Source organism: Mesoplodon bidens, assembly GCF_964165515.1.
Source record: "Mesoplodon bidens genome assembly, chromosome: 11".
Taxonomy (NCBI): domain Eukaryota; kingdom Metazoa; phylum Chordata; class Mammalia; order Artiodactyla; family Ziphiidae; genus Mesoplodon; species Mesoplodon bidens.
The window spans coordinates 61674574-61911768 of NC_138167.1; the positions used below are offsets into that span (position 1 = coordinate 61674574).

Here is a 237195-nt window from a genome sequence, read left to right on the forward strand (position 1 = left end):
GATGCCTTCCCCCCCATCCACTCCATCCCAGTCTTCCTGATGCCTGGATAGAGGAGTGTTGCAACATCCCGAGGTGATTTATAGGGGAAAACGTCTTGTGTGTTTGTTTCTCAGCGCTGCCTTCCAAGTGGGAATCTAAAACCCCACATTCTGATCCTAAGTGTAATTTCCAGTCATTTCCACCGACAACATTTGGTTCTTATTATCAAAAGATACTCACACAGATGTAGCATTAAAAATCTTGGCTTCAATGGATAAAGAAAACAAGATAATCTAAAGTACTGCAGCAACTCTCAGACATTTACGATTCCAAGAAATGGTTGTTGGATAACTGCTCTAGAATATCCATTTTCCAGTGTGTTTCTGGGGGGAAGAAGGCCAGCCCCTTGGTAAATTTCAGGCCATTCATCTGAACCTTCAATCAGGAATGTCCTAGGGCCTTAGATGGTGAATTAGGCATGGGCATTTCCCCTTGGTGTCCCCAGACCCGACACACATCCAGGCACACATACAATGCTCGCTAAGGGTTTGCTGACTGAAAAAAGAAACAGCTGAATACCGTAAGTCAGGACATGCTAGGTTTTCTCATTTGACATTTCCTTTCAAAGGTTCCGAGGGCTTAAATTACAGGGAAAGGAAGCTTCTGTAAGTCAGAAATGGAAACATATTTATACGGAACTGATGTTTTGAACTTTAATGGAGAACTTTATCTTTCCTGTGTCAAATTCTATATTAGTGGCTTGGGGTCCCCTCAAGCATCGGTAATTAGTAGAGGGTTCCTTGTTCGGGAGTCCTGGTTATCCCCAAAGTATATATTTTTACGTAGTAATAGCTAACATTTATGAAGTACTTCTTATGTGCCAAGCACTTTAACAAACTATCTCGTTTAATTCTCACAACAATTCTGGGACGATGATATGCTTATTACCCCTATCTTACAGTCGTGGTGACTCGGCCTTGGGAAACGTAGGCCATTTTTCCAAGGGCCCACGGCGAGTGGGAGGCAGAGCTGGTGTTTGAGCCTAAGGAATGCGACCCCGCGGCCCAATTACTGACTGTTCCTGGTGCTTCTGAGCCAACGGTGAGCTGGGGGTGGGTGGGATGGGCCTTCACGAACATTCACTTGCTTATTCCTTTCGGGAACCCTGAGAGATAGGTCGTGTTCTGAACCCACTTTACAGCTGGGGAAACTGAGCCTCACAGAGGTGAAGCCGCGTGACATGACAGAGGTGGAACCTGGGTCCGAGGATGCCAGCAGGCCCCTTTGTCTTCCCACTGGCCCCAGGACTCTGCTCCTCCCTCTGTAGCCCCTGACTCTACCCATTGCCCGAGACTTACACAGTCTCTGTTAGACAGCAGGTCTCCATCGGGTCCCCCAGGGGCACCCAGGCTGAGAGGGGTCAGCCTCAGCCCTGGGAACCTCCAGGACCCTCCGGGGCCTCAGTGCAATCGTGGCCGCACCATGCGCGGCTCAGGGGGCAAAAGAGATGGACCACGTGCTGCTAATACCGCATGAAGGGAGCCTGGATCCCAGGACCCATCCTTCCTTTCCACATCTCCCGTGCTGTTCGTCCTGTGCACACAGCCACGTGAACAGAATCGAGAGACTGATCCAATCCTGTCCCTCTTAGGAGGTTTGCTTGCTTAGCAGGTCTGAGTCAAGGGAAGCCTCTCTTCCTCCCCATGTGGTGCCCCAGGGACCAGCCAGTGCCCTGCCCCACCCACCCAGCCCAGCCTGCGGCTTGCCAATTGCAGCCCAGGAGAGAGGACTGGGCTCCCCGAGAACAGCCTGAAATCATCCAGGATGCTGCCAGCTGCGGCTCGAGCACCCAAAGCCCATTCTCACTGTCTGCCCTCCACCTCATCGTGGTGTCATGGGATCCAGGAGAGGCTGTTTACGGAAGCCTCTGTGGACCAGGCCTCTGCCCATTAGCCCAGCCAGGTGAGCAGGTTTATTTCCAATATACAGATGGAAGGTGGAATCCAAAGTGGGCTTTGGGACCACACAGCCCAGATGCCCATCCTGGGTCAGTACTGCCTGGCTTTGAGCAAATCCCTTCACCTCTCAGAGCCTCAGTTTGTTCATCTCATCAGCAAAATGGGTGCCATCCAGGGGTTCTTCATCTGGGTCCACAGATTCCTGAGAGATCCTTGGAAAGGATGGAGGGGGTTCCATAAAAGAGGATGGGGAAAAGTTACCTCTTTATTTCAACCAACCTATAACTGAAATGTGGCATTTCCTTCCACCATGAAGGCACAGAGCTTCCAGAGGAGTATTAGCAGCACCTGTGACCTGTCATCAATTAATGGCTGTGGCTACTTCGAAATTACAATCACTGGGCTTCCCTCGTGGCACAGTGGTTAAGAATCCACCTGCCAATGCAGGGGACACAGGTTCGAGCCCTGGTCGGGGAAGATCCCATATACCACGGAGCAGCTAAGCCCGTGCACCACAACTACTGAGCCTGTGCTCTAGAGCCCACGAGCCACAACTACTGAGCCCGTGTGCCACAACTACTGAAGCCCACGCGACTAGAGTCCGTGCTCCGCAGCAAGAGAAGCAACCGCAATGAGAAGCCCACGTACTGCAACAAAGAGTAGCCCCTGCTCGCCGCAGCTAGAGAAAGCCCACGTGCAGCAACGAAGACCCAACGCAGCCAAATAAGTAAATAGATAATTAATTAATTTTTTAAAAATTACAATCACCATTAGATCTGTCACCGGGTCTTGCTGTTTAATGCGTTAATTTGTCAGTGCCCTTCCTGAAGTGTGTGTCTCAGAGGAAAGGAGCCCTCAGCTGGCCAGTGGGGTCTGTCTCAGCTCCTCAGCTGCATGAGGTCCCTCTGTGCACACAGCCTGCCCACCTGATCGGTTAAACCACCTGTCACCCAGCGTCTCCTGCATGGAGGGGAGGGTTTGGACAAGGACTAACTCTTTTTTTTTTGATTAATTGAAGTGTAGCTGATTTACAATGTAGTGTTAATTACTGCTGTACAGCAAAGTGACTCAGTTATATATATATATACATTCCTTTTCATATTCTTTTCCATTATGGTTTATCCCAGGACGTTGAATATAGTTCCCTGTGCTATACAGTAGGACCTTGTTGTTTATCCATCCTATATATACCAGTTTGCATCTGGTAAGCCCAAACTACCGATCCTTCCCTTCCCCACCCCCCTTCCCCCTTGGCAACCACAAGCCTATTCTCTATAGGACTGACTCTTTAATGCCCAGTGCAGGCCTCTCCTGGTAGGCTCAGCCCAACATCCTTTTGGAGGAAGGCATCCATTTTTGTAACAGAAACTCCTTCAAACAGTTACTCGGTTCCCAAACCTTGGCGTCACCCTTGACCCCTCTTCCAATCTGTCATCATGTCTATTTGCTCCATCTCTAAATTTGTCCAGAGGCATGTCACTTCTCTCCGCATATGCTGCTTCGCCTGAGTCCAAGCTACCATCATCGCCTACTTGGATCATTACCACGGGCTCCCTGCTCGGCTCGCAGCTTCATCATTGCCCCCCCTCCCCATGCTTGTCTCACCAAGCAGCCAGAGAAGCCATTCAACGTGCAAGTCAAACCGTTCCTCGCTAAAAACCCTCCAGAGGCACCAGTCTGACTCCCAGTAGAAGTCACAGTCCTTGCAACCTGGACCGTCACTGAGAATCCAGCTCCCTCCACCCCTCCTCCTCCCCCACTGTGCTCCAGCCATGCCAGCCTCCTGGACCACCCAAGCATCGTCCCTCTTCAGGACCTGTGTGCTTGCTGTTCCCTCTGCCTGGAAAGGTTTTGGTCCTCACACCTTCTGGTTCTTATGTCAATGTCTTCTTCTGGCTGAAGCCTTCCCTGGGGTAGTGGACACTGATGTGTGATCCTGACCCCTCTTCAGGAGCGAAGGACTTGTCCCCTGGCTGCTGGGAGGTGCACTCAGCTCTCAGCCCCTTTGAGGATTGTCTCAGCTGAAGAAAACCTCCTGTTCAAGCACATGCATCCTTCCAAGGCAGCCTCATCCGAGGCCAGTCAACATGGGGGATTTGAGACAATTCTGAAGGCTCATCTGTGTCCAGAGCTCCATGGGGTGCTGGCTGAGTTCTTCGGCTTGAGTCACAGCTCAACTCCTCCCAAAGCCCAGTCCTGCTTCCTTCCCTTCCTCCTGCACATGTGGATTCCAACTGTCCTCCGCAATAAATACCCCTACGCGAATCCCCAAATCAGCATCTGCTTCCCCGGGAACTCAGTTACCCTGGTCACTCAACCTTAAATTGCCGAGCTTCTCCCCAAATTCACACTCCATCAGCCCTTCCTTCCCTGCTCATCAGCACCCATCACCACCTACAGCCACAGATTCACTTGTTTATTGTCTTTCCTCCCACCAGAACGTAACCTCCATAAGGACAGGAACTTGTTTCGTTTTGTCATTTCATTGCCCAGAACAGTATCTGGCACCATAATTATCCACTCAGAATTTGTTGAGTGAATGAGTGAGTGAACAGCCACACCATCCTTGACTTGTAGTCAACAAATTCCTCCAAATCCTTTTCTCACACTCTGTCGACTATGACATCCCGAGTTTGTGTAATTGATTTCGGGGCCTGATTCCAGATCTCGACAACTTGTCACGGCTAAATTCCATCCTGCCGATTGTGTCGGTCCTGGTTCTGACTCTAATCCCCTGGGGAACTGAGAAGCATACATTTTAGAGCTTCATCCAAGTCACCATTAAAAATGCTGCATAGTACAAAATAGCTCTCATAGCCATATTCTTGGTAGCATTTCTGTCTGCTTTTGTTGATCTTGTCTGCGTACTGATTTGCTTGTTTATTTCCGTCCCCTCATTAGCCTACACATCTTGTTAACAGCTGCAGCCCAGGGCCTAGCACTGCGCCTGGCATATTATAGGCTCTTTTTTTTTTTTTTGCGGTACGCAGACCTCTCACTGTTGTGGCCTCTCCCGTTGTGGAGCACAGGCTCCAGACGCGCAGGCTCAGCGGCCATGGCTCACGGGCCCAGCCGCTCCATGGCATGTGGGATCCTCCCGGACCGGGGCACGAACCCGTGTCCCCTGCATCGGCAGGCAGACTCTCAACCACTGCGCCACCAGGGAAGCCCTATAGGCTCTTGATAAACATGCATCAAATGAACGAATGGCTCTCCCCCTTACAGAATGTGAGCTGTCTGGGGCAGAAGCCACATCCAGTCACCTTCGAATCTGCCAGAAGAGGCTTTTGGCATTAATACGTGAGTTACCAGGGCTGGGATATGAGCATGAGGGTGGCTGTGATTCAGGTCGTGTTGTGCTGGCCTCTTGGCCCTATCACCCCCAGGAAGTGGGTGTCACATTTCCATACCCAGGCCTGGCTGCTTATGCTCTCTGACCCCTTGGGGCACCTCTCAGGGACCACTGTAGGGACATGCTGCCTGGTACTCCCTGTGGCTTCCAGGAATGCTGGTCCTTGGACTTCCAGTGCCATCCCCTGGATCTGTGACAGGAGCGCCGTGGAGCTGAGCCACGGATCTCTCTGTTATCAACCAAGCCACTATGATTAGGAAACACCATGTGCCTGGACTGTCATTTTCCCCACACTGAGTTTTTCCCCAGCAACTCCTCAATCATCACACAAACAAGAGCCCGGTGGATTCACCCACTTGCTCTCTAGACATGTCCTGAGTATGTCAGAACACTGGGTGGACCTGCTCAGGCTCAGGCTATGAAACTCACGCCCCACACTTCATCAATCTCATTCAACAAATACATGTCATGTGCCGGGAACAGTAGCGAATAAAGTCAAGTCCCTGCCCTTTAGGAACATACATTTTAGCGGCAGGGGATCAATATACACATCAGGCGATATATGCCATGGAGAAAAATAAAGCAGGAGAGGAGGGAGGAGCCATGAAGGAGGGGTGTTGCCATTTTACTTAGGGGGCAGGAAAGGGCCTCACTGAGAAGGTAACTCTTGAGATGAGTCCCTAAGGAAGTGATACAGTTGGCCACAGGGATACTCAGAGAAAGAGGATTTTAAATTGAGGGAATAGCAGGTGCAAAGACCCTGAGGCAGGAGGGTAATTGGCATGCTCAGTGAAGAGCAGGGAAGTGAGGTGGAGCAGAGTGAGTAAGGGGGCGGGGGAGTGAGCAGGAGAGGAGGTCAGAGAGACCACAGACAACGGAGTCAGATGGGGCTCAGAGACAACTGGCTTCACTCTGAGTGAGCTGGGAGCCACTGGAGGGTTTGAGTGAAAAGACAGACAGACAGTCTGACTTGCATTCTCACTTGGTTTCTGGGGCTATTGTGTTGAGAAGGAATGTGCACAGACAAGGGGAGGGGCAGGGGTACCAGTGAGGAGATAAGGGCTTGGACAAGGGGTTAGCCATAAAGGTGGTAAGAAGCGGTCAGATTGTTTATATATTTTGAAGTCCAGCCAACAGGATTTGCTGACAGAATTGGACGTGGGATGTGAGGAAGAGAAAATCCTGGGATGAATCCACGCTTTTTGGCCTGAGCAGTTGGAAGAATAGGATTGCCATTGACTGAACTGAAAAAGAGTGTGAAGGAACAAGTTTGGGATAGAGCTGCTTGGACACATTCATTCTGACCGTCTGTTAGACATCCAGTTGAAGCTATCAAGTGGGCGTTTGATGCTGAGCCTGGGATTCAGGGCCAAGGTTGGGCTAGAGAGATACATTGGCAAGCTGTCCCCCATCTCCAGTTTCTGGGGTTCTGCTAATCATACTTCCGGGCACTCTGTCGGGGAGTCAGCCTGTGGGACTTGCGGGTCACTGCCTGGCTCCACGTTTAACTGGCTCCAGGACCTTGGGAAAGTCAGTCCATTCTCTGAGTCTCAGTTCCTCAACTGAGAAATAAAACTAGCAATAATACACTGCAGTTTCATGAAGGTTTTAATCACCGAATATAGGCTGTGCCAGGGTTGTGCTGACCTCAGAGGGCAGCAGCCATGAATGCTGTTATATTTTGCTGGGCGTGTTTATTGTTGTTGCAAACCCACTGCCCTTTGGGCCTCTGGTTAACTCTGAGCCATATCCCCCTGGCCACAGTGATGGGGACCAGCGACGGGGCCTTGACCTCTTCACTGCTCATTTGAAAGGATGACCTGGTCTAATCAGACTCCCTGGGCATGAATTTGAGTTGGGGATGAGGAAATTGGGGCCATCAGTGGTGGGTCTGGAGCCAAAAGGCCATTCTGGATCACTTCCTATGTGAGCAAGCCAAGGACAGAATGACCTTGAGTGAGAGACTTCGTGGTGGCTGGCTAAATCCTGCTCTCATCCCAGGGAGGCCCAGATGGCCGTCAGGCCTAGGCTCAGCCTCCTTGAATTCCCACTGGACATCCAGCCAACAGAGGCGTATCTGTTGAGCCCAGGAGCCTCAATGGGAATCTTACGGGGTGATGAGTTCACGGCTCAGCCTGCTGTGGAGGAGATGGGCCCAGCTGCTTCTTTCTCCAGTGGGCTCTGGAATGTTCCGTCCCCAACAATTGTGGACGATGGGGTTGAAGTCTCTTTGGGTGCTGTTAAAACGAGTGTGTTTTGAAAGCTTTCTAGAACTTCTGGTAAAAAGAAAAGAGCCGTGAAATCATAGGCATTCCATTTTCCCACATCTCTATCCATGTCCACCTTCTGGGGCCATAACCAGCACTGGGAATTGGCCACGGAGGCACTGGATTCATCCCTTGCTTGGCAAAAGGAAAGAAGGAAGGCAGTGACTGCACTGGTGGTGCAGTGGTTAAGAATCCGCCTGCCAGTGCAGAGGACACAGGGGTTCCAGCCCTGGTCCGGGAAGATCCCACATGCCACAGAGCAACTAAGCCCGTGCGCCACAACTACTGAGCCTGCGCTCTAGAGCCCGCGAGCCACAACTACTGAGCCCACGTGCCACATGTACTGAAGCCCGCGCGCCTAGAGCCTGTGCTCTGCAACAAGAGAAGCCACCGCAATGAAAAGCCCCGCGCACCGCAACGCAGCCAAAAATAAATAAATAAATAATAAAATATATATTTTTTTTTAAAAAAGAAGGAAAAGAAGGAAGGCAGACCTAACAGCCACAGGATGGGCAAAACCAGTTTGGCCGGCCCTGGGCAGAGGGGTGGCTAGTTTCCAAGATGGGGCAGCGTGAACCTGGGGGCGACGCCGGGGCCTCTGCGTGGTTGTGGAAAGCGCAGAGGGAGGCCCCACCCTGCAACTGCTTCCTCCACGTAGCTCAGTCTTGCTCACTAGGCTCCTTCCAAATCCTTTCATCAACGTCTTAACGTCACGTGGACACATTGCACACGATCAGGAAGACGCCTCGTCTGGAAAATATACCCGAGGCGCCAGCTCCATACTCCCCACCACCCCGCCCCGCCATGTGCCTGCCTGTGACCAGGAGAGAAGCATGGGGACCGGTCACCGCCTCAGTGCACCGACGCTGTAAAGTGGCTGTCGCAGCCCGTTAAACCCACAGCCTCCAGAGCAGCCCCGTCTATCTGCCTGGAGAGACCAGAGGCACACGGGGAAACGAGGCGGCCGGGGGTCGGGGCCCTGCGGAGGGCTGGCGCATGCGAGGCAGAAACGCCACCTGCTGGTGGACCTCAGCATGGGCAGCCGGCAGCCAGCTCGTTTCCCACTGTCTGGTAGCAGGTGTGTTAAGGTCCCTCCTTTTGCTGTCTTACTGGGGGTTGGGGTGAAGTGGGGTCTTGGTGTTTTTTCTTTACATTTCCATCATTCCAAAAAAAATTGCCTCGTTCCCTTTGCAGCCAACCCCCATCCCCTGACCTAGGCAAACACAGAATACTTCTGCGCACTGTAGAACTTAACATATAGACGATTGTATTTGTGTACTTTTTTTTTTTTTTTTTTTTTGCGCGTTACGCGGGCCTCTCACCGTTGTGGCCTCTCCCGTTGCGGAGCACAGGCTCCGGACGCGCAGGCTCAGCGGCCATGGCTCACGGGCCCAGCCACTCCGCGGCATGTGGGATCCTCCCGGACCGGGGCACGAACCCGTGTCCCCTGCATCGGCAGGCGGACTCCCAACCACTGCGCCACCAGGGAAGCCCCCTATTTATGTACTTTTTGGGGTCTGCTACAATGTCTCTGACTACAGTTTCTGATTCATCCATTTTGTTGGGTATATTAGTAATTTGTTTCTTTTAATCAGTGAGTGGTACGGGTGTCACATTTGTTTATCTGATCACCTAGTGATAGACATTTTTGTTGATTCCAGTTTGGGGCTATTATGAATAAAGATGCTATGGACACTTCTGTAAAAGTCTTCTTGTGGACATATGTTTTCATTTCTCTTGGGATAGTTGGTCATAGGGTAAATGTGTGGTTACTTTGTTAAATGTTAACTGTATGGTTAAATGTATAATTAAATGTTAGCTTTAAATGTTTATGGTTAATTTTGTGAAAACTGCCTCTTTTCCACCAGTAATGGATTAAAGTTCTAGTTGCTCTGCATCGTGGTCATCATTTGGTATGGTTGTTTTTTTTTTTTTTAATTTTAGCCATTTTAGTGCCTATGTAATGGTATCTCATGGGCTTTTGAAACATTGAGATATAATTCACATACCATAATATTCACCCTTTTAAAATGTACCACTCAGCGGTTTTTAATATATTCAGAGTTGTGGAACCTTCACTACTATTTAGCTTCATAACATTTTCATCACTCCAAAACCCTTTAGTTCCTGGCAGGACACTAATCTACACTAATCTCTATGGATTTGTCTATTCTGGACATTTCATACAGATGGAACGGTAAAATGTGGCCCTTTGTGTCTGGATTCTTTCACTTAGCATACTGGTTTCAAGGTTCATCCACATTGTGGCGTTTAACAGGACTTCATTCCTCTTTATGGCCAAATAATATTCTGTTGTATGTATACACATACACATTTTGTTTACTCATTCATTGTCGATGGACATTTGGGTTGTTTTCAGTTTTGGGCTATTGTGAATAAAGCTGCTCTGAACATTCATGTACAAGGGTTTTTTGGTGGTTTTTTCTTTTTTTTTCTTTTTTTTTGGCTGCACCGTGCAGCATGCAGGATCTTAGTTCCCGGACCAGGGACTGAACCCTCAACCCCTGCATTGGGAGCACAAAGTCTTAACCACTGGACTGCCAGGGAGGTCCCATGTACAAGTTTTTGTATGGGCATGTTTTTACTTCTCTTGGGCATATACCTAGGAGTGGAACTGCTGGGAAACACTGTAACTCTGCTCCACAAATTCCAGCTTCCCCAACTCTGAGCGCTTCCTCCTCAGCTCAGTGAGGTGAGTGTACTCTGCTCAGCCTCCCCTCCCCCTGCCAAAGTACAGCAATGCCTCCAGGAAGAAGTCCTGGGAGATTATATAGCTCACCTTGTTCCCTTCCCTCAGGGATCATGGTCCTGCGCTGTCTGTTGTTCAATGTCTGAAAACTGTTGTTTCATTTATTTTGTCCAATTTTCTGCTGTTCATAGCAGAGGAGATAGTCCAGTTACTCCATCAAGTCTGGAAGTGGAAGACCCATGCACTTTTCAGATACCTATATCTGATAATTTCATCATCTAAAGTTCTAGGGAGACTCAAATCTGGGTGGTTGTTTCCACTGACATTTACTCATGGCAGGCTGTTGCCTTATGTGTTTTATATGTTTGTGTGAGCTTGTCTTTGATTGAATGTAATCTGGGAGAATCATGCGAAGTTTAAATTGGGACTGCTTTCTTCCAGAGATTATTTGTGTTAGCTTCCGTTAGGTACTATGGATGCAAAAGTAATCCGAGAATACTTAAATTTAATTTTTCTGCTGGGGATTTTTCTCACGTGTTTGAAAAAATTAAAACTCTGTGGCTATGTAAGAGTGAGCATACGGGGGTTCCCTGGTGGCTCAGTGGTTGAGAGTCCGCCTGCCGATGCAGGGGACACAGGTTCGTGCCCCGGTCCGGGAAGATCCCACATGCCGCAGAGCGTCTGGGCCCGTGAGCCATGGCCACTGAGCCTGCGCGTCTGGAGCCTGTGCTCCGCAACAGGAGAGGCCACAACAGTGAGAGACCTGTGCACCGCAAAAAAAAAAAAAAAAAAGAGTGAGCATATGGGTGTGAATTCTCAAAGACCACCATCATCATCACTGTCACCATCATCACCAACCATCATCACCAGCATCACCATCATTACCAGCATCACCAGCATCACCAACCAACATCACCAGCATCACCATCATCATCACCATCAACACCACCATCACCACCATCACCATCATCATCATCACCACCGTCATCACTGTCACTGTCTCAGCCACAGTGAAGACTCACTGGTTTCTAGCAATCTCTCTATCCCTAAGAGTGTAGCCACCTTCCAAGTTTTCAGATTAATGCTGAGGTCTCAATTTTGATGCTCACCCTTTACGAGGGTCTCTCATCTTCCTCTTGATTATTAGTCCCCAAAACACTGGGTTTCTGTTGCCACCAGGGCAGCCCCAGCTTCTATTTTTTGTTACCGTTCACTGTTCTGGTTTCAGTCCATTGTTCCTTCTTGTGTGTGTGTAACATTTTCATGGTTTCATTTACCCTCTTGTGAGCTCAGCAATGCATATAAAATGTTGGCTGTAATTTGTTCAGGATCTAGCTGAATTGGAGTAGACAGACTTTTTAGGATATTTAATCTGCCGTATACATCATTCCTCTGGAAGCAGAAATCCTCCACCTCAGTGACTTCATCTGTGAAGAATGGGGAGGATAATCCTGACTTCTGAGGATTGTTGCAAGGAACCGAGATATGTAAAAGGAATGTACTTAGCATAGCGCTTGTCACAGAGGCAGCCTGCCTGCAGTATCCATTCTGAAGTGGGAGGTAGACCAAAGCACTAAATACAACACGACGCACTGTTTACTCTTCAACAAAGACAAACGTTAGGCCAGGTGCCCAGGACAAAAGCACCACCTCAGTCTGTGAGGTTTGTGTGCTTGAGCTGGGCCTCTCTGTGGCTAGATGGCCTGAGCACTAAAGCAGGAGTCAGCATGACCCGGGTTTGGATCCCTGCTCTTCTCTTCTCATGCTGTGACATCATTTATCTCTCTAAACCTCAGTCTCCTTAACTGTGAATCAAAGTAATAGACAACTGCCTATCTCACAAGTTTGTTGCAAGGATCCAATGACATTATGTCAGTGACACTTGTCTACAATGCAACATGTAGATGTCAGAGGTTATTAGGCTGGTAGAACTGGAGAGAGGGAGGTGGCGTTTTGAGGCTACGGAGCTCTGTGTCCATGAAATGGGGCTGGCCAGCTGTGTTACCAAGTCCAAGCTCATACTGCTCACAGCTCAATGGGCCAATATATTGAGAGACAAGCTGTTGGGACAGGGAATACCAACTTTGTTTGAAAAGCCAGCATATTGAGAAGACGGTGGACTCATGTCCCGAAGACCCATCTTGCCTGAGTTAGAATTCAGGCTTCTTTTATACGAAAAGGGGAGGGGGTAAAGTCAAGCATTTCCTGGTTCCCATCAGCCTCTGGAGAGGATGTGTTAATTTCTTGTCCCTGCAGTCATTCACAGGTGGGCCTGGTCAAGAGGTTTCCTGGGAGCTAAACAAAGGTATTTTAGCTTAACACTCATTACTTGGGAGGCAGGGTTCCCAGAGATGGGCCACTATGTATAATTTAAGTTTATAGGCAACATCCCTTTAGTGATGAACCTGTAATAGAACACAAAGTTTCTTCCCCATTACAGTAGCAAGGGTGGTAGGGAACACTAAGCCTAGGGAGACTGATGGTGATTCAGCTTATCTGGGTTTGAAACCAGCTTCCCCCCATTACTAGCTGTTTGACCTCCAGCAAATTGATGACTTCTCTCTGCTCCTCAGCTTCCTCATGTGTAAAACGAGGATAAATAGCGACCATGCGGTTCTTGAGACGAGCTGATATTCCATGTAACACACTTCACTGAGTTCCCGCCTGGCACATAGTAGGTGTTGGATTAGCAGGAACCGTTCCTATAATGGGGGATACTTGGAAGCCAAAGGAGTGTGGCGTAAGCCTAACTGGGCTGTCAAAGATTATGGAGGAACGTTTTACACTTTAACTATGTGAAATGTGTAAAATTGGATATGTGTGCTGCAATTTGCATATTTGGAAAACAGACAAAAGCAAGAGAAAAACACTCAGCAGGGGCAAGAAGATTCGCCAGAAGTTTTAAAAATAATTGCGTTAAATGATTTCGTACCAGTCCCTTATGCTGAGGATATATGCTTTTCCTGTAGAAGATGCTTATTAAAAACCCTGGAGTGAGAATCTTGGAAGACCAGATGATATGAAAGGGCCAAGTTCTGCATGAAATGGTGTGGGCAAGACCCAATTAAAAATTTATCTTCATTTGGATCACAGTTACTAGAGGGTACAAACTGCTGGATAAGTTATACACAGGAAGTCTGAACAGGTAAGGAGGCACTGACAAATAAAGAATGTTTCCAAATTATTTCTTTAGTCAATCTACCCTTTAGCAAAGTCAGAAGCACTGACCCTTGAGTAGTGACTAGTAATAGTAACATAATTTTGCTAGGTTTTCCTAAAGGAGGGCAGTCCAAAGAAAATAGGCAGGGATGACAAAGCGAGAGAGAGGCATGGACATATATACACTACCAAACGTAAGGTAGATAGCTAGTGGGAAGCAGCCACATAGCACAGGGAGATCAGATCGGTGCTTTGTGACCGCCTGGAGGGGTGGGATAGGGAGGGTGGGAGGGAGGGAGATGCAAGAGGGAAGGGATATGGGAACATATGTATATATATAACTGATTCACTTTGTTATAAAGCAGAAACTAACACACCATTGTAAAGCAATTACACTCCAATAAGTTGTAAATAAATAAATAAATAAATAAATAAATAAATAAATAAATAAAATTAAAAAAGAAAGAAAGAAAAAAAAGAAAATAGGCAGGGAAAGATACTAGTAAAAACATTGAGAGCCAAAATGAAGTTTCTGATGTGTGCAAAGATACACACTATTGAACACACAAACTGTGTTGTGTGCAATTTCTGTTTATATTACTTCATCAGTAAAGATGTTCTATTGGTGAAACAGTGACCCAGGATTTAAATATTCGTATTTGCCATTAAGATACTATTTAGTGCTCAGGGTCTTGATTATACAAAGGCTCTTGGTTGTACAACACCATCCACAAACATATTAGGACAAAGGAGGAAGAGGACAGTGGGCCCTAGACAGGAATCAAGGTGCACAGTTCACTTCTACAGTATGCAGTCATGAAACACTGCATGTGCTTTTTCTCTGTTGGGCCATCTGTAAAGTAGGGATGAGAGGATAGACAAAGGAATTCGGTTCTAGGATTATACCCCCTAGTCTGCACATGAATTCAGTTTCCACATACTCAACTAGAACAGACTGGCAAGGCCAGGAGTAACACAGGGGCTACAAAGGAGAATCCTTGAATTATTTAGCATAGGGCTACTCCTTCAATTTCAGTTTCTCCCTCCATCATTCTGAACACTAGAACTTGAACTCAGAATAAAGATAAAGAACAATATGCAGGTGACATTTTTCCCCTTCCTAGCTATTTTATGGCTTCTTCTATTTTTTTTTAATTCTGATGTCATTTATTGGCACAAAAATTACCAGATACAACATGGTGTCTAGACATGGCTGCACTGTATACTTTGTGCATTTAGTTTAGTATTTCTTTTGCTCCTAACTCCCAACATGTACTAGACCTTCCCCCTCTGTGTCAGCACCTCCGTGATAGCATTTCTGTACTCCATGGCTTCTTCTTTTTTATAAATTAGACTTTATTTTTTAGAGTCTAATTTTTTATAAATTAGACTTTATTTTTTAGGTTTACAGAAAAATTGAGTGGAAAGTTCAGCGAGTTCCCATATACCTACTTCCCCCCTCCCCACTTTCCCATGTTACTAACACCTAGCTTTAGTGTAGCACATTTGTATAAATTAATGAGTCAGTAGTGATACATCATTATTAACTCAAGTCCATAGTTTAATTAGGGTTTGCTCTTTGTGTTGTATGTTCTATGGGTTTAGACAAATGTATAATGACCTGTATCCACCATTGTAGCATCATACAGAATAGTTTTGCTGCCCTAAAAATCCTGTGCTCCCTTTATTTACCACACCCACCCACCCCCCGCCCCAAATCCCTGGCATACATTGATCTTTTTACTGTCTTCACAGTTTTGCCTTTTCCAGAATATCATAAAGTTGAAATCATACAGTCTGCAGCCTTCTCAGATTGGCTTCTATCACTCAGTGATGTGCATTTAAGGTTCTTCCATGTCTTTTCATGGCTTGATAGTTCAATTATTTTGAGCAAAGAATAGTATCCCACTGTATAGCTGTACTGCTGTTTGTTTATCCATTCCCCTACTGAAGGACATCTTGGTTGTTTCCAAGTTTTGGCAAGTATGAATAAAGCCGCTGTAAATATTCATGTGCAGGGTTTTGTGTGGACATAGGTTTTCAACTTATTTGGATAAAGTCAAGTGACTTTTGAATCCTCTTATTTTAACTTTTCTGTGCTGTTTTGTTTTAGATGTGCCTTTTGTAAGCATCATATAACTGGAATTTTAATATTTTTAATTTTTTAATATATTTTTTAAGTTCAGAGTGATTTTATTAGATCAAATATTCTTTTTTTTAAACATCTTTATTGGAGTATAATTGCTTTACAATGGTGTGTTAGCTTCTTCTTTATAACAAAGTGAATCAGCTATATGTATACATATATCCCCATGTCCCCTCCCTCTTGTGTCTCCCTCCCACCCTCCCTATCCCACCCCTCTAGGAGGTCACAAAGCACCGAGCTGATCTCCCTGTGCTATGCAGCTGCTTCCCACTAGCTATCTATTTTATCTATAGTGTATATATGTCCATGCCACTCTCTCACTTCGTCTCAGTTTACCCTTCCCCCTCCCCGATAACTGGAATTTCTAAAAGCCAGTTTGTGGAGAGATAGACAATGATGCAAATATTAGCAAAATATTAATTGTAGAATCTAGGTAGTAGGTGTGTGAGTGTATTGTATAATGATTTCAATTTTTCTGTATGTGTGACATTTTTCATAATAAATGTTGGGGGGAAAAGTGAAAAACCAAGAAACAAAACAAAACCCTCTGGAGTGTGTGTGTCTGTAAAATCGAAATGGGGCCATTCAGAGGAGCCATGGAGAGGGTCCCACACCTGGAACCTGGCTCTGCCATCCAGGTGGAGGCAAGTTACTCAACCTCCCTTCTTTTGTCTTCTCTCGGCAGGACGGCAATCACAACATCCAGGGGTGCACGGGTGTTGCAACAACCTACCCAGCACTGGGCCTGGGATGCGGTAGTTGAATTAGTTGAATTAATCCCTGGGGTTCATTCATTTTCCTGCCTGAGAACCACGGGGAATGTGTTGTGCTGCTGGTCACCAGCAGAGGGCGCACTTAAAGCAAGCAAATATCCGGGTTTCGCGCCTAGCCTTCCTTTCGGAATTTTTTTTTTTTTTTTTTTTTTTTTTTTGCGGTACGCGACGCGCAGGCTCAGTGGCCATGGCTCACGGGCCCAGCCGCTCCGCGGCATGTGGGATCCTCCCGGACCGGGGCACGAACCTGCGTGCCCTGCATTGGCAAGCGGACTCTCAACCACTGCGCCACCAGGGAAGCCCCGGAATATTTTTTTTTTTTTTTTTTTTTTTTTTTTTTTGCGGTATGCGGGCCTCTCACTGTTGTGGCCTCTCCCGTTGCGGAGCACAGGCTCCGGATGCGCAGGTTCAGCGGCCATGGCTCACGGGCCCAGCCGCTCCGCGGCATGTGGGATCTTCCCAGACCGGGGCACGAACCCGTGTCCCCTGCATCGGCAGGCGGACTCTCAACCACTGCGCCACCAGGGAAGCCCCCCAGAATATTTTTTATGATGCGAAATTCAACTCTACTCAATGCTCTGTGGTGACCTAAATGGGAAGGAAATCCAAAGAAGAGGGTATATATGTATATGTAGCTGATTCACTTTGCTGGACAGCAGAAGCACAACATTGTGAAGCAACTATACTCCAATAAAAATTAATTAAAAAAAAAAAGATGAGAAATTCAGAGTCAAAGCAAGCCTCTCCACTTTGGGCCTGTGAGTCCAGGCATATAACTGGTATTACTAACGACTGCAGGGTCCTCCTAGCGCCATCTCCCTCCTAGCCTGTGTCCAGCAGCCCGGTGTATGATTCCACCTCCCACTCCTGTGCAAGGACCTACTTCCGTAAATGGGTCTCCCACTAGACTGTGAGAGATCCTAGCCCAGGGCCTGGCACAGCATCCAGGATTTGAAGAGCACTCAATGTGCACTGAATGCACTGACATCACCTCCCATCACTCACTTTATCTCCCTGCCCAACTGCAGGAGGATTAACAATCTACACAGGGTGTCACTCATCCAGGGCCCTCCCCGAAGCATGGCTTGTTCAGCCTGGGCAACAACATTCTCAATGGGATTATCCTGGGAAGCAAGCGGGCAGGTGCCCCTCTGCATTCCCCCCCATTAAGGGTTGAATTGTGCCCTTCCCGCCCCCCCCCCAGAAGGTATATTGGATTCCTAATTTCCAGTACCTCCGAATGTGATCTTATAAATAAGGTCATTGTAGATATAGTTTAGGTAAAGTCATTAAGCTTAACCCTAACCGAATATGGCTAGTGTCCTTATGAACAGGGAAAATCGGGATGCAGACACACAGGGGATGAAAATGCCACGTGAAGATGAAGGCATAGATGTGGGTGATGCATCCACAAGCCAAGGAACACCAAAGGTCATCAGCAAATCTCCAGAAGCTGGGAGACAGGCCAGGAACAGGTTCTCCTGCAAGGCCCTCAGAAGGAACCAGCCCTGTCGACACCCTGGTCTCGGATTCTGGCCTCCAGAGCTGTGAGGAACTGTTCATTTCTGTTGTTTAAGCCCCCCAACGTGTGGTACTTTGTTATGATAGTTCCAGGAAACTCTACACCCTCAACATGCTTCTCTAAAGGATGTTCAGCTCCAACTGATCCACCTGGGAAAACCCTGCCAATCCTCAGCCTCTGGTTAAACATCAGCCAGTGAAGGGTTTTCAGCGGGGAAGAAAGAGGAGCTGTGTTTAGAAGAGAGATGTGGGCTAAGCACATCCAGCTCCACCTTGGCTAATGATGAAGTGCCACCGAGAGCTGCCACTTGTCACTGGCCATATGCATATAGTCCTGCAATAAGCCTACACGGAGAAGGTAGAGGTAACTGGTCGGGACCCAGTCATCTGGGCCTGGGAGCTAGTGACCCCGTTACTGCTGGACATACTCTCCCCCTCCCCCTGTGTAAATTGCCTCTCTTCACCTCCCTACTGGCAAATTCCAAAGCACGGTTCAAGACTCTGCAGACTGCTAGTCGTCCCCAACTCTGTGTTCTTCCATCTTTTATACCATTGTGGAATTATTGCCTGTCACGTGGTTAGCCAGCAAGGCTCCCCAGCTCCGCCGCAGCGAGGCATGGTCACATGACTAAATTCTGACCAATAGGGAGCGAGCAGACGTGAAATGTACACTTCCGGAGCCACGGCCTTGCTGCTGTGCTGCGTTCACCCACCACTTTCCTTCCGGTTTTCTCCTGCCTGCTGGCCTGAATGTGATAGGTTGGTGGGAGCTGGAACAGCATTCCGGGACCACAGGATGCTAGATGGCAGAGCAATGAGGGAGCACTGCTCAGCTGGGGCTCTGACGAGAGGAGGAAATAAACTTGTGCCTTTTTGGCCACTCGTGTTTTGGGTCGTGTTACCAGGAGCCAGGAGAGAGAAGTGGTTGAGAGCCAGACACCCTGGGTCAACCCCAGGTCCACCACGTCCCGTCAGCGTGACCTTGGGCAAGTCACTTAACGTGTCTATAGCTCAGGCTCTTCACCTGGAGAATGCGGTAATAAAAATACCCACCCCGGGCTGCTGTGAGAACCAAATTAGTTAATTCCACGTGAAGCGGTTAAAATGATGCCTGTGAGTATTGGCGACTGCACCAGCTGAACCTAGAGTATAATACGCAGGCTTTCTTCCCTGTATCTACAGCACCAGAGCTGCTCTAGAAATAGTCTGAGCTGAGTTGAACGGACACTAATGCTCCTCATAGAAATACAGGAAGGGGTTTAATCAAGTTTTGTGTACGGTGGAAAAATTAAGTTCAATAGTACCTCTGGACCAAAGAGCGACTTTTTTTTTTTTTTTTTAACAGATGGGACTCTTCAAGGTTACTGCCCTTTATAGGTAAACGATTCAGAGGGAAAGAAGGTGCCTTTTTCATTATCGACTTCTTGTATTAAATTGTGCGAAATAATCTTCTGTGGGATGATTTGTACAGATTTCCTTCATATATTTTTTCCTGATAATAAAACAAGGAGAAAAAGAAATCAGCAAATGCCTGACTTCCTAAACATTCTACTGTTTAATTGGTGTGTTAACCCCAGGATACAGAGTGCATTCCAGCCCTACGAGCTAAAGGGGGAGGAAGGGGGCATTTCATCACTGCTGATTAGTTTAGGGACCTGCGCACGTGAAATGTGGGGATATCTTAGAATTCCATGATTGTAAAGACATTTGCTCATCCCATTTGATTTCTGTGAGATTCTCTCTTAATTCTCCTTATTTAGGCCCCCAATGATGGACCCACCGATAAACAGACATTAGAAAAAATACTGGTGGATCCCCTCCGAGTTCAAGCCAGAGCTTGATGAATAGATAGATAAATAAGTAAATAAATAATGGGTTTTTTTTTTTTAGTGACAAATTCACCTACTGATCTGCATTTGACATTTTCTGTAGCTGGAACTCTGAACTACTCCTGGGGCCTAATACGAAGAAGAGGCTCCAGACTTGTTCTGGGCAGCCCAGGAACCCCTTCCTCTCCCCGGAGAGCCCTCCCTGCAGTGGGCAGCTGGCACTGTCCTCCCCCACGTCTGAGCCACGCAGCCTCCTCCCGGAAGCCCACCCGGTGCCTTCCCCTGGGACTCCTGGTGCCCTCCGTGTACTCCATCACCAGCACCCGTGTCCGAGCCTGCTGGGGTCCGCCAGTGCCCAGGTGAGGACTGTCCAAGGAGGGGTGTTTACAGGTTGAGGGCACAAAGGAATCTCAATCCCTGGTCTGCGCGGGGACCGATGGTTTCCTCGCACTTAATTTCTGGCTTCTTAGCTCTGAGTCCTTCTTCCCCTTCTCTTTACCAGGAGGCTATGCTATAGCCCCCACCACTGCTGCTACAGGGCCTCTGGTGAAATATACCCCAAGGGTCCCGAGCCCTTGGGTGGGAAGGATTCAGGGAGGGTGAGCCAGGGGTCCAGGAAAGGACGGTGCCTGCTCTATGGGCCCTGCATGGCCAGCGCCTACCCCCGCTTTCCCCGAGCCTGATTCCCTCGATGATGCCCCCACTTCCCACCCACCCCCCTTGACCCTAACCTGATCCCAGCCCCCTCTGCTTGTCCTCCCCACCCGTGCCCCCATCTCCCCGCTGCTGCCCAGGCCCCCGCCTGGCACTGACTGCAAAAGCTGCTCCTTAGCCAGGCCGAGGTTGTTGCAGTCCAAGGCGCTGCGCAGGTCACGCTGTTGGCACTGCTGCTGTCGCTCAAACAGCAAGGCGGCGCGAGCCTGCTGGACCCTCTGCCGGTCCCAGTCCATGTCTCGCTGGCGTTCTTCTTCCTGGAGCCTCTGGAGAGAGGAGAGGTGACTCACCACCGCCTGTCCCCAGCAGAAGAGACCCAGGGGATTGTCTCTAGGAGCCGGCCTTTCATTTTACAGATGGAAAAACTGAGGCCCAGAAGGGGGCAGGTAGGTGAGCAACGTCATGCCGGAAATCAGAGGAGACCCCCCCCACCTGCCATCAGGCTGGTGGCCCAGCTGATTCCCCGTCTTGGGAGGCCTTGGCTGGTCCTCTGAGCCTGAAGGGACAGCGGAGTCTCAGTTCCAACAGTGGTTCCCAGCCCAGGGCTCCATAAGCAGGGCCCATGGGTGTCAGGTCCTCTGCATCTGGGATGCTACCAGTGGGCAGTGACACCACCTGGCTGGATACTGGGGTCCTCTGGTCACTTCTAGAATGTGCTGATGCCACAGCCCCACCCCGGGACAGTGGCTCAGGATGTTGGGGGTGAATTTCTCTGCGCCCTTTACAGCAGAGTGCCTTGAAAGTATTGTCTGCACTTACTGTCTCCTTGCCCTCCTGCCTGTTCTCTCTCCAGCCCATTAGACAGGCTGCCACCCCTCCACCAAAGAAGTGACTGCCCAGTGCTGGGTCTTGCATCCAGTCGGCAGCCCAGCAGTGGCGTTTGACCCAGGGGTTCCCACGCTCCCGCTGAATTCACCACTGCTTGCATCCCTCCTACCTCTCTGGCTGCTCCTTCTCAGGCCGCTTTGCTCTTTATAAACGATGGGGGTGGGAGGGGAGGGTCCCTCTGTCTACACTCACTCCCTTTGTGATCTCCAGGTTCACAGCTTTAAATACTCTCAGTGCAGTGATGACTTCCTGTTTATGTCTCCAGCCCAGATCTCATTCTGAGCCCCAGACTCTACATCCAGCTGCCTGCTGGGCTTTACTTGGAAGTTGTGTCAGAAAATATAACTTGTCCACCAGTAGCCATTTTTCCTTCTTTCTTAATCAAAGAATCACCAGCACTTCACTGCCTGGAATAAATACTACATTTCTTCTTTATAGTTTGGGGCAACCTAGTGACTGAGTTCTCCAACGAAATGTAAGTGGAAATGTCTTGTGAAACTTCTAGGAAGTGTCCTTAGCGTTCTTACCCCTTCCTTCTTCCTGCCAGCTGGAATATGCACATGATGACTGGAGCTCAAGCAGCCATCTTACACTAAGAGGTGGGAACCAGGTGCTGAGAATGGCAGAACTTTAGTCAATGGTCGTGGAGCTGCCATACCAGCCCTGGGCTGTTTTCTTAAGGATTTAGTCTACATGCAAGAGATAAAGTTCTGTTTCCTTTAAGATGGTGTTATTTGGGATTTTCAGCTGAATCCTAGCAGACCTAGATATCTAAAGAACATTGCACACAACATATCCAAAATTGCGCTTGTGATTTCCATTCTCTTATGAACTTCCCTCCTGGACTTGTTCCTCCCACCATCTTCCCATCTCTGTAAGTGCCAACTCCTTCCTTCTCGTCACTCAGGCCAGGATGCCTGGAGTAATCCTTAATTCCTCTGTCTCTCACATGCCATGCCAAACCCTTCAGCCAACTCTGTTGGCTCTAACTTCCAAATACATCCAGAATCCGACCACTTCTCAGCACCACTGCTGCCAGCGCCCTGGCCTCAGCCAGCACCATCTTTGACCTCAACCGTCAGCCTCCCCAGTGATCTCTCTCCTTCCCGCCTTATCCCCCTAAGTCCACCCTCAACACAGCGGCGGGAGGGATCCTGTTACTGTGAGATCCTGTCTCTCCTCTGCTCAGAACCCGCCAGAGCTCCCCATTTCGGTCACAAAAAAGGCAAAGTCTTCCCCAGTGGCCTGCCAGGCCCTCAACCCTCTGCCTCTTGGACCTCATCCCACCCTCTCCGCTCTCTCCACTCCAGCCACCAGATGCCTCCCTTCTCTGAACAGGACAAGATGGCCCTTCCTCAAGGCCTTTGCCCTTGCTCTTCACCCCGCCTGATCGTCCTCCCCACCTTCAGCCCTTTGTTCCAGAGCCATTGGTCCCCTGATGACCGTCCTCACGCCCAGCAATCTCAGCCCCTTCCCCAGCCTCCTCCCCTCCCTAGCGCTTGTCCTCCTCTCACTAGAACACAGACTCCTTGAGGGCAGCTTCTAGGGCCGAGCGTGACAGTGGCTATAACTAGATGCTTGAGGAAGGTGGCAGAGAGCACAGGGCCCCGTCTGAGGGCTCGGGGGGGTGGGGGTTGGGGAGGACAGGCACCAGCTTCTCCTGGACTTGCTGTTTCTGAACCAGGCGGATGTGCTCCAGCTGCTCCCAGCTCATGCCCTTCCAGCGGTCGGGGACCACGCGATGGGGCCCGAAGGAGCTGGCTGCCTGCTGGGGGTTCTCCGAGAGCAGGTCCCCATGCAGCAGGTTGGAGATCTCGGCCAGGTTGTCCTCTTGGTCTTGTTTTTTCTCTTGAATTTTCTTTTCCACTGACTCCAAGGCCTGCTCAGGGCAAGATATTAAGGGAGATGCTCTGAGTGACCCCGGTGGGACTGAGGCACAGGCTGGCAAATCTCACTTGGGGCCCTTGAAGGAAGAATGTGCTAAAGGGCACTGGGGATGGGGGGAGGTGTAGACTTGTCAGGCATGGATGTGGGGCGTCCCTCAGACCCCCAGCTGCCTGGGAGATGCTGGGTGAGTGGACTGGGCTCAGGGAATCACTACCTGTTGGTCGTGTGCATAATTGCTGCACGTCTTTGTCTGCAGTGATTTGCAAAAGCAAGGAGCTGCCCCCCGTTAGGCTGCCATCTCCCCTCGGCTTGGCCTCACCCGCCCCAAGACAGGGCTGTGTACCCCTCCGTGTGGTCCTGGTCAGCCTTGGATGGCGGCGGGCCAGAAAGAACAGCCAACCAAGTGATTCACAGCAGTGGTGATTTCTAAAAGGTGTTCCCACTGCCCGGCAACCTCAGCCCCAGGGATAAATAAATTCCTGGCCGAATCCCTATTCACATGAGGCTGATGGGTGGAGGGAACAGGCCCTGGTTGTGTGACCTGGAGCAAGTCACCTCTCCTCTCTGGGCTGCAGTTATTTCTCCATAAAGTCAAGGGACGGATTAAGAGACATTTGTCAGTGTTACCAGTTCTCTTTAGTAATGAATGGACAGGGCACTTTTTGAGGTGCCCACACACAGCAGGCGCTCACAAGGAGGCCCGCTCACCTGCGTTACGTAAGCCCACGCTTTGCAGCTGGACAGGCTGGGATTTGAATACTGGACTTGTGGTATTTGGAAGTCCAGTATTTGAATCTGCCAAAGCAAATCAGATTAGTACTTAGGCATCCCAAAGAAAGTCAGTTCCCCACTCTGAGCCCATTTCTTTATCAGTTAAATTGGGTTAATCACGCCCCTCTGAAAGGGTGGTTGAACACAGTGACTAATAAGAGCAGCCGGGATTGAAAAGAATTGCTGGGCTTCCCTGGTGGCGCAGTGGTTGAGAGTCCGCCTGCCGATGCAGGGGACGCAGGTTCGTGCCCCGGTACGGGAGGATCCCACATGCCGCGGAGTGGCTGGGCCCGTGAGCCATGGCCCCTGAGCCTGTGCGTCCGGAGCCTGTGCTCCACAACGGGAGAGGCCACAACAGTGAGAGGCCTGCGTACCTAAGGAAAAAAAAAAAAAAGAATTGCTATCATTGATGAGTCAAGGAGGCTGGGGCACGCTGGGGAGGTGGCTGTGTGTTTGTCTTCCCCTCCAGACAGAGCCTGGGGTATACACCTGGTTCTTGTTGAATTCTTTCACAGCTGCGCAAACCGCCTTTCTGGTGGTGCTTTCCAGATTCTGTAAATGCTTGGCTGTTTCGTCAAACTGCAGCCTTGTCTTCAGGTAGAGATCCTCTGAAAGGAAGCAAAACGCAATCAAACCTTGCGTGCCTGCCCGGAGATCCTTCCGAGAAGTGCAGAGCAGCACCCTGTGGAGTAACTGTTTGTCATCACGGCCCCATCCAAAGAAAGGGGGTGCATCAGAAGGCTGTGGGAGATTGACATGAGTCAATTCAAGTAAAGCTCTTAGGTGGGTGCCTGGCAGTGTTAGCAGTCACCACTGTGGCCTGGTAATGTCTGCTATGGATTGGTAATGTCTGCCGTGGAACCAGGGGAGAGGGGTTTAGAGGGCAGCATTGCAGGAGGTAAGGTCAGACTTGTTGGTCCTTGAAATAAATTTGGTTTTTATGGAGTAAAATGAGAAGCTATTGGTTTTGAGCAAAGGATCCAGCTTAACTTTTAAGGGGATCATTCTGGCTGCTGGGTTGAGAAAAGACTCTAGAGAGACAAGGGCAGAAGCAGGGAGACCAGTTAGAGGTTATATATTGGAATGATCCAGTTGGGAGATGCTGGCTGCTTAGTCCAGAGTGGTAGTGGAGGACATGGTGAAGGTGGGTGGAATTTGGGATGACTTGCTGCTGGACTGCGTGTGGCATTTGAGGGGAAGGAAGGAGTCAAGATGACTTGGGTTTGGGCCTGGGCAACTAGAGGAACAGAGCTCCCATTGATGGAGGTGGACGGGCAGGTTCAGGGGATGATCAGAGTTTCTTACTGGACACGAACTGATATAGCCTGGACCTATGTCTTGCCCACACACTGAGGGCCGGGACCGATGCTGAGTTACCCTGAACTCCAGCATCCCACTGGGGCCCGGACAGAGCACAAGCTCAGAAGGTGTTTCCTGCGTGATGGGCACGTGGCTGAAGATGTTTAAATCCTGGAACCCGGGTTCTCATGTCTCTTTCTTTGGCCACGTGGCCAAAGTAGCATATTAGTGAGACTTAAAAGACAAAATGAAACAAGAAAAAAAAGGGGGGGTATTGATTTGTTGAAGAAAGTATTGAGACCCATTTGTCTTTTTTGTTCCATTACCTGCGCATTTTTGGTTGGCGCGGGCAATCTTCCATTCCCTTTGCTGTTGCAAGGACCATTCCCTGTTTTGTTCCTCTTGGAATTTCTTCCTCTGATAGAAGTTTAAATCCTCTCCCATGAATTTCTGCATTCCTGATATTGTATTCCGAGCATCATTATCTGACTGCCGGGCTGGAAGATCTTTCTTAAGGGCTAGGGGGTCGGAGAGGTCAAATTCACGGCGAGTTTCTGGCTTCTGAAAGCTCTGTTGGAAATCATTGATAGCTTTACAGAGATTTTTCCTGTCTCTCCTTTCCCGGTCTTCTGATATGCATGCGATCTTGTCATTTTGCCTCATTTCAGCAGCTAGAAGAGATACAGCATATCCATCAGCTTAAGATTCAGAGTAAAGACATAAATTTGAATCTGAGGCAGGAGATAGATGGGTCCCAAGCTAGGCATTTACAACTGGCCTCCCGTGTACATTTCATGGAGCAGGAAAAAGTGAGCTTTGGGCCAGACACTGACAACTAGTCTCCTGTTTGCATTAGGACATAGATGGGCTCCAGGTTAGACATTTAAAATCAGCCTCCTGTTTGCTCTCCGAAATGGAAGTAACAACAGAAACAAGGTAAACAGCCAGGCTTTGTCTCCAGGGGATGCCTGAAGATAACAGTCCTGACAGGAACAGAGAGGGGCTAACCCTTGTTTGGGTAAAGGATCAAGAGGTCACATATTTCCCATCCTTGGGGCAAGGGAGACATTGCACATGCGCAGAAAGGCTCCTTGGGGGTCAAAAAGGAGGGGGCACCACTCCATAATAGGTGATGTTAAGGCCGTCCCATAGGCCTCTGGGCTGAAATACCATCTTGGAAAAAAATCTGCGCACGCATGCTGGGGAGGGGCCTAGGGCAGGTCACGTGTGGAAAAAGAAGCCATGTAATTGGCCAAAGGTAAACAGACCCGGAAGAGCTGCCCTATCACCACCTCTTTACTGGGCTCCTCCTCATTAGGGGGATGCCCACACCCTTTCTCTCCCGGTGTGCATCTCTGCCCTGCTTCTGTCTTAACTAAGCAAACTGTTTCTCTGTGTGCTCTCCCACTTGTTGTGCTGTGTCTCTAATAATAAATTTGTACCTGTTTTTACAGTTTTTGCCTCCGTGAGAAACGCGTTTTTCACTGGGATCAAGAGCCAGGGGCTGTGGTGACTATGATTCCTGGTTTTCATCCAAGCTCCCCAGGTTCAATTCCAGGGCAGGGAATCAAGATCACGCTTCAGGCCACCACTTACTGCTGCCTCTCCAAGATCAAATCCACTTAAAAAATGATTTTTAGTGATTCTAAAAGTAATCCAACCTTCCAAAAGGTTAACACAACCATTAAAGGATTAGTCTTCTGAATATGTAAAAAGCACCTACAAATCAACTTAAAAAAAAAAAAAAAAAACGATAAACAGCCTAACCAAAAAGGGGGCCAAGGAGAGGAAAAGGCAAATCAATATAAAGAAACCTGAATGATCAATAAACTTGTGAAAAGATCATCAACCTTACAAGATGGGAAGCATCCAATGAATTGGAGAAACACTTCAAATGCGAATAATAGCAGGTATTAGTAAGGATGTGGGGAAACAAAGATTTCTTGTTTACTGCTTGTGCGAGTGTAACTTGGTACACTTTCATAACTTTGGAAAGCAATTTGCCAACATCCCGTAAAACTGAAAACATGCACATACTATGACCTATCAATTCCATTTCTAGGTACACCAGGGACATGAACATTGGGACATAATGCAGGACAGTCATTAACATTGTTTGCAATTATTTAAAAAAACTGGAAAAAATCTAAATCAGCCACCAGTAGAGAAAAAAGAAATTGTGGTTAAAATTCATATGACAAAATATCATAAAGCAATTAAAATGAATATTCTGTATGTAGCTCACCTATAAATTCCAAAAATAGATTGTTGAATTTTTTAAATGTTGCAAAAGGATACATTCAATATAACATCATTTATGTAAAATTTTAAAACACACACACAAATTTTATATTGTCATGGATGTACATACCTAAATAGTACAAGTACAAAAACATGCATGGGAATGACCACACCTCTGAGAAGGGAAGAAGAGGAAAATGGTAAGGTGGGGGAGAGCTTTAGCTATGTCTGTACAACATTTAATTTTCAAAAAGCATTCTTAAGGTATCTAAAGCCAGTTTGGCAAAATGTTCATATCTTATCTGGTGGTGGGTATGTATATGTCTGTCATGTCGTTTTTGTACATTTGAATTACTTAAAAAAAATTTTATTGAAGTATAGTTGACTTACAATGTTGTGTTAGCTTCTGCTGTACAGCAAAGTGATTCAGTTATACATACATATATTCTTTTTCATATTCTTTTCCATTATGGTTTATCACAGGTTTGAATTACTTTAAGCTAGAATTTTAAAAGGTAAAAGGTTTAGAAAATATGAAACAGTATAAAGAAGAAAATCAATTTCACTCATCATACCATCACTCCAACTTTACCACTGCTGACATTTTGGTATATTTCCTTTCTGTCTTTTTCTAAGCATATTTTTATGTATTTTAAAACTTATATATATTTATATATGTATTTAAACTTAATTGATAACCCACTGTATATACAATTTTGTACCCTGCTTTTTTCTATTTAAAAAATCCTTACAGTGCTTTAAAAGAAATTGCTAGACATGATGGGGGAAAACGAATACTATTTGAGTATTTGATCTAAGAGCGGGAACACTATTATTTGAACCATATCTGGTTCTGAGTCAGCTCGGGGGTGTGAGCTCAGGAGTGTGTGTTGTCTACTGTAAACAGCTGTCCCCGGTAGAAGGTCTTGAACTTTTTGGCAGAAAATGTGTGTGTTTAAAGTTTTTCATACCCAGTTTTTTAAGAAAACAGAGAAAAACATACATTTATCCTCACAATATATTTCCTACAGCTCACATAGAATTCAATAGCTGTTTTTCTTTTAAGTGAGGAAGCATCAGTGCATTAAGTTAATTGAGCACAAGAAATTGTGAAGTTTTAAAAGGAGGAAGAGCATGAAAATTGCAAGTTTTTACATATGTGAGGAAATGTGAACTGGGGTCTAAAGGCACACAGCCCTGAACCACTAGATGGCCATTCAGGGAATGCTCACCAAAGGTTTCCTGTCTAGCTTTTTCAGTTGCTTCTTTTATCTTCTGGTCACAAACCTGAACATCCCAGGCTTCTGTGTCTCCCTGGGAAAGGAAAACAAAGGGAATTAGAGCCACATAATTTGATTCAGTTGATAACAATCCTACTGTAAGCCAAATCTTGTCATACCCGGATGCTTTTGCTTATAGCTGGTACTTCAGCCTGTCTTAAATTTCCCTAGAGTCTCCTTCTCCCCTTCTCAGTCAATAGATCCTCATCCTCAGAATACTGCTTAGGCATCACCTCCTCTGGGGAGTCCTCTGTGATTTCCTCTTCCAGCCCCAGTTGGTGCTCCCTGGCAGCCTTTGCTCGCCTCCCTCACAGCACGACTCCACTGCATTATAATGTGACCATTTTAATGCCTGCCTCCTCCACTCTGGGCTATGAACTCTGCAAGGTCAAGTACTGCCTTGCTCCTCATCTCCTGGGCCCAGCTCAGGCTTGCCACAAAATAGGAACTCCACTGGCATTTGTCAAATGAACGGACTGGAGGGAATTCCTGGCATTGTAGAAAATCCGGCTCAGAGAGAGGAGAATCGCGTTCCAGTCTCTGGCCATTAACTCCAGGCAAGCTCTCTCCCCGCTGCAGGACTCAATTTGCCTGTCTGGCAAGGGACAGGGGGCATTATTTGGCCTGTTAAGGTCTCTCCCATCCTCAGCAAAGTCAATACGTGGAACAAATCTTCCCGGCAAAGCCTGGAGCCGTCTGCAGCTGTGCCTCCTGGCCCCTTTCCCTTCCGGGCCAGAGGGTCTCACCCCGATGATCCTGTTCCTGGCATTGAAGATCCGTTTCTGCCTGCGCAGCTCCGCATATCTCCTTTTGGCCAGGCCGAAGTCCTCCTCCAGGTCCTTGGGCTGCGCTACCTCCATGACTGCGAATCGCCAAGACATTCTAAGAGGTTTTTAAAACATGCGAGATTAAAAGAAAAGACAACAAACATAAAACAAGCTCAAGCCAAGCGAGGCTGGCTCTCTAGGAGGTTGGGCTGGTGGGATCCGAGCCTGCTCCAGAAGCTCTCAGTCCGGCCTTCTCCCACCGCGCCAGAGGCGAGGAGACCCGGTGTCCTCGGAAACATAAACAGCTCCGGTTGCTAAGAAACAGCGCAGGGCTCGCCTGTGTTCTCGCTTTCCTCTCGCGAGACGGCGCAAGGCCCTTCCCGCGCTTTTCTGGCCTGCGTGTGAGGACGCGGCTGAGGCGCGGAGTGCGCAGCCATGGGCCATTTGGAGATGCTGTTTGTGGAGAACTTCAAGTCGTGGCGGGGCCGCCAGGTCATAGGCCCCTTCAGGAGGTTCACCTGCATCATTGGCCCCAACGGCTCTGGTAACTTGGGACCTAGAACGCCCCCGCCTGCCACGGTCGTCCGGGCCTCTTCCCGCCTGAGGGGACGTGAGGGTGGCCTCGCGGCCTGGACTCGGGCTTGACCCTCGCTGGCCACCCCGGGGACGGGGGATGGGGTGGGAGGCTACCCTCAGACTCCACCCAGGGAGGGTTGGAGGTGGCAGGGAGTCGCTGCTCGCCGTCCACCCTAGGCTGACACTGGCCCTCGGCCCCGGACCCCCGACCCTTGGACCACCACCCCCAGGGGCCTGAGCCTCGCCCTCTGCCCCGGACCCCCGACCCTCGGACAACACCCCCAGGGACCTGAGCCTCAACCTCTGCCCGGGACTCCCGGCCCTCGGACACCACCCCCAGGGGCCTGAGCCTCGCCTTCGACCCCGGACCCCCAGCCCTCCGACAACACCCCCAGGGACCTGAGCCTCGCCCTCTGCCCCGGACCCCCGGCCCTCGGACAACACCGCAGGCCAGACCCCCGCCCTACCCGCCACCCGAGAGGTTCCACCCTGGATCCTCCTCTCCTTCCCCGCCCCCCCCCACCCTTGGGCTTCATCTGCCCTCAGCTTTAGTCACCTCTCCTCTCCATCCCCTTGCCTTTCTCATCCAAAAAGATTAAGTGGGAGCGAGATCGGGAGGAAGTCATTGGTTCCAAGGAGCCCGAACAACCATTTGGATCCAAGGAAGCTTCGCAGGAATATTGTGAAAATGGCCGCGTTTGTTGACCTTATTCCTGAGTTCCTGGCCCCGCTCTTTTTGTTTAATCCTCACAAATGGCTATGATCCCCATTTTACAGTGGAGAAAACTGAGGTTCAGAGGGGCCAGATGAGTTTCCAAGGTTGCCCAGTAAGTGGCAGAGTTTGGACTGGAGTTGGGGCCTGGCCAGGCTCCCTTTGGCTCCATGGTGGGAAACAGTGGGGTAATGAGCAGAGAAGGTGGAGTAGGGCCTAAAAGGATAGTGACCTTGAGATCTTCTGAAATCCGGAGCCTCCAGTTTGGCTCTCTTAACCCAGCTTTCCTTTCTTAGCCTCGGTAAATCAATTTATTTGACAGACATGAATAGGACACTTGAATGTGTGCTTTCCCTGCACACCAAATCTGGAATATAATTATTGTGGAACTATTGTGAAATTTCTGTTGCCTTATAAAAACAGCTGCCGTTGAAGGTTTTCTTTTGCACTTAGTATATGCAAAAGAATACCTGAGCTTAGATGTATTCACATATTTGAAGATTTCCTTGCCTCTTCTGTGTAATATATTTCCTCATTTTCACTTTATTCTGTTATCAGAAAACATTGAAAAAATAATTACTGGAGTCACTCCTGCACTGTTACCCTAACTAATCTTCTCCACTCTTTTATCGGGAAGTTGCTGAGCCCACCACCAGGGGATTCTCACCTTTTAACTGGTGATTATGTGAAGGGTTGCTCAGTTACATTTTGCAGCTCCAAACAGTGCAATACTTGGAATGAGTATCTGCGCAGACTCTTGAACATCATTTAGTCCACTTGAACTACATGCCCATTACCATTCAAGATCCTGTGAAAGTGGTGCTTTGAACTTGTTTAACCTAGTGCCAAATGACTTTCAAAATAATATTATTTCTTTTCCTAATTTAAAAATACTTTTTGCGATTAACAACATATCTTAACGTGATTGTGAAAATGCCTTTACAAATCCTCTTGCTCTCCCTAGATCCACGTGCCCTGGAAGCTCAACCCCCATCTAGGGAATCACTGGTATCCTAGAGACTATGCTTAGAACCGGGTAAAGCCAGTTGTGGATCATTTCAGCAGTGTCTTCAATACCATCTCTCCACAACGGAAATTTCTGGTTTACTTATTTTTCAATTTTGCCTAAAGTGTTAGCATTCTTTTTGCTATATGAAGGCCCAAACTCAATATAGTACTTATCCATGACCGATTTAATGGGTGATATTCTATTTATGTTCATTTGAACACTTGTTGGTAGATCATCATTTTTTAAAATCTTACAGAATTACTGGTACATTCAGATTGAATTTGTTAAACCAATTGATAATTTCCCATCATGCTCATTTCCTGTTATACTTTAATTTAGTTAATCATACTTTTTGTAATAATTTTCTGTTGTCACTGCCTGCCAAAACTTGACATGTTCTCATTTGTTTGTTTTTATCTATTTATTTTTAAATTTTTTTACTTTTTCAATTTTTTGGCCACGCCACATGGCACGTGGGATCTTAGTTTCCCAACCAGGGATCGAACCCGCACCCCCTGCATTGGAAGCATGGAGTCTTAACCACTGGAGCACCAGGGAAGTCCCTTGTTTGTTTTCAATAAAATCTAATTTGGGGCTTTTTATGGGTAGCAGAAATTTTTCATTTTAAATTTTAACATTCGTGTTTTCCACTCAGATGCAGCACACGGTTGTTGCCTATATATAATGTTAGGAGCAGAAGAAGATGTGTAGATTAAGACAGCTCCTGCTCTGCAGGTATAGGGAGTATAAGAAAATGACACACTGATTGAAATAGAAAGCCAGATAACACTGTTTATGAAACTTTAAACAAGAAAAATATGACGTCTGATTTGGGGAGTTTTGAGCAGGAAGAGGTGAAGATTAGGAAAGGTTTTCTAGAGGAGTTGGCATTTGAGCTGGGCTCAAAGCGTAAAGAGTATTTTTCCAGGGGTTTGTGAAAGTCTATTTGTGGGGTAGGTCATAGTCCAAATAGGCCAGAATATAGTGCATATTTAGGGAAGTGGTGGGATATAATGGAATTCTGTTGGATAAGTCCTTGCCAGAGTGAAGAGTTTATATTTAACTTTCTGGAAAAAAAAAGACTTTGAAGGATTTTTATCAGTGAACTACCACAAGGGTGCCTGAGTCTATCTAAGGCCATCCTCTCCACTTGTGCTTTGGATCCTGTCCCCTCCTCAGTTCTTTGCTTTTGTAATTATTATCTTTCTCTCTTGAATTGTATCTTTCTCCCTTATTGGATAATTTTCATTGGCATAAATACATACATGCCTTATGAACACTCTCAGGACATCAAGGATCAGTGGATGTGTGAAAAGCGAGTATAGTACAATGTTAATTATAGAATTTAGTGGTAAATATATGGATTTTTACTATGAAATTCTTTCAACTTTCTTGTATGTTTGAAAATTTTATAATGAAATGCTTGGGGGGAAATCCCTTGAACCTCACTGTCTCCTTAGGCTATTGCCTCATTTTTTTTTTTATCAGTACAGCAAAACTTTGAAACCACTGTCTGTAGTTCCATTCTCTTCTCAGCCCCCTTGATTCCGTTCTCAGCCTCAAAGTCTACTGAAATGACACTTATCTAGGTCACTATTGAGCTATATCTTATAAAAGTCAGCAGTTAGTTCCCTGTCCTCATCCTGTTTGACATTTCAGCAGTATTTCATTCATTTAAAAATAATTGAGTGCCTACTGTGTGCCATGCACTGTTCTAGGTTGTTGGGGATTCATCAGTGAACATGATATAAAAATTCCTGCCTGTATAGAACTCACATTCAAGTGCAGAGAGACAGACAACAAACTAAATATGAAAAGTATATAGAATTATTAAAGTGTTAAGTTTTTGGCTGCGTTGGGTCTTCGTTGCTGTGTGCGGGCTTTTCTCTAGTTGTGGCGAGCAGGGGCTGCTCTTCGTTGCAGTGCGCGGGCTTCTCACTGCGGTGGCTTCTCTTGTTGCAGAGCATGGGCTCTAGGCGCGCAGGCTTCAGTAGTTGCAGCACGTGGGCTCAGTAGTTGTGGCTCGTGGGCTCTAGAGCGCAGGCTCAGTAGCTGTGGCGCACGGGCTTAGTTGTTCCGCAGCATGTGGGATCTTCCCGGCCCAGGGCTCGAACCCGTGTCCCCTGCGTTGGCAGGCGGATTCTTAAACACTGCCACCACGGAAGCCCCTAAAGTGTTAAGTTTTAAGGAGAAACGAGGGAGGGGAATAGGAAATGCTGAGGGTGTTTTAAAAGAAGTCGGTCATGGGAAGGCCTTGCTGTCAAGGGGGCAAGGTAGACCACATTTCATCTTTCCCTCCTTTCCCCAGGTGGTCTTAACCAGTCCCATCCTTAAGCTACTGACTTTCCAAATTATATTTCCAGCCTATAATATTTAGCATTTAGTTTCCTATTTCTAGTAGCCATCTAAAACAATATAATCAGGAAGAGTAGTTAATTTTCTCTTCCCCACCACTACCAAACAACAAACTTGTTCCTTCTTAGGTCTTTACCAGCTCAGTAAAGGGCACAATTTACTCATTTATTCAGACAGAAAGCCAGAGTAATTCTTGATTCCTCCTTTTACCTTCTACACCCCACTTTCCTCATCCAGTCGTCTATAAATCCTAATGACTCTACCTCTGAAATGCATCCTGAATCCAATTGTTTCTTGCCACTCTTCACTATTACAGTTGAAGCTGCTAGACCTCTCATTTGGACTATCTCTATAATCTCCTAACAGGTCCTTCTGCTTCCTTTTTTGTCTCTGTGCAGTGCATTCTCACTGCACTTGGAGTAAAATCCGTATTTCTTACCATGATCCACAAAGCCCTTTATAATCTGACCCCTGTATGTTTCTCTTCTCAAATATTCTCTTCCTCCACATTTTCTGTTCTCTGGTCAGAACTGATTTTTTAGCTTTCCTTACACAGGCCAAGCTCATTGCTATTTCTGGGTTTTAGCATTTTCTGTTCCTTGGACTTAGAATGCCTTTCTCACAGGGTTTCATATGGCTGCTACCTTAATAAATTCTCCATCATCCTTGATAAATTCTCCCTGTCACAGCCAATGCATTACCCATCATTCCAGTCCTGCCTCCTAAATAACCTTGTCCTCTTCCCTCTGTTGCCACTGCTATCACTTTATTTCACACATCATTTCTTCCTTGGATTAAGGCAGTCACCTTTTAGCTAAGTTCCCAACCTCTGGTCTTGCCCTACGTTAATCCATGTGGCACACTGCTGCCACAGTAATCTTCATTTGTTCCTGCAAGAAAGAAGATTCATTTTATTTTTTTGAGGAAAAGGCATTTGACAAAATTCAATATCCATTTCCATCAATAGTTTTTTTCCAGATGGTGCGATTTTTCAGGTGATTTTTAAAATACTTTCCTGTTTTCCAAAACCCTGCATTGAATGGTTTACTGTTCTAATCAGGAAAAAAATGTTATTTTTAAAAACCATTTTAGATAATCCAGAATGGCAGCTGAATTCTTAAAAATAATATTTATTATTACAAAAGCACTATATATGAATTGTAAAAAATTAGAAAATAAACGAGTAAAAAAGTAAAAACGTATTCCCACAATCCAGAGAGTACTATTGTAATACCTTAGGACATGTCCGTGTAGATCTTTTTCCTTGCAAACTTTTTTTTTTTAATGAAAATGAGATTATACAATACATACTGTTGTCTAACTCACTCTTTTCAGACAATTATCCTCACCTTTCTTTCTTAGTGAATTTCATCTGATACACAGCTCAAATTCACATTTCCTCAGTTTACTCCATAGTGTTCTTTGACCAAACCATTTTCCATTCCAGAATCACATATTGCATCTGATTGTTATATCCCTTAGATCTCTTATTAATTTAGCAGAGTTCTTTTTTTTATTTATAACAGACTCATTGAAAGGTTGAAAACATTTTTCCATAGAATGTTTAGATGTGTCTGATTGCTTCCTTATGATGTAGTTTAGTTTGTTCCTCTATTTTTTTGAACTGGAAGATGTCTAAAAAGTTGATGGTTTGAAATTAAAGATTTTTGGCTAGACTTCATTTGAGGTGCTATTGTGTACTTCACATTACCTTATATCACATAATATCTGGTGATGCTAAGATTGACCCCTGGATTAGGGTGGTGACAGTGATCTCTCCATTATACAGTTAGCTGTAACCTTTCTCTCTAGCGTAGTGTTCTAGTGTTACTTTGGCATTATATAAATATTATCTATCAACCATTTACCCAAATGGTTTTAATGCCAATTAATAATCTTGCCTGAGCCAGTATTTCATTCAGGTTTGCAAAACGAGGTTTTTCTAATCCTGTCATGCTTTCTACATTCATTGGATGATATTCCCCTATTTAAAAAAAAAGTTTTACTTCATTAATTGGGGTTATTTGATTAACGTAAAATGCAGTTTGCACTGTAAACTCAGAATAAATGCGTGCCCCTTTTAGTTAGTATTTTCAAAGAAAAGAGTTGTGGGGTTTTTTGTTTTTTTTTTTTGCGGTACGTGGGCTTCTCACTGTTGTGGCCTCTCCCGTTGCGGAGCACAGGCTCCAGACGCGCAGGCTCAGCAGCCATGGCTCACGGGCCCAGCCGCTCCGGGGCACGAACCCGTGTCCCCTGCATCGGCAGGCGGACTCTCAACCACTGCGCCACCAGGGAAACCCAGAAGAGTGTTTTAATAGGGCACATAGTGAAAGTGAGTTTTTCTTTTGTTGTTGGTATCATTATGGACAGATGGATTTTTTTTCACCTTTTATTTTATTTTTTTTAATTTGATTTATTTTTTTATACAGCAGGTTCTTATTAGTCATCAATTTTATACACATCAGTGTATACATGTCAATCCCAATCGCCCAGTTCATCACACCCCCACCCCCCGCCACTTTACCCGCTTGGTGTCCACACATTTGTTCTCTGCATCTGTGTCTCAATTTCTGCCCTGCAAACCGGTTCATGTGTACCATTTTTCTAGGTTCCACATATATGCGTTAATATACGATATTTGTTTTTCTCTTTCTCACTTACTTCACTGTGTATGACAGTCTCTAGATCCATCCACGTCTCAACAAGTGACCCAATTTCGTTCCTTTTTATGGGTGAGTAATATTCCATTGTATATATGTACCACAGCTTCTTTATCCATTCGTCTGTTGATATGCATTTAGGTTGCTTCCATGACCTGGCTATTGTAAACAGTGCTGCAATGAACATTGAGGTGCATGTGTCTTTTTGAATTATGGTTTTCTCTGGCTATATGCCCAGTGGTGGGATTGCTGTATCATATGGTAATTGTATTTTTAGTTTTTTAAGGAACCTCCATACTGTTCTCCATAGTGGCTGTATCAATTTACATTCCCACCAACAGTGCAAGAGGGTTCCCTTTTCTCCACACCCTCTCCAGCATTTGTTGTTTGTAGATTTTCTGATGAAGCCCATTCTAACTGGTGTGAGGTGATACCTCATTGTAGTTTTGATTTGCATTTCTCTAATAATTAGTGATGTTGAGCAGCTTTGCATGTGCTTCTTGGCCATTTGTATGTCTTCTTTGGACAAATGTCTATTTAGGTCTTTTGCCCATTTTTGGATTGGGTTGTTTGTTTTTTTAATATGGAGCTGCATGAGCTGTTTATATATTTTGAAGATTAATCCTTTGTCTGTTGATTCGTTTGCAAATATTTTCTCCCATTCTGAGGGTTGTCTTTTTGTCTTCTTTATGGTTTCCTTTGCTGTGCAAAAGCTTTGAAGTTTCATTAGGTCCCATTTGTTTATTTTTGTTTTTCTTTCCATTACTCTAGGAGGTGGATCAAAAAAGATCTTGCTGTGATTCATGTCAAAGAGTGTTCTTCCTATGTTTTCCTCTAAGAGTTCTATAGTGTCCGGTCTTATATTTAGGTCGCTAATCCCTTTTGAGTTTATTTTTGTGTATGGTGTTAGGGAGTGTTCTAATTTCATTCTTTTACATGTAGCTGTCCAGTTTTCCCAGCACCTCTTATTGAAGGGACTGTCTTTTCTCCATTGTATATCCTTGCCTCCTTTGTCATAGATTAGTTGACTGTAGGTGCATGGGTTTATCTCTGGGCTTTCTATCTTGTTCCATTGATCTATGTTTCTGTTTTTGTGCCAGTACCATATTGTCTTGATTACTATAGCTTTTTTTTTTTTTTTTTTTTTTTTTGTAGTACGCGGGCCTCTCACTGTTGTGGCCTCTCCCACTGCGGAGCACAGGCTCCGGACGCGCAGGCTCAGCGGCCATGGCTCACGGGCCCAGCCGCTCAGCGGCATGTTGGATCTTCCCGGACCGGGGCACGAACCCGTGTCCCCTGCATCGGCAGGCGGACTCTCAACCACTGCGCCACCAGGGAAGCCTGATTACTATAGCTTTGTATAGTATAGTTTGAAGTCAGGGAGTCTGATTCCTCCAGCTCCCTTTTTTTCCCTCAAGACTGCTTTGGCTATTCGGGGTCTTTTGTGTCTCCATACAAATTTTAAGATTTTTTTTGTTCTAGTTCCATAAAAAATGCCATTGGTAATTTGATAGGGATTGCATTGAATCTGTAGATTGCTTTGGGTAGTATAGTCATTTTCACAATATTGATTCTTCCAATCCAAGAACATGGTATATCTCTCCATGTGTTGGTATCATCTTTAATTTCTTTCATCAGTGTCTTATAGTTTTCTGCATACAGGTCTTTTGTCTCCCTAGGTAGGTTTATTCCTAGGTATTTTATTCTTTTTGTTGCAATGGTAAATGGGAGTGTTTCCTTAATTTCTCTTTCAGATTTTTCATCATTCGTGTATAGGAATGCAAGAGATTTCTGTGCATTAATTTTGTATCCTGCAACTTTACCAAATTCGTTGATTAGCTCTAGTAGTTTTCTGGTGGCATCTTAGGATTCTCTATGTATAGTATCATGTCATCTGCAAACAATGACAGTTTTACTTCTTCTTTTCCAATTTGTATTCCTTTTATTTCTTTTTCTTCTCTGATTGCCATGGCTAGAACTTCCAAAACTATATTGAATAATAGTGGTGAGAGTAGACATCCTTGTCTTGTTCCTGATCTCAGAGGAAATGCTTTCAGTTTTTCACCGTTGAGAATGATGTTTGCTGTGGGTTTGTGGTATATGGCCTTTATTATGTTGAGGTAGGTTCCCTCTCTGCCCACTTTCTGGAGAGTTTTTATCATAAATGGGTGTTGAATTTTGTCAAAAGCTTTTTCTGCATCCATTGAGATGATCATATGGTTTTTATTCTTCGGTTTGTTAATATGGTGTATCACATTGATTGATTTGTGTGTATTGAAGAATTCTTGCATCCCTGGGATAAATCCCACTTGATCATGGTGTATGATTTTTTTAATGTGCTGTTGCATTCTGTTTGCTAGTATTTTGTTGAGGATTTTTGCATCTATATTCATCAGTGATATTGATCTGTAATTTTCTTTTTTTGTCGTATCTTTGTCTGGTTTTGGTATCAGGGTGATGGTGTCCTCATAGAATGAGTTTGGGAGTGTTTCTCCGCAATTTTTTGGAAGACTTTGAGAAGGATGGGTGTTAGCTCTTCTCTAAATGTTTGATAGAATTCACCTGTGAAGCCATCTGGTCCTGGACTTTTGTGTGTTGGAAGATTTTTAATCACAGTTTCAATTTCATTACTTGTGATTGCTCTCTTCATATTTTCTATTTCTTCCTGGTTCAGTCTTGGAAGGTTATAGCTTTCTAAGAATTTGTCCATTTCTTCTAGGTTGTCCATTTTATTGGCACAGAGTTGCTTGTAGTAGTCTCTTAGGATGCTTTGTATTTCTGTGGTGTCTGTTATAACTTCTCCTTTTTCATTTCTAATTTTATTGAATTGAGTTCTCTCCCTCTTTTTCTTGATGAGTCTGGCTCATGGTTTATCAATTTTGTTTATCTTCTCAAAAAACCAGCTTTTAGTTTTATTCATCTTTGCTATTGTTTTCTTTGTTTCTATTTCATTTATTTCTGCTCTGATCTTTATGATTTCTTTCCTTCTGCTAACTTTGGGTTTTGTTTGTTCTTTCTCTGGTTAGATTGTTTATTTGAGATTTTTCTTGTTTCTTGAGGTAGGCTTGTATAGCTATAAACTTCCCTCTTAGAACTGCTTTTGCTGCATCCCATAGGTTTTGGATCGTCATGTTTTCACTGTCATTTGTCTCTAGGTATTTTTTGATTTCCTCTTTGGTTTCTTCAGTGATCTCTTGGTCATTTAGTAATGTAGTGTTTAGCCTCCATGTGTTTGTGTTTTTTACGTTTTTTCCCCTGTAATTCATTTCTAATCTCATAGTGTTGTGGTCAGAAAAGATGCTTGGTATGATTTCAATTTTCTTAAATTTACTGGGGCTTAAATTGTGACCCAAGATGTGATCTATCCTGGAGAATGTTCTGTGTGCACTTGAGAAGAAATTGTAACCTGCTGTTTTTGGATGGAATGTCCTATAAATATATCAATTAAATCTATCTGGTCTGTTGTGTCATCTAAAGCTTCTGTTTCCTTATTTACTTTCATTTTGGATGATCTGTCCATTGGTGTAAGTGAGGTTTTAAAGTCCCCTACTATTATTGTGTTGCTGTCGATTTCCTCTTTTATAGCTGTTAGCAGTTGCCTTATGTATTGAGGTGCTCCTATGTTGGGTGCATATATATTTATAATTGTTATATCTTCTTCTTGGATTGATCCCTTGATTATTATGTAGTGTCCTTCCTTCTTGTAGCATTCTTTATTTTAAAGTCTATTTTATCTGATATGAGTATTGCTACTCCAGCTTTCTTTTGATTTCCATTTGCATGGAATCTCTTTTTCCATCCCCTCACTTTCAGTCTGTATGTGTCCCTAGGTCTGAAGTGGGTCTCTTGTAGACAGCATATATATGGGTCTTGTTTTTGTATCCATTCAGCGAGCCTGTGTCTTTTGGTTGGAGCATTTAATCCATTCATGTTTAAGGTAATTATCGATATGTATGTTCCTATGACCGTTTTCTTAATTGTTTGGGGTTTGTTTCTGTAGGTCCTTTTCTTCTCTTGTGTTTCCCACTTAGAGAAGTTCCTTTAGCATTTGTTGTAGAGCTGGTTTGGTGGTGCTGAATTCTCTTAGCTTTTGCTTGTCTGTAAAGCTTTTGATTTCTACATTGAGTCTGAATGAGATCCTTGCTAGGTAGAGTAATCTTGGTTGTAGGTTCTTCCCTTTCATCACTTTAAGTATATCATGCTGCTCCCTTCTGGCTTGTAGAGTTTCTGCAGAGAAATCAGCTGTTAACCTTATGGGAGTTCTCTTGTATGTTATTTGTCGTATTTCCCTTGCTGCTTTCAATAATTTTTCTTTGTCTTTAATTTTTGCTGTAATTTTTACCAATTTGATTACTATGTGTCTTGGCATGTTTCTTCTTGGGTTTATCCTGTATGGGACTCTCTGTGCTTCCTGGACTTAGGTGGCTATTTCCTTTCCCATGTTAGGGAAGTTTTCGACTATAATCTCTTCAAATATTTTCTCAAGTCCTTTCTCTGTCTTCTCCTTCTGGGACCCTATAATGCAACTGTTGTTGCGTTTAATGTTGTCCCAGAGGTCTCTTAGGCTGTCTTCATTTCTTTTCATTCTTTTTTCTTTATTCTGTTCCACAGCAGTGAATTCCACCATTCTGTCTTCCAGGTCACTTATCTGTTCTTCTGCCTCAGTTATTCTGCTATTGATTCCTTCTAGTGTAGTTTTCATTTCAGTTATTGTATTGTTCATCTCTCTTTGTTTGTTCTTTAATTATTCTAGGTCTTTGTTAAACATTTCTTGCATCTTCTCGATCTTTGCCTCCATTCTTTTTCCGAGTTCCTGGATCATCTTCACTATCACTATTCTGAATTCTTTTTCTGTAAGGTTGCCTATCTCCACTTCATTTAGTTGTTTTTCTGGGGTTTTATCTTGTTCCTTAATCTGGTACATAGCCCTCTGCCTTTTCATCTTGTCTGTCGTTCTGTGAATGTGGTTTTTGTTCCACAGGCTGCAGGATTGTAGTTCTTCTTGCTTCTGCTGTCTTCACCTTTCTTTTAAATCCTATTATTTCTCTCTCTGGTCATCTATGCAACATTCCATTTCTGAGCCTAGAGCAGGGGTCAGCAAACTTTTTCTGAACTTGGCACAGCTTAATCAGGCATTGAAGAACTTCCCAAGTGATCCTCCCTTTCTTGCTGCCTGCTCAGCTGAAGACACTCATTTTGCTTCACAGATGTATTCACTTCTGTCCTACTCTTGAGTAAGGAGAAGCAGAGAAAACTGAGCAGCTCACAAGATGGATACCGTTGAAAAAAAAAAGACACCTGGATTTTCATTGGTACAGTGTGTTTTGTTTTGTTTTGTTATAAATTTATTTATTTATTTATTTTTAGCTGTGTTGGGTCTTCATTGCTGTGCGTGGGCTTTCTCTAGTTGTGATGCTTTGTGATGCTCAGATTTTCATAACTTTAATCAGTGGGAGCTCCTTCAAGCTGCCTCCTGTGTCCTTTGGTCATGACCTCATTAATATTTGAAAGCTTCCTTGCTTTCTAACATAAGATGTCCCAGTTTTCAGGCTTATCTTCAATTTTCTCTGCCTCAGACTTGGAATTAGCCACTTCTCCAATGATTTCTGGGGTTTTTTAGAAGGTAAGGTATTGAAGACCGCCATCTGGGAACTAGAATACTCAGTGCATTTGGGTAACAGTGGTTCTGGGTCATTTCAGAGGATGGGGCTAGAAAACGCATAAAGTGCTTTTTCAGATTTGTTCTTTTTTTTTTTTAATAACAGCTTTATTGAAATGTCATTTGCATCTCATAAAATTTATCCTTTTGTAGTGTACACTTCAGTGATGTTTAGTATATTCATAGAATTGTATAACCATCATCACTGTCTAATTCTAGAACATTTTCATTATCCCAAACAGAAACCTTGTACCCATTAGTAATCATTCCCCATTATCTCCTCTCTACCCAGTCGCTGGCAACCACTAATCTACTTTCTGTCGCTATGGATTTGCCTGTTCTGGACATTTCATATAAATGGAATAGGCCCTTTGTGTCTGGCTTTACATTCCCATTGTCAATGAATAAGGGTTCAGATTTCTCCACATCTTCACCAGCAGTTGTTTGTTATTGTTTGTCTGATTTCTTTTAGCCATCCTAGTTGATGTGAAGTGGTATTTCATTGTAGTTTTGATTTGCTTTTTCCTAATTACTAATATGATTTTGAACATCTTTTCATGTCCAGTAATTTTTTTTTTTTTTTGTGGTACGGGGCCTCTCACTGTCGTGGCCTCTCCCGTTGTGGAGCACAGGCTCCAGACGCGCAGGCCCAGCGGCCGTGGCTCACGGGCCCAGCCGCTCCGCGGCATGTGGGATCTTCCCGGACTGGGTCACGAACCCGTGTCCCCTACATTGGCAGGCGGACTCTCAACCACTGTGCCACCAGGGAAGCCCCTACGGTGATTTTTAAAATTTGAGTTCATGCTGATATTTTTCCATTCACTTTTTTCTTTTTTAATTAATTAATTAATTAGGCTGCGTTGGGTCTTCGTTGCTGTGCGCGGGCTTTCTCTAGTTGTGGCAAGCAGGGGCTACTCTTCGTTGCGGTGCATGGGCTTCTCATTGCGGTGGCTTCTCTTGTTGCGGAGCATGGGCTCTAGGTGCGTGGGCTCAGTAGTTGTGGCATGCAGGCTCAGTAGTTGTGGCTCATGGGCTCTAGAGCGCAGGCTCAGTAGTTGTGGCGCACGGGCTTAGTTGCTCCGCGGCATGTGGGATCTTCCCGGAGCAGGGCTTGAACCTGTGTCCCCTGCATTGGCAGGTGGATTCTTAACCACTGCACCACCAGGGAAGTCCCTCCATTCACTTTTAACTGTGTTTTCACTGTTCCTTGCTCTTTGTCTTTGTAAATATTTTTTCTTACTCTGAAAATCTTATTTCCTAACATGACTAATATAATTACTTATTTGCTTTAACTTAAAATATAAAGAAAACTGTCTTAAGCTACCAATAACATTATAAATGATAAAGCAACTGAAGGAAATTTAAAATTTCTTTGTATTTCTTTTTCGTTCTTAGAATGGATCCTAGTAAGAATATACAGTCAGAATTCTGTGATCTGAAGTCCCTTGAAATAAATTATTTCTCAGTATGCCTGTGTTACCAATTTAATATTCAGTTAAGTTTACTTGTTTGTGATTGTTTTCATTTATGGGATTTTTTAAATTTAGGGGTTTTTTTAAATCAGGAATGCATATACATACTTTAAAGGTCAAAACTCTGTGGAAAAGTATACACAGAAATCTTGCTTCTACCCCTGCTCGCTGTATCTGTCAGGGTCCCAACAGGAAACAAGTGGCACACTCAAATTAGGACAGTTTGAGGAAGATTTATTTACAAAGGGACTAATTACAAAGGTGTGGGAGGGCTGTAGGGGAATCCCAAGGAATAGAGGGATCACACAGCTCGCAGCAGTGGAGCTGCTGCCACACCAAGGCTCAGAGAGGAAGGAACCCACAAGGAACTTCAAAAAGCCAGTGACCTGGTGTTGAAGGGCACAGCAAGTCAGAAGCCACCTTACAGAGGGAAATAGGGAAGTAAATACCCTGGCCTCACTCTTTTCCCTTCTTCCCTCCTGCCAGGGCTCTCCATTGGCCAAATCCAACTAGAAGCTCAAAGGCATAAGAGCTTGTGGATAAAGGAAGAAGCAGGGTGAGGCAAACAGAAGGGGTCCAACTCAGTTTCTGTGTCCCACTCTTCACCTTCTATACATAACATAACATAACTTCCTGATTATCCTTCAGTGTTTCTTTTTGCAAATGCTAGCAAATATGTGTGTATTGTTATTCCCAACCCCACACTTTTTCTTTAAGTAAAAGTTCGTATTTGGTTTTTTGCTATATATGCTGTTACGTACTTTTCTTTTTTCATTTCCCACTTCCTCTTCTGTTCTCTTGTTGCTGTGTAATTCTCCATTGTGTGGCTGTTACATAGTTATTTCAAGTGGTCCTTTAATTTTTGGACACTTAAGTTGTTTCCAATCTACTTCTGTTAGAAATGACTTATAATTGTATAATTGTGTATTTGCCATTGTGTAGTTTTGCACATGTATCAGGGAGATAGATTCCCAGAAGTGGAATTGCTGGTTCAAAAGCTAAGTTATAATTTAGTTAGCTATTGCCAAATTACCCCCCATAGTGGTTGTATCATTTTGTACTCCCAACAGTAATTTAATGAGAGGTCCTGTTTAAGAATATGTTTTCAAAATTTTGGATTTTTGCCAGTCTAGTAAGTGAGAAATGGTAGTCAAAACAGTTTTAATTTACATTTTTCTTATCATGACTGAGCTCAAGTGTCTTTTCATATGGTTAAGGGCTTTTTGTATTTCTGTTTCTCTGAATTGCCCTTTTATGTTCTTTGCCCATTTTTCTGGTGGGTTGTTGTCTCAGAAATCCTTATAAAATGTATCTGAAAACATCACTGCTATTCCTAAAATCCTTTATGGCTTCACATAATCTTCAGCATGAAGTTTAGTTCTCTCTTAGCATTTCCAACCTTGTAAGCTTTGCTCCACCTCTATATTATTACTTACCCTTTTCTCACTGGAATGGTACCTGGGTTTCCCATTTGTACCAATGATCAAGCTATCCTCTTTTCCTGGAATGGTTATGTTTACCTTCAGCACTGCCTCCCCAAACTTCTACTTACTCTTTAAAACTTAGCCCAGGATTATCTCCTGCAGAGTCTACTCACAGTCTCCAGTAGTTAGTGCTTCTCTTAAGTGCTTCATAGTTCTTTGTGTTAATTTTATCTTAGAACTTACTATAGTAAGTTATAATTTCCTCCTTTTAGTGGGAAGAGTATAGATTTTGGAATCAGACGCCTAACCCCGAAACATGATTTGTTTGACTTTGAGCCTCTGCTTTTTTTTTTTTTTTTTTTTTTGCGGTACACAGGCCTCTCACTGCTGTGGCCTCTCCCGTTGTGGAGCACAGGCTCCGGACACGCATGCCCAGCGGCCGTGGCGCACGGGCCCAGCCGCTCTCAGCATGTGGGATCCCCCCGGACCGGGGGACAAACCCGTGTCCCCTGCATCGGCAGGCGGACTCCCAACCACTGCGCCACCAGGGAAGCCCCAAGCCTCTGCTTTTTTACTTATGAAATGCAAATTAAATATCTATCTCATAGGATTATTTCAAAGACTGAATAAAATAATAGATGTGGAGTGTCTGGCACAAAATGGGGTTCAATAAAAATTGATCATATTCCCCACTGTAAGTACCTTAGGGGAAAATCCTACATACTGTTTCTTTTTAGCCTGAGTACTTAGGAGAATGCCTGATTAATAGGTGTTCCATAAATGTTTGTAGAATGAATGAATGCATTTGAAGAGGCAAGAGAGTGAAGGTTGAGTCCAGCTAGGAGGCTCTTGGGAGTAAGGAGTACTTGAATAACTAGAAGGATGGTAAGGAAGGAGCAGATTGGAAGAGATATGCAGAGCTAAAGTCAAAAAGGAACTTACCAACTGTTGCTAAGAGGGCAAATGAGTGGCAAATATTGAGGTTTTGAGATGGGAGAGTGATACTGTAATTTTTATATCTTTGAATATTTGGTTCATCTTCATCAAGTGATGATAGTCTAAAAGGTAACTCTTCCAGAATTATTATTTTCCTGATGCTGGTTTTGAATTATTTATAGCAGAGGTTCCTGCCCTGACCATTACAAAACTTAACTTGGTTCATTAATTCATTCATTTTTGCCAACAGGTGGTTGTTAAGCTAGGCACTTAACAAATGTTTCCTGACCATCCTATCTGAAGTTACCTCTCCCAGTTACCCTCTATTTCATCACTCAGTTTGTTTCCTCATGATACTTATATAATTCCTTTCTGTTTATTTTTTGACTTTCTTAATAGATTATAGCATTCGTTAGACAGAGTTGTATCTCTCTTGTTCTTTTACTGTATCCTTATGCCCTAGCACATAAAAGAATTAATGTAATGAATGAATTTGGATGGGGAAGTGTTTATTTTAGGCAGACTTTCAATAAGGATTGACCAAAACCAGTTTCTGTTTAATTCTGTTACTGTCAGACTTAATAATTCAATTAATGTTCGTTTGGTCCTATATACGTAACCATCTTACAATAGCTCTCAATCTGCAGATTATCAGTTAACCCAAAAAAGCCATGTTTCATACCTGTTAGTTAACTGAGACTTAGTTAAATACATTTGCAGCATTTTTAACCACTTCTAGTTCTTTTTAGAAAGATCATGAACTTCTAAAACTAAGCCATATTTCCAGTGATTAGCAGTATTCTCTTGTTTATGTTACTTTCCCTGCTTTTGGCACTAGAAATTTTAATTGCTTGTGGATATGAGGGAACGAATGTGAAAAAGAAAGAAAATTAAGTACAGATGGTAGTAGCTGAAATGACATTGCACCTTGGAAATTGTCTTAAACTATCGGCTCATGGTTGGAGAACAGTTTGCCATTTGAGTTAGGAGTCCCCAAGACTACCCCCAGTTTCAGTGATTCACTAGGAGGACTCCCAGGACTCAGCATATAGTTGTATCCAGGACTGTTACTCATAACAGCGAAAGGAAACAAAGCAAACTCAGCAAAGGGAAAAGGCACATGAGGAACTCTGAGGAAACCAGGTGCAAGGTTCCATGAATCCTCCCCCAGTGGAGTCACACAGGACAGGCTTAATTCCTCCAGCAATGAGTTGTGACAACATGTGAGATGTTGTTTACCAAAGAACCTCATTAAAGACTCAACCGCCAGGGTTTTTATTGGGAAATGGTCACATAAGCACCTCTGCCTAGCACATACCAGAATTCCAGACTCCTAGAAAGAAAGCAAGTATTCAGCATAAATCATATTGTTTATATAAACAGTTTAGGCACAGTGAGACATTCTTATCAGAAAGTGGTGGAAACCCTCACAGAATCCAAATCCCAATCCCACAATGCCAGCTAACCTTGTAAGCAGGACTTTCAGCGGATAGCAAGCTTGGACATGCTATATAACTTTTCTGCACTACCAACACATACCAATCATAAATATTCTAGAAACCCTAGTCTATCCTTTGGGAAAATCTTGGAGGTAGACATTTTTTAAAAATATGTGACACTTGGGGCTTCCCTGGTGGCGCAGTGGCTGAGAGTCCGCCTGCCGATGCAGGGGACACGGGTTCGTGCCCCGGTCCGGGAGGATCCCACATGCCGCGGAGCGGCTGGGCCTGTGGGTCGTGGCCGCTGAGCCTGCGCGTCCGGAGCCTGTGCTCCGCAACGGGAGAGGCCACACCAGTGGGAGGCCCGCATACCGCAAAAAAAAAAAAAAAAAAAAAAAAATATGTGACACTTAAAATTTATAAAGTGGGGATAACTGTAATTCAGAGAAGTTAAATGATTTGCCATGGTATAATACTTAATAGCGGGAGAGAGCTGGGGCTTAGATCCATGTATAGATCCTTACATTTAGATAACTTAATACTCTACCATAGCTGCATAGAAACCAGTTATCTACATACAATTGTTCCGTCACATGCATTTTGAATACAGAAAAGACAGTACTATTTAGATATGTGTATTGGCCCTTGGTAGCCTGGTTTCTTTGGCTCTGGGCAAGGTTTTTTATCATTAAGAATAAATAACTTTTTCTCTCTTTCATTCCCCAGGAAAATCTAATGTAATGGATGCACTTAGTTTTGTAATGGGAGAAAAAATAGCTAATTTAAGAGTGAAAAATATTCAAGAACTTATTCATGGAGCACATATTGGAAAACCTGTTTCTTCTTCTGCAAGTGTAAAAATTGTATACGTGGAAGAAAGTGGAGAAGAGAAAACATTTGCAAGGACTATCCGAGGTATTTTTTTTTTATCTTGGGTAGCAAGTAATAGAACCTGTTTGATTCTACACCGGACTTTTCTTTAAGCAGACATATTTATTCAAATTCCCCTACTGTCAAGTAGCATTTTTCTCCCTGGTTAAAATGAAGGAGGGAGTCTACCTCAAAGACAGTGATGTCATAAAAGTCCTTCCTGAGGTTCTTTGTTTATGTTTATCTGGTTTTCCTAGTGATGAACTAACTAAATGCGTATTTTTGGTTTGTTTAGAAAGTTTTTCCTACCACCAAAAAGCAAATTGTGTGAAATATTTGACTTTGTATTTTGTTATGATTTATTCATGAATCCCTGTATTTCCTGAGTAAACAAGATTGAGAGTTATGTATATATATTTTTTCTATTTATGCTGGGAGTTTACAGAGCCTCTGTAAGTAGACGTTTCTTGGTTTTGTTTTTTGTTGTTTTCAATCTGCCAGTACAACATGGTTCTAATGTATAAATACTCTTATTAACTTTCCTCAACTTCAATCACAGATAATTTTAGAAATACTTATTATTATGTACATATACCTTAGTGCATAATTTAAGTATTTCACCACTTTATCACCTAGATATTTTCATTAGTTAGTTTTCTCACTTTCTTGGAGTTTTTTATCAAAAGTCTGCAGCTCAGTCAGAGTCCCTAGCTTACTCTAGTTACTTAATAAACCATCATAAGCCAATTATTCCCATCTTTACTGAGGTATAATTGACAAATAAAAATTGTATATGTTTAAATTGTATAACTTGATGTTTTAATATACACTGTGAAATAATCGCCACAGTCAAGCTAATTAACATATGTATCACCTCACTCGGTTACTATTTTCTGTGTGTGTGTGAACACTTAAGATCTACCCTCCTAGCATATTTGAACTATACTATACAGTATTGTTAACCATAGTCACATTGCTATACTTAGATCTCCAGAACTTACTCATCTTTCATAAGTGAAACTTTGTACCCCTTGACCCACATCTCCCCATTTCCCCCTCCCCCAAGCCCCTGGCAACCACCATTCTACTCTCTGCTTCTATGAGTTTAACTTTTAGATTTCCGCATATAGATGAGATCATTCAGTACTTGTCTTTCTGTATGTGGCTTATTTCACTACCATAATGTCCTCCAGGTTCATCCATGATGTCACAAATGGCAGGATTTCCTTCTTTTTTAAGGCTGAATAATATTCCTACATTTTCTGTATCCAGCCATCCGTTGAAAGACATTTAGGTTGTTTCCATATCTTAGTTATTGTGAATAATGTTGCAATGAACATAGGAGTGCAGATAACTCTTCAAGGTACAGATTTCATTTTTTTTGTATATATGCTCAGAAGTGGGATTGCTGGCTCATAAGGTAGTTCTATTTTTAATTCTTTTAGGAATCTTCATACTGTTTTCCATAGTGACTGTACCAATTTATATTCCCACAAACAATATTCAAGGGTTCCCTTTTCTTCACATCCTACCAACACTTGTCTTTTGTCTTTTTGATTCTAACAGGTGTGAGGTGATATCTCATTTTGGTTTTGATTTGCATTTTGCTGGTGATTCCTACTATTGAGCACCCTTTAATATTACCTGTTTGCCATCTGTACGTCAACTTTTGAGAAATATCTATTTAGGTTCTTTGCCCGTTTTTAAATTGGGTTATTTGGTTTTTTGCTGTTGAGCTATATGAATTCCTTATTCATTTTGGATATTAACCCCTGTCAGATATGTGGTTCCAAAATATTTTCTCCCATTCTGTAGGTTACCTTTTGCACTCTGTTGATTGATTCCCTTGCTGTGTAGAAGCTTTTCAGTTTGATACAATTCCACTTGTCTATTTTTGCTTTTGTTGCTTGTGCTTTTGGTATCATATCCGAAAAAATCATTGTCCAGAGCAATGTCAAGAAGCTTTTTCCCTATGTTTTCTTTTAGTAGTTTCATAGTTTCAGGTATTACATTTAAGTCTTTAATCCATTTTGAGTTAATTTTTGTGTATGGTGTCCATTTTGTATAAGGGTCCAATTTTATTCTTCTGCATGTGGATATCCAGTTTTCCCAACACTATTTATTGAAGAGACTGTCTTTTCCCCATTGTGTGTTCTTGGCACCTTTGTTGAAGATCAGTTAACTATAGATGCTTAGATTTCTTTCTGGACTCTCTATTCTGTTCCATTGTTCTGTATGTTTTTATGGCAGTACCACACTGCTGTGGCTTTGTAATGTAACTTCAGATCAGGAAGTGTGATGCCTCCAGCTTTGTTCTTCTTCCCAGATCATCTGTCTTAGTCCATTTGGGCTATTATAATAAGATACCACAGGGCTTCCCTGGTGGTGCAGTGGTTAAGAATCTGCTTGCCAATGCAGGGCACATGGGTTCGTGCCCCGGTCCGGGAGGATCCCACGTGCCGCGGAGCGGCTGGGCCCGTGCGCCATGGCCGCTGAGCCTGCGCGTCCGGAGCCTGTGCTCCGCAACGGGAGAGGCCACAACAGTGAGAGGCCCGCGTACCGCAAAAAAAAAAAAAAAAAAAAAAAGATACCACAGACTTCTTAGCTTATAAACTTATAAATTCTCACAGTTCTGGGGACTAAAAGTGCAAGCTTAGGGTGCCAGCGTGGTTGGATGAAGGCTCTCTTCTGTGCAGACTTTTCATTGTATCCTCACATGTGGATGGGACTAGGGAGCCTTGTAGGATCTTTTTATAAGCACACTAATACCATTCATGAGGGCTCCTCTGTCATGATCTAATCACCTCCCAAAGGCCTCACCTTCTAACACCATCACCTTTTTTTTTTTTTTTTTTTCGGTACGCGGGCCTCTCAGTGCTGTGGCCTCTCCCGTTGCGGAACACAGGCTCCGGACGTGCAGGCTCAGCGGCCATGGCTCACGGGCCCAGCCGCTCCGCGGCATGTGGGATCTTCCCGGACCGGGGCACGAACCCGTGTCCCTTGCATCGGCAGGTGGACTCTCAACCACTGTGCCACCAGGGAAGCCCTAACACCATCACCTTTGGGGTTAGGATTTCATCATATGAATTTAGTGGGGACACAAACATTCAGACCATTCCACCATCCTATTTAAAATTGCAATGCCTCTTTCTCCTACACAGAGACTACCACACCCCGTTCCTACCTCTACTTTACTCCTTAACACTTAACACTTCCTCGCATGATAGTCATTTTACTTACATATCTCATTTTTGTCTGTCTCCATTATTAGGATATAAGCTCCTTGAGGTCAGACGTCTGTTATGTTCACCACTGTAAAGCACTCCTTGGCATGTAGTAGACACTCAATATTTGTTGACTGATTAAATGCATTTATTAACATGTATATTATTGCATAACTGGCTATTTCAGTAAGAAAAAAATTTTATTAAGCTTTCAGTAGTTGTTGATATTTGTCTGGTATTTCTACTTCCTATAACAGCCTTTATTCTTTTATTTTAGGGGGATGCTCAGAATATTGTTTTGATGATAGTCCTGTGAGTCGTTCTGCTTATATCACAGAGTTACAAAAGATAGGCATAATAGTCAAAGCACGGAACTGTCTAGTTTTTCAGGTAAATAGCTTGTAGTATTTTATTTTATTCATGATTTTGAAAATATATCATTATATTTTATATGTTGGTGTGCTTAACTATTTTTAAAAGGGAACTGTGGAGTCAATTTCAGTGAAAAAACCCAAAGAAAGAACGCAGTTTTTTGAGGAAATCAGCACTTCAGGAGCGCTTATAAGAGAATATGAGGAAAAGAAAAGAAAGTTACAGAAAGCCGAAGAAGATGCACAGTTTAATTTTAATAAGAAAAAAAATGTAGCTGCAGAGCGTAAACATGCAAAATTAGAGAAGGAAGAGGTAAGGTGTCGTGATGTAACCAATTAAGTGTTGGATACAAAAACTTTTTGTGTTAGAATTGTAAGTATTGGTGTGGGGTTACTAAAAAGATTCTTTTAATAACATAAGACAAATAAAGCCCAATATTCATCAAAGATAAACTTTTTGATGTATTTTCCACTGTTTGGGTTTTTTTCTCCCAAATAGGCAGGACAACCTGCACTGCAAAGATGTCTGATTTTCCCAACTAAAATTAAACTTGAGGGATTTATATCTTACATTGCAGAGGCTCTCAAACTTTTGGATCTTGTCCTCTTATACTTTAAAAATTATTGAGGACCCCAAAGAGTTTCTGTTCATGTGGGTTGTATCTATTTATATGTATTGTATTTAAAATTAAAACTGAGACATTAAAAAAATATATTTTAATGATTAGTGTAAAAATAACAATAATAGGGGCTTCCCTGGTGGCTGGTTGAGAGTCCGCCTGCCGATGCAGGGGACGCGGGCTCGTGCCCCGGTCCGGGAAGATCCCACATGCCACGGAGCGGCTGGGCCCGTGAGCCATAGCCGCCAAGCCTGCGCGTCTGAAGCCTGTGCTCCGCAATGGGAGAGGCCACAGCAGTGAGAGGCCCGCGTACAGCAACGAAAATAATAAATAAAGTCTATTAATAATATTAAAAAAATAATAACAATAATAAACTCATTTCATATTAACATAAGTAACATTTTTATGAAAAATAACTGAGTTTTCTAAAACCAAATAATTAGAAGAGTGGTATTGTTTTACCTTTTTATAATCTCCTTAATATCTGGCTTAATAGAAGACAGATGAATTCTCATATCTGCTTCTGTATTAAATCTTATCTTTGTTAAGACCTAGCAGCTTTACCCTTCATTGGCTTTTACAGCATCAGTGCAGATGTCAACACAGTGAAAAAGGCAAATAAAATCTGAGTATTATTATGAAACTGGTTTTGACCTAGCCCCATCAGGGGCTCCGTGAAAGAGTGAAACTGTAAAATTCTAGGAGGCCATAGCCACACTTTGCGAATGCCATTCTGTGGTAGTTCTTTTTTTTTTTTTTTTTTTAATTAATTAATTAATTAATTTTTTGGCTGCGTTGGGTCTGCATTGCTGCACGCAGGCTTTCTCTAGTTGTGGCAAGCAGGGGCTACTCTGCGTTGCAGTGCTCAGGCTTCTCTTCCTGCGGGGCAAGGGCTCTAGGTGCGCGGGCTTCAATAGTTGTGGCTCATGGGCTTAGTTGCTCCGCGGCATGTGGGGGCTTCCTGGACCAGGGCTCAAACCCGTGTCCCCTGTCTTAGCAGGCGGATTCCCAACCGCTGCACCACCAGGGAAGTCCCTCTGTGGTAGTTCTTGGTGCCCTTCACAGTGTCTAATGTAGTGCCTTGTATATTGTTGATAACTGTTTGCCTTTAGAGGAATCTTTTTCAAATACAAATCAGATTCTGTCTTTGTCTTGCATAAAACCTCTTCGAGAGCAGTGCTTCCCACTGCACGGAGAATCTAGTCTCCCTTTCCAGCCTGCTGATCTGCCCTTGTTCACCTCTGAAGCTTTAACTTCCTCTACTCTCCTACCACACTGACCTTTATTATTTATTGGAAACACGCATGCTCCCTTCTATCCTGGAGCTTTTGCTATTTCCTCTCCCTAGATAGTTGTACACCTGATTTTTTACATGGCTGGTACTCTCATTCAAGTTTTCCTAAAAAAGCCATGTACTCAGGCAGGCATTTGCTGTCCACGCCCCCAATCTAAATTAGCATCCCTTCCCTGGTACTATTGCATTACTCTATTTTGTTTCTTTTGTAGCATTTTTTTTTTAAGATTTATTATTTATTTATTTATTTTGGCTGCGCCGGGTCTTAGTTGCGGCATGCAGGATCTTTTTTTTTTTAGCTGTGGCACGTGGACTTCTTAGTTGCAGCATGCATGCAGAATCTAGTTCCCCGACCAGAGATCGAACCTGGGCCCCCTGCATTGGGAGCATGGAGTCTTACCCACTGGACCACCAGGGAAGTCCCTATTTTGTAGCATATTTTGCTGTATGAAATTATCTTGTGTATTATTTGTGTGCTTATTTAATCTCTGACTCCTCTTCTTCCCTCCCTACCCCATTAAAATAACTAGATTATAAACTTAAAAGAGCAGAGACTGTTTCGATCTTGTTTTCTACTATATTTCCAGTACATAGAAGAGGGCTTGGCACAATAGGCAATTAATAAATATTTGAGGAAATAAATGAAAAGTGGATGTGTTCCTTATTAGTGATGTTTCTCTGTTCACATTTTTATATGTATGTGTATGTCCTTGGTTTTGTCAGTAGAAAGGGGTGGTGTTAAGTGAAAGTGAAGCTATAGCATGCATAATATACTCAAGCAGCTTACAGCAGTGTAGAATTGAAGACCTTTAAAAATTATAAGGACAGTTAGGGTAGTCCACCTTCCCAGTTATTTTTTACAACATCCTGGCAGATGGCCATTTACCCAGTACTTGGAATATTTCATTGATTAAGAGCTTTCCTCTTAAGGCAACACTTTCCTTTATTTCTTTATTAATAGCACAAATACTAAAGAAATTCTTCCATCTCACATATAAATTAGAACTTTAAAATAGTCCTATTAGTTCTATTCCTAGAAAAAATTACATCCTATAGAAGGAATTTTACTTGGAATCATTGAATTTAAAGTCTCTAGGGACCTTAAAAGTCATATAACTTCCTTCAGTTTACAAATGAGGAAGCTGATGTCAGACATGCTTGCCAAACTCTGAGGTCAAGACAAAAATGGGACAGGACTCGGTTAGTGGGTGGCCCTTCATGGTTCTTACCACCATACCACTGAGTGCATGAATATAAAATCCTTTACTGGGCTTCCCTGGTGGCGCAGCGGTTAAGAATCCGCCTGCCAGTGCAGGGGACACGGGTTCATTTCCTGGTCCGGGAAGATCCCACGTGCCACGGAGCAACTAAGCCCATGCGCCACAACTTCGGAGCCTGCGCTCTAGAGCCCGTGAGCCTCAACTACTGAAGCCTGCATGCCTAGAGCCTGTGCTCCACAAAAAGAGAAGCCACGGAGATGAGAAACCCGTGCACCACAATGAAGACCCAACTCGGCCAAAAATAAATAAAGAAAGAAATTTTAGAAAATAAATAAAGTCCTTTACTGGTTTATTGTAGAAGCATATGCAGAAGCCTTCTCCAAATAATAGTACTTTTGGCAAGAATAACATTTGTTAATGATGTAAATAAAAATTCATTAGAGATCATTTGTTGGCACTCTAGTTGAGTTTATGAAAGGTCAATGTAAAATATACTCCCTTTTAACTGTTGTTGAATTGTACTGTTTTATAGGCAGAACGTTACCAGAGTCTCCTTGAAGAACTGAAAATAAACAAGATACAACTGCAGCTTTTCCAACTGTATCACAATGAGAAAAAAATATCTTTTCTAAACAGTGAGTTAGAGCGTGTGAATAAGGATATGAGTGTTACAAAAGAGTCTCTTGCTAGTCATGAAAACATAGTTAAAGCCAAGAAGAAGGAACATGGAATGTTAAGCAGACAACTGCAACAAACAGAAAAAGAATTAAAGTGAGTTTTCAAAATAGTTATTAACAGTTGGATTTTATGTAGATTGATAGAAAAAATAAAAATATAAGTGACACTTCGAAAGTTGATCTTTTATATAAACTTTTTTACTTTGGAATACTTTTAGATATACAGAAAAAATTCTAAAGATAGTACAGAGAGTTCCTGTATTCCCCACACTCAATTTCTCTCACTTATAACATCTTATATTTTTAGTATGATACACTTGTCAGAATTAATTAACCAATATTTATACATTATTATTAACTAAAGTCCGTACTTTATTCATATGTTTTTAGGTTTTACATAATGTTCTTTTTCTGATCCAGTATACCATATTATATTTAGTCATCATGTCTTCTTAGGCTCCTCTTGGTTGTGACAGTTTCAGACTTTCCTTGTTTTTGATGTCCTTGACAGTTTTAAGAAGCTTTGGTCAGGTTTTTTGTAGAATGTATCTCAATTAAGATTTGTCTGTTAGTTTTCTCATAATTAGACAGCGTTTATGGGTTTGGGGGAAGAAGACCACAGAGGTAAAATGCCATTATCATCACATTATATCAGGGGTGTCAAATATCATATATGAGGAATTCCCTGTCGGTCCAGTGGTTACGAGTCTGCACTCTCACTGCCGAGGGCCCTGTTCGATCCCTGGTCGGGGAACTAAAATCCCACAAGCTGCATGGTGTGGACAATAAATAAATAAATAAAATAAAGTGGCTATACCAAAACTTTAAAAATATATATCATATATGTTATATGACATATCATCTATCTAAGATATCATAGTATCAGCATGACATCATTATTATTATTTTTTGTTTGTTTTGGCTGCACCACGCAGCATATAGGATCTTAGTTCCCCAATCAGGGATCAAACACATGCCCCTGCATTGGGAGTGCGGAGTCTTAACCACTGGACCACCAGGGAAGTCCCATATCGTTATTGATGTTGACCTTTTCTTGCTTATCTGTAACCTCCTATTCCAACAGTAAGAAATCTGGGTTCCACAGTCTCCCATCCATTTGCTTAATTGTTCAGTTCCAGTAATCATGTATGGCAATAACACAATTATTAACCCATATCCTTGTGGGAAGCAGCTTTATCAACTAGAGTACAAGGCTTATGTACAATCCCTTTTGCTTTTAGTTTTATGGACTCCACTCATTTCCAGAGTTACTTAGGTTAGCACGTTTCCTCCCACCCACTTCAATAAGGTTGTTTCATACATTTGTAATACAGATAGATTCTTCTATCACATTCTACATTCTGTCTAGGATTCCTCAGCCTCCTAGGTGATTTTTTTTTTAATTTGATACATTAAGATTCACTCCTGGTGCTGTAAATTTCTGTAAGTTTTGACAAATGCATGATGTCATATGTCCACCACTACAGTATCATACAGAGTAGTTTATCACTCTTAAAAAATTCCCCTGGGACTTCCCTGGTGGCGCGGTGGTTAAGAATCGCCTGCCAACGCAGGGGACACAGGTTCGAGCCCTGATCCAGGAAGATCCCACATGCCGCAGAGCAACTAAGCCTGTGAGCCACAACTACTGAGCCTGCTCTCTAGAGCCTGCAAGCCACAACTGCTGGAGCCCGCGTGTCTAGAGCCTGTGCTCTATAACAAAGAGAAGCCACCGCAATTAGAAGCCTGCACACTGCAACAAAGAGTAGCCTCCGCTCACCACAGCTAGAGAAAGCCCGTGCACAGCAACGAAGACCCAACGCAGCCAAAAAATAAGTAAATAAATAAATGTATTTTAAAAAAAATTCCCCTGTGCTTCACCTATTTGGTTCTCCCCCGCCATCTGGTAACCACTGATCTGCTTATAGTCTCTGAAAGTCAATTTTTATTGTTTCTTTTTAAATGTATAATTTGATCAAAAGAACTTCTTCCCTTTATATACTATAAAATTAAATTTCCTTTAAAGCAAACTTTATTTTTCTTTTTAGATCTCTTGAAGCACTTTTAAATCAGAAGAGGCCTCAATACATTAAAGCTAAAGAAAACACTTCTCACCACCTCAAGAAGTTAGATGTGGCTAAGAAATCAATAAAGGACAGTGAAAAACAACGTTCTAAACAGGAAGATGACATAAAGGCCTTAGAGACAGAGCTGGCTGATTTAGATCGTGCATGGAGAAGTTTTGAAAAGCAGATTGAGGAAGAAATTTTACATAAAGGGCGAGACATTGAACTAGAAGCCAGTCAGGTGAAAAAGTTGACGTGGGAAATCATTTGTTTCTATTGTTTCAGCTTCTCTTTTTAATTAGAAAAAAATTAAAGAATGACCTCTCTTTCTGATATTTTAGGAGGTTTTCCTCAGAATTTAAATTATGAGGATTTAAATTTTTCAGCCTATATGTAGAACCTAAATTTAATCTTTACAGTAGGCTATTTTTCCTTCATAAAATTAGATGGCATTATAACATTTATGAGTTAATTAAAGTCATAGAAAATACTTCAACAAGGTTACATGGTATCATTTTGCAATAAAAGGTAATTAAATTACATTCTTATGTTTTTAAGGTAATTATTTTTTTCCTCTCGTGAATATTGTAAAAACTTAAAAGTCAGATAATACATGGCTTTGAAGAAACATGGTCACTTAATTGACAGAAGGGAAATTGATTCCTTAAGATTATTTAAAATGTTAAGTGATTAATTAATATCCATTTAGTACATAAGATTTAATTATAAGTCAATAGTAGATATCCAAAAATTTATAATTGAGTTTTCAAACATTTCCTCAACTAAATTTGTCATTTATCTCTTTCATTAACCTTATATCACAATTATATACTAAAATAATTGTGACCGTATAAATAGAAAAATACACAATTTTCTCTGAACTCCTTTCTTTTTTAAGAATTTTAATGAGTTTTAATGCTCTTTCTCTTTTAAGAATTTCTTACAGAGACCTTATAGAGTTGGTTTTGAATACCTTATTGATCTATCTAAACAGTTTTAAATAAGAAGACGTTCATTTTACGTTCATGCTATCTTAGCCAGAGAAAATGGCTAATTATGGTATAATTTATATAAAACATAATTTTGATAAGTTTAATTACCTGCTAGTGAAGGATAGCATATAAAGAATTTCCTCTCATGCTTCTTTAAGTGAGTTAGCAATGTTTAAATGCTCTTTATACAGCTGGATCAATACAAAGAACTTAAGGATCAAGTAAGAAAGAAAGTGGCTATAATGACCCAACAATTGGAAAAGCTGAAGTGGGAACAAAAGGCTGATGAAGAAAGACTGGCATTTGAAAAGAGGAGGCATGGGGAAGCTCAGGTACCTTGGTTTGGGCAGTAATGATTTAGAATTATTTTTCATGAAATTTTATTCCCTTTTTTATATTGGTTTTTCAGTATATAAATGGATTTACATCAGAGATAAGGAATTAATTAAATTTTCTGGATTACCTGTTAGGCTGCTTAGTATTATATCATTTAGGTGCTCTTTCATGGTCTAAGATATAAACAGTGTCTTCATTCATATAGTCAGTAAGCATTTTATGTGCACCTGTATAATGATAGGTGTGGGCAGATGATATTGTCTGTTCTTACATGTAGGTTAGTCCAGTGAGGTTAGGAGGAGGGTTGATAAAGGAAAAAAGTATCATAATGTAGGTGAAAAGTCATTTGGAAACATTAAGGACATAGCCCAAGAGGAGCTTAATAATCTACATGAGAGGTAATTATCAAGACAGCATTACAGTGTTCTGCCTTAGAGTAAGGCAGACCTGGCTTCCATCCAGTCTTGTCCTGTCACTGACCTATGCTGGTATAAATAAATCATTTCACTTCTCTGAACTTTGATTTCTTAATTTGAACAATGAGTATAGGTATGTCATTTTTTTATGGCTGAGTAACATTCCATTGTATATATAATATACCACATCTTTATCCATTCATCTATTGATGGACACTTAGGTTGCTTCCATATCTTGGCTATTGTAAAAATTACTTCAGTGAACATGGGAGTGCATATATCTTTTTTAATTGTGTTTGTTTTCTTTGCATAAGTATTCAGGAGTGGTATTGCTGGATCATATGGGAGTTCAATTTTTAATTTTGTGAGAAATCTCCATAAGGTTTTCCATAGTGGCTGCACCAATTTACATTCCCACCAGCAGTAGGAGAGTTCACTTTTCTCCACATCCTCGCCAGCACTTGTTATCTGTCTTCTTTGTAATAGCCATCCTGACAGGGGTGAGGTGATATCTCATTGTGGTTTTGACTTGCATTTCCTGCTGACTAGTGATGTTGAGCATCTTTTCATGTGCCTGCTGGCTGTCTATATGTCTTCCTTGGAAAAATGTTCAGGTACCCTGCCCATTTATTAATTAGGTCTTTCTTTTTTTATAAATTTATTTTATTTTATTTATTTTTGGCTGCATTGGGTCTTTGCTGCGTGCAAGGCTTTCTCTAGTTGCAGCGAGTGGAGGCTACTCTTCATTGTGGTGCACAGGCTTCTCATTGCAGTGGCTTCTGGTTGCGGAGCATGGGCTCTAGGGATGCGGGCTTCAGTAGTTGTGGCATGTGGGCTCAGTAGTTGTGGCTCATGGGCTCTAGAGTGCAGGCTCAGTAGTTGTGGCACATGGGCTTAGTTGCTCCACAGCACGTGGGATCTTCCTGGACCAGGGAGCGAACCTGTGTCCCCTGCATTGGGAGGCAGATTCTTAACCACTGTGCCACCAGGCAAGTCCAGGTCTTTTTTTTTATGTGGAGTTGTATGAGTTCTTTCTATGTTTTGAATGTTAACCCCTTATCATTTATACTGTTTGCAAACATCTTCTCCCATTCAAAGCTGCTACCTCAGTTTAGGTCACTATAAACTTCCCTCTTAGAACTGCTTTTGCTGCATTCCATAGATTTTGGATCATTGTATTTTCATTTGTCTTGGTGTTTTTGTTAATTTCTTTGATTTCTTCATCAATCCATTGGTTGTCTAGTAGTAATTGTTTAGTCTCCACATATTTGTGTTTTGGGCAGTTTTTTCCTTGTAGTTGATTTCTAGTCTCTGTTGTGGTCAGAAAAGATTCTTGATATGATTTTAGTTTTCTTAAATGTATTGTGACTTGCTTTGTGGCCTAGCATGCAGTCTATCCTGGGGAATGTTCTAAGTGCACTTGAAAAGAATGTTTATTTTGCTGTTTGGGGATGAAATGTCATATATATATCTATTAATTTCATCTGATCTAATGTGCTGTTTAAGGCCAGTGTTTCCTTATTGATTTTCTGTCTGGATGAATTGTCCATTGATGTAACTGGAGTGTTGAAGTCTCCTCTTGTTTTTGTGTATCTGTCAATTTCTCCCTTTATGTCTGTTAATATTTGCTTTATGTATTTAGGTGCTCCTATGTTGGGTGCATATATACTTAAAATTGTTATATCTTCTTGTTGGTTTGATCCCTTTATCATTATATAATAATGTCCATCTTTGTTTTAAAGACTGTTTTGTCTGATATAAGTATTGCCACCTCAGCTTTCTTTTTGTTTCCATTTGCATGGAGTACCTTATTCCATCCCCTCACTTTCAGTCTGTGTGTGTCTCTAGATCTGAAGTGAGTCTCCTGTAGGCAGCATATACATTTTAAAAAAATTCATTCAGTAACTCCATATCTTTTGATTGGAGCATTTAGTCCATTTACATTTAAAGTAATTACTGATAGGTATGTACTCATTGCCATTTTGTTCATTGTTTTTGGGTCGCTTTGTAATTCTTTTTTTATTCCTTTCATCTTTTGTCCTCTTCCCTTGTGATTTCGTAACTATTTTTAGTGTTATATTTGGATTCCTTTCCTCTTTTCTTGTGTGGATCTGTCACAGGCTTTTGGTTTGTGGTTACCATTGAGGTTCATATATAATATATGAACATATTATGTCATATGTAACATGTAATATATATGATTCATATATACATATGATTATTTTGATATCTTAAGTTCCATTGCATTCTAACAACCTCACATTTTTACTCCCTCTTTAAGTTTAATGGGGTTTTTTTGTTTGTTTGTTTGTTTTTTGTGGTACGCGGGCCTTTCACTGTTGTGGCCTCTCCCGTTGCGGAGCACAGGCTCCAGACGCGCAGGCTCAGCGGCCGTGGCTCATGGGCCCAGCCGCTCTGCGGCATGTGGGATCTTCCCGGACCAGGGCACGAACACGTGTCTCCTTCATCAGCAGGCAGACTCTCAACCACTGCGCCACCAGGGAAGCCCAAGTTTAATTTTTTTTTGTTTTTGTTTTAAATAAATAAATACATTTATTTGTTTATGGCTGTGTCAGGTCTTCTTCGTTGCTGCGCATGGGCTTTCTCTAGTTGCGGTGAGCGGGGGCTGCTCTTCATTGCTGTGTACAGGCTTCTGACTGCGGTGGCTTCTCTTGTTGCAGAGCACAGGCTCTAGGCACGTAGGCTTTAGTAGTTGTGGCTCGTGGACTGTAGAGCACAGGCTCAGTAGTTGTGGCGCACAGGCTTAGTTGCTCTGTGGCATGTGGGATCTTCCCAGACCAGGGCTCGAACCTGTGTCCCCTGCATTGGCAGGCAGATTCTTAACCACTGCGCCACCAGGGAAGTCCCAAGTTTAATGCTTTTGACATCATATTTTACATCTTTTTGTTTTGTATATCCTTTAACTACTTATTGTGGTTACGGATGATTTTACTACTTTTGTCTTTTAACCTTCCTACTAGCTTTATAAGTGGTTTATCTACTAACTTTACTGTAGGTTTGCCTGTACCAGTGAGATTTTTCTTTCCATAATTTTCAGATTTCTAGTTGTGGCCTTTTCTTTTCCATTTTGAAAAGTCCCTTTAACATTTCTTATAAAGCCAGTTCAGTGGTGCTGAGCTTTTAGCTTTTGCTTGTCTGTAAAACTCATTTTCACTCTTTCAAATTTGCATGATAGCCTTGCCTGGTAGAGTTTTGATTGTAGGTTTTTCCCTTTCATCACTTAGAGTATATTGTGCTACTCCCTTCTGGTCTGCAAAGTTTCTGCTGAAAAGTCAGCTTATAGTCTTATGGGAGTTTCCTTATACATAACTAGTTGCTTTTCTTTTGCTACTTTTAAGAATCTCTCTTTATCTTTAATTTTTGCCATTTTAATTATACAGTGTGTTGGTATGGATCTCTTTGGGTTCATCTTGTTTAGGACTCTCTGTGCTTCCTGGACCTGGATGTTTGTTTGTTTCCCCTGGTTAGGGAAGTTTTAAGCTATTATTTCTTCAAATAAGTTCTCTGCCCCTTTTTCTCTCTCTTCTCCTTCTGGGACCCCTGTAATGCTAACGTTAGTACACTTGATATTGTCCCAGAGGTCTGTTAAACTATGCTCATTTTTTAAAATTCTTTTTTCTGTTCTGCTTGGGCAATTTCCAGTACTCTGTCTTCCAGATTGCTGATCTATTCCTCTGTATCATCTAATCTTCTCTTGATTCCTTCTAGTGAACTTTTTTTTTTTTAATTTATTTTTGGCTGCATTGGGTCTTCATTACTGCACACGGGCTTTCTCTAGTTGCAGTGAGCAGGGGCTACTCTTCATTGCAGTGTGTGGGCTTCTCATTGCAGTGGCTTCTCTAGGCACATGGGCTTCAGTAGTTACAGCACACGGGCTCAGTAGTTGTGGCACATGGACTCTAGGGCACATGGGCTTCAGTAGTTGTGGCGCATGGCCTTCGTTGCTCTGCAGCATTTGGGATCTTCCCGGACCTGGGATCTTCCCAGACCAGGGATCAAATCTGTGTCCCCTGCATTGGCAGGTGGATTTTTAACCACTGCACCACCAGGGAAGTCCCCTAGTGAACTTTTTATTTCAGTTATTGTATTCTTAATCTGTTTGGTTCTTTTTTATATTTGCTAACTCTTTGTTGAAATTCTCATTGTTTTTGCCCATTCTTCTCCCTAGTTTGGTGAGCATCTTATGTTGAAATTCTCATGTTTGCCCATTCTTCTGCCTATTTTGGTAAGCATCTTTATGATCATTACCTTGGAGCATCTTTATGGGGTGGATTGCTCCTCCTTATTTCCTTTAGTTCTTTTTCTGAGGTTTTGTCTTTCTATGAAAAAAATTTATTTATTATTTGGTTGTGCTGGGTCTTAGTTGCTGCTTGCAGTCTCCTTAGTTGCAGCTTGCCAGGTCCTTAGTTGCAGCACATGGGCTCCTTAGTTGCAGCACGTGGGCTCCTTAGTTGCGGCACGTAGGCTCCTTTGTTGCAGCAGGCAGGCTCCTTAGTTGCAGCAGGCAGGCTCCTTAGTTACGGCATGTGAACTCTTGGTTGCGGCATGCACGGGGGATCTAGTTTCCTGACCAGGGATCGAACCCGGGCCCCCTGCATTGGGAGCGCGGAGTCTTAACCATTGCACCACCAGGGGAGTCCCCTGAGGTTTTGTCTTAATCCTTTATTTGGAACATATTCCCCTGTCCTCTCATTTTACCTAATTCTCTGTGTGTATTTCTATGTTTTAGGTAGGTTGTTTTTGCTTCCTAATCTTAGAGAAGTAGCCTTACATAGGAAATGTCCTATGAGGCCCAGCAGCACACTTCCCTCTGGTGCCCCCTGTGTGGGCTGCATGCACCCTTCTGTTGGCAGGGAGGTAACTACTTGGGCATGCTGGTAGGTGGGGCAGGCCCCTGGCCCTGTTGGCTGCAAGGCCCTACTTTGTGCAGTGGTTGTGGCTGTTGGAGGGTGAGATAGGCTTCCATGTGGTTGGCTGTGCGGCCTAAAGGGCGCAGAGCTGCTACTGGCCCACTAATAGGTGAGGCCAGGTCTTGCATGGCTAGCTGCACAGCCTGGGAGGGCCCAGGGCTGCTGCTGACTGCTGGTGGGTGGGGCCTGGACTCTACATGACCAGTGCAGGCCTGCTGGTGGGTGGTTTTAGTCTAGAGGGAGGATTCCAAAACAGTGCTTGCCAGCACTGGTGTCATCACAATAGAATGAGCTCCCCCAGATGGCTGCCACCAGCATATGTGTCCCCAGGAAGAATCCCAGTTGCCTCCTGCCTCTCCAGGAGGTTCTCCAAGATCAGCAAGTGGATCTGACCCAGGCTGCTTTCAAACTACCGCCTCTGTGCTGGGACTTAGAGCATATGAGATTTTGCATGTGCCCTTTAAGAGCAGAGTCTCTGTTTCCCACAGTCCTCTGGCTCTCTGGTATGTAAACCCTGCTCATTTTCAAAGCCAGATGTTCTGGGGGCTCACCTTCCTGATGCAGAACCCCCGGGCTGGGGAGCCCGATGTGGGGCTCTGACCCCTTGCTCTTTGGGGAGGACCTCTACGATCGTCATATTTCTTCTGTTAATGAGTCCCCAGCCTGGGGGTATTGGTCCTGACTGTACCATGTTTCTGCCCTGCTCACCTGTCTCGTGGTTCCTTCTTTATATCTTTTTTTGTGGCAAATCTTTTCTGATAGTCTTCAGGTTTTTCTCATAGTTACTCTATAAGTAGTTGTAATTTTGGTATGCTCATGGAAGGAGGTGAATTCAGGGTTTTCCTACTCCTCCACCTTAGCCATACCCTCTGTATTCTTATAGCTTTAAATACCATCTGTTGTTGACTCCCAAGTTTGTATTTCTAGCTCACAACCTCATATATCCAGCTGCTTCCTCATCATCTTCATTCTGGGTATTGAATAGATATCTTAAACTTGAGTCCCAAACTGAACTTCTGCTCACACCCAAATGCACCCCAAACACAGTCTTTCCAATCTCTGATGATGACAGATCAGTCTTACTTGTTGATGAGGTCAAAAATCTTGGAGTCCATCTTTGACTCTTTTAGGAAACCGTGTTGGCTCCACCTTCAAAGTATACCAAAAATCTTACCACTTCTCTCCATTTCTATTGCCACCACCATGGTCCAAGCCACCATCTTTTTGTTTTTTGTTTAGATCAGTGTAGTAGCCTGAAAGTTTTCTCTCTTGTGTCTCCTTCATAATAGTCTCAGCACAGCAGCCAAAGTGATGCTTTTAATATCTAAATCAGATCATGAAACTTGCTCTTTTTGAAGTCCTCTAGTGACTTCCCCTTGCACATAAAGTTTAAGTCAAAGTCCTTGAGTGCCCTACATAGACTTACCTGATTTGCTTGCCCCTTCCACTTCAATTTACCTCTTAAACTTCCTGTTTTTCTATTCTCCCTCTCATTCTCTGTGGTCTAGCTGTAATGGCCTCCTGGAACATATCAGACATGTTTCTGCCTTAGGGCCTTTGCACTGGCTGTTCCTCTGCTTGGAACATGCTTTCCCTACATTTCTTAATTTTTAACACTCTCATGTCCTGTAAGTCTTTGCTCAAATGTTGCCTTCTCAATGAGGCCTACTACCCTGACTACCCTATTTAAAATTGTAGTCCCCAGTGCACTTCTGCTCCCGTTACCCTAGCTCTGTTTTTCCCAGTGTTTATCTCCTAACATACTGTTTAATTTGCATATTGTTTGTCTACTGTCCCTCTCTAGAATGTAAACTGCACAAGAGCAGGGATGTTTGTTTTGTTCACTGGTACATCTCAAGCACCTAGAATAGTTCCTGATCTAGAGCAGATAATAAGTATTTGTTGGATTAATGAATTTTACAAATGAAGGTATCAAGGCACGAGATAGTTAACTTGACTGAGCTAGTAAGTGGAGGAACTGGGATTTGATTCTAAACACTTTGTCTCCAGAATGAACCTTCTTAATCCTACACTGTATGCCTCTCATTGTAGTCTCTTTGTGAGTTGGCAGATGAAAATACAAACAAATATGAAGGGTACTATATGATAATATACTTATATATTGATAATCATATGAGTAGAAGAGAGGACATTTTGTGGAAGGAGAAAAATGTATAACATATCAGTAATTACTTTTAAAACACTGGTATAATTTGTATCACATTATAAAATTATACACTGATTTCTGCAAATACACTGATTTCTCATTGCACATTTTTACCTCTGTGCATGCTGATTTTGGAAAAACCTACTCATCATTACATGTTCAATTCAATAGTTATCCACACCACAAAGTCTTCCCTGGTTTGCCTTTTCTCCCCACCCCACCAAAAAAACCCCTGAAAAATAGTTTCTTCCTCATCTAATCACCCATTGTTCTTAATCTGTTTCTGTCTAAGGGCTTTTATCAGATTGGAGGAAAAGTACAGTTAATGGTATAGCTCTACTAGGCTGGAAGCTTTTTAAAGGCAGGATTCGTAATAGTGTCCTATTGTAAGTCCCACGTACTTGGTAGATGTCGGTAAGTGTTGATTGAATCTCTGTTGTCTTTTGAATAGAAAAACACTGACAGAACAAATAACATATCAGTGTGGAAAGAGATGAAAAAATCTGTACTCATACTTGGTTTCCCACAGGACTGGTGGTTCCCAGGTGGAAAGGGCTATAACTTTCCACAGATCCAAGATCACTAGGGGCTGGGCAGGGGTTGGTTTTTCTAGACAACTAGCATGATCAGCTGGCATCTTGAATCCAGAATGCCTGGTGTCAAGGCAGTCTGATTATCCCCCATGACGTGTCCAGCGGAGCATCCAGGCCCTGACACAAGCCCTGGGACTGGCCAGAGTAAAGGCAGAGGCAGGTATTTCCAGTTGACTAAACTTGGTCCTTGATGTTAGCTAATCTTGTTCCTGTCTCTTTGCATGGAATTCTTCTTTTTAAATTTTATTTATTTATTTTTGGCTGCATTGGGTCTTCATTGCTGCATGCAGGCTTTCTCCAGTTGTGGTGAGTGGGGGCAACTCTTTGTTGCGGTGCACGGACTTCTTATTGCGGTGGCTTCTCTTGTTGCGGAACACGGGCTCTAGGCGTGTGGGCTCAGTAGTTGTGGCACGTGGGCTCTAGAGCGCAGGCTCAGTAGTTGTGGCACAAGGGCTTAGTTGCTCCGCGGCATGTGGGATATTCCCAGACCAGGGCTTGAACCCGTGTCCCCTGCATTGGCAAGCGGATTCTTTTTTTTTTTTTTTTTTTTTTTTTAGAGGGGAAAAGAGTGTGGAATGGTGGGAAGAGGATAGGTGAATCCATTCTCCACACTTCAGCCTGAGGGGACTTTTATTTCACTCATTTCTGGTCATCCTCTCCCATACCGTCCAGCCACAAGGCTCCCTTCGCCCCTCCCCAGACCAAATAGGGCAGCTATTTCCAACCTCCCACACTGGGTTAATAGCTCTTTCTTGGCTTTGCCAAAGCACCCTCCACGGCCCCCAGCCAGTCAGCTTCGTCTATTGTAGTGATCTTATTGTCTCTTTTGATTCCCCTGCCCTGTCCAACCCAGATGACAAGCTCTCTGAGGGAAGAGTCTGTGCCTGTCTTCTCTGCTGTATCCTCATGCCCAAGCACATCACCCGGCACCTAGTAGTCACTCGATAAATATTTGTTGATTAGTGACTGCAGGAACAGAAATCACATGAAAGGAGGTCTCAGCTCAGAGAGGAAGGGCTGTGACCCTCTAACCATGAAGTAATTTGGCCAAGGCCACTCAGCCAACAAGTGTTCCCATAGCCTGGCCTGTCTAGACTGGGCCCTCTCTGGAGCCCTATTCCTCCTCTGCCCAGAATCGTACAAACAGAATGGGGCAGACAAGAAAGGTAATTGTCGGAGCAGAAGCCAGGAAGACAGAGAGGAGAGGGGATTGGCAAAACAGTACTGGACAGCGTCCCAAAGCTCGGCAAGCGGATTCTTAACCACTGGACCACCAGGGAAGCCTGAATGGAATTCTTAAGTGAGATAACAGAATTTCAATATGGGGATTCTAATTTCAAAATGTGAGAGTCCCTGGAGAAAAGGAATTGTATCTTAATCATTTTTATAGCTGTTGGCACCTAGCATAGTAGATGTTTGTTCAGTGAATTTCTGTGATAAATGAGTAAAATGAGATCATTAACTTCATGGTATATTTTATCCTTTACCACTTGAAAACTGGTATTTCTTCTCTTTTTTGCTGTTGTATACTGAAAAAGAATTGTGTTTTTTACTTTTGTGCACTCCTGGTTTTATATCACTTAGTAATGGAGTAAGACAGATTAATCTTGCTATAACGCACAGGATGAATTAGACAGGAAGAATGTTAAAGATAAGAAACGAATTGGAGACGACCACAGTCCTTGGACTTAGTGATAAGGTGAATGGAGCAAGACTTGTGAAATCCTCCTTCCACAAGCCTATAGTTGCCTCATAGATTCCTATACAATTATAGTACTGAGCCACTCTGTTGGAATTACTTATTTGTCTGTTTCTCCCACCAAACCTTAGTCCTTGAGAGCAGGGACTCTGTCTTGTTCATTATTATATCTATAGTTCCTAGCACATGGTAGCCAGTGAATAAATATTTATTGAATAAGTTAGTTTGAGAGAGAGATAAGAACTGTATATAGATATTTGCAAATAATCCCCCTGGGGTTTGAAGTTACCAAAGTAAACTTGCTGGAGATCAGTTATCTCCAGCCAGGACATAAATAATGGAGCCAGGATTTGAACCCTGAGTCTTGAAACCTCAAAGCTCTGTACCATATTGCCTTTTCAAAGTTAAAATGTGCTCTTATAAGAATTTTCATATGGTTATATATATTTCACATTTAGAACAATGTATGCTGTTATAGTAAGTTCTGGGCATATAGTGAAAAGTAATCAATTTTGTTTGGATTTGCTGTAATTGATTTCAGATTTCATTTCCTATTTTAGGAAAATCTAAAACAAATAAAAGAACAAATAGAAGATCATAAAAAGCGAATAGAGAAGTTGGAGGAGTATACAAAAACATGCATGTAAGTATAGTAAAAACAAATTCCTTGCAGCTTTCTTGTATCTCAGGGGTCTCGATATTTGTGGTATAGTCATCAGATGAATGCTTCCACTATCATGATGTTCTTGGTCCTCCATTGTTTTTTTATTTCATTGTAGATAATTAAAAATTATCCTTGACCACTAAGGTTTAAGTTTTGAAAATATAAATGTTTAACAGTGGTGAAACTTAAAACTCTCTTTTGATATCGATATTTTATAATAAAAGTATGTCATGAAAGCTAGCACCACCTAAGTATTCTACCACGAAGTAATTTCTTTTTAATTGGCATTTGCTTACCATTAAGCTTACGATGATTGCTCTGGTTATAGTGACCTATCCTTTCTTTTTCAGAATCCAGAAATATGTATCTTTTGGATCAAGAAAGAATGATTAAAATATCTTTTGCCCATGTTTGGTGCTAAGTTTATTATATTGTATTTTTCATCGTTTAAAATTGATAGAGCATTATTCCATTCCCCTGCAATGCCAGACTAGAGTATACTGTATCTTGTAATTCCTAAATTTGGGGTTTTCTTTTTGCTGTATAATGTATTATTGTTACTGTTGTGTAGGAATTGCTTGAAAGAGAAAAAACAGCAAGAGGAAACTCTAGTGGATGAAATTGAAAAAACAAAATCAAGAATGTCTGAAGTTAATGAAGAGCTGAATCTTATTAGAAGTGAACTGCAGAATGCTGGAATTGATAGCCATGAGGGAAAACGTCAGCAAAAGAGAGCAGAGGTTCTGGAACACCTTAAAAGACTTTACCCAGATTCTGTGGTAATTGAAATAAAAAGGCTAAGCTTTCTTATTTGGGATTAAAAATTTGCCATTAATAGGAAGTAATATTATTTCAGAAATCTATAAGATTGTGTTTTATTATTTATATTTAAAACATAATAGTAAATAACTGAGGTAAAATGTAAATAACTCCCAGTAATGTCTATAGATAAGTAATTATTGGGGAGAAACATTGACATGAACACATTACCCAGAAAGTCCAGGTATGGCCAACATCCCCAAAGGACACAGGTGCATGAAATAGTCTGTTGCCCATAGACACAGGTCCTCAAACCTCATTTTCTTCATGATTTCAGTTTTTTTAAAATACGTTTTTCAGTAGACATTGTTCGCATACTTTTGAAACGATGAATTTTTATTCTCCAAATGTGACTGCTATCCAGTATTACTAGTGTATTTCATTAGCCCCAGTACAGCAATATCTACTAACCTGTTGCTTGGGGAGTCAGCCTCACAGAATTGTTTCCTTCGGAATTGGGGTCTGGCATCTCACTCTCTTGTCACTGACACCAGTGTACCCTGTGTTAACCACTTGCACTCTTTGGAAACACCTGTCCATTGGCCTGCATGGTACTATGTTGGTTTTCCTCCTGTCTCTCTGGCCTCCCATCTTCGTTTCCTTTACAGCATCCTTTTTGCCTTTCTGACTCTTAAGTGTTAGTCTTAACTTCTAGACAATGATGGAGGAATAAGGCTGGGTCACAGAATTCTTCCCCTAATACCAAGGAAAATGACAAAAACTAGTGAGAAACTAGTTCAACAACCAAAAGAGGAAGGGGCTCATACATCATGCTATAACCTTCAGAAAATGGTAATAGTCCAGAATTTCTTTAAAAAGATTGAAGTATAGCATTGCTTGTTCTTAATTCTGCAGAAGGCAAACTGATAAATCAATTCATTCCTGAGAATTCTCATTTATTATCCCTTAATCTAGAAAGAAGCAAACTCATATGTTTGTTTCCTTTAGAGTAAAAATTATCACTAAAATAGAATCAGAGAACATGGACCTCTGCTTCTCTTAGATGGAAGTGAAGGCTCTAGGGCTCCTTGTTAAATTGAGAAGCCAAATCAAAACCCTCTCCCCAAAAATGGGATTTGTTCTCTTCCCCCAAGGAGAGAAACCTTGGTATGGGATATTAATTAAAAACTGAGAAGAAAGAACAAAACTCAGGTATTCAAATAAAGCATATGCACAGCCTTAGCACAGCTCTCTTACCCCTGCCACCTAAGCCCTTAGATGATGGGAAATAGATCAGAAAATACTTAGAATATAGAACAGAAAATACTTGGTCCATCATCTGTTGTTCAGAGGAGATAAACATCTCAATTTTAGGTGAGACAATCAAAAAAATTATCCGTCACAGAAAATAAAAGGTTTGCCCAGAGCTGCCCACATTAAATATAGGGAAGGTGAAGAGAATCGATATGGCAGCTATAGGTACATATAATAATAAAAAGAAAGAATAATTTAAAAGGCTTTTAGAAGTCGAAGAGCCTTGTGGAAGAAGGTTACAGGACAAAATCCCCTGTAAGTGTTCTGTGCTGTGGACAATTTAATAAGAACTTGAATTCATAAAATCAGATTCAAATATGAGCTAAAATAAAATAAAAAGAAAAATGTAGAGCTAAGGAAACAAATCAAGAACAAACATTACTGAACTAATAATAAATTGCAAATAACAAGGAATGGATTACATAGCTGAAAATCAAATTACTGACCTAGAAGTAAGGCTTGAGTTAATCATAGGTAAATTGAGAAGAACAAAGACCAAGGTAATAAATATTAAAGACAATGATGATCTATCATGAAGAAATTGGTATTTCGAAGTAGAACCTAACATTGAAGAAAGAGTCTAAAGATGTAAAATTGAATCTGCAGACATTCTAGGGAGTATTGGTACAGGACGGTTGGCATTTGTGACATTTAATAGGCTTTTTGAACTTCAGTCTGATTCTTGACCAGTCTTCAGATCCCCAGAAACACTTCTCCGTGGGAAGCCTTCCCTGGCTTCTCAGGTCACCCTCGTCCCTGATACATATTCTCAGAGCTCTCTGTGCCTAATCACAGTGTCTGTTATCACTCTACTTTGTACATGCATGTAATTATTATTTATATCTTCCTTCCCTACTTCTGAAAGCTCTGTGAGGTCAGAGAGGATCTGCTTTATTCAGGCATGTTTACCCAGTTTGTGGCTCAGTGCCTTCATGTAGTAGGTGCCTCAACAGTTTCTTATTTAATAAATAAGGGAATGAATGAATACTATTTAATTGCTAGCTTTGTAAAATATTTTAATACCTTGGTATGACTAATCCCTCCTTATTACTCTTTTGTTGAATGAAGTGTGACACACCTAAATGGATATTTCATAATGAAATTTATTTCCATTTGAATGAGACTGTTAAATTATCATGTTTATAATTTTAGAAAATTAGTTTTTGGTCTATGCTGCTTTGTTACATTAGAAAACAATGAATTATATGTTCCTCATTAATGTATTTGTTTTTCTCTCCTTTTTTGAAACCTGCTAAGTTTGGAAGACTGCTTGACCTGTGTCATCCTATCCATAAGAAATACCAGCTGGCTGTTACTAAACTTTTTGGTCGGTACATGGTTGCCATTGTTGTAGCCTCTGAAAAGGTAGCAAAAGATTGTATTCGATTTCTGAAGGAGGAAAGAGCTGAACCTGAGACATTCCTTGCTTTAGATTACCTTGATGTAAGCAATTTATAATCCTTAGTATTTAGTAGTGATAAAATTCTGTCTTTTAAAGTGTGTCTTTATTGCCTGAGACTATGGTAGTGATTGAAAAAATCATAAGTTGGATGCCAGTTAGTCATTCATTCAGATGGCTGGTGTTAATGTATTGGCAGGCAAAGAATAGTATCAAGTGGATACTATCTTTCTTGCCTTCATATCATTTCTTCCTAATCTAGTTTTGCCATAATTTACCCTGGTGATTTCAAGGACATTGCTCTAGCAGTGCACCAATCTGCCTACTAGCCAGCAATTTATTTTGTCCTATAGCAAAGTATAGGAGATGGATAAGACATATGTTCTGTCGGTGAAATACCAACCCAGTGTCTCAGTTGTAAATATGTGGTCCAGTAAATATACATGTCAGCTCTTGGTGTGGAGCAAGCCAAATTTTGAGCCTTGAAGTATGTATTGAAAGGCCTTAGAGCATCCAAAGTTTAAATTCCTGAGGCAGGAACTCCGTCATTATCACAGCTGATATCCTTCAGTGATCTTTTCATTGCTTAATAAAGAAAATGTTCTACTTGGTCCAGCTTTCAAGTCCCTGAACTGCAGGCGGTGTGCATAGTGGTTAGGAGCACATGCCCTAGAGTTGGACTGACCTGAGTTTGAATGGCAGCCCTCCTTCTAATTAGTTCTCACTGATTTGTCCTTAACTTTTCTGAGTGTCAGTTTCATCATCTGTGAAGTGGAGGAATTAGTCCTTACCTTATTGGACTATTGCAAGGAATCACTACATGTAGTACACCTAGCACAGTGCCTGGCACAGAGGAGGGGCTCAGCAAATGCTAACTGGGTATTAATGGTTCAGACTTGGCCTTTTGTAGTTTCACACTTTTGTTTAGACCTTCTGCCCACTAAAACTATTTAACCTAGTTCATCTGCCTGTTAAAATTCTGTTTTATGTATTTCATGCTTAAGATTTTTTTCAAGGCACACTCATTTTTTAAAAATATAATACAGAAGTGTATCAAATATAAAGTAAATACTCCTACCTCATCTCAGTGCTCAGTTCCTTTATCACAACTATTTTAGATTGCTTCCATCCATACAAATTTATATAAATATATGCTCCAAATATATGTGTGTATATATATATGTGTGTGTGTATATATACATATATATACACACACACATATTTTGGTTGTATATAGGGTTTTCCCTTTGTTTTGTTTTACAAAAATGAAATTATACTTGCTGTTTTTCAGTAATATATTGCAGACGTCTTTTGATCTCTTTATTGACCCAACTTAAAAGTCATGTCAAAGAAGGTGTAAAAGCTTTCCTGATCGTTTAAGCCTAAAATGATTTTCTGAGTTCCATGCTATTGGGCCACTCTTTTGAAAGTATGTAAATGGGTATTATCTCCCACTACATTTTATGATTTTGAGAGCATGAAGAGCTTCTCATCTATTGCTTTATCCCAACTAGTTAGTGACAGAGTTGAATCTAGAAATTTTATCTTCTGGCTTTTGATGAAGTGTACTTTTAATAAATATTACCCGAGCCAAAGGTGGGATATTGTTCATCAGGTTCTTGTCAAACTTGTATTGTGTATCAGTGCATACTACTAATTTGCTTTCATGCTTCTGTATGTTCTTTGAAAAAGAATGTACGGAGTGTTTGGTTTTTATTTTAATATACCTAATATATCAAGTATATTTTAAACCTTTTAGATCAAACCAATCAATGAAAGATTACGGGAGATTAAAGGCTGTAAAATGGTGATTGATGTCATAAAGACTCAGTTTCCTCAGCTGAAGAAAGTAATTCAGTTTGTGTGTGGAAATGGCCTTGTCTGTGAGACTGTGGAAGAAGCAAGGCATATTGCCTTCAATGGACCTGAAAGACGGAAAGTAAGAGGCTTAGATTGTACTTTCGGATGATTTGAAGCAGTATTTATAAGACTAACATATTACACACACAAATATCTATATATGCTTTCATATGTTTTCTTATGTAGGGGAAACTAAAATAGAACCTAAGATGTTAATGGCTTCAGTAGTTTTTATAATGTTGAAGTTTTCAAAAAATTAATTTCTCTAATACTTCCCCAAATCATAAATCATATTTTGGAAGTTAGATTTATTGTAGTGAGAGCCTAAAGCTGTTAATTTTTTTTACTCTATATACAATAAATGTCCCTGTCGAATCTCAGATTTTCCCTGTACTTACATATATAATACGTGTGTTTCTGAATACCAGAAAAGATTTTAGGTGCTTATTTTACATTCTGGGTTAATTCTTCCATAGCTCAATGGAGATATTAACTGTCCTTTTACACATTCAAGGTTTTAACACATTTTGAAGTTGTAGAAATAGCACAATTGAAATGAGGTTACTAGATACCAGTCTCTCGGGAATAATTCTGGTTTTAAAAATATTGTTTTACTCTCAATTGAAATAGAGTTTGTATTTAGTTAAGCAGTGTTAAATTCTTCAAATTATCTGACATAGTTTTTTTTAAAACTACATGTGTGATGAAATTTAACAATGCCTAAGGGCATAAACTATGGAGTAAGACCAGTGATACTACTTAGTAATTAATTATGTGACTTTAGGCAAGTTTCTAAACCTCTAATTTTAGTTTGTTCATCTAAATTTGGGGAAATAATAGTACTTATTTCATAGAGTTATAGGATTAAAATAAGTAATAACATGCAAAATGCTTTTATAGTGCCTAAGAAATAGCTCTCAAAAAGTGATAATCATTTTTTATTTACTAGCCATTTTACACATTTGATCTGGAATGTCCAGAATCGCAAATTAACACGAAGTGGGGGGGTTTGGGCTATTCTTATGAAAGATAGGAATTTCCAGTATTAAATGTATTGACTTGTCTAATATGATTAACTTCTCATACGTTTTAGTAGTTGTATCTATAATTATCTTAATGATAATGTGATCACTGTCTTAGTAATCACTGTCATTGATTTCTACATATTAAATTTAAGCAGGTGTAATAAGTGAGCTACTACAGTATCTTCCTTATTTTGCTACCTAATTAACTATGGTAAAATTGATTTTTGTATATTTGTAAAATGTATTTTGTAAAATTGATTTTTGAAGATTTGTGTGGTCAATTTAAAGAAGTCACATGAAAATAAATAAGATTGTGTTTAACACTTCCTTCATTCAACATATATTTATGGTTTATATCTTGTCCACAGTAACATGCCTTACCCCTTTAGGCTGTATTTTGTTCTTATCGTTATTTCAAAATTTTAATCAGGTTTATTTGTCATATTTTTACATTAAGTACATTCCAGGGACTCTTATCTTCTTCCTATTACTATTATTCCACTTGAAGAATATTCTCTGTGTTTTAGGATGCATAAAACACTTGGATAGGGAGTTCCCTGGTGGTCCAGGGGCTACGATTCTGTTCTTCCACTGCCAGGGTGGGGAGGGGGTGGCGCGGATTAGATCCCTGGTCAGGTAACTAAGCTCCTGCATGCCATGTGTGTGGCTAAAAAAACGACAAGAAAAAACCCAAATATGGGAAATGCCCATTAAAACTACACTGAAATACTATTTTCATCTGTGAGATTGATCAACATAAAAACGTTTGATAACACTTTATGGGGAAAGAGACCCTTGCATTCACTGCTGGGGGCGTGTGAATTTGTACCAGCTCTGTGAAGGGCAATTCTAGCAGTTATACTTCTTCAGAACGTTACATACACATGTATATGAAATGATATATATAAAGAGTTATTCATCGAACCACTGTATGTAGCAAGCAAAATTGGAAACAATTTGCACAAGACTATGTTCAATAAAATTATAATACGTTCATAGAATGGGGCACTATGCAACCTTAAATAAGAATGAAGCTCTTTATATACAAGTGTCAGACAATCTCCAAGATATATTCAGTTTTTAAAAAAGTAATAAGTAGACTAGAGTGTAGTATGTTACCATTTATGTAAAAAATGGAGAAAGAAGAGATATATGTGTGTGTTTGTTTATGCAAAAATATTTCTGGAAGAATACTTAAGAAATTGACAGCATCAGTTACCTCTGGGGAGGATAACTGGGTGGTGGGGTCTAGCAATGCCAGGGAGATTTTTTACTCTTTACTCATCTTTTGGATTTTGAACTACATGAATATTTTACCCATTCAGAAATAAAAGCAAAAGTTAAAGTATATTCTTTTCCATATCAGTGAAAGGCAACTTAAAAAATATGTATAATCTACATAACACAAAAATTATAGAGGATATACTTGTAACACTGAAACAGTATTTCTTGAAACAGTTGAAGTTGGTTCAGTGGAATGATTGGTTAGCCCTCAGGGCAAATTTTTAATGCCAAAAAATTTCTCCTTTTCCTAAGCCATGTTCTCCGGAACTTTTATTTAATGCTATTTAAAAATTCCTCCAACTCCTTATTTTATATAAGATCCCTGTTGTGCCAGCCGTGGTATTTTTTCAGGAATGCAACCTCCAAAGTAGGCATAGGATTACTGCACTGAGCAACCGTTGTAAGCTATAAGTTAAGGAATTTGCAGGCTGGAAATAGAAATTATAGTCCTTCCAGAATAGGAATTTGATTGTAAATCAAATGTAAATAGGTTATTTGATACTAAATTTACTTTTAGAAGAAGTAAATTATTTTAATAAACCTAGAAACTATCAAAAAAAAACCCTATAATTCTATGAATTGTTGCCCATTGCATTTTTAGAATTGAAGGAGGTCTATAACATGGTGGTTATTGAGAATATGGACATTAAAAAAAAAAAGAACATGAACATAGATGTTTGACCAACTTTTGGTTTAGGAATTTTAGTCCCTGTGTATGACTTTAGGCAAGTTTCTTAATATCTTTAAGCCCTAATCTATAAAATGGAAATCATATTTACCTCACGGGGTTGAAACATAGAATCGAATAGTATAAATGCACTCTGTCAAGCACAGTATGGTAAATGGTTGCAATAACAACAGCAGCAGCCAACCAAGCAATGAAAGTAAAAAGAATCTCAGAAAATCGTTTGTCCCTCTGCTCTGAGAGGGGAAGTTGACTTGCCCAAGTATGGCTGGGAAGAGAGAGTTGGCATAGAACACCATGTGTATTATGACAGATTCTTAGCTCAAAGTTCTCAATACACTTCTCTCTCTTCTCTCCAAGCCAGCCCATGGATTTTTTTCCTTTGTGTTACACTTGGCTTTTACATATCGGAAACACAAGTTAATAAATGTTCAGTTTGGGAAAAAGAGCTCAAAAAGGAAAATAACCATCCCTAACATGTCCTCTAGAATAGAGTTGCCAGATAAAATGTTTGGACATACATTTAAAAGTTATTTGTTGTTTATCTGAAATTCAAATTTACCTGGGCATCCTGTATTCCTATTTGCTAAGTCTGGCAACGATACCCTAGGAAGATCTAGTGAGTATTGTGGTATATATGCCATATATTTGATAATCAACTATATTACTCTTAACTTTTATAGGTATTGGTATATGTATAATTGAGTCTTTACTATGAGATCAAAATATATTTACTTAACTTCACTTTTTTTTAATGGTATCACTTTTATATTTTAATTTAATCTAGAATTAATTTTAATATGTATTATTAGATGTAGGTATTAGCTTTTTCCCCCTAAATGGTTAGTTACCAGTCCCAGCATCATATATTGAATAATTTTTCTTCTTCCTACTTATTTGATTGAATTTACTGATTTCTCATCAGAGTCTAAATTATTTATACTTTGTTCTTTTTTCACCTAGTTTAATTTGTTATCTCTAATTATTATTTGTAGCTATCTTACTGTATATTTATATTTATTATAATAATCTTTATTATCTATAAAAGAATAATTTCTTTTAGGAAATAGTCAAGATATACATTATAAATAAGTAAACTATTAGCCCACAAGCACTGTAAAATCATCATGTATAAAACTACACTCAGGTTCTTCTTTCTAGATCTTGATCCCTCTCCTGTATTCTTCAATTCTTAGTACCACTATTCTAACCAATGAAATTCTGTTTTCTCCTCATGGATTTCCATGTAACCTCTACAATTCCCAAGGTTTTCTGATTATACCATCTAAATATTTCTCAAATGTTTTTCCTTTTCTTCACTGTAGGTATTGGCTGATTTCATACCATCACCTTTGGCTTTACTTGGACCATCCCATTTTCTAGATACTTGCCAGATTGGTCTACTTAAGTTCATATCTGACCATTTCACTCTCCTGTTTGCTGTTAGACTGTTAAGTGCTAATCCCCCAGCCCCCTCCACAAGCCCCATCAGTCCTCATTTGTATTTGATGCACATTCTTCCTGTGATGACATACAAAGAACTCTGTGATCTGCCCTGTCTACCAACCTCATTCCTTCCCTTCTTTCTTGAAATACAGACACATAGCTAGAGCTCTAGGAGTCATCTTGGACTACAAAATGACTTTGAAGATTGTCATAAAAGAAACACTGACACACACGTCACTAGTGACACACTGTAGATGTAAAGTAAGCTTTATTTAGAACAACTTAAAAGCAGAGAAGCAGTGGAGCCTGTGTATTTCCTCAGCTTTCATTCCACAGAGGTGGGCTTTGGCCAGGCAGAAACAGGGTGAGCTAAAAGTGTTCCAGGAGAGGGAAGCTGCCTCAATACCACTTTATATTTTTATGGGGAGGTCGGAGGAGTAAGCTGATCACGTAACAGTGGGCTTCCTGGTCAGGGAAGCTGCTTTCCAGACCAACCAGAGCTTATCTACAGGAGTTCAGTTTCCATGCCATGGCTGTTGGTATCCAGTAGAGATCTAGTGTCCTTCCAAAGTTCAGACCTGATGAGAAAACTCATTGCCAAGCTAACCGTTGGGAGGGAAGGGAGCCCCCAGGGCCTTCCAGAAAATAAGAAGCCTGTCTCCCTTGAGGAGTAATCCAAGTGCTAAGGATGGCAGAGCAATATTATAGAAGGAGTCTTTTTTTGTTAACTATGCAACCACCATACATACGCTGAAATGTTTACCTCTGTAATTGCAAGAGAGAAATAAACTAAGTTTTCTGTTAAATATAATTAATCTACTTCTAACTAGTACCTCTGATAAGATACAGTGAAAGCCTTCAACTCCACTGGAAGCCTTCTATGAACCTTCCAGGCTGGGTTGGAGCACCCAAGTTTTAAGCTTCCAGATTACTCTATGTTTCTATTGTCTCATACTTTACATTGTAATGATATGTTTATATGTTTCTTTTTCCTACCAGCATGACTCCCTAAGGGTCAGTACCATATTTCACTCCCTTTTGGTCACTCCAGTCCCCAGTATAGAATGTTTCAAACACAGCAGTCACAAAGAGAATGTTTGTCTGAATGCAGGAATGAATGAGATTCCTGTCAGCTTTTTTTTAACATTAGTTCACATTACGTGGTTTTAGTCCTCCACAAGCTGTCTCCTCTGCTTTGACTAATTGATTAGAAACATTCACAAAACACTGAGAATTGCTTTCATTTATTCTATAAAGCATATGGTTATTCATAGGACTATAAACTTTAAGCTATTTTATACCTTTGACTCCATTTAGGTTTTTTTCTTGGTCCCAGTTTCATATTCATTTTAGAGAACGTTATATTTTTGATATCCTAAAGTAACTAAGGCTGTTTTCATAGTATGTCTTTGACATGTGATGTCAGATTCTTTAAAATACAGTATTATATAATGCAGGCTATGCGATATTAAATACAAATACTCTTGGTTTTTTCTTCTCAATATTGAATATGTTTAGAACTAATATATAATTTTATTTTGAACTTTTTAAATTGCTGCTAATCTGTTGCCTAGAATTGTTTGGGCTTTAGCAAAACAGGGTTTTGTATTTGAGTTTGTTGGCTGGTGTCCCTCATAAGCTAGTTATCTTATTAGTGGAGTTCAGTAAGTAGTTTTTCTCATCTGCAAAGTCTCAGCTGTGAAAGTTGTCATATTATGTTCTGTTTTTATCTTTATGTACATTTCTCCAAGGTAAAATATTTTTAATTTTACAGACAGTAGCTCTTGATGGAACGTTATTTTTAAAATCTGGAGTCATCTCTGGAGGGTCAAGTGACTTAAAATACAAGGCTAGATGCTGGGATGAGAAAGAATTAAAGAATTTAAGAGACAGGAGAACTCAACTAATCCAAGAATTAAAGGTAAGTCCATGTTGTAAAAATTGTAGAATACCAAGTAGAGTAATTGTGTTTTTAAGCTAATTTCTTGGGTAATAAAAGTACCATGCCTATAGTTTAAAAGATTCAAATTATGCAGAATGGAATAAAGTAAAAAATAAAAATCTCTCCCTCACCCATCCTTACATCTCAGTGGTATTTGTTAAACATAGTTTGATGCATAGCCTCCAGAAATGTACTCTGTGTATGCAAGCATATGTGTTATTTTTCTGATTTGTTTTATAATAGACTTTTGCTATTGATAGTGTTTGCAACAACCTTTTTCACTTAATATCATAACGTGGACATGTTTTCATTTTAGCATATAGGAACCACTTTATTTTTAATGAATCCTGCCTGGCATTCCATTATATAGATTTTGTTTATTTAACCAGTGTCTAAAAATGGACATTTGGTTTTTGCTATTACAAATGATGCAGCATTAAACTTTCTTTAGAGAGGGAAAATAACACAGTGCCTAAGAGTATAACTCCTATAGCCACACTGCCTGCGTTTGAATCCTGACTCTGCCACCTACCAGCAGCAGTATGACCTTAGGCAACTTACCTTATCCCTTTGTACCTTAATTTCCCATCTGTAAAATGGGGATAATAAAAGGACCGTCCTTTTAGAGTTATTTTAAAGATTAAATCAGATATTCCAGGTAAAATACTTAAAACAATGCCTGGTAAAAATCTAAGCATTATATAAATGTTTGTTGTTATATCATTACTTGTACCTCTAAGATGATTTCCTACATGTGGAACTTCTGGGTCTAAGGATGTGTGTATTTAAAATGTTGATAGATACTGCTAAGTTCCCATCAAAAGAAACCTGTAGTAGAGTGTGTATGTTCCTAGATTGCAACACTAGATACTAACAAATATTTCAATCTTTGCCAATCTGGTAAAGAAAAAAGTGTAATCTAATTGTTTGAATATGCAATTCTTATAACTGAGGTTCTTTGTAATTTTTTTCTTCTGTGAACTTCTTTTTTTTTAATAATTCATTTGTTTGTTTATTTATTTTTGGCTGCATTGGGTCTTCGTTGCTGTTCACAGGCTTTCTCTAGTTGCAGCGAGCGGAGGCTCCTCTTCATTGCACTGCACAGGCTTCTCACTGCAGTGGCTTCTCTTGTTCCAGAGCGCGGGCTCTAGGCATGTGGGCTTCAGTAGTTGTGGCACACGGGATCAGTAGTTGTGGCTCGCGGGCTCTAGAGCGCAGGCTCAGTAGTTGTGGTGCCTGGGCTTAGTTGCTCTATGGCATGTGGCATCTTCCCGGACCAGGGCTGGAACCCACGTCCCAGGCATTGGCAGGCGGATTCTTAACCACTGCGCCACTAGGGAAGTCCTCTTTTGTGAACTTCTTATTTATTTCCTGTGCATGTTTTTCTGTTAGGTATTTGTTATTTTATTACCTACTTGAAGAATTATTTGTATTATAAATAAATTACCCTTTAGTCATGTATGTTGTAAATATATTCATGTTCATGTTTCAATATTTCATGTTGTAAATATATTCTCTATTCAACTTTTTTTGTCAGCTATATTGAAATGTAATTTATATACAATAATGGTCACCAATTTTAAGTGTATGATTCTATAAGTTTTGACAAATGTATGTAGTCGTGTAACCACCACCAAAATCATGATATAGAACATTTCCATAACCCCCCAAAATTCCTTTGGGCTCCTTTGTAGTCAGTACCCTCCCCTGGACCCTCTGGACCCTGGCAACCCAATCTACTTTCTATCATTGTAGCTTTTTCTGACTTAGAATTTCATATAAATGGAATCATACAGTAAGTAGTCTTTTGTGTTATGCTTTTTTTATTTAACCTAGTGCTTTTGAAATTCATATTGTGTGTATCAAAAATTTATTCCTTTTTACCGTTCAGTATCTGTTTGACATTTGACTTTGTTTTATCATACATGTATTTTTAATCTTTATGTAGCCAAATTTATTAATCTTTTATAATTTCTGGATTTCAGTGTCATGCTCAGAAAGACCTTATTCTTTCTGAAAATGACAAAAGAAATTCAATAATGCTTCTTTCCAAAGTATCATTTGTTGAATATTGTAATCCCACACACACACTTAATTGAAATGTCAACTTTAACAGATACTAAGTCAGTAGAATGCTTTTAGATTATTTATTTTTCCTATTTAGCTTTCTTCTTTTGTGTATACAAATGACCAGTTTTTGATTCAAGGAGATATTCTGGCAAGGTTACTCTGCTAATTTTAATCTTTTTCTGTAAGCATAAGACCGCAAATTATGTTTTGATCTAAGTAAGGTATTTAATAAATATTCAGCTTTTAAAGATTTTACAAATTTAGGCCTAGGCACAGAGAAAGTTCTAGGAAGGTGGCAACTTGAAATGAATCTGGCTTCCTATCCATGTTTATACTAAGCTCTTACCTGTGTGTCTCACCTGAACCTAGTGGAGAGTTGGGTGCAAATGATGTCTTGGGTTCTGGGGGAGGCCACCAGGAAAAGCTGATGCAGGGCTTCTGTTGATCTTTGAAGAGTGCTGGGAGAAGAATCAGGACATAGGGGAATCCTGGGGGGAGGTTAAATATTTGTCCCATGTGAATATGCATAGTCTTGAACACCGTGAAGCTAAATATTAGTAGGTTGTGGCCTCCCTATTCCTGAGTTTGGGAGAGGCCAAAGAGACCAGAGAGACGTCTTTTCCTCCGTCTCAGGGTGGGGCACTGACAGTTTTCTGTTGTAATTGCTGGCCTTTGGGTGTAGAGAATGTTTGTGGGACAGCTGCCATTTAGGATACCTTAATACCCAGACCGGATCCTCAGTAGGGAAAGGAATGCACAAATGCATTTGAGGTGTTCCAGGAGCCATCAACACTTGAACAAAAAAGTAGCAGTAAGGAAATGCAATGTAGTATCGACCCTCTCTCTGTCCCACACACAAAAAAAGACTTTCTGTCACTAATAAATGTATTTCTAAACTATAGAATGCAGTAGATGGATTGAGGGATGGGATTGCCATTGTTGAGAACCAAATTAATAACCTGGAAGACCAAGTGGAATAGTATCTCAATGAGGGGGAAAATTACAAAGATAAGGAAATCATGAGAAAAATAGAGACTTAGGTAGACTCAGGAGACTTGGCGTGAGAATAATAAAAGTTTCAGAAAGAGGAAAGGGAGCACAGAGGAGAGGAAATAACTGAACAAAAAAGAAGAAATGTCTCTAACTGAGGATCCACCTTAATTTACCAATTGAAAGGACACACGCAGTTCCATGTAGGTTTAATGAGAAAAGGCACACATTAACACAGAAGTCCTAGGTTTTAGAGGCAAGGCTAAAGTACGAAAATACGCCACCCCCCTTTAAAAAATATTCCTTGTATATATTTTTTTAAATCAAGCTCGTATCAGACTACAAAACTAGATGAGACTGGAATAACAGCTATAGGCAACTGAGGGAAAAGGGCTACATCCCAAGATATCATTTACCTTTCAGGAATCTGCAGATAAGCAGATTCAGAGATAATGTCATGCACATACTCCATGTGACAAAAATACCAGAGAAAGTACTCTAAGCAACACATGGATTAGAACAGACCTAATTATAATAAATGAATAGTGCTAAACTAACTCAGCAAAACCTGGGAACTAGAGATGGAGAGAGAAGTAAATATGTTCCAGAGGTCTTATCTGTGAGGAGATGAAGAAGTAAGAACATTTTAAAGATTGTATCTTGGTGGGACTAGAGTGTTTAAAAGTACACTAACACAGGAACAAATAACAAAAATAATGCATGAAAAGAATAAAAGATAAAAAATAAGATGGAGGAAATAAAATTTTTGTTTATTAGTCATTACAGTAAACATGAGTGGGTTTAAGTTTCCCATTAAAAGACCAAGATCATCATAGCTTAAAATAAGGCAAAACTCAGCTAAATGTCATTTGTAAGAAATTGTCTTAAAATTGAATGTTGAAAATTATGGGATGAACACCTGGCAAATGCAAACAAAAAAGAACAGGAGTGACAATATCAGACAATGTGAACTTTAAGGTTAAAAATCCTCACTATATTAAGCTTTCAATAAATATTTATTGAATGAATTGAATAAAGAAGGACGTTATATATTAAAAAACAAGATTTCCATTTTAAACCTCTTTGCAGCACATAGTACCTAAATATTTAAAGCAAGGATAGTTAATAAAAATGAAATTATAGTGAAACATTTCACTATATGTATGTCTTTCAAAATTGGACAGATCTAGTAGACAAAAACAGTAACTTAGAGGAATTGGTAATACAATCAATAAGCTTAAATCCAGATTCTATTTCTAACACTTATTAGCAGTATGACTCTGAGTAAGTTACTTAAATGCTTTTATGCTTTAATTTTCTCATCAATAATAATGGGGATAATAATAGTACCTATTTCATAGCATTGTTAAGAGGATTAAGTAGGTTAATGTAAACTTTACAAAACAATAAGTGCTCAATAAATGTGAGATATTATTTAAAATAACTATGAAACACTAAAAACTGATCATATGCTTGTCCACAATGGAAACTTCAATAGTTTTCTTTAAAGTAGAGATTTTTATACGTCATCTTGATCATAATTTAATGAAATAGAAATAGTGACCAAAAAAATCTTTGTCTACATAGAAATTCAGAAATGTACTTGTAGATAGTTTGGGGATCAAACAAGTAATCAAGAAGAAAGTTACAAAATGTCTTGAAAATGGTGAATACAAAATCTTTGAGATACAGCAAAGCTACATCAAAAGGAAAATACCCTCATTATTAAAGAAGAAAGATGAAATATAAGGGACTTTATTACTGTAAGAAATTAGAACCACCACAAAATAAACAACAGTAACGGAAATTTTTAAAGCTGAAATTAACTAAATAGAAAACTCCAAATAGAAAAGGGAAAAATGAATCTAAAGATGGTTCTTTTGAAAGACTAATAAAATAGATAAACTCTTTGCAACTCTAATGAAGGGAAGAAAAGTTAGAAGTAATCATGTACAGATCAGGAATGAGAAAATTAAAATAATTTTAAGAGAATCTCACAAGCAAATAATTATATAGTAAAAAAATTGAAAATCTGTAAGGATGATGTTCAGAAAAATATAAATTGCCAAGATCGACCAGCAAAAAAGCGGAACATTTGAAAAATGAGGCAGTGGCAGGCAGTGGTATAGTTGGTTGGCCCAGTACCTATCCACAACCTTTTCCTTCCTTGCTTGCCTCTAGTATAGAATCATAAAAAACTAAAACAACTTGATTTCCCAAGTTTCCTTGTAGCTAGTGGTGGCCCTGTGACAGTTTTGGAGATATAAATGGGAAAGTTGGTATTATCTTTTGCATTTTCTTCTTCCTGACTGGAACGCATTCAAGAGGCCTGGAGATGCAGCAGCGGTTTTGCACCAAGAGATAGCAAGCTTGAGTATAAAAACCATTGTATTAAGAAGCTGAAAGTTGATGCCATTGTTGAGGAGCTGCATCACTGTAGACTGCTTCTGTGTGAGAAAAAAAAAAAAAAAAAAAACACGTTTTTTAAGCCATGGTTAGTTGAATGATCTCTCATTGAAAAAAGACTCCAGGAATGTAAAATAGTGCAGCAGCTATGGAAAACAGTGTGGTGGCTACTCAGGAAATTAGAAATAGAATTATCGTATGATCCAGCAATTCTGCTTCTGGGTATATACCCCAAGGAATTGAAAGCAGGGTCTGGAATAATACTTGTACACCCATATTTATAACAGCATTATTCACAATAGCCAAAAAGTAGAAGCAACCCAAGTGTTCATCAGCAGATGAATGGATAAACAAAATATGGTCTATACATATAATGGAATATTATTCAGACTTAAAAAGGGAGGAAATTCTAACACATGCTACAAAATGGATGACTCTTGAAGATGTTATGCTATGTGAAATAAACGAGTCACAAAAAGACAAATACTGTATGATTCTACTACTTATATGAGGTACCTAGAGTAGTCTCATTCATAGAGACAGAAAAGTAGAATGACGGTTGCCAGGGCCTGGGGGATTAGAATGGGGAGTTAACCGTTTCATGGGTCTAGTTTTCAGTTTTGCAAGGTGAAAAGAGTTCTGGAAATTGGTTGCACAACAATGCAAATGTGCTTAAACACTATTGAACTGTACACTTTAAAATGATAAAGATGGTAAACTTTATGTATATTTTGCCACAATTAAAAAAGAAAAAGACTGGGAACAGATGGGTTTATAGCTCAGTTCTGTCTAATATAATTCTAATGTTACATAAGCCATTCTAGATCATAGAAAAAGATGGAAACTTCTCAGTTTATTTACTAAAGGTAGTATAACTTTTTAAAATATAAATTTATTATTTATTTATTACTTTTGGCTGCATTGGGTCTTCATTGCTGCATGTGGGCCTTCTCTAGTTGCGGCGATCGGGGGCTACTGTTCGTTTTCGCTGCGGTGCGTGGGCTTCTCATTGCGGTGGCTTCTCTTGTTGTGGAACATGGACTCTAGGTGTGCGGGCTTCAGTAGGTGTGGTGCATGGGCTCAGTAGTTGTGACTCGCAGTTTCTAGAGTGCACGCTCAGTAGTTGTGGCGCATGGGCTTAGTTGCTCCACGGCATATGGGATCTTCCCAGACCAGGGCTCGAACCTGTGTCCCCCGCATTGGCCCGTGGATTCTTAACCACTGCGCCACCAGGGAAGCCCCAGTATAACTTTAATATCAAATATTATAAAGATACTACAAAAAATAAAACTAAAGACTGACTTCCCTTGTGAGTATAAATATGTAATTTCTAAATTAAATATTACTATAGAGAATTTAGCAATGTAGTAAAAGAAAAATACATCTGCTGAATAGAATTTGTTCTAAGAATACATGGGTATTTCAGTATTAAGTGATCGATCAACATAATCCATTACACTAACAAAGGCAGGAGAAAAATCATATGATCATACATAAAAAGGCATTTGGTAAAGTTCAGCAGCTAGTCCTAATTAAAGTTCTAAGTAGAAGAGTAATTGGTGGAAATTACTTCAATAAAATAAAAAATAGCTCTTACCCAGAACTAACAGAAATAATTGCTTAAATGGTGAAACATAAAAACTGTTTTAGTTAAAATCAGGAAGTAGAGATATCGGCTCTTACTGTTATTATTTAACATGATCTTGGAAGTTATATTAAATATAGTTAGTCACAAAATGAAATAATTTGTATAAATTTTTGAAAAGGAGAAAAATTGACTTTTTGCTGATAATAAGACTGTAGTTTAAAAACTACTAGATTTAATAAGATAATGGAAGGGCTACATAAATAAACAAAACTGTGTAGTTTTTCTCTATACTATCAAAAAGCATCTAAAAAGGGAAAAATAGGGGCTTCCCTGGTGGCGCAGTGGTTGAGAGTCCGCCTGCCGATGCAGGGGACACAGGTTCGTGCCCCGGTCCGGGAAGATCCCACATGCCGCGGAGCAGCTGGGCCCGTGAGTCATGGCCCCTGAGCCTGCGTGTCCGGAGCCTGTGCCCCACAACGGGAGAGGCCACAACAGTGAGAGGCCCGCGTACCGCAAAAAAAAAAGGGGGGGGAAGTATTCTGCTCACAATAGGAATAAATATAAGTATAAAGACACAGTAACTATTAGAAAAATAAATCTTATTGAAGGACAAAACAACTGAAAGGAAAGACATACTATATTCTTGGGTTAGAGGTCCTCGAATTAATATAACTTGAATGCAAGTTCAATTAAAATATTACCAAGAGGGGGGACCTCCCTGGTGGTTAAGAATCCACCTGACAGTGCAGGCGACACAGGATCAATCCCTGGTCTGGGAAAATCCCACATGCTGCAGAGCAACTAAGCCGGTGAGCCACAACTACTGAGCCCATGTGCTGCAACTACTGAAGCCCACACGCCTAAAGCCCGTGCTCCGCAACAAGAGAAGCCACAGCAATAAGAAGCCCACACACCCCAACGAAGTGTAGCCCCTGCTTGCTGCAACTAGAGAAAGCCCAGGCACAGCAACGAAGACCCAATGCAGCCAAAAATCAATAAGTAAATAAATAAAATTTAAAAAAAAAAGAATTACCAAGAGGACTTCCCTGGCCTGCCAATACAGGGGACACGGGTTTGATCCCTGGTCCAGGAAGATCCACATGCCGCGGAGCAACTAAGCCCATGATGCGCCACAACTACTGAGCCTGCGCTCTAGAGCCCATGCTCCGCAACAAGAGAAGCCACCGCAATGAGAAGCCTGCGTACTGCAACAAAGAGTAGCCCCTGCTCGCACAACTAGAGAAAAGCCCAAGCAGTACCAAAGACAAAATGCAGTTAAAAAAAAAATATATATATATATATATATATATACACATATATATGTGAAACCAAGAATTTTTTATTTGATAAAATGATCCTCTAATTCTTACAAATGAAGAATTTCCTGAGACTAGTCAAAAAATAGGTAACAAAAGAGAGTGTGGTAGAACTTGTAGTATTCTGTATGTTACCAACATACAGAATACTATGAAAAGCCATTGTAACCAAGCTGAGGTAGTATTGGCATAGGAATGGACAGATTAATGAAAAAGAATAAGGACTTCAGAAATAGGGCCCTGTATATGTGATAATTTAATATACAACTAAAATGATGTTTTAGTTTGGTGGGAAAAGGTTAGATTATTATTTTTTTTTTCTAGAAAATAAAACACAATAATTTTACAATTCATTTAATGTCAACAGGTAATCATCAAATTAGCAATTGTTATCTTCAAAAGTTATTACACTAGCTGTGCTACCATTTCTCAAGGTTGATCGGATACCTAGAGTCACAGATATTTCCCATATAAGATTCATCATGTAAATCAGACTTGGTTTATCACCAGCATTTATAAAACCAGCCCTAGGAAAAGAACTAGGTCTGGGGACACATGCATGGTCTTAATATAGCGAATGTTTAGCCTGCAAGGTTAGATTATTTAGTAAATGATATTGGCACATCTAGGGAAAGTAATTTTGTGCCCCATAATATGACATATAAAAATAAATTCTAGATAGATTGAAAACTTGAATTAAAAAATATTTTAAATGAAGATACATTTTTTTTAAGTTTAAAATGAAGACTATAGGTTCTGTAGTATCAAAGAACTCTATAAATTGACTTGAAAAAGACATGATAGAAACATCTGGGCAAAGGATAAGAGTAGTCAGTTCACAGAAGAAATCCATATGGCTAGTAAACATGAAAAAATGCTCAATATAGAATATAGTACTCAGGGGAACACAAATTAAATTAGTGTTACTTCAAACATATCAGTAAGACTTGGGAAAAATGTATATGCTGGTAGGGTTGTAAAGAAACATACTCATAACGTTATTTATAGAAATGTGAATTGTTTAGCCTTTGGGAAAGCAGTTGGTACCAGCTAGTATAATAAAAACATGAATATCTTTGACCCATTAAGCTCACTCTGGGGAATCTATTGCATGGAAATAAAAACACCAATATTTAAGGGTATACATACAAGTATGTTATTGCAGCACTGTTTGTGGTGGCAAAAACCTGGAAACCAAGTGAATGCCCATTATTACGAGAAGAGTTAAATAATTTTGTTACAGTCACACTGTGGAATAATACACAGCCATTAAAAGACTGAATTTAGAGCTTTATCAGTTGACCTTTGTGAGTAACTGAATGAGAAAAGCAGGAGGCAGAAAAGCATGTTTAATGTGATTCTGAATTTGTAAAACAAGACTGAAAAAACAACATATATAGGTGAGTATGTATACACGTTTTCATATACGGACTTGGAGTAAAAACACAGAAGAACATATACTAGCGAGTTAATTTGGTTGAGTAATAGGGTGGGTGAAGGGAGAAGGAAATGGATGAGGCAAGACAAGGATGCACTAAAAACAAGGCAACACGTATCATATGATCTCATTTATGTCATTTTTGTGCCTTGGGTGGAACATGGACTCCCCATTCCTCATTTTCATGCCTGTTTCCTGTTAGGGAGATAGTTAGTTTTTTGAGGATGTTGTATGGCATCTTGGTTACTCCAGATGACTTATGTACTTAATTGCCCAGTATCAGAAGAAGGGAAGGTGGAGTGTGGATGCAGTTATATGTAAAAAGCAGTGAATTATGACGTATGAAAGAACTGTGAAAAGTAAAAGTGTTGTCTGTTATAAAATATTTTTTTATTTCCCTTCTTTTTTAGAACTTAATGAAGACACTTCGCAAGGAAGCAGATTTGAAACAAATACAGACTCTAATACAGGGAACTCGTACACGACTCAAATATTCGCAAAGTGAACTAGAAATGATTAAAAAGAAGCACCTTGCTGCTTTTTACCAGGTAACATAGACTTAGATAAAATTTGATGGAAATTAGAACCAGGACATAGAATTTCAGGAATTACATTTATAAAGCACCATGTAGTTTTTATACTTTTCCCCATGATTGAGGTATGTCATAGTTCTTTAAGTTACTTTATTTTTATGGTTGTTAATGTTGTTATCCAGTTGTACCTGAATTTACCTTATCTCACAGATTCTCTTTTTATTCTGAAAGATACATATCATGTTTTTGGCTTCACTATATAAAGCTAAAATGGCCATGTTAAAAAGACATTTTTTTCTCTTTTGTAATCAGGAACAATCTCAGCTACAAAGTGAACTACTAAATATTGAGTCTCAATGTACTATGTTGAGTGAAGGAATCAAAGAACGGCAACGAAGAATTGAGGAATTTGAAGGAAAGATACATAAGGTTATGAATGATATATTATGACTAAATGGCATGTGGAATATAGTTCTAGACCAGATACCAAATTTAGGGCTTCTTCAATATGTGCTAAAGCAAAGTTTGATAAATGCTAAGTTCTACTGGTTTGCCAAATTAATTTCCTTGTGTTTTTTTGAGAACCACTATTGCTAATCTCAAGAGAAAATGACTAGTATACATGGTTATTCTCTTCAGCTCTTCAGCCTCTCCTTGTCCATTGTAAAATTTGCAGCCACTTTCTTTCTCTCACTGCCCTTAACACCAAGAAGGAAAGAACTGTGTCATTTGTGTCATCTTTTAAGGTTGTGTATTCACTCAGTAATTTTTTCTTGAACATTCATTATATGCCAGGCACAGTTGCTTGGCTCTGGGGCACCAAAGATATGATCATCTATCCTCTGCTTATAAAGTGACAGACACTTTCTGGTTTAATTCATTCCACTGTTGCTTATCTCTAATCCTTAAAAAGTTGTTTGTCACACCATCACTCAATAACTTACACCCATTGCCTCTAGTTCTGCCTTTTACCACATGATTTGAAACTACACTTATGTTGCCCCCTTAATTATCTCTTTTCCAGGTTAAATACCCCTAATTCCTTAGTTATTTACATTTACTGTGGATCTAAGACCAGTTCTGGTAACCAGCCTTTGGGTGCTCTGTTATTTGTCAATGCCCAGAACAAAAAATAATGTAAAAATACTATCTAACCAGTTCAGAGTACCCTGGAACTCTGCACATAGAACTATAACTTTCCATGGCTTGGATTATCTACTTATACAATTTATAGCTTACTGTTGTGTCAGTCATATCACTTTCATATTTAATTTATATTAAACAAATCTGAAAGTTTTTTAACATGTCCTATTGTTAAAACAAGTCTCTCTTATCCTATAATAGTGCATAAATGCAGGGCTTTAAAAATATTAATGTTAAATGTTATTTTGTTAGATATGGCTCATTCTAGTTTTTCCAAGTGTTTTGAGTCTTAATTCTATGCTTCAGTCCTCTTGGTTTTACACTGCTTAAGACTCTAAAGTATTACTCAAATATAAAGAATATTTTATGTATTTATGTAGAATGTTATATTTTGGTGAATGAAATACTTCCGATTTTGTATTAAACACTTCATAGGGCCAAAACACTTAAAAGGCCAGCTATGAGCTTTCTTACTTAGTTTTCAGAATAAGAAATTTGAAAATAGGTAAGCGTAGTTTATGGAGTTAAAGAAAGAGAAAGCACTGACTTTTCAGAGTACAGTGATGCTTGTTGGGATTAGTCTTCGGCCTAATCCAGGAAAATCTTGGTGGGAAAAACGTAGATTTAAGCATTGTCTATGTATTTTCTTAAAATTAATTATTAAACCACTTGGTTTAAAATAATTTAAAAGGTTGAAGATGATATTTTTCAACACTTCTGTGAAGAAATTGGTGTAGAAAATATTCGTGAATTTGAGAACAAACATGTTAAACAGCAACAAGAAATTGATCAAAAAAGGTATTTTTATTAAAAGATGTTGGTAAGCAGTTACCTATATATAAATGTAACTATTACTTCATAATTTAAAGGAATTTGCCTGAGGTAGTCTTTATTTCAGTTTGTCAAGAAATAGCTAGTAAACATTCCTATTTTAATAAAGAGATCTAATTCTTTTATTCCACAATTTTTTAAAGAGAGAAAGCACAAATATACAAAATAAGAGAATGGGGAAATAATTACACAGTGGTTATTAAAATTTACTTAGTTTTCTGTAAATATCCATATATGGAAAAAATTGTGTAGCCTTTCTATAAACAAACTACCAGGGAGACAATATATTAGGTGAAAATATCCCAATTATAGTGAAGAGGAAAAAGGTAAAATACTTAGTACTTAGAAATAAACTAAGATGTGAAAGCAATATATAAAGAAACCTTCAAACAAGACTGAGAATTATATACAGAAATGTGAATTAAAAGGAAAGGCAAACTAGTTCTTTCATAGGAAGGCTCAGTGTTGTAAAGAAGTTGGTATTCCCTAATTTAATCTAAAGTATACTTTAAATGTCATCTCAATACATGTATGGACAAGATTTTTTTTAACTGGATAAGGTGATTCTAGAGTTCACATTCAGAACTAGTTAAGAAAAATATGAAAAAGGTAATGAGAAAGGACTGGAACTCCCAGATTTTAAAACATAGTATAAAGCTATCTTAATTAAATCTTGAGGCTCACAAACAGAGTCCAGAAATATACTCAGATCTACAAGGGAAATTTGATTTAAAATAAAGGTGCATTTCATCAGTGGAGAAAAGATACACTTTTCAGTAACTCAGTTGGAATACATTTGTTAGCATCCTGGGAAATAACCTACTTGGATCCCTACATCATTCCTTAGACTCAGATTAATTCCAGCTGAATCAAATATTTTAATGTAAATGAAATGAAAGCATAAAAATATTACTAGAATAAGTCATAAGAAAAAATTTAAAAATAATCTCAGATTAGGGAAGATCTTTCAGTATGACAGACCCCAGAAGCCATAAAAGAAAAAATTGATAAACTGCAAATGTATAGAAATTTAAAAACAATTTTTGCATGGCAAAAGCATCTTGAAGAAAATGAGAAGACAAATGACAATAAGGGGGAAAATACACATACACATACATGTTTATATGTTACTTTCCAATTAGTATGCCTTCTATTTTCTTGTCTTATTGCACTAGCAAGGCCCTCCAGTACAGTACTGAATAAAAGTGGTGAGAGTGGACATCCTGCCTTATTCCCAGTCTTAGGGGCAAAGCATTAAGTCTTTAACGTTTAGGTATGATATTAACTTTAAGATGCCCTTTAGCAGATTGAGGATGTTCCCTTCTATTTCTAGTTTGCTGAAAATTTTTGTCATGAATGAGTGTTGAATTTTGTCAAATACTTTTTCTGCTATCTTTTGGATAATTGTATGGTTGGGTTTTATTTTTTGGGGGTAGCTTATTAATATGGTAAATTACATTGATTGGTTTTAGAATGTTAAACCAACTTAGCATACCTTGGGTGAAGCCCACTGGGTCATGCTGTAGTATCCTTTTCAAATATTTTGGATTGATTTGCTAAAATTTTGTTAAGGATTTTTGTATCTATATTCATGAGAGTATTGGTCTATAGTTTTCTTTTCTTGCAATATCTTTGTCACATTTTTGTATCAGGGTAATGCCAGACTCATAAAATGAGTCAAGAATTATTCTCTCCTCTGTTTTCTCATGGAGAGTTTTTATATTATTTCTTTACTAAAAGTTTGGTAAATTTTTCAAGTGAAGCCACTTGGGCTACCCACCTTTCTTTATGGGAAGATTTTTGAATTACAAATTCAGTTTCCTTATTAGATACAGGGCTATTCAGGATAACTTTTTTCTTGAGTGAGTTTTGGTAGTTTGTGTGTTGGAAGGAATATTTGTGCATTTCATGTGAGTTACCAAATTTATTAACAAAGTTATTAATATCTCCTTTTTATTCTTTTCAATTTCTGTAGGATCTGTACTGATGTGCCTTCTTTCATTCCTGATATTGCTGGTTTGTCTTGTCTTTTTTCTTCTTGATATCTAGCTAGAGGTCCTTTGGATCCTTGGACCCTTTCTAAGACCAGCTCTTGGCTTCACTGGTTTTCTCTATGGTTTATCTGTTTCTATGTTGTTGATTTCTGTTCTTAACTACATTATTTCCTTCCTTCTACTTATTTTGGGTTTAATTTACTCTTCTTTTTCTTGCTTTTTAAGGTAGAAGCTTGCTTTATTTATTTTACACTTTTCTTCTTTTCATGTAAGCTGTTTATTTCCCTCTAAGTATCGCTTAAGCTGCATCCCACTGCTTCTGGTGTGTTTTATTTCATTTTCATTCCATTCAAGATATTTTCTAATATCCTTTGTGATTTCTTTCTGTGACCTATGGGGTGTTTAGCAGTGTTACTTAATTTAACAGAAATTGTGGTGGTGCGGGGAGGATTTAGATATGTTTCTGGTACTGATTTTTATTTTAATTCCATTGTGGTAAGGAATATATTTTGCATTATTTAAATCCTTTTAAATTGATTGAGACTTATTTGATAGCATGGCATGTATTGTATCTTAGTAAATGTTCCATGTACACTTGAAATGAATATGCATTGTGCTGTTGGGTGGAGTGTTTTCTGAGTGGCGCTTAGGTCAAGTTGATTGGTGTTGCTAGGTCTTCTGTGTACTTACTGATTCTCTGTCTAGTTGGTCTAGCATTTCCTAAGAGAGGAGTGTTGAAATTTCCAAGTACTTTTGGATCTCTCATTCTCTTCTTCCAGTTCTGTCAGTTTATACTTCATGTATTTTAAAGCCTTGTGATTAGGTGCATATATATTTGGGATCATTATGTCTTTTTGATGAATTAATCCCTTTATCTTTATAAAATGCCTCTTTTTATCCCTGTCATATTCCTTGTTCTGAAGTCTGCTTGAACTTCAATATAGTTTCTTGCTAAAGAGTTCTGCCAATCAATCATAAAAATACAACTGGAACTCTGATTGAGATTGCATTGGATTTATAGATTTATTTGGGGAGATCATCTTCAAAATATTAAGTCCTCTCATCTAAGAACATAGAATATCTCTTCATTTATTCTAATCATCTCTATCCTTTATTAAAATTTTAAAGTTTTTTTCCATAAAGATCTTGTGTTCTTAATTTCTAGATATTTTATAGTTTTTTTCCTCTTATGACTAGTATCTATTTTTATGATATTTTCCTAGTTGCCTTCTACTGGTTTAGAAAAATGGTATCAAATTTTAAATTATCTAACATCTGATAACTTTGCTAATGCCTCTTATTACTTATAGTAGCTTATCCATTATGTATCCCAGGTATTAAGTTTGAGGTGCCTGTGACATCCAATTGAAGGTTTAGTAGAGTAGACAGTTGAATATACAAGTTAGGAATTCATGGGAGAGGTCCAGGCTGGAAGTATAAATTTGGGGACTGTCAGTATACAGATGGTACTTAAAGTCATGTGACTGGATAAGATCACCAAGGGAATGAATGTAGATAGAAGAGAGAAGAGATCCTAGGCTATGTAAGCAAGTTGAGGAGTTAAGAAGGAACTATTAAAGGAGCAGCCAGTGAGGGGAGAGGAAAGCCAAAGTGGTATTCTGGAGCCAAGTGAAGAAGTCTTCCACTCGTACACAGCCTGTGCATCTGCCTCCTGCAGCAGAAATAAACCCCTGAAGGGTTTGTTCTTAACCACTCGTACAAGCAGCATGGTCAGTGATTAAGAGTAGGGATTCTTTGGCCCTTGCCTGAGTGTGTCATGCCTGGCTCTACCACTTCCTAAGTGGGTAGCCTTGAGCAAGATACTTAACTCTCTGTGCCTTGGTCTCCCCAACTGTTAAATAGGGATAGTGGTATTACCAAGTTCAGAGAGTCATATAACTTAAGTGAGTTAATTCATGTAAAAGCATTTGTAACGGTGTCTGGCATATAGTAACCTCTCATTAAATACGACTCTTTGTTTTTATCATTATTGTTGTTGCCTTTGTATTACTAGTATTTAGCACAGTATCTGATACAATTAGTGCTTTAAAATGTTTCTTAAATGAATGATTCTATTAGCAGGCTATGTAAGGGAGAGTGGGTAGAGAAAGTATGAGCTACAGTTGATATTGAAATTCTTTTTTTTTAGAGATACGGCTTTTTTACTGAGTTATAGTTGATGTACAATATTATATGTTATAGGTATATAATATATTAATTCATAAATTTTAAAGGTTATACTCCATTTGTAGTTTTTATAAAATATTGGCTATATTCCCTGTGTTATACAATATATCCTTGTAGCTTATTTTATAACTACTAATTTGCACCTCTCAGTCCCCTCCCCCTATATTGTTCCTCCCCCCTTTCCTCCCCCTACTGGTAACTACTAGTTTCTTCTCTATATCTATGAGTCTGCTTCTTTTTTGTTATATTCACTAGTTCGTTGTATTTTTTAGATTCCACATATAAGTGATATTATACAGTATTTGTCTTTTTCTAACTTATTTCACTTAGCATAATACCCTCCAAGTCCATCCATGTTGTTGCAAATGGCAAAATTTTGTTGTTTTATGGCTGAGTAGTATTCCATTGTATATATAAACCACATCTTCTTTATCCATTCATTTGTTGATGGACACTTCGTTTGCTTCCATATCTTGGCAATTGTAAATAATGCTGCTATGAACACTGGGGTGCATGTATCTTTTTGAATTAGAGTTTTTGTTTTTTCAGATACGTACGCAGAAGTGGAATTGCTGGGTCATATGGTAGTTCTATTTTTAGTGGGTTTTTTTGAGAAATCTCCATATTATTTTCCACCGTGGCTACACCAGTTTACATTCCCACCAACAGTGTACAAGGGTTCCCTTTTCTCCACATCCTTGCCAACATTTGCTATTTGTTTTCTTTTTAATGATAGCTGTTCTGACAGGTGTGAGGTGATACCTCATTGTGGGTTTGATTTGCATTGCCCTGCTGATTAGCAGTGTTGCGCATCTTTTCATGTATTTGTTGACCACCTGCATTTCCTCTTTGGAAAAATGTCTATTCAGATCTTCTGCCAATATTTTAATCTGGTTGTTGTTTGATGTTGAGTTGTATGAGCTGTTTGGATGTTTTGGATATTAACCCCTTATCGGCCATATCATTTGAAAATATTTTCTCACATTCAGTAGGTTGTCTTTTCCTTTTGTCAGTGGTTTCCTTTGCTGTGCAAAAGCTTTCAAGTTTAATTAGGTCCCATTTGTTTATTTTTGCTTTTCTTTCCTTTGCTTTAGGAGACAGATCCAAAAAATATTGCTACAATTTATGTCAAAGAGTGTTCTGCCTATGTTTTTCTCTAGGAGTTTTATGGTTTCTGGTCTTACATTTAGGCCTTTAATCCATTTCGAGTTTATTTTTGTATATAGTGTTAGAGAATGTTCTAATTTCATTCTTTTACATGTAGCTGTCCAGTTTTCCCAGCATCGCTTGTTGAAGAGACTGTCTTTTTGATCCTGGAATTCTTTGTGGGGACCTTATGAAGCTAGCAAAGTAGGAAAGTACATCAGGAAGGAACTTGTTCTTAAATTCCCAAGTTTGGAGTTTGTGAATGAATAGCTATTTGAAAAGACTGACTGGCTAATTAAATAAGAATAAACATATAAATTGTTACTTAAAGAAAAAGATAAGGGAAGGAAACTATAGATTTTAAAGGATTTAAGAAACATATTCATATGCAGTGTATGAATCCTGATGCATTTTTTTTAAATTAATGAGACCCAGGAAATTTGGCAGTGATAGCATTTTGATATTAAGGATGTTATTATCATTTCTACCTATAGTAGTTTATGGTTATGTATTAAAAATCACTTCACTTTTGGAGACACATGTTAAAATATTTATAGATGAAATTATATGATGTCTGAAGTTTGCTTTAGATAATCCAGTGGTGGGAAGGAGTGATGAGTGGGATTATAGATAAAACAAGATTGACCATGAATTGATACTTATTAGAGTTGGGTGATAGCTATATGGGAATTCATTAATAGTATTCCTTTTATGTTTGTATTTGTTTGAAATTTTCCATAATAAAAACTAAAAAAGAGTTTAAAAAATAATTGAAGGACTCTGTTTACCACTTGTAATGCTTGACTTTATTATACTAGATTAGAATTTGAGAAACAAAATACTCGGCTTAATGTTCAACTTGAATATAGTCGCAATCAGCTGAAGAAAAAACTGAATAAGATTAACACATTAAAAGAAACTATCCAGAAAGGTAGAGAAGACATCAATAAGCTAAAGAAGGTAATTAATGATGGATGGTCATCATTGAAATGATGACTTTCTTCCATGATTAAACATTCGTTGAGTTCCTGAAAAATTCTAATAGTGATAGAAGGTGGGGGCGGGGTACACATTTGAGAAATACTTGAAGTACAGTCCACACAGCTTCATGAATTATTAGATGTTGGGAGGGGTGTGACACGGTGAGTCCTGAATTCTAACTTGGGTGATTGGTGGATAGGAGAGATTAAGGAGAGGAAATTCTGGACCTGTGGAGCATGACTTCCCTGTGTGACATCTAAATAGCAATTTCCAGCAGGTAGTTAGAGAGGACGTAGATAACAGAAGTCTAGGCCGGTTTAGGGGAGTAAATTGAATCCATATGTGAGTGGGTGAGGCTCCAACCAGAGAGGAAGGCAGTGAAGAGCAGTGGGGCGAGGATGGAGTTCTGCAAGGGGAGGCCACATAGGTTATGAAGAGAGCCAGAAGGGGTGGTGTTACAGAAGCCCCAGAGAGGGAGGGAGAAGGAAGTGAGGAAAGTTGTCGAAAAGGTAAAGTCTGGAAAATGTCAATTTTCAAGAGGTCAAAATCTGGAAAATTGCCAATTAAGAGGTCATCGTAGCAAGAACATTTTCACTGGACAGTGGAAACAGAAGTCAGATGGCAGCAAGCTGAGAAATGAATCCAAAGTGAAAGAGAGAGGTAGGTAGTGATTTACCCGGAAGTGTAAACAAGGGTGGATCATGTTCTGTGATAGAGGTTCAGGCAGCCTACAGGATAGGGGTTTACCTTGGAATGGCTGGTTTTGTTGTATTAATAATAAAATGATCTATTGACCTTATTAATGTAGAAGATGGTAAATCTACAATGTAAATCATCTCCATTCAGGCTGAAGAAAATTGTCTGAAAGTTGTGGATGAACTCATGGAGAAACAGCAGCAACTTAAGGACATGCTTGTCACTCAGAATACCAACACTGAGAAAGTCCAAACTCAAATTGAAGAGGAACGGAAGAAGTTTTTGGCTGTTGATAGGTGACTAAGAAGTTTATCAGAGTTTAAAAGATGTTTACCATCAATTTGAAATTTATTATAGGAAGTTTTATTATTTGAATATACACCCTTTGTTGCTTTTGGTCCCACATCACACCTATCAAGCATTGCAGTTTGGGGGAAAACGAAGAGAGGTGGTTAGTTGTTTAGAGTGAATAGTTCCTTTTAGTGGGTGAAAACATGGACCTATATAAAGAGTTCCTTACCCTAAATCCCCTTGACACCAGTACCTTCCTGTTGGGGAGTCTCCTGCTAGTCTGTCTGTGTGACAAAGCATAGCAGGTGAGGCGCAGAATCTGGAACTACACTGCATGGTTCCATGCCCCAGTTTTGCCGCTTATTTACTGTGCCTTCGTTTTCTCATCAGTAAAATGAGGATAATAATAGTGCCTACCTCATAGAATAGTTGTAAGGATTAAATGAGTGAGTGTTCATATGGTACTTAGAACATTACCTGGTACACGATAAGCAGGTATGTTTGCCGTGATGATGACCAATAACACTTTGAGTCAGCTGGCTTGTTGCACCACAATGACATCTGCTTTCCTGTGTGACTGACACAAACATAAGTGATCAGATGGAATGAGCTCTGTTTTTTGCTCAACCTCTTGGCATTTCACAGTTTCCCACAATGTTCAAAGACCTTTAGTATTTCAAGATAGAGCCAGAAAATTCTTTGTCTAAAATTTTTGAGTGGAATTAAGTTCATTTACTCTTGATTTCTTTTAACTTGTATCTAGTTTAAACAGAACCATATCTCTGTCATCAGATTTTTAAAAACCATATAGTTCTTAATTTTTTAAATTTTATTTCTGGTCCTTCTTCTGGGTCCTCTTTAAAGTCCCACCTTGTTTCAACTGGTAAAACTCCCAAGCCCTCAGTAAGATAGAAGGCATTACGTTAGTGGTGGTAGTAAAAAAAAGTGGAGACTGTCAGGTGCATAATGACTTAACTGGTAAGACATTTCTCTTGCTTAGAGACTCTTTCTCTTGGTTTGATGTTCTAAAATGTAGAACTTATACTGAAAGAGAAATGCAGCTTGAAAAATTGTAAGATTTAAAAATAAGGTAAGTAGGGCTTCCCTGGTGGCGCAGTGGTTAAGAATCCGCCTACCAATGCAGGGGACACGGGTTCTATCCCTGGTCTGGGAAGATCCCACATGCCGCGGAGCAACTAAACCCGCGTGCCACAACTGCTGAGCCTGCACTCTAGAGTCCGCGAGCCACAACTACTGAGCCCGCGTGCTGCAACTACTGGGCCTGCACTCTAGACCCCGCGAGCCACAACTACTGAGCCCGTGTGCCACAGTTACTGAAGCCCGCGTGCCTAGAGCCCGTGCTCCGCAACAAGAGAAGCCACTGCAATGAGAAGCCTGCGCACTGCAACAAAGAGTAGCCCCTGCTCGCTGCAACTAGAGAAAGCCCGCGCGCAGCGATGAAGACCCAACCCAGCCAAAAATAAAATTATTAATTAATTAATTAAAACAAAAATAAGATAACTAGGAAAGCACTATATTGGTGCTAGCCTGATTAAAGTAATAATGTTTATTATTGAAAATCCTCCCTTGGATTATATTCATGGCCTTTGCCAGGAGTGTTAAAGTTTAAATTACAAGCATCCATGGGCTAACTCTGCAACTTAACAGCACTCATAAGAAAAAATCTTTTTTTTTTCAAGTTAGTTTATAACATATTTTTCTTCCTTGGTGCAACTTTACATAATTAGTAAAATACAATCACTTTTTCATATCTGTGTATTTACAGGGAAGTGGGAAAACGGCAAAAAGAAGTTGTACTCCTTCAAACTTCTCTGGAACAGAAGCGATTAGAGAAACATAACATGTTGCTTGATTGCAAAGTTCAAAACATTGAAATAATTCTTTTGTTGGGGTCACTGGATGACATCATTGAAGTGGAGGTATTCTAGCAAATGATTTTAAAATATGTGCAGTTGTGTGGAACTTAATGTAAGGCCTTTGGCTGCTTACTGAAGTTGCATCTATGCAGATTCTTCCTCTTGTTCTGAAGCTCCTTTAGGGGTAGAAAAAACGTCTCTAGGAGGGAAAAAAGGGCAGGATGGTCCTCATGCCAGAGGGCTGGGCATTTTGTGTAGTTCTCTTAATTCTCTTGTCCTTTGAGCCCCACAGGATGGACCAGAGTCTCTTACCTGTGCACAGATGCCCAAGAGGGGTCAGAGACTTGAACCTGTTGGAGTTAGGGGCGCTGGGGAGGCGGTGTGAGCCTCAGGCCAGGTGCCAGTGGCCTGCTGGCGGGAGCACTTCTCTGTACTCTGGGAACGTCGTCCGCGGTGTGTGGAGGGGTCTTGCTCTGCACCTTCACCAACAACCTGAGGTGGTTCTCAGCAGAAACGTGCCTTACTGAGTCTGTCCAGGTGGTGAGAGTGTGGGGGAGGCAACAGCAGGCCCCACGGAGCCAGAGGGCGAGACCAGCGTCGGCCAGCGGTGGACGTTTTTCTGTTTGCCTCTTTCCTTTCTTCCTCGTCACATTTGTATCACACAGTACTCTTTAGGCTGGCTGGAAGTTTATACACCCTTAGTTCTGTCACTCATGTTAAGAAAGATATGACTATACAGTTCAGGAAGAATATCTTACTGTTAGCCAATCGAGAGGATGGTGAAAATAGTTATTTCTTTTACCTCTCAGATTATCTCTGAGTTCTTTAGTGAATCTCTGTGGTCTCCCCTCCACATCCCTCCTCCCCTTTCTGCTCTGCCCCCAGTCAGAAATCCATGCATTTCCATCCAATTTCTACTCCAGAAGAGGCCTTCAGTCCTTTGGGTTCTTCAATTTGAAGTAACTATAAAACAATTTTTCTCTTGCTAATATTGACCACTTCTCATAGCGTAATTCTGGTGTGATATTATACTCAGACATCCTTTTTCTTGGGAATTCCCTGGCAGTCCAGTGGTTAGGACTCGGTGCTCTCACTGCTGGGCCCCCGGGTTCGATCCCTGGATGGAGAACTAAGATCCCGCAAGCTGCGCGGCTCGGCCAAAAGTCTTTTTTCTCTATTTTAGCAGAGATCACATCCCAGATAAAAGGTAAGGAAAGGATAAGGAAAGGAGAAGACCCTTTGCTGGCCACAAGTGTCCTGAACCCCACTCAGATGGCTTTAAAGGGGGAAAAGGCAGGTAAAGGGCTAGGGCTGGAATGGAGGCAGTCTCACACGTGACTCGGTCCAGGAATTTGAACACTGTCAAGAACTCTTTCTGGCTCAGTATGTATTGGCTTTATTTTTTCAGATCAGCTTTCCTCATGGGGCTGCAGCTGTAGCCACCAGCTTTGACCAGAGGGGAAAGACGCCTCTTCCCTGCCCCCTCTCAGAAGAATCCTGGGGAAGAACTCTTGCTCATTCAGGGCCACGTGTCCGCTCTTAAGGGTGCAGAGAGAGGGAAGGGGAGGCATCTGTAACAGCAGAAGTGGATGGGAGCAGAAAAACAGTACTCACAATAATATAGAGAGAAATGGAAAGTCTGTTTAAAAGGCAGTGTAATTTTAGAAGAGGTTCGTCATAGAATAGTGCAGAGAAGAAGCAGTTTTAATGACTGACATCTAGGTAAATGCTGTTGGTTAAGTACTCCTGCTGCTGCTTTGGTCCTATTGTTCTTTCAGTTAGTGTGAACTTTCATAAGTATTCTCCAACATGCCCACCATGAGTGTGAAATTGTTTATTAGCGTGAACGACTTTCATATTCATAGTGGGCTCTTTCAAAGCAGGTATTAATACCTTAGACCGGATTCATAGTGAATCATTATCTAAAAAGAAAAAGTGATAGTTCTGCTCCACTTTGTGCTGATCAAGCCACACCAGGATACTGCATTCGCTTGCTAAGCATGGTGCTCTGTGAGAGTAAAGTGTCCACGATAGTGAAAAGGCCCCAACCGTGTCGTGCTGGGAAGAGAAGGCTTGGAGAATATGGTTATCCCTCGAAGAGAAGAAGGTCTGTCATAGAGGACGGACCTTACTTGTTCTTTCCGGTCCTAAGGGGGATACTAGGGCTGGGGGATTTAGGACAGAGTCAGATTTCTTCTACTAGGGAACACTTCCTACTAGAAAGAGGGAGGGCCTCTAGTGGGGAGTTCCCTGATTGAAATTTTACAAGACATCTAGTAGCAGCCATGTAATGGGGGTGCTATACAAGGTAGTGTATAAAGCCCAAAACAGAAAAGGCATTAGGTATAAATTGTGTCTCTCCAGAGGGCTAGACAAGGATCACCGAATAGAATTAATTGTCTTACAACAGTTGTAAGGAATCATTGTCTTACAACCATTGTAAGGTAGAACCCGAGATTTCCCTTCCATTGGAGGTGCGCAGACAGAGGGTAAGTTACCTACATCTGCCAGGATTCTCATAGAAGATTCTTCTATTGTGGGGAAGACTATACCAGATCACTGGTTCCCAAACCATACTGTGCACATGAAGCATCTGGGGATCTTATTTCCTAAGAGATTGAGTTTCTAATGGCTCCCAGGTGAGGCCCGCTCTTGCTGGCCCACTGACCACACTTTGAATAGCAAGGCATCAGATGACTCATATAGAAGCTTAATACAAAATAACGATGTTGAATCACATAAACAGGAATCGTGAGATTCAGGGATTCAGTATTACATTTTGTATTCAAGTCCCACTTCCTTGTGAACAATTTTAACATAAATATATTACATAAAATATAGACTTAATTCCAAAAGTAGTTTTATTGGGTTTCAGCTGAGAACATCTAGAAAAGAGTGAGTGACAAAGGGGTTTTTTTCTCTTAATTTGTAAGTCTTTGTTTTTGGTATCAGCATTACACCAAAGACCAGCCTACAGCTGAGTAAGTGCTCATGTATTTGTCCCTCCTTTCCTATTCCTCTCTCCATTCAGAGTGATATATATTGAAATTGAAGTATATTGCTATGTTGTCAGCATTGCATTAGGCACTGAGACCACAGCAGTGAGTATAACTGCCAAAAATCCCTTCCTTCACATTCTACTAGGGGAGAGAGAGGCACCGAAACAAAATGGTAAACAGATAAAATACTTACGTATTTGGTGATGCTGTAGGCTAAAGAAAATATAAAGCAGGGAAGGGCATAGAGAGTATTGGTGGAGGAGAGTTTGCAACGTTAGATGCAGAGGCCATGGATGTCCTGAGAGAAGGCAGCTGGTTAGCAGACAAGGTAGAAGATGAAGAGATGCAGACATCTAGGGGAAGGGTGTCCAGGCAGAGGGCAGTGTGCCGGCCCTAAGGTGGACATGTGCCTGGTCTGTTCAAGGAGGCCAGTGTAGTGAGAGCAGAGTGAGTACCAGGAAGACTGGCACAAAGTGAAGTTAAAGGGGAAGCAGAGGCCAGACCATCGTGGCCTTGCAGGCCAACATAAGGGTTTTAACTTTCAATCTGCATGAGGTGGCAATCAACTGGAGGCCTTGGGACAGACAGATGAGTAGAGATCACCATTTCAGATAACAAGGAAAGGGCTTCATATGTTTTTCAGTTGGGACCTGAAGCAGAAGGTACCCAGGCAACAATGGATATATATGAAAAAGAAGAAGCCATTGAGATAGACTACAGCTCTCTAAGAGAGGATTTGAAGGTAATTGAAAGATTTCTGTTGTTCATGACTAGCTCATCGTAATAGTGAATATTTAAATACTGCAGAATAATTTTAGATGATAGAGCATAAATTTAGGGGAGAAAGTAGATTTCCTAATGGTTTTTTAAGAAATAGTCTAAATAGGTTACACATAAAAATGTTTAAAATATTTAAAGTTTTTATATCATCGTTTCTCACTGTGTGTTCTGTAGAACACCAATACCATGAAATGTCTTGCCAAAGAAGGAAAGTTTCTGTCAGTGTTTTGAAAGTCTATTCCCTTCTTGGAGATTCAGAATGAATAATAAAGTCTTTGAGAAGTCCTGAAATAGGCAAAAGTAGCCAACATACTCCAGCATCCTGAATTGCCCTGTCTGTGTCCCAGTGCAGTACCCTCAGTAGGCGACAAATCCTTCACAGCTACAGAGCACAAACCTGGAATCCAGTTTCATGGTCTCTTTAATTTAGCAGCTCTCACTCTTTCTCTTAACCCTATAGCCATATTTTGCTTTGTGTTTTGACTTCGTCCTGAAGCTGCTTCTCTCATAAGGGCAAAATGACTGTAGCCTTTCTTGGCCTTCCAGCCACCCAACCACAACCCTCAGAGAAGAGAGAGACTGCCTTTTGTAGTGGTGCTGTTCTAAAGACTGAAGAAAGGCTTTTTCACAAAGCTTTACCAATTGTCCTCTCATCACAGTGGCCTAAATTGGCTCACATGTTCATTCCTGACCAATCACTGTTGGGGGTGGGATGGACTTAGCTTTAGACCAAGCAGGGTTCATGGGACGTATGAGGGAGAAATGGTCAAACATGGGCTCTGTTAGAAAGGAAGAAATGGAGAATGGACACCAAGTAGCAGTAGCTACCACATCTTTTAATTTCAGATGTTTCTAATATATTTTGTTAGATTTGTTGGGCTCTTTTCATTGTACTTATGGTACTTTTGGCAATCAGAATAAAGCTCTTATCTATTTTATAGTCTATTCAGTGCTTTCGTATTTAGAAAGTCCTTCCCCACGACATTACTGAGTAAATATTTATAAATATTTTCTTCCTGTTAGTGATTTTTTTTTGTTTTCACTTACCTATTTAATTAATCTGAAATTTATATATGGTATGAGGTAAGAATCTGTTTTTTAAAAGGTACGTAAGTTAACCAGTTTACTCAACATCTTCTAAATAATTCTTTTCCCAATGAATTAAAATGTCACCTTTATCAGATATTAATTAACCCCCTCTGGGGGGGGTCAAGAAAATTTTCCTGGAAGGTGATGCCTACATCACTTTTTCCCTTCTCTCTTCATTCAAGTTAGTTCTGCTCATTGTTTAGGTTTCAGCTTAAGTGTTACCCCTCCAGATGGGTTGGATCCCTTCTGCCTGCCCCATAACACCTGTGCTTGCCTGGCGGAGGGTTTCGCGCTGTTGCAGATGCCAGTTTGCATGTCTTGACTTCCCTGTGAGCTCTTTAAGGGTGGGGACAGAATAGTTTTCATCACTGAATCCTCAGTGTCTAATACATAGTAGATGATCAATATTTTTTAATGAACGAGTAAATGAAGTGATACGTGAATTGTTACTTTTTTAGCCAGATTAAGAAAGATGAAGGTGCAGCGCGTTCCAAGAGAGCAGCATCTATGACTCTAGAGCTGTGAAAGAGCACAGCCACCTTCAGGAAGCTACGGCAGTGTGACCTGACCACACTGCAGACTCAGAGAGGGCTGCAGAGGAGGGCAGGAGTGGACATGGAGGGAGACGGGCCAGATCCCGAAGGGCCTTGTGCCTAATTATTGTACCTTAGCAGTCTGGATCTCAATGGCATGCTAACCATTGCTGTTCTTTGCCAATAATAGGCTCTACAATCTGATAAAGAAATTGAGGCCCACCTTAGACTCCTGCGGCAACAAATAGCATCCCAGGAAGAGGTTCTGCTGAGGACAGCGGCCCCAAACCTCAGAGCCCCGGAGAAGCTAAAGACTGTCAGAGACAAGTTTCAGGAGTACACAGATGGTGAAATTAAGCTTTAGTTGTTAGCAAGATCATATTCATGGGTGTTAGGGGCTTTGATTTCTGTAACATTTACTAATAATCCCCCCTGAACTGTACCTTTGTTTTTATTATATATATTTTTTTCCTCTGTTATCTTATAGTAATATACTTTTAATACTGAATCACTAATCCCTTCCTTTTTGAAAAGCGTTCTGCTGTAATTTAAAAACAGGTGTATTGATTATTTTAGAATAGTGTCTTATTTCATACCAGCGTAAGAGGCATATTAGGTACTCTGTTGGAGTTTGTTATTATTATTTAAAAATCAGCCCTACCAGAAAAAGGGCTCATCAGTTTTAAGTCATTTTCTTGGAATTAATAACAGTTGAGGTGTTTTGAAGGTAGATTTTACTCAAGACAACCAAACTCAAAATCTAGTTTAAAAAATATTTTATGCTTTAAAGTTGAAATAAGAGAAGCCCTTGGTGGTCTCCAAAATAAAGAACATTGATTCTCTCTTAGCTTTTGAGGCCAGCAGAAAGGAAGCCAGAATATGTAGGCAAGAGTTTGAACAGGTGAAAAAAAGGAGATACAATCTTTTCAGCCAGTGTTTTGAGCACATCTCAGTTGCAATTGATCAGATCTACAAGAAGCTCTGCAGAAACAACAGTGCCCAAGTACGTATTTTTCACCTCAAATATGAGTGGGAACTTTGTGTTATTGGTGGTGTGTTTTTTTTCTGGTGGGAAATCGCCACCACACTATCTGAATGACCCACTTACCGGGCAAAGTCAGCTCATGAAAATTGGTCATTACAGTGACCTGTGTTCTAGGTCCTACTCATTCCACCACTAACCAGCCTGGACAAGTCAGAATCTCTCTGGTCCTGCTTCTTCATTTGCAAAATGAGTGGGTTAGATCATTTGGTTTCCAGGTTCTCTTTCAGTTCTGGAATTCTGTCACCTGTACTAATTTGATTTTATAGAGCCGTCTCTGTAGTAAAGTTAGGGTAATGTAGACGATCTGGGGAAAATGGTTGATCTGGAGTCTGTGGAGTTGCCCAGAGTAACAAAGGAGAGGGAAAGAACTAAAGGCAGCGTTCAAATCTAGATATGCCCCTTGTAATGGTAATCTCTCCATTCCATGATCAATATCCACAGCAAATACTGTGGACATGAATGTGGACTAAAGATGTAGATCTGATCTTATATATCTGCTTTTCCCTCTTTCTCATGGTATTCATTTATGACTGAGGTAATCCTGAATCATATATTTAGAATTTCCACCAAAAATAACTCATTTTCAGTAAAGTAAGACTAAAAGAAACCCATCAGCTCCTTGAGGGCACGATTCATCAATAAAGATTTGATGAAAGGACCAATGAAAGAACTGAATGAAGATTGTTTTAGTAAGACTGCAGCATATCCTTCTGAGCTTTGAATGGCAGCCTGATGGAAAGGCCTTATCCTTTATGTTAGAATGCTTTCCCTCTACTCCCCGCCCCAGACACCCTTGCTGTCTGTGATTACATATAGAGCTAAATACATTATTTACAGGCATTGATATTTTTCCATCAAAATGGAAGAAAATCTAACCAAGAATATTTTGTAGTTAAACTCTGTTGCAATTCCAAGTTGAAATTTACTAATAGCTTTTCTGATGCTGCTAAATAAATAACATGTGTTTCAGGCATTTCTTAGCCCAGAAAACCCAGAAGAGCCTTACTTGGAGGGAATTAGCTATAACTGTGTGGCTCCAGGCAAACGGTTCATGCCAATGGATAATTTGTCGGGGGGAGAAAAGTGTGTGGCAGCTTTGGCTCTCCTGTTTGCTGTGCACAGGTAAGGTCACAGTGAGCTATATGATTTTGCATCAGGGCAGAAACCAAATAGACCTTCCTACAGAAGATCTGTTAATTACTTGTCTTTAGTCATATTTAGCGTATGTGATACAAAACTGTTTTTTTCAGCCAGACAATTCAGGTTATGCTGTAGGCCTGTAACAATTTAGGCAGCAAATCTAAGAGAGAAATCAGTCTTTGACAGATTTTTATTCAATTTGTTATTATCAGTAGCTACTAATATTCCAGCTTCATAGAAAAGAAAGGAGAAAAAGGAGTATCAAGTGGCCAGATGTGAAATCAGGATTGCCAAAAAACAGTACCAACAACAAAGCCAAACAAAATAAAAACATCTAACTTGTATATTATTTTCCTTGTCCCTATTCAGAGATCTGCTATTTAGTAAGGAATGTTAAAGTATTTCTTCTGAAAAAAATGTTTAACCTCCTCATTTCCACTGATGATGGTGACACTTACGTTTGTAAACTAAAGCAAGGGGGAAAATGTTAGCTAAAATTCAGGCAATTAACTTTTGACCTTCAAAGCATTAGATGAAGAACTAAGGTACAGATGATGCTGCCTCTCTATTTTCATGGTCAGAAAGATCAGCATCAAAGTTTTACAACTGTTTTCTACTGGTCTCAAGAAGGAAAAGGAATTGGCAGTTAGAGGAAAGGAAAAGAAACTGCCATTAATGCAGGAGGACTTTGGGAAAAACAGGAGGCAGGAACTTAAACAGGAGCCTGTGTGAAGTAAATCTTAGCAGAATAAGACTAATACTAGGTGTCACCCCCATCCCATTTATTCAACAGATATTTATTAAATATTTACTGTGTGTCAAGTGGTGTTAACAGACATTAGAGGGACTTCCTTGGTCTTCCAATGGCTAAGATTCCACGCTTCCAATGCAGGGGACCTGGGTTCGATCCCTAGTCAGGGAACTAGATCCCACATGCCGCAACTAAAGACCCCACATGCCGCAACCAAGTAAATATTTTTTTAAAAATAGACATTAGAGACAGCAGTGAAGAAAACAAATTCCCTGCCTCAAAGATGCTTCATTTTAGTTGAGGAAGACAGATGATAAATAAGGTATACTAGTAAAGTAATTCTCTAATATAGAGACTATTAGAAAATGACAGATGCTATAGAGAAAATTAAAGACGGGAATGGCAATAGTACCAGAGAAGGGTTTGCAATATTTAAAAGTCTTCTGGGAAGGCCTATTTGAAAAGGTAGTATCTGAGCAAAGATTTGAAGAAATTAAGGGAGCAAGTCACGTGGATGGATGTTCTAGGGGAGAATTCTAAGGGAAGAATGTTCTAGACATGAGGAACAAGTGCAAAGGCCCTGAGGCCAGAGTGAGCCTGGCGCCTGTTGAGAATAGACTGTGTGCAGCAGTGGCAGGCACAGCGTTAGGAAACTCCTGTAGCAGTCAGGGTGGAGGATCATGGCGGGTTGGACCTGAGCAGACAGGGCGCGGGGTAGGAGGGACCCTAATCAACTGGAGTGATAAGAGCTGCCATTCACTAAGCGGGAGAGGACCACAGGAGGGATGGGTTTGAGGGGTAGGTGAAGAGTTTGATTTTGCACGAGTTCAAGCTAGACACCCACATGGAGTTGAGGAAGCTGTTGGACCCGTGAGGCCAGGGTTAAAGAGAGAGGTCAGAACTATCAATAGAAGATACTTAAAACCTCGAGAGCAGATGAAATCACCAGGGGAGCTAATCAGATAGAGGAGTGCTCTAAGCGCTGAGCCCCGAAGGCACTGCAGTGTCAAGAAGTTAGAGAGATGAGGAGGAGCTGGTAGGAGACTGGGGCCTGGAGCAGTGACTGAGGCACCTGGCGTAGACCATGTTGTTGTCCTTGACGTCAGAGGGACGGGGAGGACCGCCCCCTGGTACCATCTGCAAAGGTCACCTGGGATGTGGACTGAGAATTGAGCATTGCATTTACCGACATAGAGGTCATTGGTGACCTAGACAAAAGCATCCAAAAGGACGTGTTTTATTTATTTATCCTGAATACTCTTAGTCCTCTCCTCCAAGTCTTGTAAAACAAAGTTTAACTTAAGCGATTATAATTTTTTTCTAGTTTTCGGCCTGCTCCATTCTTTGTTTTAGATGAAGTAGATGCAGCCCTGGACAATACTAACATTGGCAAAGTAAGTTCCTTTCTGCTTTTAATTTCCAGTACAGTGTCTATAATTCAAGGATCATGATGCAGTCAGAAGGCAATTTGCCCTGAACAAACATAGTTTATTTGATAATTGCTGGTTAAAAATAGATTTTTCTAAGTTAAAAATCTAAAAACAAGATGATTCAGGGTAGTAGTTTTCATTCAAGGTTTAGGGGACCCTCAATGAGTTGCTGGGGAGTCAAGTGAGAATCACCATACTGGATCCACAACATTGCTACTGGGTGACTTGCTTTTCCCTAAATCTAGGTTTTTGGGACCTAGAGGGTCCTTAATAGTAGGCCACATGGCAAACAGGACCAAATTAGTGTTTAATAAAGTCCAAAAATAACATATCTAAATAAAATTCCAAAGGAATTAAAGTTCAAAATTCTGCTTCCCTTCATTTATTAAAATTTATACAGTCATTTGCTACATTTGCACTGTTTTCAGTATTTGAGACCATGAGGGAACTAAGGACACAATTGAAAGTCAGCCTTAAAGATCAGTGCATAGATACACAAAGCCACCTGAGAGACAGGCTCTCAGACCACACATCCTGACTGTAAATTTTTGACCCGAGAATGGGGTTGACCATGGACACGTGACCAAAGGATAGAGGCAAACACTGGCAGTGCCTGTCACTGCCCAGGGCTGGGACAGCTCCATCCTGCAGAGTCCCTGTGTTGTGGTCCTACTTCCAGAGCCATCCATTTCCAGAAATGGATGAATGAAATGACTGGACTTTGCATTTACAGCTGCTTACAAGGAGGCTGCTCTGGTCGTGCTGACAAGAGATATCTGTTAATTTGTAAACTGGCATTCTGGTTTATACCTTAGTCTTATGAGCTTGGTTAATGAGTCCAGCCCCGAGAGATGTATTCAGTCTTGGGGTGCCACCCTGACAGGTTGAGTCTCTGAAACTGACCTCCCTGATTTCTTACTCTGTTGAACCTCATATGTAATGCCTGGGAGAGTCAGGGGATTTTTAAGGAGCTGCAGCCTAGGGTAACTTCTAATTTTAGGCAACAATGTCATCTTTCAGATTTCCCAGGCTGTATTCATCTAACCCAAACCTCTCTAGGACCTTATCTATTTTTTTATACTTTTTAAAAAAATTTATTTTTGGCTGCATTGGGTTTTTGTTGCTGCGTTCGGGCTTTCTCTAGTTTCGGCGAGCGGGGGCTACTCTTCGTTGCGGTGTGCGGGCTTCTCATTGCGGTGGCTTCTCTTGTAGAGCACGCGTTCTAGGTGTGCAGGCTTCAGTAGATGTGGCTTGCGAGCTCAGTAGTTGTGGCTCATGGGCTCTAGAGCACAGGCTCAGTAGCTGTGGCACACGGGCTTAGTTGCTCCGCGGCATGTGGGATCTTCCCGGACCAGGGCTCGAACCCTCGTCCCCTGCACTGGCAGGCGGACTCTTAACCACTGCACCACCAGCCAAGTCCCGGACCTTGCTTTTTAAACATGTCATAGCGTACATAAGAATAGCACATCAACACCACAACCACAAAAGTTAGAAAACAAATCCAAAGTCCCCTGAACCTTGTAGAGAACAGGCAAGAGCCACATTCTGTGACCTACCAGAGACTTCAGGATTACTGGGGGAAGAAAACACGGGAAGAAAAGAAAATCTTGATTTCTCTCTCTTGAATGCTAGCCAGTCTGCGTCAGCTAACTGGACTCCGTAGCCTCATTCATTTGGGAGAAATTTCCCTTCAGAAGGTTAATTTTAGTACTTTGTATCCCATACCCTTTGTGTGTGGTCTGGGGTGGGGGGGATCCATCACTGTGGACTGCCCCGTCTCTCTGTAGCGCTTAAGGGATCCATATCTTCTAGCAAAATTTAGATGTTCGTATTAGTGGCATCTTCACATACTAGGTCTTTCTTAAGACTCTTTTCTATTTGCACCTATCCTATTATTAAAAACATCTTCATTTCCAGTTTCCCTTTGAGATTTACGTTCCTGGCACCCCGTTGCTGAATTGAGTATGAGCAGTGATATAATATGAGCAACTGTGAAGGAGCTTCCACCCCCTCTTGTGATCAGGGTGCCCAACATTTATCATAGGTAACTCTCCTAGCAAAATGCATGCCTTACCTATTTGCATCCCATCTCCTCTTCCATTCTATCAATATCCCAAGACTTTTTAAAGACCTGTATCACAGTGGCTGCCATTGCCTCTAATGTGGCAGTTCCTTCTGTGAATTCAGCCTCTTAGCCCAAAGCCATTCCCCTCCTCTCTCATCATTCACCTCAACTAGTGACTCATTCCTCAACCGAAGCTGCCATTCCTGCTTCCAAAACTTGTGTCCTTAGTATCTTGCGTGCAGTCAGGACCAATACATGTGGAGAAGACACCCTCTGGGCTTGCAGAGAGATCCAGGGAGTTGGCAAGTATCTTGTTAAACTGTGGTTTGAGTCTAAGTTCTTTATCATTCTCCAAATTCTGAGTACTTTGTTCACCAAGACCCATTTCTATCTAGGCTATCTTGTTCTTATTCTCATTCCTTGGAATTAAGCCTCCTGAAGGAGCTGTTGAGCTCCCCTCTAACCAAATGAGTTGATTATGGATTATGAATACATATATAATCGCCATATTTTTCCCATCCTGAGGCTTTGTTGGCAATATAGGAAGTTGGAAGTTTAAATACCAGCCCTTCTTCACCCTCATAAAATATCTGAGTGGTAGTTTTATCTTGTTGTAAAGGTTGATTTCATATTCACATGATAGTATCTTAAGTTAGAGCTTTATTCATAAAAAAATATTCTTCCTAGTTTTCAGTTACAGAGTTAATGAGGTTTATATTTTTTTACTAACCTCTTATTTTACAATCTGAGCTATTTCCATTTCTGCAGTTGTAGTGGATTTACTGAATTAACAGAAAGGGAAGTAAGTGCCTTGTCACCTACAGATTCAGAGACATGCAGAATCACTGTCCTCAAGAAACGAGGCCTTTCTTTACTGATGAAATGTGTGCTTTCTGCTTCCTCCCAGGTATCAAGTTATATCAAAGAGCAGACTCAGGAACAGTTTCAGATGATAATCATTTCCCTAAAAGAGGAGTTATATTCCAAAGCTGATGCACTGATAGGCATCTATCCAGAGGTAAAGATAAGTAAATGGGGGAGAGGAATAAAATCACCTTAGAGTGTCCTGACAGCACAATTATAAGTTCCTAGTGAAGTCTGTAGATACTGCTTGATTTCTGCAGTTTATGAAATATAGGCTTAAATGATTTTTTAATCAAATAAGACTTAACAGTAACTACTCAGATATTTTTCCATGGCAGTACACAGAAATTTAAGATATATTTTAAGTTGAAAAGCAAATCGAAAATTGCAGAACAGTATAATTGTTTATATAGTACATATTAACTTAGAATAAATTGTCGATATTGTTTCATATTTCTGTAATGTTTGAATGTTTTAGGCAAAAACAAATGCATTGTGGTAGAATAAGGAACCATTTATCTTCCAAAACTAACAAAGGAAAAAAAAAACACAAAGAAATTGACAAGTTCCCAGTTGTACAGTAACTTCTAGAATTCAAACACACCTTTCTTGAGCCACTGAAAATACTTACCTGAGCTAATGCAGCAGGGCAGCTCATTCAGATCATTCAATTCTTGGACAATTAGGTTTTACATCCTGTGTTTTCCTTTAAGTTAAGATAAAAATTAATTTCCCTTCCTGTGCCTAATTAATGTCAGGGGATCACTGGAAATATGCTGCCAGAGAGAAATGGAAATTCTCATTACCAGTGTAGGAGAGGGATAAGATCTTTTCCTACCCAACTCAGGTTCTCTGGCTGGGGCCCTGTAAATTACACCAGGAACAGACAGATTAACAAGAGAAAAACAGGTTATTAATATGTGCATCATGTGTGCACACATGGGTACACCCAGCAATGAGTAACTCAAAGGGGTGGCTAGAACTTGGACTTATATACCATCCTAGGCTAAAATAGGGAAGAGAGTCTTGGGGCTTCTGTGCAGGGGAGGCAAGTGATGGGAAGGTGACCAGGAAAAGTACAGTAAACAAGGGCTGTTCAGTCAGATTTGCTCTGCAGATTCAGGTGCCTTCTCCAAAAGAGTTAAGAGTGGAAAGGGTGTCATCTTTTACATAAATGTAAACTTCCTTTACAAAAGGAAAACTTGTGCCTGGTTTTTGGAGCTTTTCCTACATCTGCTAGTTTTCAGTAGCCTCTGGCTCAAAACAATCCATATGCAAAAGAGGCATATTTTCGGGTGGCATGTTCTGGTACCCTTTACCAGATTAATACAAAAAATAAATAAAGCTGATGTAAATGCAGAGAAGTAATACCTTTTTAGGTGGCTATAAGGAGGTTCCTTTTTAAATGCAAATCTAGACTCACTAATGGCTCTTATTTTACATTTAATAGCACTTATTCCCTAAGTAAAGGTACTGACTTTTAACTGTCTTCTCTCCATTTCAGCATGATGACTGCATGTTCAGCCGAGTTTTGACCCTAGATCTGTCTCAGTATCCAGATACTCAAGACAGAGAAAGCAGCAGGAGACAGCAGGAGGCCCGTTAGGACGCAGAATGCCCCTGTGCTGTAAGAGCAGAGTCATGCAGCGCTCGGGCCAGTCACTGTTCTCACTCTGCCGTTCAATCCCACACCACTCTTGAGTACAGACTTCTGGAGCAAAAGCTAGACAGCCTGTGTGCCATTTATGAGAAAGCTTAATTGCTACCAGGCAAAGATGCTGTAGCTCACTTCCATTAAGGAGTGCTCAGGCCCCATTCCAGCAGGTAGTATTTCTTGTGAGAGTTAGCTCTGAATGAGTTTAAAAAAGAAACAACCATAGTTTTAACTTCCATTTTGAAAGCCAGTCAGAAAGTTTTCAAATCCTGCATCATCTTTACTCTGATCTCGCCTTGTATGTTTAAGTAATCTTTAAGGGAAACTCTTAGTTTCTAAATATGCTAGTTATGTGGTGTTAAACCTGTGTTTTATGGAAAATTATTTCAGAGGAACTGCAGTCAGTATTGAAAATGCCAATAAAAAAGTCTAATTTCAAATGTCTACCATCTACAGTTTTAGAAACAAAACTTTAAGGTGAAATTAAATGTCTGCTTCAATGCAATTTAAAATTTTCTGAATATAATTTCTGTTAAGGAAACATTGAAGAACACAGGTTTTCCCAAGTAACAAATGACTTCTCCACTTAAACATTCGTCCTTATTATCTGTGGGTATCACGCATGCCAAAATCCAAGCGCGCTCAAGTCCCTTATTCAAATTGGTATAATATTTGCATATAACCTATGCACATCCTGTTATATACTTTAAATCATCTCTACATTATTTATAATGCCTAATACAATGTAAATGCTATGCAGATAGTTGCCTGTATGCAGCAAATTCAAGTATTGCTTTTTGGCATCTTTTCTCCCCCGGCTATTTTTTTTTTTTTTTTGGCTGCACCATGCGGCTTGCAGGATCTTATTCCCCGAACCAGGGGTCGAACCTGTGCTCCCTGCAGTGGAAGCACGGAGTCCTAACCAACCACTGGACCACCAGGGAATTCCCTTTCCTATTTTCAATCCAAGGTTGGTTGAATCCACAGATGTAGAACCCATGGATACAGAAGGCCCACTGTACATTGTTAGGGGTAGGAAAGAAAGTTGCAGAGTTTTCAATAGTACTTCGTTTCCATTTAAAAATGGAATTAAAAAATTCTAAGGTGCTGGTGGTCTTGTGTTTAAGGCTGCTTTGGGCCCAAGTGCTAATTAATTAATCAAGGAGTGGCCTCCTGAAGTAATGGAATCGCTTTTGAACAACATTCATTATTTCAGGTAAAACTTGCTTTCCTATGATCCATCAGCTAGTCTCTAAGAACTTGAGACAGCAGAAGCCACTAGTCCTTTGTTCCTTTTTTTAGTGCTGGTAATACCATCTAAATCACCGCCTTCTGCCTTGAAAGGCATCAGCTTTACATTGAAATGTCCCTTTGGTGACACAGGAGCTCAGTGTAGACCCTTTTCTCTGCCTGGGCTGTTCTGTCTCGTAACTTGGACTCGTGGATTGCCGGTGATCCTTGAGTAGGATCACTGTTCTGTTCTAACTCAGTACACCCATATTCCTGAAAACCCCGGTGCCATGCAAAAGTACACAATGAAAACCACCAGGTGATGGGAAACATGGGGTCCAAAAAAAAAAAGACAGGAACTTAATAAATAGCTGGTTTTATATATACTATGTAGTTAAGAAATTCACAAATACTAGAGCACATGTGGCACTTCATCTCAAAAACATTCAGACGTTGGCTTGTGAAGTGGGCAACCCATCGGGTGAAGCTTGCTGCTGAGGTCGAGTGGGGGAAGGAGGCTTGTCTGAGGGAGCTGGCCGGAGCTGAGGGCTGGGCGGTGTATCCCCCGCAGCTCCGTGCAGCCGGCTGCAGTCTCCCATTTTCACCTAGCGCAGGTCCAGCAAACTTGTTTAAGGGCCAGAGAGTCATACGTATTTCAGGCTTCAATGAGGAAGCAAGGAGGCTATTGTGTAGGTGTCTGTATAGCTATTATTTAAAATATAACCATTTAAAAATGTAAAAACTATTCTAGCTTGAGGCAGCAAACAAATCCATACTTAGTCACTCCCTGACCCAGTGTTTCTCAGAGACAAAATTATAAATAAGTGAACGAGTTATGCTCAGATTGTTTCTTTCTAACATACCAATCTTGTTGGAATAAATTTGCATTTTAAAATAAGAATCACAGCAGAACTGACTAGATATATTCATTCATTACAGCAAGAAGACCTCCAATTCTTCAGCATGGCACTCAGAGCTCGTCTTGAACTGGCTCTACTTTACTTTGCCAGTTTTATATCCTGTTTCACATCATTTTCCATGCTTGTAATATTGCTACACCCTATGTATGACCAACTTTCAAATTCACGTATCTTGCCCGGATTGCACTTTATAAATGTGTCTTTTTTTAAAAAGCCAACTTAGTTTGCTTTTCAAAAAGTTTAATAAACACATTCAAGTAATCAGTTTCACAACTGAGTGGCAACTCAAGGTAAAAATTCTCATTAAATACATGATACCATACCTTGTCATAACTAAAGAAAAGTTGAGCAAATGGAATTGAAGATAAAATTTTATTTCTGACCAGAATAACATAAAAGGTTTGTTTTCCATGCTTCACAAAGAAAAAAACTGGGAGGGTGGGAGGGAGGGAGATGCATGAGGGAAGGGATGTGGGAACAGATGTATATGTATGGCTGATTCACTTTGTTATAAAGCAGAAACTAATAAAAAAAACAAAAAACAAAAAAACAAAAAAGGTCTTAACCAACTCTCTGGCTTTTCTCTCATTCCCTACACATCCCAACTTCATGCTTCACTTTCCCTAAACCCTTGGGGAGCTAAAAGGCAGCCTTGACACAGAAACCAAGCAGGGACAGCGCCAGGGCCACAGAGCAACTCCCTGGGCACGAGCATGCAGCTCAGCACGCCATCTGCCCTGCGCGAACCCTGACAAAGTCTAAAGTGTTACAGACCCTTGACAAGTTTTGCCTACTTCACTCTGTGCAAATCCTTTAATATGGGTTGTGGGGAGAGGATTTTAAGAGAGAAGAACAGAAGGGTTGGACCTTAACCCATAGAATAAAGGCTTGGAAAGCTTGGAATTTAACTAAAAGTTTAGAACTTGGTCTTGTGCTCCACTTGTAATTTCTCAGTTATCCATCGCATGACACACTTGGACACTGACCTGTGCTTTTGAAAAGGCCCTCTGGCTCCTGGAGACTTCACTTCTGAGTCACAGTTAGACGTGCCATTCTTTAGAGACCAAGTACTAACTGAAATTACACAACTCCAAAGAAGCCTACAGGTCAAGTCATTCTTAAAACATACGGCTCTCACTGGCAGACTCAGTGCCTCCAGTTTCCATTCCTTCTTTACTATTTAACAATGTAACAAACACTTCTAATTTTTTTTCTACACTAATGGATGTTTCCACAAAGATTATAAAATTTAAGTGTCTAGTGTCTTATTTTCTCTTTGGCAACTACTGTTGCTTGGACAGTCTTTACTTTCCTCCTTTTATGGGAGAAGAAAACCACCTGACAGAGGGCATATCAAATGGGAGTCGGGAAAACCAGGTATGTCCCTGCCCATTGATTTGGTCCCTGAGGTAGTTGTGTATCAGTCCTCACAAAGGACACCTGCCGTGTGTATGCGTCACCTCCCGAACAGTTCAACACAACGCCTAACTCCCTCACCCAGCCTCTGAGGGCCACACACCCACATGGCTCTTTTGGGGTATTTGACGGTTCAGGATCAAGAGGTCCTGTGTGGAGTTCTCTAACATTCCTCATCGTTTGGGATGGCACTGTGGTTACAGAAGGCTGGTTTTCAAGTTGCAGGTTTTATTGGTTTTAAAGATTTCAAGACCCTCCAGCATCATCTGTTTAAACAAAAAGAAAGGAATACCAAAACATTAAAGTTGATCTTAAAAAAGTAACTGCAATGGGATTTTTATTTCAAAAACTGGTTATGGTTTTTCTTTTGTGCTAAAGACTTTGAAAATACCTCCATAATGGAAATAGTGGCCACTGTCTAAAAATGGCTTTCTGAGTTATAAATACCACCACGGGACAAAGTGAATTGTAACATTAGATTTGCAAAGCTCTATGGAAGTCTTGACCCATGAATGTGAGTGCTTTTCCCCTTCTCAGTGGACTGGAAGAGGGAGCGGCTGTCAACAGTGAGGGGCAATTTCAACACACACAGGGCGTGAGCCTGTTGACTTGTAGAGAAGAGTGAGGTTCAGGGTATGTGCACAACGGGACTGCCTGCTGTGGGAGCCTGCCATGCTGCTCTGAGCCCTCCAGCCTGCAGGTATGGCCAGCAGCACTGAGAAGATGAACCTTGGTCTCACCCACATGCAGAGCAGGACAAAGCTTTCTGTAAGAAAGACCAGAAGGCGCGCTCTACACAGACAGACCTGCTTGGAGAGGAGGCTGCCGGTGTGGGTGCTGGCATCCAGGGGATCCCCGAGGAGCCCACGGACTGGCTTGCCCACTGCTCTGGAACAAAGTCCACCAGGCAGTCCGCCCTGCTGCCCTATACACACACCACCAATTCAGAGGGCAGCCTGGGGCAGAAAAGCTATGCATATGCGGCAGCAGCCACGGCAAATCCACACGGCCGACTGCGCAACAGTCACCCAGGCCCACCTTCTTCTTAAATGCCGGCAGGCAACTGAGGAGCCCCAGACATGGGGGAAACACGCAGCAGGAAGGAGACTAAAGGAAGAGAACCTCTTGTCCTGGAGGGAACAACTCAAAGAACACTAGTTTTATTTTTTTTATTTAGTTACAGATGTCCCTAACTACTGGATTCACAATCCAAATATTTGCTAAAAGACTTCAAAGAATTTTATCCAACATACTATCAAAATGGAATTTTTCCTCTAAAGATACGTGCACTGAAGTTGTACAAAATGTAAGGGGGGGTGGGCGCAGTGTCAGCCGCGGTTGGAACTCAGCCGGCCCCTCAAAAGGCTCAGCTCACCAACACACACCGCCACCACCGCCAGCCAGCAGGAGCCACCACCTCACCTGTCTCCTCCTCCCACCGGGCCCAACTCACTCTGCAGGCAGCCACTGAGAAAACTGCCGTGTTTGCTTATTTGTTTAACGTTTATTATGAACTTTTGTATCCATAACAAACTATTTCAACAGTACACGTTCCCTGTGGTGTAGAAGGAAAATGCAGTATCACAGTACTGCTCAAACATACACACTGAGGACCTAATTTAAATGTTAGGTAAGTAACTGGTAGTATGTTAAATGCTTCATAGCTCTCCGAAATTCTTGGTGGATTATTATATTGGTGTTTAAGAGTGTTTTACTGAGGTTTTCTTATCTAATAAAAAATAAACTGTTACCTGAAAATCCTCTATTCTAATGTTTTCAGGAACAGAGTCGTCAGATAACCAGGGAAGTCTCTGGTATCTCTAGAGATTTGAAAAGATACCGTAGTCCTAAAACAACAGATGCTATGAGAAAAACTAAATCAGAAAACAAGAGCTCTCAGAAATGAACAGTAACGCCCAAAATAAAAATTTAACACCCAAAATTAAAAAGAAAAGGGTGGAACATATTTTGAGAATCCTCCAGAAAGTTTTTGAGGAAAATTAAGACATTAGAGAAAACACAGTAGAAATCAGTCCAGGAGGTCCCAACTAATAAGACTGAAGGAAGAGGGAACAGGAGACAGATTATTCCAGAACTGGAGGGAAGAAAAAACTGAGCAAGGTATATAAAAACCTTGCTCACCTATACACATCCTCATGAAGTTTCTAAATATCAAGGAAAAAGAAGAGCCTAAAAGCTTCCAGAAAAGAAAGAACAGGTCACCTACGAATCACAGAGATCTGGGTTGCAGCAGACCCTCTTCAACAGGAAACCTGGCCGCTTGAGACAGTGGAGTTCCAAGGGAGAATCACGAATGAAGAATCCCACGCTCCAACCAACAGTGAAGAGCCGGTCCTCGGGGGGCTGGGGGCTGTGGGAGCTACCAGAGGAGGTTCTGGCAGAAGTGGGTGCGGTTAGCAGAGGTGGGTGCGGTGGGCAGAAGGCAGACCTGGGCAGTAATCCAGGACAGCAAGGAAGGGGGCTACAGGGTGACAGGTCTGCAGCAGTCCAGAACGAGCAGGTGGTCAGGGGATGACTCGGAAAATGAGGGGCAGTATGACTGAGAGAATACATACATTTAAAAACGTTTGTGAAATGTGATTTTTTTGGGACAATAAGGAGGAAAGAATCTAGAAACTCCCCCCAAAAATAAAAGCAACACAAACACCACCAATACGCAACAACCAAAAATGGGAGCATGATTAATGGAATGTTAAGGAAAGAAACACACTGGACCTTGATACTAAGAACACGTCCTGCAGCTGGCACAGCAGTCATGGCACTGGACCCATGAACACAACACACAGCTGGCTAACCAGGAAAAATACTGCCTGTGTTTTTAAGCAACTATTGTTTTCCAACTTTTAGAACCGACCTATAGACAAACTGGAGGGCTTCTTTCCCCTCAGTCCGTGACCATGATGATCAACACTGGCGATGTAAAAACTGGTGGGCTTCGGGAAGTAAGACGAGGAAGGGGAGAAGGGTAGGGGCCGTCACAGCTGCATCTTCATATCGAGAAGTCAGAAAACGTAAGTGCACTATTTAAAGAATGAGAAAGTACAGACTATGGAAACCTGGAAGAAGGAGAGGGAGGGAATGGTAAGAGTGAGCTAGATCCCCTTTCCTAGGGGTGATGGAGATTGTCTACTTAAATAAACACTTCAACTAAATATTTAGTTTAAATAAATCTCATTCGGTGATAGAGGTAACAAAAAACACATGATTTAAAGTGGTTTTCTCTGGAAACTAAGGTGACATAAATCAGGATAGTGGTCACCCTCGGGTGGTGAGGGAGTGACTAAAAAGTGATGGGGCTTGGGGCGGGCAGGGGCAGGCTCCTGACACCATTTCGTTTCTTGAACTGGAGGTAACCAGTGAGTTTTCGCAATTGTGTATTCACTTTGTGAAAACTCACTGGGCTGCTTACAATTTGTGTACTTGGCGAGTTTTTCTTCAATGACATGCTAACTTAAATAAACAGAAACTGTTAAAGTAGGAACCTCTGGGCAGTTGGAATGATCTATGTATCATTCCTTCCACCAAGAGGCTGGGGTATTAAAGCAAAGCACTGTGACTGAAAACACCTCCAAATAAGGCCAATCTGCAAAAAAGAAAAGACATTACAGGGCTTCCCTGGTGGCGCAGTGGTTAAGAATCCACCTGCCAACTCAGGGGACACGGGTTCGAGCCCTGGTCGGGGAAGATCCCACATGCCGCGGAACAGCTAAGCCCGTACACCACAACTAATGAGCCTGCACTCTAGAGCCCGTGAGCCACAACTACTGAGCCCACGTGCCGCAACTACTGAAGCCCGTGCGCCTAGAGCCCGTGCTCTGCAACAAGAGAAGCCACCGCAATGAGAAGCCCGCGCTTGCCGCAATTAGAGGAAGCCCGTGCGCAGCAACGAAGACCCAACGCAGCCAAAAATAAATAAATAAATAATGTTTTAAAAAAAGAAAAGACATTATACCAGTATCTGATTGTCTGAGTTTCTTTGAAACTTCAATTCCATTTTCTTCTAACTTCCTCTTTGCACAGTCCTGGCATGCATTACCTGAAAGATGAAAACTTTTATTAAAAAACATCTAAGAACAGCTATCATCAAAAAGAACATAAACAACAAATGCTGGCAAGGATGTGGAGAAAAGGGAACCCTTGTACACTGTTGGTAAGAATGTAAACTGGTGCAGCCACTGTGGAAAACACTATGGAGGTTTCTCAAAAAACTAAAAATAGAATTACCATATGATCCAGCAATCTCACTTCTGGGTATATATCCGAAAAAAACAAAAACTCTAATTGGAAAAGATACATGCACCCCAGTGTTCATAGCAGCACGATTTCAATTGCCAAGGTATGGAAGAAAGTGCAAGTGTCCATCAACAGATGAATGGATAAGGAAGTTGTGGAATACATCTTGGAATACAATGGAATACTACTACTCAGCCATAAAAAAAGAACAAAATGTTGCCATTTGCAGCAACATGGATGGACTTGAAGGACATTATGCTAAGTGAAATAAGTCAGACAAAGACTGCATGGTATCACTTACATGCAGAACCTAAAAAATATAATAAACCAGTAATGTAACAAAAAAGCAGACTCACAGATATACAGAACAAACCAGTGGTTACCAGTGGGGAGAGGGAAGGGGGGAGGGGCAATACAGGAGTAGAGGATTAAGAGGTAAAACTATGAGGCGTAAAGTAAGCTACAAGGGTATACTGTACAACACGGGGAAAATAGCCAGTGTTTTATAATAACTATAAATGGAGTACAACCTTTAAAAATTGTGAATCACTCTATCGTACACCTGTAACATATAACATTGTACAGCGACTATACTCAATTAAAAAAATTGTTTTAGGGCTTCCCTGGTGGCGCAGTGGTTGAGAGTCCGCCTGCCGATGCAGGGGACACGGGTTCGTGCCCCGGTTTGGGAAGATCCCACATGCCGCAGAGCGGCTGGGCCCGTAAGCCGTGGCCGCTGAGCCTGTGCGTCTGGAACCCATGCTCCACAATGGGAGAGGCCACAACAGTGAGAAGCCCACGTACCGCAAAAAAAAAAAAAAAAAAATTGTTTTAATTTAAAAAACACTTATCTGATTTTACTGAAGCACTGACCAACTAATCCCTACCATACGCTACAGATGTCTATCAAGTTAATGCTTTTTTCAAAAGAAATGGATGACTCTGGGAGTCAGAGAACGCAGCTAAAATAAATGTGTCCTTTCCCACGGAGATAAGGGAGAAACGGAAAGCTGAGTGTGCCTGTTTCACAATTCCTTAACTGAAGCCCGTGCAGCACTACCAAGTTTCTATTTGTGGCTCTGCTGAGAGGGGCAGGGAAACCGGGGCTGCAAGGCCCCCGGCTCCACTGACCAGAGCCCCTTCTAACCCAAGTGACTGACCAGCGTGGGGAAACCTGGCACTAAGTTCACCCCAGGGTGGACGGTGGGAGCCTCTGAGCGCAGTCGTACCTGGTCAATTCATTAATGGGCAGAGTCGAGCCCTGCAAGATGAGTATAGACATTTCAACCACGCAGTAGATATAAAATTTTACACCAACGCTTAGAAACTTTGCAATTAAAATCTCTGAAGGGGATGGGTCAAATTATACACTACCATGTGTAAAATAAGAGAGCTAGCGGGAACCTGCGGTACAGCACAGGGAGCTCAGCTCGGTGCTCTGTGATGACCTAGGTCGGGGGGCGGGGGGAGGGAGGTCCAAGAGGGAGGGGGTATGTATACGTGGAGCTGATTCACTTCATTATACAGCAGAAACTAACACAACACTGTAAAGCAATTATATACGATAAAAAAAAAAATTTAACTACATCTCAGACCCAACGGTATGATACAAATAGACTCTTGTTCTAATTCCCCCGGACTCTTGGTTCCAGGACAGGAATTATTCCCGGCACCAGTGGACCGCCCACGTTTGACAGCTGCTTCCCAGTTCAAGGGACCGTCATGCAGGTGTGGCCATCTATCATCTCTGGCAGGGCTGTCTTGATGCAACACAGGCTAAGTATTCAATGTGAGAAACACATCTATGATTTTATAAGTAAGAGCGGGAAAGCACTGGAACACGTAGGCAAAAAACAAGCTGGCAAAAGCCAAGATGTGCTTTACCGAACAACGTGGTGCTGTCCACTGGATCGGCATCTGGGGGAGAAAGGAGAACAGTCAGCAGAAGCGACTCACAGCGCTTCCTCCTCAGGCCGGCGGGGGGAGACGGAGGCAAGGCCTGCTCTGCGTGCGGGGGCAGCGGGGCCGGCTCCCGCCCCTCCTCTCCACCCCCAGGGCCGACGTGAGAACTGAACCCCGACGTGTGAAGCCCCCGAGCCGGCCCGGGCACGGACACCCTCTCCCAGCAGGAGAAGCACCTCAGGAACACGCGTACAGACGTCCCTAAAGACACGGTCACACATTACAAGTCCAAACGGCCTTCAGCCCCCAGCAGCCTGTCAAGTCCACTCAGCTGCCAGGGTCTGGAAAAGGGGGCCTGGGTGGGGACAGGAGGCCCCGCCACCGGCGGCAGGCGCGGGAGCCCCGGGTGAGGCCCGTGGGTGCAGAGACACCCTGAAGGCATGTTCCACTCTGCTGTCGGTCCAGGACCCCAGCCCCGGCTTCAAATACCTGGGCACTAACTCTCTGAGCCTGTCTCATCAGCTCTAAAATCATCTACTTAGTAGCAGCGGATACTGTGACCAAAAGTGAAATGAGGTCAAGAATGTAAAATTCACAGCAGTGTGTAACACAGCAAGTGTCGGCTCCCTGCTCTTTCCCTTAGTAAAAAAATAGACTGCCACCCTAATGACACTTTTATTAATGTGAATGCAACTTAAGTCAGTCCATCTTGCTAATTATTAGCAATTCGGAAAAGGACTAGTGGGAAAAAGCTAGACTGCGGGATTATCTGTGCATTTGGTTCCTGTGATCTTCGCATTATCTCTAGTCTTCAAGTTCATGGCCGGTGTCACATGCAGGCAGCTTTGTGGTTAACCCAATTCCACTGTGTGGGTGACTACGTCTGGGTTTCCTATTACCGTGACATGACAGCCAATACAGACCTCTTGAAGTCTGCCGTCATCCATGTTTTATGACACCAAACTCAAAGCCGTGAACTGCCCTTATGGCAAGATGACCAGTTTAAGAAGTGCTCACTTCTCTTGGTCATTCCTGGCAGACGATCAATTCCCCAAAGAAGGGCCAAGGAGAATTACTTAAAAGGTGTGTCGCGCTCAGCAGAACAGGGAAAAGACGTTATTTAAAAAAGAAAAGTCTTCATGAAATCATTTTGTGCTGCTGTGTTTTAACTTTTAAAATGTAGTGACAGGATAAAGGTATGAGGTATCTGCATTTTTCAGGTTGTCGGTGTCACAGCTGATGAAGCTGGCTGGGCAGTTTTCTTTCTCAGTTAAGGGAATCTGAAGCATGGCATGTCATCTGTGACGAATAGATGTGTACAACTATATGCACAGCTTTGACGGTAACGTTCTATTTATACGCTATTACTATCATACCAATAACCCTAATCTATTTTTAAAGTACACAGAGACATTAAAAAAAATAGTAACTAGAAGACTGGTAAATCTAATGGTATGTAAAATTACCTCTCAATTTTACTTTATGGTATGTAATTTATATCTACAAAAAAGGGGGAAAAAAAGAAAGGGCTTCCCTGGTGGTGCAGTTTTTGAGAGTCCGCCTGCTGATGCAGGGGACACAGATTTGTGCCCCGGTCCGGGAAGATCCCATATGCCGCGGAGCGGCTGGGCCCGTGAGCCATGGCCGCTGAGCCTGCGTGTCCGGAGCCTGTGCTCCGCAACGGGAGAGGCCACAACGGTGAGAGACCCGCGTACTGCCAAAAAAAAAAAAAAAAAAAAAAAAACGGAAGAATTCTATCAGATTTGTATATTGAAAAGTGAAAAAAAAAATCTCGTACCTGGACTTCGCTGTTTGCAGATCTGAGTGGCAAGGTCTTGCACGTACCCCGGAAAATAGTCAAAACAGTCCCCGTAGGACACGACTTTGATCCCATGCAGAAGCATGTCTGCCTGATGCTTAAAGAAATGGTCTTCGTTCTCCTTGAGCACAACCATGTAGTGCTCCAAATCCACCTTGTTCGGCACCGAATAAAGGAAGAGGGCCTGGAATATTTGATCACGAAGGGTCTCTCCGCAGCCCACAAACAGAAAAGATTTGGTGCGGTACAAGTTCTGAAGAACTTCCTGCGAAAGAACCAACGAGGAGATCGAGATGCTCATCTGAAAGTGAGTGATATCTTATGACGTGAAGCTAGATATTTGTGATTTTAAATCGCTGCTCCCTAACCGGCCTTTCCCAAGAGCCACAGAGGAGCAAAGTTAGAAAAGCAGCAAAAGGAAGGGAGCCCCTTCCTCTCCAAGCCAGGGCAAGCGGCCCAGGCCCCAAATCCACGTCCCCAAATCTGTGCAGATGCGCTACTGCCCACCCCTCCCCACCCACCATCTCGTCAGTGTAGTCACTCAATTCAAATCTTCTACATTTATGTACAATTTTAAATGATTAAAACATAAAATAAGGGCACGAAATTTCCTTTCAGCTCCAAGCTGTGCATATGTAAGGCCCTGGAACTGACCTCTGTCCCAGTGAATCACAGGTGGGAACTCTGCGGAGAGGGGCCTGGCCTTGGAAGAATAGCGTTTTGGGGAGTGCAGGCAGGAGAGCTGAGGAGGGGACCAGTGACAAGGACCCAAGGGAGTGGGCGTAGAGGGAAACAAAGATTATTAGCAGGGTCGCTCAGGCACGCAGCAGAGAATCACCAGTTCCGACACCCAAACACCCCAGAGAGAGTTTCAGTATCGGCAAGGTACTTCTTCCCGCGCAGCACTGGTGCAACCGAGGGCGTTACCCCTGTGCCTGGGGCGGAGGGGCGAGGGAGGGAGGGCCTGACGCTGAGCTCAACAGCGAATCAGTGAAGTGGTTTCTTTTTTTGTGTGTGTGGTACGCAGGCCTCTCACTGTTGTGGCCTCTCCCGTTGTGGAGCACAGGCTCCAGACACGCAGGCTCAGCGGCCCTGGCTCACAGGCTTAGCCGCTCCGTGGCATATGGGATCTTCCCGGACCGGGGCACGAACCCGTGTCCCCTGCATCGGCAGGCGGACTTTCAACCACTGTGCCACCAGGGAAGGCCCTCCGTGGTTTCTTAAGTGCCATAATAAATGCGTTTATAAAAAGCTAGCAGGCAGTTTCTCCACACTTCATTTTGTCCAGGATATCAAAAAAGCCTCAGAGAATGAAATTTTAAAACTAGGTTTTGAAAGCTAAAAGAGACTGCTAAATAGAGAAGGGGAAGGAGATGCCTGAATGAACAGAGAAAAAAGATGAGTACAGAGGAGTGGCCAGAGAACAGCGTTGCAGACCCTGCTGGGGCCTGTGAGTCACGCTGAAGAAACCTAACTGTAACCCTGAGCAAGAGGATCATGGCAAGTTCACTGAGCGTCTATTCAAGGTGCCAGACCCTGTGCCGGGCCCTGGAGACAGAGCTGGGAGCAGCGGCGTGACCCGAGGGGCAGGAGGCCTGGAGGTCAGGAACCTGCTCAGACCACGCCACTGCTGGCTAGCGGCGGCCACACAGCCCCAGGGGTACAACCAGTGCCTAGTCAGGATGCGCATACCATGACTTCTGGGTCTTGAGTAACGTCTTTATATCCCGACAGGTCCAACACCATCCCGCAGGGATCTGTGTATAAGCCGTGAATGTGAAGAACTCCGTATCTGATGTGTCCTCTAGCCCACTGAAGGACCTAGCAAAGAGCAAGCCAGACAGAGGAAGAACACTGGTATTTAAAACAGGTATAAGAGGAAAATATCCACAGTGATTCATGGCCTCTCAAACCTACCTGGGAAACAGTAAGAGAGATGCTTCAATTTATATCTTTAAACCTAAGAGAAACTCAGGTGTTAAATGCTAGTTATTCATGTCCTGCCATATCGAAAAGAACTTTTTCAGAGACCGAGACTGTTATGTAGAAAATACCTTTAACATCTGAGATTATAGCACACTGTCAAGACTGATGAGTTGAGGGAGATGAGGAAGGCTTTCACTTCTAAGTCACATGTTTTATTTTACTTACTGCTAGGTATACATTGTTTGTACACCCAGAAAAAAATACATATACAGAAAAAACAACTTATCAAATAGCTCTAAGTTGGCTTCATTTCAAGATGCAGAAGATGCAGAAAAAATAATTTCTCAAATAGCTCTAAATTGGCTTCATTTCAAGATACAGAAGATGCACATCACGTATATTCCTTTTACCTCCACGCCACGGGCTCTCACGTCAGCGGGCCGGACTGACAACCCCAGACAAGCGGACTAACCCCCGCCCCCCGCCCCCCACGAGCAGGCGGAGGAGCCAGCACTTCTGTTCCCTGCCACGTGCAGCTTATTTCCAGAGGCCCTCGGTACAGCAGGGAGCAGCCCCGCAGACGTGGCCACGCTGCTCCGACACGGGAGCAGGTGTCCTGCCACGTGTCATGGGGGGGCCCGCTCAAGGCGTCGGCCGGGGCCCCGTCACAATTCCTCGGCTAAGCACCGGGAGACAGGCCACCTAAGGGCAGCTCCCACACTTCCCCAGGTCCCGAGTAAGACAGCATTGCAACGGGCCTCGGTGTCCCTGTGTGTGGAGCGGGGCTGGGACCCCCTGCCCGCCAGCAGTGAAGCAGGAACAGGCAGCAGCCGTAGTCGGCAGGGGTCGTACAAATCCACAGGCACACACAGCACACAAGAAATACAATCGATGCAATGAAACTGTGGTCAACCTTAGCAATAAAAGAAATAAAAGCGTAAAATGTGCACCTTTCCGATGGGAGAAATGTGTTTTGTTAGGTTTTTTAGTAACGCCTCGTGCTGGCAAGACATGGGAGACGGAGTCCCCCTCACACAGCTGCAGGAGTGTAGACTGGAAATCTTTCTGGAGAACACGTGGGTGATTTACATCGTTTGTCTTTAAAATGGCCATACCCTTTGACCCTAACAAGTTCTCCAGGGACTTATCAAAAGTGTAGGAATTTTCACTGTAGCGTTATTTATAGTTGTGAAAATATGCTCACAATGATAACTATAATCTAGTCTCACATGAAATTACATTTAAAACCATGCTTTTAAAGACAGCCTGATGACAGGAAAATGTTCACAGTATAATATTAAGGGAAAAACATCAGCACAAAAACTTGATGTGTACTGCAATCCCAGTTTGTTAATCAATAAATAAATAAGCCAATTAACCAAAATTCATGACTGTAGGTGATCTTGCTTTCCTGAACTACAGCCTTTATCACCCACATCTCCTACAATGAGAGAGCCCTTGCGGGCGTGCAGGACAGAAGCAAACCGGAAGCCGGGGCAGGTAGCCGAGGGGTCCTGAGGAGCTGGCGGCAGCGCCCTGTCCCAGGCCTTTCGCGTCTCGCTCCAGCGGGGAGAGGAGCCTCGGCGAGCAGAGAGCACCTCTCCTATGACGGGCCCTCCGCTGGGAGATGACGGCTCGTGCCACACCACAGCAGCAGTGCAAACATGCCTGCGCCTCTGCCTCTACTCCCGCCTCCCACCTCCCGCCCCGGCGGCCGGCCAGCACCTTGGTCTTGTCCTTCAGATCCAGAGACTCCATGGGCTTGTTGCGCTGCTGCCCGAAGATCTCCAGCAGGTTGTCGTAGTTGGTGGTCAGCACCATGGCGCCCCTCTCCATCAGGCTGAGGATGGCCTGCAGCACCAGCGGGCTCTGGATGTGCTGCTCCAGGTTGTCAAAAACCTCCAGCAGGCAGTCCTGGAAGAAGTTGGGCTTGCAGTCGCCCGTGCGCTACGGAGAGGTGGACCCGGAGTTACAAAGCTGCCATCTCTCAGCCACCACCGAGCACCTAGGCAGGCGACAGTACTCTAGGCGCCAGGGAGGCAGTCGTTTTCTAAAAAAGAGAAAACGGCTGACCTCGTAGAGTTTACTGAAACCCTAGGGGAGGGAGGCCGGTAACGTGCAAACACGTCAGCAGTGATACACGCTGGGGGGAAGCCCAGCAGAGAAGGGGGCTCGCTGCCACGCGGCAGAGGGCACACGGGCCGGCAGCCCCTGGACGGCGTCTGACAAAGGAACTGGAGCAGAGTGCGGAGGGCGGGAGGCAGCTTTGGAGAAGGTGGTCCAAGCGGGGGAGGAGCCAGCGCCAGGCACCAAGGTCAGAGCCCTCGTCTCCGGAGAGGAGTGAGGGCACGTGTCACAGGTGAGGCCAGACAGCTGACCTGGAACCAGATCACGTGGGGCCCTGAAGACCACAGTGAAGACCAGGGCTCCCTCCCCCTCCTCGAGAGCCACAGAGGCCCTGGCCTCCTCCTCCTTGCTGCACTAGGGAACTGGTTGAAAGACAGCGTGTCATGCTGCTGAGAGACCCAGCAGGGTTAGGAGTGGGACTGGGCCCCTGGATGTAGCACCAGAAGTCACTGGTGGCCTTGACCAGAGCGGCTTCAGGGGAGCCTGGCCGGGCTGGGATCCGAGGGGAGGTGAGTGAATACAACAGCTCCTGAAGAGCTGTGCTGTGACGGGGATCAGAGAAGTGGGGTGTGGCGCCCGGAGGATGCTTCATGCACTCCCAGCATGAGCACCCCTCAGCCAGCCTTGCCCCGGGGCCAGCAGGACGGGCGGTGAAGCCTGACCCGTGCGTTCACACGAAACACCTCTGCCAGCCCCTGCCCGCCCCCGGCGCCCCCGTCACCACCCCATCGGCCTCGGAGCGTCCACCAGAGCCCCGCCACGTCCTCCCAGGTGGTCGCTCATCCCAGGGCTCGGCGCTCCCTCTTCTGAGACTCTCCCATCCCTCCCCGCTCTGGAGACCCCGCTGTTCCCGGGGCTGCGCCATCAGTGAGCCCTCCCATCTGCACGTGCTTCTGTGAGCCTTCGCCTCCTTCTGCCCTGAAGACCGGCCCCCCACGTCCCTGGCACCGCACACTCCGGACCAGGGAGCATGCGAGGCTGGCACCCGCTCGCTGCCGAGTCTCTCCGGCTGCGCTTCTGTCACAGCTCACGCTGGGTTCACATCCACGCAGCTGATCCTTCCTGTATCACAGCCTCTAAATTCCTCCATCACCCTCCACCAGCGATCTTGTCCCATCTCCGCCATCCACACCCCAAACCTATCGTGACCAGCAGTGGGACCCTTTCCAGAAGCCCTGGCCGGCCTCTCCCTCCACCTGCCCAACTCTGAGCACCGCGGCTCCCAGGGGACTTCACCCCGCCGGGACCCACGGCACTGACCCACTGTCTCTCCCTCCCCCGCCAGCCTAACTTCTCCCATTACGCAGCCTAGATTCCATAATGTAACACTACAGCTACTCCTGAAATTCGCTTTCAACTTCCCTGCCCTTCCCTGGCTTTGCTGGAAACCCTGGGCAAAACCCCGACCCTGAGAAAACCAACTCTCCGCTTACTCTGCACCTGTTCCCGACCCACTGAACACGAGGAAAACACAACCATTCTGCCTGCCTCACTTGAACTCTTTTTTTTTTATGGAAGTTCTCAAAATACACAAAATTAAGAGGAGAATAAGATAAAGCTCCAGATATTCACCTCCTTGACTAAACAAGCATCAACCTAGCTGGCCTCTATTCGAACGAATGGCCTCATCCGGGGGGTCCTTCTCTGGTCCATCAGCTCTGCCCCCACTCCCCTGACAGGGCTCAGCAATTCCTTTAGAAAGGGCCCCAGAGAAAACTATTTTAGCCTTTGCAGGTCCCACAGTCTCTGCTGCCAGTACTCAACTCTGCCCTGAAGCATGAAAGCAGCAGCCCTAGACGTTGTGTAAAGGAACGCAGAACTTTATTTACGAAAACAAGCAGCAGCCAAACCCTGCCCTCTGAGGCTAGCTCCCCTTATTAATACAACACCCATACCTGGCATCGTCACCCAGCTAAAACCACTTCCCAGACTCTGGTAAAGCCATGTATGGCCACATGTACAACTCCGGCCAATGCCATGAAAACAAAGTGACTTGCATGTCAGCCCCCGTAAGGGAGGAAGCACGGTCCCTCTGTCCCGTTCCCACTAGCTGGCAGGCACACATCACTTACGGCAGGAGTCGGGGCAGCTAACGTGGAGCATGAGGTGCAGGATGCACGGTGAAGACGGCGGAGCCATAAACGGGGGTCCGGGTTCCCCACCCCTTCAAGCCCCTGTGCTCCCCTGGGGCTGCCTACCCAGATGTTTATGTGAGAAATGTAAACGGAACCACAGTCAAGCCACGTACTTTTGGGTTTCTTTCTGCAGCAGTCGAAGCTCTGCGTACTAGTTTTCAGGCTTTCTTCTCGGTTAACCCTCAACATCTCCCCACCCCAACTCTCAGATGACGGCTATACTTCTTCAACAAACCCCAGGGGAAGAGGGCTGCCTCGGGCCTCGGCCACACCGTCTAGCTCCCTGCGTGCGTCCTGTACGATGACGACCTGGCTGTGACCTGTGTGAGCTCAGCCCTTTCCGCACCCACCCCACTGGCTCCAGGGCATCACTCAGTGAGTGTCCCCTGTATCACCAACCGCTCTTCCTCTGCTAGATCCCTTCCACCTGCAGACAAAGAAGCTCCATCTTCTCCCATCTTACAATGTTTGGGAAGCCCTGGTCGTGTGAAGGGATGCGGCTGGCCTGCCTGGACCAAAAGCAGACCTGGCTGCTCCGTCCCTTCGCTAAACGAGGGTGACATCACCAGGCTGGTCCCCAGAGTAGCACGGCAACCTCCCTGAGACAAGTCCCCTATCCAGGCTCTGTTTAACAAGGACTGTTTTAGGAGCCCACACTGTGCTCGGCACCCCCTCTGTTTAAAGGGACGATATTCTGATGAACTGAAAGATTTCCGGCTTGTCGGCCCAACTCGGTGAGAAACAGACACGACGCAGGCCTGGAGAAATCTGAACGCTAGACTCATTCACCAACCTGGCCCACAGCCCAGGTGTCCCCAATGAGATCTGACGCAATTGTGTGAAAAGACTTACAGGGGACATCTTCCGGATCAGGTCATGGGCGACAACCAGCAGGTCCCCGTCCTTGGTCACCTTCCTGCGGAACTCGGCCACATCCCCGGGGTGCAGCACCTCGAGCTGCTCCGCGGCCTCGATGATGGCCTCGATGCAGCTCCTCCACGAGCACAGGGCGGGGATCCCTGGGGCCACGGCGGCACTGACTCCCGTCCCGATGACCAGGAGCAGTTCCTGGGGCTGTTTCCGGATGAGGCTTTTTAAAAACTTTCTACTTAAAAACAAGGGAGGGAAAGAATGAAAGCCAACATGGAAGCACTGCAACCACGAAGAAAACAATGCGGTCTGGGGACATCCGTGAGGCGTCAGGTCAAACCCAGCCCATGCTGGACACAAACACACACGCAACGTCCCCCCAGTTATAATAACCGCGAGACAGAGCCTGTGTATGTTCCTCTTTGTGTATTAATCTCACACGTTCTGCCCTCATTCCTAAGGGACTCGGGACAGCACTGTCTTATTCATCTCGAGTCCCCCCATAGTGTTGAGCACACGTTTAAGTGATATGTGTTTGTGAACAAGAAATCTCAGCAATTTAAATTCCTTTAAAACTGCAAAGGGTTTGTAAATACAAACTATGGTGATAAAATGATCCCTGATTGCAGGGACAGAAAAGAAAACTCCTGGCAAAATGCTGGTCCTCTGCAACCCACCCCCCGGCAAGCACCTCCTCCTCCCGCGTCACTTCGCAGAAGTGTAACCCGCCCACTCCCAGTCAGAGGTTTCTTTCCTGTGAAACGTGGCACCCCCAGCCTTAGACGTGACCCTCTGGTCACCTGCTGCTCGGTATGGAGGCCAGGCGACAGTCGCCTCCTTGGGCAGAAAGAGAGCTGCCTCTGCGAACGTTCCTTACTTTGGAACAAAGCGTAGTTACCTGGCCCCGGAGACGCCCTCCCCGGCCGGTGTTCTCACTTCGCACACCCTCTCAGGTACCAAATAACATATAAAGAGACTTGTGATGGAAGCTATATACCTGTTTAAGGGTGCAGTTGACTTCACTTACCTCGATTTTTGTTCACTTCTGTTTGTTGTCTTTTCCACGGAATCCATTTGTAAATCCTAAAGAGATTCAGAAGCAATCGGTCAGAAGCGACTTCTACTTCCCAGATGAAAGTTCTTTTATTAGTACCCTGGAAGAGAGATGGGGTGGAATTAAAATCAAAGGTCTTGGAGCTTTTTTTAAATTAGAATAACTGAAAAGCATCGTATACAAAAACATACATCCAAAATGGTTCCTAAGCCCCCATTCCTAATTCTGTGACTTAACGGGCCAGGCAAAGTCTCAGACCCAGATTCTGCAAAGGTCGACACTGGAGGGAAAATGAAGGAAAACCAGCGTGAGGGAGCGCACGTGGTGCAGCGGTCCAGCGCTGCGTGTTTTCACTGCCCCTTCATGACTCTGCTCCAGAACCACTTCCAGGTGACACGAACACAAACGACTCATCACGGAAGGAAGACAACGCAATGGCACGACAAAGTAAGCCACACACGGGTTTCCAGGACTATCCGAGCTCTTGAGGGTACCGAGCAGTGTGCTGAGATGGACCACGACACGCCCAGCAAGTCTTCCGAGGAGATGCCAGGCCTCCCCTTGGCCGTACTGAAATCCAGTCCAAAGGAATAATCGAAGTAAAAGGTCAATTCTTAGCTTACATAAAACACGACTCTCGAATCAGCTAGGTCTCTATTGCCAAACTATCTCCATGTTCTATCATTTTTCCAGAATCATATTACCCCCTCCCAATTCTCTACCTAACATTTACTGCAAAGAAGGAAATATACAGAAAACTAATGATTAAAAAGCCCATAATCCTACTACCTACAAGCAATGACTGTTAGCATTTGTAGAGTTCCCTCTAGACTTTTTCCTTTAAAATTTTTACATCATTTGAGACCATAGGTCATATCCTACTTTTTTCATGCATTTAAATAAAAGCATTTCTCTTATGTTATTCAAAACTATTCCTGGGCTTCCCTGGTGGCGCACTGGTTGGGAGTCCGCCTGCCGATGCAGGGGACACGGGTTTGTGCCCCGGTCCGGGAAGATCCCACATGCCGCGGAGCGGCTGGGCCCGTGAGCCATGGTCACTGAGCCTGCGCGTCCGGAGCCTGTGCTCCGCAACGGTAGAGGCCACAACAGTGAGAGGCCCGCGGACCGAAAAAAAATAATAAATAAATAAATAAAAATTATTCCTAAATATAAGTGTAATAGCAACAGACATGAAATTCTATCTTACTGATATGCTATCCTTTACTTTACCTACCTCCCCAATGTAGGGCATTACTGTAACACTCTGACAACCATCTCTGTGCACAAAGTTTTCATCTATTTTGAAATTATTTATTTAGGAGAGGTTTCTGACAAGCAGAATTTCTCAGTTAAAGAATATGAACTCTGTAAAGTATCTCAGCACATTACCGCCAAACTGCTTTCCAGAAAAGTGGTCAGCAGAATACATGAGTGCCTGCTTTGCACAGCCTGACCAGCACTAATTGAAAACCACCTTTTCACATGTATAATCTCTTTTTTCCCCCCTAAATTAGAATTAGGTCACCAAAAATAATTTTCCAGGGAAAGGAAACAAGGCTTAATCACTCTATGAGCATCTTTAGATTTTAAAGCTAAACAGGATCGTAAGAATATCCCCTGGAAATGTATACAGAACTCTGTGTAGGTGCCTGTGCACATTTCCCCCTCCCCTCCCCTCCGCCCCCCCCCACCCCCGCTCATGGGAAAGGGTTCAGAGCGCCCTTCAAACTCCCAAAGGTGTCTGTGACCTTGGCCCAAATGTTAAGAGACCAGAGTCTGCAGCTGAGGAAAGTGCGGCTCCCTGATGCCCGTCACCTGCCCAAGGCTGCTGCAAGGCCCTAACTCCTTCCCGCTGTGGAGTTACTATCTAAGTCATCAAAGGTCAAATTGTTTCATTTTTGTTTTTATCTACTAGATATTTTCTAAGGAAAGGAATAAATGTTGAGGTTTTCCACTATATTATATAATCCCGAGTATAAGCAACCTTGGGCCCTGGCCTGGAGATTTCAATGACTGACCTAACTATTCACTGATCCTCAGTTTTAACAGCTATGGAATAGGAAATCCTGCTAACTGACCGAGTTTTGAAAGCTTGAGAACCTCTCATAGGAAAGATGCTCTGGAGTCAACCTCTGTAGTCACAGAGCTCAGGAGGCCGCAGACTTCCTTTCTCAACCACCTTCCACTGCAGGACGGAACTCAGAGTCCTTCCTGTTCAATCCTATGTGAAAGGTTAATACGAGATGCTTACTGGCTGACTAATCCAATTGCCCCCCAATCCTGCTCCCCCAAATAATCTACATCACTTGAAAATAGTTACTCCTTCCCACCTGGAAAGGAGTCTTTTACCTCATCCTGCTCTACAAGACATTTTAGAATATATTTTAAACAGTCACTGGTCAACCAATGACTTAAGAAATCACATGCCCCAAACTGTCACCATTGTGAAGAACTTTAAAAATCTCTCTCCAGTTCTTTCAATTATTGCTCAGCTGCTTTCGATGCTCCATATACGTACGAAGATAGATACAAACGGAAAACCTAAACACTGCATTTACACATCTACAAAAAAGTATGAACCAATTAAACTTTTGTGGGCTGGACTTAACTCCAAAATTAAGTGATTTCAAAGTTTTCCAAAAGAACAAGTTATCACTGCAAGCACTGAGCACTTACATAACAGGTGACAGCTTGCACTCCTGGCTGGTGGTTTGCTGGCTTGAGCGCTGAAAACTCACTCTCCTCCTGAGCGTGATGAAGGCCTGGCGCCGGCTCTGCAGCACTTCCAACAGAACCGCATGCGCTCCAAACTCAATAGGCAGGTGAGCCTCTAGGCTTTAATACCGATGGGTGTCTTTAAGGATCAAAGTAGCCAACACAGAAAGTACCCAATTACATTAAATCTCAACACAATAACTATGTAACGATGAACTGCATAGCTGCCCATATTTAGACATTTACAGTTCGTTATAACACTGCATGTTGAAACACATTACCTCATTTCCTGTTCTTTCAGCAGCATAATTATCCGAGCCAAATCTCACAATGACTTAGAAAGTACCCCAACTCTCTCCTTGTTTTTAAACCAAGGGCCAAGCAGGAGATCTCCCTCCAAAGCACTCAGTGCCCGATCCTAGAAGTTCCTGTAGGTGGGCAAGCCTCTGGGGTTCTGCTCGCATCCCCAACACCATTCCTCCAAGCCAGTCAGGTTCCAGACAACAGGAACAAAAGCCTTCAGAGACCTTTTAGACACTGCACCTTTCGGTTTCCTTGGTGATCGTGTCGTCACCACAGTTTGCAGGCCCAAAGCCAAGTCATCATGGCAACCCATTTTTTTTTCCAAGGACTTATCAGCATTTTCTGAAAGCAAAATCAGGCCCCAACACAGATTTGTATAAGCAGTTCCTGTCCTTTTTATTTAAAGCCATGAATAAAAGGTATTTTATTATGAATAGGGTATTTTCTGCTTAAAATCTGAGATCATGAGTATTCTATGAACTTCAGAGTAGCTAGAGACTGCCTTATCCTTTGAATCCGTAGCGTCCAGCACTAAATAAATGTTCACCAAACTGAGTCTAATGCAAAACAGAATAAACTACGAACACCGAACTTGTTACTTACAGCTAGCAAAACTGAAGTCCCGCTCCCCAGCTCCCTAACTCCACTGCGCAGGGCTGTCAGTGACCTCCCCGCCCCCGCTCCACCATGCCTCCTGGTCCCCTGGCCCTTGTGTAGTCAGTCCCGCTCTGACTCTGGGCTTGGACATGTGACTTCTTTGGCCAATGGGATGTCAGCAAACAAGCAAGCAAGCGTTTGATAAGCATGTTGACACTGGAGCCTGCCCTCTTGGAACTCAGCCTCCTAAAGCCCAGTCTAGACTCCTGGACGGCCACCGATGGAGAGCACACCAGCTGACAACCCAGCACCATCCACTCGACAAGCACGCGAGGCTACAAGGGACCGTTCAACGCCAGGCACGCAGCCAGATGACCACAACTGCGTGAGCCACCCCAGCTAGGCCAGCCGGAGTCCTGCCGAACCAGGCCCAGGTGCTCATCTACAGAACTGGCCGTTCTTTGAAGTGCTCATTACCGTTCTACACAGCTAGAAAAAGCAGAGAGATGGGAAAAAAGACAAAAGTATCAAGACCAAAAAAAAAAAAAAAAAAAAATAGCACAGATCAATGAGTGAAAAGGGTCCATAAAGTTTTGAGGGGGAGGGAGAAAATATTTGTCAATAATAGTATTTTAGGGACTTCCCTGGTGGTCCAGTGGTCCAGCTCCGCGCTCCCAATGCAGGGGGCCCGGGTTCAATCCCTGGTTGGGGAACTAGGTCCCACGTGCATTCCGCAACTAAGAGTTCGCAGGCCGCAACGAAGATCCCACGTGCCAAAACTAAGACCCAGTGCAGCCAAATAAATAAATAAATATTTTTTTAAAAGAATAGTATTTTATTACAAGTAGCATAATAAAAAACTTAAAACGAATCACTTTCTATCATAAATTACACCTTCACTTAAGTACAAACCCTGAATCAGAAGTTTCCAGTCTGTGGGATCCTCAAAAATATTCTTAAGAAAACTTCTTAACTTTTTCCTATAAATAAATTATCACATGGGTTTTGAGTGGTATAAAAGAGCATGGAGATGAGAGCTCCCAAGTTGTTACAGCCCCTGATTACAATGAAGGAAGAGAGGCCTACAGTAGACATATGCTCAAAATATATTCCTCTTACACAGGGACATTGCAAATATTCATGAAAATTTCCAAATGCTCGCTTTTAACTCACTTGTACCCAATCCATAGTGATGGAATAAGATGTCCCCAGAATTTGTGGAAAAAGTCAGGTCACTGTGACTACAAATGACTTGATTAATGTAAAGGCCTGGCAACACAGCTAGCTCTGGTATTACCACTCTGCTACTGTTACAAAAGTAACCCACACTAAGAAATGATTTATAAATCTGCTACTCACAGGAGACAGGAGACCTGAAATATTAATACTAGTATTAAATGGAATCCCTGGAGCCAGTGTGGTTCCTAAGGACTGGAATGTCCTTAAATGAGGCCAAACCAATTACCCTGTGACTACACCCAGGCAGTCTGGAGGCCTCCGGCCAGGAAGCAAGCTCTTCCCAGCTCCATCAGCATATCGCAGGGGAGTGCCTGGGGCTACAGCTCACTGACACTGACACACCTGGTCCTTAACATCCTCCTCCTTGCCCTTTTCTCTAACTTGAGCCCCTCAAACTGCCTTTTTCATGGCAATCTGGTTCCCCGTGTTGACTTGGGAGGGGGGGCCACGGAAGCAGAACTCATTCAGCAACCAGAGGACGTTTCCAAGTACATCTGACAGACTTCTAACCACGAACGGATCATCTGGGATCTAGTTGGCAGAGGTATTTCTGGCGGGTTTGGGTAGCATAAGTAGGTTCATCTGAGCTGAAAACGAGGTGCAAATGGACCCTGAAAAGTGAAGCTTCCAGAACTGCAAAGGAGAGGCTTGCCCTGAAACCACAACACCTGGGACTCTGGTGGAGAAAATACAGGATCTGGAGACAGGAGACACCACCATATCCCCAGCCCCGAGATCGCTCTGAACCTCAGTTTCCAAATCTGTCAAATGGGAATGCCATCATCCACATCACTGACTGTTGTGAAGATTTTGAGTGAGTCAAATATCTGAAAGGCACTTAACCTTAAGATGTTTATCTACTACTATAAACAACCTCAGCAGCCAGCTGCTCTCCCTCAGCAACAGGAAGCTTTCAGTTCAACACTACTTCTCCACAATGACATACTCATTTAACTTGGATTCTGGTAAAACTTAACCCAGTCATTACTAGTAAGAGATCTGCAGGAGGAATTGTTTTCTTCAAGTTACAGGAAATACAAAACCTTAATTTGAAAACATGCTACTTAACAAATCACTTTTTATTCAGTCAAAATAAACTGCAGGGGGAAAAGAATCCTTATTTTGTAATGATCAAAATGTGCTAATTTGCTTCTTGAAACCAGTGCCTCTGAACAGAGCTGCTTGGGCACATAAGCTCAAAGCAAGAAAACAACAAAACCCACCACTAAGAAAAAATTTAAAGGCCACAATTTAGTTCAAAAAGCAACATTAATTACTGACACTTTCTACGCCCCTATTAGATTCAAGGGCAAACACTAAGCACTTTACACGCATTCCAATATAAAGCTCTCAACAACCCTGTGACGCGGCTATTATTATTACCTCTCACCCGGCCAGCGCTGACATTAAACCCTTTTAAGAGGCCGGCCACCATGCTAAATGGAGTCTTGCACGTTTTCTCCAATCATCAGTGCAGCTCAGGAGGGCAAGCAAATATACCTGACATTTTACTAGGAACACTGCCAACATCTGAAGTGGTCACTGGTTAACAGTTTGTCCATCAGATGTGACATGCTGCACAACTCAAATAGACACGTTACTTAACAGTAAGCCAATAATGGTTTATTAAAATGTACCAATGCAGAGGCCAAATGCTGAAGCACCAGCATTTATCCATCCCAAGAGGAATAAGAGACATTCTAGAAAGTAAACCTCCAGTGAAATCTAAAATTATAGAATTTTAGAGCTGGAGGGATCTTAAAGGTTCTGCGATGTCAAATACCCTAAATAACAGATGTGAAAATTGAGACTGAGAGGCAGTGACTTGGTCAAGGTCCCCTAGGGAGTCCGGGGACAAGCTATAAACTCATTCCTGGCTTATGTCCCATAATCTTGCCACTGTCCCGGGCACCAGCTGGTCCACTGTGACCCCAAAACTCCACGTAAGGTACTCATTTGTACCTCTTTTTACGACCGTACCTTTACAAATACCAAGCCACACAGTTTGGCTGATCTGCAGGTTCACCTGCTTCCTTGCTCCATTCATTTTCCAGAAATGCTAAGAGAAACAGCCAGCATTAGGAAGATACTAGAGGCAGCAAGAAGCAGCCTCGGGCAAAACAACTAGCTCACAAGAGCTTTCTGTTTGCTCCGGGCTGGCAGCTTATCACACAGCTGTCCGTGTTAACTTTAGCAGATAAGGGAACAGATAAGGAGGGCTCAGCTGGGAAACAAAGCCACCCCTGGAGAGGACGTCATTCTCCTGGGAAAGAGACCTTGAGGCTCCCTGAGGGAGGAAGTAGGATCCAGCAGAAAGAGCCCAGGCTTAGAAGTTAAACAACCAGAGTATCAGCTGTACTATTTAATATGGGGTTGAGTTACTCCGTCTCTCTGAGCTGTATTTCCTTCATCTGTAAAAAAGGAATAATATCTCATATCTCAGGGTTGCTGCAAACACTAAAAGGGGTAACACTTAAAACAGCAAAGCCCACAACAGTGCAATCCCCACTACACCATGTGCACGCGAGAGGTATCCTTCCTGGATTTAATCAACTGAAATTAAATAAAATTTAAAACTCAGTTCCTCGGTCACACTGGTCACGTTTTAAGTGCTTGACAGCCACACGTGTCGAGTGAACTGGACAGCACAGACCCAGAGCGTCCTCATCAGCACAGAAAGTTCTACTGCACGGCGTCACCGTACCGGGCGAGTCTCCCTGCCCCGCACCCAAGCCCAGACCTCAACAAACAAAAGTTCTGTGGATTTATTCTCAATCGATCTCTAATCCGTACCCTCTGCCTTGCCTCGCAGACCTCACAACTTGTCTGGACTGACAGCCACCCTGCTTCCGGTTTCAGCCCTTCCGGTCCCACACTGTCTCCAAAGTGACGCTTCTGACACAACCCATCTGAACTCGTCTCTCCTTCAAGGGCTTCCCAGTTCCTTCAGGACCCCCAAGCCCAGCTTCCAAACACTTTATGATCTGGTCCACTTCTGAGACCCAGCCTCTCCTGCCCCTGCCCACCGTGCCACATGTGCACCTCCGGGGTGGATGCCGGGCTCACTCGGACACACAGCCACCCTGATGAAGCCCTAGGTGACCTATGGGCAAAAGACCAAAACCTCCCCTAAAAGGACTAACAAGCTCCCAGCGTCAGTCCCCACGCAGAAAACGATGGGCTGAGACAAGAAAGAGCTGGAAGGGTCTTTTGGGCCTAGACTTGAAGAAGCTTAGCCATGCTTGAGGAAGCCGAGGTCCTCGCTGGCAGCACCCTGGTCCAGGTCACCTCCACCTCTCCCGTGGTCTTGCTTCCCCCAAACAATTCTCCCACACCAGACCCAGCAATTGTTCAAAAACACAAAATCCCTCTTCACTCCCCTCCTCAAACCCCTCGATGGCCCCCCACTCCCTTCAAATACCAAATCCTCCACCAGGCTCCAGGAGCTCCTCTTGCTTTGGTCCTGACTACCCTGGCCCAGCCCGCTCTTGCCACCCCATGCCTGAAACCCCACCTCTGCCAAGCTTCCCAGTTTCCCCCATTCTGGTCTCCTCTATGCCGAACACCTCTCTCACTCCGCTCCACTGACCAACGCCCACCTTTCTTCAGCTCGGAGCAGGACCATCACTCACTCAGGGGGATGGGAGAAGCAGTAATTCAAGAAAGAGCCAAGGGCACGGTGGGCCTCAGGGAACAAAGCTGGATCCTTCCCACCTAGGATTCCCTCTAAGAGCCCCTGAGGACCTTGCTCATTAAGGAGGTATTACATCTCCAGCCACGCCTCCAGGATGAATCTATGCTCCAGCCCACTTCTTGGGTTCCCAAAATCTCACGTGCTCTGTGGCATGCCTCTCTACCTTTTCACATACTGTCCCTTTGCCTGGAGTGACCCTGGCAAACTTCTTGATTTCAACCTTCAAGAATCAGCTCACCTATTACCTGTCACTTTTCCTCCCCTCCAAGAAGCCCTCCATAACACCCCTTCCTGAGAATCTGACTCTTACCCCAGCTAAGTTCAAGGCCATATAAAAACTACCTGCGTGCTTAACTACCCCCCTCCATCGTGGCCCTGAGAGCAGGGGCTGTGTCATCTCTGGCTCCAGTGCCAATTCCTGGAAACTTAGTCTTTTGGGTCTAGACTTTAAGAAGTTTAGCCGTGCTTGAAGAAGCCACGGTCCTCACTGCCACCACCCTGGGTCGAGGTCACCTCCACCTCTCATGTGGTCCTGCTTCCTCCAAACAATTCTCTCCCACCACAGCCATTTAAAGAAAAAAAAAAAGTTAGCTCCATGAATGACAAAATTAGGAGACAAGCTCTAAGCGTCCTGGTCCGCCCCAAGCCCCTCACCTACTTAGCTGGGCCGCCCTGCACCACATCGGATCTGTTTTCTAGGTGCTTCTGTGGAGCCATGAGTCTCACCGCAGAGCATGAAAATTAAACCCTGTCCTGCTCTGGCCTCAATGCAACAGTAAACACGACGCCACGGCCTGCGGTGAGATCACAGCCCCTACCTGGTTACAAAGGGTCATCAGGTGACTCATATGCCTCTACTTCTTTTATATTATCAAGAATTCACAAACCCCCAGGAGCACTTTCACGGACACCGCATTGGTCCACGGACCTCAGGTTTGAGAAACCCAGCCTCGAGACCAGCGAGGAGAGAGCCAAACGGCAACTGAACCTCGGGGCCGGTGGTAGAGAGCAGGGCAGACGCCGAGGGTGGGGACGGCGCCCAGGGAGCCGGGGGAGGGGCTAGGGAGAGATGGCGCGGAAGGCCTCAGGGAACCCGGGGATGCGAAAGTCAGGGACGGTCTCGGGAGTCCTGAGGGAATCTTGGGGGGTTTCTAGAACCGAGGATCCTAAGGGGTCCCGGGGCCCTGAAACGGCGGGAGGGCCTCAGGTGGTCTCGGGGTCTAGGGGAAACCCTGAAGGGTTTGGGGGCTCGACAGTCCTGAAGGTGTAGGGGCCAGAGGTGGCCGGGGACTCCGACAGGGTCTCGGGGGCCGGGGCGAATCCCCGAGGGGTCTTGGGGGCTGGGGCTCCCAAGGGCGGGTGAGACGGTGGTCTTGGGAACCGAGCTCTGGGGTCCTTGAGGCGGCCGTGGATCCCGAGAGAGGCCGGGGGTCTTGAGGGGCTCTCCATCCGGCACCCCCGGGCCTCCCCAACCAGCCAGCTCACCCGCGGCGCCGCCGAGACGCTGGTCGGAGCTCGCGCTCCCGCCGCCTCCTCCCGCTCAGCGGTCCAAGTCTCCGGGGGCTCCGGCAGGCCGCGCGCCCCTCACGCTGGGCGGGGCCGGGCGGAAGTCGGTCTGCGGATGGGGGGACGGCGCGCGCACCCGGAGCCGGAGCCGGAGCCGGAGCCGGAGCAGACGACGCGCAGCCCCCAGCCGCGACTCCCACGGAGGCCGGCCGCGGCGTTACGGTAAAACCTCGCCGCGCGCGCCCGCCCTCGCCGCGCGCTAACGTTCCGCCCCGAAACCACGGTTCCCTAGCCGCCGGCCCCGCCCTCCCCCGGAGGCCCCGCCCCCATCTCCGGCGCAGGCGCGGTCGAGTGCGCGGAGAGTTCTCTCTGAGCCGAGCCTTCGTCCGCGCTCCGCCTGCAGCTGCTCACCGCGCGTTCTCAGCTTCTTCATCTGCAAAATGGGCGCGGGCGCACTTTGCAGGGACACAGAGACCATTAAGTGCAATCGGAGGCGCCTCTCTGCAGCCAGGCCCTGCATCACACTCATGCACAGCTTCTATTCTCCAACCCGAGTTGGGTCCAGACCCGGGCCAATGTCGGCTCTCCAAACACGCCCTGCTTGCCAAAGACCCTGCGGACCTAAAATCGCCAGTCCCCTCCCCCAGCCCCGCGTTCTTTTCTTTCAGAATTCTTACCACTCTGAAATTACGTATACTTGTCTCTCCCCAGCTCCCCGGGAGAGCCGGGACCTTGTCCGCCGTGTCCATCCCTGGGTACCCAGAAGCTAAAACGGGGCTGGGCACACGATCGGTGCCCAAATGTGAATGAGTGAGTGTCCACCCGTGCTCTTCCCTCATCAAGAAATACTCTCACCCGGAAGCTGGGAATGGGACCAGCTTGGGTTCGGATCCCTTGAGTCCCAGTGACCACACGCCCGTCCGTGTCCCAGGTTCCGCGTCTGTAAAACCTGTGATGCTAGTGCGCGCCTCCTGGGGTGGTTGAGCGAACCAAATGAGATCGCGCATAGATGGGCTCGGCACAGAGGTACGCAGCTGGTTTAGTGTCCCCTAGTGATCTTATTCTGGTGGCCCCCTCCTCCCATTGTCTGCCCCTGGAAGCCCTTCCCTTCCCAGAAGAAAACCTAACCGGATCACAAGCCACTTCCTCTTGCCAGCCTTCCCGTCCTTCCTGAGTCCGCCCTCCCTGCCCTGCCCTGCCCAAGCCAGCCAGAGTTAATGGCTATTTCCTCTTCCCTCAGCACCTCCCCCATCCCCCCCCGCGGGTTTTAAAGTTGACTAACAAACCCCACCCCACCCCCAGCCTACAGGGAGCCTCCCATTCGTGAGGGAAGTCGCGCTTGTAAGTTTCAAAAGCCTGTGAACTTTTGGGGCCCCAGAGCCCCGAACACCGTGGGGGCCAGTGAGTCAGGAGTGAAGGAGGGGCAGAGGTGGGCTTCCTATGTGGTGCCAGGCACTTACCTGTGTTCCTTTAGTTCTCGGAACAAGGTGAGGAGGTCGCCATCGTTATTATTCCAGATGGGGAAGCAGAGGCACATTTAACCACCACTGCCTGCAGCTCCTAATGCCCTGTACCCAGGGTCGGAACACAGTGCAATTCAGTTCCTGAGCACCTGTGCGGAGTGCTGGGCACCTGCGTTACCCGAAAACCGGGTTCACCTCTTGGTGAGTGTGGAGCCAAAAGACACAACTAAGCCAAAAAGAATGCGAAGGGACTTCCCTGGTGGTCTAGTGGCTAAGATTCTGCGCTCCCAATGCAAGGGGCCCAGGTTGGGAACTAAGATCCCACAAGCCACGTGGCGCGGCCAAAAAGAAATAATAAACTAAAGACGCATGCATGTTCACGAAGGGGCTTGAGCAGAGGAGAATTCTGCATAGAACTGGGGCAAAGGTCGCCAGAGTCAAAGCTTTAGTTGAAGTCAGAAAGGTCAACATCATCTTTCTGTCCTCCACTTGGATGGGGGCCTTAGTTCCTGCAGAACTCAAAGACTATTGGATTAGGATGTGTATCTCTTGAGGAGGAACTGGGACTCTGTTTTACCACTGACTACTGTTTCTTGACTGCTTTTCCTTTGTTCCTGCATTCCCTCATTTCTCTTAATATCATTAATTCCTGAGACCTGTTCAAGGGCAAGCACTATGGCCAAGCTGACATCCCAAAATGGCTTAGGCCAAAAATAGCTTCTCTTATGTCAAGAAAGCCATGCCGGGCTTCCCTGGTGGCGCAGTGGTTGAGAGTCCCCCTGCCGATGCAGGGGACACGGGTTCGTGCCCCGGTCCGGGAAGATCCCACATGCCGCGGAGCGGCTGGGCCCGTGAGCCATGGCCGCTAAGCCTGCGCGTCCGGAGCCTGTGCTCCGCAACGAGAGAGGCCACAGCAGTGAGAGGCCCGCGTACCGCAAAAAAAAAAAAAAGAAAGAGAGCCATGCCTGGTTCTCTTTCTCTGGGGATCCCCTAACCTATCTGCTTACACCTGGACCTGTAGGAGACAGCCCCTGCCCTCAAGGCCCCCAGGCCCCAGCGTGGACCTTGATAAACAGAAGCGTGTGAGCTCAGTGCTGTCAGAGGTCAGACCCAAGGCACAGCGGGGCCCCGGGCAGGGTGTGCCAGGACGGTGGAGCTGGAGTAATCATTTCAGCTCCAGGCGAGATGCAGGCTGGAAGTCTCAGCCCCTCCACCCAAAAGCTCAGCCAGGCAGCCTTACAAGGACAAAGCCAGCAGAAGGGACACCTTGGGAACAATGCCTTCCCCTCCCCTCCCCCATATCCAAGAGAGAGACAGCTTCTCTCAAGCTGTGGAAAATTACTGGGAGGCACTGCCACCTGGCCTCGTTGCACACTCTCAGAGCAGATAAGGCAGTGGCGGGGCAGGTAGACACAGAGCTGGCATGGTGCTGGGGTGCGGATGTATGTCACATGGTGTGGGCGCTGCAGGGTGTAGGAGTCCGCATCCCAGCCTCCACCCCACGGGTGTGAGCACATCTCATTCAGCGTGTATTGAACACAGGAGTGAATATGTGTATGCGTGAACCCACAAGGCTCGGTTCCCCGGACAGACCCCACTCACTTCTGTGCAGAAGTTGCTCTCGTGGACATGCTTTTGTGTGCGTGTTTACACTACTGTTTATTGAGCACCTACCACGTGCCACGTGCTAAACTCTCCATATGCATCTTACCGCACCGTCAGTCGTCCTATGCGGTAGGTATTATTATTCCCCTTTAACAGATTGAAAAACAGGCACTGAAGACTTACAGTAACCAGGCCAAGCTGGAGGGTGGGCAACTGCTTGGAACCGCTGCAGGACATGCCTGGCTACAGAAAGGGCGTGGTGTTGGCAGAATGAGAAAAGGGACAGAGTCACAGGTGGGGCCCCGGGAGAGGGAAAAGACATCAGGGATGAGCGGACAATCCTTCCATCCTAGAAAGGAAGTTGTTGCTCTGTTCCCATGGAAAGACCCACATCATAACACAAAGATGCCCTGCACGGGTGTAAAGGCCTGAAGTATGCATATCGTATACCTCTGGACCACACCCTACGTAGGTAACACACACTACGCCCCGTGTGGCTTGTGGGATTTTAGTTCCCGGAGCAGGAATGGAACCGGAGCTGTCAGCAGCAAAAGCACGGAGTCCTAACCACTGGACCGCCAGGGAATTCCCCTACCTCCCCCCACATCAATTTCCTGTAGAAACTCCTGGTGCTGTACCTGTGTCTGGGCAGGCTGGCAGGTAGGACTGTGATGCCAGTGCTGGGCAGCCAGTGGGGCGTGTGTAGCTAGCAGGACGGCTTTGTTGGCAGGAGAAGGGAGGAGGGAAGCTTGGAGAAGTCTCTCTGGCCCTCCTTCTCCGCTGTTCCCTCTGCCCCCCACCCAGGCCCCAGCTCAGGCCTCTTCACCCCTGGCCTGGAAGTTTGCAACAAGCCACTCTGAGGTCTCGGCTCACCAATCCAGGCCCCTGCTCCCCAGCAGCCATGATAAGGCTAGGGGGACCAGCATGAATACCTCCTAGGAGCTGAGGACACAGCAGGAAAATAGCCCCTGCCCTCATGGAGCTGACGGTGTAGAAGGGAAATGGGCAATAAACACATGTCACATGCCTAGGCCCATGCTCTGCAGCAAGAGAAGCCACTGCAATGAGCAGCCCACGCACTGCAAGGAAAAGTAGCTCGCGCTCGCCACAACTAGAGAAAGCCCGCACACAGCAATGAAGATCTAATGCAGCCAAAAATTAATTAATTAATTAATTTAAAAAACCATAACCATTATTAAAATTTATAAAGAAAAAAACACACATGTCAGGGCGTGGGGAGGCTATAAAGAAAAGGGAAGTTGGGTCAAGGACAGACACCACTATGAAAATAAAAGGGCAAAACACAGCCTGGGAGCAATTTGCAAAACACATATCTGACTAAGGACCCATGTAAAATATACTAAGAACTCAGGACTCAATAATAAAGAACAACCCAGTTTTTAAAAACTGAGCAAAATATTTGAACACGTTTCATCAAGGAAAATATATGAACGACAAATAAGGACCTGAAAAGGTGTTCAACATTATTATGGGGAAATGCAAATCAAAACTACTACACACCACCAGAATGGCCAGCATTTAAAAGCCTGACCACACCAAGTGTTGCAGAAGATGTGGAGGAATTGGAACTCTCACACTGTGAGTGGGAATGTGAAGGCATACAACCACTACACACCTATCAGAATGGCTAAAATAAAAAATAGTATTGTACTTCCCTGGTGGCGCAGTGGTTAAGAATCTGCCACGGGTTCGAGCCCTGGTCTGGGACGATCCCACATGCGGTGGAGCAACTAAGCCCGTGCACCACAGCTACTGAGCCTGCACTCTAGAGCATGAGCTCTGCAACAAGAGAAGCCACCACAGTGAGAAGCCCGAGCACTGCAACGAAGAGTAGCCCCCGCTCACTGCAACTAGAGAAAGGCTGCGTGTAGCAACAAAGACCCAACACAGCCAAAAATAAATTAAAAAAAAAAAAAGGAAACATGCACTTCCCATGCAACCCAGCAATAGCACTCAGGTGTTCACCCCAGAAAAATTAAAATTACGTTCATGTTAAAACCTCACATAAATGTTCATAGCAGCTGTATTCATAACAGCTAAAAACTGAAAACAGCTCAAATGTCCTTCAGTGGGAGAACAGATGCACAAACTGTGGTCCATTTACATCACGGGACACTTACTCAGCAATAAAAAGGAATGCACTGTCGATACCTGCAACAACTTGGATGGGCCCCAAGGGAACTACGCTGCCAGAAAAAAAAAATCTCAAAAGGTTATATGTTGAGAAAAGTTGAGAAAATCACCTCCTCCTCCAGGAAGCCCTCCTGGCTATGCCAGCCCTGGTTGGGTGGGGAGGGGAATCCTACCTCTGATTCTTACAGCACTTCTACACTGACCTGTGTGTCAAAGGCCAGACCATGCTGTCCAGGGTTCTGCTCTGACAATTCCTCTGTGCATTTCTATTCTGATCGGATGGGTGGCTCCAAGTTTTCCCAAGCCTGGAGCTCAGGGCTTGGTTGGATTTAACTGAATGACATCACCTTGTGATTGATTAGATCTCAGAAAAGATCACCTATTTTGGAGCAACCTTCACAAACATTCTGACTCTCTTTGCACAGATGAGGTCAGAGGAGCCCAGAGAGGGTACTTCCTTGCCCCAAGTCACACAGCATGTCTACAGTGATCAGCTCATTGATGAACCATGATTGAGATAGGAGGGAAGGTGAAGCAGCATCTGTGTGGAGGTGGAAAGCTCAGCTCTGAAGGCCCTGCCAGCTCAGTCATGGAAGGAGAGGATCCTTCAGAATCTGAGAAGTGAGCTAGAAAAATTGCTTCTGTGGGTATTTATAATTAGAAGTTTCTGTGAAGCTTGAGTCCAGCCCAGAATCCATGAGCCAAGCCCAGCCTCTCCCACCCACCCCCGCCCACCAGCTTGGGTTATTCTGCAGACTGGATAGAACTGACTGGAAGCTGGCCAAGGCTTGGCTTCTGCCTTCGAATCCAAGCTCACCCCCCAACCCCATGCTGCCCAAAGATGAAGGTTTATCCTCCTCTCCCCTGTGCTGCACAGAAGGGGCCTGAATGCCATTCCAAAGGGGCCAAAGGCCTCCTGCCTTGTCAGCTATGGCCCCCTCTGGTGCATCTGGACATGTCTCAGCATCCGTGATCTGGTACCCTGAGAGCATCCCATCAGCCTACTGGGGCTCTTCCTCACAGCTGTCAGGTATCGTTCTTTCTTTAACCAACCCTGCTCTGACAAACCTCTTCTTTTTTTTTTGGTCACGCCGCTTGGCATGTGGCATGTAGTCCCCCAGCCAGGGATCAAACCTGCGCCCCCTGCACTGGGAGCACGGAGTCTTAACCACTGGACCGCTGGGGAAGTCCCCTGACAAACCTCTTCTTTCAGTGATGGGAAGTGGGACTGACTTGTTTTGCACATCCCAGAAAGGAAAGCAGTCTTGCCACCTGGCTCAGAAGACATACTTGAGTTATCTGAGCGGAGACTCACAGACCCAGGACTGGGAGACCCCGTCTGCCCCCAGGAGGACTTGGTGTCCCTCCCCTGTGTCCTGCAGCCTCTTCTGCCTGCCTGTGGTGGGGTCCTCAGAGAAAGCTATGAAGGGACCCAGAAGTGCATGGCCCTGAAATTAACTGTTTACATCAGCCCATTTTACAGATGAGGAAACTGAGCCCCAAAGAGAAAGTGCTGACTACAGGGTTGGTGGGGGGGCAGGACGAGCTGCCAGCAGAGCCATACCCTGGGCCCAGATCAGCTTCTGGTACCTCACAGCCAGCAAACCCCAAAACAGCATCTAATAATCCCTAAAGCTCACGCGAAGCCCTCAGGGGAGGTGCTGATTTCCCATCTTTCGGAGGAGCCTGAGACTCAGACAACCCCGGTGCTCTAACAGCCCTGATTTCCTTACCCTCTCCACCTTCGCTTTGACTGAAAATTAGCCCCCTGCCCCCGCCCTCCAGAGAAACAATGCAAACCCTCAAAATGACAACTCATTCATTCATTCAGCATCTCACTCATTCATTCTGTAAGTCTTTATTGAACTCAAAATCTTGGGAAGATTTTATTAAGTGCTTTCCTGCAATTGGACCAACAGGCCCTGTGTTTGCCTTGGTTGGGGTCAGGGTGTGAACATGGCCCCCCGCAGACCCCTGAGCAAGCCCCTCGGGGAGACTGTGGCCACCCAGAAGCGGCATCCAGGCTCAGTCCTGGAGCTTGCTGGCATACACCTCGGCCCTGTCCAGGGGCGGCCCCCGGTTCACAGACGTGTACGAGGGCTCCGAGGTCCCCAGGGACTTGGGGACGGCCTCCTGCGTGATCTGGGAGTCGTGGGCTGTTTCTCCGTCAGCACTGCCCACGTCCCTGATGGAGGAGATGAACAGAGCCGGGGTTAGGGGTGCAGAGCAAACCCCAACCCCTCAGCTGGTCAGGGACCTTTCTACTTAAGACATTGCTTTCACAGAGGTCACCTTAGGCCTTCATTCAATAGACCAATCTTTCCAGAGCACTTACTGTGTGCCAGGCCCTGGAATAAGAAAAGTGTCACCCTTTTGGAGTTGTGTGAACAATTTACAGGTCTTACTGTGAGCTGGACAAATGTCCCCAAAGAGCTAAGATTGTATGGGGAGACAGACCACAGCACACAATGACCAGACAGAGTGGACGAGTCCACTGGAGGGCTTCCTGGAGGAGGGGGCAGTTAATCTGGCCTTAAAGGAGGAGAGTGGAGGCACAGAAAGGTATTCCATGCATTTGATAGGAAGGACTAGGGAGTGTCTGGGGAAAAAGTGGGAAGTTGGGTGCAGCTGGAGCTGGGGTGGGGACGGTAGGAGGGACGAATGGAAGAGCCCAGCTAAAATCAGATAACAGGACCTTGGTGCCAGATCAGGGTACTGCCCAAAGGGAGGGAGGGACATCACCACATCCCGACTGCTCCCAGGTCTGGCCAGACAGACCAGTCTCTTGGTGGCTAATCTCATCTATTATCTGTATTTTTAACTTAAAGGTCAGAGGGCAATCTGATTTCCAAGTTCACTGACCGCTCCCTACTCCATCCTTCACCCACCCCCCGTCTCTTCCTGCCTGGCTAATCTCTACCTTTCCACGTAATTTCACCTACTCCAAGGAGCTTTTCCATCCACTCTCTCCACCCGCGCTGGGACAGGCACCCCCCCCGCCCCCCATCTTTAAAGCCGCCTGGGTCTCCTGCCTCTCTTGCGGAGATGTACACTGCATGTGAGTTTTCAGTTCACCCCAGTCCTGATAAAAATTTGTTCCTACTGTTCCTTCCTCCAGGAAGCCCACCCTGATGCTCCAGGTAGGATCTGCCCTGCCCTCTTCTGGATTCTCATGGCACCTGCACCTGCGGCTGCCTTGATTCACCTCCTGCTCCATCCTCCCAGGATTAGAGGATTCCTGTCTTCCCACCAGGCAGTCCCATTAGCTGCTCCAGACACCCCATGGGACACCTCCAGTCCTGATCTAAATAGACGCACATCAGAGTTGGTAGTGGCGTCAGGAGACTCAGGAGCTCTGGTCCAGCTCTGTTTTACCTGGGGGTATGACCCTGGGCCACCCTTCCCCCCTCAGGCCTCAGTTTCCCCATCTGTACTGCAAGTGAGTTAATTATAATGACAACAGAAGCTAATACCCATTTAGTACGTGGGTACTGCCCTGAGGACTCTATAGGGAATATTTCACTTAACCCTTGAAACTCCATGGGGCAGATAATATTGATTAGAATCTCCATTTTCCAGAAGAGGAAACTGAGGCATAGAAGGATAAGATACTTGCCCAAGACGCACAGCTGTATCAGAGCTAGGATCTGCCCACAAAGCCCCAGTGTTCAGCAACCCCCTACCCAGCTGAAGACTTGACCTTGGACACACCAGGACCCTGCTCCCCTCTCACTAGACCCCACCCCACCCAGGGTGGAAGGCAGCTCTCTTGCTCCCGGGCTCTCCCCACCTCAGAAGACCCTCCTGGTGGAGTGTGTCTCCAAGCCCTGTCCGCACCCCCCGCAACTGGTGGGTACTCACACGAGGCTGAGGACAATGGCGCCAGCAAAGCCAATGAGCAAGAAGAAGGGCAGGGAGCCCAGGATGGATGTGATGACAATCATGCCCCCACTCCGCCGGCCCGGCCACGTGTCGATCGCCAAGTATGGAGCGACTGTGGGATGCAGGCTGGTTACTCTCCAGATGCTGCACCCCCCAGCCTCCTCCCAGGGACGCACAGGGGGCCCCCTGCCCTGGAAGCCTAAAATCTCAGGGATGAAGCAAGGACCCAGGTCAGTGCCTCTCCCTGGGTTTCAGGTGTAATTATCTGACTTGCTACCGCATCCCACTCCCCAACTTTCTCTTGCGTGTGTCTGCTCTCACCCTCTTTTAACTGTCTTTTTGAATAATTTAAAATTATGAACTGACTCAAGTCTTCCGAGACGGATGGGATACAGATTATAAACAAAATAAAGGTGGAGCAAAGGTCCCCAGTCTAACGGAGTCAGGAGCACTGTGCCCTCCCTCTGCTCTGGCCAGTGTCACCCTTTTGGAACTAAGTGGACAGACCATTTATAGGTCCTACTGTGAGCTGGCCACTTTTCTTCCAGTGTCTCCTGTAAATCCCATGAGACCCCCATTCTGCAGATTGCTCCCTGCAGCTCAGGGAGATTGAGTTCCTGTTCAAGGACACTCAGACTCCAGTCTCAAGCCTGTAGGTCTGTCTCCCTGCCCCAAGAGAGCTGGGCCTGGTGCTTTTATCTGGATTACCCAAAGGAACCCTGCTGGAGAAGCAGAGCAAGGATTCTTCTTCCCACTTTTCAGGTGGGAGAACTGAGGTCCCACACAGCAGTGAGGCTCAGATGCTGGGCTTGAACTTGGGACTCTCGGTCCCAGGGCAGTGCTGTTTCAGTGGGACCACAAAGCATGGGCGTGCCATTGGAGGGGTGAGCAGGGACAGAGGGTAGGAAGGAGCCCCCAGCCACATGTATGCCTACCCAGCGACACCCTCACTAGCCGTGTGACCTCAGGCAAACTCACAGAGCCCTAACTGGCCCATTAGATTACCATGGGTGGCAGGGGAATTGTTTTTTTTGGCTGTGCCCTGCAGCTTGTGGGATCTTAGTCCCCCGACCAGGGATTGAACCCAGGACAGCTGAAGTGAAAGTGTGGAGTCTGGACTGCCAGAGAATTCCCAGGGAGTTCTAAAGTTAGGGTCACAGGTCGTCAAAATTATCGTAGGAAATCTCTTCTGTTGCCCCTAAGGTTCAGCAGACATGATTGGGTGTGTATAAACCTGGGATCTGTGTTGAGAACTCAGATGGAGGCTTGAGGGGGAAAGGGCAGGACGACCGGCAGATGCCTGGGCCTGCAAGACCCCCCATTTCAGAAAAACCATAGGAGAATGGCGCCCCTGCTGCCTCCAGGGCTCATGCCCCTGTGGCTACGATGCCTCTGGAACCGCCTTACAGAATAATTATGTTGTCCTTGTGAGGGCTCAACAAAGGGGCTCGTTAGGGTCTAAATGCAGGATAAACGCTAAGCATTTGGAGGCAAATACACCATCAGGGCTGGAAATGCCAGCTGACTCTGCCTTCAGTTACACCCATCCAGGCAGCCAGCCCAAACACCTGCAAATCATCCACCTTCCTCTGTCATGGCACCTGGTCCTTGAGGAAGGGAGGGAGGGAGGGAGGGAGAGAGGGAGGATGAAGTCTTGGGTTAAACTATTTTAAGATGCATTTTCCTCATAACCCAATAACCTGCCTGTATCTGGAGAGACTTTTCCAAGTGACAGCACGAGTGTGCTTCCCTGGGTTCCCTTGAGGACCACTCCCAGCTCACTTCCACCACTTACGTCGGTTGGTGCGGATGGGGTCCGACCACAGGGTCTGGTCCTGTACCAAGCCTGTGGACATATTGACCAGGACGTACTTGAATCTGGAAGGAAATGGAGCAGGGATGACTTCTCTCCATCCTGTGAGCCTCAGCCACAGGGAGGGGGAGGGACCGGGGCAGAGGTGGGACTCCTAGGAGATGGAGATCTAGGTGGCCCCAGTGCGGGGTGGGGGTGGGGCTCTGGCAACAGGATGCTGCTGGACTTTGCATTAGCAGCACGTTTGCCCACGTGTTTCCACAGCACAGATGCCACCTCATCCACGAAACCGTCGGAGCCTAGGCTCTCCCTCTGGGAGCCCCTCTGTTTCTCTGCCGTATATATTGTGCATGTAGCAGATTTGCTGAGTATTGACCCGTCTGTCCTTCTTGCATTTTTGCCTTCCTCTATTCCCAGCCTGGTCCTTGGTCTCACAGAAGTGACATAAAAAAAAAAAAAAGGAATAATATCCATGTGCGACCCCGATGCCCTGTGATAAAGGATAAATTCATATGCAGAAAATCCCAATCAAGTGTTACAAAACATAAAGGAAGATCAGGTGACACAGTACAGAATACGCATGGCCTACTTTAGGTCTTCTTCACCCTCAGTTAAGAATGATGGATGTTCTGAGATCAAATAAATCAACAGCCTCTAGTTTGACACTTAAAAAAAAAATGAAGACCCTTAAAATCTTTGTAGCATCCAGTGTTTTGCTTAATCCCTGCTTCTCTAGGTTTGAAGATGAGAATTCCAGAGGCTGGGAGGTGTGCCCTATGTCCCCTAGGTAGGGTGGGCTCAAGTAGGAGGGAGAGGTTTTCCCACGTTAAGAACAAGGTCAGAGGTAAGGGTTGAGGGTGGGGGAGAAGACAGCCAGGACTCAGGTCCTGCCCAGTGGCCGAGGCCAGAGGAGGGCTGAGCCCTGTGAGAGGATGGAGGTAAGGGATGGCCTGGGCCCCAGATGTGGCCTAGAGGGTACAGAGACCCCAACCTAGGTGTCTCCATGGTAACAGGGGTGAGTGTAATCAAGGCTGGGCACTGGGTAAGACGCCTGGCCCTGGGTCAGGGCTGAGCCCCCAGCTTGGCACAGAGAAGATGCTCAGGAAATACGCGTGAAAATGAGTCGCTGTGCGCTCCCTGCAGCGCACCCTTTCATGGGTGGGCCATGAAAGGGTGTGCTGCAGGGAGGCGGGAGAAGTCTTTGCGCTGAGCCCCAGCTTTTCTCGAGGTGACCCCCTTCCCTCTCTGGACCACAGCTCCTTCCCTGTCAAACGAACTGCCACATGGGTGATGGGCCAGGACCAGGTGCATAACTTGTAGGGCCCAGTGTAAAAAGGAAAATGCGGCCTCTAGTTTAAAAGTTAAGAATTTCAAGATGGCAGTGGCAGAGCATTAAGCCAAGAGGGGGTCCTTCTGAGCGCAGGGCCTTGTGCACGGTCACGAGCCCAGGAAGCCAGGAATCCTTTAGGGCAACCGGGACGGTCCTGGCATGTGGTAAGCTCCGGAGAAATGTGGCTTCTCACACTTCACCGGCTCTAGGTCGCCCCATGTCAGGGCTGGGGCACACCTGCCCCTCTCCCGCAGCCGTTCACACCCACCTGTATTCCGTGGCTGCTGACAGGGGTGGGTTGCAGAGGCCCCAGAAGTTGGGGTCAGACAGGCAGGTCCCATTGGTGCCCACCCTGACCAGGTATGCATTCAGGATCTCCGAGGCCCGGGACACATCCCTGACAGCATCCAAGCTGGGCAGGTCGCTGCAGGGGGTCAGGTCAAAGGCCGCCGCCTTGTAGGGGCCTGTCCTCCCTCCCTCTGTCTGCTGGAACGTCGAGCTGAGTGGGGCCTTGGTGCTGTCCTGCACAGAGGCGTTCCTGGAGCTGGCTGTAGAGGCAGTGCCGGGAGTGAGGTTCCTGGCCACCCTAGCTTAGTCACTCACTCAGTCATTCAACAAGCGTCCCTAAGCATCCTCTCTGCGCCAGCGCTGTACTGGGCCCTGGGGTCTCTTCCTTACTTGCTGGGTGATCTTGGACCACTCACCTTACCTCTCTGGACCCTCTGTGAAATGGGAGGGAAATACCTCGCAGGGCCTGCAGATTGGGATTGGGAACAGGTAGGCAGTCAATACTTGTTTGCTGTAGTATAAAATGATGACCCCAGAGGAGCTGCTGTAAATGGCTGCTGACTGGAAACGTAAGAGGTTGTCATCGGGTCCCCACTCTCAGATCCCAGGGTTGCTGCCAATGAACAGGTCGGGGCTGGCCCAGAGCCAGCAAGTCCGAATGCGTGGCTTCCGTCCCAAACACCGATCTTGAACTACCGCGGGAAGCCTTGGGCAGGACTTGAGCTTGGGGACCAGAGAATCTGATCTGCTCTCCAGCTCCGGAAGCTCCCATGAGTTGCTCAGCCTCTCTGAGCCCCGATTATTTGCCCCTGTGATGAGCATCCTAACAGTTACCTTGCAGGCAGGTTTTAACTATTAGCTCAAAGGTGTGCGAAGCACGAAGCACAATGTAAGTACACAGTGATTGATGCTGTTATTATTTCCCCCACTAGACTGGATGTCCCTCCAGGGCAGATGCACGTCTGTGACCGCAATTATCCAGCCCAGGGCTGGCACAGAGCGGGCACCAGTGCATGTCAGCGAGGTGCGTGGGTGGTTTAATTGCAGGGATGGAGCACCCCTCTACCTGTCTCCTTCCCTCCTGCCTGCAGACAGGTCAAAGACCCTTTCAGAGCAGCCCAGAGGAAGCAGGACCCTTACCCGAGTCGACCAGGACATAGAGGTACACCTCGTAGGTACCATGGAGGGCCGCTGGGCTGTCAAACATGCAGAGAGGCTTTTCCAAGGCCACGGTGGTGAGTGTGGGGTTGCTGGTGGCAAAGGTCACACTAGCCAGCTGGGGCTGGAGGTTCACACCTGGAGGAGCAATGAGGCCAGGAGCTGACCCCCAGCAGAACTGTCCACACCGACGGGCACGCTCTGAGCACGTGCACACGCACGCACACACACACACACACACACACACACACACCCCTCTGCAGTTACTGAACATCTGCGGTGAGCCAGGCACTGGGTTTCACTCTCCCTGTGGACCATCTCAGGAACTTGTCTCAGCCACGGGCAGCATCCCCATCCCCACCCAGCCATCCTGACCAGAACCAGGAAATCCAGCTGAACTACTTCTCTCTCGCTCCCCCCAACAGACATTCAGTCACCAAGAACCCCATTGCCCCTCCTATGCATCTCTCCACCCCGTCAGACCGGTCTGAGTCCACCCTCTTCACCTGGACCCTAGGAAACAGCCCTCCCCGATCCTCTGCGCTCTATCTGCGCTCTATCGTGCAAATCTGACTGCGTCCCTCTCCTGCTGGGCCCCTTCCTGGCTCCCCACTGCCCTCCAACACGGTCCAGCCTCTCTGGAGGGGCAGTGAGGTCCTGAAGCTCTGGGCCTTGCCTCGTGGGTCTCCAGCCTCCCCTCCATGCACACCCCCTGACCTCATGCTCCGGTCACACCGATGGACAATGGGTGGGAGTTTCCCAGGATAGACAATGCCACCCCCCTCCTCCCTGAACTTGCCCATGCTGCCCCTTCACATGAAATATCGCTCCGTGTCCTGAGTCCAAGCATCACCATGAGCCTAGTCCCGTCCCTTCTCTGCTCTCCCACAGTCCCCTGTGTGTCTCTTGTAGCACCAAGCACAGAGCCCTCGAATACCCATCAGAAGCAGCTTATTAACCAACATTGGCTATTATTATTAATATCTGGGTCCCCAGAGCCTGCACAGGGCCTGGCACAGAGCAGGCATCTGTGCCCATTCCTGGAGGGAATAAGTTCCCATTCCTGATGCCACTTCCCAACCAGACTCCTCTGGGGACCCTTCAGGAGGATCAGGGTGCAGGACACGCCCCGGGACACAGCTGCCCGCCCTCCCCGGGTACAGCCCCCTCCTCTCATCCGCCGTTTACCTGAACCAAGTCGCAGGCAGCCGAGGGCCAGCAGGACCCAGAGCGGAGGCATAGCCCGAGAGAAGCTGCAACAGGGCGGGCGGTCCTGGGGGCGAGCATGCACCGCGCCTCTCCCGCCGCGCGCACCTGTCCGCCCTGGGCCCCGGGCGCGCCCCGCCCCCGCCGCAGCCAGCCAATCTTCCGCCTCCTCGCAGGATGTTTGCATAAACCCCGCCCCGGGCTCCCCCGGACCGCGAGGTGCTCAGGGCACAAATCCATCCCCGCCGGACCTTCCCCGTCCCCTGACCGAAGCTCCTACTGTGTGCCGAGGCTGGAGCGGCGCTTTCAGGGCGTCTCTTGCCTAATGAGACCTTGGGGGCAAACCACTCCCTCTTTGAGCCTTAGTTTCCACACTGTAAAGTGAGGACGCTGTTTCCTTTATGGAATTCTATTTATGGAAACCCTACTACGTGCCACTCACTGGGCTCTTGTGAAGATGAAACGGGTTAACGGGTGAAAGTGGTGTCATGGAAAACCTCGAAGTCCTGGGTCTCTGAGCTGTCTGAAGACCCCTGGTGTGGCCCTTCAGTTCACAGGCGCAAGGCCAAGGCCCCGGGAGGCCAGGGACTCGCCAAGGCTGCAGGTGGGCTCCGGGGCTGGTGGAGCTCAGGAGTGCTGCCCCCCAGCCCAGGGCTGTTTCAAAAGGGATGGATCAGGGTTTCAAGGCGTGCTTCCTGGGGGAGCTTTTGAAAATAGTGTTGGGGTCTTCGCCTGGACCAGATGGTTCCCTTCAGCATCAGGAAGCGTGCACATCTCCCAGTACACCTTAGATTTTACATTTTAAAAATAAAAGTAAAAGGATGGGAAATTTTTAAACTGGAACCCAACAGTAACTAGTGAATCTGTGTATGACATTGGTGGTATAACCACTTGAAGAAAAGGACTGTACCTGAGGGACTTTGGAACAGGCTTGCCTGCCTGTGCTCCCTTGGTGGAGAATCCTCTAAGGACAAAGAGACCCTGGTCCTCACTGGTAAGGCAGTGGTGACGGTGGGAGACAGAGCAGCTGGGAAGCAACTTTGGGCCACCCTAGGACTGGTGCTGCCAGGACCCAGCTTCCCGCCATAGGATGAAGGGGAAATGGAGTGGGGGAAGGGGGAGTATTTTCAATTAGCAGTATTATTATGAAAAAGTAACAAAACGACTCCCAAGCTCTGTCTATTGAGAGGACATAGAAGGGATGACAGCCTGTTGCAAGGAGCTCACTTAGCACTCTTGGACCCGAAACCTCATCCACCAGCAAACTGCACCAGGGCCCCTGGAGGGATGGCGACTCCAGGGCTGGGGCAGGGAAAGTCCAGAGGAGCTTAGAAAGTAAAGAAACTCTAGAAGAACGATGGCACAGAAGGGGCTTGAAAGGGCCCCCGGTGGTCAGGTTGGGGAAATTTGAGCACAAAATAAATAACCAAAGTAACGTATTTAGCCCATTGGATAAAATCCAAATCCATGTGTCAATACTGATACTTTTTAAAAATATTTATTTATTTATTTGGCTGAGTCAGGTCTTAGTTGCAACATGTGGGATCTAGTTCCCTGACCAGGGATCGAACCCAGACCCCCAGCATGGGCAGCACAGAATCTTAGCCACTGGACCACCAGGGAAGTCCCAATACTGATCCTTTAAAAAACGTTTCATAAGAGAAGGGAACATTCTTCTTTTTTTTTTTTTTTTTTTTTTTTTTTTTTTTTTGCGGTACGCGGGCCTCTCACTGTTGTGGCCTCTCCCATTGCCGAGCACAGGCTACAGATGCGCTACAGATGCGCAGGCTCAGCAGCCATGGCTCACGGGCCCAGCTGCTCCGCGGCATGTGGGATCCTCCCGGACCGGGGCACGAACCCGTGTCCCCTGCATCGGCAGGCGGACTCTCAACCACTGCGCTACCAGGGAAGCCCTGGAACATTCTTCTTTAAAGAAGAACACCAACGAATAAATGTAGAGAGAATGACAAAACCAAAAATCACTATTTTACAAGCAGCCTGGTAATAACTGATTCGAGAAGGAATCATCTCAGAAGATGTTAAAATCATAGGGTGAAATATTTTTAGGGAACAAGATACACAGAAATCTGGAGACACCAACTTAATGAAACAGTCAAATCTGATGTCACCAATAATGGGACGGACTGACCTCACGTGCTTCCCGGCATCATGGCTCTGGGAAGGTCTCAGCATCATCTGTGGATTTCCTGGCCAAAAACTCTAACCGGAATCGAATCAACGGCAAACAATCAGACACATTCAAACTGAGGGATCTGCTGCAAACCAGCTGGCCTGGATGCTCTTAACATGGTACTGTCATAAAAGGCAAAAGCAAAAACAAAATAACAAAGCAAAAGCCTGAGAATTGCTGTAGACTGAAGGAGACATAACAACTATTGTATAAAGGCACTGAGTGACCCTTGATGAATTCTTGGGTAAAAGCAAAGAAGCTCTAATGAATACTGTGGTAGTTAGCATGACAAAGAGAGAAATTTGAATTACGGAATGTGTATTGGATAATAATATTGATTAGACACTAAACTTCCTGAGTGTGACCACCTTATTGTAGTTCTGTAGAGGGAGATGCATGCTGGACTGTTGTGGGTGAGGCGTCGTGATATCTGAAACTCACACACGTACTTAAGGAGAGAAACAGAGAAAATAAGAGACAAAGCAAATGTAGCATAATGTTAACAATTGGTAAGTATGCATATTCACTGTACTCTTCTTGAAACATTCCTATAGATTTGAAATTTTTCAAAGTAAAAGCGTTGGGAGAAAAAGATTCTATGCTCAGCCACAAACACACTGATCCCCTCCCAGGGCCTCAGTTTCCCCTCTGTAAAATGGCGTGGGGGTTTGATGGCCTCTCAGCTCTGACCTGCCAAGAGTGGAAGAACAGATCCTTATCTCCGGGGAACAGAAAATGCCCCGAGATAAGAACTCTTGAGCAAAGGGTGGGGTTTTCCTCCAGGAATTTTTATGGACTGACATTTCTTGTCCAGCGACTGTGTGTGTGTGAACCAGAGTTTGTCAGAGGCCAGCAGAGCTGATCTTGAAGGCTCAGCCCAGAATCCCCCATGAGAGAGAGCAGGCAGGGACTCACTGTCTTCTCCAAGACGCTGCAGTTTCTTATGAAAAAACAAACAAAAATCCTTAGCCTCTTGCCTTGCCCAAATATGGAGAAAATATTTGGGGGAAAATGTTAAAATAATAATCTACTGAGGCCCAGAAACATTCTGCAAAAAAAGTGTTGGATTTATAAACAAGTTTCCACTTCAAAGTACTGACTTTTGTTTGGCAGATCCTGAAGAAGGGAAAAGTGCAGGAGATATGAGTCGTTTTCCTGGGTGACACTCATGCTGGTGTCAGTGGAGGGAAACTGGGGTGACAAAGAGGCCCTGACACCGGCCAATGCGTCCTCCTGCTTCAGCCCAAACATCCCATGTGGACATTCCAAAAATTTCTTTTGCTAATACCAATTTTTAAAAAATTTCCTCTTTTTGATCAGGCCCATTCCAGGGCCCTGAGTCTTCCATCTGACTTAATATTTTACTTCCAGTTTTATTGAGATATAATTGGCATAAAGCCCTGTATAAGTTTAAGGTGTACAGCATAATGATTTGACTTACGTACATCATAAAATGACTATCACAGTAAGTTTAGTGAACATCTATCATCTCACACAGACACAAAATTAAAGAAGTAGGAAAACAATTTTCTTTTTAACATCTTTATTGGAGTATACTTGCTTTACAGTGCTTTGTTAGTTTCTGATGTATAACAAAGTGAATCAGCTATATCCCCTCCCTCTCGCGTCTCCCTCCCACCCTCCCTATCCCACCCCTCTAGGTGGACACAAAGCACCGAGCTGATCTCCCTGTGCGATATGGCTGCTTCCCACTAGCTAGCTATTTCACATCTGGTAGTGTATATGCGTCAATGCCACTCTCTCACTTCGTCCCAGCTTACCCTTCCCCCTCCCCGTGTCCTCAAGTCCATTCTCTGCGTCTGTGTCTTTATTCCTGTCCTGCCCTTAGGTTCTTCAGACCGTTTTTTTTTTTAGATTCCATACATATGTGATGAGAACTCTTAGGATTTATTCTCTTAACACCTTTCATATGTAACATACAGCAGTGTTCATTATATTTATCATGTTGTACATTACAACCCTAGTACTTAGCCAACTTATAACTGGAAGTGTGTAGCTTTTGACTGAGTTCATCCAGTTCCTCCGAGCCCCACTCCCCACCTCTGGTAACTACAAACCTGATCTCTTTTTCTATGAGCTTGTTTGTTTTTGAAGTATAATCAACTACAGCACTATGTCAGTTCCATCTGACTTTAAATCTGTTTGTGTATTTCAATCCAACAGACCATCTTTCTGAACCCTGGCCTGGACTACGTGCTTGCTAGGAGGCCACGGAGCAGGAAGTTCTGTAATGGGAAAGGTTATACAAACCCAGCCCTGCACAGACCTCCTTTGAATTTGAAACATGGGGAGTTTATAGGTTGGAAATTCTTGACTCAGAAATGTTACTCCAAGGGCCAGAGAGGCCAGAGAGGCCTGAGCCAGTTTCCACAACTCTTTTCTTTCGATGTCACCCCAGCGAGCACTTGGTCTTAGTCTTGGCCACATCTGAGATGTCCTGGAAGCCAAGCTTTTAGCTGTGGTGACATTAAGTCACTTTCAAACAAAATGAAACAAAATAAAATGTGAGCAAAGCAGCCCTCACCTCTCTCTGAGTTCCCCAGCCTCCTCCCCGCCCCCCACATCCTGCAGAACAGCCCCAGCAGTGCACTGAAGGGCCTTGGCTCTGGTTCTTTCTCCAAAGCCTTAATTTCTTTCTCAGTGAACTGGGGGTTCTCAAGGTACCCTCTGGCAGAGCAGAGGCGTGAAGTGCGGTGGTGGGGTGAACATGACTGGGGTGCTGGGCAGTGTGGGCAGTTAGAGCCCTCACCCTCCTTCTCAGGCCATCAGAGGCCTTCCTTTCAGTGCCCGCTCAGGTAGAATCCAACCTTACTCTGCAGATATTTATTGAATGCCTACTATGTGCTGGCCACACCAGTCTCCCAAGTGACTCAAATCCATCTGTTCCTTTCTGGTCCTGCTCCGGCTGCCAGGCACATGCTATCGCTTTGCTAGGGCTGCTGTAACAAATACCACAGACTGGGGGGGGGGGGGAGGAGGCGGGGCTTAAACAACAGAAACTTAGTTTCTCACAATTCTGGAGCCTAGAAGTCTGTGATCAAGGTGTCAGCAGATCTGGTTGCTTCTGAGCCTCTCTCCTTGGCTTGCAGGTGGCCGCCTTCTCCCTGTGTCCTCAGATGGTCTCCCTCCGTGTGTCTGTGTCCTAATCACCTCTTATAAGGATGCCTGTCATATGGATTAAGGACCATCCTAATGACCTCATTTCACCTTATCACCTCTTTAAAGACCCTGTCTCCAAGTACAGTCACATTCTGAAGTACTGGGGGTTAGGACTCCAGCATTCACCCATTACACACATACTTGGCTCTGTCTATGCCTTCCTGCCTGGACTAATAACATAATAACAACAGTTGCCCTTATGTGTCGAGGACTGCGCTAAGTGTTTTACTCACGTTAACTCATTTATCATAACCAGTCTGAGAGGCAGGTATTATTATTACCTCCATTTTACAGATGAGGAAACTGAGGCTCAAAGAGGTTGAGCCTGTTAGACTGTGAGCTCTGTGGAGGCAGGAACCTTGTCTTTAACCCCAGCACAGTGCCTGATGCTGTTATGCAGGACAGACAGACATGCCCAGTGTCCCCCAGGTAGGAAGTAGGGAGAGGATTTTAAACCCATGTCATGGGACCCCATCATCCATGCCCTAACCACTGCACAGACCTGCCTCTTCCTTGGTCTCCTCTCCCCCAGAAACCAGAGTGGCATTTCTAAAATTCAAATCTGGGCGTCACTTCCTCATGTAAAACCCTTCAGGGGCCCTGACCGTCCTCAGGATGAAGTCCAAGCTTCTTACCCCAGCATCCAAGGCCTCACATGGCTGGTTAGCTCCCGCTAACCTCTCCGCCTTCCCTCTCTCCCCCAACTCGGGGCACTAGCCCCCCTGAACATTGGCATGTCCCCCAGCTCACCACACTCTCTCTTGCCCTCTGTTGCTCCAAAGATGCGGCCTTTTGCAGCGTCCCCCAGCTTTGATATCAACAACTGATGTTTTCTCAAGACTGATTTTGACTGCTGCCCTCAGACAGCTGCCCAAGGCCTTTTTGCACATGTTGTGCCCACTGCTTAGAGTACCTGTGCTCCACACTCTTCCATGGAAGCCACCTGTCCTCCAAGGCCCGGCCCAAATCCCTCTTCCTCCAGGAAGGCTTCCTTCCATGGCTCTCCACACATGCCATGGCTACTATGATGACATCATGCCGGCGATGTGTCTTGCTCCCTCAAACCCCAGAGTAAGAGCCCATCCCGGGCTGTGATAGGATCTTCTTTGCTACAGTGACGCCCATGCCCTGCACAGGGCACATGCCCAGCAGTGTTTGATGAATGAATAAGTGAAAGAAATTTTATTTATGTTATTTTGTTTTTAAAAAAATTAATTGATTTATTTGGCTGCGTTGGGTCTTAGTTGCGGCACATGGGATCTTGGTTGTGGCATGCAGGATCTTTCCTCGCAGCACACAGGCTTCTCTCTAGTTGTGGTGCACGGGCTCCAGAGTGCATGGGCTCAGTAGTTGCGGTGTGTGGGCTTAGTTGCCCCGCGGCATGTGGGATCTTAGTTCCCCTGACCAGGGATCAAACCCGTGTCCCCTGCACTGGAAGGCGGATTCTTAACCACTGGACCACCAGTCCAGTGTTTTTTTTTTTTTTTTTTTTCTCTTTTAGTTCTGGCTCACGGGCTCTAGAGCACAGGCTCAGCAGTTGTGGCACACGGGCTCAGTTGTTGCGGCACACTGGCTTAGTTGCTCCATGGCATGTGGGATCCTCCCAGACCAGGGCTCAAACCTATGTCCCCTGTGCCGGCAAGAGGATTCTCAACCACTGCACCACCAGGGAAGCGCCACCGTGAAAGAATTTTGCTGTACAGGAAAGACTGGCACAACATTGTAACTGAACTATACTTCAATTTAAAAAAAAAGATGGACTTACCTGGTGGCACGGTGGTTAAGAATCTGCCGCAACTACTGAGCCCACGTGCCACAACTACTGAAGCCCGCGCGCCTAGAGCCCGCGCTCCACAACAAGAGAAGCCACCGCAACGAGAAGCCCGTGCAATGAAGAGTAGCCCCCGCTGGCCGCAACTAGAGAAAGCCCGTGCGCAGCAATGAAGATGCAATGCAGCCAAAAATAAAAAGAAAAAAAAAGAAAGAATAACAGCAGTAGGGAGGGTGTGGGGAAACCGGCACTTTCTATTATCCTTATAATTTGGTATAGCCTAGTGGAGATGTTTTCGGTTTTTATGTAATAAAAAATTTTTATTTAATAAAAAATGTGCTAGTTAATAAAAATCAAAATGTAAAAAAAAAAACATTTTAATGAATATAAGTAGAAGCGAGGTGGCTCTTTGAAGGTGCCAAGTTCATCTCGGTTAACACCAGACGCCCTCCAGGAAGGAGCCGTAGCGAGGCGTGCGGCCGGCTGGCATGACTGCAGGCAGAAGGAGTGTTCACACCATGGACGTATTTTGAGAGCTGAGCCACCAGGATGCTGCTGATGGACTGGATGTAGGGTGTGGGTAAGGGAGGAGTCCAGGGTGGCCCCAAGCTCTGGCTCGAGGAGCTGGAAGGATGGAGCTGCCCTTAAGCGAACGGGGAAGGCGTTGGGAAGAGCCGGTTTGGAGGGGAGAGGGAATCCAGACGTCAGTTTTCGACCTTCTAATTCAGTTGAGGCTCTGGAGCCCAGAAAGGGCGAGTGGCTGGGCTAAGCCACCCAGCCCCTCGGAGGCGTGGACAGACTCTGGGGATCTTCCCGCCGCCCGTCGTCTCCACTTTGAGGTCTGTGAGGCCGGTTCTCTGACGAGGGCCCCATCCCTGGGCTTCGGAGAGTTTATGGAGCCAGTGGCAGCTTCTCCCAGCCCGTGACACGGGAAGGGTGGCAGGAGGGGCGTGGCGGGGACTGATTTACAACCTGAGAGTAACTACCATCCCCCAGCGCCGCCAGCTAGCTGCCCAGTCCTGTGCGGGCACAGCGGCCTGAGGGCCGTCAGACCCACGGGTCCTGGAGGAGCTCTTTGGAGCCCCGGTGTCAAGGCCGAAGGGGGTACTGTGGGGCAGAGGAGGGTCAGGGGTGCTCTGGCGTCACACCCACCCCCCCACCTCCCCCGCCTTGTGGTGGGCGAGGTGAGCCTTCTCCGGTTGAGCAGTGACAAACTGGTTTGTCCGTCTCTGGAATGGAGCCCAGATTAGACATTAATCTCTCCTTGTCTGTGTGATCTGGAAGCTGGCAGGCGTGGGGGGCCCTGAAACGCCTGGGTCGGCTCAGAATTGTTCTCTCTCTGTCACATGGCCACGGGCAACCGGTCACTCCCCAGGGGCCCCTCCCCCTGGCCAAACCTGTGGGTCAGAGCCTGGAGGGTGAGAGCAGAAGGGGGGCCCTTTACAGCTCCCAGGCTCCTCCCCCTTCCATCACGTCCCTTCATGCCTGCAGGAGCTTGGGGAGGTGGTTGGCGTCACCCCCACTTTACAGAGGAGAGAACAGGGGTTCCCAGCTGCAGTGCCTTTCCCCAAGTCTCCTGCACCCCAGGCTGCCGGCTCTGCCTCGCAGAGGGTGTGCTTCAGGGGTTCAGGAGGGCTGGGGGCTATGGATGGAGGGGATGGGGTGGGGCCTCCCCAAGCCCTAGGGAACAAATAGCCGGGCACTGGGAGCTGGACTCCAGGCCTCTGCCTGATCTGACTGGTGCTCAGCCCCGCTCCCGGTCCCATCCATCCCGGGACGGCCCGGCCAGCCGGGAGGGGCCTGCGAGCACATCCAAATCCACCCCCTTGCGGTCTGGTGGGGACACCGAGGCCTGGAGGGAAGAGCTGAGTGCAGCCAGCCAGTCAGGCCCCAGCAGGGTCATCTCAGAAGCCTGTGCTCTTGTCCCATCTCTGCTCCCATTTCCATCCACACGCAGGCTGCAGGCCCGGCCCTTTCTCAGCCTCTCCCAGCACAGATATAGAGCAGTTCCAACCTGGTCTTTTCTGACGCTGCCCTTTGGGTAGCAGTGCCTGAATTTGAACACCCTGCCAGTAACCTCAGCTCTCAAATGAATTCTCCATTTCCTGTTTTCATCCTACCCAATCCTCTAATGGTCACCACTCTAAAAGGCCTGAAAAGCTAGGTCATGTGACTCTGTGAACTTCTGGGTGGGTGGGAGGGTCCCTGGATAGTCCCCCACAGACTATCATTCAGGTCAAGCCCCCAGATTTGCTATCAGTCTCTGTGGCCTTGGGCACGTTGACTGTACCTTGCACTGTGTCCTATTTGCAAATGATCTTAATCTCTCCCTCATGATCTGCCCTAAGGATTAAATAAGCTAATGTATATAACAAGGACTCAATGGCAGGCAAGGATTAAATGAGATGGTGCATATCATGAGTACTTGATAAATAAATAAATGAGTCCTGGGCATTTCCTTGTTTAGCAGAGTCTTACTGCAGACAAGTAACCCCACTGGGGGGTTTAGAATACCAGAGGGAAAGGAGCCCATCAGTGCAGCCCATGGAGGTCCGAGGGCACAGGCAGGGTGGAAGGATGGAAAGGCAGTCGGGAGGGACACACGGAGAGAGCCTGGTCTTTGCCTGGTCCGTGCCCAATGGCTGAAGGTACCTTGGAGCAGTGATCACCTAAGGGTGTCCTCCCCAGCCTTTGAGCTTAGCTTGTAAATCTTAGATTCTAATGATGTATGACTCTATCAAATGTGAACACTGAGAAAAGATTTCTTTTTGCAGGGGTGGGCGGCCACACCACGCAGCTTGCGGGATCTTAGTTCCCCAACCAGGGATCAAACTCGGGCCCCAGCAGTGAAAGCGCCGAGTCCTAACCACTGGACCGCCAGGGAATTCCCAGAAAAGATGATTTTTTGCTATGGAAATTTAAAACACAAACAGAAATAGAAAGAATAGAATATACGTATCACTTGGCTTCATCAGTGATCAGCATTTTGCCAATTTTGTTCCATCCATCCTCCTGACGTAAAATAATTTTTTATCCTGGAAAATTGTAAATATATTACAAAAGTAGAGCAAAGAAACAATGAATCTCCAGTACCAGTCCCCCAGCTTCAACAATTATTAGCTATTTCATCAATTATTTTGTCTATACTCACACCCATTTGCCCCTCCCCAGAGATGATTATGAAGCAAGTCCCAATTTACAATTAATGGAAATTATGAAATATTGGATTATTCCATTGAGTCTTCGCCTTGAGTTGGAAAATGTCTTCAAACAAATGTATTCCTTATCAGTATAATAATTAAATGAATGATAAGAGTCACAAGTACATTCTATTAGGGTCACCTTCTGGGAATATTATGGTAACTTTTTATCTTATGTGTCACTATGGAGTCACGGTATTTCATAGATTGAACGTGTTTCAATCAAGCACAGTCAATTTACTTCTTTTAGTGCTCAAACTGCCAGATCTTTGGCCAATGGGAGGCCCTTTAAGTAAGCTCTTGTGTCCTCTTGACATGACCGCAGTGAACCTTTTTTTTTTTTTTTTAAATTTATTTTTGGCCGCGTTGGGTCTTTGCTGCTGCACACGGGCTTTCTCTAGTTGCAGCGAGCGGGGGCTACTCCTCGTTGCGGTGCGCAGGCTTCTTGTTGCGGTGGCTTCTCTTGTTGCGGAGCATAGGCTCTAGGTGCGCGGGCTTCAGTAGTTGTGGCACGCAGGCTCAGTAGTTGTGGCTCATGGGCTCTAGAGTGCAGGCTCAATAGTTGTGGCGCACGGGCTTCGTTGCTCTGCGGCACATGGGATCTTCCTGGACCAGGGCTCGAACCCGTGTCCCCTGCATTGGCAGGCGGATTCTCAACCACTGTGCCACCAAGGGAAGCCCCCCACAGTGATACTTAAAGCTTCCTTGCCCTGTGACTCATCAGGATGGCCCAGGTTTACCAGGAGACTCCTGGCCCACACGTGGGGATAAGGAAGATATTTATATATCATCATTAATAATTGCTAATGTAGTTATTTCAAATCATGAGTTTGTGTCAATATTTCCAATATAGTTCCAACATTAGAGTACTCCCACTTACATTATTTGATTCTATAATTGTTACTTATGTTCTTAACTGAAAATCTTGACTCCTATCATATGAACATATATACTTAGTTGTTTTCACTTACAATACAATAAAATAGTTCCAAAAGAACTCTGCCAGATTCATATGGGAGAAAAGAAAAGAAAACCACTGAATCAAGTTCAGGATTTTATAAGAAGTTCCTTTTTACGCAACCCTTTGTGATGGTTAATTATATGTGTCAAGTTGGCTGGACCACGGTGGCCAGATATCTGGTCAAACATTATTCTAGATGTTTCTGTGAAAGTGTTTTTTTGGGATGAGATTAACGTTTAAATTGAATGGACTTTGAGTAAAGCAGATTACCTTCTGTAAAGTGGGTGGGCCTCATCCAATCAGTCGAAGGCCTGAACAGAACAAAAGACTGACACTGACCTCTCTCTGCTGAGCAAGAAGGAATTCTGCCTCCAGATGGCCTTGGACTTGAACTGCAGCTCTTCTCTGTTGCTCTTCTGTAGTCTCCAGTCTGCCAGTTGCCCTGTAGATTTTGGACTTACCAAGCCTCCAGGATCACATGAACAAATGTGTTAAAAATAAATCAACCTCCCATCCAAGTACTAACCAGGCCCCACCCTGCTTAGCTTCCACAGTAATTAGCACAACATTGTAGTTCAACTATACTTCATTAAAAAACAAAACAAAGCAAAAAATAAATAAATCAACCCCTCTCACTGTCTGGAGACATTATTGGCTGTCACAACCAGGGTGATGGGGAGGGGTGCTGCTGGCATCCACTGGGTGGAGTCCAGAAATGCCAATATACATCCTACAATGCACAGGGCAGCCCCCCATAGCAAAGAATGATCCCATCCCAAAGGTCCACTGTGCCGAGTTGGAGAAACTCTGCTCTAAGGCATATGTCATCCACACTCTGTGTAGCCTGTAAGCAGTCACTTAACGGACAGCGACTGCCATGTCCCCTTTTGCTTCCCATTCGGGTGGGTAATACAACAGTAGTTCAGTTCTGGGTGGCTTTCAGCTTTGGGCAAAATACAGCACCTGGAGGAGAGGGTCGTCTGCTCTAGCGGTCCGCTTCGGGGTGATGCAGGGGAATCCTGAGCGTGCAGCGTGCTGGACACCAAGGGATGAGAATGACCAGCTGTGCCATGTGCTGCCAGAGGCCACATAGCTCGGGGCTGATGAGCGCATATTAGACTTGGTGACGTGGGAGCCCCCGGGGGCCTTATGCCAGCCGGCTCAGAGGATCAGGGGCTGCTAGCCAGGATGCAGGAAGCAGCGGAAGAGTGAGGAGGAGGTGAAATACGGGGAGAGCTTTCCAGAAGTGTGGCCGTGAAAAGCGTGAGAAACAGGGAGGGGGAAGCTGTAGTGCAGGGAGGAGCCCACAGGGGGCCGCGTCCAGGGGAAACCCTGGCGCTGGGGTCTCGGAGTCTCAGGGTCTGCTGTGGGGCCGTGGAGGGGGCGGGGCGATGAGCGTCGGATACAGAGCTCACCCAGCGGGAAGGCTCAGGGCGGCCTGCTGGCTAGGAGGGCAAGTCCCCCCACCACCCCGGATCTGGAAGAGGAATAATCAGTCCTCAGAAGTTACAGACAGAGGTGATGGGTTGGGGTTGGAGGCAAGGAGCCCAGTTACTGAGCATCTGTGCCCACCTAAGCATGCGTGCGGTGGGGGGCCAGGACCTCCACCACCGACCACCCAGGAAAGCTGCGTGGGCCTCCCAGCTCGCAGATTTATTCACCTGAAAACCATTTCCCAAGTGGCCATACTGGGGTCATACGTGACCCAGGCCCATCCCTGCCTGAGGACTCACCGTCCACTGTCTTGGGAGAAGGAAACAGTGACTGACAGTGTGGACAGGGCCCCAGGGAGCTTTGGGAGCTCAAGGGAGGTGCCTGGCCCAGCCCGAGGCCCAGAGGACTTCCTGGAGGCGGTGGTACCTCAACTGGGTCTTATAGGGCGAAGAGGGGCCATGAGGCGCATGGAGTGGGTTTTTGGTGCAGCGGGGACTGTAGGGAATGGACCGGAGCCCCCAGAGTACCGCCTTGCCTGCGGAGCGCTGGCCCCTCCCTTGTCTCCTTCCTGCTGTCAGTGGGGCCGCGCGCTGGTGTCGGGCGCCCCCTGGCGGCGCCCGCGCGCGGGTCGGACAGGGACCGGGCGGGGTGGTGGCGGTGCTGGGAATGGGCCAGACCCATCAGGCTGACTTATTCCAGTTCTGTTCGAATCAGAAGAAAGAGAACGAGCTTTTGGAGGAAGGAAATATTTTAGCGTATAACTTTGATATATTTGTCTCTATACTAACGCAGTCGTAAAGCAGTTTTAATTAATGATGAAGAAATGATCACATACTGAGGTTTGGGGAAGTCATTCTGCCATATGCAAGGCTTAACTTGAAATGTCTGCTGCCTTGGCTCTCTCTGTCTCTCCTGGGATAACCGCTCAAATCCTTCCAGGTCTTCCTGCTTTTGCTGCTCCCTCCGTGTGGCAGCAGGAGGGACCCAACGTGGACAAGTGTGTCTAGACATCCCACCTCATTCCTTAGGGCTCAAAAGGAAGCAAAGCCAGGAGTAGATACGGGAGATCCTCCATTGTTCCTGAAGACAAGGAGAAGTGCCTTGAGCTTCCTGGAGACCAAAGCACAGAGGGAAATAGGGTCCGTTTCTCTTACTGGTTCAGTGCACAGAAATAGTGAGAAGTCAAAGGTGAAAGAGTCCCCTGACTCCCCAAGATTCCTGGGGCCCCAAAGTTCCCCCAGAGTGGATTTGGCTGGACCACCAGAGCACAGAGCTTCGGGCAAATTCTAGGTCACAGGATGGACCCTCAAGGAGTCATGTTTCTGATCTCGGTAATTAGCAGCTCTGAGGAGGAAGTGGTGAAGAGGAGGTGCATCCTCAAGGAATCCTGGAATATCATGGCCCCTGGAAAGCATCAAGCCTTCCTCCCCCTTGGAGGTGGGGAAACCAAGGCAGGGAAGAGGGGAAGGGATGCGGCTGAAGCCATGCAGGCCAGTTCTCCAAATATTTACCGACAACTGGACCAGTCGAAGCACTGAGCGGTGGGCCTGTGTAAGGCCAGTCCCCTGCGCCCCTCAGGAAGAGGGGAGAAGGCGTGCAGGCAGAGCTTGTCTCACAGCGACTCCAGGCCAGCCTGGCTCCGGGCTTTGCATCACAGACCCAGAAATAATGACCAAAGAGGTTCCCACACACCCCCTGCCACCCTCTGTGCCTCACCCCTTCAGACGGTCCCCCTCCTAGGATCTTCTGTAAAACAGGGTGATGATACTGCACTGCATTCTAGGATGTGATGTCTGTCATGAATTAAGGGAGCTGTCGCTGTTCTAGGGTGAAGTCCAAAGCCTGACATTTAAGGCTCTCCTTAACTGCCCCTGACAACCCTCAGCAGCAGCCAGACTGAGAGGGGCCTTGCTGGGCCACCTGACAAGGACCTGGAGGAACAAATCTGTGTCCCCTGCTCAAAATCCACCCCCAGCTCCCTGGCGACTGCCCCCACCCCCAGCTCTGCCCAGGCCACAGACTCAGCGGCCGGGGAGCCAAGAAGTGGAGAGAAAACTGGCAGGTGGGGACCAAGGCCAGCTGGGGAGCCCGTGCCAGGTCCAGAGGGGCCCTGGGTCCTCTGCTCTGGCCGATGGGCAAGGCACATGCAGCCGGTCAGTCACATTTTTCAAGTAAAATCAGAAATACAGATTTTTAAAAAATTGGAATCACCCTTTTTTTTTTTTTTTTCGCAGTATGCGGTCCTCTCACCGTTGTGGCCTCTCCTGTTGCGGAGCACAGGCTCTGGATGCGCAGGCTCAGCGGCCATGGCTCACGGGCCTAGCCGCTCCGTGGCATGTGGGATCTTCCCAGACGGGGGCACGAACTCATGTCCCCTGCATCGGCAGGCAGACTGCCAACCACTGCGCCACCAGGGAAGCCCGGAATCACCCTATTTTTAATCTACAGGTTTTTGAGGTATAACTGACATATAATAAACCTCACATGTTTAAAATGTATGATCTGATGAGTTTTGACATATATATCAAGTTTGACATATCTATCTATGTATATATATATATACACATACATACATATATATATATATATATATATATATATATATATATATATATTTGTGAAGCTACCACTGCAATCAAGACAATGACCATTTCCATCACCCCCCAAAGTTCCCTCCTGCCCCTTTGTAATCCATCCTCTTCGTCCTCCCGTCCCTTCTACTCCACCCCCAGCCAACCACAGGTCTGCTTCTGTCACTATGGATGCAATTGCAGTTTTTGGAATTTCATGTGAATGGAGTCATATGGATTGTTCTCTTTTCTTGCCTGGCTTCTTTCACTGAGTGTAATTATTTTGAGCTTCATCCCTGTGGCTACACGCATCGAGTTCGTTCCTTTTTACTGCCGAACAGCATTCCATTGTAAGGATAGACAATTCGTTGATCTATTCACCTGTGGTAGACAATGGGTTGTTTTCCCTTTCTTTTAGCTGTTACACATAAAGCTCCCATGAATACTCATGTGCACCTCTTGTATGAACGTGTGCTTTCATTTCTCTTGGGTAAATCCTAGAAGTGGAATGGCTGGGTCATGTGGAAGGCATGTGTTTTTTTTTTTTTTTTGCTCCACACGGGCCTCTCACTGTCGTGACCTCTCCCGTTGCGGAGCACAGGCTCCAGACGCGCAGGCTCAGCGGCCATGGCTCACGGGCCCAGCCACTCCATGGCATGTGGGATCTTCCCGGACCGGGGCACGAACCCGTGTCCCCTGCATCAGCAGGTGGACTCTCAACCACTGCGCCACCAGGGAAGCCCCTGAAGCATTTAGGATTGAACAATCACCATGTCTGAAATTGACTTTAAAATATTAAGGAAAAAGACAAATGAAGAAAAATGGCAAGACAATTAACAATTATTTAAATCTAGGTGATAGGTACAAGGAGTGTCCATTATACCAGTCACTCTACTTTGGGGTTTATTTGAAATATTTCATATTAAACAGAAAAATAAAAGAATAGCAAAGAAAGAAGAAGGAAATACAGATAGATCAATGTTATATAGATAGATGGGCAGACAGACAGACTGATAGAAAAGATAACCCTGGTTGTCCAGCCGGGGTTGGAGGGGCCAGGCCTCCCAGGCTGGGCAAGCCCATGAGGACACTGTCCATTGCAGGTAAATTCTAAAATGACCACCAGTAGCCTTGTATAATCTTCTCCCTGTGAGTGTGAGTGAAACTTATAGATATGATGGGAGATCACTCCCATAATTATGTTATGTTAGATGGCAAAAAGGAACTTTGCAGGTGTAATTAAGGTCTCTAATCAGTTGAGTTAATCAAAAGGGAGATTTTCCGAGGTGGGCCAGACCTAATCAGGTGGCTCTTCAAAGCAGGAGTTTTAAAGACAAGGAAGTCAGGAGGATGAGCTCCTGTAGCCTTGAAGGCACAGCTTCCATGAGTTCTACAGCTGCAAGGAAATGCATTCTGCTGACAACAACATGAACTTGGGAAAGGACCTGGAGCCTCAGATGAGACGACAGCCCCGGCTGACACCAGGATTTCAGCCTGTGAGACTGAGCAGAGAGCCCAGTTGTGCTGGGCCTGCACTTCCGACACACAATTGTGAGACAACAAGCCACTCAATTAGTGATGGTTTGTGACGCAGCAACAGGCAACAAATACACTGTTAAAGAGTTTAGGTGAAAGAATCAGGGGCTTGGATTAGGGTAGTGACAGTGGGGATGGTGTGAAGAGGGTGGGCTTGAGAGTGTTTAGAGGTTCAAATTGCCAGATGGATTAGATATGAGAGTGAGGCAGTGGGACGTCTGGAAAGACTCCTCGATTTCTGACTTGAGCAATTGAGAGGCAGGCCTGCAGGAGGACGAGACCGGAGGGACAGCCTAGGTGTCCCTTCAGGCATCCAATAGAGCTTGCCGAGCAGGCTGCTGAGCCTGGGGAAGGTGAGGGCTGGAGGTGAGGCAACGTGGGCAGTCGCTGGTGTGCGACAGAGGCTAGTGCCAAGGGCATGAGGAGATGGGCCCAGGACGGAGCCTTGGGGATTTGACTCTGAAAGTGCCTGGAACGGCTGATGGTGGAGGCATGGGTGGTGTCCCGGAAGCTGGGGAAGGGAAACGCCTCAGGGTGAGGGGCAGGGGCTTAGGCTGCACGTGACATGGGCCACCAAGGCCTGCCATTATGACCTCTTCATGACCTTTGCACTCTGTCTTCTCCTCTTCCCCATTACCACTGGACAACTCCAGCCCAGGACTCCTGGCCCTCCCCAGGCCTCCTTCAGCAGCCTCATCCCCCTCACTGGCCTCCCTGACTCCAGTCCCTACCAATTCTCCGGGGTCCTTCTTATACACTCACGTCTGAGATCACGTCCCTGCTTGGGACTCCCTGAGCTCCCAGGGCAGCTCTGGGAGGGCAGGAACCAAGCCTGACTCACCTGCTACTGGGTCCTATGTGGGTGCTGGTGACAAAGTTGCAGATACTACTGCGGTTTGTGATATTTCTGTGGTCTGCAGCCTGCAACCATATTGAAAGGAAAGATAATGTAAGATAGAAGTTTGTGAGAATAAAGATGTGATTTTTTTTCCCCACTCAAGTCCACAGACCTCCTGAATCCTAACTACCAACCCCAAGATGAAGGGTTGGAGCTCCATCCCTAATGAGGCATGAATCAGTGCATCGCCAAGAAGGAAGACAATGTCAGCAAGCAGTGGCAGCAGATTCAGCAGGGCCACTTTGAGTGCAGGAGGACAGATTGGGCTTAAGCAGGAAGACAAGTTCATTGACAGCCAGCCTGCCTGCAGGAAGAGCCAGCGTGGGAGGGCCTGGGCTGAGTTTGAGGGTCAGAGGGCATTCTAGGCAGAGGGCACCCCATGAGTGACCCCAGGCAGGTCCCACCTCTCTGGGCCTCCATCCCCCATCTGTGTGATGAGGAGGTTGGTCCCCAGGCCTCTCAGGGCCTACAGTTCATCTCTGGTAAGGAGGGCCCTGACAACCAACGTGCCATCCAAATGTTCCCCTTGGTTAAGCGAGGGCTCATCGTGAACCTGCCCTCAGACCCACGGGTAAGCAAGGACAGAAATGCCTCTCAACTGGCTCTGGTGGGAAGGGGAGGGTATTGGCTCCGCTACCTGAAAGGCTGGGCTTCCCTTCCCGTCCCTCAGCCCTGCTCTTCTCTGTATGGACTCCATTCTCCGCCCCTCCTGCTACCCGGGTGGTTGTCAGAAGCTCTCCTCAGGCAGCCCCACTGCAAAGACAACCCAAGTCCTGGGATTGGCTCCGACTGGACCAGCCCTGGACCAATCGCTGCAGCCGGGGAGATGCTGTTTTCTGACAGGCAGGCCAGGTCAAGTGCTCACCCCACATGGACTGAAACGGGGGCTGAGTGGGCCCCAGAGGAAATTCTAGGACCGTGGTGAGAAGAGGATGGAATGGATGGATGCTTCACCCGCAAAAGTAGCAAAAGCCACTGCAAGGGGTTGAACAGTGGCCCCTCAGTGCCCCCACCCCAAGTTATGTCCACCCAGAACCTGTGAATGTGAGTGACTTTGTGGGACAAAGTCTTTGCAGATGTAATGAAGTTAAGGCTCTTGAGATGAGAGAGTCCTGGGTTTAGGGTGGGCCCTGAATCCAATGTCAAGTGCCCTTATAATAGGGAGGTAGAGAGAGATTTGAGCCACAGAGACGCAGAGGCGTGGAAGCCATGTGACAACGGAGGTAGAGACTAGAGTGACACAGCCCCAAGTCAAGGACTCCCTGGAGCCACCAGGAGCTGGAAGAGGCAGGAGGGATCCTCCCTTCAGAAGGAGTGCGGCCCTGATGACACCCTGGTTTCTGATTTCTGGCCTCTAGAACCATGAGGGAATACATTTCTGCTGCAAACCACCCAGTTTGTGGTCATTTGTGACGGCAGGCACAGGAAACTAACACACCCACCCCAGTCTCATTGTGAAGCACCTTGTAACCCCAAGGGTTGAGAGTCTCCACAGGGGCTGGGCCTCAAACATGCCCAAACTTTCTCTCTGATCCAGCCCCTTACCTGTTGCTCTCAGGATGTACCACTGTCCCCAACACTGCCATCAGAAAAGGACAGCAGTGGATGTGAACAGCTGTTGGGCTTTAAACATTCTGCAATGAGCCTTCGCAAAGTAGGTGTTAGATAAATATATCAATATGACGAAGTGAGGAATTCCCTGGCCGTCCAGTGGTTAGGACTCGGCGCTTTCACTGCCAAGGGCTGGGGTTTGATCCCTGGTTGGGGAACTAAGACCCCACAAGCCACCCGGAGTGGCCAAAAACAAACAAAAAAACCCCACTGAAGTGAGATCTAAGTATACAAATACAGTCACTGCCTTCTTCTCAAGGCTCAGGGGCACAAATCCCAGCTGTGCTGCACCCTGGCCTTGTGAATCAGCCACCTGGCATGTCTGAGCCTCAGTTTTCTCACCTGCAAAATGGGGATGATGAAATTGCAGTCCTGGGACTTCACTGGTGGTCCAGTGGTAAATAATCTGCCTTCCAATGCAGGGGACGCGTGTTCGATCCCTAGTCGGGGAAATAAGATCCCACAGTGTCACGGGGCAACTAAGCCCCCGCACCATAACTACAGAGCCCACGCACCCTGAAGCCTGCTCACCACAACTAGAGAGAGAAAACCTGCATGCCACAACTAGAGAGACGCCCACGCACTGCAACAAAGAGCCCACGCGCTGCAACAAAAAGATCCTGCATGCCACAGAGAAGCCCCAACGCAGCAAAAAATAAAAATTAATTAATTAATTAATTAAATTTTTTTAAAAAAGAAAGAAATTGCAATCCTGCAGTTAGAGTGGGGGTTAAGTGAGCTGGACGCAATGAACTCGGCCCATTGCTGGGTGTTTAAGAAGAGCTGTCTCCCTTGGGCTTCCCTGGTGGCGCAGTGGTTGGGAGTCCGCCTGCCGATGCAGGGGACACGGGTTCGTGCCCTGGTCCGGGAAGATCCCACATGCCGCGGAGCGGCTGGGCCCGTGAGCCATGGCCGCTAAGCCTGCGTGTCCGGAGCCTGTGCTCCGCAACGGGAGAGGCCACAACAGTGAGAGGCCCGCGTACCGCAAAAAAAAAAAAAAAAAAAAAAAAAAGAAGAGCTGTCTCCCTTCTCCTTCCCCCACCCCCATCCCCGCCCCCCACAATGGACCACAACCCATGCTGGGGTCTGGGAGGACAGCACCATTTTCAGGCATTTGTTGGCCTCAGTCACTCTTGCTTTTGGAGGCTCTGCTCACATCATCCCAAACATGAATGTACCCTTATAGGATGTAATTTTTTTTCCAAAATAGATTTTGAAACGATTTTTATAATTTTGCTCTTGAATTGACTTGGCTCCTTGACTCTGCCTTTGATGACCTTAGAGCAGACACCTAACCTCTCTGGGCCTTAGCTGGCTCCTCTGTGAAAGCGATAATGATATTCCTTTATAAGTCATGGGGTCCAATGTCAACATTTGTAAAGTCATAAGACAGAGCCTGACACATAGCAAGCCCTGCAGACACGTCTGCTAAATAAGATAAAATGCCAGTAACTCTTCATTTCTGATTTCTTATCAATGACCCCGAATTCTCAGAATTCTCACTACTTGAGAGTTCTCCACTGCGGTGAAACTTTCATAATTACCACATTGAAAATAATGATGACATGATGTCACATCCTGTAGGTATTTAGTGAAGCATCTTTTTAATTTTGTCACTTTATTTTTGCATTTTGCAGTAGTACACAATGTTGGTTGCTAATACAATTTCTATCGCTCCAAGGGGACAAAGGCTGTGTGTTCATGGGCAAGGAAAACAACCTTCAGCCGGAACTCTGAGAGCAGGAGCCTGGAGGAGCCGGGAAAAGGAGGGCGGGCTCTCCAGCCCTCTGCCGGGTTCACCCGACCTGTCCTCGCATCATGTCTGGGCTTGACAGGCCCGAGGGGACATACAGTTCAGCCTCCTCCTTGACAGATGGGAGGCCCGGGGCTCTGGAGCAGAAGGGACTTGCCCAGGTTCAAACTGTGTGTGGTCCCAGGTCTCCCTCCAATGATCAAACTTCTTTCCCTATTTCACCCCCTCTCACATTTAGCACAACTCCCCCTCTTCCTTATCCCGGGGTCCAGTTGTTCTTCCCAGGAACAGCCCGCTGCCCTGCAGCTCCATGAGGAAGGGCTTCTCCTTTCAAAACTTGTCATCCCACGTCTGTTCTCCAATGGGCCTTCCCTCCTGAAACCAGAAAGAGGACGAGCTGACGCCAGATGGTGTGTGGGTGGCTGTCTCTTCCTTCCTGGCTCCAGGGTTCGAATCTGGCCTCCAGGTTTAACTTGCTGTGTGATTTTTGAGTGTGACTCAGCCTCTCTGGTTTTTGCTTGTCTCACCTAACACAGAAGATGACACCAGTTGCCTTCTGGGGCTCAGGATTATTCTTGTCCACATTTGTGAATCTTCTGGCATAAAGCAGTTCCTCAAGAAACGTTAGTTATGTATCTCCCCAGCCCCCAACCCCATCAGGCACTTCCTCTTTTCAAAACCTCTGAATCCTTTCTTCTCCCCAGTGTGTCGGTGTCTAATAATAATTTTAAGGTTATCCCTTCTGGGGAAATTTTAGCAGAGATCTATTAAAAAAAAAAGTGGAGTGTTATAGAGTTTCTGCCAACAGCTGAGGATGAGAAGATATTTCGTGTGTCAGGCGGACAGTGGAAAGGGTCAGAGGAGGGGAGAATGGAGGCTGTTGAACATTTACAGGCTGCTCCTAGGCCTTGGTAGCACATGAGAAGCACCCAGTGTTGGAGAAGCTGTTGCAGTCTTGAGCTGGGGGCGGTTGGATTTAATTTTCCAGATGAAAACGAAGGCTGAGGAACAGGAATTCCAAGAACCTGAGTCACAAGAAGGGGGGAAGTCAGGCTGGGAAGCTGCTGACAACACATTCATGTGACTGCAAAAAAGTTTCAACAGATTATCAGGGTGGATGAGGAAGGCTTTGAACCTGCCCTTTGGACTTTCTGTTCATCCACCCCAGGTGAGGTTATTTACTCCTGACCTACTCCCAGAAATTAATTGTCTTTTCTAAGGCCAGGGGAGTTCTCGGAGATCACCCAGCCCCACGTGCCATTCTATGGGCAGTAAACAATGCTCAGAGAAGAGGAGGTTGGCGGCCAGGCACCCGTATAAGAACTGGCGGCTTCTCTGACCAGTCCCTGGGAGAAGAGCTCCCTGGCAGCATTTGTTTCTAACACTGACTGGCTCTCTGAATGAGATCAGCCCCAAACGTTTAGAGAGAAAGACATGAACCATCAATGCTGCTGTCCCTCATATACCCAAGGATGGTGTCCAGGTCTACAGGGCAAGGATGTCGGGGAATGAAGCAACAGACCTATTAAAGCAGATCAGTTGTGGTTGATTTTTCTTTTCGCTAAACTTTGCCTTATTGCTGCTCTAGGGCTGTTTGCAAAATAAACCTTGGGGAAAGAATCGTTGGAGTGGAGAGCTTACATGATTCCCTCCATCTCAGGTTTGCCCATTGTCTTGGTTTTCTGTTGCTGCCAATAACAAACTAATGAAGTAAGCACCTTAAAACAACACAGATTTATTATCTTATAGTTCCATGGGTTAGAAATACGTCTGGAGGAGGTGGGGATGGGTGGCACTCACCGGGTTAAAATCAAGGCGCAGGCAAGGCTGTGTTCCTTTCTGGAGGCTCTAGGAGGGAAGCTGTTTCCTAGCCTTTTCCAGCTTCTAGAAGCTGCCTGCATCCCTTAACTTGTGGCCCCTTCCTTAACCTTCAAGACCAGCAGCGTTGCATTTATCTGATCATTCTTCTGTTGTCACGTCTCTTTGACTACGGCCAGGAAATCTCCAATTTTAAGAATGTATGTGATTACACTGGGCAAACATGGATAATTCAGGATACTCTCTCCATCTCAATATCTTTAACCTTATCACATCTGCGAAGGCTCTTCTACCATGTAAGGTAATATATATTCACAGACTCCAGGGATTGGGGTTGGACATCTTTGGGGGCCATTGTTCTGCCTACGTATTCTTCTTTTCCCCTCAGTGGTCTCTCTAAAAAATACATTTCACTTCTTTGCAGAAAAGAACATTTTCACTGTCATGGGGAATATGGCTAAACCAGAATTTTTTCAAGGATTTTAAATCTTTTTATTTTTAATTCTATTTTACATTCTGCATATATACAGAAAAGTGCATAACTCAAAAAGTTACAGTCTGATTTTTAGAAACTGACCACACCAATGTAAATCAGCACTCAGATCAAGAAACAGAATGTGCCCTGGGACCCCAGAAGCCCTGCTCGTGCCAACTTCAAGTCCAAAATATTATTCAACATTTGTTGACATTAAAAAATTTCCTGGGACTTCTCTGGTGGTCCAGTGCTTAAAAATCCGCTTTCCAATGCAGGGGACGCAGGTTCGATCCCTGGTCGGGGAACTAAGATCCCAAGTGCCGCAGGGTAACTAAGCCTGTGTGCCGCAACTACTGAGCCCACACGCTCTGGAGCCCTCACACCATAACTGGAGAGCCTGCATGCCACAACAAAAGATCCGGAGTGCTGCAGCTAAGACCCGACACAGCCAAATAAATAAACAAACAAACAAACAAATAAATATTAAAAAAAATTTCCTATGTGGGCAATACTTGGAGTATGATTGAATAAAAAGGAAAGAGCCCAAGTGCTGTTCATTTATTCATTCAACGAATATTTTCTGGCACCTGTCCTGGGCTGGATGCCAGGGAAAATGGGATGAGTTGATTCGATGAGGGTCCTCTGGCACAGAATCTATGGAGGTAACTGTGTGTGTGTGTGTGTGTGTGTGTGTTGGGGGGTGTGGGGAGGGAGTTTGTGAAAGAGATAAGAATACAAATGCATTGACCAGCCCTAACCAGAAGGCTTCCCAGGGAGAGTGGGTCCCGAAGATGAACACAGCCGAGGAGAAGAAAGGATTTCCAGCAAGGGGGAGAGCACAAGCAAAGGGGTGGCAGTGGGGCAGGCAGGGTCATGGTGGAGTTTGGGGAACAAAGAGAGAGATGACTCCTGGACTTGCCAGCCTCTGGGCCCTTGCTCAGCCATTCCCATTTCCCATTTTACCAGCCCAAATCCCAGCTGTCCGGACTCAGAACCAGAGGCCATAGCCTTCAGGCCAGTGTCTTCATTTCACAGATGCAGAAGCAGGCCCAGAGGAGAACACACACGCACGGCTGGTCATTGGCTTCATTACTTCTCTCACTCCACACTTCTCTACAGAGCCTCCCAACCCCTACCCTCCCCTGTGCCTGGTGCTGGGGACACAGAGGTGTCAGCCTCCAACCCTGCCCTGAGGCATGCAAGGCCTGGTGGCACAAAACAAGCCACGAGGCCTGAAACATGATCCAGACCACCCATTTCTTCCTCCAGGGCAGTTGCCATACCCCACAGCCCCTTACTGCCTATTCCACTTCCCTGCTTCCCTATCAGGCCTCTCATTCATTCTTCATTTGCACATCCCACATGTATTTATTGGGCATCTACTTTGTGCGGGGCAATGTTCCAGGCACAGGGAACACAGCTGTGCAGAAGACAGACCCCTTCCTCAGTGGGGAAGTCAGACAATGAACAGAACACATAACTATATAATGGGATGTCAGCGGAGGCAAGTGCTGTGCTGTGAAGAAAAATAAAGCAGGGTAAAGGGCTAGAGGGGAGGGAAGCTGGTGTTTTAGGTAAGGCTGTCAGGCAGGCTCTTAGAGGAGGTGACTCTGGGACCCCAAGGAAATGAGGAAGCATGTGTTACAAGGATGGGGGAGAAGGGAAGGGGGGTGGGGCCTGGAGGCAGGCCCCTCCTTGATGGGTCTGTGGACGGAGGCTAGTGTGACTGCAGGGGGATGTCCTTGGCCATTTAGCTAGTTGGGAAATCTCAGCACTCTCCCTCTATTTGCATCTCCCAGGTCCTTAGACATGGGCCATGGGGCCTGAGGTCTGGGAAGGGCCTTTAGCTGCCTCTCACCTAGATCTTCCTCTCTCAGTGGAGGCCACACGCGGATGGATGCCCACTGGACCTTGGCCTTCATCAGGAGCATGTGCCCAGCTGACCTCATACCTCTCCACCCCTCAACACCCTCATACCTAGTTAACACTCGGAGCGAGACCGCATCGTACAGCCGAGGAAACAGGCTCAGAGCCTTTCTCAACGTCCTGCACTGCGCCAGGTGGAGGAGTCTGGGGGCAGGAAGGGCTCTGCCACCGTCCCCCCATGAGACCTCTTTATGGCGGAGGCTGACCTCTTTCTGGGTTCTGAAGAGGAAGTTCCCAGGGGAAACCGGTCCTGACAACTTGACTGAGGAGAAAAGGAGGGTGGCAATGGGGAGGGCAGGGGACAAAGTTAGTCTCTCGCGGGGCGAGGCGGGGCGGGGGCGGGGGGTACGGCCCGGAAGGGGCGATGGGAGGGGCTCAGAGACGCCAAACTGCCCGAGGGGGTGCAGGGGCCGAGGTAGGTCTTGGGGACGGCCTTGGGGGGAGGGCCTGAAGAAAGTGGGCGCCGGGGTGGAGGGGCCGGCGAAGGTCGAGGCGGGATCCCGAGAGCCATTTGAGGAAGAGCTTGGCCGGAGTCGGAGGTCACCTGAGGCTAGACGCTTGGGGGGGCGGGGCCGGAGCGGACCAGGCATTGGAGGGTGGGGAAGGGAGCCAGCCCGGTAGGTCCGGGTCCGGAGGTCAAAGGAGGGCGGCCCGGGGCGTGGCCTTGGGCGGGTCTGGGGTGGGGCCTTGCGTGCCAGGGGCGGGGTCTAGGTGACAGGGGCGGGGCCTGGAGGGCGGTGGCGGGACCTGGATGGCTGGGGTGTGGCCTGAGGGCGGGCAGGGGCGGGGCGGGTAGCTACCGGGGGCGGGGCCGGGCGAGGCGGGGCGGGGCAGGCGGCGGCCTGGAGGCGGGCGGGCTGTGTCGGCGACGCGGAGGTGAGCTCGCCTCACTGGGCTCGGCAGGAGGCGGAGGCGGCGGCGGAGGCGGCGGCGGAGGCGGCGGCGGCGGCAGCGACGCGCACAAAGGCGGATTGTGGCTTCACTGGTGCTCGCGGCGGGCGGCGCCGGGGCGGGGGCGGCGGGGCGCGCCGGGGGCCCCCGCAGGCGCGGCGCGGGCGATGAGCCGGGGCCCGGCATGGCTTCCGCGCGGCCGCCGGGCCGGGCCTGCGCCTCGGCGCCCGCGCCCGCGGGGCTCCGGGCCGGACCGCCCGCCCTCCCCGCCGCCGCCGCTGCCGCCAGCTCCCCGGAGCCTGCGGGCGGCGCGGAGGCCGAGGAGCGCTCGCTGCAGCACATGCTGCGCGCCATAGCCGAGGAGCGCGGCCGCCTCAGCCTGCGCCGCGAGGTCTGCGGCCTCGGTGAGTGGGGTCGGCCGGGGTCGAGGCCGGGGCCGCCGCGTCGTCGGGATGTGCGCGCCTCTGGGTGTCTCTGCGCGTCTCTGTCTCTGCGTGTGTCTCTGGGGCTCCCTGCGTGTCGCATCCCCCTCACGCCCCCGGCTCCCCGCGTCCGGCTGTTTCCTGTGCCTCCGCGTCTCCGTCTCTGATTTTGGTCCCAAGAGCGGTCCGGCACGCTCTCGTCCCTGTGTGTCTGTCTCCCGGGTCACTCGGCGTCTCCCTCTGTCTGTCCATCCAGGCGTCTGCCCGTCTCCCTCCTTCCCCTCCGTGGCTCCGCCAGGCCTCTTCCTTCTCCAAGAAGCTCTCCCCGGGGCCTCAGTGCCGCTGCAGGGAGTGCGGGCGCTGGATCTGGGGAGACCCGGAGCCCGACATGGCAGGGCCGGGGCCCCGTGGGCTCCGGGCAGACCTCCCTGCCAGCTGCCCCGGCCACCGTCCCACCTCGCCGGGAGGGCAGGTCTCCGGCGTCCTGAAGCCTTTGTTTTCCCGCACCGCTCTCTCTGCACATTGGCTCTAACTGGGGACCTGTTGGACCGTCGCCCCCTGAACCCACCCGCTTGGCAGCGGGAGCGGGGCCGGCCGCCTCTCTGGGTGTGATGCTGCTCTAAGGAGGCCCTAAGTCCTAGATGGGCCGGTGACGTGGGGTGGAGGTGCCCCGTGTGGTTTGCGAGAGCCTGGGGCTCCAGGTGTAGGTGGGGTCTCCGTGAAGTGATGGCTATTGACGGATCGTGTTCAGACTAAAGCCCGAGGAGGCCGTTTTCTCTCTGAAAAGACCCCTCCCTTCTTCCTGCGGGAATGACTTCATACCACGTTCTCAGCCACCCCCCAGCCCCACCCTCATCCCCAGTCTGGGCTGGGGCTGTCTGAGGGGGCGACAGCATTTTGTGGAGAAGGGAATGTCAGCCTTGGAGATTCTGCCAGACCCACTCCCTTTCATTCACCATTGGAGAAACTGAGTCCCAAAGAGCCAGCGCATCCCCACCTAAGGTCACAAGGCATTCCAGGCCCCTCAGCAGGCCACACCCTGGAGGCTGGAAGACGAGAGGAAATAAATTTGCGTTCTCCTTTTTGCAGGAGGCAGATTTGGTACAAGATACTTCCCCTCAGCCGGTCTCAGTCCAGCCTGCCCTGGAACAAAGCTTTCCTCAAGCATGGGGGTGGGGGTAGGGTGTCTACAGGCCGGGGTGGACGAGGACAGAGGTTCTTTGGTCTCTTCTGAAAAGGTGTCACTAATTAGTTTCGAGCAGAAATGGAAGGGTCCTCATTCATTCATTCAGCACATGTTCATTGAGCACCTACTGTGTGCCCGGCTGCATGCCGGCCTGGCAGGCCACCTGTCACCTGGCACAGAGTGTCTGAGAGCGGAGGGGTCGGAGGGACCATTGCTCAGGCCCCTCAGCCCTGTTTGCTCAGCAGCTCCGGGCACCCCTCCTCACTCCCCTGTCAACACGGTCCTACTGTCCTCTGAGCATCTCTCTGCCCTGTTAGACAGTCCCTGCCCCCAGGAGCCTGCACTGCCACCCCCTAAGAACAATAATTTGCTGTAGCACGTGGTATTTCCTGAGCACTCAGTATGTGCCCAGTGCTTTATGGAGGCTCTGTCAATTTGATACTGACCTTGCCAGATATAGGAACATTATCTCCACTTCACCTATGAGGAGCCTGAAGTTCAGAGAGGCCAGAGACTAGCTCAGGGGCAGCCTGCGAGGAAGTTGTATAGCTGGGATTGACCCCTGGTCAGTGTGACCCCAGTGCCTGTCCCCCCAGATGTCCCAACCAGGCCTTGCTGCACCTACTGCGCTGCATCTGGGGAAGGGACCTGCCCGTAGTAGGCCAAGAGCACAGCCTGGTGGTTGCACTATTGCTGTGTCTCCCCTCCTGCCTCTAGTTCCCCCTCACGCACAAGCTTTTCCCATCTTACCACCCCCAGCCCCTCAGAACTCAGTCCCTGTAGTGCTCTGATGTGCTGCACTTTTATTTCTGCTCTTTTCTGCGCCTGGAAAGCTACCTCCTACTTAACCTGCCCTGCAAGCACGTGCAGGGCTCCTTTCAGGCCTCAGAGCTAATGCTGCCACCGGGGGACCCTTCCTCTGCCCCCTGTCCTGCTGCCTGTGCTCTCTTTGTACCGGGTTCGCGTCCGGTGGACGAACGGACGACTGTGGCACTGTTGATGGTCTGTGTGGCTGTCTCCCCAGTTAGCAGGTGACCCCCCCCAGGGCATTGCCCAAGTCTGAGTCTCCTCAGTGCCCAGCATGGGGCCCATGCAGAGCAGAGCCCCAGGGCACACTCAGCAAATGAATGAGAGGATTACTTTCTGGACTGGGGAATGAAGGGTGTGGATGGGCAAGGAAGTTGGAAACTTAAAGTCTTAGAAGGGCTCACGTTGCTGTCTCTTTCATTTTTCAGATGAGAAATGTGATGTTCAGAGAGGGACAAGCTAAACAGTGACTTCACGCCCAGGGTAGAGTTAGGACAGAATCATTGGCCCGAGCACCCAGGCGTGAGCCCAGAATGCCCTCCCCAAAGCACTTTCACCATGTTGCCCGCTCATCTCCACTTTGCAGCTGGGACAACCTGTTACATTTATGAATTAACTTAAACCTCCCAGATTTTTGTTGTTGTTGTTTAATTAAAACTTAGGTTGTTCAGAACTAACCTCAGGTTGTTTTGAAGGTGGAAGGGAGTCACTGGGGGAGACGCTTGACCCTGGACAATCTGTTGTCATTTCTTTTATTTATTTATTTATTTATTTATCTATCTATCTATCTATCTATTTATTTATTTATTTATTTGGCTGCGCCGGGTCTCAGTTGCAGCATGTGGGATCTAGTTCCCTGACCAGGGATTGAACCCGGGGCCCCTGCATTGGGAGCACAGAGTCTTAGCCACTGGACCACCAGGGAAGTCCCTCTTTTTAAAAAAAAATAAATTTATTTATTTATACATTTATTTTTGGCTGCATTGGGTCTTCGTTGCTGTGCGCGGGCTTTCTTTAGTTGCGGCGAGCGGGGGCTACTCTTGGTTGCAGTGTGTGGGCTTCTCATTGCGGTGGCTTCTCTTGTTGCGGAGCATGGGCTCTAGGTGCACGGGCTTCAGTAGTTGTGGCACGCGGGCTCAGTAGTTGTGGCTCATGGGCTCTAGAGTGCAGGCTCAGTAGTTGTGGCGCATGGGCTTAGTTGCTCCGCGGCATGTGGGATCTTCCCGAACCAGGGCTTGAACTCGTGTCCCCTGCATTGGCAGGCAGATTCTTAACCACTGCACCACCAGGGAAGTCCCGCTGTTATCATTTGAGTCACAGTGTCTGTCTATGAGATGAGAGAAAGCGACTACCCCCTTCTCCCTGCCCGCATTGTCTCTTGGTTGCATGATGAAAACTATCTTGGAGGTGCAAACCTGATTTTTGAATCTTGTCTACTGTGGCCTCTGCAGTAGAAGCATTTTTTTGAGGACTTGTTCTGTGCCAGGTGGGGGGATCAGCCTTGATCTGTGCTGCATGGGGTGTGGGTGCAGTTGAGTGGGGAGAGAGAGCCAGATACACAGGTGACTTGGCTGAAGTAAAAATCCTGCTGAAAGCAGCCAGGGCTGTGCAGGATTTTGAGCAGGATTTTGGTGTTTTATCCACAGGAAACTGCCTGTGATTCCAGGTAACAGGTGAGCCAGGCTGATGGCCGAGGCGGCCTGAGCAGGGCTCCAGAATCTCTGAGTTGGGAAGAATCAGGTGGTCCAATGCCCAAATGTTGTGTGATGCAGACGTCTGGACCAAAGGTGGAGATAGCCTGCCTGACACTTCCTCCTGGGGCTTGGGCCTTCTAATGGGCCCTGGACGTCAGCGCACGCATGCTGTGTGGGCAGGCTCCCTTCAACAGGGGCAGCACGCCCCTGGCGTTTGGTCAAGTCACGTGGACACGACCCGGGTCTGAGTGGCGGAGGGGCGCTGTGAGTGGAGGGGCCTTCCCCGTGCTGCTTGTCTTTGGGCCCTGCCTAGGCTGAGCGTTTTATTTGATTTTATTTTTTCAGTTTATTTTACTGTATTGTTTTTTCCCATGGCCGCGGCTGGCTTGCGGAATCTTAGTTCCCTGACCAGGGATTGAACCCGTGCCAGTCCTAACCACTGGACTGCCAGGGAAGTCCCCAAGGCTGAGCATTTTAGAGCTGTTTATTCTTGGGCTTTCGCCCCCTTTTAGGTGGCCTGGGGAATTTTCTCTCTCTTTGGAGTGCTGTGGGACAAAAAGAGTGTTTCACATTCACCATTTCCTTTTATCGTCAAAATAATCCTCTAAGGTAGGTATCATTAAACTGCTCTCTTTGTCCTGGTGAAGAAGCACAGGTTTAGAGGTGAAGTAACATGCCCCAGTCCCATGGCCAGTAAGTGGCAGAATCTGTCTGAACTCTTAGCAGGGGTGAAGCCCTCACACCTGTCCTCGGGTGCGTGTGGCCTGGCCACCATAGGTGTGCTCAGCTGCCTGGCACGAGGTGGGCTGAGGAAGGGCCCAAGTCGAGGTGTGAGAGGTTGTGAGGGGCACAGAGAAGGGAGCCACCTTGGCCGACCAGGGGGGTTTGTGCAGGCGTGGCCTTTGAGAGGGGGTTAGGGTGGGCAGGACTTGCCTGGAGGAGCAGGGAGGCTTGAAGCCTGGCTGTGGGAGTTGAGGCTGGAGCGGTGTTTGGGGCTCCGAATGCCCGGCTGGGACTTTGGTGTTCGCTTGGCCTGGCCTTTGGCAGCTTGGCGGGTGTTTGAATTGTGGACCAGCCAGCACTGGAGAGGCCGTTAGCACCAGGGATGCTGCTCACGTGCCGTGTGCCAGCCGCGCTGGACCTGCAGCAGCACCTCCTATGGAGGCAGGTTCTGTTATCAGCCCATTTTGCAGATGAGGAAACCAAGCTTCAGAGGGGAAAGTGACTCACCCAAGGTCACGTAGCTGGGAGGTAGCAGAACTGGGCTTCCTGGGGTTCCAGCCGAGGCATGTCAGGTGCCAGTAGCCATCCTGCAGAGAGTTCTGGAGTGAGCCAGAGGAGTACGGGGGAGACTGCCCTCCTGTGAGCCTCGCCTCTGTGCTGAACACCTACACGTGCCAGGCACCTGACATCCCCCTGTGAATCGGGAAGAGGACCTTGCACGCTCGGCCCAGCCCTCTGTCTTGCTCGGTGCAGTGTAGCTGGGCGTAGTGGTGGGCGGGGGATGTTCGTGGGAGGTGTGGCTGGAAGGGAAGACCGGGGGCCTAAGCACGCCACCGTTTGGAGTTTCTGGGTCCTCATCTGTAAAGTGGAGACAACAAAGTCTGTAGGGTCATGGAAATTGTCTGAGAAGTGACAGGCACAGCCTCATGCCGCCCCGTGAGGACTGCAGGAGATGCGGCAGGAACAGACCCAGCACAAGCCCTGGCACGGTGTTGACCCTCTATGCTGTTGTTGTTATAAAGGACACAAACATCTGGCCCAGTGCCCGCACATGGAATTAGCGTTGGATTCAAGCTCTGAAGTTCAGACTGCTTTGCAGTGGCTGGGGCCAGTTTTTCTGGGTTCCCCTGGGGCCCTGGGCCCTCCGTCCCCAAGGCAGGCAGAGCTGGTTCTGGGGCAGTGCAGCGGGGAGGAAGTGTGGCCGTTTAGAGTGGCAGTGGTGTCTCTTTTCGGTTCCTGCGCCTATTTTTAAGGTCTGTGGGTTCCGGCCTCTATCCGTTTCTGGGGCTGGAGCAGCCCGGGCCGCTGCCGGTGTGGTCCTCTCACAGGGCAGGGACTCTGCATCCTTCCAGAGAACGCTGAGGACGCTGGACCTCGCACTCTAAGGAGACTGAGGGTCATGGCTGCAGGGATTCTTGGCAAAGCGAGAGGGCCATCAGCTGTGTTGGCATCCTTGCCCCCTCCCCTGGCCTGGGCGCCAGTGCCCGCTCTGCCCCTGCCCTGAGGCCTCACACAAGCTGTGCCCCCTCCTTGCAGCGCTGGCTCATTTACATCTGCCTCCTTCACTGGGCTGGGCGGGCTCAGGAATAGCAGCCGAGCCATGAGGCCACTGCAGAGAAGCCCCGAGCAGGACGCTTGTTAAAAAAAAACAGCATCAAAATCCCCAGACAAATTTTTTCCAATTAAAAAATGTTACATGGGCTTCCCTGGTGGCGCAGTGGTTGAGAGTCCGCCTGCCGATGCAGGGGACACGGGTTCATGCCCCAGTCTGGGAAGATCCCACATGCCGCGGAGCAGCTGGGCCCGTGAGCCATGGCCGCTGAGCCTGCGCATCCGGAGCCTGTGCTCCGCAACGGGAGAGGCCACAACAGTGAGGGGCCCGTGTACAGCAAAAAAAAAAAGTTACATGTACAATATAGGAACTGGAAAATATAAAGAATGGAAAAAAATTACTCATAGTTCCAATCACACAGTCACACTATTAACTTTGCAGCATCTTGCTTTCCAATCTTTTTAAAGCCCCTTTAAAGAATACTTGATATTCTACGCATAAAGTTTCTTAATCATGCTTTCTCACTTAAAATTCCTAAAACATTTTCAGTGTTGTTCAAACTCTAAACATTATTTAAATGATACAGGATAGTTGAGTGGATGTGCCATAATTTACTTAATCAGTTTTGTCTTGTGGGAAACTTAGCTTGGATCCAGTTTTTCACTCTTATAAATAGCTTGCAACGGGCCTCTTCATTTGTGCGAAGCTTTCTGCATTTGGATGACTTCTTTTGGCTGCCAACCTGGGAGGCCATTTCTTAGAGGCTGCTGTCTGACCCCCAAGGCAGGACTAGGACCATAGGTGGATGTGGCAGGTGGCAGACAGATGTTTACCAAACTCATAGAGAACTTTCTGTTATTTATTTTAATTTTTGGCTGTGTCGGGTCTTAGTTGCGACATGCGGGATCCTCTGCTGCAGCGCATGGGCTTCTCTCTAGTTGTGGCGTGTGGGCTCAGTAGTTGCAGCGCCCGGGCTCTGTAGTTGCGGCACGTGGCCTCAGTAGTTGTGGCGCGTGAGCTTAGTTGTCCCACGGCCTGTGGGATCTTAGCTGCCTGACCGGGGATCGAACCTGCATCCCCTGCATTGGAAGGCGTATTCTTAACGACTGGACTATCATGGAAGTGCCATGGAAAACTTTCTGAATCATTGGCATTGGTACAAACAGGAAGAAAGGTGAGTGGCGGGTGACGGCTTCCTGGCACCCAGGTGTGCCAGCTGCTGAGAGAGGATCCAGCCTCAGACGGGGCTTGGGGCCGGGTGCCCGCTGGTTGGTGATTCTCCAGGCCTGTCTTCTCGCTGGGACTCCAGGCTTGCCTGCTGAGCCGGGGAGGCAGGGGTCCTTTGTCCTGCAGCTGGGGGCGGGGAGGCCTGGGAACTGAGTGGCCCGGGCTGCTCCTCCCTCCAAGACCCTCTCACTTCCAGCTCTGGGCGGCCCCTGCTCGCCCAGCCTTGGGGACAGCAGATGGTGGCCCCCGCGTCAGCACGGGTGCCAGGCTGCCTGTGCCCAGGCCCTGTGGGTGCAGTGCAGGCCTTGGTCCTGGCTCTTACCCTCCGGGGGCTAGCGTGGGCGGGGAGACAGTGCTGGGTGTGATCGGCAGCCCTCCAGTCTGTCCTCTTGCTGCTGCTGCGCGGCTTTGGGCCAGGTGTTCTTCCGAGAGCGGGCCTGACGTCCCTCTGCCTGACGTTGCGCCCTCCTGGCGTCGGGGCTGATCTGGCAGCTTGTTCCCCACCTCCTGGTTTTGGCTTGGGCAGCAGAACATCCTCAGGGTCACAGCCATCCTGGGGGAGCCGAGATGGACAAGAAAGATACAGAATTCAACCAGCCTGTCACTGTTGCTGTGCAGACAGGTAGGTGAAGCTCAGAGAGGGCCCTGGCAGACTGAGCACCAGAGCCAGAATGCCTGATGGGCCCTCCCGCCTGTTGTCTCGGTTCAGGTAAAGAGATCGAGGCCCGCTGGGGGCAGGGCAGGGTGTCCTTACTTTCCATGTGCGGTGACCGGGCCGGGGTGTCGGGGGGAGAGAAGCACAAGGAGGCCCCTCAGGGCCCAGCTGGCTGCAGCAGGAGCTGAGAGGTTGTTGGTGAACCTGCAGACGAGGGGTCAGGGTGTCTGGGGACCGAGGTAGGGGCTGCCCAGCGTGGGGAGGACCCTCTGCACAGTCCAGGCCATGCAGGATGAGCATCAGCTCACTTGGGAGGGACCACCTTTTTAATATTTACTTATTTATTTTTATTTATTTGGCTGCGCCGGGCCTCAGTTGTGGCATGTGGGATCTCTTTTAGTTGCGGCATGCGGGCTTCTTAGTTGCGGCATGCGGGATCTAGTTCCCTGACCAGGGATCAAACCCGGGTCCCCTGCATAGGGAGTGCGGAGTCTTAACCACTGGACCACCAGGGAAGTCCCTAAAAAGGGAGTCTTGTGTTTGATGGGATACAAAACAAATACCCGGTTAGCCTGAGTCTTTTAAAGCAGCGGTCCCCAACCTTTTTGTCACCAGGGGCTGGTTTTGTGGAAGACAGTTTTTCCATGGACCAGAGTGTGTGTGGGGAGATGGTTTGGGGATGATTCAAGCACATTACATTTATTGTGCACTTTATTTCTATTATTATTACATTGTAATATATGATGAAATCATTATACAACTCACCATAATGCAGAATCAGTGGGAGCCCTGAGCTTGTTTTCACTTGCCACTCACTGATAGGGTTTTGATACGAGTCTGCAAGCAACTGATTTATTATGGTCTCTGTGCAGTCACACCTCTCTGCTGATGATAATCTGTATTTGCAGCCACTCCCCGGAGCTAGCATCACCGCCTCAGCTCCCCCGCAGATCACCAGGCATTAGGTTCACATAAGGAGCGTACAACCTAGGTCCCTCCCACGTACAACCTAGGTCCCTCACACGTACAACCTAGGTCCCTCACATGCGCAGTTCACAGTAGGGGTCGCGCTCCTTCGAGAAGCTAATGCTGCCCTTGATCTGACAGGAGGCGGAGCTCAGGCGGTAATGCGAGCGATGGGGAGCGGCTGTCGATACAGATGGGGCTTCGCTCACCCGCCGCTCACCTCCTGCTGTGCAACCCAGTTCCTAACAGGCCACGGACCGGCAGCAGTCCGTGGCCCAGGGGTTGGGACCCCTGTTTTAAAGGATATGTTCTTTGCCTCCCTTGAATGACCAGTGGATATGTGAGAAATGTCTCTTGGCAAAGTGAAAAGGAGAGGGGCTTAATTTTTAGTCCCGTAGTTGGAGGTGCTGTCGCTGTTTATCTTTAGCATAAAAAGCCTTTGGTTTGGGACGTGCTTTGACTCTAGACTGTCTACACTTGGGACAACACTTAACGACAGAACAAATGAGAAAAGCAGAGCACAAACCGCTCCTTACGAGGAACGTGTACTACCAAGATCAGCAGGAAAAAGCCCGACTTTTACAAAGGGCTCTACCGCGTCCGCACTGGTGCTCACAGCTGCTGAGTGGAATCCTGCGCGGGTCTTGTCCCTGTTTACAGAGGGGGATGGAGGCTCAGAGTGACGGGGACCTCGAGCGAGGCGGGCCTGGGCTTCTGCCTTCTCGTTCTTTCTGGAACGTTGCTCACGGGCACCATTGCAGCCGCACCACCACCCAAGACCCTCGTGCCAGTTGATTGCTCACCTTTCCTGCGATCTCCACCCCTCTTTCAGTGTACATTTTTAGGTAACCGTAGTCACTGTTGCCTCCCTCGTGCAGGCCGAAGTGACTGAGCGCCCGGGGATGCAGAGCTGGACTGGGCTTGGCCCTGCTTCCCGGGGCTGAGAGCCTCCCCGGGAGATGGTAGTGGCAGGTGGGTAGAGGGTAACCGATCATGCTGCCCCCTGACCCCACCCACACCCATCACAGACCAGCCCAGACACTCCCTGGACCAGCCCCCACTGCTGACTGCCCTCGGACACCCGTCTCCCCAGAGTGTGTCACCTCGAGCTCAGCCTGACCAAGACTGGGCAAGGGTCAGCCCTTCTTCACCTGCCCCTCCAGCTGTGGCCGAGTTCTGTCTGCCCTGAGCCATCCCTCGTCCCCACCTGGGTCACCTGTGGGCTGGACTACACCAGCCCCCGCGCCTGTCCTCTGTCCCACCACGGCTGCCACTCCCGACTGTCATACTCTGCTGCTTACACCCCTAAAAACCTCTGAGGCCTACAAGTCAGAGTTCAAGATCCTTCGCGACCTGGCCCTGCTGACAGCTAAGCCCCAGCCGTGCGAGTCTTCTCGGGGGGCTCCTCCACACTTTGCCACTCTGTCGCCGCATCTGTCAGGGGAGCCTCACCTCTCAGTTCTCGGCTCAAGGGCCCGTCTGGCCCTTTCCTGACCCCTTGAGAGGATCAGCTGGGCCCGCCCCCCCTGTTCTTGACGGCACCTGTACCGATTTCTGCTATCAGTCCTGTGATGCTGCATAGCCTCCTGTGTGTGACTTCCTCTCCCTCACCCCCTGGGGTCCCCTGCAGGGTCATTGGCACTGGCTCTGCATCCCTTGTGCCAGCTCAGGGTAGGACTGATGGAGCGAGGCCCAGGGAAAGGGGCTGTGAGGGGAGTGTGGGTGGTGAATCGATGGGTTGGTATCTGTTGAGTGAAGAGGGTGGTCATTCTTGGGGAGGTTGCCCTTGAGCGGGGCAGTCCTCACAGGGGGTCCCACCTGGGCAGAGACAGAGCAGGGAAGAAGGCAGAGGAGACTCAGAAATTAATTTTCCCTGAATGCTGTGTCACTTTGGGGAAGTCACTGCAGCTCTCTGGGCCTCTGTTCTCCTGGCAGAGTAGGACTGATTACCGCCCTGAGTCCACCTCGGGCAGAGGTCAGCCTCCAGACCTAGAGCATCAGAGAGTGTCACGGAGGCTGCCTGTGACAGGTGATGGCCCTGGGTCAAGTCCAGGGCGCCTGTGGGAGTCTCTGTGGGCAGGGCCCTTCCCCCTTCCAGCTCTCAGTTTCCTCTTAGGGTAAAATGGGGAGAGGAAGGTTGACGTGGACCACTGTTCTCAGCCCGTGGTTCTGGGATGTGTGGTCAGCAGTCCACAGGCATTACTGCTTAAAACTGAGCCACTTGAGAAAAGCAGGGCCAGTTACACTGCACCTCAGGGAGGTCAGTGCCACTCTGTGCTCTGATTCAGGGACAACGGAGACGAAATAGGAAGAAGCAGAAGTAGGAAGAATTGCATACGCCATCCTGCAGCCCAGAGATGGAAATAAGAACCCGGTCGTCCCACCACCCAGAGCTACACCGTCACACTCAGGGCTGTAGCTTTCATACCCGCCGAGCCCTCCAGCTCTGTCTGCAGGTCCATCCTACTGATCCACAGCATCTGGTGGCTGGTGCTGCCTCGGGTGGTCACCAAGACTGCGCCCCCTGCCAGGAGGCGGGGGCCTAGCGTTCCAGCTTCCTCCTGACCCGGGGAGGAGGGAGCTGCCCCCCGCGGGGCTCATCAGCTCTTGCTCAGCTCCTGGGAGCCCTCGTCCCGCTCCTGCTCCGCATGGCAAACCCCAAACCCCAAGGAGTCAACTAAGGCCGGAGCTGCTGAGCCGCGCAAGGAGCGGGGATGGCATCATCTCAGGCGGGGCACGTGTCTGGGAGCCTCCCTGCAAGTCCGGCTGCCGCCCCGTTACTGCAGGCCCAGCACTGGGTCGTTCCCATAGCAGCCTGTGGTGAAGGGGGGTGTCACCCCTGCTGGCAGACAAAGAAGATGAGACTGAGAGAGGGGAGGACCCTTGTTCAGCGTCCCAGGTAGTCAGTCTGGGTTCTGGGCCCAGCTCTCCTGGACTCAAGGCTGTGGCCTGTCCCTCTCATGCTTGGACATCCATCTCTCCAGGGAGAGGCATTTGGCGCCTTTTTTTTCCGTGTGGCTTCGCCCCGGTCTAGTGTATGAAGAAGAACCCCACCCCCTGGTTGTCACAGAGAAGGAAGTCTTAGAAGAAGCGAGAATAAAGGAGGGAAATGAAAGAGGAGGCAGGCTCGGGAGTGAGCGTTCCTGGGGAAGAAGCTACGGCTGGAATTGAGCAAGGGAACCAAGACCCCAGGAGCGAGGAGAAATGAGACAAGCGGCCCCTGGGGGGCGGCAGCGTTGGAGGGACTGCTAGGTGACATTGAAGGTAGAACACCTGAGGGGCAGGTGTCCTTTGGGTCTGCCCAGGGGCCGGGGGCAGGGGGACTTGAATCCTAGCTTCACTTGGTGTGTCATCAGCTTTGCATCCTGGCACATTGGAAGCGCTTGGTTAACGTCAGCCTGGAGCCCGAAGCCTGCAGGAGTAGGTGCTGGGGCACAGCGGTGAGCAAGACAGTACCTTCCGCCTGGACTCACTGGGTGGGTTGGTCCAGCTGTGCCTGGTCCCCAGCTCTGAGCCTGGTCCGTGGGCCAGGATGGGTGCACCAACATGGCCTGGGGTTGCTGGGTTTCAGCATCTGCTCTGGCGCAGTGGTGGGAACAGGTGGGCTGTGAGCCTCTTGCGGTGCTGGCCAGGCTTCTGGGCTTCTGTCACGCGCCTCGTGCTGCGTGGCGTGGGGGGGTGGGGGCAGGAGGAGGTGGAACAGGGACCGGGGCAAGAGGAGGTGGAACAGTGACCAGGGCAGTGATCAGGGCGGTGACCGGGCGATCGCAGCCCAGGAAGGTGGTGAGGGCGGGCGGGAGGTGGGAGCTGCGGTGGCTGGGTGGCGGCTCCTGTCGGGGCTGGGGCACCTTGTGTGGGTGTCCACCGAAGACCCCTCAGGAGAACGGCACCTCGTCTTGGAGGCCCGTTTATGTGTCAGAGCAAAGCAGTGAGTCAGGAGTTTGAATAAGGCCACGTCAGTGACGACCTCCTAGGAGATGGGAATTTGAATGTGGAGCTCCTGTTTTGGCCTGATAACTGCTTAGGCAAGATCGAAGCCCCCTGGGAAGAGTTGGTGGGGAGCGAAGTGGCCGCAGTCCTATGATGGTGGCCGCAGGGCTGCAGGGGTTTGCAGGCATTGCTGTTCTGGAGAATGCAGGGGATTGCTTTTGGGAACTGTGGGCCGTGGGAACTGAAGCCCCACCCTTGAAAGTGACCTTGAGATCGGGGTCCGGGTTTGTTTTCTCACTGCACCTGGGGCCTCAGGTGATGCCCGGCACGGGGCAGGCTCAGAGTGGGTGCTGAACCTGACTTGGATTCCAGTGCCAACTCCCATCGTGATCTTGCTGGGTAACCGGGACCGAGGGCCTCCTGGGGTGACCTGAGGGCTGTAGGAGCACTTTAAGGGTTTCGCAACATTGCGCATATTGTGAGAAGGGACAGTGGCTTCGGGTTTCAAAACTTCCGTGGTGCTCTCTGAGTAAACTGGAAAACCGGAGTGCAGTCACATGGTTATTTGTTCAACATTCACAGACTCCCCGCTGTGGGCCCTGCCCTATGGTGGGTACCTGGTCACCCTGCCAGTGAGGTGCCTTGTCATGGTGGGAAGGGACACATGAGTGTGTTCGTGTGACAGGCCTAGAAGGCAGCTCTGGGCTGTGGTCTGGCTCTGCCACGTGCCAGCAGTGCGACATCAGATAAGTGAATCAAACCTTGAGCCTCGATTTCCTCATCAGTTAAATGAAGGTAGTAACATTATCTCGCAGGGTCTTTGTGAAGATCAAATGAGGTAAAGTGGCTCAGGTGGGTCAGGGGAGGTGTGTGGGGCGGGTGGTGGGAACAGGCCCCAGGGACGTGATGGCCAAGCTGACTTGCATAGGCCGCGTTGGGTCGGGCCTAGGGCCCTGTGGTGTGGCCCAGGAGGACTCCATGGTGAGGGGCGTGGTGGCCTGAGGACGCGCAGGGTGTTTGGTCAGGGATGAAGGGAGGGGCTGCAGCATGGGGGACCACAGCGCAGACTGGAGGGGCTGTCTGGAGGGCCTGGCTCATCTGGGGAAGGAGGCTCGACTTTTTCCTGGAGAAGAAGGGGGCCAGGCAGGTGGTGGGCTCTCCTGACCTGGCCACCTTGCCGTCCTTGAGACCCTGTGCTTCCCTTAGGCTGGAGCGGAGGACTGGCCTGGCCTGTGGGATTGCTCACATGGGGACCCGTCTGACCAGTACTTCTCCATCCAAGTGCCTCATCAGGGCAGCCCTGGGCCTCCCTGGACAGCTTCTTTGTCTTTTGTGCCCTGAGGGAGGGTCTCCAGCCCACGAGGGGCACTGAGAGGCACGGGTTGATGAAAGGCCTATTGAGGGGCCACAGAAGCCTATTCATGCTGCCCTGGCTGCTGGGGCGGAAGCGGCCAAGGGCTGCCTTGGACTCTCCCCAAAGAGGCCAGTTGACCCCCAGCGTTTGGGAGGGGCCAGGCTGAGCCGAGGCGGTTCTCAGGAGGTCCCTCTCGGGGCCCTTGGCCCAGGTGGCCCTTGGACAGGCTGGGCATCGGGCATCTACAGGCCGTGGGTCATTCCTCTGCCCCTTCCTTCTCCCCACAGCAGAGACTCTGTCTCAAACCCTTCAGGGGTCCCCGGTCCTCTGAGGATAAACACAAAGCCCCCAACCCAGCCAGGAGGCCCTGTGAGGTCACGTCCTCTATAGCTCGGGCTCCCACGTGGCATCCTGGCTTCTGGACCCTTTCCCTGTCTCGGCCTCACCAGGAGGACCTTGGATGCTGTTCCCACCCCCCCACCAGGAAACTCCCCTCCTCAGGGCACGCTCCCTGATGCCCCAACGAGGCACAGCGCCCGTCGTGCAGGCTCAGGGAACACAGCCTGCCCTCCCGACCCTCACGAGGCAGCGTCCTGCTTGTCTGTGTGAGTTGTTGATAAATCCTCCTCCCCCTCAGCGCCAGGTAGGCAGGGTCCGTGCTAGATTCTGCTCCCCGTCCCGCCCAGCACTGAGCACCCAGCCTTGAATGGTGGCACTCCGTAAATGCTTGCTTCAGCTTAAGCAAGATGTGGATGGCTGGGTTCAAGTACCAGCTGCAGCCGAGGTGAGGATGGTAGGTGGTTAGCACAGCGCCTGGCACACGGTGAGTCCTTGGTGCTGTTTAGATGCACAGCGTATTATTAATACACTACCAAATGTTTGAAAAACAGGAAAAAGTTGTAATTCCACCACTCTCAACACTAACCACTATGGGCGTTTGGGTTCAACTTCCTTTCAGCCTTTCTTCTTAGGCATTTTTTTAAAAAAAGCAATCTCCTTCCTTCAAGCATTATGTACAATTTTTGTGGCCTGCTCTTTGTTTTTTGCTGTTCTTTTTTTTTTAGCTTTCTATCATAAGCATTTTCCCAAGCAACTTTATTGTGATTAAAAATGTTTGTTACTCTTGGAATAGGTAAACATGGTCAGGGCACAAAATTCAGATGTCTGAGAAGAGTCATAGAGAAAAGGCCAAGACGCCTTTCTCCTCCCTGGCCTCTCTCCAGAGGCCGTGGTAACACTGGCAATGATGTAAATAACACTTGCTGACCCTGGGCCCCTGCTCAGTGGCAGCCTGGTTGGGCTCCGAGGGTATCAACTAATTAAAAACTCGGAACAGCCCCGAGGGTTGGGTTCCATTATCCCAGTGCCCCAGCCTCTCACCCCACAAGCACTTGGGTCATTATGAACGATTCACTTTTATATGAAAAACCTCTAATATTGTTAGCTCCTCATATTTTCCCTCGCTTCATTTACCCTAGAGATCTTTCCTTAGCGGTACAGATAGAGCTGCTTCAATTCGTGTTTGAAAGCTACACGGTATCCTATTCTGTGAATGATCTCTCATTTATTCAGTTACTTTCCTGTTGATGGGACCATTCCAGTACTTTGTAAGCAGTGCTGTAGGAATTACAGAATTTTACACGGGCGGGTGGAAGACTGTTGGAAAAACCCCTCAGGGGAGGAACTGCTGGGTCAAAGGGAGAAGCAGCTGTGGTTTTGTTGCCCAGCTCTCTCCTTACAGATTTCATCAGTTTATTATCCTGCGGCCTGATGTGAAGTCCCCATTTCTCCACACCCTCTTCAGCGTGGAATGTTTCAGGTGTTTTGATTTTTTCACATCTGATAGGTGAAAAATAGAATTTTTCAGTTTTCATTTACATATCTCTAATTGTGTGAAGCTGAGCATAGTTTCCTGTCTTAGAAGACATTTATATCTTCCTTTGCCTTTCTGTCCTGTTTCATTTTATTATGCAGTATATGAAACTTATTTGTTAAGAAAATTCACCCTAATTTAAGAGTTCCAGTGATTTTTTCCAGTGTGGTGTTTGTTTTTGCCTTTGTTTATGTTGTGTGGGGTTTTTTTTCCTATGGAAATTTTTTATGTTGTTTGATTTATCTATCATTCTTTTCATTTTTCTTTTATTTATTTTTTGTCTTTTCTTGGTTTTTTTTTGGATTTTTTTTTCAATATCATTCTTTTCTTTGACAGCCTTTGTGTTCTACTCAGAAAGGCTTTCCCCTTTCTGAGAGAATTAAAAAATTCACTCAAGGTTTATTTGATTTTCTTATGATTTTACTTTTGGCATCAGAAGTTCTTCTTTTTTGGAATTGGTTTTGACATGACCAGGGGCCCAACCTTACTCTTTTTCCTCAGCTGGCCAGTTGTTCCAAGAGCAACAGTCGAAGAACTGTCTTCATCCTACTGATTGGAAGGATGAATATTTACATAAACTAAATTACCATGCATTTTCATTCTGCTTTTGTACTTTCTATTCTGTTCTATTGATCTAATTGTGTACCAGTACCACCTTGCTTTCATTAATCACTCGGTTCATTTCATTTATTCACTTAATTAGCCAATATTTATTGTTTCCTATAGGCCAAATACTATTCTAGGAGCTAGGTGTACAGCAGTGAACAAACCGATCAAAGAGGCAAAATGCTCTGTGAAAAGAGGTCTGTTCTAGTAAGGCAGGTGCCGGCACACGATGGCCCCAGGCCACCTCGAGCCTGCTGCCTCTTTGGGTAAATAAACTTTGATGGGGACATAGCCATGCCCATTTCTTTATGTATCGCTGTGGGTGATTTTGTAGTTGAGACAGGACCGTGTGGTCTGCAGAGCCTAAACTATTTTCTATCTGGACCTTAACAGAAAAAGTTTGCTGGCTCCTGAACTCAGGAAAGACTGAGAGCAAAGAAGATAAGTAAAAAATATACGATGCTATAGATTGATAGGTGCTATGGAGAAAAATAAAGCAGGAAGTGGGGTAGGGACTGTTGGGGTGGATTTACAATTTTAAACAGGGTGGTTTGGGGAGGCCTCCCTGAGAAGGTAGGTGTTTGAGAAAGGAGCCAAGGGGAGGTGAGGACGTCAGCCTCATGGAGGATTGAGAGCAGGGGCGTGGCCGGAGCTGATTCAAACATGGGGACCAGTTAGGGAGCTGGGCAGGAATAGAGGCGGGAGATGGTGGTGCTTGGCCCTGGTGCCAGAGTGGTTTGTGAGAAGTGGTTGGATTCCAGGTACATTGAAAGGTAGAATCAGTGAAACGATGCAGAGATGAAGTCAGAGAGTTCTGCAGGAAAGCAAAAAACAAAACCAAAAAACAATGGTAGAATTTAACAAATCTGTAAATTAACGTATCTGTCCAAGTAAGAGAGGACTGAAAACTTTGCGCTGGAGACAGCTTCTGGTGAGACAGTAGCTAGAGGTGATGTGGGATTAAGGGAGGGTTTTTGGTTTGTTTCCTTAAAGTTGGGTGACTCTTGAGTTCTTTCTTAGGGTTAGAAGTGAAGAAACTAATCCATGGTAGCTTAGACAAAAAGAAATTTATTAAAATAACCAACAAAGGGGCTTCCCTGGCAGTCTAGTGGTTAAGAATCTGCTTTCCAGTGCAGGGGACGCGGGTTCGATCCCTGGTCGGGGAACTAAGATCCCACAAGCCGCGGGGCAGCTAAGCCCACGCGCTGCAGCTACTGAGCCCACGCGCCTCAACTAGAGCCCGTGTGCTGTAAACTACAGAGCCCACGCGCTCTGGAACTCGCGCACCACAACTACAGAGCCTACGCGCCCTGGAGCCTGCATGCCACAACTAGAGAAGAGAAAACCCACACACCACAACTAGTGAGAAGCCCGTGCACCACAACAAAGAGCCCGCATGACTCAACAAAGATCCTGTGTGCTTCAACTAAGACCCAATGTAGCCAAAACTAAATAAGATAAATAATTTAAAAAATTTTTTTAATTTAAAAAAATTTAAAAAATAACCAACAAGGACCTACTATATAGCATAGGGAACTATACTCAGTATTAGTAATAACCTATAAAGGAAAAGAATCTGAAAAAGAATATATACACATATATATGTACATGTATATATAATGGAATCACTTTGCTGTACACCTGAAACTACCTCAATAAAAAAATTTGTAAATTTTTTACAAATTTGTAAAATCAACTATACTTCAATAAAAAAATTTTTTTAAATAAACAAAACTTTTGGCTAACAATCTGTAGAAGAGTTGAAAACTAAAGCCTCCAGAAGACTAGGAACGCCCAATACTAAGGACTTGAGGGGCCCCGCTGTCTCCATCTCCTATCTCCGCTCTCTCTGGCCCTTTTCCGGCCTTCAAGTCGACCTCGTCCACGTGGCAGGACAGGCAGCCAACAGTCTGTGGGTTTTTTGTTTGCAACACGGAAGGGTTGTGTAGTTTGTGTTGATGGTGACATGAGGATTTCGCTTTCTAGTATGTTTTAATATCTGATAAGAATCATGATCCCACATCACTCTGAATTTTCCTGGCTGTTCTTATTTTAAAACATTCTCTTGGCATTTTCTATTGGGTCATGTTAAATTAATAGATCAAATTAGGTAGAATTGCTCCCTCTGTGATTTGAATATTATTATTATGCTTGTCATGGTGATCTGTGATCAGTGATTTCTGACATCACTACTGTAAAAAGACTTGCTGAAGTCTTGCTGAAGACTTGCTGAAGACTCAGATGCATATGCCTACATCTAGGGCCTTGGAAAGAATATGAGTGGCAGGGTTTGAGCCCCAGATGCTATCGAGCCACTGGATTCCCAAGCTTCAGTTGCCTTATTTTTAAACCAAAGACTGAGGTTTTAAACTAAACTGAGCTTATCCCCACCTCATCAAGTTGCCGTGAAGGGGTAACAGGTGAAAGGGCTTTCTAAACTGTAGAGTGCAGGGCAAATGTGAGCCGTCATCACTGTCAGTGCTGTTGAGCTGTTGGCACGATTACATCCCCCATTCAGTGTCATGCAGAATGAGGTAGAGAATCTGTGGCCGGGTGGTTATAGAGCACGGAGCTGGGCGTGGGAGGCACGGGTTCTTGTCCTCACACAGCTGCGTGCCTTCTTCCATGCATCCCCAGAGTCACTAGTCTATAAAGGGCTCTCCCAGTTCTGAAGTTCAAAGCTGGTAACTTGTGAAAGCAGGTCACTCACTGCAGGCAGGGGAGGTGGCTGGATCCCCGTCGTCCCATTTGGAGCTGGCAGATACCAGTTTTTCTGATACAGCCCATCCTCATTATTCACGGATTCTGTATTACAGATTTACCTACTCAACAGAAATTTATCCATAACCTCGAAGTCGTCAGTACCTCTGGTGCTTTTGTGGTTAATCGCAGACGTGTGCAGAGTGGTGGGAAACTCTGAGTCACCCGAGGTAGGTGCACGGTCCCAGCTGAGGTTGAGCAAGGTGACACCTCGCCTCCTTGTTTCAACTCATCATTTTTGTGGTCTATTTAGTGCCATGTATTTGCATTTTTGTGCTTTTTGGTGGTGATTCTGCTGTTTAAAGTGGCCCCAAGCGTAAAGCTGAAGTGCTGTGCAGTCTCAAGCAAGAGAAGGCTGTGATGGGCCTTATGGAGAATATATATGTTAGATAAGCTTCGTTCAGGCACGAGTTATAGAGCTGGTGTCTTGGAGTTCGATGTTAATGACCCAACTATATATTAAATAAGGTGTCTTTAAACAGAAACACACGTAAAACAAGGTTATACCTATTGATTGGTCGACGAAAATGTAACCAGAGACTTGCAGGAACTCGACCCTGTATTTCCCTAGGAGCAGTGGTTCGGTATTTGCTAAGTCAGTGTTTGTGGCTACTTTATAGAACATAGCTACCATGGATTATGAGAACAGATTGCAAGGACCACGGCCCAGCGGGGAGCAGCCTGGGGGCATGGAGCTGTCCGTGGTGCTGCCCCAGTGAGTGGCTCAGTTTCTGGGGCTGCATCTCTCCCATAAGTCTGTCATCCACTGGATTCAGGGGTCCGGAAACTTGCTGCCCCTGTAGCCAGATGGCAGGGGGACAGGGAAGGGGAGAGTCCTGGAGATGAGGGAGCTCTCTGTTGGACTGGCGGCTCCCAGGGTTTATGACCCAGGGGATTTCTTGCTGGACAGGTCTTGGGAAAAGCTGCTACTGATTTCACAGGCCACACGAGGGTCCAGTTACCCCTCATGTGTCTGTTCACACAGTTACTGTACCACGTAGTTTAGGGACACTGGCAGGTTTGGGATCCATGACCTCATCTGAGCGAGCCATGCTGCCGACAGAGACACACAAAGCAGCAGTGCCGAGGGTCCCCGCAAACGTACATGTGGACAGAACTTTACAGCTTACAAAGGACTTTCGTATTGGCCTCTCCCCCCGCCCCCCGTCCTCACTGTTGGTTCTGAGAAGGTGGCAGGTTAGACCCCTCTGACAGATGGAGTTACTGGGATCCAGAGGGGTGCCGTGGCCACCTGGCTGGGGGGAGGAGAGTCAGGACCTGAACTCAGATATGTTTGGCTGTAGATCCGCACACTGTCTCCCTGACCTTGACCCTTCCTAGCTTTTGGACTTGGCTTGTTTCCTATCCCACCCTCCTCTCCTCCCTCTGAAGATGGGGAGTCCCTTCTCTATCCCCCTCCTCTCACTTTAATGAGCCTTATGACATTCATCAGAAGTCGTACATTCATGAGAAAAAGTGATATCATCTTACTATTAAAAATATTAAAAGTAAAAAAAAAGAAAACAGAAAACATATTTCATGTGCGGTTGAGCAGCTCCCGCCTTTCGGGCGTGTGACGTATGTAGTTGTGGTCAGTGTGTGTGCAGCCTGAGCTTCTGCTTTTTCACCAAACGTTGTATTACACACATTTCCATGTACCTACTTGTCTTCGTAGGCGTCCTTTTAAAAGCTTGACGGAGATTAGGTTTAGTACATACAGCATAATCTACCTAGATTAAATGTCAATAATTACAGAATATTATTTTCTTTTTTCCTTCCTTATTATTATGATTATTGTTGTTATATTATTTGCTCTCATTAATACAGAGGGAATGTCTTTGTGCATAAGGCATTTATTTACTTTACTCCTATTTTTTCTTTTCCATAAGATAGATTCATAGAAGCAGAAAAATGCTCATTTGCTTTTCACAAAGGATATAGTGATTTTTGTTCTCTAGCCAAATATGAGAGTTCCCAATTCAATATACTCTTGCCAGCTTTGGCTGTCGTAACTTTTTATCAACTTTATTGGAGTATAATTTATGTAAAATAAACTGTGTCCACGTAAAGTAGGTAATTGGATGAGTTTTGATGGTTGTGAAAGCACCACCAGAAACAGAACGTTTTGGGGCAACTTCCAGTCTGCTTTCTGTCACTATAGTTTTACCTTTTCTGAAGCGTCATGTGAATGCGGGCTTTCAGTGTGTAGCTTTTCTCATGCCTGACTTCTTTCACTCAGCATGATGATTTTGAGATTTATCCTTAGTGCAGTGTGGATCAGCAGTTTGTTCTTACCGCCAGTAACATTGAGTGGCTATGTCATGTTTCACGTGTACCTTCTCCTGGTTTCCAGTTTGGGTTTACTAGGAACAAAGTGTCTGTGAACACTTGTATACCAGTGTCTGTGCCAGACACGTGCTTCATTTCTCTTGGGCAAGTACCTGGGAATGGCTGAATCACTGGTAAATATGTGTTTAACTTTGTAGAATCTGCCAGCTTTCCTAAGTGTTTTTTTTTTTCTTTTTGCACTCTTTTTTTTAAATTTATTTATTTATTGTTTTTGGCTGCGTTGTGTCTTCGTTGCTGCGTGCAGGCTTTCTCTCATAGCAGTGAGCGGGGGCTATTCTTCCTTGTGGTGTGTGGGCTTCTCATTGCGGTGGCTTCTCTTGTTGCAGAGCACGGGCTCTAGGCACGTGGGCTTCAATAGTTGTGGCACACGGGCTTCAGTAGTTGTGGCACGTGGACTCAGTAGTTGTGGCTCGTGGGCTCTAGAGCGCAGACTCAGTAGTTGTGGCACACGGGCTTAGTTGCTCCGCGGCATGTGGGATCTTCCCGGACCAGGGCTTGAACCCATATCCCCTGCATTGGCAGGCAGATTCTTAACCACTGCACCACCAGGGAAGCCCCTAAGTGGTATTTTTAAAATACCAAATTTGCCTTCTTAAAAATGACAACTTGGGAAGGGCTTCCCTGGTGGCGCAGTGGTTGAGAGTCCACCTGCCGATGCAGGGGACATGGGTTCGTGCCCCGGTCTGGGAAGAGCCCACATGCCGCGGAGCGGCTGGGCCCGTGAGCCATGGCCGCTGAGCCTGTGCGTCCGGAGCCTGTGCTCCGCAACGGGAGAGGCCACAACGGTGAGAGGCCCGCGTACCGCAAAAAAAAAAGACAATTTGGGGAATTCCCTGGTGGTCCAGTGGTTAAGACTTCATGCTTTCACTGCCGAAGTCCTGGATTCGATCCCTGGTTGGGGAACAAAGATCCTGCAGGCTGTGGGGCGTGGCCAAAAAAAAAAAAAGGACAACTTGTTCTTTCAATGTGAATTTTTAATTACTAGTGAGATTTATATTTTCCCACATTTTTGTTAAGTGGTTATGTTTCCTTTTTGGCAGTTACCTGTTTTGGTGTTTTACCCATTTATCTCGGGCTCTTATGCATTTTCTTTCATAACTTGCTATGATGTGAATTCTTTATTTTCTTTGTTTATTTATTTATTTAGGCTGCATTGGGTCTTCGTTGCTGCATGGGCTTTTCTCTAGCTGCAGCGAGCGGGGGCTACTCTTCGTTGCGGTCCGTGGGCTTCTCATTGCAGTGGCTTCTCTTGTTGCAGAGCACGGGCTCTAGTCACGTGAGCTTCAGTAGTTGTGGCTCACGGGCTCTAGAGCGCAGGCTCAGTAGTTGTGGTGTGTGGGCTTAGCTGCTCCGCGGCATGTGGGATCTTCCCGGACCAGGGCTCAAACCTGTGTCCCCTGCATTGGCAGGTGGATTCTTAACCACTGCGCCACCAGGGAAGCCCCGTGAATTCTTTATTACATGGAAATTAGTTATTTATTGTGAATTTCCCTCCCCTGGTTTTCATGTTCCTTTTGATTTCAGCCATGCTCCTCTTGGGCATAAGGGGAATTTTGAGTGCTCGGGATCGGGGGCAGCTCTTGACCTTTGCGATTTCTCTTCTGGCTTTAAACTGGGTGTCCTGGGCGTGGCCATGGTCTGCGTGTCTGTTCCGCCGGCGTCTCTGGGTGTGGTGCCCACAGCTGGTCCTGGCGATGGTTCTGGCAGGCCTCTCCCCACCTCATGGGTGAGAGAGGCAGGTGCGTGGGGTTTCCCTGAGAGAGTAGAGTTTCTTCCTCCTGAGTTTGTCATTGGTACTGAAGTAATTACGCTAATGATAACATCTGTGTGGTGTCCACAGCTGACAGCGAACGTCTAGCCCCCCTGTTCCTTTCGGAGCGTGTTGGCGCTGGGTCTCCCAACCCGCACCTGCCGGGCACGCAGGGGCTGCAGGTGCTCAGGAAGGCGGGATTGGGGTGGGCCCTGTCTGGATGCCCAGGGGTCTTCTTAGCACACGTGACAGGCCCACCTACCTGTGGAGCCATTGCTTTGAGCCCTGGGCAAGCTAAATGAGGGGGCTACAGCCCTTGTGTCGTGTGGTGTTTGGGGCGTCTTCGGAAGATCTTTCTAAGTCAGAGCCCTTGTGACTGAAATAAAGTGGCAAGTCCACGCCCTGTGTCCTGCGTGGGGCACCCAGGCCTCAGGTGGACAGTGGCTGGGCCACGTCCCTGCTGTGGTCACCTGGGCAAGTCACCCACCTCACTGAACCTGCTTCCTGTTAACTTGGGACAACCCATTTATTCACACAGCATTTATTGAGTGCCTGCTGTGTGCCTGGCTCTGCTCTGGGCACTGAAATCTGATGGTCATCCACACAAGTCCCTCCTCCTGAGATGCTTTCATGCAGTGGGGGACAGACAGCAAACAGATATGAAAGACCAGTGGTGATGACGGCAGTAAAACAAGGTGATGTGACAGGGAAGCCCCTTGGGCCACATTTAATGTGTCCAGAGAGGCTCTCTGAAGAGGTGAGAGTCGTCTAAGCTGCAGCTGGAATGACAGGAAGGAGACGCCTGTGCAAAGGCACCGGGGCAGAGAATCAGAGGGGGAGGAGGCTAGCAGGGCTGGTGAGCAGCGCGGGGAGGGGCTGTCATGGAGAGCTTTCTCAGAACTTTGGCTTTTTTTTTTTTTTTTTTTTTTTTTTATGGTACGCGGGCCTCTCACTGTCGCGGCCTCTCCCGTTGCGGAGCACAGGCTCCAGACGCACAGGCTCAGCGGCCATGGCTCACGGGCCCAGCCGCTCCGCGGCATGTGGGATCCTCCCGGACCGGGGCACGAACCCGCGTCCCCTGCATCGGCAGGCGGACTCTCAACCATTGCGCCACCAGGGAAGCCCCAGAACTTTGGCTTTTATTCCGAATTCCCTGGGAAGGTTCTAAGGGGGGCAGGGAACAATCTTTAAATAAAGATCCTGTGGCTGTGGTGTGGAGGGCAGACTGTCAGATGGGAATGGAAGGGGCAACCAGTGCATTCTAGGGGTGATGGCACCAGCCTGGGTGGGGGCCTGGCAGTGAGGGGGACTTGCTGATGGCCACGTGGACTGGAAGCATACGGGGGGTGGGCTGGTCCCCTCTGACAGGTTGTTTGGGAGTAGCCCGTCGGGGGTGGGGGGCAGCTGGCCCGGAGTGACCTTCGGGCTGGGCCCCAGCAGCCCCTGTGTGAGCTGAGCCTTCGTGTTAGGAAGAAGTACTAGCAGGCAGTCTGCTTCAGACTCTCGGGACCTGCAGACTCCCTCACTGACCGGGCCGGATGAGCTGTGAAGAAAGTGATTTTTCAGCATTTGAAGCAGGGACACGGGACCCCTCGTGTGGCCCCCACTGGGCCAGGCCTGGCGGCACGTGGAATCCTAGAGAATGCAGTGGCATGTACTTTGTGCCACGTCCAGCACTCCACTCCTGCATGCAAACCCGGCATCCTCCCCCAACCCCAGAACCCCTCCCTCATCGCGCTCCCAGGGTTGCCAGCTGCCTGCTAAGCGCTTTGCATTCATTATCTGGGTCCAGCGTTTTCCAAGAATGTCAACGCGGGGGTCTGACAGGTCTGAGGACTTGGCGGTTTCTAACTCTGTGATCTTGGCCTCCTTTTTAACCTCTTGAGAGTCAGCTGCTTCTGTGAAACGGGGCAGTAGTCATAACAGAATGCAGGCAGAGTTCAGTGAGATGATCTGCATAGCTCTACCTGGTGCTCACTCAACATGGCAAGTGTGTAACAAATCGTAGCCATCTGGGTGCCCGAGGTACCACCAGGCTCCTTCTGCTTGCAGGATAAAAGGAGAGTGCCGCCCGAGGGGGGCAGCGCTTGACCCTGAGTGATGCTGATGGTGAGCTTGTACTTTACTGTGGCAGGTGGTGGGGATTGGAGACCTGACCCACTGCTTGTCACTTGTGTATCCCCCGCGGGACCAGGAAGCAGTCGGCGTGGGCAGTCTTTGAGCATTTCGCCTGATAGGCCTTCTGCTGGGCTTTGGGCTGAGAGTAAACAAAGTCACGGGAGAGTTCCTGTTTTGTTCGTAATAACACAGCCCCTTTGCTTAATTTTGTCGGGATCTGTAGGGGCATGAATGGGGGTGTGGCAGGAATGTCCGGGCGGTGATGCAGAATGGTGCGGACAGCGATGACGTTCCACCTGGTGCCTCTGCCGGCTTGGGGATGCGGCGGTCAGCCCTGCGGCCTCTCCCAGCCTTTGCCGCCAAGGCTGACGGGTGGCCTTTGTCTTAATCAGGCTCGCTGACCTGGACGCCTGACTGATGAGGCGCCTTCTGTTTCCCTCACGTGGGAGCCAGGCAGGGCGTTGGAGTGGGCGGGCTGCAGACTGCCCGTGGCAGCCCTGCACAGGGCAGAGGGCAGGAGCTGGTGTGGAGCCTGGGTCTCTGGTCATGGGTTTTCTGCCTGCGGCTCAGTCTTCCAGAGCCTGATGGCTGACTCCCCGGAGGAGGGGGCATGGGCTGCAAGTCAGGGGGCCTGGCCGGTCCCTGTACCGCCTGTGAGGACAGGGGAGAGCCCCACATCAGCGGCCCCCAGTTTCCCGCCTCCGAGGTTGGGTTAGGTCAGGTCCTTCCAGCACCCAAGTGCGAGGGCTCAGTCATGGTGGTAAAGTAGTTTCTGGAGAAGAGAAAGAAACCAGGAGCAATTTAATATCTTGGGTTTCTAAGAAACAGCTCTGCAGCATATCTTGGAATTTTGTCGGATCTGTCTAGACACCCGCCTTTGTGGGTCCCGCTCTGTGCCAGGCGCGGGCTCTCCACGCCCATGGTCTCCGTCTGTGTTCACCCCCAGAAACCTGGGGGTCAGAGAGGCTGCGATACTTGCCCGCTGTCACGTGGCAAGTGCAGAGCTGGAGTGGAAACTCAGTCCTTCCTACCAGAGCCTGTGGGCTTTTTCTCCTTGTGTGGGAAAGAGTCCCATAAAGATTTATCATAAAGAAATCCTGTTTGTAATAAAAAGAAGAGTCAGTCAGTCTGGCATGCCAAAAGGCTCCGCGGTGCCAGGGTCAGGGTAGGGTGGACGTCCTCCCTGCTTCCTGCCTGCAGCTGAGAGTGGTTGGCAAAGGGGCAGCTGCTCCTTTAAGTCAGATTCTCCGTGGGAGCTGCCGCAGCCTGGGGTGGGGATGGGGGAGGGAGGTGCCTGCCTGACAGACCTCCCCTCCTGAGCCCTTCCGGCGCCCAGCCAGACAGCCTGCCCATGACGTTCCCTCTGATTCCGTCCTTCCTTCCCCATCGAAGCTGCTGATTCATCCACAGGCTGGAGTCCACTGTGCCATGGGGCGGGGGGGTCTCGGGCCACCGCTGGGTGGAGGAAGTGGGCCTCCTGGGAGGTGGCCTTGAGCCTCTTTGGGTGCCCCATGGTGGGGTGTGAGGGAAAAGGGGGTTCTGAACATCACAGAGCCCTGGCTGCTTTCTGACCAGAAACACAGGTCGGGGGCAGGGTGAGGGACAGGGCCCGGCCAAGGTCACAGGGCTGGGGCCAGGTTGACCCGTCCTTCCTCACTCCTCTCTGGCCTCTCTGTGCAGGGTGCTTCAAGGATGACCGCATCGTCTTCTGGACTTGGATGTTCTCTACCTACTTCATGGAGAAGTGGGCCCCGCGGCAGGACGACATGCTCTTCTACGTGCGCCGGAAGCGGGCGTACGTGGGCAGCGAGGGCTCCGTCAACGGGCGGAAGGTGAGTGGCCCCTCGGGGCCCAGCCAAGCCTCCCTGGAGGTCTGCTCTCGGTGTGAGAGAGGGGCTTCCCTGCAGTCCTTGTGCGAGTCAAGAGGGGAACGTGGTGTTCATTTAGCACCTGCCAGGCGCCAGGAACCGTGCGGGGATGGCCACACACGCGTCCGGTGGCGGGATGCGCTGGGCTTGTGTCGATAGACATCATTATTAATCTTCACCACGACCCTGGAAAGCAGCGATTATTATCACTGTAGTACCTTGGAGGAAACACGGACAGAGGCTGGGGGATTTGGCCAGCATCTCATAATTAGTAAATAAGTGGGGGAGCAAAGATTTTGACCCCAGCGGGCTGGGGTCCCCCTGGCTGTGGGCAGTTGAGCCGGCTTGGTGATGATGCTGGTGCCTACCAGTCCCTGAGCCCTCACCACGCACCCGACACGGTGCTGAGCTCTCTGCCTCCCGATCTCGTTGTGTCTTCCCAGCGACTCAGCAGGGCAGGGGTTATTATCCCCTTTTTACAGAAGAGGAAGCCGAGGGCTCATGGTGAAATGAGTCGCCTCAGGTGTTTATCTGCTAAGTTTGTGCAGAGCTGTTGATCGAACAGACTTTGCATGTTTTTCAGAAGCTTTATTTAGTATTTTGTAAAATGTTTAAGCAACCTGTATGCCAAACATGGAAACACATTGCTTCCCTTTAAATACACAGAAACAGGAGGGCCGTGGAGGCAGGTCTTTGCAGCGTGCCCACCGCAGGGCCTGCAGCCCTGGGCTGGGGCTTGTCACCTGGGGCTGTGCCCTCCCTGCCATGTGCCTGCTCTTTGAGCCTGACGCGTAACGGGTTTTCTGCAGATGGACAGGCCTGGTGCCCTCTGCAAAGGAGGCATGGTGGCTTGCATGCCAGCGGCCATATGGCTGGTCTGGCCGGGCTGCGTGTCATGCGGGAAGGCCCAGGGGTGGGCCAGGGTCCTCTGGTGTCCATCTGGTGTCTGCAGCAGCTGGCTGTGTGGCCGTGTTGTCACTGGGGCCAGTGGGCACTGGGACCCTGAAGTGCATCGCGTGGAGCCAACACAGTGTGGCAACTGTAGTGACCAGAGGGAGGGGAGTGGTCAGCAGAGGCCACCTGGGTGAGGTGAGTCTTGAAGGGAAGGAAAAGGTGCTCCGCAGCAGAGGGGCCGATGACCAAGCTGTGGGCCTGAGCACGTGGCAGCCCCGTGCGTGCAGGTGGTTGCCGGTGGTCTGTGCGGCTGGGTGTAGAAAGGTGGAACCCGGCACGTCAGGTGGGCGGGGCCAGATCACGTGGGCACTGAGGGTCATACCCAGGAATTTAGGTTTTATCCTCAGAGCCCTGGGAAACCACTGAGCCCGATAAACCGAGGAAGGGGACGTGGTCAGAGTTCCATGTGGCAGGCTCTGGAGCATAGGTGGGGGAAGGGCTGGGGGGCGTCAGAGTAGAAGTGAGGATCTGCCATGCTGAGCCGAGCCGGGCGGAGGGAGGGGTGTGGGGGAGGGGTCAGCTCCGAGGAAGGCCCAGGAAGGGGGCTTAACTAGCAGGGCTTCAGGTGATTGAATGTAGGGCGGAGGGAAGACTCGGCCTGGCAGCCAGGCCTCTGGCTTGGGCCCGGGGTGAGTCCGGAGGGGACACAGGAGGAGGGCAGGTATTGGATGGATTGAGTCGCAGGTGCCTGTGGGACATCCAGATGGCAGTGTCTTCCAGGCAGTGGGTTTCCTGTCTGAAACTGAGCAGAGAGGTCAGGGAGGAGCTACAGATTTGGGTCCATGGGCATCAAGATGGCATGGGAAGAGGAGGGAGCCTCGGGGGAGTAACAGAGAGGCCTAGGACAGAGCCCTGAGCCAGCCTGACATGGGGGGGTACCAGCTGGAGACCTTGAGCAATTGGCTGGAGAGGTGGAGGGCCCCAGAAGTGGGCTGGCGTGGGGATGCAGGACGAAAGGAGTCGGGCCATTGGATCTGGTGACCAGAGGCTGTGGCACAGGCCTTGCCTGCACAACCTTGGTGCTGGGTGGGACCCGAGCCACACTCAGTGTGGGCAGGGGGAGCCCTGGGAGGGATGGAGGGGTGGAATTTGGGGGCAGGTATTGGTGGAGAGGTCCTGAGCTGAGCGCCTTCGGGAGCCTGGCGCAAGGTCCCCGGTCACCACACCTGCCCTTCCGGTCCAGCATCGTCTCCCCCGACTGGCCTTGTAACCTAGTCCAGTCAGCTCCTCTCTAGGGCTCAGCCTCTCCTGGAAAAGGGGGCCGGGTTAAGGCCATCCCATCGCATACACCTGGGGGGCCAGAGGTTTGGGCGATGTGACCACATGAGTCCCCTGGCAGAGGGTGGTGGGAGTCTTGGGAGCCTCGGAGCCGGCGACTGCCGTGATGGGCACGCTCTCCTCTGTCCTCGGCACAGCTCCGGGGTGCAGGCACTGCTCCCTCCTTGGTTCGCCAGTGAGGAGACTGGAGCCAGGGAGCGTCCGCCTGAGGGCAAACAGCTGGAAGGTAGCAGGGCTGTGGGCTCCGACTTCTGTCCCCCACCTCTCCGGCCTGTTGGCGTCTGCTGGGGTTCAGATTGCAGATGATGTGTTTTGTTTTGCAAAATCTTGGTGTTTTCTCAAAGGCAGGGAGACCAGAGGCTCCAGTAAGGACTGTACATCTGAGACTCAGCTGTGCCTTGGATTTCGGTGCCTGGAGAGGCCCCGGCTCTAGTCAGGGAGGGTTTTCTTAGCCCGACTTGGCCTTGAATTCTCTAGGCGGGCAGGCGGGAACAGGGAAAGGTCAGGTCTGCGTGTTCCCAGAGTGGCCGGGCAGGGAGGCGAAAGGAATGGGCAGACGAAGGTCTCTTTCTCGCGGGGAAAGAGCCCTGGACTCAGGACTGAGGAGTTTGGAGCAAGAGGCCCGGGGCCATGTGCGAGCTCTCCTGAAGGTTGGGGGGTGTTGAGGTTGGGGGGGAGCCTGAGTCCATGGGAGCGTGTGGCAGTCTAGCTGTTCATGTGCTGGAATGTTCCATCGAACACCTGCCATGAGTTCTCAGACTTGGCCTGGTCCTCAGGGAGCCCGCAGTCTGTTGGGACGGACAGACAGCGTGGCCAGTGGCACGTGGAGCCGTCGGTGCTGTGATGGTGGGAAGAGTGCGGGTGTCTGGGGACCCACAAAGAGGAGGAGGTGACATCTGGCCGGAATGTTGTAGGACAGAGAGAGGGGACGGCAGTGGACTGAGGACATTCGTGTGGAGGGACCGGCACACGCAGAGCGGGAGGGGCGTGTCAGGCGCACATACGATGGCGCCCTGCCGGGGTGGGCCATGTCACATCTGCTGGTAGAGTTTGGAAGGCAGCCTGCGGGCAGCGATGTGGGGCGACCCCACAGGCCTGGGGGTGCGAGGTGGGCAGGGAGGGGGAGTGGGGCGACCACACAGCCGTTCCCAGGCAGCTTCTCTGCCCTCACTGCTCAAAAGAACAGAAAGGCAAGCCCCTGGCAGGCGTGCTGCGGGCCCTACCGCAGCGCCTGCGCGCTGCGGTTTCTCTGCGGCAAGCCCGGGCTGCCTCCAGCCCCCTCCTCGTCCTACAGCCTAGCGGTACCCGGTCACCATAGCAACCCCAGGGCTGCCTGCGCTAGGCCAGTGGTGGAGGGTGGATGGGTGGACGGGCCGCCTGTAGGCGAGGTGAGGAGAGCAGCGTGGGCGGCACAGGATGCTGGGACCCCCCCCACCCGCTGCAGGGCCTGAGGGACAACCTTGGAGGCTGAGTTCTCGGTGAACTCTGGGTCGCATAGCTAGAGAGCCCACGTCTGCGTTACCACCTGGCGGGTGCAGTGGTGAGGGAGAAGACGCCCCCGTGGGGCGGGGACTCACCTCTGCCCTGGGCCTCGCAGCTGGCCGAGGCCGAGCCCGAGGTGGAGGTGGAGGTGTACCGGCGGGCCTCCAAGAAGCTGCCGGGCCTCGGAGACCCCGACATCGACTGGGAGGAGAGCGTCTGCCTGAACCTCATCCTGCAGAAGGTACAGGGGCGCCTCGGGGCAGGGCTCCAGGAGGGGGGCTGTCAGAAGGCCCCGAGGGACAGCACACCACTCCACACCCCTGTCCTGCGCTCTCTTCCAGCTGGACTACATGGTGACCTGTGCTGTGTGCACACGAGCTGATGGGGGGGACATCCACATCCATAAGAAGAAATCCCAGGTGAGCCCTCTGGCCGCCCCGTGTTTATTCTGGGAGGCAAGTCCTCCCCCTCCCTCCCCTGCCCTGAGGTGAGCGTCTGGCTCCAGAAATCCATTCAGCCCTCGGGGGCCTATGTCCTGCTCAGGAGCACTGACCCAGTCATCCCAGACGGCTTCTTCCCAGTGGCAACCTTGAGCGTGGCCTGGCTCTGGGCAGTGTGACCGCAGTGACCTGCGCCTTGGGCAGCACACTCCACCCCACCGAGTGGCTCCGGGTCTGGGTGCAGGGCCGGAGCCACACTCAGTCCTCTGCGTCTCCTTTCTTTCAGCAAGTGTTCGCATCCCCCAGTAAACATCCCATGGACAGCAAAGGGGAGGAATCCAAGATCAGCTACCCCAACATCTTCTTCATGATCGACAGCTTCGAGGAGGTGGGCTGTGTCTCCCTCTAGTTCCCCCTCATCAGGGAATACGAGGGAATACGAGACGCTTTTCCCTCAGGCCTCACACGCCTTCAGAAAGGCGGTGGGCGCTGGGCTGGGCTCCCGCTCTTCCTGCTGTTTGACTCGGGGCAAGTGAGTTCACCTGGCTCAGAGCCTCGGTTTTCTCATCTGTAAAATGGGCATCAGGGTTGAAAGATCAAAGAGCTCATGAAAAATGGGAGCAGGCGCCGTAAACGCCTACAGAGAGTGCTTCCCAGGCAGGAGGAATCATTGTTATGGCCCTTGAACGCTGAATCAGGGCCTCCACACCTTGGGATCCTAGGATGTCCAAGATGGCTAGGGCTCTAGAAGTCATGTGGACCAAGCTTCTAAGGTTGGGAAAACTGGGGCCCAAGGCAGGTGACTCGACTGGGAAATGTGGGGTGCCAGGAACCCAGCTGCGTCCCACTTGCGACCCTGCCAGCTCCTGTCCAGCCACCCTCCCCTGTCGAGGCCCTGGCAGCGGTGCCGGCACCCACCGGAGTGGGTCGGGGCCCTGGGAGGACTCAGGAAGAAGGGGGCCTGTGTTTCAGGGCTCTTCTTGATTGGATTGGTATGTTGAGGCATCTCAGGCTCACACGGCTCATCCGTGGCAGAGCTGAGATTTGAACCTCAGTCTGTATGACCTCAGAGCTCGGCCTGTACACCGGCCCCCGGGAGCGGTGACTCGAGCAGGGGCGGGGTGCGGAGTCCCCCACGGGCCACCCCGGCGGTTGGGCGGTCCGTCCGTCGGGCGCCTGAGCTGGTGCCTGCACGCGAACCGTGAAGCTCGGGGCGGGTGGGCCGAGCGCCCACAGCCGGGGTGGAGGATAGCCTAGAAAGCAGGCCAGACGGTCCCCGTGGACCGTTTAACTCCCTGGCGTGAGGAAGAGTGATGGGGGCAGTGTCCTTCCGGTGGCCATGGCGGGTGCGTCCTTTTCCGGTCCCAGAGTCACTGTTATCAACCCCACCCCCTTGTAGACGCTGTCCCCGCCCCGCGGCAGCCTGTCCGCCTTCCTGTGCTGGTCTTGGTGGAGCCGCGGGGGGCCTTGAGCAAATACCCTGAGGTCTGTGGCTCAGCGTTCCCACCTGCAAAGTGGGAGTTCCTGAGCAGTTTGCCCTGGGCCAGTGAGAGGGTGCTGGGCCGGGAGCCGGGCTGCGGCTGGGGGGTGGCAGCTGGCGGGTGATGAACCCGTCTCTGCCTCGCGCCCCACCCCAGGTGTTCAGCGACATGACCGTGGGCGAAGGAGAGATGGTCTGTGTGGAGCTGGTGGCCAGTGACAAAACCAACACGTTCCAAGGGGTCATCTTTCAGGGCTCCATCCGCTACGAGGCGCTCAAGAAGGTGTACGACAACCGCGTGAGTGCAGGGCGGGCCCAGGGCCCAGGGGCGGGCACCCCCCCAGGCCCCCTTCTGCCCTCGCCTGGCTCGGAGCTGTACCTGCCCCTCCTCGGAGCGCCCGCAGCCCCCCGGAGCCCCCTTAGGTGGCTGTGTTGTGCTCTCTACAGCACGTCTCGGCCCAGTCCGGCCCCTGAGGGAAGACCCTCCTGGATTGGCCCCTGCTTGACTGAACTGAGGGGAAAGGAGTCTAGGTGGACGGGCCGCTCTCCCGCAGCTGAGCACTGTCCCGAGGACGTCCTCTCTCTGGAGCCTGGGAGGAAGGGACAGGGCAGGTGGTCTCAGGTCCCACTGGGCTGGGGCTCTCTTCTCAGCCTGTGCTGGCCCTGCGTGGGGCATGGTCATCGGGCTGAGAAGGGCATCAGCCAGGGATCCCTAGCGCCCCGGCACTGCCCTGCCTTGTGGGCGAGCCCGGGTCAGCCAGGGCTCGGTCACCCTGGAGGTGGGCTGGCAGTCCTCAGGGGCTGCTCATGCCCCCAGGGAGAGGGCATCCCTACCTGCCTGACTCAGGCCCTCTCCCACCCGTCCACAGGTGAGTGTGGCTGCCCGCATGGCACAGAAGATGTCCTTTGGCTTCTACAAGTACAACAACATGGAGTTTGTGCGCATGAAGGGGCCACAGGGCAAGGGCCACGCTGAGATGGCGGTCAGCCGTGTGTCCACTGGTGACACGTCCCCCTGTGGGACCGAAGAGGACTCCAGCCCGGCTTCGCCCATGCATGAGCGGGTAAGGGCTGTGCAGCTCGGGGAGGGGCCTCCCGTCCCTCAGATCTGCTTCCCACTGTCTCCCTGATCCTTACAGCCCCCAGTGAGGTAGGTGTCATCATCCCCAGCCTTCTGGGGAGGAGGCCGAGGTTCAGAGAGGGCAAGTGACTTGCCCAGGGTCGCACAGCAGGTTAGCGCCTGGGCCCTGAGCTGCCGCTGCAGCGGGGCTCAGTCTCCAGGGTCCTGGCGCCTGCCTCAGTGGACCTGCTGGGCGAGTGTGGGCACGTGACCTGCCTTCCCAGAGGGTGAGCCAGGGATGATGAGGAGCGAGCCTCCCCTCCTGCCCCAGCGGGATCAGCCGGAGGGCGCAGAGGCCCTGGGGCCGCCCAGCTCTTCTCTCTGCCCCGGCCACTTGTTTACAAGGTGGTGTGCACCTGAGCTGCTGGGAGGCCGCCAGCAGCCCCGGGTGGGCCTGAGCTTCCCTGTCTGCGGGCCTGGGGACCCAGGCTTGCCTGATTTACTTGCCCCGTCCCAGGTCACATGGCTCTCGTGTGACAGCACTGAGCCTTTGAGCCCTGCTCTTTCTAGGCCACTGTCCTTCCCCAGGGGTGGGAAGCTGAGGTCAGTGGCAGCTTTATTCGTAGAGCCTCCAGGGGGTCCCAGGGCTCAGGCAGGGGAAAGTCTCCAGCCCGCTGGCTGCTTTGCCCCAGTTGGGTCTTCAGAGGGGGCCGCTCGGAGCTGGGCGTCTTGGATGAAGACAGGGCACTGGGGGCACCTCCGGGAGAGGGGCTGCTGGGGGGCTGGAATCCAGGTGCTGCCGCTTGCGTGAACTGGGACAGGTCTCTTCTCCTGAGCCTCAGTTTGCTCATCCAGAAATGGGGTGAAAACACCCGCGTCCCGAGGTGCTGGGGGCTCAGAGGAGCCGCTGAGCATCAGACGGGGCCCTCAGGTCACAGCCACCATGGGGCCGGCTGCTGGTCTGCCTGGGAAAATGGCTCCCGGGAGTGTAAGTCGTGCGTCACTGCTGGCGCGCCCGAGAGGGGGGAGCGCACACGTGAAATACTTTTAATTCTGTAAAATTACGTTCACCTTGCACATCTCCAGGTAGTCAGATGGCGGTTTCCCTTCTTTGTATGTCTTTTTTTTGCTTTGAAGTTTCTGCAATGAATGTGTTTTATAAGCAGAACAGAAACAATAAATGCTCTTTTTTGTGATGATGGGTGAGAATTCCAGGCAGGGGCCTCTGTTGTCTTGGGAATAGAGGTGGTTTACAGTTGAGATAAGGAGGCTTATTCTTCCCCTTGGTCCTAAATTGCCCACTGAGGCCCTAATGAATGTGTATGTGAAACCCCTTGTAAAGACGTGGCCTGGGCTTGGGCTGGACAAACCTGGGTGCCCGTTCCAGCCACTTGTTTGCCGAATGACCACAGATAGGTTACTAGACCTGCCCGAGCCTTGATTTTCCATCTGTCAAATGGGGGTGATGATCTTTCTCGCTCAGGGTGGCTGCGGGGGTGAAGGAGACGGTGCCTGGGAAAGTCCCTGGCCCATAGTAGCAGGGAGGCCTGGGGTCAAGGGGAGGGGCTTGCCAGGGTCACGCAGCTGTCAGTGGCAGGCCCTGACCACCCAGGACTGCACGGGCCCCCTCCCACCTCTGTGCTCACTGTCGCTTGTCCCCTCCCTTTTCCAGAGGGGTCCTTTGTAACCAGTGCATGACAAATGCAGACTCTGTGTGTATTGTGGTTTCTGGTGTTTGTTTTTTATCTTTTAAAAACCTTCCCTGGCTTGTGGGAGGACCGTCTGGAGCCCAGCGGCCGCCGGGACTCTGGTGGATGTCGGAGCCGTGATGAGGAGGCTGATGGGGCTCCCGAAGTCTCAGTCCCAGCTCGTCTTGTTCCTCAGATTCTTGTTTGCATGGGGAGGAGGGAGGAGATGGGCCACGTTCCCTCTGCCTGGAACGCCCTTCCCCCCCTTCTTCACCTAGCGAACTCCTACTCGTCCTTCAAGACCCAGCTCGAGCGGCATCTCCTCCGGGAAGCCTTTCCTGATTTCCCAGGCTGTTGATTCCTTTTGCCTCTGTGCTCCCCTGTATCCTGTGCTTCCCTTTTTCTGTCTCAGCAACCAACATTCGGTCTGTGGTTGTCACTTTTGGGTCTCTTGCCCCCAGCAGACTGTGAGCTCCTTGAGGGCAGGGACCACTGTCACGTGCCTGTCTGTCCTTAGTGCTGCCCTGAGTGGGTGTGGAGAATGGGTGGTGACTGGCAGTGTGGCTGGAAGAGAGGAGAGGAGGAGATGGAAGCATGGACCGCTTGGCCACTGCACGTCTATGAAAGGATGCTGGGAGAGAGGGGGGATGGGACATAGTAGCCAAAAGAAGAAATCAGGGTGAAGAGCATGGCCTTAGGGGCAGAAGACCTGGGTTGCAACCCCGTGTGGCCACCATCCTGCTGGGTGACCTCGGGCACGTCAGGGTCGCTGTCCCGCCTTAGTTTCTTCTGTGTCAGATGGGCTGATGCCGGTTACCGTTGTGGGAGGGCTGGGAAGTTTCGGTGCCGCGGCGGGTGCTTGAGCTGCGTCAGCGGCCAGACTTGCTTTGGGCTCTGACGACCCTCTGACCGGCGTTTGAGGCCCGCAGGAGGGCAGCCCGGTCCCTCCTGGGGCAGCGCTGGCGGCCAGCGCCCGCCGGGCCCGGGCAGGGCGGGTGTCCTCGTCGTCTGAGGCGGGAGGTGGGTGGGCGCTGGGACCCCGGGTCGGTGGGCCGCTCTGGTGACTCGCCCCTTGTTCCCAGGTGACCTCCTTCAGCACTCCCCCAACGCCCGAGCGCAACCACCGGCCCGCCTTCTTCTCCCCGTCCCTCAGGAGGAAGGTGCCCCGCAACCGGATGGCGGAGATGAAGAAGTCTCACTCGGCCAACGACAGCGAGGAACTCTTCCGGGAGGATGACGGGGGAGGTGACGCTGCCCCTCCCCGAGCTGCTGCCTTCCCCCCTCCACAGTTAGAGGGCCGGCCGTCCCGGGCGGGGATGGAGCCGTGGACAGACAGACAGAGGCCCACCGAGAGGCGCCCCCCGCCCGGCACTCTCAGCGCTCAGCGTGCGAGGCACGGCTGGCAGTCTGCACTGATTTCGGGGGTTCAGAGCCTTCCCGACATCACTGGTCTGCCGAGCGGGTGGGGGAGACGCCCGCCGGGTGAGGGGAGCCCTGGTCCGCGTGCACATGCTGTCACCTGCCCCCCTGGCTTTTCTTCTCCGGTCACTCTGGAACCCCGGGTGGGGGCGGTCCTTCAGGGTCTCTCCTTGCTCCGTGCCGTCCCCTCAGGGCTCCCCTGCCCTCCTCCCCGAGCCCGCGGGCCTGTCTGGCGGCCTGCTGGGCGTCTCGGCCCGGGTGTCGCGGAGGCCCTGGTTCTCAGCCACTCAGTGTGCAGTGTCTCCCGGCCGGCCTGCGCCTTCCCGCTGCTCTCTCTGTGCACGTGGGCCCCGTCAGCCAGCCGTGCAGCAGGGCGGCGGGTCCGTGTTCGTCAGAAGAGCAGCGGGAAGCCATCCGGAGGAGCTGGGCTGTGGCGTCCAACGGGCCTGACCGGCAGGACCCAGAGGCAGAGGGCCTGCTGGACGAGGCCCTGGCCGGGGCCAGGAGACGCCAGCACCGGCCTCGACCTGCTCTCGAGTGAGCTTGGGCGAGTGCCTTCCTTACCTCGGCTCACTTGCAGACCAGCAGGAAAGCACTCGCGGCCCCAGCCTGCCTTCCTGGGTGACCCGTAGATTGGCTGATGGTGACAGGTCATCCCAGCCTCACCCCCATGGCCTCCCAGTGACAGACAGTACCAGAGGGGAGCAGCAAAGTGACACAGTGTGGCGATGGGCCAGACCCCACAGAGGAGACTCTCCAGGACAGAGAAGGGGGTGTCAGGGAGGGCTCAGAGGGGTGGGCCCTGAGGGGTAGGATCGGGCTGGATAAGCAGGAAGGGGCGCTGGGTGTCACAGGCCGGGGCGATGGGGCGCCCAGCAGAGGGTCGAACTGGGCCAGGGAGGCGCCACCTGGAATGGCAGGTGTTCTCCCCGCCGCCTGGGCCTGACCGGCCTTCTCCCCTCCAGCCGACCTGCACAATGCCACCAACCTGCGGTCTCGGTCCCTGTCCGGCACGGGGCGCTCCCTGGTCGGGTCCTGGCTGAAGCTGAACAGAACAGACGGGAATTTCCTTCTTTATGCACATTTAACCTACGTCACTTTGCCGCTGCACCGGATTTTAACAGGTAATTTTGACTTTGCGTGGGACCTCTGGGAAAACCATGGACCCTGAAGGTGTCCCCTTGGGCAGTGCCCTGGCGCCCACCCCGTTAGTCGAGGGGGAGGCGGAGCTCTCGCTGACGGGCCACAGGGCGGTGCCGGTCAGTGGCTCCAGAGTCCCCGTGTGAGCCCCGTTCCCCATGGCCTCGCCAGGCGGTGCAGCTGCTCCAAGCCCATTCGTTCCCCGTCTGCACGGAGGGTGGTCACAGCACTGCAGTTCCCCGAGGGTTGGAAGAGAAAACGCCCGTGAACAACGTGGCGCGCTTCCTTCATAAACGGAGCACTGGGGGTGTGACCGCCCACGTCTTCCCCGCCACCCTAGACATCCTGGAAGTACGGCAGAAGCCCATCCTGATGACCTAACCGTGTGCGGAGCCCACGCGGAGCCTCCAGCCCTGCCCAGTCCTGGGAGTGCTGCCAAGTGCCTACCTGTCCACCGCCACTGGGGTCTTCCGGGACCACCCAGCGCCGCAGCCGGAGCCAGGCGGGACCACTCGACTCCCGGGGCCAGGGCCAGCTCCACCAACACCAGCCCAAACTGAAGTGCCTCGTTCTCCTCCCCGCTGGCTCTGCTCCTGCCCACCCACCTGGCACCCTCAGCCCGTCTCTGGAGAACCCTCTGCACCCAGAGAGGACCAGAGATGCCAAGAGGCTTGAGAGAGAGAGCAGCGGAGCAGCCAGCATCCAGAGAGGGTCCAGCCCTACGGACCCGATGTACGCATCCCGACAGGCGGCAGGCAGAGACCACTGGCTGGGGGCACGCGGTGTGTCGGACTGTCAGCACTTAAGGGAACAGTGGTTTCAGATTTTGTGACACTGTACCGATGACCTTCAGCATCCAAGTTAGTCCCGATCGTCTGTCCTCCCTCGTTTACCCCTGGTTGTAGATGGGTTTCCACGGGGAGCGGGGAACACGGCTGTCTGATGGTTTTGCCCTGGGCTGGGAATGCCTCACCCCGTGCCCGGTTCCAGACAGGCCCCCATCCTGCCAGAATGGCCTTTGCTTCCAGCCAAAGAGCATCACCAACACACACACCTCCAGCTTGGAGACAGCCACCCCGTCTGCGCCTCAGCTGGCGTGGCCTGCGGAATTTGGATTCTGAGGGCAGGAGGGAGGGCTTGGTAGCCAGACAGGAGAAGGGTGGGGTCCCTGCCAAAGGGCGAGGAGGGGTCTGCGTTCTCCCAGGAAGGTTCCAGGCAGAACCTCCGTCCTCTGGGGCCAGGGGAGGGGATAGGGTGTTTCATCTTCCCTGGTTTCCTAGAGCTTATTTCCTTTGAATGGGCGTGCTGGTCCCATTTCTCAGACCAGTCACTGAGGCAAAGGGGAACTGGCTTCCACGTGGCTTGTCAGGCCTCGTTCCAGCTTGAAGGGTTTCCACCTATGGTGACACATTGCGCTCTTCTCAAAACCGCGAGCCCCCTCGAGAACAGAAGCCTTTCCCCTGCCCAAGGGAATAAGCCGTCAGTTGGGTCTTTGCTGCTCTGTTTTGCTTGCGTCCTCAGGAGTGTTTGAAGGGTTCCTGGTGTACTAGGGTTAGAGATAACTCTGGGGGAGAAGAGGGAGAGGAGGAGGGGCTCGTTTTCCCGTCCGTTTCCATTCTGCGTGTTCTAAGGGTTTGCGCTGGGCTCCGGGAACCGGGGACTACTTTGGGGCTTCTCCAGATTTTGTATGCTGTTATTAAAAGCGAGCTACTGCATTTCATTCTGCCTCAGTTTGCCCACCTGTCGATGGGGCTGATACCACCTACCTCACTGCAGTCTCCAGGGTTCTGGTGCACGACCGGGTCAGGGCGAGATGGCCAGCCCTCCTGCATAGCTCAGCTCAGGTCAGGTGGCAGACCATCGGGACGCTTACCCCACCCCACACCCCGGTCACCAGGCTGGGGAGGCGAGCGGTGGGGTCGGGGCGAACGTTCTTGCGTTGTCTGACAGCGCCTGGCTCGTGCTCGGCTGCATCTCAGCTCCCCACACAACTTCACGTTCCAAAACTGTGTCTTAGGGCAGCACAGAGTCAGGTCACGCCCCAGAGTGTTGGAGCAGAGCCTCAGGGAGCCGTGAGCCTGGCCCGGTGTTCCCAGGTGCCGGGTGAGTGTTCTCTGGGGAGCCCAACTCTGCCGCCACGTCTGTGTCCGAGGCAGCTGAATTACAGCTTTTCCTTCAGGCTCCTTTTCTTCCTGGTCTTCTGCGGTCTGAAGACTCTGGCTCAGTTCTTGGGAGAAATGCAGCCCTAACGTATCTGCCGTGGAAGGATGAGGTAGTTTCGCACACGCGCAGTGCAGCCGCCTTCCCCGTTCTCCTCGGGGTGGAGCCCGAGAAGGGCCCGCCCACACTGGAGCCAGAATTCGGCTCCTCCTCCAACCTAAGTTCTGCCTCGAAGGGTAACTGAGGGCCAGTTGCAAGGAACGCGTGAACGTGCTTTGCAGAGCTTAGACATGCGGGCCACGGTGGTCTTCGAGATCACGCCTCACTGGTAAAGCGCGTGAACGTAGGTAGCACCTAGCACGTGCAGGCACCGTGCTAAACGTTTAGGTGCCGTCATCACCCCCTTCTTACAGATGAGGGAGCAGCCACACACGGAGAGGTTGGGACAACAGGAGCCCAACCCAGGCGTCTGGCCCCAGTCGACACTGAGCCTCGACACTGTGCTGCCCCAGGACTGACGCACGAACGTTCCGTGGAATCGACCTTTCTCAGTCTTAACTCCTCCAGAGGCTACTTCTGACACTGAATTTAAAACATGCTTAGAGGCACTTGGTAACCAGGCAGTAAGCTGTTATTCTGAGTTTCGCTTTTTCTCAAAGTCACAAATGACATCAGTAACAGAGTGACGAGTGATGGGGCCAGAACCGGGGCCCCGACATCCCGGGGCGTCCTGGTGTTGACACATCTTACTTCCTGTAGGGCCATCTTTCGTTTTCTGGGAACATGCCTGTCTCCTGTATAACAAGGGGACAGCCAAAGCGCGTGAACGGGAATTGGAATTAAAGTGTAGTTTTCCTTTGAAGAAACCTGTAACCTCTAAGCTTTTTAGGACATTAATAAGAAAGTTATCTTCTTTTTAGAGTCAGACCCATGTCTTCTCTGTTTCCATCTCCTTCAGCACCTGAAGGTTCAGGCAGTGTTTAGTCTCCATTCCAGTGTCTGATGGAACTTTCAGTTGTCTGTGCAAACAGCTGAGGCTTCTTATTTCAAAAGAAGGATATTATTTTTAAGTAACAGAGAAGTAGTCAAAGAGAAGAAAAGGCAGAATATTCTAAAGCCAGTCAACTTGGAGATAGCGTGGGTTTTCTGGCGAGTCAGAGCCTTGCTAACGTTTCGGCTTTTCAAGGACTGTGAACAAATCATCAGAAATCAATTAGGTTTCTGTCAATGATACTAATGACAGACAGGCATGTTCCTGATGTGATTTTTTTTTTTTCTCAAAGAATCTAGCTAGAATCGAACCAGGACCTATTTTTGCTGTTTTTATCACAGATAAACTAGTCAGTAGAGATTTTTGAAGAATGGTGTGAAAACTTTATTTCTTAAAAGACATTCCAGAGGAAGCCCCTATGCAGTTGGTACATTCTAACGACTGACTTCTGAACAACATTCGACATTATCATAATGAGGGGGTTTTAAATTGCTGGCCAAAATTCTTCAAAGATTTACCTTGAAAATACAGATTTACCTATAAAACTGTCAACTTTTTAATGCGCCTTGGTGATAGGTTTCACTCTGATAACTCTGTTCAGTTTTCCAACGTAGCTGGAATTTAGTTACAAAAACCAAGTGTCTTTTGCCAGTACATTGATTAGTCCTTTTCAGGCTTTCTCTCTTCTGTGTATCAGACAGCAGAATTACCTCCCTTCAAAAAGATAACTGCCCTAATAGGACACAGACTCCCAACAGGGATGTGATGCTGGCCGACATCGGGCCCTGGAGCTGGAGTGGAAGTAGCCTCTGGAGGCGTCCGCAGCCCTTCTGGCAGCGCTGCTCTCCGGCCAGGCAGCCAGAGTCCCACCCTGTTCCTCCAGGAGTCGGGTGATGGGTGCACCGGGGCTTCTTTCCTTTGTTCCTGTTCACTGACGGAGGTGATCCTCAGCAGAGAAGGAATCCTGCAGCCCTTCATCTGAGCCCCGGGAACAGACAGCCCTGGAGAACTCCTCAGGACACCGCATAGAAGCCAAATCACTTGAACACCGAGTGGCCTGGGGCTGGGTTCAGAGTCCACAGCAGGTAGAGCATCAGAAGCAGAGGCAGCCGGCTGCGTGGAGGCGTTGGTGTTTACAGTTTTCTACTCTTCCCAGGGCAGGCGGGCATCTTCGTGGCTGCGGTTCCAGCCCTGAGCTCAGTAGATGAAAACCAACAGCAACGCTCCAACTCTGCTGAGCGGCTGCCAGTGTCCGGTCTTTAGTCCCCCACTTCCTAGAAGGTTGGACAATTTAGGTTGTAAGTAGCAATCTTTTATGGTCTCCAAACGAGTTCTGCGTGTGAGAATATGTAAACCTGCGAAGAAAACCTGTTGAGATTTTTCACTACTTTGAGGCCTAACTAAAATGATTTCTACAAAATATATTTTAGCAGAAACACCAGGACGGCATACATTGACTATATTAGGATCTAACTGGCAGTGCTGTTTCCATAAGCATTGTCAACAGCTTCTGGATTAACCATCTTCCACATACAATAGAAGTAATTTCTAAGCAGTTGTTTGTGGTTGGCTGCTAGCTGTGCTTTATGATTTTGCATTTCTTTTGAAAGTTGATTTGCATGTTGGGTATTATTTATTTCTTCTCTGATGAATCTGTACCTATCTTTTTCTCCAGTGGGTGTTTCAGATTACAGATATTACAGCAGTGTGCTGATTTACTGATTGAACCTTAATTTCCCCCCGGGGGTGTCTTAAACTTCTTTTGGAGCTTTCATACAAGTTACTTCATTGAATGACAGAAGCCACTCCATACCCTGGCTTTGGCAGGCCTGGGAGTCAGCAAGGGGTTCTGGAGGCCAGCAGCTGCAATTTGGTCAGATGCTGTATTTGAAAAATGAAATCAGAGATGTGTTTCAGGGTCAGCTCTCTCAGCCCCTATGAAGTCAGTTATACTATAAAATTCCAAGCCTTTGCCAGAGAACCTCTGCAAAGGCCCTAAGAGAAGTGGGAAAGTGACTAGAATAAAAGGAGTCCCAAGTTCACGTTCTGGCAGGCTTCGCATGAGCTACTGATCTTCTGGAAGGTGGTTTTGGACCGTGGCTGGCTGTTGCCTCCCAGCCCCGGTTCATCGGGTTGACACTGAGAATGCTCACAGCCCCTCAGGCTGACTACTCTGCCAGAGCCTCCTACTCCGGTTCCTGCAGGTGGAAGCACTGCTCAGGCAGTGGGCTTTTTCTTTCCATGGTCAGGTGCACTCTTACGTCATAGGGTGATGGGCACAAGTAAGGCCTAAGACACTGCAGAAGGTTATAGAAAATGACAACAAAAAGGGGGGCGGTCTGTAAGGGACACTTCCACACATCTAGAAATAGAGTAAAGGTCATCACAGCACATGATATCTCTCAGAAACACCGGAGCCAGGATTCTCTGAACTGGCGTCACCAAGGGTAGCCTGTACTTCGGAAGGCGCACAGACGGTATCTAGAAAGGAGGCAGTTTAGTAGGTGAAAAAGGTGACTTCCTTCTCATCCAGATTGGCCCCCTTGTTGTTAATAATGAGGAGGTCCTTTTAAGACAGTCACCTGATTAGTAGACGTGGGGGGACAGTCTGCACCCTGGAAGCTACCTGCAGTAACTACGTTCCTGTTCACTGCCTACTCTTGAGGGCTATGCTGCTGTTTGCGTTTTTATTATGACCTATATGCACTTTTAGGAACTACTGTCATGCCCTGGCTTAGAAAAAAAATGTTGACTGGATGGAAAACTTTTGGGAATTTTATACCGGCAGAAGGGGTAAATGTAAAATAACTGAATCCAGACAATAACATGGTTCACTGTATATATACATGTTGAATGTGTAAACATGCTGTACTTTGTGCTCGACTGTTAAAATGACAGAACAGCTGGAAAATTTATATGAGGAAGGAAAAATATTTGTTCTGGGGATGATCAAACAAAATATGTCTTTGCTTTTGCCCACAGCAACATTAAAATCCCTCCTGGCCTGGCCTCCACGTAAGCCAACAGGCTTATTAACAAGATACTTCTTTCCTATTTGTGGGTTAAGGGTCTTTCATCCTGGAACCTGACTTTAATAAAACAATTAGACTGCTCAGTTTGAAATACCATGGTTTTTAGTAAACTTTAGTGATTATAATTTAAATAAACAACTTTGTTAAAAAGATTTTAGCCAATTTCAGAAACCCGTGAAGCTTAGTCCTTCAACGGGCACACATACCTTCAAGTCACACTGGAGGGAGCCCGTGTGGCTCTGTTCCCTCGACAAGCCGCATCTCCTTAGGGTTTTGTGAACTGTGAAGTAGAATCACTACCTACCTTCCCAGATGCAATGAAGCTGGAGACACGTACAAAGGCTGGCCTAGTTCCTGGCAACTGTGATACTCAGTTTCCTCCTGAAATATGTGCCCAAAGGGTGTTTCATAGGTTATCTTTAAACAAGTCATAAGAGAGCACAGATGTAGCCCAGTGGTTCTCAAATTTGACTTGTGTCAGAAACACCTGTTAAAACCCAGATGGCTGGTGATGAAATATTCTGGAATTAGATAGTGGTGATGGTTGCACAACTCTGTGAATATAGTAAAAACAGCTGAACTGTGCACATTAAAAGGGTGAATTCTATAGTATGTGAATTATACCTCAATAAAAACCAAAACACATGCCTGGGCCCCTGCTGGAGGATCTGGCTGGGTGGGTGTAGGGTGGGGCCCCAGAGCTGGCTTCTCTAACAGGTCCCTGGGTGTTGCTGCTGCTGCCCCCACGGACCACACTGCAGACCCACTGCTCCAGGCTGGCCATTCAGCTGAGCACTAAACGAGGGCCGGCGCAGCGGAGATGCACTGCTCTTTGCACAATACCTACCCGCTTAGTGTCTTCAGCGGTTTCCGTCAGATGTTGTCAGTTCAAGAAAAATATTTTGATGGGTAACTCAGTCTTTATAATATTTTCTTTACCAGGAGACACCTCTTAAAAACCAGCTAAGTGCTGAATAACTCAGGAAAGTTTTAAAGATATGAACCTTATTCTAAAACTTTCAAAAGTATATTACAATGTAATCTGTTAATGCCTTAATAGTGATTTTCTAAATCACCAAAAACTTAAAGTAACATGAACTTAAAATACATTTCTTCTTTCATTTTGATCCTTAGTTTTAAAATGTCCTCCTGGACACAGATCCCAACTCCACTTACTTGTGGAAGAAACCTCGCCTGCCTCAACTCCAGTTTCTTTGGAAAGCCCACCCAGGAGCCCGTCTGGAAGGTTTGCTGCAAGCACTAAACAAGAGAATATATAAAAAGCCCCTAGCGCAATGCTTTGCACATTATCCAACGAAAGATCTGTTATTCCCATTCTAATTTGTAAAAACGTGAATCCAACAGAAATTCCTGAATGGCCTGGAATTGGTCTCATCTGGCACAAGGAGTCTGATGATAAAAGGGTCCGGGTCTCTCCTCACCTCCCAGCGACCTTCCTGCTGCTGAGGCTTCTGGGCACTGCTTCTGCGTGGTGCCTCCCCCGCTGGCTGGCTTGCCTCTGGCCTCGTACTAAGGCCAGGTGCAGCACAGAGGAACACAAGAGTGTCAAACACTGTGATTCTGTTTACTTTCCATTTATTCACATTTCATGGATTGATACACTTCCTCAATGGGATCATTCAAAAACTAATACAAACTGAGATTACACTGTCCGACGATTCAAGTATTTTAGTTTTAGAGAACGATTTCTGACTTAAAATAGAAAGCAAACAATTTATCCATTTGATTGCTGAGAAGTTTCCTGCCTCTGCCATAGCTGTGTCCGCATCAAACGGAGAGCCCTCAGCCTGGACCATCATTGCCACCAGCCACCGACACACAGAGGCCCTGTGCTCAGAACACCGAGTGGGAAGAAAAGTTCTGACAGGCTCCTCACTGTCACTGGCTGGACAAATCAGTTTCTACTGAAAAGCCCTCACTTCTAGAACGAGAATGGATCCTAGGGGTTTGGGAGTAAGCCCATTTAGTCTGGAAATCTGCAAAGCCTTCAAATGCACTGCGCTTACGTTTGGATTGTTCTGAAATATAAGAGTATCTGACAAATGCTCAAAACAAGCAACTTGTTTACCTTTAAAACTAAACCAAAAAAGCTGTCTCAGTGAAAACTTGTTCTGAACTCTTAACAGTAAGGTAGAATATTAGTTTTTTTTTGCTCTACCCCAGAACAGGTAGATATTTTTTGGCATGCAGCATATCAAAAATACAATTTAGAATTGAAACTGTAAAACAATAATCCTTTTAAGGAAAATCAGTCCATAAACAGACCTGTCCTTCCATGGAAAACACAATCTAAACTTTAAAAACTGGACACGCATTTTTAGCCTGTAATTCTAACAATGAAGACAACATAACATTCAATGTTTTGCTTAACGGGAATGCTCAGAAGGAGATGAACGAACAGCGGTTTAAAAACAAAAAGGTCACTGGGATACTCAGTGTTTGTCAAGAGATAACACAATCTGATTTAGAATTAAAGATATATACACCCTTTAGGCCACACTTATGACACACTCCTAGATTCTCAAACTAAAGACAAAAATTTTAGTCCACGTTAAACATTTTAAAGCCTAATTTCTAATAATTTGCTAAAAATAAATCTAAACCCACAGGGCAGAACTGAGGTGTTACACAGTGGGGATGAAAAGGCAAGCCCTCCAGGGGCCAAGGAGCCCCTCCCCCAGTAACAATATGCGGACTTAGAGTTTACAGTGAAATCCACATACACGTATTAGGCTCTCTTACATTAATACATAATTAAAGTGGAGACTGGCAGGTTCCTAAAGTGTAAGAGCGATTTTAAGAAAATACCACATTTTGACTTACGGTGGACACATCACATTTCCCCCTGTAATCTTCACTTTAACAGTACAGTCTTAGCAAGAACTTGCTGGGAATGTTAGGAAAAAGAAAGCCACACATATCCAGTAATTTAAAAAGACAAACTATTTTTACCCAGGGGTTGGGGGGTGGATGGGGGTGTGAAGAGTTAATCCAATCATGACTTTCATGCCATTTCTGGTGAACATTCCACATCGCATGCAAAAGCAAGCAGAAGGATGCACTGAAGAGTCCCCGAGAGGTCTGTGAGTCTTACTTTCTGGTGGGACCCAGGAGCATGCGCAGCTAAGCTGTGACCTGCTGGGGTTTGTCCCCCTTATTTCCTCAGCCCGTTAGCAGCTGGATAACCCTAAGGTCAACAGGGCAGGGCCAGGGTTACTTTAACAGCATCCACCACCTGTTGACTGAACTCATGAACACTCCCAGTTGTAAAAAGGAAGAGCAAGGTGACCGCCCCTCCCCCTCTCACGCCACACCCGGATCGATGCCACCCAGGCCCAACAGAGCGAGCGCCTCCCTCTGCAAGTGTCCGGACGAGGTCGCACACTGGGCCGAATCCTCCCAATGGCTGGCGAGCCGCAGCGCAGGCAGCGTGAGACACTGGCGTGACTACCTGACCTCTGGTGCTTAAGAGGGACACATCGCAAAATGGATTCCCCGCCTCCTGTACCTCTAAAAGTTAAAGCTTTTTTTCTTTTTAAATAAAAGCAGCTGTACTATCTACACTGATTTTGACTTTTTTTAAAGTCAGAGACATCATGTGCTGAAGATCAGAATATACGAGTGTGAGCCCTCAGGCACAGACCCTGAGCCTTTTAACAAGATCATCTGGTACCAGCATTAAGTGATTCATGAGGAATGAATGAAAGTGGACATTTAGAACATTAAACTTTACCTCTAGTTCATATGACCAGAGTCTTCAAAGAACCCTAGTGTTAGTTACCTGACAGCTATGGAGAAGTGACGTGGGTATTCGTGTGCACACCCATGGCTCCCCTTCCAAAAGGACATACTGAATATCTTACTTTTTAAAAAGTAAATGGAAATTTCAGTATCAAATGCAGAATACACTGCTGTCTAAAAGTTAAAGGCAACATTTACACACACAATTTTCTCTTCCATTTCCTTACTGCATG

At 46.7% G+C, this 237195-nt stretch overlaps 5 protein-coding genes across 25 annotated transcripts; 2 read left to right on the plus strand and 3 right to left on the minus strand.

Moving 5' to 3' along the window:
* Positions 1-18992: 18992 nt before the first annotated feature.
* Positions 18993-29575, minus strand: RIBC2 (RIB43A domain with coiled-coils 2; the record flags this gene model as incomplete). The annotated part of the gene is made up of 7 exons (XM_081249097.1): positions 18993-19358; positions 20509-20675; positions 22889-23116; positions 24385-24503; positions 25521-25865; positions 28668-28749; positions 29462-29575. The coding sequence occupies 7 exons, from the start codon at positions 29573-29575 to the stop codon at positions 19280-19282; spliced, it is 1134 nt and encodes a 377-aa protein (XP_081105223.1). The 3' UTR covers positions 18993-19279.
* Positions 29576-29917: 342 nt separating this feature from the next.
* SMC1B (structural maintenance of chromosomes 1B) lies at positions 29918-117460 on the plus strand (the record flags this gene model as incomplete). 2 transcript variants are annotated; one of them, XM_081248645.1, is made up of 25 exons in its annotated part: positions 29918-30026; positions 48451-48639; positions 52096-52208; positions 52299-52502; positions 55856-56094; positions 58049-58307; positions 59250-59390; positions 69761-69843; positions 70436-70643; positions 73195-73380; positions 75096-75275; positions 81411-81557; positions 91797-91934; positions 92232-92348; positions 93754-93860; positions 100039-100180; positions 101048-101193; positions 102975-103128; positions 106708-106806; positions 108657-108813; positions 109315-109469; positions 110482-110633; positions 112727-112796; positions 115805-115915; positions 117266-117460. In XM_081248645.1, 25 exons carry the CDS (start codon positions 29918-29920, stop codon positions 117365-117367), a joined length of 3708 nt encoding a protein of 1235 aa, XP_081104771.1. In that variant the 3' UTR covers positions 117368-117460. The 2 variants fall into 2 exon arrangements, with proteins under 2 accessions (XP_081104771.1, XP_081104772.1); XM_081248646.1 differs by lacking the exons at positions 110482-110633; positions 112727-112796.
* On the minus strand, positions 86616-148300 carry FAM118A (family with sequence similarity 118 member A). Of its 19 annotated transcripts, none has more exons than XM_081248661.1 (12): positions 148251-148300; positions 147978-148093; positions 139745-139922; positions 137042-137168; positions 135997-136252; positions 132608-132829; positions 130649-130777; positions 128936-129221; positions 127120-127152; positions 124955-125038; positions 123857-124022; positions 119924-121247 (listed from the first exon to the last, which is right to left on the minus strand). In XM_081248661.1, the coding sequence occupies exons 4-11, from the start codon at positions 137086-137088 to the stop codon at positions 123907-123909; spliced, it is 1173 nt and encodes a 390-aa protein (XP_081104787.1). In that variant the 5' UTR covers positions 137089-137168; positions 139745-139922; positions 147978-148093; positions 148251-148300; the 3' UTR covers positions 119924-121247; positions 123857-123906. The 19 variants fall into 19 exon arrangements, with proteins under 19 accessions (XP_081104777.1, XP_081104784.1, XP_081104783.1 ...); XM_081248648.1 differs by lacking the exons at positions 147978-148093; positions 148251-148300 and adding exons at positions 139147-139289; positions 147102-147371 and having other exon boundaries at positions 137042-137097; XM_081248662.1 differs by lacking the exons at positions 147978-148093; positions 148251-148300 and adding exons at positions 139147-139289; positions 147102-147370.
* Positions 148301-154369: 6069 nt separating this feature from the next.
* UPK3A (uroplakin 3A) lies at positions 154370-162071 on the minus strand (the record flags this gene model as incomplete). Of its 2 annotated transcripts, XM_081249155.1 has the most annotated exons (6): positions 162004-162071; positions 160798-160953; positions 159638-159917; positions 158022-158104; positions 156206-156338; positions 154370-154529 (listed from the first exon to the last, which is right to left on the minus strand). In XM_081249155.1, the coding sequence occupies exons 1-6, from the start codon at positions 162053-162055 to the stop codon at positions 154370-154372; spliced, it is 864 nt and encodes a 287-aa protein (XP_081105281.1). In that variant the 5' UTR covers positions 162056-162071. The 2 variants fall into 2 exon arrangements, with proteins under 2 accessions (XP_081105281.1, XP_081105282.1); XM_081249156.1 differs by lacking the exons at positions 158022-158104; positions 159638-159917.
* Positions 162072-188507: 26436 nt separating this feature from the next.
* On the plus strand, positions 188508-228737 carry KIAA0930. The gene is made up of 10 exons (XM_081249055.1): positions 188508-188640; positions 215889-216040; positions 219906-220031; positions 220132-220209; positions 220517-220618; positions 221868-222008; positions 222580-222774; positions 225541-225703; positions 226843-227001; positions 227358-228737. Exons 1-10 carry the CDS (start codon positions 188577-188579, stop codon positions 227396-227398), a joined length of 1221 nt encoding a protein of 406 aa, XP_081105181.1. The 5' UTR covers positions 188508-188576; the 3' UTR covers positions 227399-228737.
* Positions 228738-237195: the final 8458 nt, after the last annotated feature.

What these genes read in the sequence shown, in the direction of transcription:
- FAM118A (XM_081248658.1), bottom strand. Translation starts at nt 137,088, where the DNA reads ATGGATTCCGTGGAAAAGACAACAAACAGAAGTGAACAAAAATCGAG. An exon ending in CTCAAGACCCAGAAGTCATG is followed by an intron (nt 129,222 to 130,648) that starts GTATGCGCATCC and finishes GTTCTTTCGCAG; the next exon opens with GAAGTTCTTCAGAACTTGTA. An exon ending in GGACAGCACCACGTTGTTCG is followed by an intron (nt 125,039 to 127,119) that starts GTAAAGCACATC and finishes TTCATCTTTCAG; the next exon opens with GTAATGCATGCCAGGACTGT.
- KIAA0930 (XM_081249055.1), top strand. Translation starts at nt 188,577, where the DNA reads ATGCTGCGCGCCATAGCCGAGGAGCGCGGCCGCCTCAGCCTGCGCCGC. An exon ending in CCGCGAGGTCTGCGGCCTCG is followed by an intron (nt 188,641 to 215,888) that starts GTGAGTGGGGTC and finishes CTCTCTGTGCAG; the next exon opens with GGTGCTTCAAGGATGACCGC. An exon ending in TGAACCTCATCCTGCAGAAG is followed by an intron (nt 220,032 to 220,131) that starts GTACAGGGGCGC and finishes GCTCTCTTCCAG; the next exon opens with CTGGACTACATGGTGACCTG.